The following is a 266,261-nucleotide window of genomic DNA, read 5'->3' as shown; positions in this document are numbered from 1 at the left end:
TTAGATTTATTCCTAGGTATTTTATGCTTCTTGGTGCAATTGTGAATGGGATCAGTTTCTTTATTTGTCTTTCTGTGGCTTCATTGTTAGTGTATAAGAATGCAACTGATTTCTGTACATTGATTTTGTATCCTGCAACTTTGCTAAATTCATGTATCAGTTCTAGCAGACTTCTGGTGGAGTCTATCGGATTTTCCATATATAGTATCATGTCATCTGCAAAAAGTGAAAGCTTGACTTCATCTTTCCCAATTTTGATGCCTTTGATTTCCTTTTGTTGTCTGATTGCTGACGCTAGAAATTCCAACACTATGTTAAACAACAGCGGTGAGAGTGGACATCCCTGTCGTGTTCCTGATCTCAGGGAAAAAGCTCTCAGTTTTTCCCCATTGAGGATGATGTTAGCTGTGGGCTTTTCATAAATGGCTTTTATGATCTTTAAGTATGTTCCTTCTATCCCGACTTTCTCGAGGGTTTTTATTAAGAAAGGTTGCTGAATTTTATCAAAGGCCTTTTCTGCATTGATTGACAGGATCATATGGTTCTTATCTTTTCTTTTATTAATGTGATGTAGCACACTGATTGATTTGTGAATGTTGAACCAGCCCTGCATCCCAGGAATGAATCCCACTTGATCATGGTGAATCATTCTTTTTATATGCTGTTGAATTCGATTTGCTAGTATCTTATTGAGAATTTTTGCATCCATCTTCATCAGGGATATTGGCCTGTAGTTCTCTTTTTTTACTGGGTTTTCTGTCTGGTTTAGGAATAAAAGTAATACTGGCTTCATAGAATGAGTCTGGGAGTTTTCCTTCCCTTTCTATTTTTTGGAATAGCTTGAGAAGGATAGGTATTATCTCTGCTTTAAACGTCTGGTAGAACCCCCTAAGAAGCCATTTGGTCCTGGACTCTTATTTGTTGGGAGATTTTTGATGACTGATTCAGTTTATTCGCTGGTTATGGGTCTGTTCAAACTTTCTATTTCCTCCTGATTGAGTTTTGGAAGTGTGTGGGTGTTTAGGAATTTGTCCATTTCTTCCAGGTTGTCCATTTTGTTGGCATATAATTTTTCATAGTATTCCATGACCATTACTTGTATCTCTGAGGGATTGGTTGTAATAATTCCATTTTCATTCATGATTTTATCTATTTGGGTCATCTGCCTTTTCTTTTTGAGAAGCCTGGCTAGAGGTTTATCAATTTTGTTTATTTTTTCAAAAAAACCAATTCTTGCTTTCATTGATCTCCTCTACCGTTTTTTTAGATTCTATATTGTTTATTTCTGCTCTGATCTTTATTAATTCTCTTCTTCTGCTGGATTTAGGCTGTCTTTTCTGTTCTGCTTCTTGTTCCTGTAGGTGTGCTGTTAGATTTTGTACTTGGGATTTTTCTTGTTTCTTGAGATAGGCCTGGATTGCAATGTATTTTCCTCTCAGAACAGCCTTTGCTGCATCCCAAAGCATTTGGATTGTTGTATTTTCATTTTCGTTTGTTTCCATAAATTTTTTAAATTTCTTCTCTAATTGCCTGGTTGACTGACTCGTTCTTTAGTAGGATGTTCTTTAACCTCCATGCTTTTGGAGGTTTTCCAGACTTTTTCCTGTGGTTGATTTCAAGCTTCATAGCATTGCGGTCTGAAAGTATGCATGGTATGATCTCAATTCTTGTATACTTATGAAGGGCTGTTTGGTGACCCAGTATGTGATCTATCTTGGAGAATGTTCCATGTGCACTCGAGAAGAAAGTATATTCTGTTGCTTTGAGATGCAGAGTTCTAAGTAGATCTGTCAAGTCCATCTGATCCAATGTATCATTCAGGGCCCTTGTTTCTTTATTGACCATGTGTCTAGATGATCTATCCATTTGTGTAAGTGGAGTGGTAAAGTGCCCTGCAATTACCACATTCTTATCAATAAGGTTGCTTATGTTTGTGAGTAATTGTTTTATACATTTGGGGGCTCCTGTATTTAGCGCATAGACATTTATAATTGTTAGCTCTTCCTGATGGATAGACCCTGTGATTATTATATAATGCTCTTCTTCATCTCTTGTTACAGCCTTTAATTTAAAGTCTAGTTTGTCTGATATAAGTATGGTTACTCCAGCTTTCTTTTGACTTCCAGTGACATGATAAATAGTTCTCCATCCCCTCACTCTCAATCTGAAGGTGTCCTCAGGTCTAAAATGAGTCTCTTGTAGAGAGCAAATAGATGGGTCTTGTTTATTTATCCATTCTCATAACCTATGTCTTTTGGTTGGCGCATTTAATCCATTTACATTCAGTGTTATTATAGAAAGATATGGGTTTAGGGGCGCCTGGGTGGCGCAGTCGGTTGGGCGTCCGATTTCAGCCAGGTCACGATCTCGCGGTCCATGAGTTCGAGCCCCGCGTCAGGCTCTGGGCTGATGGCTCAGAGCCTGGAGCCTGTTTCCGATTCTGTGTCTCCCTCTCTCTCTGCCCCTCCCCCATTCATGCTCTGTCTCTCTCTGTCCCAAAAATAAATAAACGTTGAAAAAAAAATTAAAAAAAAAAGAAAGATACGGGTTTAGAGTCATTGTGATATCTGTATGTTTTATGCTTGTAGCGATGTCTCTGGTACTTTGTCTCACAGGATCCCCCTTAGGATCTCTTGTAGGGCTGGTTTAGTGGTGACGAATTCCTTCAGTTGTTGTTTGTTTGGGAAGACCTTTATCTCTCCTTCCATTCTAAATGACAGACTTGCTGGGTAAAGGATTCTCGGCTGCATATTTTTTCTGTTCATCACATTGAAGATCTCCTGCCATTCCTTTCTGGCCTGCCAAGTTTCAGTAGAGAGATTGGTCACGAGTCTTATTGGTCTCCCTTTATATGTTAGAGCACGTTTATCTCTAGCTGCTTTCAGAATTTTCTCTTTATCCTTGTATTTTGCCCGTTTCACTATGGTATGTCGTGCAGAAGATCAAGTTATGTCTGAAGGGAGTTCTCTGTGCCTCTTGGATTTCAATGCCTTTTTCCTTCCCCAGTTCAGGGAAGTTCTCAATTATTATTTCCTCAAGTACCCCTTCAGCACCTTTCCCTCTCTCTTCTTCCTCTGGAATACCAATTATGCATATATTATTTCTCTTTAGTGCATCACTTATTTCTCTAATTTTCCCCTCATACTCCTGGATTTTTTTATCTCTCTTTTTCTCAGCTTCTTCTTTTTCTATAATTTTATCTTCTAGTTCACCTATTCTCTCCTCTGCCTCTTCAATCCGAGCTGTGGTTGTCTCCATTTTATGTTGCAGCTCATTGATAGCATTTTTTAGCTCTTCCTGTCTGTTCCTTAGTCCCTTGATCTCTGTAGCAAGAGATTCTCTCCTGTCCTTTATACTGTTTTCAAGCCCAGCGATTAATTTTATGACTATTATTCTAAATTCACTTTCTGTTATATTGTTTAAATCATTTTTGATCAGTTTGTTAGCTGTTGTTTTTTCCTGGACGTTTTTCTGAGGAGAATTCTTCCATTTTGTCATTTTGGATAGTCCCTGGAGTGGTGCAGGACTGCGGGGCACTTCCCCTGTGCTGTCTTGAATAACTTGTGTTGGTGGGCGGGCCGCAGTCGGACCTGATGTCTGCCCCCAGCCCACCACTGGGGCCACAGCCAGACTGGTGTGTGCCTTCTCTTCCCCTCTCCTAGGGGCGGGATTCACTGTGGGGTGGCGTGGCCCGTCTGTGCTACTTGCACACTGCCAGGCTTGTGGTGCTGGGGATGTGGTGTATTAGCTGGGGTGGATTGGCAAGGTGCACAGGGGCGGGAGGGGCAGGCTCAGCTCCCTTTTCCTTCAGAGATCTATTTCGGAAGAGGCCCTGTGGCACCTGAAGGGAGTCAGACCCGCCAGAGGGATGGATCCGCAGAAGCACAGTGTTGGGTGTTTGCTCAGTGCAAGCAAGTTCCCTGGCAGGAACTGGTTTCCTTTGGGATTTTGGCTGGGGGATGTGTGAGGGAGATGGTGCTGGCGAGCCCCTTTTTTCCCCCAGCCAAGCTGAGCTCTGTCGTCTGGGGCTCAACAACTCTCCCTCCCGTTGTCCTCCAGCCCTCCCGTTCTCTGAGCAGAGCTGTTAGCTTATAACCTTCCAGATGTCAAGTCCCGCTTGCTGTGGGAACACACTCCGCCGGCCCCTCCGCTTTTGCAAGCCAGACTTGGGGCCTCTGCTTGGCTGGCGGGCCGCCCCTCCACCCCGGCTCCCTCCCGCCAGTCCGTGTAGCGCGCACCACCTTGCAGCCCTTCCTATCCTCTTCCGTGGGCCTCTAGTCTGCGCTTGGCTCCAGAGACTCTGTTCTGCTAGTCTTCTGGCGGTTTTCTGGGTTATTGAGGCAGGTGTAGGTGGAATCTAAGTGATCAGCAGGATGCACGGTGAGCCCAGCATCTTCCCATGCCGCCATCTTCCCAGGATCCTTAACACAGTTATTTAAATCAGTCTGGGATTTCCTGAATCTAGCCAGTGTCCACACATACACCTTTACAGAATTATTCATGTACTTGAATTTTATGACCTGCTTCCTTCTTTTAATAGTAGTGCCCAAATTTACAGGATGTAAGTGCTTAGAGGTACATAGAGATTCTGTAGTTCAACCACAGACCACCCCCACTTCAATGTTACAAAAGGGATAGTGAGCCTCAGAGTAGGGAAAGGACTTGCCCAACAGTAACAGACTAAACTGAACTCCATGTTTCTACTGCTGTTGCCTCAACTGTTTTGTTTTACATCTTGTATACTGACAAATTCTTTGCATTTGGTTGTCAATGGAATTCCTTGCTTAACCATTCTATTACTTTTGTAACACACTTGGTTTCCAGATGAGAAACAATGACCAAGAAAGGAAAAGTTTCCTGGCCAAGATATCAGGATGAATTAGAGGCAGAGTTGGGACCAAAATCACAGTGCTAACATCTGCAGAAAATGGCAAAAGGTGACATTTTCCCCAAGAATTATGAGAGGAAACCAGGGCCTCTCTGGGGCCCATCATGTTCACAATTAAATGTCCACTTTTCACTTGATGCCAAGAAACTATAGATCTTACTACCCAACTTGGCTTTGTGTCTCCTTGCGTACTCTGTAGCCAGGAACAGGTGGTTCCCAGGCAGCTGTTTCTGCCACTCCTGAGTGAAACAGACAAGAGAAAAGCCTGAAGAAAATATTAATTATGGGATTGTACAAACTACTCTTGCTTCATGTTTTCCCCTAAAGTGAGAGATCCAGACAGTAAGACAGAAAAAAACTGGGCACTCTGACATATTTGCCTTGGGAATTTGAACAAGTATGAGTCTTTACTTTGTATTTTATTCAATATGAAATGCTCTCTCTCTCTCCCGTCTCTGTCACATGCACACACACATCCATGCATGTGCACACACACACATACACACACACACACACACACACACACACACACAATCTGTGTTTTCTTGAAGTCTTTGCCTTTGTTGATATTAGACCTGTTCTTCCCACAACCCCCACTTGATCCAGTCTCCTTATGGGTAAATTTGAACATTCTTCAATGTCATAATGTTAGCTTACATGTCCCTGCTTATGAAAACTTCCAAGACTCCTGCAGGTGGAAGTAAGCTCTACTTCTTGAGAAGCCTCATAGTTCTTTCTTGTATAATTCTTTAGCCTTTGCCCCTTTATTTACAAAATAGTATCTTGTACTACCAGGTATAAATATTTATTGAAAATTTTATGATTGTATTTGATCTTACAACAACTGATGTGGTAGATAGAACAAGGATAATCATTCCCATTTGACAGATAGTAAAATTGAGGTTTTGAGAGGTAAAAGGTCACATGTTCACTATGGGACAAAAACCAGACCGAAGCCTGGTCATCTGTTTTTCCCTTTTATTTATTTTTAAGGTTTATTTATTTTGAGAAAGAGAGAGGGAGAGAGAGTATCCCAAGCAGGCTCTGCACTGTCAGCGTAGAACCTGACACAGGGCTTGATCTCATTAACCATGAGATCATGACCTGAGCCAAAATCAAGTTTGATGCTTAACCAGCTGAGCCAGTTAGGTGCCCCTGTTTTTTTTCCTTTTTACTCTATTTGGAAGATGAACAGAAATAAGGTTTCTCTCTTCAAGATAACCTTTGTCAAGATTATCCCAAAGCCCTGAACATACACCAGATCTTGTTATTTTTAAAAATATTTATTTTTAGAGAGAGACAGAGTGTGAGCAGGGTAGAAGCAGAGAGAGAGGGAGAGAGAGAGAATCTCTAGCAGGCTCCATGCTATCAGTGAGGAGCCTGTTCCAGGGCTTAATTCTGTGAACCATGAGATCATGACCTGAGCCAAAATCAAGAGTTGGACATTTAACGGACTGAGCCACCCAGGCGACTGATAGATCTCCTTAAATGTTGGAGATATAGCTTGGAACTCAAGCATAAAACCATGGGTGTAGACTCAGGAACTTTTCAAGCCAGGTTGTGTTTTCTCAGAATTATTTTTTACAGTTATATCAGGATTTCATGGCCAGAAAAGACTCTCAAGGTTATCTAGGGCAAGTTTGCAAATAGAAAAAATGTAAATTAAAAGTGATTAAAAAATACAAGTTGTGCAAGTGCTGGCTGACTCTCCTCCCCTTTTCTTCTATATGGACTAAAGCCTAGATATAAACTCTATGGGTAAAAAATGACTTCACACTTCCACAAGAGTCAATTGTGAAAAAAAAAAAAAAAACAGTCAATTGTGTCTTGCGCCTAGCCTCTCAGTTTGCTACTTTGTTACCCTAGGGAACAAGCCAAGCGGTACTAGTTTAATTGTCAAGTTTAGAATGAACATTCTCTGATGAAGAACTATGAACCTTCAAGAAGCTTTGTGGTCAGGAACTAAACACTATGCAATTGGCTCCACAGGGCCCTGTTTCTTCTGGGGCCTGTTTGGAGTCAGAGCTTCATACTTCACAAAAACTAACTTTTGAAGCTGTCAGGAAACAGCCAGGACAGCTGTGAAAAGAGTGAGTTGGATTTTGTTCTGCCTCCTGCACCACTCCAAAGCTTTGCCAACACGAGTTTTCTATAACTTTTCCCACCAATTAAAGTACAAAGGGGAAAGAGCCATGTGTGCTTTTCAGAGGCCTGGCAGAGCCTGGAAGCTTGGCACTTAGGTACTTCTCCTTGTTTCAACATGTACCCTGAATAGATTCAAAATGAGAATGGCTAGAGGTTAAATATGAGGCACTAGAGTACTTTTTGATTGTTTTGTTTGTTTGTTTGTTTGTTTTACATGATCCTCATTTCTGGACATAACTTCCATAAGTTATGCCTAAATGGAAATTACCAACACCTGTTCTCTCTGAAGCATACACTCGGGAAGAGGAGTTTAAGATTCGCAATATCCTCATACATGTCTTCAAAATTTCATAATGCCACCTCTTATATTTCCAATGCTAGATGGGCTCAGAATTGGTAGTGTATGTTTCAGAAATACAGACATGCATAGGGTCAGGGAGGATGCGAAACTGTCAGGTTTGGCTATGTAATTTGCAATTTAAAATTGTTAAAATATTTTGAGAGGTATGGAAAATCATTAAACCAAACCTCCAATTCTGTCTAGTTATGGGGATCTGTGAGACTGCATAGATTGTATGCTCATGAAGCCATGTCTGTTCCCTGTTTACACAGAGACCAGAACACACTAGTGATTCTCAAAATCAAACTGTCCTTTGTTAGAAAACTGATAAATTTAATGGTTATTAAACTATAATCCCGTATGTGATGATCACATTGTGGAATGCTGTAGAAAGAGAAAATAGAAGTCTCCTAATAATGCTAAAGAACCAGAGACTTTACTAGTTTACATGATAACTTCTTAGAGACAGAGGAATTGACTAGATGGACTTTTATCAATATTTTAAAAGGATACTATTTCTGTGACTCTCACTGACCTTCCCTAAAAAAGTCCAGGATCTCTCTTAACGAAAATTAACAACCCATATTTGGCTTCTTGCCACTTCACATTTATTCACTGGACCAGTGCATGACTGCTGCTTACATCCCACACAGTTGGGACAGAGCCTTCACTGGTTAATATTTATAAAAATATATACTTTGAAGATGAAATACTTGGTAGGTAAAGAAAACACTGGACTTGGATAGAATAGGTAGTTGTGGGGTCTGGGTCTTTTCTCAGAACTGCCACTACCACATAATGTGATCTTTGACACATCTGTGGTAGCTGAGTGGCTGTACTTTCCTTTTGGTAAAATAGCAAAAGCCAAATAAAGAGGCCATAAAATCTGGTGGGATTTTGCCCAGATCCAATACTGAATGCACTAGGAGAGAAGTATTGGCTGTTTCATCTCTGGCCCTCATACACACACCTTACTCTGAAGATGGTGCTTAGCAGGGGAGCATTTCATATTATTAAGAAAAGCATGCTCAGCAATACCTTGTCTGTGGGCTGGCATTTAGACTTTGTACACAGAAACCGGTTTGACTGAAATCTGGAATAAATAAACAAACACAGGTGGAAAATAATAATCACAGTAGTTTCACATATACATTTTGTTTCTAGGGCTAAATAACTAATTTAACTAATTTTCTAGAATTGTATATTGTTTTTTTCTGGTGCTGTGGAGGCCTCATCTGGAAATGGGAGTTGTGGACAAATATGTTCATTCTGAGCTTATTTTCCCCAGGGCTTCTGAGGGGACTTTGCTCTCTCTCCTAAAAGGGAGTTGGAAGGGGTATATGCTTTTAATTACACATAAGATATAACTGTGGACTACTTAGAATGTCCCTTTTTGCAGTAGCATTATGACAATGAGGAGCTGCAGCAGTGTAAGCCAGCTAGGGTTTGGCCTGGGGTTCCAGCCTTAGCCCAAGCCTGGGACTGGGAACATTTCCAGTCAATCCTTTGGCTGGTTCCACCTCCCTGACCTGCCTCCTGAGTGGACTGTGTGCCAGGCTAAACCACACCACCTCAACACTTTTGTCAGAGACCAAAGGTGAGGGAGGATGTTTCTTCAACTCCTGGCCTTTAGCTGTGTCTGATTATCTGCATACTGTTGAAATTTAGCTTTCCCATTCCGTTGGTTGCCTTTTAGTTTTGTTGGTTGTTTCCTTTGCTGTGCAGAAGCTTTTTATCTTCATAAGGTCCCAGTAATTCACTTTTGCTTTTAATTCCCTTGCCTTTGGGGATGTGTCGAGTAAGAGATTGCTACGGCTGAGGTCAGAGAGGTCTTTTCCTGCTTTCTCCTCTAAGGTTTTGATGGTTTCCTGTCTCACATTTAGGTCCTTTATCCATTTTGAGTTTATTTTTGTAAATGGTGTGAGAAAGTGGTCTAGTTTCAACCTTCTGCATGTTGCTGTCAAGTTCTCCCAGCACCATTTGTTAAAGAGGCTGTGAGAAACTTAACAGGAACCCATGGGGGAGGGGAAGAAAAAAAAAAAGAGGTTAGAGTGGGAGAGAGCCAAAGCATAAGAGACTGTTAAAAACTGAGAAGAAACTGAGGGTTGATGGGGGGTGGGAGGGAGGGGAGGGTGGGTGATGGGTATTGAGGAGGGCACCATTTGGGATGAGCACTGGGTGTTGTATGGAAACCAATTTGTCAATAAATTTCATATATAAAAAAAAAAGAGAAAAAAAAAAGAAATTTAGCTTTCACCCTTACCTTAACCAAAACCAGTTGACTGTCTTAAAATAATCTGATTTCAGAAGCCCCTCAGGCATGGCTTAAAGTTCTATGTTGACTTTGGCCCTTGGCTCTGGGGCATAGGAAACCTGAATTGATTTTACAGTCATGGGAACCTAGGTAGGCTACCAAAAGCTTCTAACTGGCCAGTTCTCAGTTCAGTTCAACATGCACTTACAGAGCCAATAACTCTGTGCCAGGCCAGCACTAAAAAATAGGGAAATAAAGTGGACTGAAGTCCATGCCCTTCAGGAGTTCACAGCCTGTTTACAAAGCCAGACTAGTAAACAGATGATTTCAATATAATGTGATTAATGATAGGCAAAGGATGAGAACTTGATGTCTTGAAAGCATTGCGGAGAAGCACCCAAGCCACCCTAGGGGCATTTAGGGAAAACTTCCTGGAGGAGAAGTCAACAGGTAGTGTTCAAAACAGTTAGGGGGAAAACAATGAAAAATTAGTGCCAAAGAATGAAAAAGAGCAAATGGAAAGGAGTGTCTAACAGCACTCCCTGTTCAGGGAACTATGAAGAGTCAGGACAATTAATATTTTAAGCACAAGGATTGTGATGGTGATAAATGAGAGTGGAGAGGGAGGTAGATAGAGTAGTAGTCATTGGAGTCTTAGATGTCACATTAAGGAGATTATCTTTCTCAGGATCCACATAAAAGTGAAAACATATGGTATCTGTCTTTCTCTGTATGGCTTATTTCACTCAGCATAACACTCTCCAGTTCTATCCACATTGCTACAAGGGTCATATTTCATTCTTTCTCATTGCCACGTAGTATTCCATTGTGTATATAAACCACAATTTCTTTATCCATTCGTCAGGTGATGGACATTTAGGCTCCTTCCACAATTTGGCTATTGTTGAAAGTGCTGCTATAAACTTTGGGGTACAAGTGCCCCTATGCATCAGCACTCCTGAATCCCTTGGGTAAATTCCTAGCAGTGCTATTGCTGGGTCATAGGGTAGATCTATTTTTAATTTTTTGAGGAACCTCCACACTGTTTTCCAGAGCAGCTGCACCAGTTTGCATTCCCACCAACAGTGCAAGAGGGTTCCCATTTCTCCACATCCTCGCCAGCATCTATAGTCTCCTGATTTGTTCATTTTGGCCACTCTGACTGGCATGAGGTGATATCTGAGTGTGGTTTTGATTTGTATTTCCCTGATGAGGAGTGATGTTGAGCATCTTTTCATGTGCCTGTTGGCCATCTGGATGTCTTCTTTAGAGAAGTGTCTATTCATGTCTTCTGCCCATTTCTTCACTGGATTATTTGTTTTTTGGGTGTGGAGTTTGGTGAGCGCTTTATAGATTTTGGATACTAGCCCTTTGTCTGATATGTCATTTGTAAATATCTTTTCCCATTCCATTGTTTGCCTTTAGTTTTGTTGATTGTTTCCTTTGCAGTGCAGAAGCTTTTTACTGAGGGTTGATGGGTGGTGGGAGGGAGGGGAAAGTGGGTGTTGGGCACTGAGGATGGCACCTGTTGGGATGGGCACTGGGTGTTATATGGAGACCAATTTGACAGTTAATTTCATATTAAAAAAAACAATAGCCAAATTATGGAAAGAGCCTCAATGTCCATCAACTGATGAATGGATAAAGAAGTTGTGGTTTACATATACAATGGAATACTTTGCAATGAAAAAGAATGAAATCTGGCCATTTGTAGCAACGTGGATGGAACTGGAGAGTGTTATGCTAATTGAAATAAGTCAGGCAGAGAAATACAGATACCATATGTTTTCACTCTTATGTGGATCCTGAGAAACTCAACAGAAGACCAGGGTGGGAGAAGAAGGGACGGGGAAGTTACAGAAAGGGCAAACTATAAGAGACTCTTAAATACTGAGAATAAACTAACGGTTGATGGGGGTGGGGGTGAGGAGAAAGTGGGTGATGGGCATTGAGGAGGACATCTGTTGGGGTGAGCACTGGGTGTTGTATGGAAACCAATTTCACAATAAATTTCATAATATATATATATATATATATATATATATATATATATATAAAAAGTAGTTTATCTTATATCCTAAAGCCAATGAGGAGCCAGTTAGGAGTTTTAAGCAGAGAAGGTTTATCAATTTGAAAGATCACTTGGAGTGCAGTAAATATATGAATTAATAAACAAATCTATGTCACACCTTTTTAAAAATGTGCAATATTTTTCCAGAAACCAACAAAACAAAACAAGAATTCATTGGTTTTATTCTATTTAAGCTGCTCTAACCTAAACTTATATTCCAAACTCACTATATTCTCTAACCACATAAAATTTATAATTCCCCATTCATTTAAAGCTCATGCTATTCCTTATTCCTAATTAGTCCCTTTCTCCTTCCCTTCTTTGGTGAATTCATAACAATTATTTGAGAATAAGGTCAATTATCATTTTTTCTGAGAAGCCTTCCTTTACCCCTTTATTCTTCCTGTCTTCTCATAGCACACTGTTCATGCCTTATAGCTTTTATCACACAGTGTTGTAATATCTTTGATTTCCTGAGTATTCCACATTTGTCATCAGCTGCTTGAAACAAAGAAGACATATTTATTTCTACATTACCAACACTTCACATAGTCAGCACTCAACAAATGTTGGTTGAAATAATCTAAGAATCAACTGATTTAAGTAGGTTAAAAAAAAGACCATTCTAGTCATTTTGGCTCTGGAAGAGTTTAATTGTGGAGTGTAGTAGAAAGAACACAAATCAGACTGAAGAGTTGGGTGTGAGACAGGACTTGAGACTCTAGCTCATGTCCTGTCATTGATTTAGTGCAGTCAGTACTGCAGTACCTCTGTGCATTACTGTCTCAAGCGATATATTAGCCCAACTGATCTCCTAAAAGGTTACCAATCTCTTTCTCATCCCAGATCCAATTTGTTAGGATTATATTATTCATATTTCCCACATTCATATCTCCTCAAGGTGTATAGATGATATGGCAAGGGGATGATAAAGTACTTGGGTCTAGAAGAAAAAAATGCCAAGTCCCTGTGATAGAATACGGGAAAAGTTCTCTAAGAGACATTTAACAGACAGAATGCCTCACTCAGAATTGAAATATCTCTCCAGAGAGCCAAAGCATAAGAGACTGTTAAAAACTGAGAACAAACTGAGGGTTGATGGGGGGTGGGAGGGAGGGGCGGGTGGGTGATGGGTATTGAGGAGGGCACCTTTTGGGATGAGCACTGGGTGTTGTATGGAAACCAATTTGTCAATAAACTTCATATATATAAAAAAAAAGAAATATCTCTCCATCTCTCTCTCTCTCTCTCTCATTCTTATTTATTTATTTATTTATTTATTTAATGTTTTATTTAATGTTTTATTTTTCAGAGAGACAGCGCAAGCAGGGGAGCAGCAGAAAGAGAGTGGGACAGAGGATCCAAAGCGGGCTCTGTGCTGACAGCAGTGAGCTTTGACAGCAGTGAGCCCTGACAGCAGTGAGCCCAATTCAGGGTTAGAACTCAGAGATCATGGCCTGAGCCAAAGTAGGCCACTCAACCACTTGAACCACCCAGGAACCCCTCTGTCATATTTAAAGAATGGGGAATAGTGGCATTTAAAGTTGCATTGCCCTGTCTAGTCCTAGTAGGCAATTAGAGCCCATACAAACATTTCACAAAGTGAGCCTCTCAAGTTAAATTCCATGGGGTACATACTCATTCATTTTAGCCTTTTTAAAATTTTTTAACTTTTATTTATTTTTGAGAGACAGAGAGAGAGAGAGAGCAAGAGCAGGGGAAGGGGAGAGAGAGAGAGAGAGAGAGAGAGAGAGAATTTGAAGCAGGCTCCAGGCTGTGAGCTATCAGCACAGAGCCCAATGCAGGGCTGGAACCCACCAACTGTGAGATCATGACCTGAGCCTAAGTCGGACGCTCAATCGACTGAGCCACCCAGGCGCCCCTCATTGCACTTTTATATCCCAAGAGATCTGCTGTCACATATTAAATTGGTGATGGGTATTAAGGAGGACCCTTGTTGTGATGAGCACTGGTTGTTGTATGTAAGTGATGAATCAGTAGATTCTATACCTTAAAGTGATGTTACACTATATGTTAACTAACTGGAATTTAAATAAAAACTTAGGGAAAAAAAGATGTTTCCCTGGATTTTGCTGTAAAACCAAAGCCACAATAGCACAAGCCAGGTAAGAAAAATAAAGTAATTAAACATATTAACAGGATGCTTTCCTTTTGCTGGGCAGCAAAGGGGAAAAACTTTACAACATCTACAAAATCATGGCTAATAGAATGTGTCAGTCAGTGAGTATTTAATTTCCATGTTTTTAATATAATATGAAAATAAAACCCATGTTCTTTTCTGACACCGTTATCACTATTTCCAAAGTTATATACCTTGGCTCATTTGTTCTTCCAAGGTTGAATGATGTTGGGTTGGTTGAGCCCAGAGAAATAAGTGTCAGGGTTCCAGGACAGTGTGTGAAAATAAATAATAATGACAATTTAAAATGATAGCATTTGCATAGTGTTTTATTTATTTATTCATTTTATTTTAGAGAGAGTGTGTGTGTGAGTGGGATAGAGGGGCAGGGAGAGAGGGGGAGAGAGAGAGAGAGAAAGAGAGAGAGAGAGAGAGAGAATCCTAAAGAAGCTCCAAACTCAGTGTGGAACCCAGTGCAGGGTTCTATCCCAAGACCCTGGGATCATGACCTTAGCCAAAATCAAGAGTTTGACACTCAAATGGGCCACACAGGCACCCCTACATAGTGCTGTATTTTTATTAGTCCTCTTTTGCAAAAACCATCTTAACTGATTCTTGTAGTAACCATGGTCTAGTGAGTCTCAGGGCCTTCACTTGTGCTTTTCTCTTTGTTTGGAAAGTTCTTCCCACCTATCTTTGCCTAGTTCTACTAATGCTTTAGATCTCCACTCACTGATCACTTTAATCAAGGTACACTTCCCTGACTTCAGTACCCATGTCAAGTTTCTCTGTTACATACTCATGGCATGGATACCTTTCTTTCTCTTATCATAATTGTAAGTTTACATGTGTTGGCATGACTATTTAATCATGATATGTTTATAATATAAAGTTATTGCTGAAAAATGACTGCCAAGATAGAGGCTATATTTCTCAGCCCTCCTAATATGTCAGGAAAAGGTGACATATAGCCAGTTCTTACACAGAAGCAATGTGTGTCATTTCTGGGCCACCACATTTAAAAGGCAGGTGTTCCTTCTTTGTCTTTATACTTCTCCTGCCTGGAATCAGAGGCTTCGGAGGCCCTAGGACAGTGGTTCCCAAACTTGACTGCATGTTAGAAACTCCTAGGAACTTAAAAAAAAATTCTGATACCTTTGCTGCATAACAGGTCAATTAAATCTCTTTGTAGACATCCAGGCATCAGTTTTTTTAAAGCTTCTTAGAATATTCTAATGGATAGGCAAAGATAAAGACCATTGCCTAGGGATGACTTTTGGATCTCTGAAATACTATGGAGAAATGCTGTCTGTTGAGCAGAAATATCTGTATTGGGCTCTCACGCAAACAAGAAATAAACTTATATTAAGCCACAGAAATTTGGGAGGTTTATTATATCAGCTATTCTACCCTAATATATTACCCATTCTATTTTCAACACCTAGGCAAGACTCGGGCACATATTAAGTATATAATTACTATTTATTAAAGAAGTTATTATCTTCCCCATCCTTACAGAGGAAGTTCAAAGTGGTTAAATAATTTACCCAAGTCTGCACAGATAGAAAGCAGCAGTCTTAATTTGAGCGCAGGTCTCCTAGATTACAAAATGGTTATTCTTCCCACTGTAATATTACGATTCCCCCTTCTGCAGATGAGAAAACCATAGGATTTCAGAAACACCAACACTCACTTTAATATTCCTCATAGGTGACGATTACTTGGTTGTGATGGCCTCAGGATCCTGGCTATTGGGGGTTATTGACACTTGATTAGTGACAAATGAAGGAACAGAAATCCACTGGCAGGAGTTGGTAGAAGTTAACGCTCCTTTCCTGGGTCTTAGGTTGCCAGTTTCAGGACCAAATCCAATACCTGAAATTTTTGTCAAATTTTTCATGAGACAAGAAAACTAACAGTTGTAATATAGTGTCATATTGTAGAAATACAAAGACCTTAGCCATGGACCAAGTCAAGATCTGACTAAATGGTCTTGTTGATTCCAGTTTTCCTGTATCTTCCAATTTTTTCTAACCTTTCTAAAGATGACCTGTAACATATCACTCCATGGTTCAAAAAACATAATAGCTTCCTGTCCTTCCCCATATCAGTTCCACATAATTCTTTCCAAAACACTACAAGACCCTCTATAATCTGTTCCTATCATATCCAGCCAATTTTTTCTCTCAGACTTCCTTTACACATTTTTTTTTCTTTAGCCAGGGTATCCTCTTCACACTCTGTACCCCATCCATACCATCTTCAGCTTTCCTTCAAACGTTTCTTTATATTGAGTCTGTTCTTCACCCTACTCTGCTCATGTTTCACAACATCATGAAATCTTTTTATACTACTCTGATCAATCTAGTATTTTTCTAGTTGTTATGTTTTGTGTGTTGATTTCATGTCCCTAGAGGAGTTTGTCAGCAACTTGGTAGGCAGGCTCCCAGACCAAACCCTCTTCATTTGTGTGATTATGATTACTGATTATTTTATTTGCAGAGATAGTTGGAAAAACACTCCTGAATACATTATCTCATTTGACAGTCACCCTCACCCTAGGAAATAAATATTGATTCCCTATTTTACAAAATAGTTATTATCTGCTAGCAGGTACCATACAAGGAAGTCATTTCTCACCTCTTTTTGCATATGAGAAAACTGAAAGTTTTGAGATGTATAGGGACTTATTCAAACTCACACAGCTGAAAAAATGACTAATCTAGAGCTCCAACTCAGGCTTATAATTCTACATCCAAGTTTCTTTCTATTGCATGTTATATCTTCCTAGAGTAAGCATTCAATATTTCTTAACTGAAATAAAATTAATTTTATTTTTATATATTTAGGAGAATTCTTGGTATGTTATTGGAACATTAGCAATATTATCAAGAAACATTTACTGGACATCAATTATTTCCTGGGTAAGTAGGATGTATACATCAAAATAACATTAGACATGCTCTGTTAAATGCAAAGTTAATGGAAGAAGTATCCAAGGCCTTCTGAGAGAGACAAGAGCACTGTGACTTGGGGTGGACCCAACTTTGAAGGAAAGGTAAGCTTCGAGGTAAGCGTTAGAATATAAGTAAGCTTTTGATAAAGAGAGAAGGGAGAGGAAGAAGGGAAATTCAAGGAGAGGAAATAATGTGAGCAAAGGCTTACCAGGATGTTTCAGGACCAGGTTGGACATCACTGTTTTATTAAAAACAGTAAGAAATAAACTTTTGAGCAAAATGTGGTAAGTGAAAACCCAGTTGATTTTGAAGATTGAATGAAAGTGATAAAAAGTATGACAGTAGGAGACCAAAGCCCCAAAGTGAGTTACTGGAAGCTACAGAACTTTTCAAACTGTAAATTACAATGCACACAGAAACAATTAAAAGTATTATTGTCGTTTTTATTATTGTTACTCTGCTGCACAGTAAATGGCTTGATTTAATAATTACTGAGTTTCCTCATTAGGTGGTGGCCATTTCTATAAACCAATAAAGGACATAAACTTTGCCAAGAAAGACATGGAAGATAATATACAAATGGGAAGCTTTCTTTCTTACATTGTATTGAACTCATTCAAAGTTCAGAAGGATCAGAGTCAACAAGTGAATGGCTTCAGGCTCTGTTAGTCCTTCTCACACCACGTGAGCTTCTTGGAGGAAAAGAGTTTTGGGGAAAGTGATTTTTTATTAAGAAAAAAATAAGTGCAGTTTGTGCCAGCAACACTAATTATCATATCTCACTTTTCCCAGGACTTTTATCTCTTTAGTGACTTATGTGGACTCCTTCCTTTCACTCTGACTCCGGGAAATGAAGAGAATTGGTATTACACTTTGAAGGCTGTGGAGCCAAGATGACTGGTTTCAAATCTCAGTTCTGTCACTTCCTAGCTGTGAGAATGTGTACTTCTCTGAGTCTCAGAGAGGAAGGATAACTCTTACTTTTCAGAATTCTCATGAGGATTAAATAAAATTTGTATATGTAGGACCCTATGTATTCCGCAAATATCACTTCTTGTTTGGTTTCCTGGCATTATTTAGAGCATAGGTTTAAGAGTCAGAGAAGATATGGACCCAAGTGAAATAAACTTACTCAACAAAATATAATTGAGTTTCTCTTAAGTGTCAGGCTCAGTGCTAGGGCCCAGGGACAGAGCACTGAACAAAGCAAACAAGAACTTGGGGTGCCTGGGTGGCTGAGTTGGTTAAGCATCCGACTTCAGCTCAGGTCATGATCTCACAGGTTGAGAGTTCAAGCCCCGCATGGGGCTCTGTGCTGACAGCTCAGAGCCCAGAGCCTGCTTCTGATTCTGTGTCTCCGCTCTCTCTGCCCCTCCCCTGTTCATGCTCTGTCTCTCTCTGTCTCTCAATAATAAATAAACGTTAAAAGTTTTTTTTTTAAAAAGCAAACAATAACTTTATTCTTGTAAACTGTACAGGCCAAGGCTTTTCTTACATATGATAGCTGTGTGCCTGTAATACTTAATTCCACTGAGCCTCAGTTTCTCAATGGAATGATAGTCACTGCCCAAAAATACCTTATTAGGCAGTTGCAAGAATCAGATTAGGTAACGCACGTAGAAGCATTCTTGTGAATTGCAAATTACTTTACCAATGAAATTATTAGTAGCTGTGTTCTTATTTGATTGCAAGTGGGGTTAAAATAATGAGCTGTAGATACCAAAGAGCATATTATCACAGAATTCTGGTCAGGAGCCTTGCCAGACTAGAGTGAATATAAGAATATTGTCAACATCAAGGTCCCACTGCTGGAGGTATCAAGGCACTTTGTACAGCCAGGGACATCTGGCTATCTATACTGAGAGAGAAAGCCTTTATCTTTCGACTTCTAGACTTCTAGTCATTCTGTCTTGTACTCAACTTTCCACTTCCCTGACAGGAAGCCCATATTCCCATTGCCTTTTTAACTTTTTCCCTTCTTCCTCCTCTAAGTAAATCTGCTCTAAGAAAATGATCTGGTCAACTCACTCATATTAATGTGTCAATGATTGAAAAAACTTCATGAATGACCACTCCCAAGGAAAGGGGCATTGAATTGGGGGCTTTGTCTTAAGACAAAGAAATAGAGCACTAATGATAGAATTCTGGGGAGTATTAATAAAGCTCTGGTTACTCTGAAATTATACCAAGTGGATAAAGACTGGTCCAACTATAGGAGATTTGACAATAATAGAACCATAAAATGTCAGAGCTAAAAGACCTCTCAAAGTATGTGCAATAGAAAATTAATCATTCATCTACTCTTCTAGAAAGGAAGAGTATGAATTGATGGTCAATATCCCTGGACATTTTTTCCAGTAGCCTCAAAGCACAGATCTTTTATGAAACATTGTTAGGGTTGGGAAAGAGCACAGACGTGTTGGTACATGCAGGGAAACTCATCCCCAAATCTCACTCGTATAATATACATTCTTTGCCTCTGTAGAACAAACCTATTTATTTCATTGTCTTCACAGAAACCCCCTTTGAAGAGAACTGTCCTTCAATTTTTTCAGAGGAATCCCCTTATTAACATGGTTACTGAGAACTACTATATTCCTACAATGTTATCTTTTCCTGGCAATAATCCATTAGCCAAAGGATGGGCATGTGACCCAACCTTGTACCATCAGAGTCCTTATCTGGTGTTTTGAATTAAGAGATTCCAGCCCATTCTGTCTTCTAATCTGAACTGTATAGATGTTATCAGTGGCCATTTTCTGACTTAGAATGGAGAAAGTGGTCTGTAAAAAAAGAGAAGCAGGAGACATTCCAAAGAAGCAGAGACAACAGAGGGAGGGACAGAGAGTCCTGATGGCATTGAGTACCTTGTTCTATTTTTTTCTGAGCCTGAGCAGAATTCTGGTTCTGTGAGACATCCCTATAAGCTTAATTATAAATAGCTGTGTAGGTTAAATAATTCAATTTCTCTTTTTAGTGGAGTGAGCTCGACTGGATTCCATTACTTGCAACCATAACTCCTTCCTACCTAGTAAAAGCCCCATACTTATCAAAACCAAAGACAATTCATTAGTGACCTTTTATATTCGCACAATCCTATCATTGTGGGAGTATTTTTTGCTTTTATTTATATTATTACTTGATCACATATGATTTTTTTAATGACAGAATGTGTAGGCCATGCACTATTAACGTGGTTAAGAGACCTATAGAAACTGAGGCACAGGGGCATCTGGGTGGCTCAGTCAGTTAAGCATCCGACTTTGGCTCAGGTCATGATCTCACCGTTCCTGGGTTCAAGCCCTGTGTTGGGCTCTGTGCTGACAGCTCAGAGACTAGAGCCTGCTTCAGATTCTGTGTCTCCCTCTCTCTGCTCCTTCCCTGCTCATGTTCTGTCTCTCTCAAAAATAAATACAAACATTAAAAAATTAAAAAAAAAAGAAACAGGAATAAAACAAGGCAAAGACTTATCAAGGGTAAATATCAGAGCTAGAAAAAAAGATCATGGTGTTATGATTTTGGATTATTCATAAACTTTGTTGTCTCAGCCCAAGATGGGTCCCTTGGCTTTATACTAGTGATTATCAATGATAGAGATGGCAGGTTTAAAAAGCCAAAATACTTCCTCTAATCACTTGAGTGGCAACACCTATAAACTTAAAGCCACTGTTATAGCATTTGACTATAGTGATTCTGAGTCCAAGGTGGTTGATATGTTCCCTTCATGAAGTATGGCATATAACCATTAAGAAAGCACAGTTTCTAGTGTCAGAAGATGGTTGAATCTTGCTTCTATAATTTCAAACTGTGTGGTCTTGAGCAAGTAATTTAATCTCTCTGAGCTTCAGTTTTCTCATTTGTAAAATGAAGATATAAATACCTTCTTACCTGAACTCAGAGTTGTTTTTAGGGTTAGATGAGGAAAAAAGGCTTTGAAAACTCTAAAGTTATAAACATGTTCTAATTGTTCTGATTTCTTAACAAAAGAATGGACTTTGTTTTTTTTCTAATGTGCTGTTTTTGAGGGTATGCCTAGAACATAGTAGAAGCTGAAAAACAGTCAAATTACTCATTGAGAGTTTCTGGCACTTTGGCAATGAGAAAAAGAACATTCAGATGATATGCAAGTATCATCTAGTAGTCAGGATAGCATAAATTACAGAGCCGGGCTTCAGGGGTTCCAAATGTGACTCTATCACTTACTATTTCTATATTCTTGGACAAGTTGCTGTATTTCTCTGAATTTCTCTTTCCTCATCTGTAAAATATGAGTATAGTAGTATTTTTCTCATAAGATTTTTGTGAAGATTAAATGAGTTAATTTGCATAACGCTGCTAGAAGAATGGCTGAGCACAGAGTAAGCACTCTTAGTATTAAATAAGTTGGCTTAGGCCAGCGGGGATCCTTGGAAGATGGCGGCAGAGGAGGACACTGGGCTCACCGCGCGTCCTACTGATCACTTAGATTCCACCTACACCTACCTAAATAACCCAGAAAGCCACAAGAGGATTAGCAGAACGGAGTCTCCAGAGCCAAGCACAGACGAGAGGCCCACGGAAGAGGGTAGGAAGGGTGGCGAGGTGGTGCACGCTCCATGGACTGGCGGGAGGGAGCCGGGGTGGAGAGGCGGCCCACCGGCCAAGCAGAACCTCGGAGTCTGGCTTGCAAAAGCGGAGGGGCCGGACGGAGTGTGTTCCGACAGCAAGCATGACTTAGCATCTGGGAGGTCATAAGTGAACAGCTCTGCTCAGAAAGCAGGAAGGCTGGAGGACAAAGGGAGGGAGATTTGCTGAGCCCTGGGACGACAGAGCTCAGTTTGGCGGGGAACAAAGGCGCTCGCCAGCGCGATCTCCCTCGCCCATCCCTGAGCCAAAATCCCAAAGGGAACCAGTTCCTGCCAGGGAACTTGCTTGCTCCTCGCAAACACCCAACTCTGTGCTTCTGAGGAGCCAAACCTCCGGCAGCCAGTCAGACTCCCTCCCACTGCCACAGGGCCCCTCCTGAAATGGATCACCTAAGGAGAAGTGAGCTAAGCCTGCCCCTCCTGCCCCCATGCACCTTGCCTACCCACCCCACCTAATACGCCAGACCCCCAGCACCACAAGCCTGGCAGTGTGCAAGTAGCCCAGATGGGCCACGCCACGCCACAGTGAATCCTGCCCCTAGGAGAGGGGAACAGAAGGCACACACCAGTCTGACTGTGGCCCCAGCAGTCGGTTGGGGGCAGACATCAGGTCTGACTGCGGCCCCGCCCACCAATGCCAGTTATACACCACAGCACAGGGGAAGTGCCCTGCAGGTCCACACCACTCCAGGGACAATCCAAAACAACCAAATGGAAAAATTCCCCTCAAAAGAATTCCCCTCAAAAATAACAACAGCTAATGAACTGATCAAAAAGGATTTAAATAATATAACAGAAAGTGAATTTGGAATAATAGTCATAAAATTAATCATTGGGCTTGAAAACAGTATAGAGGACAGCAGAGAATCTCTTGCTATAGAGATCAAGGGACTAAGGAACAGTCAGGAGGAGCTGAAAAATGCTTTAAGCGACATGCAAAATAAAATGGAAACGACCACGGCTCGGATAGAAAAGGCAGAGGAGAGAATAGGTGAACTAGAAGGTAAAATTATGGAAAAAGAGGAAGCTGAGAGAAAGAGAGATGAAAAAATCCAGGAGTATGAGGGGAAAATTAGAGAATTAAGTGATACACTAAAAGGAAATAATATACACATAATTGGTATCCCAGAGGAGGAAGAGAGAGGGAAAGGTGCTGAAGGGGTACTTGAAGAAATTATAGCTGAGAACTTCCCTGAACTGGGGAAGGAAGAAGGCATTGAAATCCAAGAGGCACAGAGAACTCCCTTCAGACGTAACTTGAATCGATCTTCTGCACGACATATCATAGTGAAACTGGCAAAATACAAGGATAAAGAGAAAATTCTGAAAGCAGCAAGGGGTAAACGTGCCCTCACATATAAAGGGAGACCTATAAGACTCGTGACTGATCTCTCTTTTGAAACTTGGCAGGCCAGAAAGGATTGGCATGAGATCTTCAATGTATTGAACAGAAAAAATATGCAGCCGAGAATCCTTTATCCAGCAAAACTGTCATTTAGAATAGAAGGAGAGATAAAGGTCTTCCCAAACAAACAACAACTAAAGGAATTCGTCACCAGTAAACCAGCCCTACAAGAGATACTAAGGGGAATCCTGTGAGACAAAGTACCAGAGACATCACTACAAGCATAAAACACACAGACATCACAATGACTCTAAACCCGTATCTTTGTATAATAACACTGAATGTAAATGGATTAAATGCACCAACCAAAAGACATAGGGTATCAGAATGGATAAAAAAACAAGAACCATCTATTTGCTGTCTACAAGAGACTCATTTTAGACCTCAGGACACCTTTAGATTGAGAGTGAGGGGATGGAGAACTATTTATCATGCTACTGGAAGCCAAAAGAAAGCTGGAGGAGCCATACTTATATCAGACAAACTAGACTTTAAATTAAAGGCTGTAACAAGAGATGAAGAAGGGCATTATATAATAATTACAGGGTCTAGCCATCAGGAAGAGATAACAGTTATAAATGTCTATGCGCCGAATACGGGAGCCCCCAAATATATAAAAGAATTACTCATAAACATAAGCAACCTTATTGATAAGAATGTGGTAATTGCAGGGGACTTTAACACTCCACTTACAGAAATGGATAGATCATCTAGACACACGGTCAGTAAAGAAACAAGGGCCCTGAATGATACATTGGATCAGATGGACTTGACAGATCTATTTAGAACTCTGCATCCCAAAGCAACAGAATATACTTTCTTCTCGAGTGCACATGGAACATTCTCCAAGATAGATCATATGCTGGGTCAAAAAACAGCGCTTCATAAGTATACAAGAATTGAAATTATACCATGCATACTTTCAGACCACAATGCGATGAAGCTTGAAATCAACCACAGGAAAAAGTCTGGAAAACCTCCGAAAGCATGGAGGTTAAAGAACACCATACTAAAGAATGAGTGGGTCAACCAGGCAATTAGAGAAGAAATCAAAAAAATATATGGAAACAAACGAAAATGAAAATACAACAATCCAAACGCTTTGGGATGCAGTGAAGGCAGTCCTGAGAGGAACATACATTGCAATCCAGGGCTATCTCAAGAAACAAGAAAAATCCCAAATACAAAATCTAACAACACATTTAAAGGAAATAGAGGCAGAACAGCAAAGGCAGCCTAAACACAGCAGAAGATCAGAGCAGAAATAAACAATATAGATCAGAGCAGAAATAAACAGTATAGAATCTAAAAAAACGGTAGAGCAGATCAACGAAACCAAGAGTCGGTTCTTTGAAAAAATAAACAAAATTGACAAACCTCTAGCCAGGCTTCTCAAAAAGAAAAGGGAGATGACTCAAATAGATAAAATCATGAATGCAAATGGAATTATTACAACCAATCTCTCAGAGATACAAACAATTATCAGGGAATACTATGAAAAATTATATGCCAACAAATTGGACAACCTGGAAGAAATGGACAAATTCCTGAACACCCACACTCTTCCAAAACTCAATCAGGAGGAAATAGAAAGCTTGAGCAGACTCATAACCAGCGAAGAAATTGAATAGGTTATCAAAAATCTCCCAACAAATAAGAATCCAGGACCAGATGGCTTCCCACGGGAGTTCTACCAGACATTTAAAGCAGAAATAATACCTATCCTTCTCAAGTTATTCCAAGAAATAGAAAGGGACGGAAAACTTGCAGACTCATTCCATGAAGCCAGTTTTCCTTTGATTCCTAAGCCAGACAGAGACCCAGTAAAAAAAGAGAACTACAGGCCAATATCCCTGATGAATATGGATGCAAAAATTCTCAATAAGATTGTAGCAAATCGAATTCAACAGCATAAAAAAAGAATTATTCACCATGATCAAGTGGGATTCATTCCTGGGATGCAGGGCTGGTTCAACATTCGCAAATCAATCAACGTGATACATCACATTAATAAAAGAAAAGATAAGAACCATATGATCCTGTCAATCGATGCAGAAAAGGCCTTTGACAAAATTCAGCAACTTTCTTAATAAAAACCCTCGAGAAAGTCGGGATAGAAGGAACATACTTAAAGATCATAAAAGCCATTTATGAAAAGCCCACAGCTAACATCATCCTCAATGGGGAAAAACTGAGAGCTTTTTCCCTGAGATCAGGAACACGACAGGGATGCCCACTCTCACCGCTGATGTTTAACATAGTGCTGGAAATTCTAGCATCAGCAATCAGACAACAAAAGGAAATCAAAGGCATCAAAATTGGCAAAGATGAAGTCAAGCTTTCGCTTTTTGCAGATGACATGATACTATATATGGAAAATCCGATAGACTCCACCAAAAGTCTGCTAGAACTGATACATGAATTTAGCAAAGTTGCAGGATACAAAATCAATGTATGGAAATCAGTTGCATTCTTATACACTAATAATGAAGCAACAGAAAGACAAATAAAGAAACTGATCCCATTCACAATTGCACCAAGAAGCATAAAATACCTAGGAGTAAATCTAACCAAAGATGTACAAGATCTGTATGCTGAAAACTATAGAAAGCTTATGAAGGTAATTGAAGAAGATATGAAGAAATGGAAAGACATTCCATGCTCATGGATTCGAAGAATAAATATTGTCAAAATGTCAATACTACCCAAAGCTATCTACACATCCAATGCAATCCCAATCAAAATTGCACCAGCATTCTTCTCGAAACTAGAACAAGCAATCCTAAAATTCATATGGAACCACAAAAGGCCCTGAATAGCCAAAGTAATTTTGAAGAAGAAGACCAAAGCAGGAGGCATCACAGTCCCAGACTTTAGCCTCTACTCCAAAGCTGTCATCATCAAGACAGCATGGTATTGGCACAAAAACAGACACATAGACCAATGGAATAGAATAGAAACCCCAGAACTAGACCCACAAACGTATGGCCAGCTAATCTTTGACAAAGCAGGAAAGAACATCCAACGGATAAAAGACAGTCTCTTTAACAAATGGTGCTGGGAGAACTGGACAGCAACATGCAAAAGGTTGAAACTAGACCACTTTCTCACACCGTTCACAAAAATGATATCAAAATGGATAAAGTACCTGAATGTGAGACAGGAAACCATCAAAACCCTAGAGGAGAAAGCAGGAAAAGACCTCTCTAACCTCAGCCGTAGCAATTTCTTACTCGACACATCCCCAAAGGCAAGGGAATTAAAAGCAAAAGTGAACTACTGGGACCTTATGAAGATAAAAAGCTTCTGCACAGCAAAGGAAACAACCAGAAAACTAAAAGGCAACCAACGGAATGGGAAAAGATATTTGCAAATGACATATCGGACAACGGGCTAGTATCCAAAATCTATAAAGAGCTCACCACACTCCACACCCAAAAAACAAATAACCCAGTGAAGAAATGGGCAGAAAACATGAATAGACACTTCTCTAAAGAAGACATCCACATGGCCAACAGGCACATGAAAAGATGCTCAACGTCGCTCCTCATCAGGGAAATACAAATCAAAACCACACTCAGATATCACCTCATGCCAGTCAGAGTGGCCAAAATGAACAAATCAGGAGACTATAGATGCTGGCGAGGATGTGGAGAAACGGGAACCCTCTTGCACTGTTGGTGGGAATGCAAATTGGTGCAGCCACTCTGGAAAACAGTGTGGAGGTTCCTCAAAAAATTAAAAATAGATCTACCCTATGACCCAGCAATAGCACTGCTAGGAATTTACCCAAGGGATACAGGAGTACTGATGCATAGGGGCACTTGTACCCCAATGTTTATAGCAGCACTCTCAACAATAGCCAAATCATGGAAAGAGCCTAAATGTCCATCAACTGATGAATGGATAAAGAAATTGTGGTTTATATACACAATGGAGTACTACAGGGCAATGAGAAAAAACGAAATATGGCCCTTTGTAGCCACGTGGATGGAACTGGAGAGTGTTATGCTAAGTGAAATAAGCCATACAGAGAAAGACAGATACCATATAGTTTCACTCTTTTGTGGATCCTGAGAAACTTAACAGAAACCCATGGGGGAGGGGAAGGAAAAAAAAAAGAGGTTAGAGTGGGAGAGAGCCAAAGCATAAGAGACTCTTAAAAACTGAGAACAAATTGAAGGTTGATGGGGGGGTGGGAGGGAGGCGTGGGTGGGTGATGGGTATTGAGGAGGGCACCTTTTGGGATGAGCACTGGGTGTTCTATGGAAACCAATTTGACAATAAATTTCATATATTGAAAAAATAAATAAATAAATAAGTTGGCTTACATGTGGCTCTTAAAAGTATGGCAAGTACATAATAAGTTTGTAATAAATACCAGCTGTTATTATAGTCTGTTTCATAGATTCTGGTGATAAGACAATTAGAACCTAGTTATTTCTATGTGAGGCCTTTTCGTTTCAATCTGATGATAGAATACAAATGCTCTTGCAATACTCTATTACTTTTGTGTTCATGTCCCTGTCCTGGTTTGCTGTGACAGGAGCTGCTTCTAACAGCTTTGCAACAAGTTTTCTGGGCACTGCCATACCACATGTAATTGCAGTTTGGCCAGAACTGGAAGGCAGGTGACAAAGGAATGGTAATGTTAGATAGGAGACAAAGGGGTTATCGGTGCTAAGCTAGTATTTGATCATTGTGTTTGAGTCTTCTTTAATGTCAGGTTTAAGCTGATTCAGGAAGAAAAACAACCAGAATCAGTATCCTTTACAGTTCTCTGAGAATGTAATCAGTTTTCATCTGTTTGAAAATACTGTTTGCTTTTCTCTATGGCTTTGATCATAATAATTCACAATTCCAGTATACATAAACTTGAATCACCTACTTAAATAAAGTAACATATTTTCAACTGACAAATACCAGAACATTATTTGTGATTCATTGGGTAAAGTATAAGAATTTCTACTGATAACTCCAGTTTCTAAGGTATGACAGGGATGCCTTATCCTTCCATTAATTTACATTTTAACTCAGCAAGAAATTAAAGAAATTTTTGATGTTTACAGATTGAGTCATGATATTCTAAGGGGTTAGCTTCCCTGGGTCAGGGTGGAACCTAAGGGGTGGGGGCATTTTCCTAGCGACTTGTGATATACTTCTCTGAGGGGAAGTCATGTAGAGGAAGGCAGTAGTAAGGGAGTGTATGTCTCCATCTATAACATATCCTCGGTTCTACCCATTTGTGACTTCACTGTCACCTAAGCCCAAAAGCAGCTGTCAGGAAATGACTCTAGAGAATTTATCCCAATTTTCAGACAGACCTAGTCGAAACTTAACCAAAGTTTTCAGTTAGCTACACATAATCTGTGTCTCTTGTTGAGAGGGACTAATCACTGAAAATTCTGGTATGGGGCACCTGGGTGGCTCAGTTGGTTAAGCATCTGACTTCAACTCAGATCATGATCTCAGCCTGTGAGTTCGAGCCCTATGTCAGGCTCTGTGCTGACAGCTCAGAGCCTGGAGCCTGCTTCGGATTCTGTGTCTCCCTCTCTCTCTGCCCCTCCCCTGCTCTTGCTCTGTCTCTCTCTGTCTCAAATATAAATAAAAACATTAAAAAATGAAAAAAAAAAAGAAAATTCTGGTATGGAAAAAAGAACCCTAACAAAGGAGAATGCTGGACCCATATCTCTTTGCATCTTAATAGCTGAATGACCTTGGGCAAGTCACATCAAGTTCAGAGGGCAGGTTCCTCTCCTGTGTAACAGAGCTAATCATGCACACTCTGCTTAATTCCAAAAGTTGCTATGAAAACTGACTGAGGTATTGTATGCAAATATTCCTTTTGAACCACATTGTCCTATGCAAAGGTCACTGCTGTCACAGCCTGAAGCTGTAAAGACATCACAGAGATAGGGTGAAGGCATCCCCCCTTTTGGTTAATCCAAAGAAATATACGGATATGATGACAGTTGTTCAGTGGTTCGCTTCTTCTAGATTTGAACTCTACAGGGAGGCTCTGCTACTATGGATGATAACAGTGATCTCAAGTACATCTTTTGGTCTCACTCTGATTTCCTCAGAACACTGCATTCTTAAAGGTCCATAAGTGACATATGTACTCTGATGGTCATTTTCCCTTTTGGAAGCTCTTAATTCCCTCCTCAGTACGTAGTAAAGCTGAAACAAATATGAGCCAAGATTCCATGTACATTGCCATCTACAAATGTGTTTTTCAGCAAAAAATGCTGCCAAGGACACTTCTAGAGTAGGATGGGATAGGGCCTTTCCACTGGGGAAACATAAGATGTGGGTGGGGACAAAAAGGGGTCTTGCTGAAATGAATTCCAACCATTGACCTCTGCTTCATATATTTTGAAACCTTTTAAATGTGGAGTTTAAACTTTGAATTCCAAATGTTGTCCCTGGCACCTGAACTTGGGGTCAAATATCCTTAGGCATTTTGAAAAGTAAATAGCACTATACAAATGATACCAGTAATTAACTGTTACCTACCATCTGAGAGGTAATATCGCATTCTGTTTTGTATCAAACAGAGCAAACTTCAAGTTCTAGTTCTATCTCAATATTGCCATTTTTAAAATGGAAATACTGACAAACAAGAATACATTTTCCTTGAGAACTGTTGTAAGCATTACAAATAATATACATTTTGGAACATAATGGACAAATTTTTATCATAGTCCTTATTACACACTTTCTTTGTATTTTTTGCTTTGTGATTTTCACAAAAAAATTGTCAAGAAGGAAATTATTATTGGGGCACCTGGTTGGCTCAATTGGTTAAGCGTCCGACTTTGGCTCAAGTCATGACCTCACCATTGGTGGGTTTGAGTCCTGTGTTGGGCTCTGTGCTGACAGCTCAGAGCCTGGATCCTGCTTCAGGTTCTGTGTCTCCCCCTCTCTCTAGCCTTCCCCCCGCTCACACGCTGTCTCTCTCTCTCTTTCTCAAAAATAAATATCAGAACTGGATATATTCTTGTATCCAGAATATATAAATAACTAAAAACTCCATAATTAAATACAAGCAGTTCAATTTTGAAAATAGGCAAAAGATTGAGCAGAGTCCTCATCAAAGAAAATATACAAATGGCAAAAAAAGCACATAAAAATTTCTCTACATCATTATTCATTGGATAAATGTAAACTAAATGAGAAACACCTACAAATTGAATTAAAAGTACGGACTATGCCGGGGCGCCTGGGTGGCGCAGTCGGTTGAGCGTCCGACTTCAGCCAGGTCACGATCTCATGGTCCGTGAGTTCGAGCCCCGCGTCGGGCTCTGGGCTGATGGCTCGGAGCCTGGGGCCTGTTTCGGATTCTGTGTCTCCCTCTCTCTCTGCCCCTCCCCCGTTCATGCTCTGTCTCTCTCTGTCCCAAAAATAAATAAAACGTAAAAAAAAAAATTAAAAAAAAAAGTACTGACTATGCCAAGTATTGGTGAGGATATGGAGGAACTGCTGGTAAGAATGTAAAATGGTACAATCACTTTGGAAGACAGGTAGTTTCTTAAAAGGTTAACTATACACCTACTCTGTGACCCACTCAATCCACTATTAAATACACAGTCAAGAGAAATGAAAGCATATGTCAATACAAAGACATCTATAAATGTTCATAGAAACTTTCTCTGTAATAGCCAAAAATTATAAAAAGCCCAAATGCCATCAACAAGTAAAGGGATGAACAAAGTGTGGTACATTTGTACATTGAAATACTACTTAGCAATAAAGTAGAACAAATTACTGATATATATATAAGAGCTTGGATGGACATCAAGAGTATTATGCTGAATGAAAGATGTCGGGCCAAAAAAAAAAAAGATGATTCTATTGACATGAATTTTGAAAAATAAAGACTAATATATAGTAACAAAGAACAGATCATTTGTTGCCAGAAGAGGAGTGTGAGGAAGGGTAGAGAGAGAAAGTAAAAAAGGACACAACAGAAACTTTTGGGATGATGCATATTTTCATTATCTTGATTAGGTGATGGTTCCATGAGTGTATGCATATGCCCCAAATTATGAATTTGTAAAACTTTAAATATGTGTATTTTACTGTATGTCATTAATGTCTTAATTATACTGTTTTTAAAATCCCTCTGGAATATAAACTTCAGAAATAGACCTACATAAATATAATCAACTGATTATTGACAAGGGAGCAATGTCAGTATAATGGAGCAAAGATAGGTTTTTCAACAAATAGTGCTGGAACAACTGGATATCCACATGCAAAAAAAAATCTAGACAAATCTTACACCTTCACAAAAACTGACTCAAATGGATGACAGGACTAAATGTAATATACAAAATTGGAGAACAAACTGAGGGTTACTGGAGGAGTTGTGGAAGGGGAGATGGGCTAAATGGGTAAGGGGCACTAAGGAATCTACTCCTGAAATCATTGTTACACTATATGCTAACTAATTTGGATGTAAATTTTTAAAAAATAAAAAATAAAACAAGTTAAAAAAAAACTACCCTAGAGGATAACATAGGAGAAAGCATAGATAACATTGGGTGTGGTGATGACTTTTTAGATATGACACCAAAGGCAAGGTCCATGAAAAAAGGAATTGATAAACTGTACGTCACTAAAATTAAAAACGTCTGCTCTGTGAAATACGATGAATGTTAAGAGAATGAGAAAACAAGTACAGACTGGGATAATACATTTGCAATAAAGGACTATAATCCAAAATATAAAAGAACCCTTAAAACTCAACAATTTACCATATTAAAAAATGGGCCAAAGACTTTAACGGACACCTCACCAATGTTAATACTCAATAGCAAATCAGTATATGAAAGCATATACTTCACAGCATATGTCATCAGGGAAATTTAAAGTAAAACAGCAATGAGATACCACTACCAAAATGACCAAAATCTGGACAAAATCTGGACTGACAACACTATATGCTGGCAAGGATGTGGAGCAACAGGAACTCTCATTCATTGCTGGTGGGGATATAAAATGGTACTGCTACTTTGGAAGCTAGTTGGGTGTTTATTACAAAAATAAACATACTTTTACTATATGGTCCAGCAATCATGCTCCTTGGTATTTACCAAGGGAGTTGAAAACATGTCCATAAAAAGCCTACATACAATACTTATAGCAACTTTATTCGTAATTGCCAAAACTTGGAAGTAACTAATTCATATTGTAGTAGAGAACTGGATAAACTGTAGTGTGTCCAGACAATGGAATATCACTTAATACTAAAAAGAAATGAGCTATCAAGTTATGAAAAGACATGGAGGGAACGTAAATGCATATTACCAAGTGAAAGAAGCCAATCAGAAAGGTCACATATTACATGATTCCAGCTAAATGACATTCTGGAAAAGGTAAAACTATGGAGACTGTATAAAGATCAGTGGTTGCCAGGGAGGCTTAGAGTGGATAAATATTTGTAGAAAATATTTTTTAGGGCAATGAAAATACTCTGTATGATATTATAAGAATGGATATATGCCAATGTACAATTGTTCAAACCCATAGAATGTACAAAACCAAGAATGAACCCTAATGTAAACTATGGACTTCAGATGATTATGATGTATCAATGTAAGTTCATCAGTTGTTACAAGTGCACTGCTCTGGTTGAGGATGTTAATTGTGGGGAAGGCTATCATGTGTGGGTGGAGGAGGTGTATATATAGGGAACCTTAACCTACTCTAAAAACTTAAGTCTTAATTTTAAACATCCCGCTGGCTGCTCAAAGCAGAACTGACTTCTAAGAAAGTAAGAGTGAAAAGAGAGAGACCATTTACAGTGGTCCAGGTAGGAAAGGAAAGTTCCTTGAACTAGGTTGGCAGTAGCAGAGATGAAGAAAAGTGAAGAGATTTGTGAGATATTTAGGAAATAAAATAAGAGTTGGAGAATGTCCACTATTTCCAAAGGTCATTTCATCCTGGCTTTCCAAAGCAAGGAGGTAGGAAAAATTACATTAACAAAACTCCCTTGAAATTGCAGAGGAAGCCCATGGCAAAAAGTTAACCTCACCTCCAATGTCTTGAAAGGACGCCACAGGTTGCTAATTTGGTTGCTAAGAAATTGCAAAGAAGAAGGAGAAGGAGAAGGAGGAAAAGAGGAAAAAAAGAGGAAGAAGAAGGAAAGGAAAGAGAAAAGGAAAAGAAGAAAAAAGATGGTACAAGCACATTATTTGTGTAATATTCAACAGTGTCTCTTGATCTTTTTTAAATGATGGAAGGAAAACAAGATGGGAGATCAGAGTTTAAAATTTAGAGTAAAGTGGATGCTGTATTATGTTCACAGTAGTTAGCTTTTCCTGACAACAATATAAATGTTGATAGCACCCCTTTAAAAATAAAACATAACAATGTGATTCTTCAGATTTGTAGAGTACTTTTCTGTTTACAAAGTTGTTCCATCATCATCTTCAACTACCACTTCAGTCTTCTAAGGGTAGGTATTATTGGCCACAATTTTCTGATGAAAAAACTGTGAAGACGATTTTGGCATTGTGGAAGCAACATGAACTTTGGAATCCTTCAGACCTGGGTTTAAATGTCTGTTGGACTGCCATTTATTTAATGGGCAACTTCAGAGAATTATTTCACAACTTAATTTTTCAAGGCTTCTTTGCTTATAACTACCTTCTTTACCCCTATCCATTGTTCATTGCACTATCATTAGTACCTCCTCCATACTCACCCTCTATTGGGTATAAATAAGAAGGAAACTCAAGTCTGTCACAGCACTTTAAATTGTCAGTGTCAGAAAGACCACCTGGCCCAGCCTCTCTACCTTCTCCTTTCCCCATTTCACAGAGCAAGAAACTGAACCTGACAAATAGGAAGAGATTCACTGCCAGTCTGTAGACAGTTCTCTTGGCTCTGAGACCTATGTTATTTCCATTCTACTTTCTCATTTGCCCCGCTGATTCAATTCTCTTTAAGCAACCCTACTTAAAAGCTTTGGTGGAACTAGAGGTTGTGATGACTATTCAAATAAGATTTTCAAAGTATCGGTGCATTTCAATTGCATATTCCTCTTTCCTATTATAATAGAGAATTGAAAATTAGCCCTGTTACAATTTGACATCTCTAAGAATAAGGCTGTTTCCTTACCATAAGGGGTGATTTGTGAGATTCCTCACTAACAAAGGGTGGGGGGATATTTGGGATGTATTGAGGCAAGGCGGAAGCCATTAACATACCAGGGGATAATTTTCACCACCTCAGGTAAAAAGCTCCTTAGGCCTTTGTGTTCTGGAAGGTTCATTTATGGCTCTTGCCCAAATGCCCTTGGCATTGATTAATCTAGCCAAAATAGCAATGAGATGGAAGACTAGTTTAGGTTCTACTAAGGTGGAACATAGAACGATTACATCCTTGCTTCAATGTCTTCATCTGGAAAATAGAGCTTATCATGTCCACTGTTCCCTGCCATTAGGATTAAACTACTTCCTTTGGTAAGGGTAAGTAAATGTCCATGATGCTTGGCTGTGAACAAGATAAGACTCTGTAGAAGACTGTAAAAAGTAGAAGAGACCCAGGCAAAAATCTCCACCAGCATTCTGGGAGAGACAGAACCTGCCCAAGGGAGGCCCAGGGCCCCTGCTAACAGAAAGGGAAACCTCCTTTCCCATAGATCTGTCCTTTCATTTCTACTCTTCCATCCCTATCTGCCGCTCCATCTTTACAGAGAGACTATGGTACCTCCTCCATAAAGGAGCAATTGCAATATCCCACTTCAGCTCTACTCCTGGCTGTCTACCAAGAGGAAGAAAAATGGTCCTATGTAATTTCCATTCCTTGATTAAGTGCAAACTTAAAATATGCAAAAGCAACTTGGAAAAGCAAGTGTCTGTATATAAGCAAACGTCTGCCAAACCCTGGACAAAATCCCTGTGTACATGACCAGGGTTTCTGGTGTTTGTGTGTTTGCCTGCTTCTCTGGGTGATTTTTACCTTTCCAAGTCTGGATAGATGAGAAATGTATGTTTAGAAATAATTAGGCAGGAAAACAGGAAGAGAATAGGGTAGAGATGACTTCTGGTTATTAGGCAGAAGGTTCCTAGAGCAACTGGCATCATTCCACAAGGCCCAATCTACCCCTAAGGAGAAATTTGAAAGGTTTCAGCAACTATCAGCTGGCTTGTCCATAGCTCCTTCAGTTTTTAGGAGACCTTACTGCCCCTCTGTGCTTCTCTGTCTGCTCTGAACAAAGTCCCTCGCCTGAAGCCTTGGTACTCCTATTGCCCCCTACCTACTCTCTTCCCCCTCCCGCACAAACAGTCTGTTTCGAGATTGGACTTCGGAACCAAATCTGTAAGTGCTGGCCTCCGGGAGATCGGGTTAGTCCTGTCCGCAAGATAAAGCTCCGGGTTAAAGCTTCAGCTCCGGCACCTAAATCTTGGTCACTGAAAGTAGGAGTATTCAAAGAGCTAGGATCCTCCCGAGCTAGAACAATCCTCTCCTGCCTTCACCCATGCTGAGCCAACATTCATTTCTCCAAAGCCATCCGGCATTACAGCGCGGAGAGGGGAGGGGAAAAAAGAAAGGGGAGGGGAGGGAGAAAGGAGGTGGGAAGGCAAGTAGGCCGGCCCGGCGGGGGCGGAACCCGACTAGCAAACTGTTGCATTTGCTCTCCACCTCCCAGCGCCCCTTCCGAGATCCCAGGGAGCCAGCGTGCCCGGAGAGCTGGAGGGTCCCGAGCTAGCCGGGAGGCAGAAGAGGCAGAAGAGGAAAGAGACCGAGCTAGCAGCTCCAGTGTGGGACAGGAGCTGAAGGGACATACCGCGTCAACCCCAGCTGGGCTCCGGCGACCGCCAAGGCTTTTTGCAGCGCGGCGGCTAAAGCCGCCGCCTCAGAGCTGCCCTTTACTCTTCGGTGAAGTTTTTAAAAGCAGCTAGAGACTCGGAGGAAGCAAGGAAAGTGCCGGGTAGGACTGACAGTTGCCTTTGTCCTCTACCCCTCCACCCCGCCCCACCCCCTCCTGGGTCTCCTCTCCTGTTGCCGCTTGGCCCGCTCCTCTCTTCCTGTCCCCCTAACCCCCCCTCCAGTTGGCCCTGCGTGGCCAGCCCGAATTTGCAGAGAGGTAACTCCCTTTGGCTTCGAGCAGGCAAGCTAGCTGCACGTTACAAAGACGGCTCTGGGGAGCCAGGCGACTGGTGAACCGCTTCAGCAAAGCACTGCAGCTGGGACCTGGCTAGTTAGGCTGTACACGGGGCGGGCCTCCAGGTTCCCTTCATTCCCTTTCCAGCTCCTTCTGCACGCAGCAGCCACCCCCACCCCCTCCAGTTTGCAGGGCCTGAGACCAAACAATGAAAGGGCAGTCAGGGCTTCAGTAGACCATTAAAAAGAAAAAGAAAAATCCCAAACAAAACAAACCTCCAAACTCAAAATAAAACAAAAAGAAAATAACCCGGTTCTTAATTGCACCTGCTTCAGTGGATACTGAATTTGGAAGGCAGAGGGTTTTCCTTGTTTTTGTTTTTGTTTTGTTTCCTTCAAGAGTTGGGCATCTTTTGAATCTACCGTCCCAAGATTTCAGTAACAGACTGTGAGACTAGCAGGGCAGATCGTGTACAACGCGTGTTTTCCTGTGCAGGAGATTTTGAGGCTGTCAGAGTGCTTTTGCGTGGTTATTCCTGCAAGTTTCCTTCCCAAGAGCTTCCCGCAGGTGGGCAGCTAACTGCAGCGACTACTGCATCGCAGCCTGTTGAACTTCTCAGCTAGACAAGGGGAAACAGGATAAAGGAATTAGGTGGAAGAGTCAGGCAAGCTCAAGGATGGAGGTGCAGTTAGGGTTAGGGAGGGTCTACCCCAGGCCACCGTCCAAAACCTATCGAGGAGCTTTCCAGAACCTATTCCAGAGCGTGCGCGAAGTGATCCAGAACCCAGGCCCCAGGCACCCTGAGGCCACGAGCGCAGCACCTCCCGGCGCCCGTTTGCAGCAGCAGCAGCAGCAGCAACAACAGCAGCAGGAGCAGACCAGTCCTCAGCAGCAGCAGCAGCAGCAGCAGCCTGAGGATGGCTCTCCCCAAGCCCAGAGCAGAGGCCCTACAGGCTACCTGGCCCTGGACGAGGAACAGCAGCCTTCACAACAGCAGTCCGCCCCCAAGGGTCATCTGGAGAGAGGCTGCGTTCCAGACCCTGGAGCTGCTTCGGCCACCGGCAAGGGGCTGCAGCAGCAGCAGCCAGCACCACCGGACGAGGATGACTCAGCTGCCCCATCCACGTTGTCCCTGCTGGGCCCCAGTTTCCCGTGCTTAAGTAGCTGTTCCGCCGATCTTAAAGACATCCTGAGCCAGGCCGGCACCATGCAACTCCTTCAGCAGCAGCAGCAGCAGCAGCAGCAGCAGCAGCAGCAGCAGCAGGAGGTGGTATCCGAAGGCGGCAGCAGCGGGAGAACAAGGGAGGCCACTGGTGTTCCCACCTCCTCCAAGGACAGTTACCTAGGGGGCAGTTCAACCATCTCGGACAGCGCCAAGGAGTTGTGTAAGGCAGTGTCAGTGTCAATGGGCTTGGGTGTGGAGGCACTGGAACATCTGAGTCCTGGGGAGCAGCTTCGGGGGGATTGCATGTACGCCCCGCTCCTGGGAGTTCCACCCGCTGTGCGTCCTTGCGCCCCACTGGCCGAATGCAAAGGTTCTGTGCTGAATGATGGCCCTGGTAAGGGCACCCAAGAAACTGCTGAGTATTCCCCTTTCAAGTCAGGTTATGCCAAAGGGTTGGACGGCGACAGCCTGGGTTGTTCTGGCAGCAATGAAGCAGGGGGCTCCGGAACACTTGAGATGCCCTCCACCCTGTCTGTCTACAAGTCTGGAGCACTAGATGAAGCGGCAGCTTATCAGAGTCGCGACTACTACAACTTTCAGCTCGCCCTGGCTGGGCCGCCTCCCCCTCTTCCCCCTCCCCATCCTCATGCCCGCATCAAGCTGGAAAACCCGCTGGACTATGGGAGCGCCTGGGCGGCAGCAGCGGCACAATGCCGCTACGGGGACCTGGCTAGCCTGCATGGCGGGGGTGCAGTGGGACCCAGCTCAGGCTCACCCTCAGCCACCGCCTCTTCTTCCTGGCATACTCTATTCACAGCAGAAGAAGGCCAGCTGTATGGGCCCTGTGGCGGGAGTGGAGGCGGCAGCACTGGCGAGTCAGGGTCTGTGACCCCCTATGGCTACACTCGGCCACCACAGGGGTTGACGGGCCAAGAAGGTGACTTCCCTCCACCTGATATGTGGTATCCTGGTGGTGTGATGAGCAGAGTGCCCTATCCAAGTCCCAGTTGTGTCAAAAACGAGATGGGCCCCTGGATGGAGAGCTACTCCGGACCCTATGGGGACATGCGGTAAGTTTCTCCTAGAAATTTCTTTTAATCTATAGTTAGTCGGGATATGGGGGTATCTATCCTCTCCTACTTGAAGGGAACACTCTGCCCCTGTGAGCTCAACAGTGTTCCATAAAAAGGGCCGCCCTGAATCTGGAGCCTTCTGGGTACTCCTAGCCTGCCAAAGATATGACCTTTGTGCTCTGAACCCCCACTGTGTGCCCCAGTCCCCTGAGAGCCCAGGGTGCTGGTGTGTGCCCTTTCAGATAACAACACTCTACCTCCCTCAGTCTCTTAAAATCCTTTATACCTCATGGTGCTCCATGTCCCAAAGGCTCCAAAATTAAATCCAAGAGCAAGGGCTACCTTCAGAAATAAAGCTCTTAAGTCCTCCAGTACTTTTTCTCCTCCCTCTTCCTAAATCTGAGAACCTGGACCGGAAATATGGCCAGTTTCACCTCTTAGAGTGTGTTAGGGTTTGCCCTCCAGTTTGTGGCAGGTCTTGGCAGGTTAAAGGCAAAAACACGGGCCCAAACTTTTCTCAGTCTGCCTTCTCAAAAGAGATAAAATGGAAGTGCCAGATTAGGGGAAGAAGGTCTCAGTTCTCTGGGTTCTCAGGGCTGCTGTGTGAAGATGGGGTGAAGTCCCTTCCCTGGCAATAACTGAGGACTTGCTCCAGAGCTAGACATCAGCAGAGAGAATACAACCAGGCACAATTAGAGCAGGGAAAAGTAGAGGAAAACCAAAGGACAACTTTCTTGGTAAACACTGGGCAGTATTTGCTCTCACAGGTTGACCATGTTGGAAGTAGCTTCTTGGGTCGATTTTCTCTTGTAAAGTTTTTATTTTTCTATATGGACTATGGCAGATATACAGTCCCCTATTTCAAGTTTGCATCAGATCCATAAAAAGAACGTTCTTTTAATGAATAATATAGCCAGACTTGAGTCTGACTTATAAAGTGTTGGAAAAATTTTTTTAAGAATTTCTTGATATATCAGTGTGCATAGAAATTGCTTTTGGGAGGGAAGAGTGGGGCTCTTCAATATGTTCCTTCATTTTAAGAACATGGTTGCATTTTTAAAATTATAGTTGACATACAATGTTACATTAGACATGCTTACATTTTAAAACATGAGCTGTTACCTCTAACAAATTTGGTAAGAACTGTGAGGGATCTATGGGCCATAACCTTGCCCATGAGTTTTAATTAGGACATAAGAAAAGTGATTAATCTCACCTTGTTTATTAAAAATTCTTCCCACATTTATTGAGCTTCTTGGAGATCATGTTGAAGACTTTTTCCCCAGCAAACAGAGATATTAGTTTATCTCAATGAGGGAGGGAATACTGACTAAGGAACTAACTCCTCAGGTACGCTGGGTGCTGATGTCCCCTTGGACTTGTATCTTGTTCTGTTTTTCTTTTTCTTTAGCTGTTTTTTTTATCTGTGACTTTTCCAAAATTATTTGTTAGCTTTAGCATCTTTGACAGCTTAAATCCAACAATTTGCCTCCATTCACTGATGCTTCTGTTCTTGGAAGTTTGATAGCACAGTATTAGGAAAGAAAGAAGAGGTTAGGATTTCAAACAATATACTATTTTCTGGGCTATTGAAGAAACAGCTTCTTACCAGGCTTTACATCCTACTATTAGATTTTTAATGCTTACAATATTTTCAAAGTTATTATTTATATAATCAAAACTTTTTCCAGTTAGTTTGGATTTTTTAAAATTATTTTTGCGATGTAGTTATACCATGGTATAAAAGGTTTTCTTCATTTTATAAAAACAGATTTACTTGGTAGGGTTAATTTATTTTCCCTAGGGCTGTTGCTAGTTAGTTCTACTGTGCACTTTTTTTGAGGGATGTGGATGTCTAAGGTGCTTCTTGACATACCATGATGCTAAACTGAAACCTTCTCTCTTCTGCTTCCCCCCCCCAACCCACCTAACAACTAATTTAGTTAATAGGGAGGAAAGGAAGCATTCAACATATTTGTTAAGGGATGTATTTTTTTGTAAACATAGCCTGAGATTTCAGTAAGTATAGAAAGCAAAAAGTTCTTCCCATCATGTGTGCAGTAAGGTTATTTTATCCTAGCTCTTAGTGGAAACACTTCTCTGTTAGAAAGGCATGCTTATATTAATGGCCTTAACTAGTGAGAATTTAGCAGTATCCAAAGAAAGTAAAAGACTATCAATTTTTCCTGGTTTGTGGTTGCAGCACTGGTTATAAGAGCTAGTGAAAGAGAAAACTGACTTGACAAAGAATTTTCATCTCTAGGATATAGAAAATTGTTGAGTAAGTTTTTTGAAAATGCATCAATTTAATCAGAATACAACCAATCCCAATCTAAAAGTCGACATTTTATTACTTTTTCTTTCTTTCCCTCACTTTGTTGCAGTACAATTTGGTGAAAGGCAAGTGATGTTTTAAGCCAAAGCCAGAACTTCCACACTGTTTTGCATGCATTATATGCCAAATTTGAGTTAAAAATCTAAAAATTCTAGAGGCTCCAATTTGTTGGATTCCTCCCTTTTCAAATTGTGTGTGTGTGTGTGTGTGTGTGTGTGTGCGTGTCTGTGCGTGTGCGCACGCACGCGTTCGTTCATACACATTAGTTAGTTGGGGGATAACTGTAGTAACTTTTGGAATAACTCTATGTTCTTATACATCTACAGTGTTTCTGCTGAGATGAGAGAGGTGGAAGGAGAGAAGCTTGAAGGTGGTCCTTTAAAAAAAACAAACTTAATTTAGCATGTGATTTGAACAGAAGGAATAATAAAAAGTAATGGGACTAGTGTGCAACCCTGATGATATTTAAAGGAGCTGTCTTCTTTCAGAGATCAAACAAGAGTACAAATTTGTTAATTGACCACCTACCCACTTGAAAGAAGTAGGACCCTTTTTATTCCAGCAAGCAGCACAATAATATGAAAAACATTTATTCTTGGGAGTTCAGGCCCAGGGAAGCATGTGCTGGAATTAGAGTTGGGATTTAAATTAATTATTCAGATGCAAAAAGAACATTTTAATTTTTCTATTGGTAATTTGTTCTTTTTTTATATTAAATATAATTTATTGTCAGATTGGTTTCCATACAATACCCAGTGCTCATCCCAACAGGTGCCCTCCTCAGTGTCCATCACCCACTTTCCCCTCTCCGCCACCACCCATCAACCCTCAGTTTGTTCTCAGTATTTAAGAGTATAATAGTGTTTTAGTAGTGCTTTGATATCAGCAAATCTCGCTTTCCTCTATTAACTACTTAAAAAGGAGACAATTTATTAATCCCCCTTTTCATCTCCTCTCCCTTCTTCAGTTATCAAACAGACTTTTATGACTATTTTGCAAGAAGCAGTTTGTTTTGTAAAGCCGAATTTTGTTTTGGGACCAAAATAGTCTGAGGCTTTCTGTCCATAGGCCTTGAGAGTCCATTGTCAGTAAATAACTAGTGAGTTCTATCTGGGCACCAGTGATCAGAACCAGAGGACCAAATAGCCACACTGGGTGGTACCCCATTTGGAAATATGTGCAAGATGTACTGATGGAAGTCTTCTCTTTGTTGTCCATAGTGTATCTCTTTTAGCTCAGACAAAGGTTAACATCAGTGAGAGATATTTTCCAAGAAGCTTGTAGCCTTCCAATTGCAGGGTCACTTTGGGGCACTTTCTTGCCAGTGCTAATTTTACCTCATCAGATTTCCATTTTTCGAGTTGTAAACTTTGATATAATATATTGAATTTGCTGGCACATTTAATTTTCTTTTTAAGGTGTTTTTCTTCCCTGTAATAATTTTCTCATCTGGTGTGCATATATGCATTTAAAACAAGGAATCCTTAGGTCTCTGACTCTGACTTGTACTGTAGCTACTTTTGGTGGGATTATGAGTTGGAGTTAGGGACATGGACAATTTTATTATTTTTTTTCCATAGTGATATCAAGACCACCAGTTTCATTTGGAAGTCTGCTCAAACAGGGAGCAGAATGTAGGCTGAGTGTGAGAAGCAAGGGACTTGTTTTATAACCAAACCTGAAATTATTATTCTGAAAAATGAAAAGGAAACAAAAATCAAGTTTTGTGAGGTTGGTCAGAGAGGGAAAAGGAAACCTCTCCCCACCCCCCTACCTCCACCATTTTCTCTTTGTCTGCAGCTTCCTCAAGTGCTTCCTGTCCCGGATTTTCTTTCATTTCTCTCCTTTCATGCTTTTAACTAAATGGAAACATAGACACTTCTTTCTACTTTTGAGGACATTTTCCTCATTACACCTGAGGTATACTCCTACAGATTATTTTTTAATCTGGAGAGTAACCGATCAGATCAACCCTAGCACCTCTCTTTTAAGGCTAGATGACTTGAGGGAATGGCAAAATTAATAGCTGGGCTTTTTTAGCTTGAGGTTAGAGTCTGATTCAACAGTTGCTGAGGGAGCTGAACTAGAAGGCTTGAGGACTTGGTGATTTAATGAAGTATTTTTCCAGTTGCTGTCCCTCTCTCTTGATCTCTGTCTCTGTTTACTGGCCATTTTGGCAACCTTTTCTCAAAGCCTGAAAATAACTGGACCCTCTCCTGTGAGACAGTGCTGGGTCAGACATCGACAACACTTTCACAAGAAATACCTAATCTGTGTGTGAGGGTGCTTGCTAGCTGGGCCAATAAATATGGTGATGCTATGTGTAAATTAATCATTTGAAAACAAAAATAGATATTGAAGAAACTCTTCTACCTCAGACTTCCTTTACCAGCATCCCATCAAGTTATGAAATGTTGAATTCAGAGTTAAGTTATCCTCATCCTAAACACAACACTGACTTTTTTTTTCATTGTTCATAAAATTCTCTATAGTTATCAGTATTGGTTGACATTTGTCATATTGAAGAGAATTATGAAATGTCATATTCATAGCACCCTTTTCAAAGAAAATACCTGGTGTCTTATAGTTTATTGAGTAGCACTCATGGAAGTTTGAGTAGGCTGGGAGGATGCTTAGTGAACACCTCTTTGCTAGTTGAGGGTATAGAAATAGTTTTTTTATAACCTTTGTTTACCATGTGGAGAAACCTCTGTAAAGCAGCACTTCTTAGCTTTATTTCTCCAAGCTTCCCACCTGTTAGATGTTGTGTTATTTTATTTTACTTTATTTTTTATTTGTTAATTTTTTAATGTTTATTTGTTTTTGAGAGAGAGAGAGAGAGACAGAGTATGATCAGGGGAGGGGCAGAGAGAGAGGGAGACACAGAATCAGAAGCAGGCTCCAGGCTCTGAGCTGTCAGCAGAGCCCGACGCGGGGCTCAAACTCACAAACCATGAGATCATGACCTGAGCTGAAGTCTGACATTTAACTGAGCCACCCAGGCACCCCTATTTGATTTGATTTGATTTGATTTGATTTTAATTTACTTCTAGATAGAAAGAGGGATTGAGAGAGAGAGAGAGAGAGAGAGAGAGAGAGAGAGAGAGGCAGGCAGAGGGAGACAGAGAATCCCAAGCAAGCTTCAGTCTTAACACAGAGCCTGATGCAAGGCTTGACCTCACCACCCCGGGATCATGACCTGAGCTAAAATCAAGAGTTGGATGCTCAACTGACTGAGCCACCCAGGTGCCCCACTGATTGAGGATATCTTAGATTGTTGCTCTGTAACGGCTACTTTCAGTGGCTGTTGCGCAGAAATGATAGGACTGTGAGTTATGCACAATTCCTTGCACACTTATGGGTGCTGCCACCCTTTCTCTCTTAAACCATTTTCTGCTGCCAACCTACAGGCCATGTTAAGGTTGAGAGTGGCTCATCCAGATAAGCTTAAAGTTCTAAAGTGTTGGTTACTTGAGAATGCTGCCAATATAGATCAGGTAGTACCTGAGTTTTATTTTACATTTTAATAGCAGCTTTACTAAAGCATACATATATATATATACACACACATATATATATTCACCCATTAAATATATATATATATATATATATATATATATATATATATATTATCACCCATTAAAAGTTTACAGTTGATGGTTTTTAGGATATTCAGAGTTGGGCAACCATCACCACTATTTTAGAATATTTTAATCACTTAGTATTCACCATACCCCCCAAACACTGAGCAACTATCAACCAATTTACTTTTGTTCTCTATGGGTTTGCTTACTTTAACATTTCATAAAAATGGAGTCATGCAATATGTGATATTTTATGACTAGCTTTATTCATATAGAATAATATTTTCGGGGCACCTGGGTGGCTGAGTCAGTTAAGCATCTGACTCTTGGTTTCAAGTCAGATCATTATCTCACAGGTTCATGAGTTTGAACACTGTATCAGGCTCTGCCCTGGCATCATGGAGCCTGCTTGGTATTCTCTCTCCCTGTCTCTCTGCCCCTTCCCTGCTTGTGCTGTCTCTGTTTCTCTCAAAATAATAAAAAAGAATAATATTTTCAGTGTTCATCCATGTTAAAGCACATATCAGTACTTCATTCTTTTTTTATAACCAAATAATGTTCCATTGAATGTATATATATCATATTTTATCTGTCCATTAGTTGATGGACATTACATTTATTTTCACTTTGTGACTCTTATGACCAATACTGCTATAAACATTCATGAAAATCCATACAAAATGTTTTTGTGGATGTGTGAACATAATGTTTTTAATTCTTTTGGGTACATACCTCAGAATGGAGTTTCAGGATCATATGGTAACTCTGTGTTTAACTTTTTGAGGAACTCCCAAACTGTTTTCAAAATTAGCTGCATCATTTTACAATCTTACCAGCAATATATGAGGGTTCCAGTTTTTCCACATCCTGCAAATATGTGTTGTCTTTTTAATTATAGCTGTTCTTAGTGTATGTGAAGTGATATTTCAAAATGGTTTTGATTTGCATTTCTTTCTAACTAATAATATTAACATATTTTCATGTCCTTATTGGCTGTTTGTATATCTTCTTTGAAAAAAATATCTATACAGAACTTTTGCTTAGTTTTGATTGGTTACTTGTCTTTTTATTATGAGTTTTAAGAGTTTTTTTCAGTGTATTCTGGATACAGACCTGTAACAAATTATGATTTGTGAATATTTTATCACATAACATGAGTTGTCTTTTCATTTCCTTGATGGTATCTGCTGAAGCACAAACATTTTGAATTTTGATGAAGTCTACTCTATTTTTTTCTTAGGTGTCTTGTGATTTTGGTGTCATATACAAGAAAGCTTTGCCTAATCCAAGGTCACAAAGATTCGCACCTAGGCTTCCTTCCTAACTGTTAAATTTAGGTTTTTAATCAATTTTGAATTAATTTTTATATAACTCGTAAGATGTGATTAGGGGTTCAACCACATTCTTTTGCATGTAGATATCAACAAATGGTATAGTCATCATGGCATGTTTGTTGAATCTTTCCTCATTTAACTGTCTTGGAACGCTTCTTGTAAAATCAGTTGACTATAAATGTGAGGTTTCATATCTAGTCTTTGAACTTTATTGCACTGATTTTTTACCAGTACCACACTGTCTTAATTACTGTAGGTGTTTAGTAATTTTTGAAATGAAGTGTGAGTCTTCCAACTTTGCTGTTTTTTAATATATTTTTTTTTTGGTTACTCTGTGTCTCTTGAATTTCTGTATTAATTTTTTAGTGAATTAATTTTAATTAAACTTTTTTATGAATTTCTGTACTAGTTTTTCAGTTTCTACAAAGAAGCCAGTTGGGATTCTGAGAGAGATTGCAGTGAATCTGTAGATCAATTTGGGGAGTGTTGCTATCTTAACAATATTGAATCTTCTGATACATGACCATGGAATGTCTTTTCACTTATTTAGCTCTTCTTCAACAATGTTTTGTAGTTTTTTAAGAGTGTAAATTTTACACTTTTGTTAGATTTATTCCTAAATATTTAATTTTTAATGCTATTATAAATTAAATCATTTTCTTTATATTCTTTTTAAATTGTTCATTGCCAATGCATAGCAATAGAATTGATTTTTTGTATATTGACCTTGTATCATGCAACCTTGCTGAAAGTACCTGAGTTCTGAACACCTCTGGGACTTAAGAGGCAGAAGGTTTCTGTTGCCATACTAAAGTTAAAGCATACTTTGTCTCATTATATATGAAGGCCACATAGGGACACTGTTCTCAATTTTCCTCAGCTATAAATTGAAATTGGTAATGCCAGCCTTTTTTCCAGATGAATAGAAGAATGTCTCTAAAACTATCAGGTCTTTAGAGAACCTAATAAGGTTTATGCAGTTAATAATCTTCTTTGTAGTATTTGGATTTGGAAACTATTAGCAAGGATATGAAGAATAATAATAATTTCTACACACAAAACTAACATGAAGAGGTAACAAATGCAAACTAGGCCAAAGAAATAAATAGCTATATTTGACTTATGTTTAGGTTTATGTAAACACCTGGAGTCATAATTTTATGTTTTTATGTGTTGTCCTTTGGATAAAATAAATGCCACCCCACCTTCTGGTGTGTATTTCTAGATGAGGAAATGGTTCATTTATTCTCCTACAATTTGGGCTTCTTTTCAGGGAGGTACTCTATAACCATGAAGCAGAGATACAATTTACCTATAAAGGGACTGAACTTTGGCCTAACACTCTAAGCTAAGGGTCATATCTAGTCAGCTACAGCTGTGGTGTTCTGATAATGGTGTGCAAACTGCAGGCCACTGAACAAAATGTCCTATCATGACCTAGCTGTCTTTAGAGATGATGCTACTAAAGTGATTTTTTAAAAGTAAGCATCAATCAACCACTTTTCATTAAGAATCTGGTATATGCTTACCTGTGTGCTTCAGGGAAAAGGGAACACAATTCAGGAAGAATCTTGAGGTCACTTCCCTCAAGGAGCTTATACTCATTAAAAAACAACAACAAAAACAAAACAGAATGGCAACACTGTGATGTCAGTATGATGAGATGCTGGATTGTATGGTACAGATTTTTAAAATTTAAGCACTGGGTGTTGTATGGAAACCAATTTGACAATAAATTATATTTAATATAAAAAAGTTAGTGGACAGGGATTTATTTTTTTTCTTTTTCCCAAATGTATTTAGGTATGATGACAAATAAAAAAGTGTACATATTAGGTTGTACAATAAAAAAATAAAAAAGAAAAAGAAATGGATTAATGTAGGTTGCCTCTTATCCTTTATGAATTAGGTGGGGACTAGCAATAGATTATAGGTCTTGATGGATATTTCAAACACCAGGAAGTGGTACCTCTGTAAAGATAATGATGAGTGCACTCAAGTAAGGGGTTGAAATATATTTCTGCTTTTTCAGCAGTACCACCCCAGTCAAGTTAGTTACAAGTTTCTTCCTTAGTGCCTTTGGTTATATTATTGAACATGCTAGGAACACATTTTATATCTTTGACTATACAAGTTTTAATAATATTAGGAATTAATTAAAATTGAGGGTGATTTATGGGTCTAATTTTGGCGTGAGAGCCAATGAAGATATCTAGTGTGGTGGTTAGATTAAGAATTATTATTCTACTTTCAAGGTTTCCATTTATCATGGTGGCTTGCTTCGAGTTTCTGTATAAATGGGATTTCAGGGTGTTGGTTAAGGGGGGGAAGTGTGAAGTACAAATCAAACAATTCTGGGAGTAAGAGGTTCATGAAAATTTTTTCTATAAGGGCTTTGTTGAATTATATGATGTAGTGTTTTAAAATGGCCTACCTTTTTAATAATGGATTCTGTTTTCTCTGGTTGAGTAGATTCTTTGCTTGTGGAAGTGTAGTCCCACTGTCTGGCTGCTAGAGTGACTGCAAGTGTCCTGTGGCAGAATTTCCCTGGGAATGGTTGGCGTCATTTTGTGGATTCAACACATTATAGGATAACTTGGGCCAGAGTCACCTACTACCAAATAATAAAGAAGTTACTGTGGCACTTAGTATTTTATCTGGCATGTCCCTTCTCAAAGTGCAAAACATTTTTAGTAACACTGATTCCTTAACACCTGTTTATGAATGTGGAGCTGGGAGCAACGACTTTGGATATATTCCAGTAGCACTTTACGGTTTACAGATCAGTTTCATATCTCACTCTTGCATTTCATCCTCTTTTCTACCCTGTACATGTAACCAGGTTTTAGGTGTAATACTCTTCATACTCTTATTCTGTTGTTACTCCCACTGTAAATATTATGTTCGGAGACATTAGGTAATATGTCTTAAGTCAAACAACTTCAAAGTGGCAGAGCTAGGATCTCAGTCTTACTTTTTCTTCTTTCAATCAAGTGTTCCTTTTTTTATTATATGTCTCTCTCATGTCACTATAGGAAATAAGAGATTTAGAGAGGCAAAATAACCTTAATTGGTATCAGTAATAGAAACTGGTAAAGCTTATAAGGCTTTTGGGTCTCTTATTCACTCACCAGACTGAGTTTGGTGGATTGGTTTGTATAAGAGTTTTGGGTGAGAATAATCTCACCATCCTACTTTATAATCTGCATGTACCTATGGAACATTTATTATATGCCAAAGTCTATATTAGACACTGATGTTACAACAATGAACAAGGCAAAAATTCCTCCCTTTGTGGAGTTTACTTTGTAGTGAGGGGAAACATAATAAGTGTCATGAGGAATAACTTAACAGATTGCGGGAGATAGAGATTCATAGTGGGAAAGACCATTTTATATTTGTTGGTCAGAGAAGGCCTTCCTGAGCAGGTGACATTTGAGCAGAGACATTAAGGAAAGGAAAAAGTAACCCACAGAGATATCTGGAGTTAGAATATTCCAGGCACAAGCAACCACAAATACAAAGGGCCTGAAATAAGAATGTACTTGGTGTGATGGAAGACAGCAGGGAGGCCTGTATTGGTGGTTTAAGTAAGTTGAGGGTCATATGAGATTAGAGTTAATTAGGGGAATCATGGGTCTTAATTAGGACTTTGGTTTTTACTCTGATATGGGGATTCATTGGAGCGGTTTGAGCAGAGAAATAATGTGATCTTTTATTTTAACAGAATCCTTCATAACATCAACCACTTTTTTTTTTTTAATTTTTTTTTTCAACGTTTATTTATTTTTGGGACAGAGAGAGACAGAGCATGAACGGGGGAGGGGCAGAGAGAGAGGGAGACACAGAATCGGAAACAGGCTCCAGGCTCCGAGCCATCAGCCCAGAGCCTGACGCGGGGCTCGAACCCACGGACCGTGAGATCGTGACCTGGCTGAAGTCGGACGCTTAACCGACTGCGCCACCCAGGCGCCCCAGCCACTTTTTGATAGAATGTACATTTGTTGCTTACTTATCGTCTGTATGAAGAAGAGACTGTGGGAGCAAGGGAGCATCAGGGAGATGAGTCCACTGCAGTTATCCAGGTTAGAGGTGTTGGTGACTTAGACCAAGGTGGTATTGGTGGAGGAGATGAGAAGTGGCTGGATTCTGGATGTATCTTGATGGGAGGGACAATAGCATTTAATGACAGATTATATATTCATTGTGAGAAAAAGAGGAGTCAAGGCTGGTTGACAAACTTTTGAGCTGAGCAATTTGAAAACTATGATTACCATTTACTGAGATGATGAAGAATGTAAGTGGAGCAGGTATTATGTGAGGGGGTAGGAATTAAGAACTTGATTTTGGATGTATAAAGTTTAAGTTATATGGCAAGCATCCTGATGGCTTCTTTTCAGTGTTCACACAGTGCCCTCAGATTTCCTGCTCTTCAAGATCAATTAGGATTTTAAAGATTACCTAGGCCTTTGGTGCCCCCACCTCCCTCCCCTTTCACTTTATGGAAGCCTAGAAAAGGGTAGAGTCTTATCTAGAGTGAAACAACAAGCTGACAACAGTTAGAGCACAAACTCAGTTCTCCTGTATTCCAACTAGGTGCTTCTATTCTCAGTGTTATTGTGAGCCTCATTTGGGGCAGAGAGTGTCTCTTCTTCCTACCCAAACCTTAAACCAGGTAATTAAACTAAGTAGTGAATACAAAACCAGAACATATAAATTGGCTGCTGCCTCCAATCAAACCAAAATATTATAATTATGTTTTCACTGAACTATATAACAAAATACTTTATCTGTGAAAAACACAGTAAGCAGACTTTTAAAGACTACTGAGCCACATCTGGAACGTACAGAGAATATGAGCAGAAATGGCCTGAGATCATAGAATATTAGAGTTCATGGAACCCATCTTGTCCAGCTAGATCATTCTGTGGATGAAGTGTTTGAGGCACAGAGATGGGAAGGAACTTGACCATAGTCACATAGAAAGCTAGTGCATTTTAGTCATAGTCTGTTCTGAGGGTTAACTGTTGCTTCATTGGAAAAGTCTATACTGGAAATGTGATTCCCCACTCAAAACAAAGAATTATAATAATAGCAATAATAATGATAGCATTTATTGTGTGCCAAAGTTTGATGCCTTAAACAGATTAACTCATTTAATTCTCACAACGAATTTGGTAAATAGTCCTAGAGAGGTTAAGTAACTTGCCCCAAAGTCACACAGCTAGGAAGTAGAGTTTATGTGCACACCAAGGAAATCTGGCTTATAACCACAAGGTTCTAACCACTTTGTAATACCAGTAGCTTCTAGGATTAGGCAGTCATTCACTGCTACCATCCCAAAAGACCGGTGACCTAATTATGTATTCCCTCTATTATAGTCTACTGATCCTCACCAAATAGCTGAGTGCCTGGGGATTAAAGTGGAGGTGGAGGGATGCAAAGGGGGTCAGGGGAAGAAGTTGATCATTTATAATAGGAATTTGAAATTATTGAAAAAGGCCTTGAGATACTAAGGTGGTTGAAAATCTCAAAGCCCAGTACAAACCTGGACAATTCAATGCCTGCTTAAATAGGAGGGCTGCCAAGTTAAGAAAAAAAATAGCTGAATTTTTGGAGTTAGGAACTGTTTTTCATGTGCTGCACGTGTTAATTCATTTAATCCTCAAAGTAACTCCCTGGGGTAGGTACTTTTATCATTCCAATGTTACTGAAAAGGAAATAGACACAGAACAATTAAGTAACATATAAGACCAAGGTTATAGAACAACTAAGTGGAAGAGCCTATATTAGAACCTAGGCAGTTTAGCTCTACAGAGCTTATATTCTTTTCCAATATATTTAGGGAAAAGGGTACTAGTCATACTACATTTTTTAATACAAAACATAGTGCCTGAACTTGAAACATTGTGCAACTTTTATCCTTACAAAACACCAGCTTCTTTTAAGGGTTCTTAGGAGAAAAGGTACTTACCAAAGGTCATATGGTGAGTAAGTAGCAGAACCAGAGCTTGAGCTTGAGACTCCAGACTGCCAGACTTCTTTGCATTGTATCACTCTGGCTGTCTTCTCACACTGACATTTGTATCCTTCTATTTCTCTTTCTGTATCACCCTACCCCTTACCTTAAAAAAAAACCAAAACTTTATGCATCAGCAACATTGGACAGAGAATGGGGAAAATGATCAGACTCCATCTCTTTCCACACATTGGACAAAACGAACACAAAAACGTCAGGAAAAAATGTCAACCCATAGCATTTTCCCTAAATAAAAAGAACTTCAGTACGACAAGATGCTACTTCTGTCATTCTAGGCTCAAATGAGTAGTGCAGGATTCCTGGGAAGTCTTGAATATTGTTGTCAGATAACATTTTTGTTACTGTCAGATAACATTTTTGTTACTGTGAAAACAGAAGCAGGCTACTACAAAAATCTGCTTCTCTCCAGATTTTTTTTAAAGAAGACGCAATCTTGCCAGTCATATAAGTGATAACTAGGCATTTCTTTTTAAGGTTGTCAGTACATGAGAGAAAGCATTTTCCAAGACTTCCACATTGTGCCACCTCTCTGAAAGCATTGCCTAATTTCTTTTTTTTTTTTGTCATTTTTTTAACGTTTATTTTTTGAGAGACAGAGCATGAGCTGGGAATGGGACAGAGAAAGAGGGGGAGTCACAGATTCCGAAGCAGGCTCCAGGCTCCGAGCTGTCAGCACAGAGCCCGATAAGGGGCTCGAACCCATGAACCATGAGATCATGACCTGAGCCAAAGTCGGCTGCCTAACCAACTGAGCCACCCAGGTGCCCCACATTGCCTAATTTCTAATAGGATGAAGAGGTTGCATAAACTGAGATTTGGAAGTAAAGACGATATTTGATGTTTGGGTGCAGAAAGGACTCCAAATGTTTTGGGTCTGTTTACTCTGCCCACTCCTCTCTTTCATGTTTGTTTAAAAATACAAAGGTTAACAAATGTGTAGTCTGTGGGAGTTTCCAATTGTTCATTTGAAAAATCTGTTTGATCAGCCTTTTAAAAAAAAAGACCAAATTAGACTCATTCATTTCAGTCATCAACTACCTAGTTTTAGACCAAAGATTATAACTAGGCTCATATTTTCAGATGGTATGTAGTTTGCTTTGAACACTTGCTGGACCTTGCTGAGGTGCTGGATTGACTCAAAATATGCCTGGTCAACTGTGGAATTAAATATCATGAGCTCTTCTCTGGGGACATCTCTACTCTTCCAAGTACAAAGTTCCCCATCAGAGATGATCCCACAGTGTCCAGGGAAATCTGCATTAGAGTCTTTGGGAATTAGTGTACTGAAATGGCATATTGTTGTTTCCCAAAGCCTTCTCAGTCATTTCTTGTATCTGAGTTCAGATCGTCACCACCTCTTACCTGGATTAGTGCAGTGACCTCTTCCCTGCTCCTTCTAGTCCTCCCTGCTACTCTCAGATTCATATTGTATTCATCCCATCAGGTTAACCTTCTCAAAGTTCAGCTATAGTATTATAAGTATTCTTTTATCCATTAGTCTGTAAGCTCCTTGAGGGTTGAAATTCTATGGAGTTTTAATTTATCTCTTTATTCCCAATGCTTAGCACAGAGGAAGCCTTGCTACACAGTTAGGTAATGCATGTTTGAAATTGTATCTCCTTGTAATTTACTTATAGGTTAAAGTCCAACTTCTTTAAGTCTGATGTTTAAGGCTTTTCATGATCTGGCTTATTGTTCCAGCCTCAATTTCTATAATTCCTTTATAAAAATCTTCAACTCCAGCCAAATGGATCTAGTTACTGTCCTCTTAAACCATCCTTATTCCTTTATTTTTTGAACTTGATGTTTTCCCATCATTCCTTTGGCCTTGAGGCTATCCCAATTTTAATATCATCCATTATTTTAAGCTTAGCTCAAATACAGTCTCCTAAAAGATAAAATTTATCATCCCCTAACCCATTAAGAATTGATCTGTATGACATAATATGGTTGAAAGAATGTAGGCTTTACTTTCCTCATCTGTAAACTCACACTAGAAATCTCTAGTTTATAAGTTTTGGGATAGGAAAGGATCAAATGACATGATGGGTGTTAGGTACAAGTCAAGAGTCAGTGCTTATATCTTTTATATTTATCTCTTTTTTCCTTATCCATAGATATGGTGCTTAGTTCCTTAAATTATAATTATTTGTGTGCATGTACATATATATATATATGTATACACATATATATATGTACGTATATATGTATAGACACACACACACACACACATATATATCTTCCTAAATTATCCCCGTATTTATCTATTTATTTTTAAAGTTTATTTATTTTGAGAGAGAGTGTGTGTAAGTGAGTGGGGGAGGGACAGAGAGAGAAGGAGAGAGAGAATCCCAAGCAGGCCCCACGTTCAGCAAGGAGTCTAATGGGGGTTCGAACTCACAAGTGATGAGATCTTAGCAAATGCCAAAATCAAAAGCTGGACACTTAACTGACTGAGCCACCTAGACACCCTAAATTGTACCCACTTTTAGAATAAAAATTATTTCATGGATATCTTTGTGTAAAATATGCAAAACACATAGCTTAGCACTTAGTACATAGTAAGTATTCCATAAGTACTTTTTTTATTAAGTGATTTTGGATCAGTGGTATTAAGTGACTGCCAGAAACAACTGATAGATCATAAGTTCCATTAATAGAAATATGAGATTCAGAGTAAAGGAAGTGTTAGTCTTGCTCACTTAAAATTCTGGTTAGGCTATATTTGCAGTAAACCCCAGTATTCATGGGGCATCTCTCATAAAGCGTGAAGAAACTGAGATGCTGGTCGGATGTGGGAAGGGAGGCAGGGAGCAGTAAATATAAATATTGCCTCAATGTATATGAAGGACTGTTATGGAATAAATAAGGTAGACATTCTTCTGTAGTACCCCAAAGGACAAAGCCAATGAGGATAGATTGAAAATTAGTATAAAGAAAACATTCTTTGGGGAGCTTGGGTGGCTCAGTCGGTTAAGTTTCCGACTTCCGCTCAGGTCATGATCTCACAGTTTGTGAGTTCAGGCCCCTCATCAGGCTCTGTGCTGACAGCTCAGAGCCTGGAGCCTGCTTAGAATTCTTTGTCTCCCTCTCTCCCTGCCCCTCCCTTGCTCGCGCTCTGCCTCTCTGACTCTCTCAAAAATAAACATTAAAAAAATTAAACACAGGGGCGCCTGGGTGGCTCAGTCGGTTGAGCGTCAACTTCGGCTCAGGTCACGATCTCACGGTCTGTGAGTTCGAGCCCTGCATCTGGCTCTGTGCTGATAGCTCAGAGCCTAGAGCCTGCTTCGGATTCTATGTCGCCCTCTCTCTCTGCCCCTCCCCCGCTCATGCTCTGTCTCTCTCTCTCTCTCTCTCTCTCTCTCTCTCTGTCAAAAATGTATAAACAGTTAAAAAAATTAAACACAAAAAACTACACTAAAAAAAGAAAACATTTCTCAGAACAGTTTCATCCTGCCTCAGATGTTGCAAAGATGGGCCAGATGAGTTTTCTTTGTGCCTGTGTGTGTATGTGTGTGTGTGTGTATGTGTTTATCAAATTAGTTGATGACATTTCACATAAAAAATTATATTTCCAGGTTTAGGAATGAATATCTGGCATTAATGGGCCTATATTCCTGCATGGCGATAACCAGGCAGAAACAAGGAGCAACTGCTCCTCCAGATAGGTGTGCACTTTACAGTTTGCCCACACACCAACAATCTGCTTTATTCACTTAAGTTACTTGCTCAACTCTTCTAAGCATCTGAATTTGCTATCCCTGTCAGATCAGGGACTTAGGCAAATCATGAGAGCCTTCCTTACCTCCAAAGGCTTTTGTTCCTCAGAGAGGACAGACTAAGGAAAAACACAAAGAATGTTTCAATCAGAATTAAAACTGGCTTTCAGTTCTGGCACAGCCATTTACCAACTGTATGACCTTGGGTAAGTAACTTAAACTCTCTGAGTCTCAACTTCTTTATCTATAGAATGCTTTCCTCATGGTGTTATTGTGTTTATTAAATAAAACAACTTAGGGGCAACTGGGTGGCTCAGCGGTTCAGTCTCCGACTTCGACTCAGGTCATGAACTTGCGGTTTGTGAGTTCAAGCCCAGCATCAAGCTCTGTGCTGACAGCTCAGAGCTAGAAGCCTGTTTGGGATTCTGTGACTCCCTCTCTCTCTGCCCCTCCCCTGCTTGTGCTCTGTCTCTCTATATCTCTCAAAACTAAATAAATGTTAAAAAATTTAAAAAGCCAAGTTATATAAAGGGCATGCCACTTAGTAGATGCTAAAGTATTAGTTCCCTCCTTACTCATCACACCCTTTCTGTCCACTGATAGTATGACACAAGTAGTAAATTAACCCTCATTTAATGCATTCAAACATAAGGTAGACTTGTTGGGAACTATGTATATAGGGCACAGGTTTGGACTCACAATAAGTGATTTACACAGCTGGTTCTTAATAATTTAAAGTCTATGAATGAATCCAAAATTCTCATCTTGATGATTTTAGACATCTTGTAGAGTTAGGGATTTTTAATAAACAACAGAAAGACTGAGGCCTCTTGGAAGAGAGTTTGGAGTCAGGGCTAAAGTGTAATATGTTGGGGTTCAGGCATAGGCTTTGGGATCTGACACACTTTGGGTTTAAATCCTGTCTGACAATTATTAACTGTGTGTTCTGGGCCACTTAATCTTTCCTAGTTTCAGTTTCCTCATTTCTAAAATGAAGATACTAATACTTCCTTTGTTGGGTTCTTGTGAGGATGAGTGACATAATGAAGGTAAAACATTTTGACCAGTGCGTGGCCCAGAATAAAATCTTGATAAATAATACCTATTATTATTGTTGTTGTTTTTGTTAGGATTATTATACCAGACAAGCAGAGCTTGAGAAAATGCACATCTAGACTCTAACTGAAGTACATAGGCCTCTCCCCAGTCCACTGCTGCCCATTCCTCCCCTCAACTAAAGATCCAAGTCTCCAAAATGCTTTGGCTGGAATGTAAGCATGAGGTCATTGCAGATAACAGAGTGTGATTTGCTTTGGTAATGCAAGTTATTAAGTTACTTCCCTCAGTTCAGCTGAAACCTTTCACTAGTTGATGCTTGTTTCAAAGTGCAAGACTGAGCTTGTCTGAGAAGAGGAGAGTGAGAAGACCTTTCCACTCAGCCAGAGGTCATGGTCCTCCACTGGGAACAAAATGACTCAGTGCAGTGTCTGGGCCTTTGGTGAGTTTGAGGCCCTTACATTTAAACCAGTCACTCCATCGCATACATTGCTCCCCTTCCCCCACAAAATCACTGGGCAGGAATATTCTTGACTTCTTCCATGGCCTGGAACATCCCCCCTTCTCATCCTTGAGCTCCACACATCTGGCAAACGGGAGTCAGCAGAATAAAAACAAGCCTCTTATCACACACACCCAGAGAAAGAGAGAGCCAGAGAGAGAGAGCTTCATAGCAGTGTGAAATTTGCTTGGGAACCTCATGTTTACAAAGGACCTTCCTCACCTACTCTCAATACCCCAAACAGTTTAAAACTTTTTTTAAAACTATGTCTCAGAGCAGCTCCTTGCCTGGGTATATTTAAAGATCTGCTGAGTCATTGAAGAGCAAACTGGCCAATCACAAGAGACAAGGACTATACCCCAGTCTATAGTGGAGTAAGTTGATAGGTGAAGTCTATTTGGCTTCCTCCCATGGGGAAGGACAAGGTGACTCACTTCTGGTCCCCACGATTCTAGAGAGCATCTATTAAGACTTCTTGTTCTATCACTTTTGGTTTCCTTCTCTGTTTATAAAAGAATAAGAGAGAAAGGGAAGGAACTCTGGCACCAGTGGGTCAGCTGTCTGGAATTGTAATGCTTCTGCTATTGGTAGCTGAGAGTAGCATGAAAGTGTCAGTTTGATATATTCATTTCCCTCTGTCCTTTTTAGTTTCTGGTCACATGCATTGTTACCATGGCACATGCCAGTTGCTGGAAAGTGATACATATTTTTTCTACTTTATTCTCCATTGCAATTCTGAATTTATTAGTGGAGAGATTAGCAGTTAGTATGCATTCATTGTAAGTACAGGATGGGGCTTCCTTAGAGACAGTTGTCCTCTCATTTTCATCCTGTAAATCTGTAGTCCCCAAATTTGACAAAGCCTTGAGCTTCTCCTTCATCCCGGCCTCTTTGAACACTCTTCCACAGACTCCAAGCCCCTTTCTTTTTCAAGGCAACTGCTCTTTTCTTTGTCTGTCTGTTGCTGCCTTCCTTCATCTACAGTTTGCCATTTCTAGTTCCTCAGCCTGTCTCACATGACTGGCACAATCTCCCACTCTACTTCTTACCATGCCATCTCCCTCCCCTGAAAATCTTCCTCACAGCCCCTCACTTGGCTGAAACCAAAAAAGGCCAGACTGAATCCAAAAAGGATACTTCTTGGATGACTTTAAAGGTATTATAAAATCTTTTTATCAGTGGCAGCAATGACTTGTTTGGGCAACCATATCCAGGATGTAGAAGAAGTCAGGTAAGCAAAAAGTTGCTTAAAGCTGACAAGAGATCTAGTCCTCTGCCTTCCTTCATCCTCCCATTTTTTTTATTGAGGTATAATTGACATATAACATTATATTAGTTTCATTGTACAACATAATGACTTGATATTTGTGTATCCTTTCCATTTTGCATTCTGTTTTAGGTGGTTTTCAGAAGGTATGGTGGCTGGCTTTGTTATAGCCAATTGATATAAAAAATGGTAGAGCATTGGACAATGGGAGTAGAGCCATTGGACCTGTTTAAGACTAAATGATTCAAATTCCTAGGAAGTATAAGGTGCTTGAAAGTTCACCAAGTACTTTCAGGCACATTGTCTACTTTGCTTCTCAAAACCAATTTGGAGTTAGGCTCAGCATAGATCAACATCCCCATTTCACAGATGAGGAAACTTAGACTGGAGGCTATTAAGGGACATTCCATAGTAATTTAGACAGCAAATGGGGGAACGAGGACTTGAACCATAAATTTTTTATTGTATGTCTAATTTTTTTTTCAAGCTCACTGCACGATTTGCTATTGAGTAAATGAACGAATGAATGAGCACCTATTTGATTTTGGAACATTTTCAACTTCAAATTAAGAATTTGATCTGCTTTTTGTGGAACATTTTAATTCTCAGCAATATCAGTCTGGTTAGGTTGTAAACGCATCATTCATTAATTGACTAATTCATTCTTTTATTCACTGATACATTTCCTGAGTGCCAACTTTATACCAGACTTTGTACTGGATTCTGAGGATACAAAGAGAAATAATACATCATCTCAGGTCTCAAAGATCTCACAGACTGCGGACTAACCATCTCAATAGTATACATAAAAGCAGCTGCTTATGAAATGCCATTACCAAAATCTTAAGTCATATCCCTCTAGCACAGTGAGTATGCACCCCCTCCTAAAAATGGGGATGTCTTTTATTTTGAGTAAATGATTGTGAAGCTTTATGAATAACTGCCCTTCAACCTAACCCTGTGTTCCTAAGAACAGAAGTGAAATGTTTCAGCCTGTGTGTGTGTGTGTGTGTGTGTGTGTGTGTGTGTATGTGTATGTGTGTGTGGGTAGGGTTGGGTGTATGATAGGTGGGAGCAGAGGGATTGCTAAGTTGGAGCTGTGGGAGACTTAGGTGGTCCTTGTAAGGTCCAACCCTGTATATATGTATTGTATAGAGGATCAGGATGACAAGGATTATTATATAAGAGCCGATGTTAGATTTTTCCAAATAAATGGTCAGCAGATCTAGAGCATTACTATTCTACTTGCTTTGAAACCCTGACACCCAAGCCTCTTTCATAGCATGGGTAAACTAATTCTGATCAAATATTATATTTTTTGAGCATCCACCCTTCAATGATACATGCTGTGTTAGATGCTGTCAAGGTATTTTCTTGTTTAATTTAATCCTAGGCAGTTTTTTAAAATTTATTTATTTATTTGTTTTGGTAGAAAGAGACAGTATGTGCATGAGTGGAGGAGAGGCAGAGAGAGAGGGGGAGAGAATCCCAAGCAGGCCCGGTGCCATCAGTGCAGACCTTGACATGGGGCTCATCCTCTTGAACCATGAGATCATGAGCTGAGCTGAAATCAAGAGACACTTGACTGAGCCACCCAGGCGCCCCTAATCTTAGGTAGTTCTTACTAGTTTCACTTTATAGATGAGGAACTAAACTTAAGAGAGGATAATGATTTGTTCACAGTCACACAGTGAGTAATTTGGTGGATTTGGGATTTAATTTTTATTTTTGACTTTTTGTTCTCTGGCTTCACTGCTATTTTCACTATTCTATGTCACTTGAGCTTTGTTTTTCATACAGGCCATTAAATCTGCCCTCCATTAGCCAAAGCCTGTTGCCTCACTTCAACATTGTTCTTCTCTAACATGTTCTTAAGTAATCCTCAGAAAACGTTTTACAACTTTCATGGGTACTGTGGCCCAGAGCCTTAATCCAGGCTCTTAAGTGCCTTGGTTAACTGTAAAAATGGAAAATCAAAGTCATAGCTAATTTAGGAAAAATGAGTTTGGGATGTGAATTTCCTGGGCAACTTGTCATCTTTATTTTACTTCCTTCACTTCATAAACTTACCCACAATATTCTCTGAGAACTAGGAGTAATGAGGAAAGTCTTCCTTTCCTTCCTTTCCAAGAGCCCTTCAGCCAAGTGCCACACCCCCTCCTGCATCCCTATTTTCTCTGCAGACATGGAGGTGGGAGTTAGACATGAGTTCTTTTTGGCCCTGAGTTCATGCCAGGGTTTTCTTTTCCTCTGGCTGGACTAAAGTGGGAGGACAAGTTGAATGACTACCAGGAGTCACTTCACTACCATGAGTGAAGAAGACTGGGGTATAGGAAGGAGCAGTGAACGTATGCTTAAAATACCAGTTGTGTCCAGACTCTTTTAGCTACTATCTGTGAACCTTGAACAGGTTAACATTTGTGAGTCAGAATTTCCTCATTTGTAAATTAGAACATAAATTCTAATTTACAGATGAAAGGATAAGTCTAAAAGTGTTTTGTGAACTCAGGGCTTATAGATTAAAAGTATTGCTTTTTTATGATCACAGAGTAAATTCTATGATTCAGGGATGAAACCTTGTCTTCTTTTTTCAAAAACCTGAACGTGTGTAGCATAAAGGGTAGGGTTTTGCCCCTGTATTGGCCTCATTACAATGGTAGCAACTATGGGCTGAGGGCAATGGACTGCTTATGCATTGAGCAAGTGTGAATAAAAGGTTACATATTCAGGGGTCAGCAGATGGCAGACAGAGCAGACCCTCAAAGTCCCAAGTTAGACTCTAACTCTCTCAAAGCCCCTCTTATTTATTCAGACTTAACATTTGAGGCTTATTTCAAGTAGCATGTCTATATCTGGGCTTTTTCCCTTCTTTGTATATTTGTTGACTTGATGAAAAACACTACTCTCCTTTCCATTTCCAAGCACTGATTGTAATTCTCTAGATATGAATTCCAAACAGCAAGTTGAAAGGAAACAAGCTTATACCAAAGAATCTGAGATGGTCAGAATTTAGAAGGGACCCTGGAGGTCAGTCCTCTTTTGTATAGATTGCACAATTGAAATACCAGAAGGAAAAGGGATTAGACCAAGTTCACAAAAGCTGTCATGGCACATTCAGATTGAACATCAAGGGCTTCTACTCCAAGGTCAGTACTAGATCCTCTTTAAGGGCCCTTCCACCTCAGATGTTCTGTGATAGCCATGATTTTGACCCTTTTTACTATACACGGGGACAATGGGATATGAGATACCAGCTCTGGCTAAAGTGGGAATATGTACCCTCCCCTCCTTTATTTTTTAGGGGCCTGGTGGATGAAGGGAGTGTGATTATCACTTATAATAGTTTCATATTACTGTTCTCGTTAAAATCACTTGTGAATTCTGCTAATTAACAAAGAAATGATTAGAATGGGGAGAGCATGTTTGCTGTTCTGACTGCCCCTTCTCGCCCTTGTTGTATACAGCGATAAGGTTTATCAGCTCTGATTTCCCAAGCTGTTCTCTTCTACTATAGGTGCGGAGAGCAGAGAGAAATTCCTTGAAGTCATTGCTTCACCTTCTGCCTATGCGAAAGCCTGCCCCCAGATGCTGGAGGCCTGTTTTGAACAGGACTTTGTACTGCCTACCAGGGAAATGAATACATAGTTCTCCTCACATTCTTTGTCTTTTCCCCATGATACTCTGGCCTCACAAGGGGCAGGTTCTTTGGTTTAAAACTTAGAACTCAGTGGTGAGTGTTGTAAGGTTTGGACTGTGGTGTATAGGATGTAGCCGCAGCACTAGCTGCTTGTTAAGCTGTTTTAGTGTTCAGTGCTTTGGGGCAGACTGTTAGTGGAGTGGGAGATTGTGTTGGGGGGCTTGAGCAACTCATTACTATTAACATGAACAAAGCACTTAATCCACTAAACCAAGGCTGCTTTTCTCAAGCACATTAGCCTGCCTGAAAGACCTCTGGTAACGTTAAGCAACATAACTGCTGTCTTCCGGTTTTCAACACAGCTGTGTGTTTCTTTACATATGTCTTGGCTTGATGTTTCCATGTAATTGTATACTAGAATATGTGTGTCAGTTTATATGAATCCATTTCTGAACAGTGTCTAACTCTGTGTGCTTTGCTAAAGGGATCATGGCCCTTCTTTTGTACCTGTGTTTGTATATAATCATGCGTCCTACCAAGTCACCGTGCTCATTTCATTTTATCCATTTTTCTGTCCTTGTGTCTCTGTGCTTTCATGTATTTTTTCCTTTGGGTTTGGGCATGTTTCTATGTTTGTGAACATTTCTCACTCCAAGCCCATGTGTCCCTGTGTCTATGTATACAGCTCTTTGTTTCTGTTGGTGTATGAATTTCTATGTCTGGTTGGGTCTTTATTTGTGTTCCTATGCAAACCTGTTTTGGGATGACTATTGTTGTTTGTGCATTAATCACTCTTTTTGTGTCTGCTTCTCTGTCTCTTTTTCTTTGCCCTAGTGTCTCTGTTTCTATGTGTTTCTCTGGGTATATATTTGGATGCATCTGCCTACTTACCTCAGTTTGTATTTCTCTGTGTATCCTTGTGTGTTGCTTTTCTGTGCCTTGTAATTTTTAGCTTATTTATGTTTCTGTATACATCCACTGGAATTGGCCTCTTCATCTTTATTGTGCATATGTCTTCCTTTTAATTTGTGTGCATCAGGTTTGAGAAGAATGGTCTGTATTTGTAATCAGTTGTGTTGGTTGTCTGTGTGTGTGTGTGTGTGTATCTGACTGTATGTATACTGGTCCATGTATCTTTCTATTTCTCTGTAACAAGATATTTCCAGGTAGGTATCTCTGTGTCAGCTTCTGTCTGTTTTTGTGTTGTTGGCTGTATGTCTGTGCATATGTGCCCATGGATCTAACAAGAACCTGCTTTCTGAAGGATCCATTGGATTCTTTTATAAAAACCCTCAGATGTCTTGAGCTTCCTGCTTATTTTCTGGTATTTAGGTGTGTGTTGATACTTAGGTGTTGCCCGACTGTTTGTGTGTGACGTCAAAGAGTCACATGTTGTGTCTTTATTAACAAGATAGTTGTGTATGTCCATTGATAGATGAATGGATAAAGATGTGATACACACACACACACACACACACACACACACACATTGGAATATTGCTCAGCCATAAGAATGAATGAAATCTTGCCATTTGCAATGACTTGGATGGAGCTAGAATATAATGCTAAGTGAAATAAGTTAGTCAGAGGGGTGCCTGAGTGGCTCAGTCAGTTAAACATCTGACTTCGGCTCAAGTCATGATCTCACAACTTGTGAGTTCGAGCCCCACATGGGCCTCTGTGCTGACAGCTCAGAGCCTGGAACCTGCTTTGGATTCTGTGTCTCCCTCTTCTCCCTCTGCCCTTCCCCCACTTGTGCTTGCTCTCTCTCTCTCTCTCTCTCTCTCTTTCAAATATAAATAAACATTTAAAAATTTTAAATTTTTTTAAGTGGTTATTTATTTTTGAGACAATGTGAGAAACAGAGTGCAAGCTGGGGAGGGGCAGACAGAGAGAGACACAGAATCTGAAAATGGGCTCCAGGCTCTGAGCTGTCAGCACAGAGTGCAATGCGGGGCCCAAACTCACAAACCTTGAGATCATGACCAGAGCTGAAGTCGAACACTTAACCGACTGGGCCACTCAGGCTCCCCTACCCCTAAACATTAAAAAATTTTAAAAAAGAAATGTTAGGGAAAGACAAATACCATATGATTTCACTCATGTGTGAAATTTAAGAAATAGACTCTCTTAATTTAAATTACTGAATGTAAAATACTACAAATAACAAAAGTAATGGGTAAAATCTATCATATTTTGTAATTCAGACAGTTGAGCTGAGATTTTCTTTTGTTACATTGATTTGAATACAGAGGAGTCTGTAGTGCTGGATTTCAGTTAGAAGATGGAAGTTTCTATGTGGGTTTCACATTCTAGCCACCCTTGGTAACTTCAAACTTTGATTTCCTTATCTGTTTAATGGTCATAATAAAGTCTATCTCAGCTGCCAAATGATTGGATATGACAAGCTTTTCACTTATTTAGGTAAAATTTAAAAAAATAAGGACAACAGAGTAGAATTTTTATAAAACAAAGTTTATTAATTTAGGGAAATATTCTGAGATTGTCTTTTGCAGCAAACACTCACCATTCTGTTTTGTTTGGAAACTTAGTGATTAGGTTTGATTCTGCCTTTTCTGGGGAGGGAGAGTGATTATTGGGTTGAGGGGGAGTCATGACTTTTCTGAGGTGATACTTCTATGGTAAAAATAATGTTTTATATGTGTAGCATAAAGTGTCCAATTGTGTTAGTCAAGAAATATTTGAGTGCCACAATTATGACCTTAAGTATGTAGAGACTTTGTTATTTTCTTTTTAATATTTTATTTTAAAAAAAGAAATCCAAACCAGAATATTGGGTAAAATCTCATTAAAACAAGTTTATTATAAAGATACTTTTTATATCCTCTAAAAGAAAGGACATCCTAGATGTTGGCCTATTTATGGATAGAGTATTAGATTAAAATATTCTAGTATGTAAGAGAAAAAGAACTGCTTTTTGGAGTTTATTGTGATTTTTTTCTATGAAACACCAATTCAAATTTATTTTCTCTGTTTTAGTAGTTTGATGGAACCTGGATTTCAAGTTGTAGGTAGATCATGAGGCTGCAAGGTAAGCCTTGAGTTTTGAGGAACAGAAGTGATCAAACCAGTCTATTCAATCACTTTTCAAGTGGCAAACTCTGACAAGTAGTTGGCTAGTTTAATATATCACGGGTACTCAAAAATAGTTTAAATACCCAAATCAACATTCTAAAATTTGTTCCATTGTGCTTAAATGTTTTTCCGGACCAAGCTACCTTATTTATTGCAAAGTTATTATGTATATGTTAAATGCTCTGACATTTTGAAACTCGAAACAGCCCAGTGAGGTGAATAGGAATATTAATGCCTATTTTATAGAAGAATAAATTCAGACTCAGAGACATAAATTAACTGGGTTAATGAGAAAATAATTGCTTTTTATTCCCTAAGAATTATAGGGAGTCTGCTCACCAACCATGGCCTCTGCTATCTGAGATTAACCATTCTACAAAGAAGAGACTGGAAGGCCATTCAGTGAACTATCTACACTTTCAGAAGGCCATTAACAATGCTTAAGTTTAGGAAAAGCAAATAGAGGCAACTGAAATACTGAATCCTTCAGAAAGTACTTATGAAACATTTAGCCATAGATAATTTGACTTTGATTAACAAAGGTGGAACAGGATGAGGAAACCATTCTCCCTTGGATCAGTATTTATTTATCTTGCTCCTCTAAAGTCTTGGCCAACAGTTCTATTTGTTCTGAATAGCTCCATAATGTTTCTCCATTTGAGGACAGCAGATTTGGCAAGAGTGGATTGGGTTACTGAAGTATCACATAGAGGGCTCTACTGGCTGACTTAAAAAATTCCCTCCCCACTGTTCAAATCTGTGACATTTTCTCAGGATCATTTGATCCCAAGCCTTCCTTTGTGATACCATCTCTATTGTCATTGTAACTAACAGCACAAGGCTGCAAGCTGACCCACTTGTTGTGTGATTTAGGCTCCTGCCCCACCATGCTTTGACGTACAGTTCCAAGATGTTATTAACACCCTCTCATTGTATACAAGTAACATTGAAGCTGGGAGTGGCAAAAGGACTTTTCAAGGGTCAAACATCTAGTTATTGTCTGAATAAATATCAATTTGGAATTTGTAGAATAGGTGATTCTATACCTGGCATTTTAGTTTATTGTGAAAGTTTTGGAATGGACAACTAGAAATAACACTAAAATAAGAGAGCCAAACCAAGAAATAGACTCTTCACTATAGAGAACAAATGGATAATTACCAGGGAAGTGAGGGGGGAGGGGGGATGGGTAAAATAGGTGATAGGGATTATGGAATGCACTTGTCCTGATGAGCACTGGGTGATATATGAAATTGTTGAATAACTGTACTATATTCGTGAAACACTGTATATTAACTATACTGGAATTAGAATAAAATATACATTTTAAAAAAGAAGTAGCACTTAAAATGTAATTGCTCTAATTAGTGACTGAAGATCTAGTTAAAGTCAGTTATTGTCATCTAGGAGCACTTTGAGGAATACTTGTCAAGTATTTCCATAGTACTTGTCAGTAATACTTTCCTGCCTCATAATTCTCTTAGGACTGTTGATTTAGGGCAGTGTTTCCTGAACTTCTACTCATTCCCAATGAATTTCACCTTCACAATATTTTACTCTTACATACCACCTCTACTGCCTTGTACTTAATATTTGTCTTTATATTGATGTTCCTTTTACACTTAATAAATTTATTTTAAAAAGAAACTTTAACATCAGTATTATACATAAGAAACCAAGATTTCTTTTCCTATTTAAAAAGTGATTATGGAAAATTCCAGAAATGCACAAAATTAGAACAACCATGTGCCCATTTCTAGCTTCAAAAATTATCAACATTTTGTAATTCTTTATCTGTTCTCTACTCATTTTTTTCTTGCTGCAGTGTTTTAAAGCAATTGCAGACATATTTCACCTGTAAATACTTTAGTGTATGTCTCTAACAAGTAAGGATTTTCTCTTTAACATAATCATAAATCACCATTACACCCCACCAAAATAATCTCCAAATGTTATCTGACACTATGAGAACGTGTACTTTTAGCATGTTGACTAAAATAAATGCATAACTGTTAAAAAATTTACTACAGTGTTGCCTTAATTCATTATCTCACTGACAATATACATTTCACAGTAAGGGAGACAATTGCTTTGAGTCTTATAGCTATTGAAAAGGATAACACTCCTTTCCATTCTCTGGGTCCTATTTTCTTTATCTGTAAGGAAAGAATAGAAGTGTAGGAAATATAAGAGTAGATGATCTCTAAGGCTCTTGCCAATGTATTAAGACATATGATTCTTCTAAGTCATGATTTGCTTCACTTTAGCTATGGAAGGTATTGGACACCACCTTAGAAAGTAGTTTGGAAAAATTACCAGTGACTAAGTGTGTTCCTTCCTGACATGTCCTCTAGAAGGTAATGAGTTCCAGCTTTTTCTCAGGGTTGGATTTGGCTTTTATTCTCCTTTCCCACCCACCCTCTCAAACAACAGAGGCAGCACCCATTTGTATGCTTTCACGTAAGACTGTGCTTCCGAAAACACCTCTTGTCAAAATGGAAATATATTCCAGTGCCCTAATGACCCATTGGGCTAGTTTGGATATGTATGTGCTCTGGGCTCTCAGTTTTTGCTTAGGCCCAATCCATAACCTGCTGGGGACTTTTATGTCACCCAGCCCTGAAACCTGAGGAATGATTGTCGTCATAGTTCACTCTATTGCCTCTCAGCTTTCCTTCACTGGCTTTGCAGCAGAGGCTCACCTCTCCAGAACTTTGACAGTACTGCTGAGTTTAAAAAGCTCAATCAAATGTAGTATTTCTGGATATCTCTCAAACGCTTCTCAGACTTACAAGATAAACTGTCTTAGAGAAGAAGTTCTATAATTCAGGTAGAAGAAGAGACATCAATAGGACTTTCCTTCTTGTAGAGGTGTGGCAACTGCTGGGATGGAAATAATTAGCCTGAAGCCATTTGATTACAAGAAAAACTCACAGCTGAATTTTTTTTTATTTTACTTCTCAATACTATGTAAAGACTACAAGCTTAAGTTTCTGACTTTCTGATGGCACCAAACAATATTAAGCAGAGTAAGGAAACCATAAAGATAACTCCAAATAGTAGAGCCAATTTTCTTTCTTTGGGGATGATTTCTGGCTAATGACATTAGGAATGGTAAAGGAAATACATTTTTTAATCTAAAAAGTGTGAACAGCACATGTGATCTCTGCTGCTTGTACTCACAGGGTCCTAATGAGATTTGAGTCTACCTTCCAGTGTATTGGATGTATGTAAAAGAGAAATACAGGTCTGCTGAGGGTATGAGAATTGGGCCAAGAGTTAACACATTTTCAAAACTCCATAAAGTAATGTACTGGACAGTGGAGGGGGCAGGATAAGGATAGTGAGGAAATATTTGCAATTATTTTTTAAAAGGGGAGGGAGCGAGAAAAGGAAAAACTGGGCTATCCATCCACTGAAAAGAAACCTTGAAAGAGATCCCAAAATCCTTAGAAATCCTTGACTTCTTTTTTTTTTTTTTTTTTATATGAAGTTTATTGACAAATTGGTTTCCATACAACACCCAGTGCTCATCCCAAAAGGTGCCCTCCTCAGTACCCATCACCCACCCGCCCCTCCCTCCCACCCCCCATCAACCCTCAGTTTGTTCTCAGTTTTTAACAGTCTCTTATGCTTTGGCTCTCTCCCACTCTAACCTCTTTTTTTTTTTTCCTTCCCCTCCCCCATGGGTTCCTGTTAAGTTTCTCAGGATCCACATAAGAGTGAAACCATATGGTATCTGTCTTTCTCTGTATGGCTTATTTCACTCAGCATCACACTCTCCAGTTCCATCCACGTTGCTACAAAAGGCCATATTTCATTTTTTCTCATTGCCACATAGTATTCCATTGTGTATATAAACCACAATTTCTTTATCCATTCATCAGTTGATGGACATTTAGGCTCTTTCCATAATTTGGCTATTGTTGAGAGTGCTGCTATGAACATGTACCCCAATGTTCATAGCAGCACTCTCAGAAATCCTTGACTTCTTAAAAGTGATGTGTTTGTTTGGATTTTCCCCCCTGACAATTGTAGAGGTCAGAGATTTCTCTTTTCTTTTTTTTTTTATTTTTTTTAAAAATTTTTTTTTTCAACGTTTATTTATTTTTGGGACAGAGAGAGACAGAGCATGAACGGGCGAGGGGCAGAGAGAGAGGGAGACACAGAATCGGAAACAGGCTCCAGGCTCTGAGCCATCAGCCCAGAGCCCGACGCGGGGCTCGAACTCGTGGACCGCGAGATCGTGACCTGGCTGAAGTCGGACGCTTAACCGACTGCGCCACCCAGGCGCCCCAGAGATTTCTCTTTTCTATTGCAAAACGTTGAGAGGTTATAGAAATAATTGTCAGTATCTTAGCTCTGGCTGTGGTCAGAACTTTTGCACTGTGCCTTTAGGATCTGTTTGAAGTTATAATATGTAACTACACCAAATTGTCCATGGGTTATCAAAATAGAACAGCTTCATAAGTAATATTGTTTTTGTTTAAAAGAAGAAATAAAATACTTGTGGGGGTACCAAAATCAGGTACCTAAAGAAAGCAATAAGGACTTTCAGAAACTCAAACTTTAAGTGCTATACTGATATATTGAGAAGGGCTTATTGGAAGAGTCACCGTCTCTCCCCTCCCTGTAAGTCAGACTAAAAATAATACAGAAATTACAATTAACATCTCAGAAAAGTAATTTCTAATATCTTAGCTTGTTAGTAACTTCAAATACTTTCTCCTTTGCCCATTGCATTTTGGGTCTCTACTTGGGGTGGACTGTGGTACTAATTATTCTGTTTGTTATGGTTTTGTTTTGCATAGGACACTGGTACATTTTATTTTGGTAAATATCAGCTCATTTTCCAACTAAAACATTATTTAAGTTTCATATGAAGAGACAAAAGAAAGGAAAACCACCGTGTCAGAAACAGCATTAAAAAATATAACCAAAGAAATATATTTGAAATGTCCAAGAAACTGTGGGGTTTTATGCATGTTGTACAGGAAAGATTTTGTCATCTAGTTGCTAAACCATAGAGGCCAGGAGACTTAGAATACATATTTTAAAAAGTGCTCTTTCTTCATAAAAAATGATTGTGTTCCCATGTTAGCAGCATGGCGGCAGACCAGGAAGTCCTCATGGCCGGCAAATTGGAATATGGGCATCTTGTAATCACTGGTTACAACAGATTTTTAATTCAGGCTGTCAGTAGTACTCCTCTAAATTTTCTTTTTAATTATTGGTGCTAAGAGCAGTGACAGCCATGCCCCTGTTTGTTTCCATTGTATAGTTGATAGAGTTCCCTGTTAGTTTAACTCTGCACTAACTTCCTTGGCATTATACCCATCTTCTGCTGTGCCTATGGATGAGTTACCATATTGAATGTGTATGTGTACAGCAAGGCCAGGGAATTGTGTTCTTATATTAATGAGCTGGTGCCTCAGGAGCTACCATTTAAATATTTGCTATTTCCCTCACTTAATGAAATTTCTCTTTGAAAAGAAAAAGATATAAAGGTAGGAAACCAGGCTAGCAAGCACCTCCCTGTCTATACATATCCAAGTTGGGATACTCAGGTTTTAGTCTCAGAGGTCATGTTTTCAGCAAAATGGCTTCATGCAGTGAAAGATTTTATTTTACAGGGTTTGGCTTTTGGAGCTGGTGTGCTAACAACCAGTAGAGAGTGCTCTTCTCAGGTAGATATGTTAAAGGGAATCCTTGCTGGTGGAGATGGCAGAGTCCTCCTTCTGTAATTCACTCTTGACACCTAGCTGCATAATTCTTCTAATAAATTTTAGAATATTTTCATCACCCTAAAAAGAAACTCTTTATCCACTAGAAGTCATTTCCCATTTCCCCCCATCCCTTCCACCCCTAAGCAACCTCTATAGATTTGTCTATTCTGGACATTTCATGTATAAATTGAATCACGCAATATGTGGCCATTTGCATCTGGCTTCTTTCACATAGCATTTTTTTTTATATTTATTCACATTTTAGCATTATAGCTTCTTATGACTGAGTAATGTTTTTATGTATGAATTCACATTTGTTAATCTGTTCATCAATTGATGGACATCTGAGTTGTTCCCACTTTTTTGCTTTTATAAATAATGCTGTTAGGAGCATTAATGTACCAGTATTTGTGTAGACATATGTTTTCATTTTTCTTAGTTACATACCTAAGAACCGAATTGCTGGGTCATATGGTAACTCTGTGTCTAATGGTTTGAAGAACTGCCAGACCTTTCCAAAGCAACTGCACCATTGTATATTCTCACCAGCAATATATGAGCATTTCAGTTTCTCCACATTCTAGGCATCACTTGTTACTGTCTTATTTATTTATTTATTTATTTATTTATTTATTTATTTATTTAATAATAACTATCCTAGTGGGTTTGAAGTAGTACTTCATTGTGCTTTTGATCTGCATTTCCCTTGGCTAATGATTTGAGCATCTTTTCATTTATTGAAATGTCTGTTGAAGAAACATGTCATTTAGGGGTGCCTGGGTGGCTCAGTTGGTTAAGCTTCCAGCTTCAGCTCAGGTCATGATCTCAGGGTTTGTGGGTTCGAGCCCCATGTTGGGCTCTGTGCTGACAGCTCAGAGCCTGGAGCCTGCTTCAGTTTCTGTGTCTCCTCCATTCTCTGACCCTCCCCCGCTCATGTTCTGTCTTTCTCTCTCTCAAGAATAAACATTAAAAAAATTAAAACGTTAAAAAAAAACAAGAAACATGTCATTTGTTTTTTTTTTTATTTTTTTTTAAATTTTTTTTTCAACGTTTTTTATTTATTTTTGGGACAGAGAGAGACAGAGCATGAACGGGGGAGGGGCAGAGAGAGAGGGAGACACAGAATCGGAAACAGGCTCCAGGCTCCGAGCCATCAGCCCAGAGCCTGACGCGGGGCTCGAACTCACGGACCGCGAGATCGTGACCTGGCTGAAGTCGGACGCCCAACCGACTGCGCCACCCAGGCGCCCAAGAAACATGTCATTTGAAGAAATGTATATTCAGATCCTATGCTAAGATTTAATTGGATTATTTGTATTTTTATTATTGAGTTGTCAGATTGTTAAATATATTTTGGATAGGTTTGTCTTTTATTTATTTTTTTTTATATGAAGTTTATTGACAAATTGGTTTCCATACAACACCCAGTGCTCATCCCAAAAGGTGCCCTCCTCAATACCCATCACCCACCCGCCCCTCCCTCCCACCCCCCTCAACCCTCAGTTTGTTCTCAGTTTTTAACAGTCTCTTATGCTTTGGCTCTCTCCCACTCTAACGTCCTTTTTTTTTTTTTTTTTTTTCCTTCCCCTCCCCCATGGGTTCCTGTTAAGTTTCTCAGGATCCACATAAGAGTGAAACCATAAGGTATCTGTCTTTCTCTGTATGGCTTATTTCACTTAGCATCACACTCTCCAGTTCCATCCACGTTGCTACAAAAGGCCATATTTCATTTTTTCTCATTGCCACGTAGTATTCCATTGTGTATATAAACCACAATTTCTTTATCCATTCATCTGCTGATGGACATTTAGGCTCTTTCCATAATTTGGCTATTGTTGAGAGTGCTGCTATGAACATTGGGGTACAAGTGCCCCTATGCATCAGTACTCCTGTATCCCTTGGGTAGATTCCTAGCAGTGCTATTGCTGGGTCATAGGGTAGGTCTATTTTTAATTTTCTGAGGAACCTCCACACTGCTTTCCAGAGCGGCTGCACCAATTTGCATTCCCACCAACAGTGCAAGAGGGTTCCCGTTTCTCCACATCCTCTCCAGCATCTATAGTCTCCTGATTTGTTCATTTTGGCCACTCTGGCGTCTTTTAAGGATGACACTTGATAGTTATATGATGTTTTCTAGTGAGGATTTGTTTAGTTCTACTAGCATTACATATTTCAGCTGCATTCGCAGCTTTGCTGGGTAAGAATGCCAACAGAATCTGAGTGACCTTGGCTTCTCTGCTGAGAATGTAGCCCAGGAACAAAAATTTATCAGAAATGTATCAGAAATTTACTATTTAAGCCCCCCCACCCCCACTCTTATCTGGGACAAGGAGAATCTACATTTAAAGGTCTGTATTGTTGTTGTTGTTGTTGTTTCTGCTTTAGATGTTTTGGGTTTGGGACATTTTCTTTTTGTTCTGCCTTATGCAGATTTCAGTAGGGACAGGAGAGGATGAGCACATGAAACTGTGATAGAAAAGTTAGTAAGGTTTATTCAAATCAGCCTGTACTTGTTGGCCTGTGATGGGTCATTTGGCTGAATAAAAGCTCTGGGATTCTTAGAAGTATTTATAAGACTTACTCAAAAGTGTATTTGCATTATTTATGGGCTGTATGAACTATGTATGAAACAGTGGATATGAAAAATGCCCCCACTTTGTTTTAACAATTTACATTAATGATTTAAAAATAAAATAACACAAAGTGGAAAGTCATGGAACTCAATGTAAGAAGAACAAGTTTTAAAATCCCACTTGAGGGGCGCCTGGGTGGCGCAGTCGGTTAAGCGTCCGACTTCAGCCAGGTCACGATCTCGCTGTCCGTGAGTTCGAGCCCCGCGTCAGGCTCTGGGCTGATGGCTCAGAACCTGGAGCCTGTTTCCGATTCTGTGTCTCCCTCTCTCTCTGCCCCTCCCCCGTTCATGCTGTGTCTCTCTCTGTCCCCAAAATAAATAAACGTTGAAAAAAAAAATTAAAAAAAAATAAATAAAATAAAATCCCACTTGAGGCCTGAGTTTCAAATATATATTTTTTCTGTTTCTTAGTTGTGTGTCTTTGCTTCTCTGAATCTTTTTCTTTATTGGTGAGGTATATAAAAATCTACCTTCTCAAATTGTTGTGAGGACTAAATAAGATGATGTACATAAAGTGTCTGGCACATAATTGCTCAATAAGTGAACTACTATTTTTGAATTTGAGGAGAGAGACAAGTGGGTTTATTAATGGGAAACTGTATACTAATGGTACAGTTTAATCTGGGTTGGTATCAGAAAGTACACAGAATTTGCTGGGATAATGAAAGGACTTTGACTTTTTATTTTCTTCTTTATCTAGGCATAGTGCTTGGTAGCTATTCATAGTTTCTTCTCCTTGTTATCTGAATTTTTTGAAGAGACTGTTACCCAACAGAAACTTCTTGTAATAATCTCTTATAAACTGTTTTGTTTCTTTAGAAGTACCTAATTCCCTTTATTTCACTGATTTCACGGTCTACTCATAACCTTTGGAGCAGGTATGCCAGTCAGTATCAATTTCAGTTTTTTAGGTGAGATACCTGAGGCCCAGAGACATTTAGTGCGTTGTCTAGACTTACACAGCAGTTCAATGACAGAGCCTGAGTCACAGCCCAGTTCTTATTACCCAAGGTAGCTCTTTTTCTTCCCATTATGTCATGCATGGTGGAAATGTATTCTTTTGTTAGTTATTTTGAAGGTCCTTTCAGTAGCTTATCTTGGGCATAATTTTTCAGGGTTCTATGTCTGTCAGTGTGCCTATAGCATTGTCATTGAATATCTTGCTACTCCAGGTGGTCTTGGTGAATAGCTTTGCCTTTAGAAGGACACTGAAAATTATGGAAGGGACTGCAGAAGATGGGGTGCACAGAAAACTTTTAGGCTGGTAGACTTTCTACCGAAGCTATTTGCATGGCTACTTTGTATTATCTAAAAGTACTATGTCAGAAGAGTGTTGTGAGATCAGAAAAGATAACTTTGAATGAAGGACTTCGATTATGCATAAAACATGTGGTAGATGGTTCTTTAATGTTCAGCAAGCAGTCTTTGGAATGTTATTTCAACAAACCTTGTGTAATGTAGAAGATACTGTTACAGATTTCCAACACAAAGCTCATAAATCTGCAATTCTCTGTCTTCCTAGGCACATGAAGGAAAATTTATGGGCTTCAGGCTTTTACATAGCTATTAAACAAAACATATTTAATCTGGCTAGAGCTCGCACTTGCTCTTGCTTTTGTGCTAGTGCTCTCTCTCTCTCTCTCTCTTGCTCTCTTTATTTTTGGTTAAAGCAATAAATAGACTTGTTTTCCTTCAGATGTCATCAGTGCAAATATTTGTAACTTTTCTTGTCAATTTAGCCCCTTGCAAAACAAAATGGCAGCACCCAGGAGATTGAAAATGTTAGATTAGTTCCTATTGTGAATGGCGCCATATGCATCAGTTTGCTCTTCTTTTTTCCAGTTGGCACATGACTCTGACACTAAAGGCAGCATGGCCATTTTTTTTTTTTTTTGGTAATTTTCGACTTTCCTCAGCTACCACTTAGCAGTTCTCACACATATTGTCAGAGTCTGCTTCCGTAATTCCACAGGAATTCTTAATTCATCTTAAGCAAATAGCTATCTATGTTTTTCCTAAAGATCCCCAAAGGAAAACAAAAAGACATCTTCAGGGAAAATTTAGTGCCACACAGTCCTGACAGAAATTTTTCCCCAAATGCTAACCAAAAAAACATTTCCTTCCATTTGCCATTCATTGTGTTTATAGTGATTATATTGCATACAATAAAAACTTTAACAAGTAGTTATATTTTTTGTCAAAATCTACGGATCTTTGGATTTCTTTATTATAAACCTCTCAACTATGGTTTAAGAAAGCTAAGGAGATTGACTTTATAATAAATTTTTCCCTATAATTTTTAAACTTACTAAATTTCCTTTAAGTGTTACTATTATTCTGGCCAAGGGATGGAAGATTGTTTCCTAATTACTAATCTATAACCTGAATGTTCAGTGTATTTTTTTGCTGAATCTAAAGATAGCATATTTGCCTAGCTATTCCCTTGGTTTATCTTTTTGACTCTAGTCTCAGCTTAAAAGCCTACTCTTCAGAGGGGCCTTCCCTGACCACTCTATTATAAGTGGGCTCTCTCATTAATACCTGTCATAGCATCCTGTTTTGTTTTTTTTTTCCTTTGGAGCATCTATTACAATTTCTTGTTATAAATTTGCTTGTTCAATGGCTCATTATCTATCTTCTTCACTAGACTGTTAGTTCTATGAGGGCAGAGACAATGACCTTTTGTTCACTGCTATATACATTCCCAATACTATCAGAGTGCTTGACACATAGGAGATGCTGAGTAAATATTTGTTAAATGAGTAAATCATAAGGAAGAGTTCATATTTTTTTAAGTTTTAAATGTTTATTTATTTAGTTTTGAGAGACAGAGACAGAGCCCTAGTGGGGGAGGGGGCAGAAAGAGGGAGACACAGAATCTGAAGCAGGCTCCAGGTTCTGAGCTATCAGCACAGAGCCAAATGCGGGGCTCAAACTCACAAAAAGGTGAGATCATGAGCTGAGCTGAAGTCAGATGCTCAACCAACTGAGCCACCCAGGTGCCCCAGGAAGAGTTCATATTCTAATTCTTAGTATGTCTAAGCCAGGAATTCTCTCCCTTGGTTGCATGTGAGAATCATTAAGGGAACTTTAAAGACAATGCCAAGGCCACCCCAATCTACTATTTATAACCTCCAGCTCTAAACTTGAGCATGTATATTTTTAAAAAGGATCATCTGGATGAGCACTGAGAAATGTGTATAATTGTTGAATCATTATATTGTACACCTGAAACTAATACAACACTGTATGTTAATTGTACTTAAGTAAAAAAAAAAATAAACCTTAAAAAAGGATCATAAATGATTTTAGTGTATAAAGGCAAAAAATCACTTGTTAAACAGTGCAAAATCAACTTACTGGCTGGATGACTTTAGACAAATCACTTTATCTTTGCCTCCAGTTTTCTCATCTGTAAAATGGAAATGATAATAGCTCACAGTGTTGTTTTTATTTGGCATATAGCAGGTATTTGCTATTAGTGTCAAACAATGAAAATCCTCTTCTCACAGTCAGTCAATCTTCAAGGTAGTTAATATTATCCCTATTTTGTAAATGAGGAAACTGATCTCAGAGAGGTTAGTTTATGTAGCCAGTAAGTAACTAAGCCTAGATTAACGGCAGGGTCAAAGTGAAAGTGTGTAAATAAAAAAGCACCCTCCATGAAGTTTTCCCTTTTCCTACCCTGTGCACTAGAGGTAATGGAAATGATTTGGTAAAGACATAATCCATTTTTCCAAGACTCCTGGAAGGGAAAATGTGAAGGTTACAGTTTCCAGCTACTGAAGTGAAGGCCAGAGTAGCAGTAGTAGGTTTGCCTTGGAGGTTAACCTATGCATCTTAACCCTTTTGCTACCCTAAATGTTGATATCATTTGTTTGATATCTTAACATGGGAATGTATTTACAATTTTTAAATTTAAGTCAATATCAGATTCAGTTAAAATTTACTTTCCTTTCAACTTTTTAATTTCACATCTATTTTGTAAAAGTGTAGTGATAAATGTGTGTACATTTACATATGTGGGATCTCTTCTTATTCTGATTATAATGTATTGGTTGTGCAAATGTGAGGTGCTCTTTGAAGTAAAGGTACAATATGCTTACCAATCCAAGGGCTGTTTCCTCATTTTTGTCCCTGACTCTTAGCTGATGACCAGAGCTTTTGTCTCTAATATTATCTCTGCATTGCATTGATCATGAAACCTGGTATCTCCAGAGCCCTGGGATGAGGACTTTCTCCTGGTTATCAGGAAGTAGTAGATGATATTTTCTACATAGGAAAAAAGCGCTTGATGATGTGTGGACTTTGACAAATGAAAACTTGTGGGCTCAACTCTAAGTAGACAGAGTAATATTAGACCTTGTCTATTTCTATTATTGTTCATGCCTAGGTCCTCCTGAAGGAATGGACACTTTAGGCCTTTCCATTTACTCTGTGGTCAGTTACACAAAACTGAAGGTGCTGGTTCTCAGTCATGACTGATTCAAAATCTCCGAGGGAATTAAAAGTAATTATACTGCTTTCTGTCCCTGGAAATTCTGATTCTTTTGGTCTGACATGAAGGCCAGGATCTATATCTTTTAAATTTACTCAGAGGTTTTGATATATAGCTGTAGTTGAATACCTGTAGTTGAACTTGTCCACTCCCCTACTTCCTGTTATACTTCCTCAATGTGGAATTTAAGTTTGACCTTGAGGAATAGATAAAGATTTGAATATGCAAAGATGAGTAGAAAGTGAAGACTTTCCACATAGACTTCCACATTTTGGGAGAAAAATTTGCAAAAATGGTAAGATCAGCTAGAATTTAGATTTTTTCTCCAAGGATATAAATGGAAGCTTTATCTTAGAAACATAGCAAATAGCAGTGTCTCTTTATGGATAAAGGAAAAGAGATGGTGCTCATCAACTTTGAATTCCTTTGTATTGACATTTTGATACCTCTCTGCTGATAAAGAATGTCATAACTATAAAGGTGAGTTAATTATGAGCCATAGACCACTGTGGAATATCTGTCCTCAGCTGGAGGCCTTTGAGAGTAAGAGAATTACTCATTTTTCAATAGAGACACTTATTATTTTTTTTCTATTATTCAATAGAGACACTTATTATTTTTTCTATTATAGATACCTCCAGAAGAAACATATTCTTTTTAAATGATCCATTTAAGTATGATTTATATAAAAATACCCAAATTTCTCAAGTGGTGTTCCTTTATTTTTTTTTTATATATGAAATTTATTGACAAATTGGTTTCCATACAACACCTCATCCCAAAAGGTGCCCTCCTCAATACCCATCACCCACCCTTCCCTCCCTCCCACCCCCATCAACCCTCAGTTTGTTCTCAGTTTTCAAGAGTCTCTTATGCTTTGGCTCTCTCCCACTCTAACCTCTTTTTTTTTTCCTTCCCCTCCCCCATGGGTTCCTGTTAAGTTTCTCAGGATCCACATAAGAGTGAAACCATATGGTATCTGTCTTTCTCTATATGGCTTATTTCACTTAGCATCACACTCTCCAGTTCCATCCACGTTGCTACAAAAGGCCATATTTCATTTTTTCTCATTGCCACGTAGTATTCCATTGTGTATATAAACCACAATTTCTTTATCCATTCATCTGCTGATGGACATTTAGGCTCTTTCCATAATTTGGCTATTGTTGAGAGTGCTGCTATGAACATTGGGGTACAAGTGCCCCTATGCATCAGTACTCCTGTATCCCTTGGGTAAATTCCTAGCAGTGCTATTGCTGGGTCATAGGGTAGGTCTATTTTTAATTTTCTGAGGAACCTCCACACTGCTTTCCAGAGCGGCTGCACCAATTTGCATTCCCACCAACAGTGCAAGAGGGTTCCCGTTTCTCCACATCCTCGCCAGCATCTATAGTCTCCTGATTTGTTCATTTTGGCCACTCTGACTGGCGTGAGGTGATACCTGAGTGTGGTTTTGATTTGTATTTCCCTGATAAGGAGCGACGCTGAACATCTTTTCATGTGCCTGTTGGCCATCTGGATGTCTTCTTTAGAGAAGTGTCTATTCATGTTTTCTGCCCATTTCTTCACTGGGTTATTTGTTTTTCGGGTGTGGAGTTTGGTGAGCTCTTTATAGATTTTAGATACTAGCCCTTTGTCCGATATGTCATTTGCAAATATCTTTTCCCATTCCGTTGGTTGCCTTTTCGTTTTGTTGGTTGTTTCCTTTGCTGTGCAGAAGCTTTTTATCTTCATAAGGTCCCAGTAATTCACTTTTGCTTTTAATTCCCTTGCCTTTGGGGACGTGTCGAGTAAGAGATTGCTACGGCTGAGGTCAGAGAGGTCTTTTCCTGCTTTCTCCTCTAAGGTTCTGATGGTTTCCTGTCTCACATTTAGGTCCTTTATCCATTTTGAGTTTATTTTTGTAAATGGTGTGAGAAAGTGGTCTAGTTTCATTCTTCTGCATGTTGCTGTCCAGTTTTCCCAGCACCATTTGTTAAAGAGGCTGTCTTTTTTCCATTGGATGTTCTTTCCTGCTTTGTCAAAGATGAGTTGGCCATATGTTTGTGGGTCTAGTTCTGGGGTTTCTATTCTATTCCATTGGTCTGTGTGTCTGTTTTTGTGCCAATACCATGCTGTCTTGATGATGACAGCTTTGTAGTAGAGGCTAAAGTCTGGGATTGTGATGCCTCCTGCTTTGGTCTTCTTCTTCAAAATTCCTTTGGCTATTCGGGGCCTTTTGTGGTTCCATATGAATTTTAGGATTGCTTGTTCTAGTTTCGAGAAGAATGCTGGTGCAATTTTGATTGGGATTGCATTGAATGTGTAGATAGCTTTGGGTAGTATTGACATTTTGACAATATTTATTTTTCCAATCCATGAGCAGGGAATGTCTTTCCATTTCTTTAAATCTTCTTCAATTACCTTCATAAGCTTTCTATAGTTTTCAGCATACAGATCCTTTACATCTTTGGTTAGATTTATTCCTAGGTATTTTATGCTTCTTGGTGCAATTGTGAATGGGATCAGTTTCTTTATTTGTCTTTCTGTTGCTTCGTTGTTAGTGTATAAGAATGCAACTGATTTCTGTACATTGATTTTGTATCCTGCAACTTTGCTGAATTCATGTATCAGTTCTAGCAGACTTTTGGTGGAGTCTATCGGATTTTCCATGTATAATATCATGTCATCTGCAAAAAGCGAAAGCTTGACTTCATCTTTGCCAATTTTGATGCCTTTGATTTCCTTTTGTTGTCTGATTGCTGATGCTAGCACTTCCAGCACTATGTTAAACAAGAGCGGTGAGAGTGGGCATCCCTGTCGTGTTCCTGATCTCAGGGAAAAAGCTCTCAGTTTTTCCCCGTTGAGGATGATGTTAGCTGTGGGCTTTTCATAAATGGCTTTTATGATCTTTAAGTATGTTCCTTCTATCCCGACTTTCTCAAGGGTTTTTATTAAGAAAGGGTGCTGGATTTTGTCAAAGGCCTTTTCTGCATCGATTGACAGGATCATATGGTTCTTCTCTTTTTTTTTGTTAATGTGATGTATCACGTTGATTGATTTGCGAATGTTGAACCAGCCCTGCATCCCAGGACTGAATCCCACTTGATCATGGTGAATCATTCTTTTTATATGCTGTTGAATTCGATTTGCTAGTATCTTATTGAGAATTTTGGCATCCATATTCATCAGGGATATTGGCCTGTAGTTCTCTTTTTTTACTGGGTCTCTGTCTGGTTTAGGAATCAAAGGAATACTGGCTTCATAGAATGAGTCTGGAAGTTTTCCTTCCCTTTCTATTTCTTGGAATAGCTTGAGAAGGATAGGTATGATCTCTGCTTTAAACGTCTGGTAGAACTCCCCTGGGAAGCCATCTGGTCCTGGACTCTTATTTGTTGGGAGATTTTTGATAACCGATTCAATTTCTTCACTGGTTATGGGTCTGTTCAAGCTTTCTATTTCCTCCTGATTGAGTTTTGGAAGAGTGTGGGTGTTCAGGAATTTGTCCATTTCTTCCAGGTTGTCCAATTTGTTGGCATATAATTTTTCATAGTATTCCCTGATAATTGTTTGTATCTCTGAGGGATTGGTTGTAATCATTCCATTTTCATTCATGATTTTATCTATTTGGGTCATCTCCCTTTTCTTTTTGAGAAGCCTGGCTAGAGGTTTGTCAATTTTGTTTATTTTTTCAAAAAACCAACTCTTGGTTTCGTTGATCTGCTCTACAGTTTTTTTAGATTCTATATTGTTTATTTCTGCTCTGATCTTTATTATTTCTCTTCTGCTGGGTTTAGGCTGCCTTTGCTGTTCTGCTTCTATTTCCTTTAGGTGTGCTGTTAGATTTTGTATTTGGGATTTTTCTTGTTTCTGGAGATAGGCCTGGATTGCAATGTATTTTCCTCTCAGGACTGCCTTCACTGCGTCCCAAAGCGTTTGGATTGTTGTATTTTCATTTTCGTTTGTTTCCATATATTTTTTAATTTCTTCTCTAATTGCCTGGTTGACCCACTCATTCGTTAGTAGGGTGTTCTTTAACCTCCATGCTTTTGGAGGTTTTCCAGACTTTTTTCTGTGGTTGATTTCAAGCTTCATCGCATTGTGGTCTGAAAGTATGCATGGTATAATTTCAATTCTTGTAAACTTATGAAGGGCTGTTTTGTGACCCAGTACATGATCTATCTTGGAGAATGTTCCATGTGCACTCGAGAAGAAAGTATATTCTGTTGCTTTGGGATGCAGAGTTCTAAATATATCTGTCAAGTCCATCTGATCCAATGTCTCATTCAGGGCCCTTGTTTGTTTATTGACCGTGTGTCTAGAAGATCTATCCATTTCTGTAAGTGGGGTGTTAAAGTCCCCAGCAATTACCACATTCTTATCAATAAGGTTGCTTCTGTTTATGAGTAATTGTTTTATATATTTGGGGGCTCCGGTATTCGGCGCATAGACATTTATAATTGTTAGCTCTTCCTGATGGATAGACCCTGTAACTATTATATAATGCCCTTCTTCATCTCTTGTTACAGCCTTTAATTTAAAGTCTAGTTTGTCTGATATAAGTATGGCTACTCCAGCTTTCTTTTGGCTTCCAGTAGCATGATAAATAGTTCTCCATCCCCTCACTCTGAATCTAAAGGTGTCCTCAGGTCTAAAATGAGTCTCTTGTAGACAGCAAATAGATGGGTCTTGTTTTTTTATCCATTCTGATACCCTTTGTCTTTTGGTTGGCGCATTTAATCCATTTACATTCAGTGTTATTATAGAAAGATACGGGTTTAGAATCATTGTGATGTCTGTATGTTTTATGCTTGTAGTGATGTCTCTGGTACTTTGTCTCACAGGGTCCCCCTTAGGATCTCTTGTAGGGCTGGTTTAGTGGTGACAAATTCCTTCAGTTTTTGTTTGTTTGGGAAGACCTTTATCTCTCCTTCTATTCTAAATGACAGACTTGCTGATTAAAGGATTCTCGGCTGCATATTTTTTCTGTCTAGCACCCTGAAAATCTCGTGCCAATTCTTTCTGGCCTGCCATGTTTCAAAAGAGAGATCAGTCACGAGTCTTATAGGTCTCCCTTTATATGTGAGGGCATGTTTACCCCTTGCTGCTTTCAGAATTTTCTCTTTATCCTTGTATTTTGCCAGTTTCACTATGATATGTCGTGCAGAAGATCAATTCAAGTTACGTCTGAAGGGAGTTCTCTGTGCCTCTTGGATTTCAATGCCTTTTTCCTTCCCCAGTTCAGGGAAGTTCTCAGCTATGATTTCCTCAAGTACCCCTTCAGCACCTTTCCCTCTCTCTTCCTCCTCTGGGATACCAATTATGCGTATATTATTTCTTTTTAGTGTATCACTTAGTTCTCTAATTTTCCCCTCATACTCCTGGATTTTTTTCTCTCTCTTTTTCTCAGCTTCCTCTTTTTCCATAACTTTATCTTCTAGTTCACCTATTCTCTCCTCTGCCTCTTCCATCTGAGCCGTGGTGGTTTCCATTTTGTTTTGCATTTCCTTTAAAGCGTTTTTCAGCTCCTCGTGACTGTTCCTTAGTCCCTTGATCTCTGTAGCAAGAGATTCTCTGCTGTCCTGTATACTGTTTTCAAGCCCAGCAATTAATTTTATGACTATTATTCTAAATTCACTTTCTGTTATATTATTTAAATCCTTTTTGATCAGCTCATTAGCTGTTGTTATTTCCTGGAGATTCTTCTGAGGGGAATTCTTCCGCTTGGTCATTTTGGATAGTCCCTGGTGTGGTGAGGACCTGCAGGGCACTTCCCCTATGCTGTGGTGTATAACTGGAGTTGGTGGGTGGGGCCGCAGTCCAACCTGATGTCTGCCCCCAGCCCACCGCTGGGGCCACAGTCAGACTGGTGTGTGCCTTCTCTTCCCCTCTCCTAGGGGCGGGATTCACTGTGGGGTGGCATGGCCCGTCTGGGCTACTTGCACACTGCCAGGCTTGTGATGCTGGGGATCTGGCGTATTAGCTGGGGTGGGTAGGCAAGGTGCATGGCGGGCAGCAGGGGGGGCAGGCTTAGCTCGCTTCTCCTTAGGTGATCCACTTCAGGCGGGGCCCTGTGGCAGCCGGAGGGAGTCAGATCTGCTGCCAGAGGTTTGGCTCCACAGAAGCACAGAGTTGGGTGTTTTCGCAGAGTGAGCAATTTCCCTGGCAGGAACAGGTTCCCTTTGGGATTTTGGCTGGGGGATGGGCGGGGGAGATGGCGCTGGCGAGCGCCTTTGTTCCCCGCCAAACTGAGCTCTGTCGTCTGGGGGCTCCACAGCTCTCCCTCCCTTTGTCCTCCAGCCTTCCCTCTTTCCGAGCAGAGCTGTTAACTTATGACCTCCCAGACGCTAAGTCGCGCTTGCTGTCGGAACACAGTCCGTCGGGCCCCTCCGCTTTTGCAAGCCGGACTCGGGGGCTCTGCTTGGCTGGCGAGCCGCCCCTCTGCCCCGGCTCCCTCCTGCCAGTCCGTGGAGCGCACACCGCCTCGCCGCCCTTCCTACCCTCTTCCGTGGGCCTCTCGTCTGCGCTTGGGTCTGGTGACTCCGTTCTGCTAATCCTCTGGCGGTTTTCTGGGTTATTTAGGCAGGTGTAGGTGGAATCTAAGTGATCAGCAGGACGTGCGGTGAGCCCAGAGTCCTCCTACGCCGCCATCTTCCCTTCCTCAGTGGTGTTCCTTTATAAGGCAGTGATCTCCAGTTCTGTTGTAGTCAGGAGTCATAGAATGAAAATTGTACATTTTCTACAACAATGAGCTATAAAAACTCTTCAGTATTTGTACAGCCATTACATTGCCTTGGGAATCCAAGACTGTGTGGGTCCTTGGTCTTTTGCTTGTTGATGAGTCTGAGAGTTTGGTTTTGAATGTTTGCCAGTGGTCGCTCTGCTAACCTATCTGGTTCTACTTTATACAGATAGCTACTTAGATTCAAGTGTTTATGAAATTTGTGGCATGATCATCATCTGCACCAGATATATTGAATGACCACAAAGAAAACAATTAAAGCTCAAGTAGTGTGTCAAATTATAATCATTCGTGGTATATCACTCCCCAGTATCAAGGAAGAATGGGGGAACAGTAAATTGTTCAGCACCTGCATCCTATGTCTGGCAGGTGGAATTTAGGAATGCACATGTGACCTGTACATTTTGTGGTATTTACTGACCACTAGGCAATTCTGGTGGAATTTTTCTGGCATTAGTTTTGTTTTAAAGTTTAGAATATACCTTCAGATTATTGCTAATTTTTGCCTATTTGTATAGAAACCAAAAGGCATAGGATTAGTATGTCTCCATGATCAAGGAAGAATAAATTAATAGATACAACACAAATGGAAAAGGAGCCAGTTCTCTTGTCTATTCACTCCATGAATATTACCTGGGTGTTCAATAATTCTATAGCAGATGCTACTTATTGGGGATCCTGGAAAATAATACATAGTGTCTGTATCCACTGTTCATGCGGACCTCATCCCCCCTCAAAAACTCCTATCTGTATCAATCTCCACAGTCATAGACCGAGGGAACAATTCATGGATGAGACAGAGCTTGAGCTAGATCTTAAATGATGGAGTTGGATTTTGAGGCAAGACTGGCTATGGTCTTTATAGAGGAAAATGAATTAGGTATGCTCTGGAGGAGACTTTAAGGACTTCTGGAGGTAACATTTTAGAAAAGTAGGTTGGAATCTTGAACCACAGGGACCTCCTGTTGACTCTGTTAAAAGAATGCCTGACTTGAATTCAGACGGGTCGCATTGACTCCTGGCTTTGCCACTTAACAGATCTTGGGTAAGATGCATAGAATTTTGAGGAGTCTCCATACTGTTTTCCACAGTGGTTGCACCAGCTTACATTCCCCCCAACAGTGTATGAGGTTTCTTCTTTCTCCACTTCGTCACCAACATTGTTGTTTCTTGTCTTTTTTATTAATCATTCTGACAAGCATAAGACGCTATCTCATTATGGTTTCAAATTGCATTTCCCTCATGATTAGTGATGTTGAGCATCTTTTCATGTATCTGTTGGCCATTCGTATGTCTTCTTTGGAAAAATATCCTTCCAGGTCCTCTGCTCATTTATATATGACCGTTTATTTTATTTTATTTTTTGGTGTTGAGTTCTAGAAGTTCTTTATGAATAAGAATATATGGTATATACATGCAATGGAATATTATGCATCCATAAAAAGATGAGAATCTGACATTTATGACAACATGGATGGACCTAGAGGGTATTAGGCTAAGTGAAAGAAGTCATACTGAGCAATACAAATACCATATGACTTTACTCATGTGGAATCTAAAAAAAAATGAATAAACAAAAAGCAGAATCAGACCTATAAATACAGAGAACAAAGTGATGGTTTCCAGAGAGGAGGGAATGGACGGGTGGGCAAAATGAGTGAAGGGGACTAGGAGATACAGGTTTCCAGTTATGGAATGAATAAGGGAATAAAAGGCACAGAATAGGAAATATAGTCAATGATATTGTAATATCACTGTATGGTAACAGATGGTAGCTATGCTTGTGGTGAGCATATCATAATGTATGAAGAAGTTGAATCAACATGTCCTATACCTGAAACTAATGTAACATTGTGCGTCAACTATAGTCAAACAACACAATAAAAAAAAAACAACTTGGGTAAGGATATTTTAAAAAATCAGATCATTTATGGGGCAAACATTCAATAAATGATTGAATGTAGGAAAAATAACTGCTCTACTTGTCTGTTGTCAGATGGTCACCCCTCATGGAATAACTTGGAAACTGTTGATAATTTTTTCTCAGGAATCAGGTTGTAGAGAGGATGGGGAAAATGTAAGAAACAAAAAGGAATGGATATTCCTATTTTCTCACATTATCTTCCAATTCTCTCAGGATTCTGTGTTTTTAACACTGGCTTATGTAAGTCTTTTTGGATAGAGTAAGTTCTTCTTTCTTTGTCATACCCATTTCTGAGTTAGATTGTGAGCAGCTATTATTTTTTTTAGTTCCCAGCCACCTTTTGAGGGCATGAACTCAAAGTAGTCTCACTGGGGTAACCTTAAGAGTGAGAAGTTTTCTCTCCTATGAATAAGACCAGGAGTTGAGATAAAAATACTTCTTCATATCACAGCTTTTAAATTCTTTATTATTTAATATCAGCATTATTAGCAACAGCAATAAGCAGTATGAGTTGAGTTCCTGTTGAGTGGAACAGCAAAATGGATCATGGTGTGATAAAACTAGACATTTGGCTTCTTTTATAAATATTATCAATTACCTTTATCAATTACCTTAACTCTAATAATCACTTGGCAATCCATGGTATACATTAATATAACTCAAATGGCTGCCCTGGTCTGTTCATTATCCACAGAAAAGCATATCCCTGAAATGAGAAGACTAGGGTTACTTAACACTGATGTTACAGTACAATGGTTAATCAGACAAGGGTCATTCAAAGCTTTAAGCCCTGCTTGAGACACATCACTCCTCTTTTGCTCCATGACCACAGCCTGTTCCTCCCACCAGTAAGAAGCTTTGGAAATTACATTCCAGTACTGGTTCCAAGTGTTTAGAGATGAGGAGAGGGTGTGAATGGATCAAGGCACCCCATGGACAGTGATTAGCCTACAGCACATCATGTATGTGAGGGTAGATATTTTGGGAGATGAGAATCTTCCATATATCTCTCAAATTGTGGCTGGAGGTGACAACCTTTCCCACTTTCATATAAGAGCATTTCATTTCCTGCCAATTACTCCTCCCTCCCCACAAACACAAACATAACATACTCTATGCTGTAGCCACACAGAACTTCTTTTTCCTTTCCCTTCTGTGTGACTTTGTATGTTATGTTTCTTCTCCTAGATGGCTCTTTCTGTTCTTTCACCTGGCAAAATCCCAGTTCAATGTAACTGTTTATGTACACCACTTTTGTCCATACTTCATCATACCCTTCATCATACCTTCTTTTGTGTTGAGTATATTCACTTACCTTTTATACCTTTAGCAGGCACTCTGTAAATGTTTGAAAGTTGAGTGAATAAATTAATAAATGACCTTCACTCTCCCAGGCTCCCAATTTTCCCTCTGAAAAGGAGAGCCAAATGAAAACTCCTACTTTTGTAGGATGAAGTTAGATGATTAATATGTGCTTGCAGAAACCATATTTTATTAAGACATTATGGAGTTACATAATTTTTGTGTTGTTGAGTGTGGAGTAAGACTAATCCCAGACATAGTAAAGCCCACTCCAGACCCAGTTGTTATAGAGTTGACCCCAGCTGTATTCCTTCTCTTTAAGGCTGGTCTAAGAAATGACACTGCCCTATTTTATGCCTTGTTAAAAGGATAGGAATTCACTACTGTCAATTTCAGTTCCTTTGTTGATTTTCTCGGCTTGCCTAGTGAGAATATTAACACACACCCCCACCCCACTCCCTGCACTTCTCTGTAGCTCTGTCACTTACAAGATCCTTCCTTACCCATTATAATATTTAATACTGAGAACGACCCTACAAAATAGATATTTGAATTTTATAAATGAGTAAACTGAGCTAGGTGAAGTTACTTGTTTCAGATAATGCAGGTTGGAAGTGGAGGATGTAGGAGTTTAACCCAGGTCTTCCTAGCTCCTAGTCCATTGCTCTTTGTACTGGGCCACATTGAATCAGCCAGTAGGCAGTAAAATCAGGTGTGGAATGGAGTGTCATGTGTGATGTTGGCATAAATTATTGCCAGAAGGCAGTCATGATTTATTCAGTAATGTTTGTTTCATTTAGTTGGCTACCCATATGGTTCCCAGGGGGAAGGCAAGCCAGGGCAAGTGCAGACAAACAGCCATAAAGTTTGGATGATTCCTTCAAAATGGGGCTACTTATTTGAAAAACACACCTCTTGGTGACAGAAGGTGGCTCTAGTATAGATTCTCTCCATGACTACATCTACATGGGTGGGTAGTTTCCAAAATGTCTTTGAAAATATTTGTAGGTCCCAGAATATTTTCTGATTTAGACACACTCCTGAACATCATTACATTTGGCGTAATAGGGAATTCTAATAGAATGCTTCTGGGAAGGCTGCCTGGTACAATAGGAAAAAAAAGAATGGACTTTGGAACTGTTTAGATTTGGGTTATAGTCACTCACAGTGTGACCCTAGACAAATTATTTAACTTCTCTGAACTTCAGTTTTCCTATCCTTTGAAATGGAATTTGAAAATCCCATCTTGCCTGATTGGTGTGATAATAAAAATGAGATCTAGCACCAGGCACATAGAAGCCCCTCAGTAAATATTCCTTCTCTCCATCCTTGAACCCCAGCCCTGTCCTCCAAGCCATTAGTTACCCACAGGCATGAATTTAGAAGTCTTCCTACTTCTCCATGCTGAAATCCACAGCTCTTGCAAGAACTAGTTATCCTTTTTTCTTTCTTCCAAGCACCACTATGTTTTGTTCCCCCCTAATTCTGGGGGCTTCCAAAGTGGAGAGGTATGGGATGTTCTGTAGGGTATCAGAGGCTGTTAATCTCCTGGCCAGAACTCCCAATTGCTCTTTGCATGCTTCATAAAAGGCACATTCCAGGTCTTGAAGCCTACATATGCATCATGCATTGCACTGCCTCTTGTACCTAAATCCATCTCAAGGGTGAAAAGACTGTGCTCAGACTTGTCCAGGGAATAAATTGCCCAAGCTGCCCTTGTCACCACACCATTTTATTAAAAGGGGGGACACTTTAAGCTTATGGGCTTTATTTATATAGACTATAATTGGACTGAGTGGTAGTGTCTTCTGTCCTCAAGATATCCCAAAGCACTTTGCAAGGCAATGTGACAAGCACTGATGCCACACAGGCCAGTGCAGCAGCCACCACCCAACACTTCACAATTAGTCATGCCCAGCCTGGAATCATCAAGCCTGTTTTTATTGGAAAAGCCAAGAGGGAGGGAATGTTAGTTGGCAGTTTCCCTATGTACCTTTTATGAAAGTGCCTTTGGCTCTTCAAATTTCACCTGAATAACCAGCTCAGGCAAATTTTCCTCTATCAAAAAAGCAGAATGAGATGGTGCCATGCCAGGGTGATGCCTCAGGACATTGACCAAATTGGCATAGCCTCACAATTGGTTTTTGTCTTCCACCTCTTTTCCCCCCTTCTGTTCTTTTTCCCCTTTTCTTTCTTTTTCTTCACCTTTCTTATCCCCAGCCTATTCTCAGGAAGAGGTCAGCCAAAGTGTGGATAATGTGTAAATTCAGGGCCGTCCTTATTATGTCCACCTTTCTTATTCTTCACCATCACACCATTTCTTTTACAGCAAGGAAAGTTTTAGAAATGAAACTGCAATAGCACCCTGGGCTTCTTTCCCTTTAGTAACACTCAATACACTTGTAACTACTTGTTCAAATTTTCTTATTCCACCAAGGCTCATGAAGGCAAGGACTGTGTCTGTCTTGCTCACCTCTCTATCTTTGCTTGGCAGGCACACACACTAAACCCTCAAAAAATGTTTAACTATAAGTTAATAAGTATTTGAAAACTCCATTGCTAGTGTCTTATCTCCTGGCTTGGTTGTAAGCACCCCCCATTTGTAGGTTGCCTTGTTCATTTCTTTATCCACCCCCCCCAGAACAAAATTTAGCTCAAGGCCTTGTAAACACTGTGTGTGTTAAAATTAAATGAATTCTTCTTGCCTAGGCCTTCTAATATGGTTTCAATTTGAGACTAGACTTGAGTGGCTTTTGTTCTGACTGCCCATAGAGCCCTCTTTTCCTGTTGTAGTCACTTCTGTGTTCCTTGGGAGTCCCACAGGGGGAAGTTTGTCACTGATAATATTTTGAGGGCAGACTCAATCTGAGTACATTGCACCCTTCCCCTCTGCCTCCTAGAGTTCACTGCCTGTGCCTTTCTAAAAAGAGAATTATAGGAGTGCTCTCAAGGTAGAGAAGCCTAAAATTAGACATGGCAGTTGTGTTTTTGGTATTCAGGTGGTGGGATACAAGCAGCCAGTTTCTCCTCTTTTTACTTTCTTGCTTACACAGCTGAGTGGTGGAGCTGAGATTCTGGGGGAGGAACTTGATCCTGGAGCTTGTGGTTCCTTGCCTGGGATCATTAACTATGATAGTCCCATAGAGAAGTTTAAAATACATTGGAGTTGGCACCCTCATTTGCAGTTTCATATTTTAAAAAGAGGAACCTTTGTTCTCCCCTTAAGTTTATTTTTGAGCTTTTTAAAACTACAGCTGCTGATGCTAAGTGAAATAAGTCATACAGAGAAAGACAGATACCATATGTTTTCACTCTTATGTGGATCCTGAGAAACTTAACAGAAGACCATGGGGGGTGGGAAAGGAAAAAAGTTAGAGAGGGAGGGAGACAAACCATAAGAGACTCTTAAAAACTGAGAAAAAAACTGGGGGTTAATGGGGGGGATGGGAGGGAGGGGAGGGTGGGTGATGGGCATTGAGGGCACCTGTTGGGATGAGCACTGGGTGTTGTATGGAAACCAATTTGACAAGAAATTTCATATTAAAATAAATAAATAAATAAATAAATAAATAAATAAATAAATAAATACTACAGCTGCTGAACTGCCAAAACTCTGACGCTTTTCTTGTTTGTTTCCTTCCTCTTCCCCAGTATTTGATGATCAGCAAGAGCCATATAATTGCTCCCCTTCATCAGGTATGGAGCCAGGTGTTTGGTTTAGGTCATAAAAAATATGGAAATTGAAGGACTAGGTTGAGGTGGGGGAGGTGAAAGCTTTCTTTTTCCTTTCAGGATTAAACAGAAAAGAGAACTTAGAACTCAGAGCAAAAGCCTTGAATTGTCACATATATCATTGGCAAAGAATAATTTTGCAATAATAGCAATTGCTCATATCTCATCATCCGAAGATCTGGGTTCAAGGCTTGGATACACAATTTAATGATATCAGACATGCGATTTAACCTCTTTTGAGTTTCGATTTTCTTATTGTGTGACATGGAAATGATGACAATAATAATTCCCTCACAGGGTTTGATGATAATATCTACCTTAATAGGAAGAAAATTCAGGTAAAGAATGGGGAAGCATTTTGTAAACGGTACAATGAAGCTATGACATAAGAAGCTATTCTTAGTTTCCTTTCATACTCTGTTCTCCCAATGCTTCCATGTTCTTGCCTTTTGTGTAGCATGGATAATTTAGATGTGATTCTGTACAGAGGAATATACATACTTCTTAAGCTCTCTTCCAGTTTAGGAGGTTGTGAACTATGTTTCTTCTCACCCTTCCAGATTATCCCAAGTAGGAAAATTGTCTTTTAAGGCAGAGTAGAAATCTGGAACTCATCAGTCTTGATAATGTCTTTTAAAGTATAATTGGAGAGGGGCGCCTGGGTGGCGCAGTCGGTTAAGCGTCCGACTTCAGCCAGGTCACGATCTCGCGGTCCGTGAGTTCGAGCCCCGCGTCAGGCTTTGGGCTGATGGCTCAGAGCCTGGAGCCTGTTTCTAATTCTGTGTCTCCCTCTCTCTCTGCCCCTACCCCGTTCATGCTCTGTCTCTCTCTGTCCCAAAAATAAATAAACGTTGAAAAAAAAAATTTAAAGTATAATTGGAGATAGTGTTCCTCCATTAAGTTCTGGTATCTGACCATTGTTCAAATAAATAGTAAAATGCAAATGACAGGAAACTGGCTGGATTCTGAATGTTATTTTTGTTTGGGGTAACAATAACCCTGTAATGGTCATAGTGACCTTTGATTTTCTGTTTCTGCAACCTTGCACTTATTCCAGAATTCTTCTGCTTCTGCATTTTATGTTGGAGTACCTTCCAGATATCAGATTAAATTTAGGTCAGCCATGTGTATCTGCATGGGCAGTGGGCCCAAAGGAGATTAATCCTCGAAGGAAAAAAAGTCAGAGCTGTGGGCAAGAGGCAAGTATGCTACTAAAAACACAATTTGGGACCACAGCTCTGGGCCTGAAAAAGTGACCTATCAGCTTGTCACAGTTGACACCAATAAGCGTGGGATGGTTTGGTGGAAATTTTTGCTGCTTGGCTGGGTGGAAGAGAATAGAGAGAATAAGATCAGAATACATGTCTCTGTAAAGCTGAGAAAAAGAAAAGAAAGTAAAGTAAAAGAAAACACATAGAAATGAGTTTAGAGGTAACAGGATTATCACATGCTAGAATGTGAGACATAAATTGGAGAATTTGACTTGTCCTGAACATATTTTGAATAAGTACTCCTTTTTGATGCCAAATGCAACAGGCTTAGTTCCCTTCTCCAGCTCCCATGGCAGATGAAACTTAATCCTTAGGGTGGGATTGGCTGGGTAGTTTGTGCTCCTTGGTGAACACTGTGCCTCTCTGCAACCCTAGTAAGGCTTAACAGGGCTCTCTCAGGAGGTGAGTTCCTGAGGATACATGTCTATTACATGAAGATGAGTAAGGAAAATCATGTCTTGGAATTGAGTAACTAAACATAAAATCCTCCAAGGGGCCTGACAGAATACCTCTGGAAGAACCATGAGATGAAACCCCAGGCTGAAAAGGGAACTTCACAGCAATGCCACTCCCCAATTTTCCCCTGAGTTTTCATTGCCCCCTCCTATGTTTCCACTGTTGACATCACTTGAAAAATAATTTCTTCTTTTAAATAAGTAAGACATAGAATCCTGTAAATGACAAAAAAATTCTCTCTAGAAGAACTCTCAGTGGGAGTATTTTTTTCATTTAAGTGGTGATTCTTTTTTACAGAGGTAGGGTAGAATATTTGGGAAGAGGTATAATTAAGCTATGCTATATATGCTGACTTAAAACACAATATTATATCTAAATATGAAGCTAAGGTGATGGATTCAAGAGTGATTCTTTGCTGATATAAGGCCCACTAGAAACCCTACTGTTCCGTTTGTCAGGCTACAGATAGGTTTATTAATAAAGAACTTGTGGTTTGGGTGTTCATTGAAATCAGCCACTTTAGGCTTATGTGGAGCTGTGAGGATCTTTGTCCACTAACTGCAGCTATAAGTGCAGGTTGGAGCTGGCAGAGACATGGGTAAACAATAGGTAAGATGGAAACTTTACAAATATTTCTCACACTAAGCAAACACAATATAGGAAAATCTAGACTTACACAAAGATTAATTAGGGGGACATTATTCTCATTTTCATTTCCTTAAAATATTTTGAGTAAGATTTATTTTAGATAGGAAGCTTCCCGGATACATTTCAAATACAGTGGGAATTATATACACGTACTTTCTAGCAACTGTATAAAAAACCCACAATTCTAATAGAAGAAATGTGCTGCCCTTCATACAGCTGGCATTCTTTAGTGATTATAAAATACATTGATTGCATATCACGTCATGGTTTCTATTGACTTCTTGTTTTAGCAATATTCTTAGGGAAAACTTTTTTTTTTTAATCTACTAGGTATAATGGGTAAGGCTGAAGATGAATATATTTAAATGATGTCCGTATCAACTACTTATAAAGATTTTTGTGATATTTTTTTTATCACAGTAGAGCTTTCAGCATATCCTAAAGAGAATAGTTACCTGTACAAACTGTGTTGCACTGAGTCAATACTAACAACTGATGCTTCTTGTCTTGATAGCATAGAAATGTGAAGAAGTAGAAAACTAAGAAAACCCAATGAAATGCCACCCACCCTAGCATTTCTATTAAACAATAACAACATCATCAACAACAAAGTAGTGCCAAGGAAAAATAATGTAACTACCAAAAAAGTCTACGATATAACTCTTACTTTGAAAATGCTCTTCTAACTCCATCTGCTTCGGTCCATTCCCAGCTGATTTAGGAATCAAAGTTCTAATGTTTCATCACTGTTAAGACTATTGTTTTACTTCTCACTTTAGATCTTAAAAGGCAGAGTACCTTAAATTCCCCTAAACAGTAAACTTCATATATGATTTATTTTGAACTGTGCATCTGTTTTTGAAGCCCAAATCATCTTTCTGAAATAGACCTTTATCTTTACCTTATTCTCTAGATTCTTTACCTTACCTGAATTTCTGAACTTCTAAACTTCTGATACTGGTAGCTTTGGGTCTTCCATAAATGGTTCTGGTAATAACTTTTCTTTAAGTGATTTTTTAGTAATCTGACTTTTTTTTTAAAGATCCAGACTATTTGGTTATGCAACAGAATGTTGAGCTATTTCATAAAGCCATGGCATATTCACATGGATTTTTCCTTAGTTATAAATGTTTTTTCCTCAAAACATGAACTAATGTCTTCATAACATTGAACATATTTTTGGAACTCAGGTGATTTTAATTTTAGGAGGCACATGATACATTTAAAGCAGTAGTTGATTTTTTCATATAAACTTCTTGGAATGGTGATTGTTTCTGCCTATTCACTTAACTCCAGGCATTTAAAGCCTTTAATCAGAGAGAACTGAGGAATGATTTATTTTAGATCTTTGTTAAGCTTTTGGAAGACAACTATTTCCAATGTAATGGACAAAATGCAGATAATTGGAACTGTTTTGCCATAATATATGTGATAAACAACAGCTGCCCCCAATAAGCAGGTCATTATAATACTTTTATTTAATGAAAATGAAAAAAAATTATCTTGAACAAATATAACTGTTTTAACCAGGTAAAGATCTGTAGCTTAACATTAACAAATCAAACTAAACAAAAACTGTACAGTAGTGTTTTTTAAATTTTATTTACTTTTTTACAGTAGTTTTTTTTTTTTGAGAGAGAGGGAGAGAAAGAGCAAGAGGAAGTGGGGGAGGGGCAGAGAAAGGAGACAGAATCCCAAACAGGCTCCATGCTGTCAGCACACAGCCCCATGTGGGGCTGGACCTCACCAAGAGTGAGATCATTACATAAGCCAAAATCAAGTCTGAGCCACCCAGCCGCCCTGTACAGTAGTGGTTTTTTTTTAAACAACAACAAGAAATCACTACATAAACTTTCATCCAAATCAATGTGAAAACCTTCGAATGTTGGTTTATGACCTGATTTCAGTCTCTAGCTTCCTCTTCCTATTACCTCCTAATGATTAGGAGATGAAAATCTTCCCTACTTTTTCAACTCCTACATAGTTTCCCAATATAGAATGCAGTAGATTCCAAAAGAAAACAGTTACCATTTCAAATCTTTACAAGTTGTGGTTTGATTTAGATTACAATATCTGCTAAATTAAAGTGAGCCTTACCAGTGCTTAAATTAGCCTACCTCAAAACATTCTGAGCAAACAGATTACCTAAAAGGTCTTAGCTTGAACATTTAAGAAAGTATTGTGAAAGGATTGTTAATCAATGCTGTGTCACAGCTAGCTTTTCTTTAATAATTAAAGATTTAGAATCCACTCGTACTGAATATTGAAAAATTTAGCAATAAAATAATCTTGAAAAAAAGAATCATGGTATGCCATAGCCAGCTTTTAAAAAATTATAGATGAGTTATGGGGTCATAGTATCTGTAAATAATATATGATGGAAGGTATAAACTTAGTTTTGTAAAGCTATCTTCATACTTCATTCTAAATCAAATGGAAGATTATTTTACATCTAAATCATCTTTTTTCTTTTTCATTTTATTATATGTTTCTCATGGAATTCACAAAATTCACAAGGGCTCTTGACTTCATTAAGTCATGAAATTTCTGATTTGGTGATGGATTTCAGAGAGAATTTGGTGATTGTTTCATCATTCATTTGAATTCAAACAGTGAAACATTTTGTTTTTTTTAATTACTGTATTAAAAATCTTGTATTTTCTTGTGCTTTACTAATCCTAGGGATCTGGAGAACCTTCACATTTTTCCTTGTTTTTCTCTGAGTACTCTTTTTTAAATGTCTCTTCTTTTTCTTCAAAACATAAAAGTGAGGAATAAAACACATTACATTACTACCAGCATAAGTGAAATAAGTCACACAGAGAAAGACAAATACTGTATGATCTCAACTATATGTGGAATCTAAAAGGGCTGAATTCATAGATAGAGAGTAGAATGGTGATTACCAGTGGGTGGGAGCAATGGGTAGATGTTGCACAGAGGGTACAAACTTTTAGTTATAAGTTAAATAAATTCTGGGGATCTAATGTACAGCATGATGACCATAGTTAACAATACTGTATTATATACTTGAAAGTTGCTAAGACAGTATATCCTAAATGTCACCACAAAATATATATGTATATAGTTAGGTGACAGAGGTGTTAACTCATCCTATTGTAGTAATCATTTCACAATATGTGCAGTGTATCAAAACAATCAGTTGTAGACTTTAAGCATAGGGGATGTTATATGTCAGTTATATCTAAATAAACCTGCAGAAAAATTACTACTAGCATGATGTAGCTCAATGGTTCTCATTGAGGTCAATTTTGCACCCCCTTCTCTTTGGACTTTTGGGTATGTCTAGAGACGATTTTGTTAACAACTTGAGGTAGGGAAAGTGCTTCTGTCATCTAGGATAGAAGTCAAAGATGCTGCTAATAAACATTTTATAATACAAAAAAATAAGCACCCACAACAAAGTAGTGTGAAGGTTGAGAAACCCTGGGATAATGGAATCCAGGAAACTTGGAATCTAGTCTTAATGTTACCACTAACCACAAAGTCATTTAACATTTCTTTGGGTCTCAGTCTCCTTATTGCAAAATGAGAGATTGAATTGCATAATTTTTAAAGAACCATGCATCATTGTAGCAGGATTCTCACAGAGTCATGACATTGACGCTTTTCTTTCCAGGAAGCAACTTTATTCATGCCAGCAAGGCTCAGTTGGGTTCATACCCAAAAAACTGAGTCCTGAACACCACGTGGAGTAGTTTTTTTTATATATTTTCTATTTCTTCGTCTGCCATATATGGTAACACGCAAACATGCAGTCTAATTAAGTGGTCTCATGTTACAAGGTCATGAGGGATGTTGTCACATATGAATATGTGTATAGCCAGGTTGCCTTGAGGGTTTTTTTTTTCATTCCTTAGACAGGGGACCCTACCACATCACCAAAAGCTTACAGACCTATGAAACCTAATGATGGTCTCTTTCCTATCAGAGAGAGATAGTGCCCTTGGTGACTCTACTTGTGTGTGTGTGTGTGTGTGTGTGTGTGTGTGTGTGTGTAGCATTCTAGATAATGTATTTATTTACTTTCCTTTTGTTTCAATTAATTTTTTAAAATTTTTTTAAATTAAGTTTTCTACTGTTAGTTCCAGTAACACAGTATTCTATTAGTTTGTCAATTTTTTTGAATTAAAAAAATATATATACATAAGTATACATATGTGTATGTGTATATCTATTTTAAAAACATTTAAAAATCTATTTTACAGAAAGCAGTTGAAATTAAAAGTTTTATTTTAGATTATTTTGAATATCTGATTTTTTCTCTTTATTTATTTTTTTGAAAAGCACTTGTTAGTATTTAATGAACCACCCTCCACATGACTTCAAGCTACCAGGACACGCCCCCCACCCCCACACATACATCCTTAATCTTCTCCTCAGCTTTTGTCCTCAAGAATTTGGCTTTCACAATAATAGGCCATTTTGGGAGCTTTCCCTTTCTGATAACTTTGTGGTAGCCTGATCGCACCACATCAATGATGGGATGCAGCTCCAGTCTTGTTTTTGGCAGCATTTACCAGTGTCTACTCACTGACCGAAGTCCACAGTTTATCAAGGTTGACAGTTGGGCAGAAGTTCTGGTTCCTCTTTGAGTGGTAATGCCTCACAAGAACTTTTCCAAAGTTACCTGGGTGATATTTGTTGAAGTTGATCCTGTGGTGATGCAAGCCGCCAACATTACCTTAGCAGCCCGGGTGCTTGCCCATGGGGCTCTCGCTGTGGCTTATGTGCCCCAGAAGTATTTGGGTTTTCTTCAGTCTGGATGGCCTGTTGACAGCCTGGAAAAAAGAGCTTGAATATCAGATTTTTAAAAAACGGTTTAAAAATCTACCTTGGCCTCCATATGTAATTTTAAGCAAAAAACACACTTTATGCATGTTGTTTACTTTGAACATTCTGTTTACACTATGTGTATTCAGTTCTTCCATACAACCTTGTAAGAAGCTAGTCAGATGGATGATTGGATTATCATGACACGTAATCCTCATACACTTATTTTAAACATACATAGATTAGTGAGCACCACACATTATATGCTGTTGTTTTAGAGGAACTGGTTGTGTCATCCCTGCAGTAATCTCACTTGAAAAGCCTTATGTTAAGATGTTTTTTCAAGCAGTTCAAACAATAAAGTGGTCCTTAATTTGTACTGAAAAGTAATGATTACTTTAAAAGGAGTAGTTCTGGTTCTGTCTCTCTTCTCTCTCTCTCTCTCTGTCTCTCTGTCTCTCTGTCTGTCTCTCTCCCTCTGTCTCTCTCTGTCTCTCTCTCTCTCTCGTACCATATGCCAAGCCTTGTTCTATGAACTGAAACAATAGCTAGGCTTTATACTATGCCATACAGCCCCATCATACCCATCTTGCAGGGAGAGAAACAGAGAGGTAAGTGACTGGCCCTAAATTACATAGCTAGGAAGTAGTTTGCTCAGTGTGGAAACTTCTTCAAAAAGTCATTTCATTGAAGTGCAGGAAAAATCTCTGTAACCTCTCTTGAGCAGGGATCAGCAACTTTTTCTGTAGTAGCCCAAATAGTAAATATTTTTGGCTTTGTGAGCCATGTGGTCTGTCACAACTGCCCAACTTTGCTGTTGTACCACAAAAGCAGCTATAGACAGTACATAAATAAGTGGGTATGGCTATGTCCCAATACAACTTTATATAAGAAGGTAGCAGGCTGGATGTGGCATGCAGGCAATAGTTTGCCCATCCCTGCCTTTGAACATTCCTTAAAGTCCCGTGTCCCTGCTTGGTATATCCATTACCCCTCCTTTTCATCCTTTGGGAGCATAACTAAATGAAAAACTGCATTATATACTTGTAGTAAGAACACACTGAAATCCTTAGATCACCAGACACTAACCTCCTGAACTCTTCTACAACAGCCTAGACACTGCTTTAATTTATTCTATTCTACCTCCACCTTTAGCACCTTCACAAAAGCTGACACTCAGGCTTTCCAGATTTCCTATTTGATACTGAATACAACTATCTGCTCACTGTCCTGGTAAATGTTTTCCAGGTGAGTGGGTGCCCTATCCTTTCTACAGAGGGTTTTTTTGGGAAGTTATGGCATAGACATTGGAGGTATCCCTCACTTTAAAGATAGATGTATTTCAGAAGGGCTGGCTGGAAGAGGAGAAATAGAACTATCCACCTACCATTTTGTAATTGGACATGAATTCCTTCTGGATAAAAATAATTGTAGACCAAATACACTTTTGGTACATACATTACTGAAGGCACAGAAAGCTTAGACAAGATTTTGAAGTCGTAGTGGCCTTTACTACCATAGTGTTTGTGCCCTTGGGCAAGTCAGTTACCCTCTGTGAGGCTTAGGTTATTCACGTTTAAGATGAGGATAATAATCGTAATTATCTCTCACAGTTTTGAGAACTAAAAGAGATAATGGATGTGAAAGTGCCCTGTTGTGCCACATGTAAAAATGAGGAAAGAACTGATATAAGTGGGCCACTGAGGGAGCAATGCTGAAAATCCACAGCTGAAAGATGCACCTCTTACTGCTTTTTTGCAACACTTTGTAGCAATTAGTTTTTATTCTGATTAGAAAAGTAATCTTTAGCTCTTCCCTGATTTTACCTATAATAAGGGTACCAGTTTACGATAGAACATTAGTTCAATATTATTTTAGTAATATGGAATTATTTGGCTTTAATGGAACCACCACCCTGTTCTTAGCTGCCCCCTATCCCTTCTTTCACCTCAGTTTTTTCCACTTCTTTTGCTCAAGGCATAGTTTGAAGCAAAGAATGTTCTCTCATGATCCTAAGACAAGCGTGATGGTAATTTACTTACCAACCATTTCCTGAGTGTCTCACTTTGGAATGAATGAAGTAGAATCCTTGGTCTCAGAGAGCTCAGTCTAGATCCATGCTGTCCAATATTGTAGACACTAACCACATGTGACTGTGGAACACATGAAATGTCTGTAGTTCAAATATAAATGTGAGAGAGGAAGTGAGAAGTGGAGGAAATTATCCAAAGAAAGGTACTCAAATAGACCAGAAATGGGTTTTCATTAGAGAAAAGGGAGAAGAGGACTACTTATAGTTAAACAGGAAAGTAGTGTGTGTGGCATTACTTCCTCCTATATTCTCTACGTTTTACCTATTTGTGGCATTGGTGGATATAGCCCAAGTTCTAAGGATTCTACTCTGTTCATTACACAGTGAGACACTCAGGAAATGGTTGGTAAGTAAATTACCATCATGCTTGAGTTAGGATCACTAGAAGACATTCTTTGCTGCAAACTGCCCTGGGAAAAAAGGGGGGGGGTGATTGAGGTGAGAGGGGGAGGCTAAGAACAGGCTGGTTACAGCCAAAGAATTTCATATTACTAAAATAATAAACTAATGTTCTATGGTTAAACTGGAATAGGTAATGTTGCTATGTACATACTGTATTTTGGCAATGTAGACTATGTACTCATCCATAAGCATATAGGATAGTGGGGGATAATTTGCTTATTTTGCTACATAAAAAGTATAAGATTCTCATTGAATAGATTGAGGGCATAATGAGCTCATGACTGGAAAATAACCCTGCGAATGGGTTTGATTTAAATGATTGTTTAGAAAACTGGATTCCAGTGAAGAAATGGGCAGAAGACATGAATAGACACTTCTCTAAAGAAGACATCCAAATGGCCAACATGCACATGAAAAGATGCTCAACGTCACTCCTCATCAGAGAAATACAAATCAAAACCAAATTTAGATACCACCTCACGCCGGTCAGAGTGGCTAAAATGAACAAATCAGGAGACTATAGATGCTGGTGAGGATGTGGAGAAATGGGAACCCTCTTGCACTGTTGGTGGGGATGCAAATTGGTGCAGCCACTCTGGAAAAAAGTGTGGACGTTCCTCAAAAAATTAAGAATAGATCTACCCTATGACCCAGCAATAGCACTGCTAGGAATTTACCCAAGTGATACAGGAGTGCTGATGCATAGGGGCACTTGTACCCCAATGTTTATAGCAGCACTTTCAACAATAGCCAAATTATGGAAAGAGCCTAAATGTCCATCAACTGACAAATGGATAAAGAGAGTGTGGTTTATATACACAATGGAATACTACGTGGCAATGAGAAAGAATGAACTATGGCCTTTTGTAGCAATGTGGATGGAACTGGAGAGTGTTATGCTAAGTGAAATAAGTGATACATTATTGAAAGACAGATATGAAAGACATTATGAAAGACATTATATGATACATTATATGAAAGACAGATACCATATGGTTTCACTCTTATGTGGATCCTGAGAAACTTAACAGAAGACCATGGGGGAGGGGAAGGAAAAAGAAAAGTTAGAGAGAGAGGGAGCCAAAGCATAAGAGACTCTTAAAAACTGAGAATAAACTGAGGTTTGATGGGGTTGGGAGGGAGGGGAAAGTGGGTGATGGGCATTGAGGAGGGCACCTGTTGGGATGAGCATTGGGTGTTGTATGGAAACCAATTTGACAATAAATTTCATATTTAAAAAAAAAGAAAGAAATTCTCTTACAACGGGAAATACTAAGTACACGGTAGGCACTCAACAATGTAGTTATATAATAGTTCAGAAAGGATGCATTCTTGAGTCTCACTATATAGTAGACACTTTTAGATTTATTATTTTATTATTTATAGGCCTGGAGAAAACTATAGAAACAAAAGTCCCTTTCAGATTCAGATTTTATGGGATTGAGTCCTATGTTGTTTTCACTTTTTCAGCTCCTGTCAGCAAATATAGATTGTTGAAAGATTTATCTTTAACCCACCAGGATATTATAGAGAGATGAATGAGAAGTAGAACCATAGACTGTTTCAAATGAATGGGAGCTTGTAGATAATTCAGTCAAACCCTCTCATTTTATAGATGGGTGAACAGAGACCCACAGAGTGGAAGAAAATTGCTCTGAGTCACACAGCAAGTCAGTGGAAGACCAAATACCATCTGTTGCCTTCCATTTTAGTGAGCTAGCTGTGCTAATATTCATACCAGAGTCAAATCCCCTTTTGCAGTTATGGCTTAACCATAATACTGTGTCTTGAAAAATAGGGCAGTATGTTAATTTGGAGACAGGGCCATGATCTCTTTAAAATTTATTCTAGACCTTTTACATGACCATAAATAATATATAATTAGAAAGGATTATCCTTATTTCATATTTATCTTTCAGTTTTAGAATAATGAGCTAAACTATCTATATCCAGTCCATTTTAATTTTTTTGTCTATTTATTTATTTTTGGAAGAGAGAGAGTGAGCAAGGGAGGGGCAGAGAGAGAGGAAGACAGAGTAACCCATGCAAGTTCCTCACTGTCAGCACAGAGCCGGACACAGCGCCCGAACTCATGAACTGCGCGATCATGACCTGAGCTGAAATCAAGAGTCAGGTGCTTAATCACCCAGGCGCCCCATATACCCAGTCCATTTTACTATAACAGTATACTACCCAGATTGAAGTTTTACATTTTTCCAGAATGTTTAAAGTCTTCCCCACATAGTTAAAATCCTAGCTTCAGCAATAACTTACTGTAGTAGGTATAATTCTAAAATTACCCCAGTGACCCTTTTCTTTGTATGATAACCTATCTTTGAGTATGGGTAGACCTGTGAATATGATATCATTCCCATGATTATGTTATATTATATGACATGGTTAACTTTAAAATGTGTTTAATCATACAAAGCTTGTTAAAAGCAGACATTTTATCACCTGGTAACAGAATAGAAAATTTGAAGCTTAAGAGAGATTTGATGTGTCAATACTGACTTGAAGATGGAGAGAGCCACATAGAGAGTCATCTTTATGAGTGTGATCCCTACCTGACAGTCAGCAAGAAAATGGGGACCTCAGGCCTAGAGCTACAAAGAAATGAATTCTGTTAAGAACCATGAACCTGGAAGTGGATTCTTCCACCCAGTACCTCCATGTAAGCAATTAATCTGGTTGACACCTTGATTTTGGCCTTGTGTGGCGTTTAGCAGAGAACCTAACTGAACCCACAAGGACTTCTGAATTACAGAACTGTGAGATAATAAATGAGTGTTATTTTAAGCTACTAAGTTTGTGATAGTTTGTTATGTAGCAGTAAACATACTAATACACTTACCATGTGCTCTAAGATAAGCACTTTATCAAATCTCTCTCTTACGACTGACTTTCCTTTTGCATGGAATAATGGAAGTAACCTACACTGATGTGAAATTATAGTTGTAAAATGTGGCTTCCACAGTAATAGGACACATATATTACTAATTTGGGTGGTATTACTAATGATTATTTTGATTCTCTGAAACTTATAAAAATCATTTTCACAATGAAATAAGAAGTAAAGGAATATAATTTGGCCCTAGGTAGACTTTCCCACCATGTGATCTTAGAATACCAAGGCCATATGCCTGCTATTCTACTATAGCAGAAAAAATATGGAGGTTGGTAAACTGTCCATTTGTATTACATACTTATTGAGAAATCACTGTACCTACTGTTATGGTATCTTTGTAGATTGTACAAAGGGAAAAAAATCACACATGATCTTTGGCTTCAAGTAACTGTTACACATAATGTAGTAAAAGAGAGAAAATATGGGGTTACACTCACTGTACTCCAACATAGGAAGTGCTTGATGTCTTGAGATGAATAAATAAAGCTTGGAAGAGATCAGAGGAGTTTCCTGTGAAGTGGGCCTTGACAAATAGTTAGGATTTCAATAAAAGGAGACAGAGAAGGAAAAACATTCCAGTTAGAAGGAAGAGCACAAACAGGTGTTAATAATATAGAAGGTCACATGGAAAATAAGAAGTAGTTCAGTATATCTGAAGTGTAGGATGCATAAGTGTAATAGGAAATGAGTTTGAAATAATAGATTGGGGCCATATAATAGGAGACTTTGAGTTCTAGGTTAAGGAGTTTGGACATTATCATTTTTAAAATTTTTTTAACGTTTACTTATTATTAAGAGACAGACAGAGACAGAGCATTATCATGGGAGGGGCAGAGAGAGGAGGAGACACAGAATTCGAAGCAGGCTCCAGGCTCTGAGTTGTCAGCACAGAGCCCGACGCAGGGCTCAAATTCACAAACTGCAAGATCATGACCTGAGCTGAAGTCAGATGCTTAACCGACTGAGCCACCCAGGTGCCCCTCATTTGTTTTTTAACAGAAGGGTGAACTTATCAGGTTTGTAATTTAGAAAGAAAATTCTGGCAGCAATATGGATAAGGGTTGATGGTGAAGTGTGAAGAGTGATGAGGAAGAGACTGGAGACAGGGAGATCATTTAGGAAGGAAAGAAAGTGAAAGATGTCAAAGCCATGACTTTAGGAGAGTGATTTTGGGAAAGGACAAGATGTTTTAGGGGAGTCACAGAAAAATGGACATAGTATGGCAGGGAGGCAAGACTCATGATGTTTGTAAGGTGCTGAAATCAATAGAAGTCACACAGGTAGGAAGTATCAGAGTCAGGATTAGTACCTACATAGCCTGGCTATCTGTAGGTCCCTCTTTCTGGTCCTTGGTGTGTATAACATGATCCACTGGGGAAAATGTAGCACTTACAGAGTAGGGATTTGGGAGGCTTCCCAGAGAGTCTGTGGCAGATTTGCAACGTGTGATCCCAGGACCACCTATATAGAGTCCTTTTGGGTGCCTGTTGCAAATGCAGATTCATTGGCCACTTCAGATTTATTGAGTCTCAGGAATTGATATTCCTAATAAGCATGGGTCCTTTTTCAATAAACATAAAAAAGTATTTGTTTTATTTTTTTGTATGTGGTGTTTGAAATCCTCAAGTAGATTAGTTATGCCAGAATAATCAAAAAATTATGGTAATAATCAAAAAAATGTGTTTCTCTAAATGATACCCTCTCCCAGAAATTCTGATGTATCCCCACATCCCCCCTGTTTCATATTTACCAGTCTTACCTGAAGAATGAAACTAGAGTTCCCTACTGTTGTTAAAAATTATCTCCTGACTCTTAACAACTTGTGTGTGACTCTGACAAGATCACACTAAGTCAACTTTAATACTAGCATATTCAACCACTGCCTAAAGAAATTTGTTACTCATAAAGGAAATTGAAAAAAAATTGCATTTCTTTTTCTTCTTTGAATCTTTTATTCTGGTAGTAGAGTAGTTTTCACTACAAGCCACCATTGTGTGCCCCCAGAGGAGGGGGCTTGACCTGGTGATGGTGACCTTAGAATGTTTATTGGACCTTTGCAAAGTTGGTTGGTTGTCATGGCTTCCTTGGTACAGTCCCCTTCACTTTGATCTTTAAGTGACCAATGTGAGAAAGGAAATTTTATGGTCTGGAGCTGGTTAAGTGAAATCCAAAAATAATTAGGATAGCACTTCCATTTCTGGGAATGCGTTCAGTAGGAATCTCAGTACATCGGAAAGCACAAAAGTCGCAGCCTCAGACATTCCCAAAGATTCTCCCAGTGGCCTGTATCACAGAGGACACTGTTGGAATTGCCTGGTAGTTTTAAGAGGAGGTATGTGCATGGTTGTGGGATGACTCACCCTTTTTGCTTGGATGGTCCCACTTTCATTATGGACAGTTTCTCTGGAGGGCCAGCTTGGCATGCACATGTGTTCACTCCATCCTGGAGGTTCTTTATGAGAAAGCATTTGTTCAGTGGTTTTCCATTTTGTTTTATAGCCACTCTACAGCCTATGAAATGGTTATCTGGACTTTTTACTTGTTTGAGAAAAGCAGTTTTTCCCTTCATATCTTCATGGCTGCCAATCAGCAGAGGGGTAACTCAGGGAAACTATACGATTTCCTTCCATTTGTATGTTCAGGAACTGTACAAGAACATCAAATCTAAGGTTTACTGATTTGTATTTGCCCCAAATTGGACATGTGATAATTCTGTTTTTCAGGTAACATAATAGATCATGGGTACCCCTTCATTGAAGTGAATTAATCTAATAAGCATGTATTAATGTTTGCTATGTGCCAGACATTGCGCTAGGCCTTCTGTTAACAGGGGAGACACAAATTTCTGTGCTCTCAGTGTTTGTAGTCTAACAGGGAACACAAACATAAAAGCAAATTGCTATTTTAAAAAATGCCATAGTATAGTCAATATAAAGTTCTGAAAGTGTGATTAATTCTGAGGAAAAAGAGTGTCAATGGAATATTCTCAGAGGAGGTCAAGTTGAGGGAAGAAAGGCACTCTAGACAAAGGGACTAGCACAGAAGCATGCTAATACATTGAGTTTGAGGGAATGGCAAATAGTCCAGTGTTGCTTAGGCAGAATGCAAGTAGTTGGTAATATAGGTGTTAGGTTATGAAGAACCTTAAATGTCATCCTGAAGGTTTTGAACTTTATCCTGTGGACAGTCTTAGAAGACTGTAGGACTGACAGAACACCCTTTTTATGTGAACTGTCACCAGACTTATGCTCACATCCAGTTATTTTACCCATATCCATGCTGAGTTTGGGCACAGGCCTCCATACCCAACAGGAACCACAAGTTTCCCCTTAATGAAATTGGCCAGTCTTTATGTTCTATGCCCAGCAGGGGCATAGCTTTTTCAAAGGTCAGCTATCATCATGCAACTAGGTATGATATGTAAATCTAGTTTCATATTGATTGTAGTCAGTGGAAATAACCTAGCAAGCAGACTCCACCACACACAGTTTGCTTCTTCCAGTGGAGTTAGCAGTCATGCAAAAATTTTGCTTTCGGTGTCTAAGAAATGGAGGTTAGAAGTGAGAAATTAGAGCAGCTCTTACCCTTACCCTCAAAATTCTAAGATTAAGAGGCCTTCAGGCCCTTCTATCCTGTTTGTTTTATCAACAGAAGTATGTTCCGAGCTACATGGTCATTCTCTCTCCACTCTCTTTTAATTTCAGTGGAGCCAGTTTAAGATGCTCTGGCTTTCAGTTTTCATGGACCTTGTCATGTTTTTATTTTTATTTATTTATTTTTTTAATTTTTTTAATGTTTATTTATTTTTGAGACAGAGCATGAACGGGGGAGGGCCAGAGGGAGCAGGAGACACAGGATCGGAAGCAGGCTTCAGGCTCTGAGCAGTCAGCACAGAGCCTGACGCAGGGCTCGAACTCACGGACCGCGAGATCGTGACCTGAGCCGAAGTCTGAGGCTTAACCGACAGAGCCACCCAGGCGCCCCCCTTGTCATGTTTTTTTTTTTTATATGAAGTTTATTGACAAATTGGTTTCCATACAACACCCAGTGCTCATCCCAAAAGGTGCCCTCCTCAATACCCATCACCCACCCGCCCCTCCCTCCCACCACCCATCAACCCTCAGTTTGTTCTCAGTTTTTAAGAGTCTCTTATGCTTTGGCTCTCTCCCACTCTAACGTCCTTTTTTTTTTTTTTTTTTCCTTCCCCTCCCCCATGGGTTCCTGTTAAGTTTCTCAGGATCCACATAAGAGTGAAACCATATGGTATCTGTCTTTCTCTGTATGGCTTATTTCACTTAGCATCACACTCTCCAGTTCCATCCACGTTGCTACAAAAGGCCATATTTCATTTTCTCTCATTGCCACGTAGTATTCCATTGTGTATATAAACCACAATTTCTTTATCCATTCATCAGTTGATGGACATTTAGGCTCTTTCCATAATTTGGCTATTGTTGAGAGTGCTGCTATGAACATTGGGGTACAAGTGCCCCTATGCATCAGTACTCCTGTATCCCTTGGGTAAATTCCTAGCAGTGCTATTGCTGGGTCATAGGGTAGGTCTATTTTTAATTTTCTGAGGAACCTCCACACTGCTTTCCAGAGCGGCTGCACCAATTTGCATTCCCACCAACAGTGCAAGAGGGTTCCCGTTTCTCCACATCCTCTCCAGCATCTATAGTCTCCTGATTTGTTCATTTTGGCCACTCTGACTGGCGTGAGGTGATACCTGAGTGTGGTTTTGATTTGTATTTCCCTGATAAGGAGCGACGCTGAACATCTTTTCATGTGCCTGTTGGCCATCTGGATGTCTTCTTTAGAGAAGTGTCTATTCATGTTTTCTGCACCAAGAAGCATAAAATACCTAGGAATAAATCTAACCAAAGATGTAAAGGATCTGTATGCTGAAAACTATAGAAAGCTTATGAAGGTAATTGAAGAAGATTTAAAGAAATGGAAAGACATTCCCTGCTCATGGATTGGAAAAATAAATATTGTCAAAATGTCAATACTACCCAAAGCTATCTACACATTCAATGCAATCCCAATCAAAATTGCACCAGCATTCTTCTCGAAACTAGAACAAGCAATCCTAAAATTCATATGGAACCACAAAAGGCCCCGAATAGCCAAAGGAATTTTGAAGAAGAAGACCAAAGCAGGAGGCATCACAATCCCAGACTTCAGCCTCTACTACAAAGCTGTCATCATCAAGACAGCATGGTATTGGCACAAAAACAGACACACAGACCAATGGAATAGAATAGAAACCCCAGAACTAGACCCACAAACGTATGGCCAACTCATCTTTGACAAAGCAGGAAAGAACATCCAATGGAAAAAAGACAGCCTCTTTAACAAATGGTGCTGGGAGAACTGGACAGCAACATGCAGAAGGTTGAAACTAGACCACTTTCTCACACCATTTACAAAAATAAACTCAAAATGGATAAAGGACCTAAATGTGAGACAGGAAACCATCAGAACCTTAGAGGAGAAAGCAGGAAAAGACCTCTCTGACCTCAGCCGTAGCAATCTCTTACTCGACACATCCCCAAAGGCAAGGGAATTAAAAGCAAAAGTGAATTACTGGGACCTTATGAAGATTAAAAGCTTCTGCACAGCCAAGGAAACAACCCCTTGTCATGTTTTTAAAGTGTTGTTTTTGCGGACAAGATGCTTATAAGGAGCCTGGTTCTTTATCTCTTTGCTCTTGGCAAAGAAGATTAAAATCATTTAAAGAAATGCTTTATTGATTGAGTTGGTGAATTGGTATTAGTGAATCTAATGGATATTTGAGAAACTTGTACCATAAAAGATTAAATTCAAACCTGTAATGTAATCTTTTAAAAAGGCTTAATATTGAACAAAGAATTAAAAAAATATTAAACACAAGTAAAAAGTACAGTTAGTTACTATCAAAATTCATTTTCAGGTTTGTATATTTAACCATTTTAATTTTTTATATTTATCTATATTCCTGCTTTTTTACATTTGGTTATATGTCATGGTTTATTTCTTTTATATTTAGTCTTTTTTCCTTTGACATACATTATTTTTCATTTTAATTGCTTCATGACATATCATAGATCTGTGCTTATGTATGTGGGTATTTGATTTAAGGTAAATTAACTAAAATTAAAGTAAGCAATAATTTAATTTCTCAATCTCATTAGTCACAAGTCAAGGATTCAATAGCCACATGTATCTAGTGACTACTGTTTTGTACAGTGCAGACCTAGAGCATTTCCATCCACACAGAAAGTTCTATTTTGAAGAGCACAGCCATAGAGTAAATGTGCCCTAATGTACTATACCATTTTGTTGTTGTTGTTGGGCATCAAATTGTTTTTCATTTTTAAATATTATGGATAACTTGACAGTGAATATACCTGTGTATGTAGCTAATTGATTTGGTTGAATTATTTTTTGGGATCCATTTCAAAAGCTGAGTTATTGGGTCAAAGAGTATGAACATATTTTTTTAAACCTGTAGCATATTCAAAAAAGAAACTACAAGCCAATATCTCTGATGAACATAGATGCAAAAATCCTCAACAAAATACTAGCAAACCAAATGCAACAGTGCATTAAACAAATCATCCACCATTGTAAGTAGGATTTATTCCCAGGTTGCCAGGGTGGTTTGAAAATCAATCAATGTGATACATCATATCAATAAAAGATAGGATAAAAACCATATGACCATTTTGGTAGACACAGAAGGAGCATTTGACAAAATACAGGATCCATTCATGATAAAATCCCTCAACAGGTAGGTTTGGAAAGAACATACCTCAACAATATAAAGGTCATATGAGGGGCGCCTGGGTGGTGCAGTCGGTTAAGCGTCCGACTTCAGCCAGGTCCCGATCTCGCGGTCCGTGAGTTCGAGCCCCGCGTCAGGCTCTGGGCTGATGGCTCAGAGCCTGGAGCCTGTTTCCGATTCTGTGTCTCCCTCTCTCTCTGCCCCTCCCCCGTTCATGCTCTGTCTCTCTCTGTCCCAAAAATAAATAAAACGTTGAAAAAAAAATTAAAAAAAATAAAAAAAATAAAGGTCATATGAAAACATCATCCTCTATAGGGAAAACTGAGAGCTTTTCCCCTAAGGTCAGGAAAAAAGCAAGGAGGTCCATTCTTACTTTTATTCAACATCGTACTGGAGGTCCTAGCCACAGAAGTCAGACAACAAAAAGAAATAAATTTGTAAGGAAGAAATAAAACTTTCACTATTTGTAGATGACATAATACTATATATAGAAAACCCTGAAGACTCCACCAAAAAACTAGTCTTAAATACAAAATCAATGTACAGAAACCCGTTGCATTTCTATATAATAATAATGAAGCAGCAGAAATAGAAATTAGGAGAACAATCCTAACTGCAATTACACCAAGAATAATTAGGTACTTAGGAATAAAATTAACCAAAGAGGTGAAAGAAACACTGATGAAAGAAAATGAAGATGACACAAAGAAATGGAAGACTTTCCATGCTCATGGATTTTAAGAACAAATATTGTTAAAATGTCTATACCAACCAAAGCAATCTACACATTTAATGCAATCCCTATCAAAATACCAACAGCATTTTTCACAGAAGCAGAACAAACAATCCTTAAATTTATATGGAACCACAAAAGACCCCGAGTAGCCAAAGCAACCTTGAAATGAAAAGCAAATCTGGTAGCATCACAATTCCAGACATAAGTTATACTACAAAGCTGTAGTAATCAAAACATTATGGTACTGGTGCAAAACTAGACACATAGATCAATAGAACAGAAAACCCACAAATAAATGCACGATTATATGGTGAATTAATCCTCAACAAAGTACGCAAGAATATCCAGTGGGAAAAAGTTTATTCAAAAATGATGTTGGGAAAACTAATCAGCTACATACAAAAAAATGGCAATGGACCATTTCTTACATCATACACAAAAATAAACTCCAAGTAGATTAAAGACCTAAAGACCTGAGACCTGAAGACATAAAAATTCTAGAAGAGAACTCAGGCAATAATGTCTCTGATATTAACTGTAGTAACATTTTTTTTTCTAGATTATGTCAGCTGAGGCAAGGGAAACAAAAGCAAAAATAAACCATTGGGAGTACATTGAAATAAAAACCTTCTGCAAAGTGAAGGAAACAATAACACTAAAAGGCAACCTACAGAATGGGAGAAAAATATTTGTAAATAATATTTGTAAATAATAAATGATAAAGGGTTAGTATCCAAAATATATAAAGAATTTACACAACTCAACACCCAGGAAACAAATAATCCAATTAAAAATTGGCAGAAGACATGAACAAACATTTCTCCAAAGAAGATATCCACATGGGCAACAGACACATTGAAAAGATGCTCAACATCGTTCATCATCAGGGAATGAAAATCAAAACTACAATAAGATATCACTTCACACTTGGCAGAATGGCTAAAAATAACAAACACAAGAAACAACAGGTGTTGGCGAGGATGTAGAGACAGGGGGACCCTCTTGCACTGTTGGTGGGAATGCAAACTGGTACAGACACTCTGGAAAACAGTATGGACATTTCTCAGAAAGTTAAAAATAAAACTACCCTATGACCCAGTAATTTGACTACTGGGTATTTACTCCCCAAATACAAAAGTACTAATTCAAAGAGATACATGCACCCTGATGTTTATAGAAGCATTACCTACAATAACCAAATTACAGAAATAGCCCAAGTGTTCACTGATAAGTGACTGGATAAATTAGATAGTGTGTGTACACACACACACACACACACACACGTATATAATTCAGCCATAAAAAGAATGAAATCTTGCCATTTGCAAGGGCATGAATGGAGCTACAGAGTATAATGCTAAGTGAAATAAGTCAGAGAAAGACAATTGCCATATGATTTCACTCATTTGTGGAAGCTAAGAAACAAAACAAATAATCAAAGAGGGAAAAGAGAGAAAGAGAAAGAGAGAGGCAAAGAAAGAAACTTAACTATAGAGAACAAAATGATAGTTACCAGAGGGGAGGAAGTGGGGGGGATGGGTTAAATAGGTGATGGGGATTAAGGAGTGCACTTGTTGTGATGAATACCAGGTGATGTATGGAAGTGTTGAATCACTATATTGTACACCTGAAACTAATATAACAATGTATGTTAAGTAAATGGAATTAAAATGCAAACAATAAAATCCCTGTAGTGTATTGTCATAGTCATTTCAAAAAGGTTTATATCAACTTTAAGTGTTTTTTTTTTTTTAAATTTTTTTTCAACGTTTTTTATTTATTTTTGGGACAGAGCGAGACAGAGCATGAATGGGGGACGGGCAGAGAGAGAGGGAGACACAGAATCGGAAACAGGCTCCAGGCTCTGGGCCATCAGCCCAGAGCCCGATGCGGGGCTCGAACCCACGGACCGTGAGATCATGACCTGGCTGAAGTCGGACGCTTAACCAACTGCGCCACCCAGGCGCCCCAACTTTAAGTGTTTTGAGCAGCATATAAATATACTAGTTTTACTGCATTCTCAACAACATTTACCTTATCAATTTTAGTTTTTTTATTATACTCTGGTTTTCATTAAAAGATAGTTTATGTTAGATTCTGGGAAGATGGCGGCGTAGGAGGACTCTGGGCTCACCGCGCGTCCTGCTGATCACTTAGATTCCACCTACACCTGCCTAAATAACCCAGAAAACCGCCAGAGGATTAGCAGAACAGAGTCACCGGACCCAAGTGCAGACGAGAGGCCCACGGAAGAGGGTAGGAAGGGCGGCGAGGCGGTGCGCGCTCCACGGACTGGCGGGAGGGAGCCGGGGCGGAGGGGCGGCTCGCCGGCCAAGCAGAGTCCCCGAGTCCGGCTTGCAAAAGCGGAGGGGCCTGACGGACTGTGTTCCGACAGCAAGCGCGACTTAGCGTCTGGGAGGTCATAAGTTAACAGCTCTGCTCGGAAAGCGGGAAGGCTGGAAGACAAAGGGAGGGTGAGCTGCAGAGCCCCCGGACGACGGAGCTCAGTTTGGCGGGGAACAAAGGCGCTCGCCAGCGCCATCTCCCCTGCCCATCCCCCAGCCAAAATCCCAAAGGGAACCGGTTCCTGCCAGGGAACTTGCTCGCTCCGCGCGAACACCCAACTCTGTGCTTCTGCGGAGCCAAACCTCCGGCAGTGATCTGACTCCCTCCGGCTGCCACAGGGCCCCTCCTGAAGTGGATCACCTAAGGAGAAGCGAGCTAAGCCTGCCCCCCCTGCCGCCGTGCACCTTGCCTTCCCACCCCAGCTAATACGCCAGATCCCCAGCATCACAAGCCTGGCAGTGTGCAAGTAGCCCAGACGGGCCACGCCACCCCACAGTGAATCCCGCCCCTAGGAGAGGGGAAGAGAAGGCACACACCAGTCTGACTGCGGCCCCAGTGGTGGGCTGGGGGCAGACATCAGGTCGGACTGCGGCCCCGCCCACCAACTCCAGTTATACACCACAGCACAGGGGAAGTGCCCTGCAGGCCCTCACCACACCAGGGACTATCCAAAATGACCAAGCGGAAGAATTCCCCTCAGAAGAATCTCCAGGAAATAACAACAGCTAATGAGCTGATCAAAAAGGATTTAAATAATATAACAGAAAGTGAATTTAGAATAATAGTCATAAAATTAATCGCTGGGCTGGAAAACAGCATACAGGACAGCAGAGAATCTCTTGCTACAGAGATCAAGGGACTAAGGAACAGTCACGAGGAGCTGAAAAACGCTTTAAAGGAAATGGAAAACAAAATGCAAACCACCACGGCTCGGTTGGAAGAGGCAGAGGAGAGAATAGGTGAACTAGAAGATAAAGTTATGGAAAAAGAGGAAGCTGAGAAAAAGAGAGATAAAAAAATCCAGGAGTATGAGGGGAAAATTAGAGAACTAAGTGATACACTAAAAAGAAATAATATACGCATAATTGGTATCCCAGAGGAGGAAGAGAGAGGGAAAGGTGCTGAAGGGGTACTTGAAGAAATCATAGCTGAGAACTTCCCTGAACTGGGGAAGGAAAAAGGCATTGAAATCCAAGAGGCACAGAGAACTCCCTTCAGACGTAACTTGAATTGATCTTCTGCACGACATATCATAGTGAAACTGGCAAAATACAAGGATAAAGAGAAAATTCTGAAAGCAGCAAGGGGTAAACGTGCCCTCACATATAAAGGGAGACCTATAAGACTCGTGACTGATCTCTCTTTTGAAACTTGGCAGGCCAGAAAGAATTGGCACGAGATTTTCAGGGTGCTAGACAGCAAAAATATGCAGCCAAGAATCCTTTATCCAGCAAGTCTGTCATTTAGAATAGAAGGAGAGATAAAGGTCTTCCCAAACAAACAAAAACTGAAGGAATTTGTCACCACTAAACCAGCCCTACAAGAGATCCTAAGGGGGACCCTGTGAGACAAAGTACCAGAGACATCACTACAAGCATAAAACATACAGACATCACAATGACTCTAAACCCGTATCTTTCTATAATAACACTGAATGTAAATGGATTAAATGCGCCAACCAAAAGACATAGGGTATCAGAATGGATAAAAAAACAAGACCCATCTATTTGCTGTCTACAAGAGACTCATTTTAGACCTGAGGACACCTTTAGATTCAGAGTGAGGGGATGGAGAACTATTTATCATGCTACTGGAAGCCAGAAGAAAGCTGGAGTAGCCATACTTATATCAGACAAACTAGACTTTAAATTAAAGGCTGTAACAAGAGATGAAGAAGGACATTATATAATAGTTGCAGGGTCTATCCATCAGGAAGAGCTAACAATTATAAATGTCTATGCGCCGAATACCGGAGCCCCCAAATATATAAAACAATTACTCATAAACAGAAGCAACCTTATTGATAAGAATGTGGTAATTGCTGGGGACTTTAACACCCCACTTACAGAAATGGATAGATCATCTAGACACACAGTCAATAAAGAAACAAGGGCCCTGAATGAGACACTGGATCAGATGGACTTGACAGATATATTTAGAACTCTGCATCCCAAAGCAACAGAATATACTTTCTTCTCGAGTGCACATGGAACATTCTCCAAGATAGATCATATACTGGGTCACAAAACAGCCCTTCATAAGTTTACAAGAATTGAAATTATACCATGCATACTTTCAGACCACAATGCTATGAAGCTTGAAATCAACCACAGGAAAAAGTCTGGAAAACCTCCAAAAGCATGGAGGTTAAAGAACACCCTACTCACGAATGAGTGGGTCAACCAGGCAATTAGAGAAGAAATCAAAAAATATATGGAAACAAACGAAAATGAAAATACAACAATCCAAACGCTTTGGGACGCAGCGAAGGCAGTCCTGAGAGGAAAATACATTGCAATCCAGGCCTATCTCAAGAAACAAGAAAAATCCCAAATACAAAATCTAACAGCACACCTAAAGGAAATAGAAGCAGAACAGCAAAGGCAGCCTAAACCCAGCAGAAGAGAAATAATAAAGATCAGAGCAGAAATAAACAATATAGAATCTAAAAAAACTGTAGAGCAGATCAACGAAACCAAGAGTTGGTTTTTTGAAAAAATAAACAAAATTGACAAACCTCTAGCCAGGCTTCTCAAAAAGAAAAGGGAGATGACCCAAATAGATAAAATCATGAATGAAAATGGAATGATTACAACCAATCCCTCAGAGATACAAACAATTATCAGGGAATACTATGAAAAATTATATGCCAACAAATTGGACAACCTGGAAGAAATGGACAAATTCCTGAACACCCACACTCTTCCAAAACTCAATCAGGAGGAAATAGAAAGCTTGAACAGACCCATAACCAGTGAAGAAATTGAATCGGTTATCAAAAATCTCCCAACAAATAAGAGTCCAGGACCAGATGGCTTCCCAGGGGAGTTCTACCAGACGTTTAAAGCAGAGATAATACCTATCCTTCTCAAGCTATTCCAAGAAATAGAAAGGGAAGGAAAACTTCCAGACTCATTCTATGAAGCCAGTATTCCTTTGATTCCTAAACCAGACAGAGACCCAGTAAAAAAAGAGAACTACAGGCCAATATCCCTGATGAATATGGATGCCAAAATTCTCAATAAGATACTAGCAAATCGAATTCAACAGCATATAAAAAGAATGATTCACCATGATCAAGTGGGATTCATTCCTGGGATGCAGGGCTGGTTCAACATTCGCAAATCAATCAACGTGATACATCACATTAACAAAAAAAAAGAGAAGAACCATATGATCCTGTCAATCGATGCAGAAAAGGCCTTTGACAAAATCCAGCACCCTTTCTTAATAAAAACCCTTGAGAAAGTCGGGATAGAAGGAACATACTTAAAGATCATAAAAGCCATTTATGAAAAGCCCACAGCTAACATCATCCTCAACGGGGAAAAACTGAGAGCTTTTTCCCTGAGATCAGGAACACGACAGGGATGCCCACTCTCACCGCTGTTGTTCAACATAGTGCTGGAAGTGCTAGCATCAGCAATCAGACAACAAAAGGAAATCAAAGGCATCAAAATTGGCAAAGATGAAGTCAAGCTTTCGCTTTTTGCAGATGACATGATATTATACATGGAAAATCCGATAGACTCCACCAAAAGTCTGCTAGAACTGATACATGAATTCAGCAAAGTTGCAGGATACAAAATCAATGTACAGAAATCAGTTGCATTCTTATACACTAACAACGAAGCAACAGAAAGACAAATAAAGAAACTGATCCCATTCACAATTGCACCAAGAAGCATAAAATACCTAGGAATAAATCTAACCAAAGATGTAAAGGATCTGTATGCTGAAAACTATAGAAAGCTTATGAAGGTAATTGAAGAAGATTTAAAGAAATGGAAAGACATTCCCTGCTCATGGATTGGAAAAATAAATATTGTCAAAATGTCAATACTACCCAAAGCTATCTACACATTCAATGCAATCCCAATCAAAATTGCACCAGCATTCTTCTCGAAACTAGAACAAGCAATCCTAAAATTCATATGGAACCACAAAAGGCCCCGAATAGCCAAAGGAATTTTGAAGAAGAAGACCAAAGCAGGAGGCATCACAATCCCAGACTTCAGCCTCTACTACAAAGCTGTCATCATCAAGACAGCATGGTATTGGCACAAAAACAGACACACAGACCAATGGAATAGAATAGAAACCCCAGAACTAGACCCACAAACATATGGCCAACTCATCTTTGACAAAGCAGGAAAGAACATCCAATGGAAAAAAGACAGCCTCTTTAACAAATGGTGCTGGGAGAACTGGACAGCAACATGCAGAAGAATGAAACTAGACCACTTTCTCACACCATTTACAAAAATAAACTCAAAATGGATAAAGGACCTAAATGTGAGACAGGAAACCATCAGAACCTTAGAGGAGAAAGCAGGAAAAGACCTCTCTGACCTCAGCCGTAGCAATCTCTTACTCGACACATCCCCAAAGGCAAGGGAATTAAAAGCAAAAGTGAATTACTGGGACCTTATGAAGATAAAAAGCTTCTGCACAGCAAAGGAAACAACCAACAAAACTAAAAGGCAACCAACGGAATGGGAAAAGATATTTGCAAATGACATATCGGACAAAGGTCTAGTATCTAAAATCTATAAAGAGCTCACCAAACTCCACACCCGAAAAACAAATAACCCAGTGAAGAAATGGGCAGAAAACATGAATAGACACTTCTCTAAAGAAGACATCCGGATGGCCAACAGGCACATGAAAAGATGTTCAGTGTCGCTCCTTATCAGGGAAATACAAATCAAAACCACACTCAGGTATCACCTCACGCCAGTCAGAGTGGCCAAAATGAACAACTCAGGAGACTCTAGATGCTGGAGAGGATGTGGAGAAACGGGAACCCTCTTGCACTGTTGGTGGGAATGCAAATTGGTGCAGCCGCTCTGGAAAGCAGTGTGGAGGTTCCTCAGAAAATTAAAAATAGACCTACCCTATGACCCAGCAATAGCACTGCTAGGAATCTACCCAAGGGATACAGGAGTACTGATGCATAGGGGCACTTGTACCCCAATGTTTATAGCAGCACTCTCAACAATAGCCAAATGATGGAAAGAGCCTAAATGTCCATCAACTGATGAGTGGATAAAGAAATTGTGGTTTATATACACAATGGAATACTACATGGCAATGAGAAAAAATGAAATATGGCCTTTTGTAGCAACGTGGATGGAACTGGAGAGTGTGATGCTAAGTGAAATAAGCCATACAGAGAAAGACAGATACCATATGGTTTCACTCTTATGTGGATCCTGAGAAACTTAACAGGAACCCATGGGGGAGGGGAAGGTAAAAAAAAAAAAAAAAGGACGTTAGAGTGGGAGAGAGCCAAAGCATAAGAGACTGTTAAAAACTGAGAACAAACTGAGGGTTGATGGGGGGTGGGAGGGAGGGGAGGGTGGGTGATGGGTATTGAGGAGGGCACCTTTTGGGATGAGCACTGGGTGTTGTATGGAAACCAATTTGTCAATAAACTTCATATAAAAAAAAAAAAGATAGTTTATGTTAAAAACAGACAGGTCAGGGCGCCTGGGTGGCTCAGTTGGTTAAGCGTCCAACTTCGGCTCAGGTCATGATCTCGCGGTCTGTGGGTTCGAGCCCCGCGTCGGGCTCTGTGCTGACAGCTCAGAGCCTGGAGCCTGTTTCAGATTCTATGCCTCCCTCTTCCTCTGACCCTCCCCTGTTCATGCTCTCTCTCTCTCTGTCTCAAAAATAAATAAATGTCAAAAAAAATTTAAAAATTAAAAACAGGTCATGTTTGAATTTGCATTTCCTTTTATTATTGGTGATGATGTGGTTTCCTACCTAGTTTTAGTTTTTCTTGCATAGAACTGTATATTTACATTTTTACTCATTTCTATTTTGATTCATAATGTTTTCCTTATCAGTATGAAAAAGATATTTATAAGTAACTTAAATCAAACTTTCCACCAACATAATCTTTAAGAACTTTAGGATAAATTTAATTTTAACTAGTTTTAAATTTAAAGGAGTAACATAATGTATGACATGTCATATATTCCTTTACATCTCAAGAAACATAAGTAGTACTATATTAGTATACAAGATTATTTTTGAGAAGGCACCTCAATATATAAGAAAATGCTAACTACTATTCTTGAACATTAGTATTTAGAATTTATATTTTCCCCAAATCATTGAGTGATGTTGAAGAAGAAAATAACTTACCAAATTATTTTTTTTATAAAACTTAATGTTCCCTCCAGAGTTTAAAGTACTATATTTCTTTTTTTATTTTATTTTTTTTTCAATATATGAAGTTTATTGTCAAATTGGTTTCCATACAACACCCAGTGTTCGTCCCAAAAGGTGCCCTCCTCAATACCCATCACCCACCCTCTCCTCCCTCCCACCCCCCATCAACCCTCAGTTTGTTCTCAGTTTTTAACAGTCTCTTATGCTTTGGCTCTCTCCCACTCTAACCTCTTTTTTTTTTCCTTCCCCTCCCCATGGGTTTCTGTTAAGTTTCTCAGGATCCACATAAGAGTGAAACCATATGGTATCTGTCTTTCTCTGTATGGCTTATTTCACTTAGCATCACACTCTCCAGTTCCATCCACATGGAAAATCCGATAGACTCCACCAGAAGTCTGCTAGAACTGATACATGAATTTAGGAAAGTTGCAGGATACAAAAATCAATGTACAGAAACCAGTTGCATTCTTATACACTAATAATGAAGCAACAGAAAGACAAATAAAGAAACTGATCCCATTCACAATTGCACTAAGAAGCATAAAATACCTAGGAATAAATCTAACCAAAGATGTAAAAGATCTGTATGCTAAAAACTATAGAAAGCTTATGAAGGAAATTGAAGAAGATATAAAGAAATGGAAAAACATTCCGTGCTCATGGATTGGAAGAATAAATATTGTCAAAATGTCAATACTACCCAAAGCTATCTACACATTCAGTGCAATCCCAATTAAAGTATTATATTTCTGCCTTTAGTGGTGACGTATAATATTTTGGTATGTGGCCAATACATGGTCCATAACTTTAACATTTTTATTGAGATTTAATTGACATATTATATTTGTTTTAAGTGTACAATGTAATGATTTAAAATTTCTATACGTTGGTAAATGATCACCACAACAAGTCTACTTAACATTTGTATCCATACAAAGTTACAGGTTTTTTTTTCCCTGTGATGAAAACTTTTAAGACTTGGAGGTATTATGCTAAGTGAAATAATACACAGAGAAAGTACCATATGATCTCACTTATATGGAATCTAAACAAAACAAATGAAGAAACACAACAATATAAAACTCATAGATACAGAGAACAGAATGGTGGCTGCCAAGGGAAAGCAGGGTTGGGGAGTGGGTGAAATGGATGAAAGGAATCAAGAGGAACAAACTTCCAGTTATAAAAGAAATAAAGTCATGGGTACATAATATATAGCATGGTAACTATAGTCAATAATATTGTAGTGCATTCTTGAAAATGCCAAGAAATAAATCTTAAAATTTCTCATCACAAGAACAAAAGTTTGTTTTTTTACACAATATATCCTAATGTATCCTACAAAATGCTAACAAAAATTTAAATAGGCACCAAAGTGTTTGAAGTTTTTTTAAGACTGCTTTTATATCACTTTTTCTCATGATTTTTTAAAATTGAAGTTTAGGTTGATGGGGGGTGGGAGGGAGGGGCGGGTGGGTGATGGGTATTGAGGAGGGCACCTTTTGGGATGAGCACTGGGTGTTGTATGGAAACCAATTTGTCAATAAATTTCATATATAAAAAAAAATAAAATAAAATAAAATTGAAGTTTAGTTAACATGCAGTGTTCTATTAGTTTCAGGTATACAACATAGTGATTTCACAATTCTATACATTATGCAGTGCTTACCATGGTAATTATAGTTACTATATATCATCATACAATGTTATTACAATATTATTGACTATATTTCCTATGCTGTACTTTTTATCCCTATGACGTAATTTATTTTATGATTTCAAGTTTGTGCATTTTAATTTCCTTTACCAATTTGTCCATCCTTGCCCCCCTACAACAAACAACCATCAGTTTGTTCCCTTTATTTATGAGTCTGGTTTTTTGTTTGTTTGTTTTCTTCTGTTTGTTCATGTGTTTTATTTTTTAGATTCTACCTATGAGTGAAATCATATGGTTCTTGTCTTTCTCTGACTTATTTCACTTAGCATAATATCCTTGATGTCCATCCATGTTGTCATAAATGGCAAGGTTTCATTTTTTATGGCCAAGTAGTATTCCTGTGTGTGTGTGTGTGTGTGTGTGTGTGTGTGTGTATGCACACACGCCACATCTTCTTTATACATTCATCTATTAATGGATACTTGAGTTGCTTCATAGCTTGGCTATTGTAAATAATGCTACAATAAATATAAGGGTGCATGTATCTTTTTGAATTAGTATTTTTATTTTCTTTGGATAAATACCCAGCAATGAAATTACTGGATTGTATGGTATTTCTATTTTTAATTTTCTTAGGAACCTCCATACTATTTTCTATGGTGGCTTCACCAGTACACATTCCCATCAATATTGCATGAGGGTTCCCTTTTCTTCACATCTTCATCAATGCTTATTTGTCTTTTTGATAGTAGCTATTCTGACAGGTGTGAGGTAACATCTCATTGTAGTTTGATTTGCATTTTTCTGATGATTAGTGATGATGTGCATCTTTACATGTGGCTATTGGCCATCTGGATGTCTTCTTTGGAAAAAAATCTATTCGGACCACTTTTAAATGTTAATTTAAGGGCTATAAAAAGAGACAATGGTAATTAAATTATTTCCAGTAAAGGAGCATTTTAACTTATGGGACATACAGAAGATAGGTAAATTTCTATAGACCAGAAAGGAAGGAGGAATTTATCATTTTGTGTGTTCCCCCAAATACCTAACCTGTAATGAGACCTAGCAGCTTTGGGTTTTTAAATATGTTTACGCTTATCTGGTTGCTCCCTCCATCTAAGGCCTATCTGAAAACACTGAGGCACCCACCTAAAAAATGTGTTTGTGTTAATTTACAGAGGCCAGTTCTGAGAGCATCCTAAATTCTCTGAGGTCATGGACCTGGTGTCTCTGAGACCCAAAGGGGAATTCAGTGGAATTGTAGCTAAGTATTAGAGCATTTCATACATCACACTATCTAGTTTATCAAAGATCTCTCTCCTAAATAGGAGGGAAAAACAGCAAATAAGAACTTCTGGTAGAGTGCTTAAAGTTGGCTTGATGTTTTTTATTAGCTTTTTTTTAACTAAATAAAAGTAATACATTCTCATGGTAAAATAATCAAACCATACAAAGAGTATGAAAGGATAAAAGTCCTGCTCTTCACCTTGCCCATTCTCTGCACTGCCCCCCACCCTTTTCACTCATCAGAAATAAGCATGGTAACCAGTTTTTGTATAATATTTTGTAAATTTTCTGCGCATATGAAACATGTTATATAGTTAAATACATGCATATTATTTTTCACAAATGCTATCTATCACACTACAATTACTATTCTACAAATCGATTTCTTCACTTTATTAATAGATCTTATATATTTTTCCATACACTTTTCTGTATCGGTATTATATATTTTTTTTTCTTAAATGCTTCACAGTATTTAACTGCATAGATATGTTATAATTTATTTTGTAATCTCCCAATATTAATGGATATTTTGTTATTCTCTCTGACTTACCTTTGGAATTAAAAGTAGTGCTGCAATTAACATCCTCAAGAAGCAGTATATAGGGTGTTTAAGGGAAATAGCTCTAAAGCCAGACTATTTTGATCTATTTGTGCCTCTATCTTCTTACCGTATGGCTTAGGGCAAGGTATTTAATTTCTCTGTGCCTCAATGTTTTCTTATAAAGAAATTGAGATAATAGCAGTCTTTACCCCATAAGACCATTATGAGGATTTACTACACATTAAGAACTTAAGTATTTAGGGGCTCCTGGGTGGCTCATTCGATTAAGAGTACAACTACAGCTCAGGTCATGATCTCATAGTTCGTGACTTCAAGCCCCGCATCAGCACTAACAGTGTGGAGCCTGCTTGGGATTCTCTCTCTCCCTCTCTCTCTGTCCCTGTCCTGCTCACACTCTATCTCTCTCTCAAAATAAATACATAAAATAAAGAACTCAAGTATTTATACATTAAGTGGCAGACACATAGAAAATAAAACAATTGCTAGTTAATATGGTTATATACATTCATTAGCATACTTTTCAAAATGTAAATTCTAAAAAAAAAGAAAATGTAAGTTCTTAGATAAATAGTTGGATAAAACAGTGCATGCATTTTAAATCTGGTAGATATTTCTTCTTACCTTGCCAAAAAAAAAAAACTGTAAACATTAGATACTATCAAACTTTTAAATCTTTGTAAATCTTACAGGTTAAAATAAAACTTATTATTTTAAGTTTTTTCTCTTTAATTATGAGTGAGCATGAGCATCTTTTCACATTTTTATTGGCTATTTATATTTCTTTCCATGTGAACTGGCTGTTCTTGGCTTGGGCCCATATGTTTTTGTTTTTGTTTGGCTTTTCATCTCTTTCTTATTGATTTATGGAGCTCTTTGTATATAAAGGAATTTGGCTCCTTGTCATATGTGTTACAAATAATTTTCCCAATTTAACTTTCAACTGTGTTTATATGTTTTCTGTCCAGGAGTCTTAAATTATATAGTTAAAGTAATCATTCTTTTCCTTTATGGCTTTTGAGTTTGGAGGTCCATGCTTCAAAGGTTTTTCTAGATGGGTTTGATTTAAATTATATACTAGAAGTCTTGTTGCCAAAAAGACTCAATTATGGATGTAAGAGCTAAAAGGGATCTTAGGTATTGCATAACTCAACTTTCTTCTCCTCATATCTTTTTAATTGTTTTCTTGCAGAGGAAAAGAAATTTAGTCCCTGTGAAGGGAATGGACTATAAAAGTTCCACTGCAAGCTAGTGGCAAAAATTTAGACTGGAACTCTGTGCTCCTGATGCCTATTCCAGTGATCATCCAGTTTAACAGATTGTGTTATAAAAAGAGCTTCCTTTAAAAAAATACATATTTAAACAAATCAGAGATAGTTTATTTCTGAGGAAGTACAAAACACATTTTAAAACAAATATTTATTTTTATTTTTCAGGTTAATTTTTACATAGAGAAATATCAGCATATGTTCATTTATGTGTTTAAGCATTTAGTGGAATAAATGTGCAAATATTCTAACCAAATAAGCATAACTGTTCTTTTAATTTCTTAATTATTTTAGTTGCGAGTGTGAAATGTTGATTTATTTTAATGGAAATTAAGTAGACTTTTGGTCTGATAATATGAGAACTGACAAGCATTGGTTTGGATACTAACTTTATTTGCTTTTGCAAATCCTGGGATTAAATCTAATTCCTTTTAAATTGTTTGGAACCTTTGCCAGCATGACTTTTCTGAATGTAGATCTGCCCAGATCATTCCCCAATTTTAAAGCTCTCTCATGGCTCCTCATTGCCTGTAGGATATGGTCCAAGCTCCTTAGTCTAGCTTACTCACTGCCATCACTTGACCTCTAGCTCTTCAGTCTTCCAGCCTTATTTATACTTCCATTTGTACATGCTGTTTCTCTGTTTGGGGCAACTGTCTTCTTGCCCATTTGTCTGCCTGACAAAACCAATTTAAATAAACATTATTTCTGCTACTTCTATGAAGCCGTTGCCAATCTTTCCAATCCAAACTAAGTGTTCCTATGGGAAGGACCTCTGGAGTGGAAATTCAAGGATCAAGGTGGATCCTCATCCCAACAAAACAGCCACTTAACTGGTAAAAATTATAAAAACAACCATTTAAATTCTCTGGGAATTGTCCTAAAGGCATACAGCAAATAGGGAAACATTTGTTCAAGAAAACCTAAAATTAAATCTCAGTAAGAATAGCAGGACTCTATGGAATTTGAACCATAATCTTCTCTCATCCTCACCCCTTGCTCTATGTGATGGAAACTGTTCCCCAGTCAAGTGAGGCCAAGAAGTGCTCCTTTTCCTCCCAACTCTTACTCTAGGGCTATGGCTTCACTTCCACAGGGACAGAACATCAGCATCTCTTATGCCCCTTGGCCCTGTATTGCAGAAGCAGTATTCTAGGAAGACACTGAGAGGACTGGCGATCCCTTCTGTTACCTAGTTTCTACTCATGAAGGCTCTGTCTCAGGGAGTATTCTATAAGCCAAGAATATTGGGGAACTGATTCTGCTGACCTAACTCATATATAGGGTGAAGGTTCCATACCAGGAAATGCAAGCCAAGAGATCTAGGGGCTACCATCAATCCCCAGGGTCCACTCCCTGAGCCGAGAAGACACTTTGGGACAAGTAGATCACTATCCCTGACCCCCAACTCTACTGCAGTGACACAGAGGTTCTGACAAGAGTGGCAAGAAGGCAATTAGGATGGAGAGCTCTTCAGGTCTAACTGATTTTATTTGGAACAGAGCAAGCTAAAGTTCATACCTATAGACATTGTCAAAAACAGTGGAGATCTCAGAGGTTAGCAATTAAGAGGGGATTGGTAGCTCCATCATACTAGCAGCAACATGCTAACTACCAGACCAGCTGGAAGGTTAACAAGGAGAACAAGGAAAATAGATGGCCAAGAATATCTGGACTTGTGGGATTTCACTCATTTCTGAGTCTGTGGAGTGCTATGCACATGTGTAAGATGAGGGGCAGACTCTAAAGCATTCCTCAAGCCACACAAAGATGCATCAATAAAATGTAGAAGCCTTAAGACTGAATATATTTGAGCACAATCTCTGATCAAACATTGCCTGAACAATATGCTACTCTGATCCCAGGGCAACTCATATTATGCCAGGCTTAATAATAAAATCCTACTTGTCTCTAGCAGAATCTAAGACTGTGCCCAGAGCCACACCCCTTGAAGAGTAACCAGAGAGAGAACCTCTGGGAGACTTGTCCCTGGCTGAATGTGGGGCAAAATTCTAAACTCCCAGAACCATGAAGTAGCCTTCAAACCACATGCACATCCAGTGGTAAAGGGTAAAAATCTAACTGGCTAAGGGGGTTTAAAGTGCAACCTTTAATCAAAAAGTGTTTTATGTAAATCTGGGGTTGACCTATGGAAATGACGTATAGAAAAACCTATGACCTATGGGAAGTCAGTCTAAAAGATTAGAGACAAGGAAACATATCTGAGCAGAGACATCAGAAGCTTCTCAATGTGGGGGAAACAGACTTCTCAGAATGAATTCAGCAGTCACTAAATAAACACAAGACCAAACAAATTAAGAACAAGCTCCAGGGGCACCTATGTGGCTCAGTTGGTTAAGCATCTGACTTCATCTCAGGTCCTGGTCTGATGGTTTCATGAGTTCAAGCCCTGTGTCAGGCTCTGGGCAGTCACTGCACTGCTTGGGATTCTCTCTGTCTCTCTCTTTCTCTCTCTCTCTCTCTCTCTCTCTCTCCCTCTCTCTGTCCCTCCCCGACCTATACTCTCAAAATAAATAAATAATTTTAAAAAATTAAAAAAAAAAATAAGAACAAGCTCCAGAAAAAGGCAGGTCAGCATCCAGAGTTGTTATAATATAGTATCTGAAATATCCAGTTTTCAACTAAAAATTATGACATCTGCTTTTTGGTTTGCCTCTGTGGAAGTGCTGAATCACTATATTATACACCTGAAACTAATATTACGATGTACATTAACTAAATGAAATTTAAATAAAAACTTTAAAAAATAAATATAAAAACATAAAAAATATGAGATGTGCAAACAAAAGAGAAATTATGACCTATACATAGGAAAAAAATAGTCAATAAAAATTGTCCATGAGGAAGCCCAGATGTTGGTCTTACTAGACAAAGTAATATATTTATAGGTACTTTAAATATATTCAGTGAACTAGAGGAAGTAATTTCTAAAATGCTAAAAGAAAGCATGAAAACAATTTCTTATCAAATAAAGAAGATCAGTCAAGTAATAGAAATTTTAGAGAAAAACCATATGGAAAACCTGGAGTTGAAAAGTATAGTCATTAAAATGAAAAATTCCCTAGAGTGTCTCAAGAATAAATTTGAGTTGGCAGACCTAAGAATCAGAAAATCTGAACGTAGATCAATAGAAAGTATGAAGTTTGATGAACAGAAAGGATAAAAAAGGAATGAAGAAAAATGAATAACCTAAGAATGAGACACCTTAGTGGTGCACCAACATACATGTAATGGGGTGTCCAAAGAAGAGAAAAAAGAGAAGAAAGAATGTTTCAAGAAATAATGGATAATACATTCCCAAATTTAATCCAAAACATTAATCTACATATCAAAGAAGTTCAAAAACCTCCAAGCAGGAAAATTGCAAAGAGATTGACACCCAGACATCATAATCATAATGTTGAGGCTAAATATAAAGAAAAAATCTTGAAATTAGCAAGAGAGAAATGACAAGGAAACCACAATAAGATTAACATCTGCCTTCTCATCAAAAATAATGGAGGGCAGAGATGGTGTTATGGCACATTCAAAATGCTTAAAGAAAAACCTGTGAACCCATAATCTAATATTCAGTAAAACTCTCTTTTTTTTAATTTTTTTTAACGTTTATTTTTGAGACAGAGAGAGAGCATGAACAGGGGAAGGGCAGAGAGAGAGGGAGACACAGAATCTGAAACAGGCTCCAGGCTCCAAGCCATCAGCAGAGAGCCCGACATGGGGCTCGAACTCACAGACCATGAGATCGTGACCTGAGCTGAAGTCGGACGCTTAACTGACCAAGCCACCCAGGCGCCCCAGTAAAACTCTCTTTTAACAGTGGAAGTGAAATAAAACATTTCCAGATAATTAGAAACTGGGAGAACTTGTTGGTAGCTGACCTGCCTTGTGAGAAATACTGAAAGGAAATGACACAGGACAATAATTTCAATCCACATGAAGAATCAAAGAGCCACAGTAATGGGAATTATGTAGATAATGATAAAAAGTGGAATTACAGGGGCACCTGGGTGGCTCAGTCAGTTAAGCACCCAACTTCAGCTCAGGTCATGATCTTGTTTGTGAGTTCGAGCCCTGCATTGGGCTCTGTGCTGACAGCTCAGAGCCTGAAGCCTGCTTCAGATTCTGTGTCTCCCTCTTTCTGCCCTCCCACTCATGCTCTGTCTCTCTCTGTCTCTCAAAAATAAATAAACGTTAAAATTTTTTTAAAGTAGATGTACATATTTCTTTTCATTTTTTCTCAACAATTAATTGCATGAAACAATATCAGTAAAATTGTATTTTTGGGTCTGTGACATATAGAAATATGTTTGTAAAAATATATGTAAATATAATAAAATGCAAAGGAGAAGAGTGGGAATCAAGCTAAACTAGAGTACAGAGCTGGTATCAGATAGGAAACAAACTCCACAGAAACAAATGAAAAATGTGGCAAATATGATGATTAAAATAAAAATCTCTATAAACTGTGCTCTTCTTTATTAGCCTATTTAATAAACCTATGCTTATATAAGGCAAAAAGTATAAACAAGCATTGTTTGGTTGGTCACACATTGTCTATCAGTTACTATAGCAAGAGGAGAATGTGGACCTGTAGAAGAATAAAGTTTTTATATCTTGGAATTTAGTATAAACCTGATGTAGATTCTGATCATGTAAGATGCATGTTAGAAACCCCAGAGTAACCATGAGAAAAAAAATTATACTCTACAAAAATTAAAAACATAGTTGAAATTATTCACTAGAAAATACCCATTTTAGCAAAAGACGTGGCAAAGGAGTAATGGAGGAACAAAGTGGTAATGAGAAATATATAAAACAAAAAAGCAAAATGGAAGAGGTCATTTAACTACAGCAACAATAACATTAAATGAGAATAAATTAAATCTAAAAGTGACATTGTCAGATAAATAAAACAGGATATAAACATATATATTTGTTGCATTTTATACACCAATAACGAAGCAGCAGAAAGAGAAATTAAGAAAACTATCCAATTTACAATTGTACCAAAAAGTATAAGATACCTAGGGATAAACTTAGCCAAAGAGGTGAAAGACCTGCCTGTACTCTGAAAACTATTAAACACTGATGAAAGAAATTGAAGATGACACAAAGAAATAGACATTAAATGCTCGTGGATTGGCAAAACAAATATTATTAAAATGTCTGTACTCCCTAGAGTGGTCTTCACATGTAAAGCAATCCCGATCACTATATCAGCATTTTTCACAGAACTAGAATAAGCAATCCTAAAATTTGGATAGTTCCACAAAAGACTCTGAATAGACAAAGCAACCTTGATAAAGAAAAGCAAAGGTGGAGGCATCACAATTCCAGACTTCAAGTTATATTACAAAGCTGTAGTGATCAAAACAGTCTGGTACTGGCACAAAAATGGACCCATAGAACATTAGAAGAGGATAGAAAATCCAGAAATGAACCCACAACTATATGGTCAATTAATCTTCAACAAAGCAGGAAAGAATATCTCATGGGGAAAATAGCATCTCTTCAACAAATGGTGTTGGAAAACTGTACCAATTTCTTACACTAACCACAAAAATGAATTCAAAATGGATTAAAGACTTATTTTTTTTAATATATGAAATTTATTGTCAAATTGGTTTCCATACAACACCCAGTGCTCATCCCAAAAGGTGCCCTCCTCAATACCCATCACCCACCCTCCCCTCCCTCCCACCACCCATCAACCCTCAGTTTGTTCTCAGTTTTCAAGAGTCTCTTATGCTTTGGCTCTCTTCCATTCTAACCTCTTTTTTTGTTTTCCTTCCTCTCCCCCATGAGTTTGTTAAGTTTCTCAGGATCCACATAAGAGTGAAACCATATGGTATCTGTCTTTCTCTGTATGGCTTATTTCACTTAGCATCACACTCTCCAGTTCCATCCACTTTGCTACAAAAGGCCATATTTCATTTTTTCTCATTGCCACGTAGTATTCTATTGTGTATATAAACCACAATTTCTTTATCCATTCATCAGTTGATGGACATTTAGGCTCTTTCCATCATTTGGCTATTGTTGAGAGTGCTGCTATAAACATTGGGGTACAAGTGCCCCTGTGCATCAGTACTCCTGTATCCCTTGGATAAATTCTAGCAGTGCTATTGCTGGGTCATAGGGTAGGTCTATTTTTAATTTTCTGAGGAACCTCCACACTGCTTTCCAGAGCGGCTGCACCAATTTGCATTCCCACCAACAGTGCAAGAGGGTTCCTGTTTCTCCACATCCTCGCCAGCATCTATAGTCTCCTGATTTGTTCATTTTGGCCACTCTGACTGGCGTGAGGTGATACCTGAGTGTGGTTTTGATTTGTATTTCCCTGATAAGGAGCGACGCTGAACATCTTTTCATGTGCCTGTTGGCCATCCGGATGTCTTCTTTAGAGAAGTGTCTATTCATGTTTTCTGCCCATTTCTTCACTGGGTTATTTGTTTTTCGGGTGTGGAGTTTGGTGAGCTCTTTATAGATTTTGGATACTAGCCCTTTGTCCGATATGTCATTTGCAAATATCTTTTCCCATTCCGTTGGTTGCCTTTTAGTTTTGTTGGTTGTTTCCTTTGCTGTGCAGAAGCTTTTTATCTTCATAAGGTCCCAGTAATTCACTTTTGCTTTTAATTCCCTTGCCTTTGGGGATGTGTCGAGTAAGAGATTGCTCCGGCTGAGGTCAGAGAGGTCTTTTCCTGCTTTCTCCTCTAGGGCTTTGATGGTTTCCTGTCACACATTCAGGTCCTTTATCCATTTTGAGTTTATTTTTGTGAATGGTGTGAGAAAGTGGTCTAGTTTCAACCTTCTGCATGTTGCTGTCCAGTTCTCCCAGCACCATTTGTTAAAGAGACTGTCTTTTTTCCATTGGATGTTCTTTCCTGCTTTGTCAAAGATGAGTTGGCCATACTGGATTAAAGACTTAAATGAGAGACTTGAAACCATAAAAGTCCTATAGGAGAACACAGGCAGTAACCTCTTTGATATCAGCCATAGCAACTTTCTAGATATGTCTCCTGTGGCAAGGGGAACAAAAACAAAAATAAACTGTTGTGACTTTATCAAAAGAAAAAGCTTCTGCACAGTGAAGGAAACAATAAAAAAAAAACAACTAAAAGCAGCCTGTGGAATGGGAGAGGATATTTGCAAATGACATAACAAATAAAGGGTTAGTATCCAAAACATAGAAATAACTTATCAAACTCCACACCCAAAAAACAAATAATCCAGTTAAAAATGGGCAGAAGACATGAATAGACACTTTTCTTAAGAAGGCATACAGATGACTAACAGACATATGAAAAGATGCTCAATATTGCTGATCATTAGGGAAATACAAATCAAAACTACAATGAGATAACCACTCAGAATGACTGAAATGAACAAGACAAGAAACAATAGGTGTTGGTGAGGATGTGGAGAAAGGAAAACCCTTTTGCCCTGTTGGTGGGAATGCAAACTGGTGCAGCCACTCTGGAAAACAGTATGGATGTTCCTGAAAAAGTTAAAAATGGAACTACCCTATGATCCAGCAATTGCACTACTAGGTATTTACCCAAAGAATACAAAAGTACTAATTCAAAGGGATATATGCACCCTTATTTTTATAGCAGCATTATCTACAAGAGCCAAATTATGGAAAAAGTCCAAATGTTCATGGACTGATAAATGGATGAAGAGGAGGTTGTACATATATACGATGGAATATTACTCAGCCAATGAAAAGAATGAAATCTTGCCATTTGCAACAACGTGGATGGAGCTAGGGAGTATATTACAGTACACCTAATAGATATCTGTTGAGCACTCCACTCAACCATAGCAAAACACAGTCTTCTCAAGTGAATATTACATATTTTCCAGAGTAGACCATATAATAGGACATAAAATAAGCTTTTTGTATTGCAGAGTTTACAATCAAGAAAGTGAGAGTATGTTTGAAAATCATATCTAATAAGGACCTTGTATGCAGAATATATAAAGAGCTCTTACACACAAATAATAAAAAGACAACCCAATATAAAAATGGACTAATCGTTTTAATGGACATTTCTCTAAATGTGGGGCACTTGAGTGACCCAGTCAGTTGAGTATCCGACTTTGGCTCAGGGCATGATCTCAGTTTGTGAGTTTGAGCCCCACGTTGGGCTCTGTGCTGACAGCTTGGAGCCTGAAGTCTGTTTCGGATTCTGTGTCTCCCTCTGTCTCTGTTCCTCCTCTTCTCACATTCTGTCTCTCCTCTCTCTCAAAAATAAATATTTAAAAAATTTAAAAAAATATATATATATGAATGAATGAAAAGATGATTGATATCACTATCCATTAAGGAAATAAAAACCAATGAGATGAAATTTGACACCCACTATAATGGTTAATAATAACAACAACAGTAATAATAATAATAATAATAAACAAGTATTGGCATAACGTAGGTAAACTGGAACACTCATATACTGCTGATGGGAGTGTAAACTGTTGCAGCTGGTTTGGAAAACACTGTGAGTTCTTCAAACTTCATGGTATATAAATTATATCTCAATGAAGCTTTTAAAATGCTGTGGTTTTCCCCAGTACCATGTCTTTACATCTCTCTGTATTATTCTCACTTATGAATTTTTTTCAAATTATATTTTAATAGCAGTTTGCCTGTGATGGCTTCAAGAAACTGGGTCTGCGGCCTGTTTCTTTCTGTGTCCTTAGTCTATAGAAGGATTCAGTTGCCACCTTTTTTTTTTTTTTTTTTTTTTTTTTTTTTATGAAGTTTATTGACAACTTGGTTTCCATACAACACCCAGTGCTCATCCCAAAAGGTGCCCTCCTCAATACCCATCACCCACCCGCCCCTCCCTCCCACCCCCCATCAACCCTCAGTTTGTTCTCAGTTTTTAACAGTCTCTTATGCTTTGGCTCTCTCCCACTCTAACGTCTTTTTTTTTTTCTCCCTTCCCCTCCCCCATGGGTTCCTGTTGAGTTTCTCAGGATCCACATAAGAGTGAAACCATATGGTATCTGTCTTTCTCTGTATGGCTTATTTCACTTAGCATCACACTCTCCAGTTCCATCCACGTTGCTACAAAAGGCCATATTTCATTTTTTCTCATTGCCACGTAGTATTCCATTGTGTATATAAACCACAATTTCTTTATCCATTCATCAGTTGATGGACATTTAGGCTCTTTCCATATTTTGGCTATTGTTGAGAGTGCTGCTATGAACATTGGGGTACAAGTGCCCCTATGCATCAGTACTCCTGTATCCCTTGGGTAAATTCCTAGCAGTGCTATTGCTGGGTCATAGGGTAGGTCTATTTTTAATTTTCTGAGGAACCTCCACACTGTTTTCCAGAGCGGCTGCACCAATTTGCATTCCCACCAACAGTGCAAGAGGGTTCCCGTTTCTCCACATCCTCTCCAGCATCTATAGTCTCCTGATTTGTTCATTTTGGCCACTCTGACTGGCGTGAGGTGATACCTGAGTGTGGTTTTGATTTGTATTTCCCTGATAAGGAGCGACGCTGAACATCTTTTCATGTGCCTGTTGGCCATCTGGATGTCTTCTTTAGAGAAGTGTCTATTCATGTTTTCTGCCCATTTCTTCACTGGGTTATTTGTTTTTCGGGTGTGGAGTTTGGTGAGCTCTTTATAGATTTTAGATACTAGCCCTTTGTCCGATATGTCATTTGCAAATATCTTTTCCCATTCCGTTGGTTGTCTTTTAGTTTTGTTGGTTGTTTCCTTTGCTGTGCAGAAGCTTTTTATCTTCATAAGGTCCCAGTAATTCACTTTTGCTTTTAATTCCCTTGCCTTTGGGGATGTGTCGAGTAAGAGATTGCTACGGCTGAGGTCAGAGAGGTCTTTTCCTGCTTTCTCCTCTAAGGTTCTGATGGTTTCCTGTCTCACATTTAGGTCCTTTATCCATTTTGAGTTTATTTTTGTAAATGGTGTGAGAAAGTGGTCTAGTTTCAACCTTCTGCATGTTGCTGTCCAGTTCTCCCAGCACCATTTGTTAAAGAGGCTGTCTTTTTTCCATTGGATGTTCTTTCCTGCTTTGTCAAAGATGAGTTGACCATATGTTTGTGGGTCTAGTTCTGGGGTTTCTATTCTATTCCATTGGTCTGTGTGTCTGTTTTTGTGCCAATACCATGCTGTCTTGATGATGACAGCTTTGTAGTAGAGGCTGAAGTCTGGGATTGTGATGCCTCCTGCTTTGGTCTTCTTCTTCAAAATTCCTTTGGCTATTCGGGGCCTTTTGTGGTTCCATATGAATTTTAGGATTGCTTGTTCTAGTTTCGAGAAGAATGCTGGTGCAATTTTGATTGGGATTGCATTGAATGTGTAGATAGCTTTGGGTAGTATTGACATTTTGACAATATTTATTTTTCCAATCCATGAGCAGGGAATGTCTTTCCATTTCTTTAAATCTTCTTCAATTACCTTCATAAGCTTTCTATAGTTTTCAGCATACAGATCCTTTACATCTTTGGTTAGATTTATTCCTAGGTATTTTATGCTTTTTGGTGCAATTGTGAATGGGATCAGTTTCTTTATTTGTCTTTCTGTTGCTTCATTGTTAGTGTATAAGAATGCAACTGATTTCTGTACATTGATTTTGTATCCTGCAACTTTGCTGAATTCATGTATCAGTTCTAGCAGACTTTTGGTGGAGTCTATCGGATTTTCCATGTATAATATCATGTCATCTGCAAAAAGCGAAAGCTTGACTTCATCTTTGCCAATTTTGATGCCTTTGATTTCCTTTTGTTGTCTGATTGCTGATGCTAGAACTTCCAGCACTATGTTAAATAACAACGGTGAGAGTGGGCATCCCTGTCGTGTTCCTGATCTCAGGGAAAAAGCTCTCAGTTTTTCCCCGTTGAGGATGATGTTAGCTGTGGGCTTTTCATAAATGGCTTTTATGATCTTTAAGTATGTTCCTTCTATCCCGACTTTCTCAAGGGTTTTTATTAAGAAAGGGTGCTGGATTTTATCAAAGGCCTTTTCTGCATCGATTGACAGGATCATATGGTTCTTCTCTTTTTTTTTGTTAATGTGATGTATCACGTTGATTGATTTGCGAATGTTGAACCAGCCCTGCATCCCAGGAATGAATCCCACTTGATCATGGTGAATAATTCTTTTTATATGCTGTTGAATTCGATTTGCTAGTATCTTATTGAGAATTTTGGCATCCATATTCATCAGGGATATTGGCCTGTAGTTCTCTTTTTTTACTGGGTCTCTGTCTGGTTTAGGAATCAAAGTAATACTGGCTTCATAGAATGAGTCTGGAAGTTTTCCTTCCCTTTCTATTTCTTGGAATAGCTTGAGAAGGATAGGTATTATCTCTGCTTTAAACGTCTGGTAGAACTCCCCTGGGAAGCCATCTGGTCCTGGACTCTTATTTGTTGGGAGATTTTTGATAACCGATTCAATTTCTTCGCTGGTTATGGGTCTGTTCAAGCTTTCTATTTCCTCCTGATTGAGTTTTGGAAGAGTGTGGGTGTTCAGGAATTTGTCCATTTCTTCCAGGTTGTCCAATTTGTTGGCATATAATTTTTCATAGTATTCCCTGATAATTGTTTGTATCTCTGAGGGATTGGTTGTAATCATTCCATTTTCATTCATGATTTTATCTATTTGGGTCATCTCCCTTTTCTTTTTGAGAAGCCTGGCTAGAGGTTTGTCAATTTTGTTTATTTTTTCAAAAAACCAACTCTTGGTTTCGTTGATCTGCTCTACAGTTTTTTTAGATTCTATATTGTTTATTTCTGCTCTGATCTTTATTATTTCTCTTCTTCTGCTGGGTTTAGGCTGCCTTTGCTGTTCTGCTTCTATTTCCTTTAGGTGTGCTGTTAGATTTTGTATTTGGGATTTTTCTTGTTTCTTGAGATAGGCCTGGATTGCGATGTATTTTCCTCTCAGGACTGCCTTCGCTGCGTCCCAAAGCGTTTGGATTGTTGTATTTTCATTTTCGTTTGTTTCCATATATTTTTTGATTTCTTCTCTAATTGCCTGGTTGACCCACTCATTCGTGAGTAGGGTGTTCTTTAACCTCCATGCTTTTGGAGGTTTTCCAGACTTTTTCCTGTGGTTGACTTCAAGCTTCATAGCATTGTGGTCTGAAAGTATGCATGGTATAATTTCAATTCTTGTAAACTTATGAAGGGCTGATTTGTGACCCAGTATATGATCTATCTTGGAGAATGTTCCATGTGCACTCGAGAAGAAAGTATATTCTGTTGCTTTGGGATGCAGCGTTCTAAATATATCTGTCAAGTCCATCTGATCCAGTGTCTCATTCAGGGCCCTTGTTTCTTTATTGACCGTGTGTCTAGATGATCTATCCATTTCTGTAAGTGGGGTGTTAAAGTCCCCAGCAATTACCACATTCTTATCAATAAGGTTGCTTATGTTTATGAGTAATTGTTTTATATATTTGGGGGCTCCGGTATTCGGCGCATAGACATTTATAATTGTTAGCTCTTCCTGATGGATAGACCCTGTACCTATTATATAATGTCCTTCTTCATCTCTTGTTACAGCCTTTAATTTAAAGTCTAGTTTGTCTGATATAAGTATGGCTACTCCAGCTTTCTTCTGGCTTCCAGTAGCATGATAAATAGTTCTCCATCCCCTCACTCTCAATCTAAAGGTGTCCTCAGGTCTAAAATGAGTCTCTTGTAGACAGCAAATAGATGGGTCTTGTTTTTTTATCCATTCTGATACCCTATGTCTTTTGGTTGGCGCATTTAATCCATTTACATTCAGTGTTATTATAGAAAGATACGGGTTTAGAGTCATTGTGATGTCTGTATGTTTTATGCTTGTAGTGATGTCTCTGGTACTTTGTCTCACAGGGTCCCCCTTAGGATCTCTTGTAGGGCTGGTTTAGTGGTGACAAATTCCTTCAGTTTTTGTTTGTTTGGGAAGACCTTTATCTCTCCTTCTATTCTAAATGACAGACTTGCTGGATAAAGGATTCTTGGCTGCATATTTTTGCTGTCTAGCACCCTGAAAATCTCGTGCCAATTCTTTCTGGCCTGCCAAGTTTCAAAAGAGAGATCAGTCACGAGTCTTATAGGTCTCCCTTTATATGTGAGGGCACGTTTACCCTTTGCTGCTTTCAGAATTTTCTCTTTATCCTTGTATTTTGCCAGTTTCACTATGATATGTCGTGCAGAAGATCGATTCAAGTTACGTCTGAAGGGAGTTCTCTGTGCCTCTTGGATTTCAATGCCTTTTTCCTTCCCCAGTTCAGGGAAGTTCTCAGCTATGATTTCTTCAAGTACCCCTTCAGCACCTTTCCCTCTCTCTTCCTCCTCTGGGATACCAATTATGCGTAAATTATTTCTTTTTAGTGTATCACTTAGTTCTCTAATTTTCCCCTCATACTCCTGGATTTTTTTATCTCTCTTTTTCTCAGCTTCCTCTTTTTCCATAACTTTATCTTCTAGTTCACCTATTCTCTCCTCTGCCTCTTCCATCCGAGCTGTGTTGGTTTGCATTTTGTTTTCCATTTCCTTTAAAGCGTTTTTCAGCTCCTCGTGCCTGTTCATTAGTCCCCTGATGTCTGTAGCAAGAGATTCTCTGCTGTCCTGTATGCTGTTTTCCAGCCCAGCGATTAATTTTATGACTATTATTCTAAATTCACTTTCTGTTATATTATTTAAATCCTTTTTGATCAGCTCATTAGCTGTTGTTATTTCCTGGAGATTCTTCTGGGGGGAATTCTTCCGCTTGGTCATTTTGGATAGTCCCTGGTGTGGTGAGGGCCTGCAGGGCACTTCCCCTGTGCTGTGGTGTATAACTGGAGTTGGTGGGCGGGGCCGCAGTCCGACCTGATGTCTGCCCCCAGCCCACCGCTGGGGCCACAGTCAGACTGGTGTGTGCCTTCTCTTCCCCTCTCCTAGGGGCAGGATTCACTGTGGGGTGGCGTGGCCCGTCTGGGCTACTTGCACACTGCCAGGCTTGTGATGCTGGGGATCTGGCGTATTAGCTGGGGTGGGAAGGCAAGGTGCACGGCGGCAGGGGGGGCAGGCTTAGCTCGCTTCTCCTTAGGTGATCCACTTCAGGAGGGGCCCTGTGCAGCCGGAGGGAGTCAGATCGCTGCCGGAGGTTTGGCTCCGCAGAAGCACAGAGTTGGGTGTTCGCGCGGAGCGAGCAATTTCCCTGGCCGGAGCCGGTTCCCTTTGGGATTTTGGCTGGGGGATGGGCGGGGGAGATGGCGCTGGAGAGCGCCTTTGTTCCCTGCCAAACTGAGCTCTGTCGTCCGGGGGCTCCGCAGCTCACCCTCCCTTTGTCCTCCAGCCTTCCCGCTTTCTGAGCAGAGCTGTTAACTTATGACCTCCCAGACGCTAAGTCGTGCTTGCTGTCGGAACACAGTCCGTCAGGCCCCTCCGCTTTTGCAAGCCGGACTCGGGGGCTCTGCTTGGCCGGCGAGCCGCCCCTCCGCCCCGGCTCCCTCCCGCCAGTCCGTGGAGCGCGCACCGCCTCGCCGCCCTTCCTACCCTCTTCCGTGGGCCTCTCGTCTGCACTTGGGTCCGGTGACTCTGTTCTGCTAATCCTCTGGCGGTTTTCTGGGTTATTTAGGCAGGTGTAGGTGGAATCTAAGTGATCAGCAGGACGCGAGGTGAGCCCAGCGTCCTCCTACGCCGCCATCTTCCTAGTCCAGCCCAGTTGCCACCTTTTGAATGAGTGTGAAGGCTTTGGTAAATATAATGAGCTATAGCAAATACAGAATGTGGCAATTTTTTACCTATATGCAAATCTTTAAGAGACTAGTTCCATGGTTAGAGGTGCTATTATAGAAAATGTGCTTCTTCTTTTAGCGTATCTTTTATTACAACTTCCAAGTTTTATTTATACTTTTATAAAAGTATGTTTTTATCTTCCAAATCCCAAACAATATACTTGATCGGTTGTTTTCAGCTTTATCCACAACCATTTGCTTATCTAGGAATAAAAATGGGGTTTTAACATATAATTACATTTGCTTCCAACACTGGCATGCAAATGGAATTAGTGTAAATCACTCAGGATCTCTTTTTTTTTTAACTTTATTGATTTATTGGGGGGAGGGGTAGAGAAAGAGAGGGAGAGAGAGAATCCCAAGCAAACTCTGCACTGTAAGGGCAGAACCTGATGTGGGGCTCCAATTCAGTTGTCAGACACTTAGCCAACTCACCCACCCAGGTGCCCCTAAGGATTTCTGAACATCTGTGACTAATTTTTAGTTATCAGAAAGGTTTACTTTGGCCTTGGAGGAATGGTCAAATTGTTGTAGCTGTTAGTTCTTGATGTGTTTCCTCCCAGTTGCATGCAGAACCTTAGACAAGTTACTATGTGTCACTGTGCTTTCATTTCCTCATCTATCACATCTATCATTTCTACCATGCAAGGTTGTGGAGAGAATACATTATGGTAATTGGTATGAAAGCACCTAAAATATACATTGTACATAGTTGATGGTGATGATGACAATGATAATGATTATGATGGTGATGGCGTGCTGCAGCAGCTTATTCTGTTACTCAATGCATATTATATACCACAAACTTGCAGAACACCTAACATGAATTAGCTCACTTAATCCAGATAAACAGATGGGTAGATACTGTGACTAACTCCACTTCATAGAAGGGAACTGTAATTGCTAGGTAAGTGTGACTATAGGTATCAAAGTGCTGGCATGTGCAGTTAAGTAAATACTAGCTTTCTTCCTTTACATGGGATTTTTTCTTGTCTCTATCCAAGTCAGATGTAAATGTCCACAGAGACCATTGTTTTGTTTTGTTTTGTTTTGTTTTGTTTTGTTTTGTTTTGTTTTGTTAATGTGGAACACTTCATGAATTTGCATATCATCCTTGCATCCTGTAACATTCCAATTTTAGTATATGTGCTGCTGAAGTGAGCATGAGACCATTCTGTTTTCATATGTGGGTAGCACAAGTATTTAGGCAAATTGTTTAGGATACTTAAGTGGAGCACAGGACCCAAGGCTGCCCAGTATTACTTGGCCCAGTGAAAGGGCCCTAGACCACTCTAATCCACATTAGATAGAATACTGCCCTTTTCAGCTTCCAAACTGTGCAGAAAGCAAGACCCACATTTCAGATCCTCTATTTCCTCATTGTCTAAGAAGTATGGAGAACAAAGTATAGCTTTCCAGAGCTGGTAGAGGAATAAAGTTATATCACTGTCCTTTCCTAACTACTTCCTAGAAAGGGACATTTCATTTTCAACTTACCTGATTGTGCTTCTTGTAATATGATGTTCCCTTTTTCTGACCCTCAGTTGCTAGCTCCCACCTGTCTTTTTGTCTTTTTGTTTGCTCCTGGAAGAAAGCAGCTGAAGCTTGCTTTTGGGAGAAAGTTGAGGGTAGTTTAACTCCCCTTGCCAGGAACACACCAACCTAGTTTTCTGTAATCTGTGTTAATTTGCTTTCCCATTCATTCATTCATTCTTCCACAGGTTCAGTAAATACTTAACAAACACTTAGGAACCAAGCCATGTGCTAGGCACTGGGGGTAGAGCAATTTAAAAAAATCTGCTATTCTCAAGGAATTAATACAGATAAACAAGTGAACCAACAAACAACCCGATTCTGCTTTGAAAGCTCTAGTGTTCCTGATCTCATGATCACAGAGCACTTACCCTAAGTCACACCCTCCTTCAGGAATAGGGCATTATGGAACCAAATACTCAATAGTCAGTCATTTGGAGACTAACGCATGGAATCCTAGTACCAGGAGCAAGGCAGCAGAATGGAAGGAACATGGAACATACAGTCAGCAGTTAGTCGAGGCTCAGCTCTGTTGCTCACTGGCTTAAACACTTAGCTTCTTTGCCGCATTTTGCTCAGTGAAAATCTCTATATGGCAGGGTTGTTGGGGAGATTAAATAAGATACTTTTCAGCCAACTGTGTAACTCTTTCCCCTGCTGTACTTCTCAATAGCTGAAATTATGTATTGAGTCTTTATATGCTTGTTTCATGCACCTTCCCCAAAGTGGAAGTCTCCTAAAGGCAGTGACTTTGATTTGTTCATCACTGTATCCCTAATGTAATGTTGCCTGGGTTATTGTAGGTACTGGATACATTTTTATTGACAGAATGGATGATAATGAGCATGAAGGTACTTTTAAATTTATGAAATGCTATATATACAATTATTGTTAAATTAAATATTTATAATCCAGCACCTTTGTTTTATAGATATAAGAAGGCAATTTTGGTATATTATAATGAGTTCTAGATTAGGAATTAAAACCAGAGTTCAAATTACACCCTGCTACTTTCTAGCTGTTCCACTTTAGACAAGTTACTTAACCTCCCCAAACTTCCCCTGTCTCATCTGTTTGCCTCATAGAGTGGTTATGCAGACCTTATGAGATAAATATATACCAGTATGCTTTATGTACTTGAAGTGCTCTGCAAATACAAGTTTTGTAAGATGAGAAAACTGAGGGTCAGGAAAAATGGTGACTGGTCCAAAGTCACAGCAGCAAGTTAGTATCATAATTTAGAATGGAATCTCAGGCTTCCAGCTCCTAATCTGGTATACCAAAGCAGATTCAAGAGCAGAAACTGTGGAGAAAGGTAAGCAATAGCCATGGATAAGGGAAAGCAGGTTCTGTCTGACTGCAACTAATTTGTTCATAATAATGCTATAGAGTAACTAGGAAGGTGCTGTGTCAGAGACCACATGATCCCTTTACGGAATGGAAAGAGCTTGTTCAAGTTGAACAATTTATCTATGTTTATCTAACAATGACAGTTCCACCAGCTCTTTACCACTTCACTTTCACCTAGTTTAAAAAGTTGCCAATTATGACACATTTTTCTTCTCAGGTTATATCCTAGATTACATTTTGTTCAACTCTGTGTTTAACTGTAATATAGAAACAAAGTAAGGCAAAGTAAGAGTATGTAAAGGAGTTGTTCCCTATTTCTGTTGAGGACAGAAGGAAAAATAATATCAGGGATTTGAGTTAGATATGAGGAAGAATGTATAGTCAGGAAGTGAGAATTATTATTATCAAAGAGATATTGTTAAATATTTGATTTTTAATTTTTTTCATTTAAATTCAAGTTAGTTAACATACAGGGTAGTCTTGGCTTTAGGATTAGAACCCAGTGATTCATCTCTTCTGTATGACACCCAGTGCTCATCCTGAAAACTGCCCTCCTTAATGCCTATCACCCATTTAATCCACCCCCCTACATACCTCCTCTCTAGCAACTCTCAGTTTGTTTTCTGTATTTAAGAGTCTTATCGTTTGCCTCCCTCTCTTTTTTTTATCTTATTTTTCCTTCCCTTCCCCTATGTTCATCTGTTGAGTTCTTCAAATTCCACAAATGAGTGAAATCGTATAATATCTGTTTTTCTCTGACTTATTTCGCTTAGCATAATACTCTCTAGCTCCATCCATGTTATTGCAAATGGCAAGATTTCATTATTTTGCATTGCCAAGTAGTATTCCATTGTATGTATATACCACATCTTCTTTACCCATTCATCAGTAGGTGGACATTTGGGATTTTTCTGTAATTTGGCCATTGTTGATTGGAGTGCTGTAAACATTGGAGTGTATGTGCCCCTTCGAATCACCATTTTTGTATCTTTTAGATAAATTCCTAGTAGTGCAATTGCTGGATCATAGGTAGTTCTATTGTCATTTTTTGAGGAACCTCCATACTGTTTTCCAGAGTGACTGTGCCAGTTTGCATTCCCACCAACAATGCAAAAGAGTTCCCCTTTCTCCCTATCCTCGCCAACATCTGTTGTTTCCTGAGTTGTTAATTGTAGCCATTTGACAGTTATGAGGCAGTATCTCATTTGGGTTTTGATTTGTATTTCCCTGATGATGAGTGATGTTGAGCATATTTTTATGTGTCTGTTAGCCATCTGGATGTCTTCTTTGAAAAAGTATCTATTCATGCCTTCTGCCCATTTCTTCACTGGATTATTTGTTTTTTGGGTGTTGAGTTTGGTAAGTTCTTCATAGAGTTTCGATACTAACCCTTTATCTGATAAGTCATTTGCAGATATCTTCTTCCATTTCATCAGTTGCCTTTTAGTTTTATTGATTGTTTCCTTTGCCTTGAAGAAGCGTTTTATCTTGATGATTTCTCAATAGTTCATTTTTTATTTTATTTCCCTTGCCTCTGGAGACATGTCAAGTAAAAATTTGCTGTGGCCTATTTCAAAGAGGTTGCTCTCTGTTGTCTCCTGTAGGATTTTGATGGTTTCCTGTCTCATATTTAGGTCTTTAATCCATTTTGAGTTTATTTTTGTGAATGGTGTGAGAAAGTGGTCTAGTTTTAATCTTCTGCATGTTGCTGTCCAGTTCTCCCAGCACCATTTGCTAAAGAGACAGTCTTTTTTCCATTGGATACTCTTTCCTGCTCTTTCAAAGATTAATTGGCCATATATTTGTGCGTTTATTTCTGGATGCTGTATTCTATTCCATTAATCTATGTGTGTGTGTTTGTTCCAGTACCATCCTGTCCTGATGAGTACAGCTTTGTAATACAGCTTAAACTCCAGAATTGTAATGCCTCCAGCTTTGGTTTTCTTTTTCAACATTACTCTGGCTATTCGGGGTCTTTTGTGGTTCCATACAAATTTTAGGATTGTTTGTTCTAGATATGTGAAGAATCATGATGTTATTTTGATAGGGATTTCATTGAATGTGTAGATTGCTTTGGGTAGTATCGCCATTTTAACAGTATTTGTTCTTCCAATCCATGAGCATCGAATATTTTTCCATTTCTTCATGTCTTCGATTTCTTTCATAAGCTTTCTATAGTTTTCAGCATACAGATCTTTTACCTCTTTGGTTAGGTTTATTCCTAGGTATGTTATGGGTTTTGGTGCAATTGTAAATGGGATCGATTTTTGATATCTCTTTCTGCTTCTTCATTATTGGTGTGTAGAAATGCAACTGATTTCTGTACATTGAATTGTATTCTGTGACTTTGCTGAATTTGTGTGTCAGCTCTAGCAGTTTTTTGGTGGAACATTTTCCAGAATATATCACATATTGGGTCACAAAAGAACCCTCAACAGGCACAAAAAATTGAAATCAAACCATGCATATTTTCCAGTCACAACGCTATGAAACTTCAAATCAGCCACAAGAAAAAATTTGGAAAGCCCTCAAATACATGGAGGTTAAAGAACATCCTACCAAGGAATGATGGGTTAACCAGGAAATTAAAGAAGACATTAAAAAATACATGGAAGCAAATGAAAATGAGAACATGACAGTTTAAACCCTTTGGGAGACAGTCCCAAGAGGAAAACACATTACAATTCAGGCCTATCTAAAGAAGCTAGAAAGGTCCCAAATACACAACATACCTTGCAACTAACACCTAACCTTACACCTAAAGGAGCTAGATAAGGAGCAGCAAACAAAGCCCAAAGCCAGCAGAAGAAGGGAAATAATAAAGATTAGAGAAGAAATAAATGATGTATAATCCAAAAAAAAAGTAGAACATATCATTGAATCTAAGAGCTAGTTTTTTGAACGAATAAGCAAAATTTATAACACCCTTGCCAGACTCCTTAACAAGAAAAAGAAGACCCAAGTAAATAAAATCATGAGTGAAGGAGGAGATATCACAACCAACACCACAGAAAACAAATGATAATAAAAGAATACTATAAAATATTATATGCCATCAAACTGGACTATCTGGAAGAAATGGACAAATTCCTAGACACACCCACACACTACCAAAACTCAAAAGGGAGGAAATAGAAAATTTGAACAGGCACATAACCAGCAAAGAAACTGAATCTGTTATCAAAAATGTCCCAAAAAATAAGAGTCCTGGGCCAGAAGACTTCCCAGGGGGAATTCTACCAGACATTTAAAGAGTTAACACCTGGGGCGCCTGGGTGGCTCAGTCGGTTAAGCGTCCAACTTCAGCTCAGGTCACAATCTCGCGTTCCGTGAGTTCGAGCCCCGTGTCGGGCTCTGGGCTGATGGCTCAGAGCCTGGAGCCTGCTTCCAATTCTGTGTCTCCCTCTCTCTCTGCCCCTCCCCCATTCATGCTCTGTCTCTCTCTGTCTCAAAAATAAATAAACTTAAAAAAATAGAAAAATAAATAAAATAAAGAGTTAATACCTATTCTCAAACTGTTCCAAAAAATAGAAATGGAAGGAAACGTTCCAAACTCATTCTACAAAGCCAGAATTACATTGATTCTTAACCAAAGACCCCACTAAAAAGGAGAATTACAGGTCAGTATCCCTGATGAATCTCTATGCAGAAATTCTCAGCAACATACTAGCAAATCAAATTAAACAGTACTATAAACGTACATAAAATCCACCATGATCAAGTGGGATTCATTCCACGGCTGCAGGGCTGGTTCAATACTCACAAATCAATCAATATGATACATCACATTAATAAAAGAAAGGATAAGAACCATATGATCCTTTCAATAGATGTAGAAAAAAACATTTGACAAAATACAGCATCCATTCTTGATAAAAACCCTCAAGAGTGTAGCGATAGAAGGAACATAACTTAACATCATAAAAGCCATATTTGAAAGGCCCACAGCTATTATCATTCTCAATGGGGAAAACAGAGCTTTCCTCCTAAGGTCAGGGACAAGACAAGGATGTCCACTCTCACCACTGTTGTTGAACATAGCACTGAAAGTCCTAGCCTCAGCAATTAGACAACAAAAATAAAAGGCATACAAATTGGCAAGGTATTTTTTAAGAAAAGTTTTCATTTATATGATATAGTTTAGCAGTGTCCTAATTAGGACTCATAAGTTGTTCAGGATCTATCTTGGCCTTCAGATTGAGATGTTATTTAAAAGGCAACATGGCTGTTTTCAAACTTTTTTGTTTGGCGAAAGGCAAGGAGGAAAGAAAGAGGCAAATGAGTTGAGTGGGAAGTACTTAGGCAGTATCTGGACTGAACACTGGAAATTCATCACTGAAGGCCACATGATGGATGGGAAGCAGACACATACATAGATTATTTGTGATATGAAACATTATATGTGCTCTGAAAGCAGACTATACGAGTTGGCGAAGTGATCATATTATACCTAAGGGATACAGAGTCAAGAAGGGCTTCATGGAGTAGATGATGGCCTCTTGTGCTGAGTCTTGAATTATGAGATAATGTGGCAAAGGAGACAAATGGTTGGGAGCAGTGAAAGGTATTCCAGTTTGAGGAATGGCCATGTAAGCAAAGAGACAGAGGGGTGAAATAGGGTTAAGACTGAAGAACTGAAACAGAATGGTACTACTGGAAGGTCATATGGGAAAGGTTTTGGAAAAAATAAAGAGCTAGAGTTAGGCCTTGAATGCCAAGCTAATGCTTTGAATTTGTATACTGTAGGCCGAGTGGTTTTCAATGCCTGCCTAAGATCACTTAGACATTTAATAAAATTACAGATCTTCAGGTCCCACCTGTAACTTCAGATTCAGAAGATTTGGAGGTAAGTTAGAATGGGATCAGAGCTCTGTAGCTCCTCAGGTGATTCTGATGTATCAGTGAATTAGGACACTGCTGTAGACCATAGGGAGTTATTAAATGGTATTAAGAGGAAGAGTTACAGAAGCAGATGTTTTAGATAGAATTTATGTGAAGTCCTGTGTAATTTCTGGGTTGGAGAGGATATGACACAAAGCATAAAGACTTCAATAAGAGAGTTGCAGTTATTCTGAAGGTGAGGTTGCATGAGTGTGTTTGGGCAGGAAGATGCAAGTTAGGCAGTACATTAACACATAATAGTCACTGATTGACTGAAAAGTGATGGTAGGTGAAACACATTGACAAAACGTATTACAGTATATCCAGAACGACTCATGGCTTTCTGGATTGAGTCACTTGGGACTGTTATCCACAGTGAAAAACTTATCAAAAAGTTGATTGTGGAGTCAGAGAGACTTGAGTTCAAATCTTGCAGCCATCATTTACTGTCTATGGATCTTGGACAGAATGCTTAAGGTTTCTGGACTTAAGTGCTCTCTTCTACAAAATGAAAATAATGGTTCACACTTCATTAATTTGTCATAAAGATTAAATGAGGTTAAGGTATGTAGAATGTAAGCAGCTGAGACATACACGTGCCCAGTAAATATCAGTTATTATTGGCCCATATGTTATGATGTGAATTGCAGTGACATGGGGTAGGGGATTTGTATTCTCTTCCAATTACCTCTATCCCCACAATCAAAATCCGTATCTTAAGTTGGGGAGCAGGACAGTTTTCCAAGTATCAAGCTAGTAGCTGATCTTGGGTCAGGCTTTGCTGTTTGTGTGTTTAAGAAAGCAGGGTATGGGAATGCAAGCTGGTGCAGCACTCTGGAAAACAGTATGGAGGTTCCTCAAAACACTAAAAATAGAACTGCCCTACAACCCAGCAATTGCACTACTAGGCATTTATCCGAGGGATACAGGTGTGCTGTTTCAAAGGGACACATGCACCCCCATGTTTATAGCAGCACTATCAACAACAGCCAAAGTATGGAAAGAGCCCAGATGTCCATCGATAGATGAATGGATAAAGAAGATGTGGTATATATATACAATGGAATATTACTCAGCAATCAAAAAGAATGAAATCTTGCTATTTGCAACCACATGGATGGAACTGGAGGGTATTATGCTAAGTGAAATTAGTCAGTCAGAGAAAGACAAAAATCATATGACTTCACTCATATGAGGACTTTGAGACAAAAAAGATGAACATAAGGGAAGGGAAACAAAAATAATATAAAAACAGGGAGGGGGACAAAACAGAAGAGACTCATAAATATGGAGAACAAACTGAGGGTTGCTGGAGGGGTTGTGGGAAGGGGGGATGGGATAAATGGGTAAGGGACACTAAGGAATCTACTCCTGAAATCATTGTTGCACTATATGCTAACTAATTTGGATGTAAATTTTAAAAAAATAAAAAATTAAATTAAAAAAAAAGAAAGCAGGGTAAGCCTTGTTGCTGGTATCAGTGAGACTGTTTTCCTAGCTTTTGTAGGTTCTTCGGGCCAACATAAAATGTCTAATTTTGGATTTCCATATTGTGAACTGAACTTGGAATCTCATCAGCATTTCATTGCTACCTGAGTTATATCTGCTCATATGGTGCTATCTTTCCTCTCTTGGTTTCTGAAGCCCTTAGACACTTGGCAAAACACTTGTAACATTTCTTAACTAAATTGTGTTTTCCTTGCCTCAAAGTCACAAAGAGACTTTAAAGTTAGAATTGTGAGGTTTTTTTTTTTTTCAGTGCTTTCACAAGTTTTGCATAAGGGATGGTAGTGGCTGCTGCTTTTCTGCCTTAATTTGCAGTACTTGAAAGAGAAGGAAGAAGGGTCCCCTGTGTGGCTCAGTTGGTTAAGCATCTAACTCTTGATTTCAGCTCAGGTCATTGGCTCACAGTTGTGAGATGTAAGGAACCCCACGTTAGGCTCCATACTGTTAGCATGGAACCTGCTGTGGATTCTCTGTCTCCCTCTCTCATTGCTCCTCCCCTGCTCTCTTTCTCTCTTTCTCTCAAAATAAACAAACTTAGAAAATACTTTATAAAAAAGGAAAGAGGAGGAGGCAGTATTGTATATTGCAGAGCTCACGGGATTGGGAGTCAGATGCCCTGGACTTTACTCCTAATGGGAAGTTGGAGTGGAATGAGGAAAATGGGGAGAAATGACCATTTGTTTTGAGTGTGTTAGACTCTTTTTCATGTATTTTCTGATGCATTTGTCACAAAACCCCTTTGAGGCTGGCACATTATTTTCTTCGTGTTGTAGATAAGAAAACTGATGGTAGGGAGGTTAGGTTCATCTTGTGCCCAACATTACATAACTGGTGGTCAGTAGTAGTGGGGTTCAAACCTGAGTATCTCTTCCCCCAAAGCCTTTTCTTTTTACAATAGTGATGCTGCAACTTACTAGAAAATACCTTTAACTCTGAGCTTCGTTTGTTTCATCTGTAAAATGGGGCTCTGTAACCTTTGCTCTGTATGGAAATAAATCTCAGACAAGACTTTGGATAGAGGACAATAATATTTGTGTCTTTAGATTCTTAATGTATTCTACGTGCCTCTCACAGTGGCTACCACATAGTAAGGCACTCAGTAAATTTCTTTCCAGCAAGGGGGTACTTCTGTAATGGATGAGATCCATTTTTATAGTTCCTACTTAATGCTATTACTGTCTTTTCAAAGGTAACTGGGCTATAGATGAATGCCTGTTTGATGTTGGTCATTATATAGATTTTCCAGAGGTTGACTATTGCATATTCTAGACCCTGGGAAAAGTTAGTATACTCAATGTGACTAAAAATATTGCTCTACAACAGAACTCTGGCATAAGAATTATAACACCTGGCTTCTAGCCTCAAGACTATCTCTAGAAAACTATTTCTTCTGGTCAATTTTCTCTCATTTTGTTGGCCCCCAAATTTCCCCTGGACAATAAGACAGTGTAAGTCAGTGGATTTAATCCCTGATTGGACATTATCACTAACATCAAACTTTTAAGAAATTTAATGCCTGGACCCCATCTTAATTTAATAAATCACAATGGGGGGGTTGGGAAGTTCCCCTAGTGATTTTACCATGCACCCAAGGGTGAAAAACACTCAGCCATATGATCTCTGAGAGTCATCTAGCCCTGACAGTCAATGAGAAGCAATGCCATATAGCATGGTAGACAAAGCATAGGTTTTGGAGTTAGCTAGACATGCATTCAAACCCTTGCTCTTATAGTTTAACTAGCTCTGTGATCTTGAAAAAAACATTCAGTGGCTCTGAACCTCTGGTGCTTTGTTGTAAAATGGAGATAATCTGTGTATCCTGCAGTAGTAGTTGTAAGGATAAATCACCTTTGACGGAGCTTAACACATACTAAGCCCTCAGTCTCTTTAGTATCAGAAGTTCAAATGGAGGATGTGAAGAAAATATTGGTCCAATAAGATTTAACATGTAAATCAAAAACAAGTTGTTTTCTCATTTCCTGGTTTTTTTTTTTTTGTAATGGATTCTGGAAACACATAATGTGGAAACCTCTCTCAGCCCTCAGATTTGATGACAATTCAGAAAGGAATCTGACTAGTTCTTCCATGGATGATTGGCTGAGATGACTAGGAAACCATTGGAAAGATTTTGGTTCACAGAATACAGCAGATGTGGCTTGGGAGATGTAAGGACATGACTATAATAAGGATTCATCAGTTCAGCCCGATTTCTGAAAGTGATTCCAGAAGAAAAGGACAGCTTGGTCATTTGGTGGGACACACTGATAAAAACAGTCTTGCTGCCACACTTCCAGCTGTCTTGGCATGTTTGTTAGTTGGTATAAACTACAGGAAAATGTAAATCACCAGTAGGCCTATAACCACTTGTCTCAACATGTCAGGTTTGCAGGTTGAGTATACATTAGAACTGCAGGCATCCTCATCTGATCTATCCCAGAGTAAATACTTGACAAGTTATGTAAAACACCTCGCTAGGTTAGTAATAGGATTTTAGTACATGGTGGCCATTATCTTCTAGTATCTCCAGACAAAACACATAAGTTTCTCTTCCTTTAGTAACCACTGATCTTGGACCATTTAATAGTATTTTTCTTGCTATACATTGCATTAACAATTTGCACAGTTGTCATAGCTCAAAACAAGCCCATGAAAACTCCTCTGCAAACAGAGGCTGTCTTTCTCATCTTTATGTTCCCATCATTTGGCAGAGCTTTTCCTTTATAATGTATGAATGATGAATTTTTGAATTATTAAGTGAATGGTATGAGTGATACCTCTTCTTCCTCCATTTATGACCCATGATAAGGATTACTGTGTGTGTGTGTGTGTGTGTGTGTGTGTGTGTGTGTGTGTGTGTTGGGGGAGGGAGTGATTTTTGTAGCATGTGAAATATAACCTGGCTTGGAATATAAGGAAGGCTTCCACTATGGTAGAGTGAAGACTACCATAAAGCTACCCTTTCATAAAAGCAACAAACACACTACCAAAAATTGTGAAAATCAACTTCTCCAGAACTCTGGAAAGGAAAGAAAACTAGCAAAAATCTGAGGTGCACTTATTCAAGAAAAATGGATGTATGTTCTCTGATCACATGGAAGTAATTAGAAATCAATAGCAGAAGGAAATATGTGAAACTCACAAATGTGGAGAATTAAATAACACATGCCTAAATAAACAGTGGATCAAAGAAGAAATCAAAAAGAGAAATGAGAAAATCCTTGACATGAATAATAGAAAAAATGTAACATACCAGAACCTGTGGGATACAGATAAGCTAAAGCAGTCTTTGAAAGAAAATTTAGAACTATAAATGCTTATTACTGTAGTCTGAATGTCTGTGTTCCCCTTGAAAATTCATATGTTGAAATCCTAGTGCCCAATATAATGGGCAAATGAGGCCTTTGGGAAGTAGTTAGATATGAAGTGACATGTTCATGAATGTAATTAGTGCTTTTATAAAAGAATGCAATTAGAGCTTGCTTACCTTTCTACCATGTGAGGTTACAAGAAGTCTGCAACTGGAAGAGGACCCTCACACAACAATTCTGGCACCTTGATTTAAGACTTCCTGCCTCTAGAGCCGTGATACATAAATTTCTGTTGTTTATAAGCCATCCAGTCTATAGTATTTTGTTATACTAGCCAGAACAGATTAAACTCCTATATTAACAAAGAAGAAAATGCTCACATCAATAACTTAACTTTCCAGTTTAGGAAACTAGAAGAAAAGCAAAATATTAATAAAGATTAAAGTGGAAATAAATTAAATAGAGAATAAGAATAATCAATAGAATCATTGAAGTCAAAAGTTACTTTGAAAATATCAACAAAATTGACAAACCATTAGATTTACTAAGAGGAAACGATAGAAGACTCAAATCACAAAATCAACAATGCAAGTGAGGACATCACTACCTACCTTAAAACAATAAAACAGGATTAAAGGGGAACACTATGAACAACCATATGCCAACAAATTACATAACCTAGATGAAATGGGAAATAGTCAAGAAGACACAAACTGCATAAACTGACTCAAGCAGAAATAGAAAATCTGAATGGCTCTATAAAAAGTAAAGAGAATAAATATAATATTACTTCATTATATTAGCAATATAATAAACTTCCCATACCATCTGCCACCATATAACCCATTACAATATTATTGACTATATCCTTATGCTATGCCTTTTATTCCCATGACTTATTCATTCCATAATTGAAAGCCTGTGGGTAGCTACACTTGTGGTGAACATAGCATAATGTATAAACTTGCAGAATCACTATATTGTACATTTAAAGTGAATGTGACATTGTGTCAGCTATACTCAAAAATTTGTTTTAAACCAAAGAAAACAAACAAAACCACAGGGACATAGAGAGCCAGTACAGTATGAAGAATTCAGACTCTGGAGGGGGAATACCAGGACACTATGTACCTCCACCTTCATCTATTGAATGGAAATAATTATAAGTACCTACTTCTATCCGGGCACCAGAACTTATACACACTAACAAACATTGCTTTTCAATTAAACAAAAAGAAGAAGAAGAAGAAAGAAAGAAAGTAAAAAGAAACTCACCATTTTGGGAACCCCAAATCTAGATGTCTTCACTGGTGAATTCCATCAAACATTTACAGAAGAATTAGTACCAATCCTTTACAAATTCTTCCAAAAAATAAAACAGGTGGAAACACTTTCCAACTAATTCTGTTGACCAATGTTACCCAATAACAAAACCAAAAAGAAAACTACAGACCAATATAACTTTTGAATATTAATAAATAAAAAAATCCCCAATGAAATAGCAAACGAAATCCAGCAACAAATAAAAAAGACTATAATCACAAGATGGATTTATGTCAATAACTTAAAATTGGGATTTATCTCAGGAAGGTAAGATTGGTTTAACTTCTGAAAATCAGTTAATATAATGTACCATATTTAAGAGAATAAAGGCCCCATGATCATCTTAATAGATGCAGAAAATATTGGCAAAAAAATCTAACATTAGTTCACAAGTAAAACATTCAGCAGGAATAGGAGGGAACATATTCAAACTGAAAATAGATATCTATGAAGAACCCACAACTAATATCATACTTAAGTGACTGAAAACTTTCCCAGTAAGATTGGGAACAAGACAAGGATATCTGCTCTCACCATTTCTGTTCACCATTGTACTGGAGGTTTTATCCAGGCCAATTGGACCAAACAGCAAAAACAAACAAACAAACAAAGATCTAAAAGTCATCTGTATTGGAAAGGAAAAAGTAAAAGTATCTTTATTCACAGATGATATAATCTTGCATATAGAAATTCCTAAAGAATCCATAATAAACTATTAGAACTAATAATGTAGTTCAGCAAAGTTGCTGAATACAAGATTGGTGTGCATAAATCAATTGTATTTCTGTATGTTAGCAAAGAATAATTTAAAAGTGATAGAACACAGTTCATAATATTATCAAATAGAATATTTACAAATAAATTTAGTGAAAGGTGCAAGACTTCTACAGTTAAAACTATGAAACACTGTGGAAAGATAAGATGTAAACAAATGGAAAAGCATTCCATTTCCATTGATCATAAACTTTAATATTGTTAAGATGACAGTATTCCTCATAGATTCAAGGCAATCCCTCCGAAAAATCCAGCTGGATTCTTAGCAGAAATGGAAATATCAATTGTAAAATTCGTATTGAAATACAAAAAACTTAGAATAGCCAAAATAAATCAAAAGATGTTCAACATCACTCATCATCAGGGAAATTCAAGTGAAAACCACAATGAGATATCACTTTACACTTGTCAGAATGGCTAAAATCAACAACACAAGAAACAAAAAATAATGTAGAAGATAGTATGGAGGTTCCTCAAAAAGTTAAAAATAGAACTACCCTACAATCCAGCAATTGCACTACTGGGTATTAACCCAAAGAATACAAAAGCACTAATTCAAAGGGATACATGCACCCCTATGCTTTTTGAAGTATTATTTACAATAGTCAAGATATTCCAATTAACAAGTAGCCCAACTGTCCATCCACAGATAAATAGGTAAAGAAGATGTGGTATATATACTACTCAGCCATAAAAAAGATTGAAATCTTGCCATTTGCAACAACATGGATGGACCTAGAAGGTATAATGCTAAGTAAAATAAGTCAGTCAGAGAAGGACAAATACCATATGATTTTACTCATATGTGGAATTTAAGAAACAAAACAAATGGTCAAAGAAAAAAAGAAGAGACAAACAAACAAACAAAACAGACTCTTAACTGTAGAGAACAAAGATTACCAGAGAGGAGGTGGGGGGGGGGTGATGGTGAAATAGGTGATGGGGATTAAGAGCACACTTATTGTGATGAGTACAGAGTAATGTATGCAATTATTGAATTGCTGTATTGTACACCTGAAACTAATATGACACTGTATGTTAATTATACTGGAATTTAAAACACAAATAATCAACAAACAAAAAAAACCCCAAAACAATGTTGAGATAGAACAAAGTTGGAGGATTCACACTTCCTGATTCCGAAACTTACTAAAAGCTACAGCAATCAAGACTGTGTGGTCCTGGCATAAGTATGACACATAGAGACCAATGAAATACAATTGAGACCTCCCCCCCAAATAAACCCTTACATTATGGTTAAATGATTTTCAACAATGATAGCATGCCCATTCAATGGGAGAAAGAATAGTATTGTCAACAAATAGGATAACGGTATATTCACATGTGAACAAATGAAGTTCTTTTTTTTAAATAGGAATGTCTTTTTTTAATGTTTATTTATTTATTTTTGAGAGAGAGAGAGAGAGAGAGAGCACAAGTGGGAAGGGTCAGAGTGAGAAGGAGACATAGAATCTGAAGCAAGCTCCAAGCTGTCAGCACAGAGCCCCATGTGGGGCTAGAACTCACAAACTGTGAGCTCATGACCTGAGCTGAAGTTGGATGTTTAACTGACTGAGCCACCCAGGCACCCCCACTTTTTTATACCAAAAATTATCTCAAAATGTATCATGGACCTAAATGCTGGAGCTAAGTCATTAAATCTCAAAGAAAATGTAGGAGTAAATCCTTGTGACCTTGTGTTAAGCAATGTTTTTTTTAGCTTATAACACCAAATGCATAGAAACAACAGAAAAAAAATGATACATTGGACTTCATCAAATTTTAAAACATTTATACTGCAATCAATACCCTCAAAAAAGTAAAACTCCAACCCATGGAGTGAGAGAAAACATTTGCAAGTCATGGATATAAGAGTATTGAATCTAGAATATACAAAGAACTCTTACCATTCAATGATTAAAAGGCTAATAGCCAGCCCAGTTTTAAAATGTGCAAAGACTGGGGCGCCTGGGTGACTCAGTCAGTTAAGCATCTGACCGGCTCAGGTCATGATCTCGCGGTTCACGAGTTCGAGCCCCCCATCGAGCTCTGACAGCTCAGAGCCTAGAGCCTGTTTCAGATTCAGTTTCTCCCTCTTTCTCTGCCCCTCCCCTGCTCATACTCTGGCGCACACTCACTCTCTCGCTTGCGCTCTCTCTCTCTCTCTCTCAAATAAATAAAACATTTAAAAATTAAAAAAAAATAAAATGTGCAAAGACTTTGAATAGACCTTTCTCCAAAGAACATGTACAAATGAAAAATGTTCAACACCATTACTCAATAGAGAAATGCAAATCAAGACCAAAATATGAAATCACACTCACTAAGGTGACTATAGTAAAAAAGACAAATAGCTTGAATGTGGAAAAATTAGAGCCAGTATACATTACTGGTAAAAATATAAAATGGTGCAGCCACTTTGGAAACTAGCCTGGAGGTTTCTGAAAGTGTCACCATTTGACTTTTGAAATAGTAATTTCACATATTATATATATATATATATATATATATATATATATATATATATTCATTGCAGCATCCATAAAAGCCAGAGTGAAAGCAACTCAAATGTCCAGCTGATGAATGGATAAACAAATGTGGTATATCCATGTAATGGAATATTACACAGAAATAACAAATGAAGCAATGATACATGCTACAATGTGGATGAATCTTAAAAACAGTATGCTAAATGAAAGAAGGAAGTCACAAAAGATTGTGTTGTATAATTCCACTTATATTAAATGTCCATAAAGGGCAAATCTTTAGAGACAGAAATTGAATTAAGATCTGAGAGAAGGAAGAAATGGGGAGTGACTGCTAATGGGTACTGGATTTCTTTTTGGAGTCATGAAAATATTATAAAATTAGTTTATGGTAATAGTTTGTAGTAAAATTAGTTTGTGAATATGCCAAAATAGGTGAATTTTATGGTATGTGAATCATATATCAATAAATTTGTTAAAAACCAAATTAAATTAAACCTAGGTTATAACACAAGTATTATATGTCCTTGGCAATTTAGAATAGCAGGAGAATATGGATTAGGGGGGAAATGATGCCCAGTTTGAATCCTGGCTTTGCCACTTAGGTAGCCATATGAACTGAAACAGGTAATTTACCTTATCTAAGTCCCAGTTTGCATTATTTTCAAAGGAATGGTAATCATATCTACCTCAGAGCTGGGTTTTTAGAACCTAGTTCTCCAATCTCTCCTTCCTTCCACTTTCTCGTGAGATTATTATAGTAATGGCCATCTGTGAAAAAGTGTGCCAGCAACAGAGTGGAATGTTTAACTTCCCAAAATCTCATTGAATCTTTATAGCAATTTTGTGAACTCTATATTTTTATGCCCATTTTACATGTGAATAAAATGACTTGTTCAAGGTTTTTCTGTTAGAAAGTGGTAAAGATGGGCATGAAAACCAGATCTTCTACCTATTATATCTTTCCACTTCAACAAGGCCTTACTAAATTGGAGAAGTAGAGAGCTGTGATGTAAAGTCAGGTAGTACTTTTAAAAAGAAAACATGACTATTCTCTTGGACAGTCATCAAATTTCAAATCTCGGACTTAGAGGGGAAAAGAAAGCTACCAGACTTACCTCGTTACTTTGTCAATTTCTCCACTGAAATAACCCTTGTGCCCATAAAGAAGTAGGCACAAGAGACCTATGAGGAGAAATTAACTTTGAACTCTTGAATTTTATTATAAAAATTCATGTAGAGTTGTCATTATATTCCACAATGTGGTTAACAAACAATATATTTTAGGTTACTAAACATCAGGAAAAATATGATGCTTTTATAAAGATGTTAGGTGGTTTTCTAAATTTTTTCTTGTTTGAAAAGTGCAGTGATATTTATCAAAAAGGTACACTTTTAACACATCTATCCTTTTTTCCCCTTATCTATACACTTGTATTTACCTTTCCCTAAATGCGCTGGATAGCCAAGAAGGATGGTCTTTTTTATTTTAAGGATATTAGACATCTCCCCTATTTTTATGGTAAAGCAAAAGGTGCAGGCAACCTAAACTTACAATGCAGCTATTATGTGGCAGGCACAGGGGGAAGGGCTTAACATGTACTATTTAATGTAATTCTCGCAAAAGCCCTCTAGATAGAAAGTATCCCCACTCTCCACATGAGACAAATGGAGTTCAGAGAGCCTTAATGACTGGGACCAGGGTTCAGTGGTGGATGCAGGATTCCAGCCCACCTCTGCCTGGCTCCAAAGCCCTGCTGAGTTGACATTCATCCTTCAAACAAGGAACACTAGTCTGTGACTTCTGCATTTCACATTGGTTCCACAGTTCTTGGAGAATTTGCTTAAAGCAGTCAGACCCTTTAAAGTATTTTCAACTCAGACAGACAAACAGACAGACAGACAGACAGACAGACTGAGATTATAGGTAGGTGCTGAAGTTTTCTGAGCCCAACTTCTCCATAGTTGAGCTGGCATTTGTAGACCTATAACTTCTAGTAATCCACTTTTATTTAATTAATTGTGAAACTGTTGAAGTGGTATTCTGGTTTAGGAAACTTCCATTTTATGTGGCAGGATTTTTCCTTCAGACCCATAAAACTGAGTGCACTGCATTGGGATAATAAGTGAGCATGTATCCCGGGGGAAGCAGGAAGAAATATAAACGTTCCATGCAAATTCTGAACTTGCTTGTTCTCAAAGCAAACCTTTGCTACATTTGCACTTAGGATGTTATTTAGGAGAATGTTAGAAACTCTCAGTTTTTTTTTCTTTCACTATGTGCTGTTGTAGCCATACAAAGCATTCATGTAACATACCAGTTAGTTATGCAGCATAGTAATAAAATGAACACTCATGAGCCCTGGTTAAAGAATAAGAACATTTACACCATTTTTTTGTTTGTTTACTGCTGTAACTGCAGGACCTACAATGGTGCTTGGTATGTAGTAGACACTTAATAAATATTTTTAAATGAATACATAAATACATAAACTTGTATCCTCCTTCCTTATATCATTAACCACAGTCTCTCCTTAGAAGTAACCATAATCCTATATTTGGGGTTTATTATTCACTTGAATGTTTATGATTTTTCAAATATATATTACCAAATTATATTTTGTTTACTTTTGCCTTTTTTGGGATATGTATGTAATGGAATCATATAGGCTATTGTGATTTATGTCTTTTATGTAATATTAGATTGTAAGATTTACCTATGTGTACCTGTATTCTGTTCCTCATTATTGCTGAATTGTATTTTATTGAATGGATGTGCTGTAATTTATTTATCCTTTCTCCTTTCAGTGGATGTTTATAATTTCTGTTTTTATAAATATAGCTGCTGTGACACCATTCCTGACTTGCTTGCTGGTACAAATGTGCATGAGTTTCTGTAGGATATAAACCTGGGATTGGAACTCTTATTACAGTTTTCATTTACAGTGTCCAATGGTCAGCCCATAAGGCAGAACTGAAATGTTCCTTTTGTCTACACTACACCAGGGTCAGTGGAAGTGCTGTCCAAAATATTTTTCCAGAAAGAGGAAAGGTAGGTAGGTAAGCAGAGACCAGCCTGGTGAGGTTAGCAGATATCTCAGGCCTTTAGTCAGAGTGGACTGTAATTAGGAAAGTTCAAATTCTAAAATTGCCTTTATTATTTCTCTTCTTCTTCCTCTTCTTTTACTGTTACTTTTATAAGTGGTGTGTTTTATTGATCTCATATCTAATGAACAAAATATTGATGACTTTCTTCAGTCTTAAACATTGATTATAAATTTTATTAATTAGATTATTTTGAACTGCATTTTAAATTGTAATATGGATGAAAATTTCTGTTTCATAAAGTCCCTTTTCAAGAATACCTCTTATTTATTCAGGTTTTCATGTTGTATATCTAATATTTATTTTCCAATTATATGATAAAATTACTATAATTATAATTGTCATCTCGTTTATCCAAATATACCTTTATGCCTTTCAAAAATCATTCCTGTCTTTGAGGTGCTTCCTTATCTGTAGCAATCTGCACTCTGCCTTACTATATCATCTACTATGTTGTGTTACAGTTCCTTGATTCCTGTATTTCTTCTGTACTAGATAGTAAATTTCTTAGAGGCAAGAATAATATATTGATTATCACAATGTCCCCAGAACCTAACCCTTTGCGAGGTTTGTAAGGCCAAGTGCTAGGAGTTGAGTTGAATACATCTATCTAATCTCAACCTTCAATTTTATAATGTGATTAGTGATGGATTATGAACCAGCACTTTGGAGGCAGACTTACCTAGGATGGAATCTGGCATTCCCATTTATGACATGAGTGGTCTTGAACAAGTTTAATTTTCCTGAACATCAGTTTCCTCTACTATGATATACAGATGATACAGAGCTATTTGGCAGGGTTTGGAGGAAGATTAAATGAGATGATATATATGAAATGGCCTTGCACATGAAGTGCCTAAATACATGTCCTTTTGATTTTATTTGAATGGCTTGCGTTAGTTTCAGAAGTCAAAAAAAGAGAGAAAAGGATGAAGACACTTGTAAAAACAAACAAAAAAAAACTTCTGCTGCTTCTCCTTCTTTTATAAATGAGGATAGGGACACATTCTTTACCCAAGGAAATGAAAATTTTAGCCAAAGGGATGATGTTCTTAGCATTTAGCCCATTTATATATGGGAAGTGAGCTATTTTCCTGTGGAACTGGCGGTCCTGCTAATCCTGGTTTGATAGGCAGACTCCTGCTGGCTTTCCAGTCAAGGTAGGAAAGTGAGATCTTTTGGGGGAGAAAAGATAGCCAGCTGCTGGGTTTACATATAAGCCGAATTTTTTTAGTGATTTCTGCGGTACTTGGGACATGAATAAAGGCTAATATTTGTGTCTTAGAGGTAAAGTGCTTGTCAAGTATAGCCTAAGCAAAAATATTCTTTGCTCTTGCCCTTGCCAGGGCTGATCCCTGGTTATTGATGGGAAGATAACATTTCATGCTTTTTTGGATTCTGATAACTATGCTGAGCTTGATAGAGCCATGTGTGTAGAAAGTAAGAGAGTAGCAGAAAGATAATAGTGTAATGGAAACTATGTTGGATTTGGAGCCAGTTAGTCCTGGGCTTGTTGTCAAATCACTTTGGACTTTACCTCTCTGAATGTGAGTTTCTTCATTTGATGTAATAATGACCAAAAAAAAATGTTTCTCAGAGTTGTTTTGATGCGTAGAAATCACCCAACACAACAAACAGGCTGCCATTAAGACTTATTTTCCTTCCTTCCTTAGTAAGGGAGAAGTGCTCAGAAAAAAAAATATGGCTACATTCCTGTGGATGAGAATATGGGGAATTATCATCTACCTGAGGCAGATTAACCCAGGACATCATTTTTTTTAATGCTTAGACATAGGGTATAGGAGAGAAAAATAATTTGACTTTTGATTAGTAAGAACCATATTTTATTTGTTTAAACTTGAATTAATTACTACAGGAGACTCAGAATTTTACTTCTATTAAGGTTTTAGGATTGGCTTTCTGACCCTCTCCTTCATATCCATCTGAAAGGACTCAGATATAGATCTTGTTAGAGATAAGAAGTTTAGATGACTCCTGAAGCTCCATCCTATCCTAAAGTCCCTATGGGTATTTTAATGGCCAAGTGTTGAGATGGTAGCCTGAGAAATTTCCAGCATCACTGTGTGTCATTTCCCAACAAGAACCTCAGGTGTAAGGATTTTGCTATTTTATATTGCAGAATGGAGGTGAGGGGATGTCTACATGATCTAGAGAGATGACTAAGGAAAGTGAGGGAATGGCGGGGGAGAAGACCAAAGAAGGCTGGTATGATAACACTAATCATGATCCCTCACTTGTGTATTCATTTTAAAGGCTTTTTATCTTTTTATATAATTTATACTGCCACTCACAATAGAGCTCAGTAGGATGGGCAATACTATTCCTATTTACAGGTGAAAGTGAGGCTTAGAGAACTAGAGCAAAGGATACCAAACTGCTTTGTTGCTTAGTCTCTTTTGGCCATAGATTTCCCTTTGGATAAGGTAAGGCCATATAGCTGGGTTGATACCATTTAATTGCTCTAAAATTGTTTCCTGACCACCATTTTAAGTTAGATACCTTAACCTCAGCACTCAGGTTTCCGTCTTCATCTATCCCTCATGTAAACATAGCCCATGAGACTGGCTGACCCCAGAGAACTTCTTGAATTCCTTAGCAGGATCTAAAAAGGCTTGTCCACATGACAGGAAACCCCACAGACGTCATCACTAGAAGTAGCAGAAAAATCAGCTTCACACTGACTCAATGAAGCAAGAAATAATCTTGTTTTCTAAATAATAATAATTTACACATGTAAATTTGCTCCTAAAGACCTCAGACTTCTATCCTCTTATTTCTGCTAGGCACTGACATGTGTTGCATTGTTTCTCCTGTGTCTTTCCAGTTTGGAGACTTCCAGGGACCATGTCTTACCTATTGACTATTACTTTCCGCCCCAGAAGACCTGCCTGATCTGCGGTGATGAAGCTTCTGGCTGTCACTATGGAGCTCTCACTTGTGGAAGCTGCAAAGTGTTCTTTAAAAGAGCCGCTGAAGGTAAGGGGTCTTGCACACTCACTTCTACCTCCCTTTCTTCTTTATCTTATATAGAGATACACCAATCTTCCAGAGCCCAGGATTTTATCATTTCAAAGTTAGAGTCACTGGTGGGACCCTGTCAAAGAACCTAAGAGCCTAAAGAAACAAGTTTTCATACTTGCTGGTCCCCTGGCTTCAGCAGCCTTGGTAGTACAGACAATGTATTCAGTGAAGGTGGTCCCATCTGGTGCTTACAGCTTGGAAGGGTCCTACAAATAAAATAAAATTAATTATTTGAAAAGATTTAATTTCTTCCCTGTTTGTGTTCCACTTTGTTGCATAGTGATGGAAAAATTGTCTTTATTAGAGAAGTCAGAAGTCGAGAAACCCCAACTGAGTCCCTAACCCATTCTCTGTAGTGAATATGGGAATGTTCCTTCACAAAGTCTCCCTGGCCTCAGCCCCAGAAACAAAGCAGACCATCAGTCTGTGCACCTGCTCCCTTCTGCTGCTGCCTTTTTGAGACCTCTTTGAATTAATAGCCCCTATATAAGTAGGGATCCAGAGTGATGAAACACTTTTGTTTTTTCCATAGACTTGCCTTCAGGATCTGTCCATTGGTCCAGCACCCCAAGCTAAGTTTCATCTTATATTTGGCTCAAGCCCCTGACTTCTTAGTCCTATTTAGCTTAGAACAGTTCATGTCTGATCCGCTACCAGAGGTGCTCAGCCTACATCCTACAGCAAGAACTCCCATTTCCAGACCTCCTATATATGCTAGTGACTCCTTCCTTCCCAATCAACCTGGGCTCAAACCTCCTATTCATCCACTGCCTTCCCCATCCTGTCCTAAGAGCTTGTTTTCACAAAGGGACACTGATAACCAGCCCGTAGACAGACATACTCTGCTCTGGGGGCACACCCAGTTGCCAAACACCAGTATCTACTCCTGCCTTCACTTTCCACAAAGGAAATACTTCCTTCCAAGACCTATCCTTCTCTTTCTTTAGCCTAGAAGTATTGAGTTCCAAGTCAGAACCCAAACAGGCAGCCTTTCCTTATGTAAGGGCTATAAACCCTGAGGACACTCTTAAAAGTGGCAGGTATATAAGCCACACCTTTCACCAGAAATGTTATAGCACCCACCAGAGGACAACAGAAGCATCAGAGCTTTTGGCATCTAGACAAAAGGTGCAAAGCAGGTGCCCTTTACTAGTTTTTGTATTGGTAGCCATTTGGAATGATTATTGCCTTCTCATCATTTTAGCCAGGTGGCAGGAATACTTATAAAACAGAAAGTCATTATTCTGTTTTCTTCCAGTCCCCAAAGCAACAACGAGACAGCTAGAATTTAGTATTACTGAAAATATGCTGCATGTTCCTTCCATACCCCCAAGTGGCCTATTGCTACTGCTTGTACTGGGATAGTTTGATGTGCAGGGCCCCAGTACTTAGACCTAGGCAGTTTGGAAAGAAACACAGAGAGCAGTACCTGCTTTTCTTAAGAGTACTTACACAAGGATAGCTGTCAGATAAGAAAGCAAGGAATAGCCCCCAACGACTTCAGATCATCTCACCCCAACTTCCCCAGTGGATTCTGCTTCCTCCCTCTACCCCATCATCCAGTAGGCCTTGTCTGTAGAGCAGAGAATAAACCAGGGCACCTATCTAGAGACTGTGTGTCAGAAAGCCCAGACAGCACAGTAATAGCAGTCATATCAGATGGGGAAAGAGTTCAAATAAGCAACTGAACAAGCAAATACAAGTCAAATAGATTAGATTGTATTTGATGCTGCCTCTGGTTTTACAGATCTGGGTCACAATACTGTTATTTTTGGAAAACAGGGAAAGTAATCAAACATTGTAAAAGGGGATATTTTGCTGTCATAACGTATTCCACATGGAAGCTTTGTTCAGAAGTTAGAGGTGAAGGAGGAAGGAAGGCAGAATGGCAGCTGGCAGGGATTCCTGGGAGGAGCTGTGCTATGGTGTGTATCTTGGACTATTTGAGAACAAGGAAGCAGAGAGGGGTAATCACTCAACTTGCAGAACACTTGGAAATCCAGCAAGGTCTTAAAATGCTATAGACCTTAGAATAATTTAAGTTATGGAAACTTGGTAATATTTTCTTTGAGAAAATGAGCCTCCGTGGGCTCATGGGGCCAAATACTCTTGACTCTTTGACATACAAAAAAATCACAAATGGATTTCTTACAAAGCTGTGGATCCCCTTGGTTCCTTTGGAATATGAACCCCAGGTTCCAGTCCTGAGCCCTTTGAGGGATAGGAGAAGATGGTATAAACACACACACACACAGAGAAAAGAAAGCAAAAAATGGCATTTTCTTTCTTCCTCCCATCTGAAAAACTTGGTGACTTGAGTTTACTACTGTCATTATCTCTGTTTGAAGGCGGGGGGCTGTCTTATTATCCACAGGAAACATTTATTGATTCCGATTTTCCCCACTTTTACAATGTGTCCTTATTGCCCAAATGGCCTTTATGAAAGTGATTCTGAATCTGCTTTATTAAAACTTGGAATTCCACCTGTCTTGGAGAAAGTGGAGCACAAATCTTTCTTTTCCTCATTTGTTTGTTGTTGTCAGTTAAGTCAGACTGAGTATTCAGTGTTGATTACCACTTTATTCATGGTTTCAGAAATCTCTGGACTGGGCACAGGTACAAGACTTAAAAGCCTGGCATGTCAGACAGAAATCCATTTCTAGCTTTGGTAGATCATAAAGCATGAGGCTTTAATGCTGTCGTTGGTGCAAGGCTCAGCACAGAGTCAGTTGTAATCTAGCCAGATTTTCCTATTGAGGAGGAAGAGAGAGCCTCATATTTTCTCATTGTCAGTAATTCTGGGAGTTTGGGGTGAGGATTAGGCTAGTCAGGGAAGCATCTTCATATTTTGAGATTAAAAAAAAATAATGGTGGTAGTCCATGGGGCTAAAATCACTAAAAGATTTTTGGTTGTTGAAAGCTCAGTGAAAGTGTGTGTGTGTGTGTGTGTGTGTGTGTGTGTGTGTATGTGCACATGTGCATATATACACACACATGCAGTTGGGGGAAGATCTGTGGGCTAGAAACAGGTATGAGGAGTGGGGTGGTGGGATGAACAGCGAGGTTACAGGGGAAGGCATACTGAATGCTATCTAAAAGGCCAGGAAGTCAAAGGAAGGTGATGCCCATACACAGGAGTAGAAGCTCAAAGGAGTTTTAGTTGTCTGTCTTTGGATAATTAATTTTCCTCTTTGGACTTCAATTTTCTCTGTAAAATAAGGGACTTAAACTAGATATTTTTAATATACCCTTCCAGTGTAGATGTTTATGACGATTCTACAAATTCAAAGCATCGTCACTATCAAAACTATTATTGGACCAAACAAACATGCATTTATACCTATATGCACTTTTGGTTTTGCCTTCTTAACAGATAGTGAACCCTATCTCCCATTCTTTTAAAAATCAATTTTCAGATGATATAGCCATCTGGGAAAGTGCACTATGGATGGGCTAGGTTAAAATTCAGGACTCTGAGATTCCTCCTTTCCCCAGCATTGTGACCATAGTTGGTTAACTTCCTTTCTTTTCCATTTTCTCATCTGGAAAATCAGGATATAAATCCCCATATTTACCACATCATGTTTCAAAGAGGGTTAATTAGTTCATTATGTACACTGTGTGCTCAAGAATTTACTATTTTTCAGACATTTTCTAGTAAAACATTGGAGATTGTACATCCATTTGTTTTGTACACATGGAGTGCTGTTTGGTACACATCATAAAATTGAAACTGTAGTTTACATTCTGGACTCAAAGAATTACACCATCCTCGGCGATGTTTACAATATGTCCCAATTTAGTATTCCTGGCAAATTTTATATAAGTATGGCTTTGATTCCGTCTCTCACCCCAGGTTTTTGTGAGGGAAGAAATGGAAGTGAACCCTCATTGAACTCTTTCTGTCCTTTAAATCCATTCTTTCCCACCTCAACTCATGTGGAATTGAATGTTAACTTCTTGTTTGGAGACTTGCAGAGAGTTTTTTTGTGCTTTTCAGTGTCCTCTTGACTCCCTCGCTTTTTCAGTAACATTTCCCGGGGGCAAATTAGCTATGTTAGAAGGATCTGCTTGCAGCGTCACCAGAGCCTTGATTAGGTATCTTTGGCCAAAGAGTTGACTGATCCTGATTGCACTGATCCTGGATATCTTCTCACAAAGTTCCTCTTATCTTTTATCTGTCTCTGGTTTTTCTAAATGCCAAAGCCAGGCTTTAGATCTGAGGTCAGCAAACTTTTTCTATAAAGGACCAGGTAGTAAATATTTTGGGCTTTGTAGGCCATATGGCCTGTGACTCGACTATTCAACTCTGCATTTGTAGCCTGAAAGCAGTCCTAGACAATACGTAAGCTAATGGGTATGGCTGTATTACAATAAAATTTTATGGGCACTGAAATTGAAATTCATTTAATTTTCACATGCCATTCAGTACTATTTTTGTTTTGATTTTTTTCAGCCATTTAAAATCTAAAAATCATCCTCAGCTCTTAAGCCACACAGAAACAAGTGGCACAGCGGATTTGGCTTGTGGACTGTAATTTTTGACTCTTGCTTTAGATGGTCACTTATGTGCTTACAAGTCTGCAGACTAAATTTAACTCTTTCCAATGTTCTAGTATTTTATTAACTCTCTAGTTCATCTAATTTTAAACATTCTTCTGAGTGGCCAGAGTTTGCACATCTTGGTTTTCCAAAATGCCGGATCTGGTGGCCTCTAGGTATTGAGCATTTTTACTAAACAGGAAAAAAGTAAGTTAATCTAGGAATGCTAGAAGAGAATACATTTTTTTCTAATGATCTAGTAGATCACTCTCCTTTGCAATACCCAGATAAATTGAAAATATTTCATATGTTTTCTAGACTTTGGCACCATAAATATGTGGATGACTATGAAATATACATGAATGAGTTTTGCTGGATGCCACATATACCACAGATGGTAAAGAGGAAGGACTTTGGAGACTTTCTGGTACTAAGTGTTATGGAAAAACTTTCTGTCTGATAGAAAACAGGGCCAAGGTGGTCACCTGAGTTATGGATCTGCCATATATTTCCCCATGATTCTTTGTCTTTACACATTTGCTGGCATAATTCTTGCTGTCCCCACAAGACTAGACCACAGGCCTTCAGAATAAATAATTTAGCTCTATAACCCATTGCAGTTGATACCCACTTGCATCTCTCATTAATGCCCAATTTGGGAGCCAGGTCAAGAATTTGCCATTGCTGCTATACAGTGCCCTGTGCCTGCTTATTTATAGCATGTACATTTTATGAAAGCAATGATTAACAGGAAGTTATGTCACTTCCAAAATCTTCCTAGTCCATTGCATGCTTCCACTTTGTGTTACTATTTCCCAATCTGTTACATTTTTAAAGCCCATGTATTGAAGCTAGAACATTTTTTCAGTCCTCCACAGAATCTCTTGGTAATTGTGAAACTATGTGTAGTAGATTTTTGCATTTGGCTGCTATTGCAAAGGCAAACATTAGAACCACTTTTTCTTCAAAGGTAGGAGTTATTTCTTACTTCTATGGGCTCTAGTCCCATAGCAAGAAACACACTATCCTTCAAAATGACCAAAATCTGTGATGAGCCATTATTTCAGAAAACAGTCTCTTCAGTTATAACAGCTATGTGTGCATACTTCTGGAACCTATCGTTCAGGTGTTTTCATGCTCCTTTTCATGGCTAGGCAGCTGCTTTCAGCATTCTAAGTAGGCAGGTATGCAGAAGAGGGTACAGAAGAGGAAACTTCCTCCTATACAAAAGAGAAAACTGAGGGGCACCTGGGTGGCTCAGTCAGCTGAGCTTCTGACTTTGGCTCAGGTCATGATCTCATGGTTCCTGAATTTGCACCCCAGATTAGGCTGTCTTCTGTCAGCGCAGAGCTCACATTGGATGCTCTGTCCTCCTCCCTCTCTGCTTCTCCCCTGTTTGCACTCTCTCTCAAAAATGAATTTAAAAAAGAAGAAACTGATATTTAGAGGTGAATGTCTCTTTATAAAGGGAATAAAGATTAGAATTCTCAGTCCCTTTGCTTCCAGTCTTTGTTGCTATTCCTGAGGCACCCCAGTGGAATCACCATAGCCTCCTGACAGACCAGTGCCTAGAACGGGCCTGCTAGTAATCTGCTAATTCATTCAGCCAGTAAACATTTACAGGGTGCTTACTACATGTGGGGTGTTGGGATCACATACTCAAGGTACAGAGCTTGCCTCAAGGAGCTTGGTGATCATAATCCTGGACATCTTTAAAGCTCTTCAGTGAATGCAGGGCCACTATATCCACTGCCCATTTGAACTTCAAAACCATCTGAGACAGAAGGCAAAGTTATCCTTCTCATTTTCCACATAAGCAAACTGAGGCTTTGACAGTTAATCAACATGTAGTAAATGGAATAGCTGGAATTTGAACCCAGGTGTTCTGAGTTCAAAGGTAACAGTCACTCTGCTATAGTATAGCTTCCCCTCAAATATATAAACACACTAACCCAAAGTAGAAAGAAAGGGTTGTTATGTCTAGGCAAATAAGAAAGCCAACAGTGAAGAGATGACAGAAGTTAAGAAAGACATAAGTACTGTGGGGAGAAACCAAGGAGACACTGAGTAGCACTAATTTGAGGGAGCTTGTCTTCCTAAGAAAGCCCCAAATATTTAAAAGAGTTGGTGGTGAAAAGAGCAGTTTCTTCATTAGGTAGAGCTGGGGACATGTGAGCCATAGTCCTTCCACCACCTCCTACTCTTCATAGGGAAAATTCTGATTCTGATAAAATCAGCATTAGTAGCTCTTCATTCACTCTCATCACACATGCACAGTACAGAAAGCATAGTTTAACACCTTTTATCAAGAGAATTTTGCTCATTACCAAGCTAATGGAAATGCTCAGAGACAAAGCATATACATACAAATGGTAGATCCCTGGTTCCTTGACCCTTGGCTTTGAGACTTCTCAAAGTGTACCACAGAATGTTTTCCATGGGGCCAGGAGTAAGAGAAATTTATTTTCCTCCTCTTTGATGTCAAAAACAGAAAATACTGTATTTTAGGACAGAGGTTAAAAGCCACAAAGTCTTGTCCTCTATCAGTGTTTTAAAATTTTGATCTTCCTTTTCCTCCTGGGATGCATCATAACATGGATGGACCTTGATTTCATTGTGGTATCTGCTTGTGTGCCCTGGAGAATGGGCCTCTCACAGTTCTATAAGTTAGGTATAAATACATTCCTACAGCTCCATGGTACAAGCTCTTTCACTTTCTGGACAGCTAACTCAGCCATGAGCTGTTTAATAAAAAGACTTAAAAGATTTGCAGCGCTTGGAATCACAGGTTCTGAAAATGCTAATCTGTTGAACCTTGAAGAAAGGAAACTTAGAAACCTAAAAATCTTGCCAAGATATATTATGGATAAGGAAACTGAGGCTCAGAGAGAGGAAATGACTCTTCCAGGTTCACAGAACCTATAACTGGCAGATATTAGGGCTTCCTAGAGATTTCTTGTTTCTTGCCTGAGGGATCCTTCAGCTTCAAAGCCAATTAGCAGAGCCACAGAGATTGTTACCTTGAAACATTCAAGAATTATGTGAGGCAGAATAATAAACATTTAGAACAGCCCTTGGCTTCCAGAAAGTACTCAGCTTTTGTGAGTCCCTTCTACTTCTGTAACTTTATGTTTTTCCCTTTAGCAGGGGAATGATTAATGTTAGTCTATGATAGAAGGGCTCTATGAGACATTTTATGGTATGAAAACTCTTGCAAGGTTTTGTGTGTATAAATGTGTATGGATTTTTTAGGGAGTGTTTCATAACTTTCATGTGATTTTGAGAGGTCATATAACACAGAAAAGACTATAGACCACTAGTCTAGTCTAGTGTTTGATAAGGAATTTATGGACCCTCAGAGGAGTATCCTAACTACAGAGATATCCAAAATGGCTGACGACTGACACTTTCCCCACATGGTGTCCATTTATTCATAGGTACTTACTTAATGTGTACGCCAGACCTCTACCAGGGACTTGGATGAGAGATAGTAAAAAAAGTTATTTATTGGGCACTCAGTATACCCAATATTGCTTTACAGACATTTTCTCATTCAATCCTCACAACAACCCTATGATATAGGTATTATTATTGCCCCCACTTTGCAAGAGGAACCAAGGCACAGAAGAGTTAAAGTGACTTGCCCAAAGTCTTGCAACTAGTTAGTGGCTGTGGAGTGAATATGACAGCGTTCTCAACATAACAGAGTGAGGTAAGTGCTGTACTAGAAGCAAGTACTCAATCCTCTGTGCATACGGAATAAGAGAATGAGTTATTTTACCTGGAAAGTTTGAGAAAGCTTCACAGAAAAGTTAAGGGTTGATTTAGGTCTTGAGGGATGCATAATAATTTGTTAGATGCAAAAAAGGTAGGAAGGGAACTTCAGGAAGAGGGAAAAGAGAAACGAAAGGCAAGTCTGCATGAAAGCTAGAGGCTTGTTTGAGGAATATTATGGAGTGCAGAGGGGGGTGAGTTCCCCTTATCACATGCAGCAGGTCCCTTGACCAGCTGTCAGTCAGCCTTTTGTGCCTGCTCCACCCCATGCCGAACTGTGCATTCCTGTCCTACTCTAATCTCTTGGCTTTTTGGAAGCAGGCTGTTGTCTAGGTGGTGAAACAAGAGCACCAAAAGGGTTCTGGTCCTGTCATTGTCTCACCATGTGGCCGTAAGCATGTCTCATTCTGTCTTTGCCCCTAGAAACTTCCATCTGAATAATAAAGTGGCTGGACTATATGGTTTTGAAGAATTCAGCAGTAAATCTGTAACAGTCTAAATATTTAACAATAAATCTCTGAAATTTTATGGATACTCCAGATGTATCTATTTGCCAGTGGTTCACTTTATATGCATCAGCCATGGGAAATAGGCAGACCCAAGTTCAGTCCCAAGTCTTCTCTGTGCTTCTGTGAGGAGAGTAATAGCTCAAATGGCTATTGTAAGAACTAAATGATGTGTAATACAGCTCCTGGTGCCCAGTAAGTTTTGGTTCCTTCTGGAGTGAAGCCTTAATCATTGGCACACATATACTTATGGTGTCCCCAGGGTCAGCAGAAAGGGAAGATGGGAAATGGTATTTGTGTTAGTCCCTGATTAATGTAAGGTTCTCAGACACACACACACACACACACACACACACACACACACGCACACACACATCTTTTCAGTGTTAATTAAGGGTCAGTAGTATTTGTATAAGAATATGTCAAAAGTCAGCCTCTTCCTTTTCCTTCTTTGCCTCTCTGGGCACTGTGTGTAACACTCCCCAGACAGCACAACAAGCACATGTTTTATTGCTTCTCCTGGATTCCAGGCTTTGGACTTGAAGGTGTTAGAGCTATCTGTGTGTCTTCATCCTCAAGACTTCTCTGACCTCCCTGGTAAATTCAGGTCCATAGCCACAGGCCAGGGAGGGAAAAGGTCATAAATCTGAGCCAGCACCTGTGTAAATACATTTTAAGCCTTCTTTTCCGGAATACAGATGGATGTTTTTTTGAAACCAAACCAGGTTGTCTTTTATATAGAGTTTTGCTTTGTATATCATTGATGTTTTGGACTTCTTGTAGGAGTGTGGTTTGGTTGTAGTGTTACTGTTTGTTCATTTGTTTTGGGGGGTAAGAGGCATTTCTTTCAAAAACAGGATAATGTCTTAGTATGAGCTATGACTCCACTGTGTTTAAAATAGAACACTAGTGATATACTGGAATTCATTCTGCTTCCCATAGATTGGCTGTACATCCCTCTACCCCCATTCACTCTCCAATGTTGATCCTTTTAAAAATGAGCCAGCCAAAGCTAATGTGTAGCATACTGCTTATCTCTAACTCCTACCTGAATCACCTTCATATCTTGTCCAAAATTCTATGTGTGGGGGAGATGGTTAATACCCTGCCGAGGGCCCCTAGGACCCATTAGTAGGTGGGTATCCAGTTATTTAGGTCCCTTAGTTCTGCTAGGCTTCTGAATACAGACAGGGTTGGTCCTTTATCTGCATTTGACAGGCCTCCTGCTTCCCACTGTCCTACAATGGCCTCTTCGTCCACACTATCTGTGTAGCCTCCATGACTCCCCAGAAACTCCTCTGTAGCCCATGTTACTTAGAAAACATTCTTCTTTGTTGTTTTTGCAACTTGATGAGGACTAGCCAGCAAATTTAGGTTCATATTATGGTTACATTGGAGCAGAAATAGATGTAGAAAACAAAAAATATATGGGATGATTTCTCATCTACCTAAGAGCCCTACAAAGATACTAGAATGCTCTCTACCTAGAATCCCTATTGATATAGGGGTAAAATACTTGATTTACGTACATTTGTTAACTGTGTACCCATGGGAAAATGACATCTCCTCCCTGAAATTTAATTTTCTCACCTATAAAATGGAGATAATGATGACCACTCCCAGAGAAGTTGTAAGAATTACATGACATAAGGCAACTGGAAGTTTCCTTGCATAGTGCCAGACTTTCAAAAATAAAGTGAACTAGACAATGTGGACAATGCCTCCTGTTGCATGAATGAGAAATCAGCCCCATATCAAATTATAGAATATTTCCAGGGGTCCCATGATTTCACTGATAGAAATGCTAGTGTGAATTAAATAATTCACCTGTTGCTATTTACATATATAATTTGATAGTAATTATTTTCATACAGATGGCATATTTCACACATGATTCAAAATATGACAGTTTTGTAGATGTGTAAACTCCTCAGTACCAAAAACCCAAAAGGAATTAGCTAGAGCAATGGTAAGCAGCACAGAGCTCCCTGGACCCTGTCTCCTAGTTACAGGGAACTAGATTTTACCATTTGTATTCTCATAGTCTAGTGGCAAGGAAGAAGGTATGGAGGTGAATAGCTTTTATTCATTCATTTTTTTCAACAAGTATTATTTCAGGCCCTGTGTAGGCCCAGAGATGAGTGTGAGTTGACCCTGTTGTCAGGGAGCTTCTAGCCTGGTGGACGTGCCCTCCGAAGTCAGCTATGGTTTTAATACTGCACAGAATATCTAAGTACAGCAGAAGCAGTGTGATGGACAGGTGAGAAAAAGTCTACAGGGATAGCACCCCTGCTCTGTGCCAAAAGACAACCCTGATCAAGGCCAGCACAGTTTGAGGGGCCTACCCCCATAAGCAGTTCTGGAAGCCTTATCAACAACAGAAAACAATAATAATGATGATAATCATAGCAGTTCATATTTACTGAACATTTTCTCTGTGTTAAGCACTACACCACTAAGTGCTTACGTAATCTTTACAACACCCCTGTGAGGTAGTAGATACTTGCAAATAAAGAAACTGAGGCACAGAGGACTAAGAAAGCAGTAAGGTAACTAATTCATCTAGGTTCAACATACATTCAGTTTCTATTATATGTCAGGCCTTGTGCTAAGAGCTGGGGAGAGAGAGATGAGTAAAACATCTGAGTCCAGCAGAAGCAGCAAATCAGCACACAGTGAGGCAAGCATATTCCAGGCATTCTGCTTGATACTGGAAACTCAGTGATGAATGAGACACAGTCCTTTTCAAAGATCTCGAAGTTTAGTGGGGGATAACAATGCAGAAACAAACATTAAATACTGCTCTAATAAGTGTCCTAAAAGAGGTAAGTAAAACATGGACCAGATTATGCAGCAACTGATTGGTTTAAATCAAAGGCCAGAAGAAACAATGTTATTAAGAATTATGGAGAAACTAATTGATTTAAATCAAAGGCCAGAAGAAACAATGTTATTAAGAATTATGGAGAAACTAATTGATTTAAATCAAAGCCCCCCCCCCAAAAATGTTATGTAATTTTATTTCAGCTTGGTCATTTATGTTCAGGTTTTCATTCTATTCCTAAAATGGATGATCAGTATTTGTTTTGCACCCAAAGATATTAAAACACTGCAGGAGGCTGTGCTTGCAATATAGTTAAACTACTCTGTTATCCTATTTCATGCCCACACTTTCTTCTTCCTCACCTTTACTCAGGCTACTCCCTCTGCTACAAGTGCTTTTTCTCCACATCTCGGTATCCTTCAAGGTCTCATTCAAATGCTTCCTCCATGAGGCTTCCACTCCATCAAAAGACATCCCACCCTTCTGTGTTCCCACAGCACTTCATGACTCCCTCTCTTGTGGTTCTTTCCACTTCTTGCTTTACTTCAGCAATGTACTTACCCATATTTTTCCCTCTGCTAAACTGATTTCCTTAGTGGAAGGTTCACTTTGATGAAACCATGATTTTATTGTAGATGCATTGGAAACCTCTTTTGGATTAAATTGTGCCTTATGGGTGTCACCCTACAATGTTAAACATGTGAAATTACATCATCTGTCTGGAGATTTGTATTTTCTACTAATGGCTTTTTAAATGCCCACCACCTTCACACAACAACTGACCAAAATACATCTCATTATTTTACGTCTTGCCTTCATGCTTGCATAATTGGTAGTTTTTTTTTCTTATGCATCTGTTGTTAGATATTTAGATTGCTTACATGTACTTAGGTTGTATTCATACACATTATTTTTTTTTCTTTTTAAAATTTCCTTAGAATCCATTTGTACCAGTGGTGTGGTAGACACATTTATCTGAGTCAAAAGCAGGCATTGGGGGTTGGAGCATATAATGGGAAGATCTTTAGGAATGGTAGACACATTGAAGGAATTGGAAGGAGGCAGGTGGCTATATATACATCCAAAATCATGTGTTATGTATTAGGAATTTATTAAAGTCCCCTCTGTTTGAAAGTATCTTGCCATGCATGATCTGTAACAGTGTCTGATACCCCCCACCATATGTGGAATTGTTTTGGAAGACTTAACTTTCTGGGACACATTCAACCATTCTCATAAAATACTATTGGGAATTAGGTTGTCAGTATATCCATTGGCAGGACTCTGAAGGCACAAAACACCAGTCTCATAAATTTTGAAAGGCATAGGGGATTCAGAACAGGTTCTGTTATCTGTTACCTGAAATAAGAAGGCTTAGATTAAGCATCAAAGTGGCAAGCTCTGAGAAGCCAAGAGTCAAATGAAGGCATTGAGCATTTGGCAGGATGAAAGAGCAGAAGGGGAAGAGGGAAGCAGAAGAAGAGTTGTAGAGAGAGATAAACATGCTTCACTTAACAGGACTTGGAATTGTGTTAGGTTTGTGTGTAAAACAGTAGCAATGGGATCACTTTATATGAGGGAGAAATGAGTGAGTTCTGAGAAAACCCAACAGCTGACATCATATAAAATTGTAGGGGTGATGGCATGAGGGGACATCCAAGTCAAAATTAGTGTCAATGAACATTAGAAAATCATGAGGACTTTGGACATGAGAAAACCAGCAGGGCAAGAGAACTCAGGACAGCATGGCAGACTCAGCACATAGAAGTAAGTTCACACCAGCCATCACACAGGATTACAACTACTAATGTGTGATAGAGGCCATCTTGGTACATTTGAGGAATTAGAGTGAGGCAGGTGGCTGTATTAACTTATTGGTTGACTTCACTGACATGCTTTGGGGGTTGCGGCTTCCAGATACTCCAGTTTTCTTGTTTAGGTGGAGACTGCAAAATCTATTGAAGAGCTGTAAATTCCACATGGAAAAAAGGCTCCCCAAGTTACAGTAGAACATGGAACCCTCTGTATTTTGAAGATAGAGGGGCTCTGTAAGAATTCAAACTGCATTTTCTAGTTCTATCCCCCAGGCTTTTTTTTTTTTATTTTTTCGTCCACATTGAGACTCATTTTCTCTTACTGAGTGCTACCTAGTGCTACCACCCACTGTTCTTGCCCTCTTCACCCGGAGTGTACGTTTAGATCACATTCTTTGGGTTCCCACAAAAACAAAAGAGATGAGTTATTATTCATCAAAATGCATATTAGTAAATACTGAAGAAAAACAAACTGGATGTACACTATACAAAATAAAGAATCTGTTCCTTGGAACCAAAGATCAAACAATAAAGAGCTTTCTTTGGGCATTAGATCTTCCCATAAGGTGATTCTCCTTTAGCCATGTCAACTTGGCCAAATCTTTACTTATAACCATTCTTCATGTTTATTAACCCACCCACTATGCTCCCAAGGGGTCCTAGGGTAATGCCAAAAACTTAACACACATATCCAATAAGAGGAAAGTCACTTTCTACAGCAAGCCCTTATGTGATGTTGTGAGCATTTGACACCTATGATGCTAGGAACACTAGTGACTAATCTGATCCCTTTTTGGAGCAGAATGTGATTGATGTATTGCCTCAAAGAGACTCTAACTATTCTAGGAAATATAATCCAGAGTTTGGTGACTCACATCAGGGAATATGTACAGACCATAGGTCCTGCAGATAAGCCTTCCTCTGATTAGCTTCAGAGATTTTAAAGCAGCTAGGATGTGGTTGAGAAGGCCTTAGGAAATTCATTTGATTTCTCTAAGCCTTACTTTCTTCATCTATAAATTGGAGATAATACAGTGGCTGAAAAACCAAAGGAACTACTGCTTATAATATCACTGTATAAATTTCAAAGCATCAAATGAGTATTAGTTTCTATTTTCTAGGGGATCTCATTACCATTGTTCTGGAAAATCATGGCTGTTGTTAAATAAATACTTGCCTCTGACCACCCTGGAACCTTTTGTAAAGAGTTGCCTATATGGGAAACAGCCTTACTTGAAAATCACTTCATGGCTTGCATCTCCCCTTCCTTCCTTCCTTCCTTCCTTCCTTCCTTCCTTCCTTCCTTCCTTCCTTCTTCTTTCTTCTTATTCTTCTTCACTTGCATGTTTTCTATGTACAAGATCATCAAGCATATCTCCACCAATGTGCAGTTACATCACAATGATTACCTCTGATTCAGGGTTTCTCAAAGTGAAATTACCACCCTCCAATAGTTTATTACAAAGATAGCCTACAAATTCACAATATGTCCAACCACTTTTGCATGATACAGGGATAAGCAGATATATAATTTTATTTATGGATATACTGTCTCCCAGCAAGTGAGCAGTAGCCAGAAAATGCCCAAGAAAGGCCATGAAGAGTGCCTTCCCATTAGAGCTCAGCTTTCAGCCTCAGTTGCAAGGTTGCTAAAATCCTGTGCAGATACGTTGCAGGGTTTATAGAAAAAACAAAACTTGCTCTAAGACAAATCTCTTGATTCTTTGCCTAGTGTTTTTAATTCCCAGCAGACATAGATTTTATCTGGCATTTGGCAACAGGGCAGTTTCCTAAGCTGTATGCACATTGTAGAAGTGATATTATTGGAATGAATTTATTTGTTGTAATTTATAAATACATGGGCTTTTTCAATTCCATCACCCTCAAAATTTTATGTTTTCCCCAATAGAGCAGTTTCTCTGCCTTTAATATATTTGCTTTGTGCTGAGCATTCTTGCCTAACAAATGAACCTTGTGAAACTGATTCCAAGGTCCTTTTCTTTTCTTTTTTCTCTTTATGCCCAAACTGCCAGGGTCAGTAGTGGCTGTGGTGGGCTGGCAATGAGGTGGCAGTAAGGTAAGCTTTGTCCTCTGACCTCCCGTGACCCATTCTATCCATTATCTTGGGGCTCTAAGCCAGTATTCCACAGAGCAGCCTCACCAAACTCATTGAGACTGAAGGGGAACCAAGATTTCAAACAGCCATTATGGAGGGAAGGAATGAGACTTAAAGTTTGTAAAATGATGGTGCTGTCTTTGTTGATTCTTTTCATTCCTGAAAGATATTACTCTTCATTAGGAAACTATCAAAACCTTATGATTGTCTAGAACCTGGGCTGGTTCTTTAAGAAGCACATTACAGGGAGCTCTCTTGGCCAACAAAAAAATTTAAAAATTAATAATTTATTCATTTATGCATTCAACCAGTGTATATTGAGATTTTTTTCCATTCATTCCAGTCTGGAATGACAAAAATGAATAAGCTTCATCCTTGTCTTTTTCACAATGTAATGAGGAAGATATCTATTTTTTTTTAATTTTTTTGATGTTTATTTATTTCTGAGACAGAGAGACAGAGCATGAGTGGGGGAGGGGCAGAGAAAGAGGGAGACACAGAATCAGAAGCAGGCTCCAGGCTCTCAGTTGTAGGCACAGAGTCCACGCAGGGCTCGAACTCACAAACCGTGAGATCATGACCTGAGCCGAAGTCGGTCACTCAACCGACTGAGCCACTCAGGCGCCCCTATCTATTAATTTTTTTAAAGTTTATTTACTTATTTTGAGAGAGAAGGAGAGAGAGCATGAGAGGGGGAAGGGCAGAGAGAGGGAAAGAATCCCAAGCAGGCTCCATGCTGTCAGTGCAGAGCCCTATGCCAGTCTTGATCTCATGAACTGTGAGATCATGACCTGAGCCAAGATCAAGAGTCTGACACTTAACTGATTGAGCCACCCAGGTGCCCCCTATTCTTTCACTTTATAATGATCTATTACATTTTATGCACTGCTGGATGTTTTAATATGGTAATGACACAATGGAGTGATAGAAAAGTGAAGGGGGGGGGGAAGAACTGAGTGTGGATCTGCCTACTCTCAAGGTTCCATTTTGAAATACTGGGAATGCAGTTTCAAAGGACTATTTTGCAATCTCACTCCATGGCACTACAGATAATAGAATCTTGCTGTCACATGCGAAAAGAAAATGGGTGACAGAATACAATGAATAAGATTAGAAATTGGGAAGAGTTAGAGTTCATTTCCTTTTAGAAAAGAGTCTGCTTTCTACATGCATCATGGCAAAGTAAAACCACCACTGAAAAAAAGAAAGCTAGCATGTGACCCCAGAGACATCACTGAAGCTCTCTAGAAATCTGCTTCTGCAAAGATGTTAATGTTATTTTTCCTTGCTACTTCATGGGTATGTTGTGAGACCACGTATGGGAAGGGATTTACTAATGTTAACATACCTTACAAATGTATGAGATTGTTATTAGGACGTAATGTAGGTAGACCTGCCTTCATCAGTGACTTGGAGTCTTTAAAGACCTTTTCTTTTTTTTTCTAATTTTGTTTAATGTTTATTTATTTTTGAGAGAGAGAGAGACAGCACAAGCAGGGGAAGGAGAGAAGATAGAGGGAAACACAGAATCCAAAGCAGGCTTCAGGCTCCAAGCTGTCAGAACAGAGCCCGACGCAGGGCTCAAACCCATGAACCAGAAGATCATGGCCTGAGCTGAAGTCAAATGCTTAACCAACTGAGCCATCCAGGCACCCCTAAAGACCTTTCCATGCTTTTAAATTAAATCATTTGTGCTACAACTTACAGCACACTCTTGATTTCCTTTTCTGACTCCTCTCCCATAGACTAAGAATTATTGGCAACAAAAGGCAAGCTAAGACTTTTTTTTTCTTCCCTTCCTTCCTTCCTTCCTTCCTTCCTTCCTTCCTTCCTTCCTTCCATAGATACAGATATATCTGTATATTTCTGTCTATATAAATTTCATGTACCATAATATTCATCCTTGGTAAGCGTGCAATTCAATTGATTTTAGTATTTTTATTTAAAAAGTCATGCAAACATCACTAATTCCAGAGAATTTTCATCATCTCGAAAAGATACCTTGTACCCATTAGCACTTACTCCCAATTCCCCCTCTTCTCAGACCCAGGCAACCACTAAAATACTTTCTGTCTCTATGGATTTATCAATTCTGAACATTTTATATAAATGGAACAACTTTATGTGCCCTTTTTATCTGGATCCTTTCTCATTTAGCATCATGTGTTCAAGGTTAAATCCATGTTTTAGTATGTATCAGTACTTCATTCAATTTTCTAGATAAATCATAATTGCTGGGTTATATGGTAACTCCATGTTTAACTTCCTGTGGGAATGACAAAGTGTTTCTATAGATACTGCATTGTTTTACATTCTCATCAGCAGTATATGAGAGCTCAAATTTCTCCACATCCTTGCCAACACATTATCTGTGACTTTATTATCAATTATTGTTATTATTATTATTATTGTTAGCCTCATCCTAGTTGGTATGAAATGGTATTTCATTGTGGTTTTACTTAGCATTTTGCTAATGGCTGACAATGTCGTGCATTTTTTCATGTGGTACATCTTCTATACGTGTACATCTTCTATAGATAAATGACTATTCATAATATTTGTCCATGTTTTAATTGGATTATTCCTGTTTTTATTTTTGACTTGTATGTGTTCTTTATGACTTCTGGATACAAGTCTCTTATCAGATATATGATTTGCAAACATCTTAACCCATTATATATCTTTTTATTTTTTGGTGGTGTCCATTAAAGAGCAAAATCTTTAATTTTGATGAAGTCCATTGTTATCTTTTCTTCCCCTCTTATTGCTAGCTCTGGTGTCCTATCTAAAAATCCTAATCCTAGGTTACAAAGATTTGCACCTATGGTTTCTTCTAAGAATTTTGTAGGTATAGCTGTTATATTTGGGTCTGTAATCCATTTTGAGTTGATTTTTGTGTATGATGTGAGGCGGGGTCCCAATTTCATTCTTTTACATGCAGATATCCTGCTGTCCTAGCACCATTTGTGAAAGAATGTCTTTCTCCATAGAGTTGTCTTATTATCCTTATATGAATTTCTATCTGGACTCTTAGTTACATTCTACTGAACTATATGTCTATCCTTATGCAACTACCACAGTATCTTGATTAATATATCTTTGTAGTAAGGTTAGAAATTGGGAAGTATGAGTCCTCCAAATGTGTCCTTCATTTTCAAGATAGTTTTGGCTATTCTATGGCATTTGCAGTTCCATATAAATTTTTGAATCACTTTGTCAATTTCAGGAAGAGTGCTAGCTGGGTATTTTGATATGTTGAATCTGTAGATCAATGTGGGTACCGTTGTATGTAAACAATATTAAGTCTTTAAATTCATCAACACAAGATGTCTCTACATTTATTTAGTTGTCCTTTAATTTCTTTCAGTTCTGTTTTGTAGTTTTCAACATATAAGGCATACAGTTCTTTTGTTAAATTTACCCCCTAAATATTTGATTCTTTTTGATGCTTTTGCAGATTGAGTTTTTTTTTTTCTAAAATTCATTTTGGAGTATTCATTGCTATTACTATAGAAATATAATTAATATTTATATGTTGATCTATTTACTACATTCTTGATGAATTCATTTATTAGCTCTAATAGTTATTTTGTGTGTTTTTTGGAATTTTCTTTATACAAGATAATATTATCTGAGAAAAGCAAACATCTTCCTTTCAATCTGAATGCCTTTTATTTCTTTTTCTTGTCTAATTGCCCCAACTAGAACATCCACTACAATGTTGACTAGTAGTGGTGACAGCTGACGTTGTTCCTGATCTTAGGGAGGAAGCTTTCAGTCTCTCACCACCAGCTGTGGGTTTTTCATAAATATCTATTATCAGGTTGAGGAAGTTTCTATCTAGTCCTGGTATTTTTATCATGGAAGCTTGTTGGATTTTGTCAAATGCAGATCACCATCTGTTTTTTTTTCTTTTATTCATTAAACTGCTATATTACATTGATTGATTCTTGTTTGTTGAACCAACCTTACATTCCTGGGATAAATCTCACTTCATTAATGGGGTATAATCCTTTTTATATATTGCTGGATTTGATTTGCTAGTATTTTGTTCAGATTTTACCTTTATATTCATAAGAGATATTGGTCTTTAGTTTTCTCTTTGTACTATCTTATTCTTCTTTTATTATCAGGGTAATAATATTTTCATAAAATGAATTTGAAAGTATTCGCTTATCTTTTTTTTTTTTGGAGGTGTTTGTAAATAATTGGCATTAGTTCTTCTTTAAACATTTAGTAAAATTCCCTAGTAAAGCCATGTGTTCTTGGAACTTTCTTTGTAGGAAATTATTATTATTATTATTATTATTATTATTATTCTACTGATTCAATCTCTTTACTTGTTATAGGTCTATTCAGATTTTCTACTTACTTTCTGAATTAGTTCTGGAGGTTTGTATCTTTCTAGTAATATCTTCATTTCATCTGTGTTAGTCAATTTGTTGGCATACAATTTTTTGTAGTATTCTCTAATAATCTTTATTTCAATAAAATTAATTTCAGTTAAGATGATTCAATAAATTGTCTTTATTTCAATAGAATTGTCTCTCCTTTCCTTCCTGATTTTCATAATTTTAGCCCTCTTTCTTTTTTATCTTGGTTAGTTTATTAAATGGTTTATTGATTTGTTGATCTTTCCAGGGGACCAAGATTTGGTTTTGTTCATTTTGTTTTGTTTTGTTTTCTATTTTCTACTTCATTTATTTAAGTAATCTCTATACCCAGTGTGGGGCTCGAACTCATAACCCTGAGATCAAGAATTGCATGTTCCTCTGACTGAGCCAGCCAGGTGCCCCTACTTCATTTATTTCTGTTCTAATCTTTATCATTTTTTCCTGCTTTCTTTGTTTTTAGTTTGCTCTCTCTTTTTTTGCATTTTAAGATGTTACACTATTTATTTGAGATCTTGTTTTTAACATAGCATTTACAGTAGTAAACTTCCCTCTAAGCACTGCTGTCATTGAATTTCATAAATTTTGGCATGTTATCTTTTCATTTCAATTCATTTTATATATTGTCGTTTCCCTTATGTTTTCTTCTTTGGCCCATTATTTACACTGCATTGTTTAATTTTCATATATTTGTGAATTTCTGAAACTCTTTTTTGTTATTGGTTTATAATTTTATTTTATTTTTTATCAGAAAGCATACTTGGTATGACTTAATAAATTTAAATTTATTAAGACTTGTTTTATGGCCTTAAATGTGCTCTTTTTTCTGGAGGATATTTCTTGTGCACTTAAGAAGAATACGTATGTGGTGTTTTGGGGTGGAGTATTGTGTAGATGCCTGTTAGGTCTAATTTGGTTATGTTGTTCATGACTTTCCATTTCTTATCTTCTTCTTACTTATTCTATTCTTTATTGAAAGTGTGGTATTTAAGTCTCCAGATTTTATGATTGAATATTCTATTTTTCCATTCAGTTCTGACAGTTTTTATGTTGTGGGGGAAGCTCTGTTATTAGATATGTATGTTCACAATTGTATGTCTTCCCAGTAGATTGAACATGTTACCATTATAATATCTCCATCTTTGTTTCTAGTCATATTTTTTTGTCTTAATTTCTTCATCTAATATTAGTATAGCCCTCCAGCTCTCCCTTGGTTAGTGTTTGCATGGAATATCTTTTTCAATCCCTTTGCTTTCAATCTATTTTTGTCTCTGAATTTAAAATTTCCTCCTATAAACAGCATAGTTGCAGTTTGTTTTTTCAATCCATTCTGCAAATCTCTGTCTTTAATACCAGTGTTAACTCCAATTACATTTAACATAATTAACTTATAAGGTAGAATTTATACCTGTCAAACCTCATGGCTGTTTGTTGTTGCTATTTGTTGTTTGTTTGTTTTTTGTTGTTGTTGTTGCTTGTTTAGTAACTTTTTGGAACTGATTCTAGATGTCTGGGAATATAGTGAAGGTTTTCAAAGCCTCCTATGAACATCTCATTTCCCCACCTTTAAAAAAAATTTATTTTATGTTATTTTATTTTATTATTTTATTTTATTTTATTTTTAACAAGCTTTAATGCACTTTATTTTTCTTGTATAAAACTATGTGGTGGCCATAGCTAGAGCCTGGGTCCTCTACACAGAGACTCATGTAGGTCTTTACAAGATGGTCAGTGAATTCCTGATGGGGAGACTTGATGAACACAGACTCTTTCCAAAGGTCAGGGGTGAGACAGCTGTAGGTCTTGGAAATAGCTAAAGATTTTATTTTTAAGTAATCTACAGCCAAGGTGGGGCTTGAACCCACAACCCCGAGATCACTAGTCACATGCTCCTCTGACTAAGCCATCCAGGTGCCCCATCATTTCCCCACTTTTTTAAAGCTTTTTGGTTAGCTCCTTGTTTGCCACAATTGTTATCTACCAACTTAGCCAAGCTGATGTCTCTTATTATTTTCTAGAAACTTCCACAGGGAAAAAGCTGTTTACACTAGGCAGGCTATAAGTCAGGTTAAATAAACATAGTCTTTAGGGTAGAATCTTTCAGGGAACCCCCAGACAGGTTAAATAATAACAATTCTCTAAGAAAGAGTCTTTGAAGAAGTCCAAACACCATTCTGTTTCCTCCAGTGGTTAACAGGCTATTGTTTTTCACCATCGATACAGGCTGTTTTTCATGCATATTATGGGACTGGAGAAGGAGTGATTGGGAATAGTGTAAATTTAAACACCACAGAGTTTTGAATAAATGTTCCCTGGCTACAACTGTTTGGTTAATTTTTACCCTTTTTTCCCCCCAATTTTCTAATTTCCTTTATGGAGTAGAGAATTTGAAGTATTCATCCCTCCATCATTTCCTCTGACGTTACTCCAGTCTAAGATGTTTTGATTAAGCAGTTCCCAACCTTTAAAAAGTGCACATCTAAAGTGTCAAGGAAAAATGACTCTGAAAGTTAATTGAATTTTCAGGATCCCCAATGTTGTTTTTTGTTTGGCAAGCAAGAAGAAAGATGTTGTTCTTCACATGTGATTCATATAAAAATGTACTCCAGGCCATATTCTCCCCCTCTATTCAGAGTCCTCTAGTTCTCCCCTTCACTCAGAATAATCTTTGACCTAAAAGTTAATGACTTATAGGATCACAAATGATCTGTACTGCTGTTGTACCTCAGACCTCATATTCTACCACTTTTTCTCCTCCTGTAGCTGCACTGGCTTCTTTGTCAGTCCCAGAACATGTTAGGCATTCTCCTACATCAGGGCCTTTACATCAACTATTCCCTCTGCCTTGTATGCTTTTCCCTGAGATATCTGTGCAGCTCACTCCCTCACTTTGTTCAAGTTTTTTCCTAGGTGGCATTTCAATGACGTTTGCTTCTGTCACTCAATTTAAAATCAATCTGTCCCAGCACTCTCCATCCCCCTTACCATGCTTTTTGTCCATAGCACTTGTTGCTTTCTAACATATTACTTAATATTTTAATTAATCAAGTCTATTGCTTATTATCTATTTTCTTCCCTCTGCACCTCCTCATGCACATTAAAATAATACTAGTCATGGTAATGATTTTTTTATTATTTGTTCATTTACATATTGTATGCACCCAGAACACTGCCTGGCAGAGAGTAGATATTTAATATATACTTATTGAATTAATTAATTAATTTCTTAATTCTGCCCAAATTTCTCTTAATATTTTCTCTGTTTTATGGAATAGAAACCATGTGCCTAGTATAGATTCTGGCACTTAATAGGTGTTTAATAATTTTTCATTGAGTTACATAATGAATATTATCCCCATTTCCAGCCCTTATTGATAGGTAAATGAAATGTTCCACCTAAATAAACTTTCTCAGATAACTGATTTCCAGAAAGTCTAGGTTTTAAAATTTTTATATATCTCTTAATGTAATAGGCAAAATGGTTTTCATGCCTTTCAAAACATAGCAGAGTGACTATAATTTAACATTTTTTGTTGCCGTTAGGAAAACTGTGGGAAAAAGAATAGGAGTAAGAGATAAAATACCTGGTTGTGGCAATGATTTCATCTCTTAACTGCATGAGCTTGGACAATTCTGTTAACCATTCTGAACCTCAGATTCATCATTTTTAAAATGATAATAACTTCCCTGAATACCTCATGTATTGTTGTGTGAGGTTCAGAGAAGACAGTGCATGGGAACACTATCTGTAAATTGTAAAGCTACCTACAAATGCAAGGTGGAGGTGTTTATGATTTGGGAAGATGCTGAGTATATATTAACTGATTCCTACTGGTTGGTGTTTATTAGGGAACAAAGAAGGGGTACACTCAATGTGAGAATGTCTAAGCCTGAATAACATCAGCATTGCCTGTCATTAGTTGAAGATAATTTTACATTCCTAATGTTTAAGAGTAGGTCTCTTTCAAAGCTGGAATTTTGCAGGTCTCCTTGTCCTGGATTACTAAGCATGACTCTTGTTTTTTGAGAAAACTTTCTTGTGCCCTTAGTACTGAAAAATGTACTCCAAAATGCATAGACACTCAAATACCGAGGGACCTTTGGGACAGTGAAAAACCAGCAGATGAAGTTAGACCTGTTTGTCAGCTGATGTTCCTCCACTTGGCCTGGATGTTTTACTGGTTTTGTTTGTTTTTCATTAAAGAAAGCGTAGAAACGTGTGCTTTTGAGTTCTCCTGACTTTCCTAATCACCAGTGGAAAGGAGTCATTTATTAAACATATTTTGGGGGTTCTACATTATAAAGAAATTTTAAGATTAATGAGAGACTTCTCATTTTTGTCAGTGACCATTATTTTAGTTCATAATTCAGTTGATTTAAATATTTTTGGTGAGAATTCTTTTGGGGAACTCAAATATATAATAGGAAAACACATTATATTTATGGAAAATGGATGGATGGTATGGGTGGACCTTTTTTTCAATGGATCCAGTTTCCCTGCCTCATTCTCTGATGGTTGGAAGGTAAATCATTCCAAAGTGCTTTAACTGAGCAGTCAGCATGCCAGCAGTTCATTCTACCATCCCACTAGCCTCCAGATGTCATTTTCCCAGTCATGCTTGATGGTCAGTTACTGGTCTTTCAGATAGTAATCACCAAATGCAGTCCTGAACAGAGGTTGGAGGAAGGAACAGTCAAACCTATTTGGTTGTCTTAAGGTAGTGGTAAAAAGAAAAGCATTTGTTTTTGGTACAAAGGGAGAGAAAAATGGATGGAGTCAATGTGTTTGTGACGTTACAGAGTTTTTGATGACCAACAAATCATCAGTTTTACAGTTTGTTAAATTCATCAATCTTGGCTCTTTCCAACCTCTGTGCCTTTTCAAATATATCACATCCTCTGGAATGTTCTACCTGTGCTTTGTTCACTTAGTAAAATTTCATGTTGTCCATCAAGATTACTCCTTTTGTAAAATGCAACTTTCCTGACTTCTTTTACCTTTGGAGTTGATTTAACATTTACAGGGTGATAGCATTTCTCTTACTATACAAATTATTATCATCCTATTATTTTGTCTTCTGATGACATTATCTTTTGCTAAATTCTTTGTATATCTTTTCCTGAGTCCTATATTTAAAAACCCACTCATTTACTCCTCTCTGTTTCTATTTCTCTTTCTTTTTCAATATTTAGTGACTGTCTACAAGGGCCAGACCTTGTGTTAGTTGTTTTACACACATTATTTCATTTACATGTCCTAGCAGGCCTATGAGTTATTATTTCTATTTTACAGTAAACTAAATTGAGGTCCAGAGAAGTCAAAGTGACTTGCTCCAAGTTCCAGTTAGTAAGAGACAGAGCAAATATTTGAATGCAATCTGTGGAACTACAATGCCCCATTTTTTACTACGGTACTACACTGGCTCCTTTCTTTATAGTTTCCACTAATTCCTCCATGAGTGCCCCATCCCAAACTATCAGAACCTTTGTGGGGCTTTCCTAGAGTCAGGAAGAAATTTTGGCTTCTTAGTTCTATAAATCCATCACAATGTGACTGCCTAAGGGGAAGTCATTCAAAATAGTCCTTGGGAGAGACTTAAAGAAGATGGCTATGAAATAATTGGGATGCAGGCTCACATTTCCCCTCCTCCAATCAGTAATGCTTCAGCCCTCAGTAGGTATGGCAGTGACACCACAGGCAATGTTGACCTCAGTGAGGCAGCATTTAGGGGAGGCACTAAAAGCTTCTCCAGCTTTTCTTGAAGCTGTCACACAGTTCAATGGATCTTTAATGGGGCCCAGGTTTGGGTTTTTCTTTCCACATACCTTTTCGTTTCCTTTTTCCTTTTTCTTTCTGTTTTATTTTCCTCTCAACTTCCTCTTCCTCCCCTTTCCCCTCCTCCTCCTCCTCCTCTCTGATCTTTAATCTTGTCAAGAAACATGTATTTTGGTAAAGTCTACACTATAATCATCTTGATATGTAGCTTTTGAATTTTCAGCACAGGGTTGAACAATTGAGTTTTCAGTAGGCATTTTGTTGTTGTTGTTAATAACAGACATATTTCTTTGACTCTGTTAGAGGATCAGCTTCCCTAATTACACAGTATGGTGAATAGACAACACACCTGTTATGAATAGTGACTCTAAAATTGGGAATTAGAATGTGCTGCGAACACTTTTTGGCTTCCTGTCTGAAGTATTATGGAATATAATCCCCTTGTGTAGATAGGGATACTGAAGCCCAAATAGGGAATAGGATTTGTATCAAAGTCATAGGGAAATTTATAACAGAGCTTTGCTTATTTTAAATGTGTATTTGGAATGGGAAATACATGTACATGATACAAAATTTTAAAATTACAAAAGGTTAAAGAGTGAAAGATAATTCCGAATCCCCATCCCTCAGGCATGCAGTTCTCTTTCTCAGGAGTAGCCACTATTTATTAGTTTCTTGTATACCCTTGTAGACATAGTATGAGTATTTATAAACATATAATATATATGTTAAACATATTAATATATCAATATTCCTCACAGAACTAGTGTTCTTTATTGTTTTTGCATCTTCATTTTTTTCACTTTACAATATATCTTGGAGATTGTTCCATTAATGGCTGTATTGTATGACTGTATTGATGGCCTCTTATGTTGTTTCCAGTCTTCTGCTATTACAAATAATGTTGCAGTGAATGTTCCTGTATAAATGCCATGTCACACATGTGTTGGGTCAAAGCATATGTATATTTTAATTTTGAAGGCTTTTGCCAAATTGTCCTTCACAAATATTGTAAGATCATTATTATTTAAAATTTGGATCTGATAAAATTTATAAATGAAATAGTGACTGTTAATTTTACAAGAGTTATTGCATTGGCCTTATAGAAGTGTTCAGTACAGAGTTTCTTTAAATGTTCCATATTTACATTCACATGTGAATTCAGTTTAAAGAAATGTTATTTATACACTACTGCTCAGGAAAACATCTGTTGGGTAATGCATGTGAAGACAGCAAAATTCTTCTGAAATGCAATTGAATCTACACAAGCTGTGATTCCAATTATATTACCAAACCTCATAGGTGTGGTTGGGTGAAAGTATAGGGAGAAAAGAACAAGAGAGTCAGACCCAACTAGGAGAAAGTAAAGCTACCACTAGGGCAGAACCAGTGGTGTGTCAGTAAACTGGATTTCTGCCTAGAATGGGGCAAGGTGAATGAGGAGCCCTGATACTGTAGTGTTTGCTAATTTCCATGATGTAGATACTGCTATCAGGACTGATATAAAGCTACCAATATTATAGGACTGAATGTGAAATTGGGAAGAGATGCTCAGAATTGTTTTTTTATTAGTCACTACAAGCCAACTCTAGCACAACACTGGACAGAGCTCAAGGGAAGACAGCTTTAAAACATAAAACTTGGGTCTGACCAAATGTCAAATGACCTTGGCAGAAGTGAGCTGGCTATTTCTTGTGGTGTTTTCCTTGGTGAGTTTGGAGCCTGTACTTCTCCCAGATGGTCTTTCCAAATCTCATCTGAAGAACATCATCTCTTTGGTGCTCCCTGAACTACTTATCTGAGTGGCCTGAACCTCACTAGTCTCCAGAGGAGCAAAAACAGCAAGGAACTTTGTAAACTGTCAAATGTTATTCCAGTGTCAAGCATCTGTCCTGTTATTAATATGGTGTCAGCTGTAAAAAGTCCATAAGCCATTAACTCACTTGCAAGGTCCAATATCAGCAGTTCCCTCCCCTAGCTGAACGTTAGAAGCAATGGGGGGTGGGGAATATACTAAACAATCACAGCAGCCACCCTTACCCCCCCCATCAATTGAATCAGAACTACTGGGAGTAAAACCAGACATCAATACTTTGTAAAATCTCTGCAGGTGTTTCTGACTTGTAGCCACAGTTGAGAATTACTGCCATGTACAACCTGCTATTGCCACCCAGTCAACTTTCCCTACCATATCCTCTCCCTTTATCATATGTCAGCCCCACTAGCCAACTTGCTTTTCCAAGAATGCACCAAATTCATTTGTGACATTAAGACTTTGAATTTGCTATTCCTTCTCCTGGGAATGTTCCTCCTTTGGCTCTTTGTATGTCTGGCTCCTTCAATCATTCAGGTGTCAGCTCAAATGCCATATCCTCATAGATTTTTCCCTACTCTACCTCAATTAATTTCCCCATTCTATCATAGTACCTTGTTGTATTTCCTTCATTGTATGTATCACCATATGAAAATATTTATTATTTACCACTTATATATTACTTGCCAGTTTTCACCAAAAGATCATCCAACTTGCAGGCAAAGCCTTTGACTGTATTGTGCACTGTTGTTTCCCTGGCTACCTAGAATACTGCCTGGAACATAGTAGGTGTATACTCAAAGATTATTCATTATTCATCAGAAGATAGTAATTAAACACCTTCTATGGAAGAACTCAGTGGATAGATTCAAATAATTCTATATGTTAAAATTTAAACTGCATAGCATGGAATTCAGGCTATTCATGATTTAGCCACCATCTAAATTGTCAGTTCTACCTTCTTCTACTTCCTGTCCTCTTGAAGCAGGAGGCCCATGTGAATGGCAGTGGCTAGGGAAGATGGATTGTAACTGAACACTGAAGTGTCTGCTTTAGCAGAGAGAGAGAGAGAGAGAGAGAGAGAGAGAGAGTGTGTGTGTGTGTGTTTATTAAGAGCAGGAAGAAGATGGAATGTTTATTGAGGAGAGCAGCATGGTCAGAAGATGGTCATTGATGGAGGGAAATAGAAGACAAAATAAGCTCAGTAATATTACCTATAATTCTTCTAACGTGTCTAACATTATCCCTTTCACAAATCACACATGCATTCTGTACCATTTGTTTTGTATAACTTTATGAAGTAGACAATGCCATTATGTTTATCCTCATTTTTTAGATGAGGAATTAAAGTCCAGAGATGCTGAGGGCAATTGGAGCTGGGACTTGACACCTGCTCTTCTGACTGCCAGTCCAGCCAGTGGTCTTTACACTTCCATTTTATGGAACTTGGGTCAGATTGTGGAAGGCACTGAAAGCAAAGAAGAGGAATATGGGCTCAATTCCTGTCCCTTCTCACTAAAGTTAACCATTAGGTCAAAAGAAATAAGAATTACCATAGCTTTATAAACACTCCTAAGGAGGTTCCCTGTAAAGCATTAGCTGAGGGCCCATCCGTGGTACTGGGTTAACTGACACCTGTGTTTCTGGGTGGGTAGGACAGGTGGGGGAAATGGTCACATTCTTAGAATCACAGGGACTCTGCTACTTTTTAAGTCGTTTTCACAGAAGACTTTCTTTTTGGCAGGGAACAAACTATGTGCCTGGTATCATCTAGCCTTTTCCACAGGCCCAAAAGCAGTATCTTGGGGAAATTTTTCTAGGAATCAACAGTGCTTGGAATTCTTTTCATAGAATCACTCCTTGGGTGATTAGCCCTGAGGTTCTAGGCTGTCTTAGCTCCAGAAAAAGTTTTATCTTTAGGATGCATGACGCTAAACAGGCCTTGGGTTTGTTCCAGTCTATGTAGGTCACTCAAAGGAGAGGCACTTAGCTCCTTTTTTCTGTAGTGTTTTAATTTTCCAGGGGAAGCCCTTACAGTAAAGAGAGTTGAAGTTGGAAAAACAAGATAAGAATGCAGACTGGCTTCAGTCCTCCTTGAGTCACACTCAGGAGAACTCTGAGACTCCCATCAGAAATTCCAATATGAATAGAAGAATTCTTTTTTTTTTAATTTTAGTTGGTTAATATACAGTGCAATATTGGTTTTATGAGTAGAATTCAGTGATTCATCACTTATAAACAGACCCCAGTGCCTGCCCAACTTTATACTCATCACCCATCTAATCTATCTCCCACCAACCTCCCTCCACAACCATCAGTTTGTTCACTATCATTAAGAGTCCTTTGTGGTTTGTTTCCCTCTTGTATCTTCCCCTCCTTCTCATATGTTCATCTGCTTTGTTTCCTAATTTACACATGTGAGTGAAATCATGATATTTGTCTTTCTCTGATTGGTCCATGTGGCTTATTACATTCTGGCTCCATCCATGTCATTGTAAATGGCAAGATTTCATTCTTTTTGATGGATGAGTAATATTCCATTGTATATATGTATATACAACACCTTCTTTATCCACTCATCAGTTGATGGATATTTGGGCTCTCTCCATAGTTTCACTATTGTTGATAATGCTGCTATAAACATTGGGGTGCATGTACCCTTTCAAATACAAATATTTTTGTATCCTTTGGGTAAATACCTAATAGTGCAATTGCTTGATTCTAAGGTAGTTCTATTTTTAGTTCTTTGAGGAACCTCCATACTGTTCTCCAGAGTGGCTACACCAGTTTGCATTCCCACCAACAGTGCAAGAGGCCTCCCTTTTCTCTGCATCCTTGCCAACACCTGTTGTTTCTTGTGTTGTTAAGTTTAGCCATTCTCATAGGTGTGAGGTGGTATCTCATCATGGTTTTGATTTGTATTTCCCTGGTGATGAGTGGTGTTGAGCATCTTTTCATATGTCTTTTAGTCTGGATGTCTTCTTTGGAAAAGTGTCTATTCAGGTCTTCCCATTTCTTAACTGGGTTATTCCTTTTTTTGGGTGTTGAGTTTGTTAAGTTCTTTATAGATTTGGATACTAACCCTTTATCAGATATGTCGTTTGAAAATATCTTATTCCATTCCATACACTTCCTTTTAGTTTTCTTGATGGTTTATGTTTCTGTGGAGAAGCTTTTCATCTTGATGAAGACCCAATAGTTCATGTTTGCTTTTGTTTCCCTTGCCTTCAGTTACGTGTCTAACAAGAAGTTGCTGTGCCTGTGTTCTTCTCTAGGATTTTGATAGTTTCCTGCCTCACATTTAGGTTTTTCATCCATTTGGAATTTATTTTTGTGTGTGGTATAAGAAAGTAGTCCAGTTTTCCCAACATCATTTGTTGAAGAGACTTTTTTCCATAGTGTATTCTTTCCTGCTTTGTCAAAGATGAGTTGACCATATAGTTGTGGGTCCATTTCTGGGTTTTCTATTCTGTTCCATTGATCTATGTGTCTGTTTTTGTGCCAGTACCATACCATCTTGCTGACTAAAGCTTTATAATATAGCTCGAAATCCGGGGTTGTGATGCCTCAAGTTTGTTGTTGTTGTTTGTTTGTTTGTTTGTTTTTCAGGATTGCTTTGGCTATTCGGGGTCTTTTGTGGTTCCTTACAAATTTTAGGATTGAAGACTTCTGAATCCACCTTCCTTAGGTTGTTCCTATTTTCTTAGTGTCTGCCACATTCCCTCCTGAGATAGGAGAACCAAGGTCAAGAAGGAAATAGAGATAACACACCAGGTCACATAATGATTCAGTGAAACAGAAGGGCTGGTCCTTCAGTCTTCTTTCCTCCTCTGTGCTTTTTTACTGTTCTACACTGCCTCTGTCTTTGAGGCATAGTGTTAGGGCCCATTTGAGAAGAGATATCACATTGAAAAGTCAAGCATCAACATCGAAGGTCATAGACTTGGTTTCTGATCCTGCTTCTGCCACTTACTAGCTGGTGACTGCAGGTGAGTCATTCAGTGCCTCTGAGCCTTATTTTCCTCAATTCTAAATTAGGAATAGTAGCTACCTGAAAGGGTTTTGACAAGAATTAAAATAAGTAACATCTTTGAAGACACCTTGAATAGTACCCAAAGTACAGTGGGATTCCCCTCCCCCTTTTTTTCCTTTGCTCTCCCTCAGGAAGTCAAGTGTTACTCCTCTTTCACACTTTGAAGAGGCAGTATGGGTAGATGTAGAACATTCAGGGCACATAAGTCAGGATAGAGGCAAATAAGATATTTTCTTGGTTATAGTGGTTAAATAGAAAGCATATGTACTCTCTATTGAAACTGAGCTATATTTTTTGGTATCAGTAATCACTCTGTATTTCAGATTTCCTCTTATATAAATTGAGGATAGTGTTCTAAACCCTCCCTCCATTGACAAAAGGCTCAGCAAGATAATGAATATGAAAATTATTTTGAAATAATAAAGCAAATGTGCAGAGAACATAATAGGCAAGACTTCAGTTTTAATCCCATCACTAATTGACTGTTTAATCTTGGTCTTATCCATTCTGCTTTCTGGATCTCTGTAAAATGAGAGTGTTGGACTAGATGATCTCTGCAGAGGTCCTTGCCTCTTCTGACATTCAAGGAGTTTATTATTTAAATAATAATAGATAAGATCTGTATATCTTTATGTTTTTATGTTGTTTTCACACTTATTGTCTCATATGAAAGTAGCACTAAACTGCTGGACTAAGAATAGGAAGTCCTGGATCCTTGTCCCTATTTTGACGTTGACTCATGCTATAACCTTAAGTTTTTCCCCCATTCTCCAAGTTTCAATTTCTTAATCTGTAAAATCGGAGCATGGGGGTTGGACTAAATCAGTAGGTCTCAACTTTTCCACATAGCCCTGGGGACTTCTAGAGTTTCTCTAAAGTGTACTACAATGCTAAGGCTGCAGAGAACGGGAGAAAATGAGAGGTGTAGCAGGATGAGTTCTAAGTTTCCTATGCCCACTTCAGGCAGATTTGGTTTAATTTTGTTTTCTATATCTGGGCCTCCATGTGCTATTTCACTTGTAAAAAAGTTTCATTGCAATATATATATTAAAAAAAAACTTGAATAGATGTGCTATAAAGCCTCAGGTATTAAAGGCAGGATTCAATGAAATATGTTTTTTGGTAACTTCATTTTTGTTGTTTTAACAAAACACAATATTGTGAACATAGTTCCAAGTAAAAAAAAAAGAGGACTGTACAGCATTCTCCTGCATAAATATGGAATAATTTTGTCATCTCCCTAATGTTAGATATTTAAATTTTTCCAATATTCTCTGTTTACATAATGCTGTATTGTACTTCTTTTTTTGTACTTACATAATTGTTTTCTTATTAAGCATTCCAAGAAGTGGAATTACTGGTTAAAGCTTATGTGTACTTAAATTTTTTGGATATTTTATAAAATGCTCTCAAAAAGTTTATACTCCTACCAGCAATACCTCTTTGCCAATACTAGTATTTAATCATTATCAATCTGACTTATGAAAATGATATCTTCTTTAATTTGTATTTCTATGATTTCTAGTGAAGTTGAATTCAACAATTTTCATTTTTTATTGATCATTTATATTTCTTCTTTTAATTGACTTTTCATGTTTGTTGTCCATTTTTCTACTGCACTGTTCATCTCTGTATATCAAGGAAATCGACCACTGTTTTTCCATAGTTGATGCCAATATGTTTTCATTAGTTTATGGTTGTCTTTGAGTTTGATTAAAAAGTTTAAATGTTTTCTAGTCAACTAAGTCTATCAAAATGTTCACTTATTTTTCTTTATTGTCATTCTTTAAAAAGCCCTTTCTACCTTAAAAAATATATCACCTATACTTTCTAACAATACTTTAATGATTTCCTTTTATTTTTGTTTTTGTTTTTTTCATTGACATCTTTGATCATTATGGAGTTTACTTTGGTTTCAACTAGTAATTTAACTTTATTCTCTTTTTCAAATGTTTAGCCAGTTATGACACCAGTTAGTGAATAAATCATCCTTTTTCCACAGATTTAGAATTACATATTACATATATGGAGTCTGTTTTTGGCTTTTCTGATCTCTTCAACTGATCAATCCATAGTGGAGTCACTATCAAACTGCTCTAATTATTACGGCACTATAATACTTTAAATGTCTGATAGGAAAAGTCTTATTACTCTTTTCAAAAATATCTTGGCAATATCATAAATTTTACTACTTCAGGTGAGCTTTGACATTATTTTGTCAAGATTTTGTTGGGATTGTTTTAAATTTATGGATTTTTTTTAAATTTTTTTTCAACGTTTATTTATTTTTGGGACAGAGAGAGACAGAGCATGAACGGGGGAGGGGCAGAGAGAGAGGGAGACACAGAATCGGAAACAGGCTCCAGGCTCTGAGCCATCAGCCCAGAGCCTGAGGCGGGGCTCGAACTCACGGACCGCGAGATCGTGACCTGGCTGAAGTCGGAGGCTTAACCGACTGCGCCACCCAGGCGCCCCTAAATTTATAGATTTCACTGGGGGAAGGGGACCAATCAATAACTTTACAATATTGCATCATCTCATCCAGGAATACTGTACATCTTTCCACTTAATTCAGGTCTTTTACATACCTCAATATTTTTTTTTTTTTAGTTTTGTTCATATAGGTCCTTTATTCACACTCTAGTTATAAAGGATAAGTAGTCCTGAGGTGCCTGGGTGGCTCAGTCGGTTAAGTGTCTAACTTTGGCTCAGGTCATGATCTCATGGTTCACGGGTTTGAGCCTTGCATCAGGCTCTGTGCTGACAGCTCAGAGCCTGGAGCCTGCTACAGATTCTGTCTCCCTATCTCTGCCTCTCCCCTGCTCATTCTCTCTCTCTCTCTCTCTCTCTCTCTCTCTCTCCTGTCAAAAATAAATAAAACAGTAAAAAAATAAATAAAGGATAAGTAGTCCTGTGTTCTTAAGTCTTTTCTGTAGCTTCATAATAAACATGACAATTCAGTCCTCTCATTTGCATGATACCTCAGGTGATGGATAACTCCCCTGCTTTAACTGATATAAGTAGGATTTTTCAGAATGAGCAAATTGAAAGAAGCCTAATCAAACATTGACCTCAACTCACACTGCATGGCAACACCAATGAGGATGACAAAAAACAATAGAAATGGGAATTCTATGGAGACAATATCTGAAGGCGGTCTCATGACTTCTGTTCTTGGTGGAGTTTTGGATCATACTTAAGCTTTATGATGGAACAAAAGGACCATGAAGAAACATGTAGAACATCATCAGCCAGTCAAGGATTTCAGAGCCAGCTGGCAAGCAGAGGACCTCATGCTATCCCATTATGTGACCATTCATAGTAGTCAAGTGTTTGCAGCTGTTCTAATAGGAGATTTATCAAGTACTTAAATATGCAACTGGTTTGCAATTCCAGAGTGTGAACTTAACCTCCTTCAACATGAGAGAGGATTTTTTGTATTTTGCCAAAAATTTCACAATGGCATTTTTTTGTGAGACTCATTATTAGTTGTTGATACAGCCTTGGTGTTCAGAGAACTAGGTGTAATATTTGTAGAATCGGAGGAGGAGGAGATGGATAGGAGTTTGTGTTGTCTGTGTTTATTATTCAGTCATCTAGGCTACTGCATGGTAATAGAGGACTTTCTAGGACCACCTTGGAGCATACCCAGATCACACTTACACTTCTGTCAACTGAATACCAAGAAGGCATTCATAGGGTCATATACTTACTAAACAATGAACAAGGATACCTAAAACCCAGGTGCTCTGTCTTGAGGCTACACCCACCCACACTACATCTCCATTGGATGCAGTTGCCAGATTTTTCTCTGGCTCTACCAGCAATTTCCTGTGGCTTGGGGCATGAGATTTCAATACTTTGTGTCCATTTTCATAACTGAAGAGTCAGGCATCACATAGGGACATTTTGTTATAAGGCTTCCAATATTCTTTACAGCCCAAAGATGAGTTCGTTCCAATTAGACCCAATGGGTCAGAACTACAAGGAGATAAATCATGAGTGTCCTGGAAGGAATAGTCTTATAACAGAGTCCAGAAATGGAATGTGCTTCAATTCAAGAAACATTGGGGCAATCTTTACGGGGATATTACAGAGGGAATTCAAGCCTTGTACAGAGGAGTGGGTGTGTTGTGACCAGATACTATTTAAAATTGTCTCCAATCTGTAAGATTCATAGCCTCATGGTCTGTGATTTAGAGCAAACTAACTGTGATGCCAGGCAGGTCAGTTTCATCTTAGTGAGCATCATTTTATTCAGCTATAGAATGATGTATACAATAATCCCTATTATACTCCTTTGTACAAGATTGTTACTAACTTTTGTAAGCTAATCGAATGGTAGACTTTTTTAATCTTATGTTACTATATTTTATATTATGCTTTAATTTATTGTCACTTTATGTTATTGTATGTTTTATATTTATTATATATAAATAAATATGTATAATACACATGTTACTGCATACTGTATTTTAATTCACTGTTATTATTAGGAACCCTGAAAAATTCAGCCATGTTGGAAAAGTAGGATAAATAGGAAAGAAGTAATAGCAACCCAGTGATTATACATTGGTTCTGCTATCATTTGAGGAAGTTGGTAATTCAGGCAGGAGAAGTAGATTGGAAACAACCTTGAGAGGTTTTTCCATCCCATTTTTGTTCCTAATCCAAACTGTACAGATGAGTTACAGTTCCATTTTTAGGAGATTCCTTCCATATCCATATTTGGGAACCTTCACCACTTGTGTTACCATTAAGTATCATTTAAAACTTTAGAGTCACTATTCTGCTTCAAAGAAACACATATTTCATATTTATGCATTTATATGATTTAATATGTTGTATACTTTATATGTTCACACACATATACACAAAGATTACACCCTATTGTGGGTGTACACACACACATTCATTCACACATACATGAGTACACACATATGTGTAAGAATGTTGTTTATACATATGTTGCATATGGCTTGCAATAGCAGTGCCTAATACTGTGTTAATTGCCTTTATTTTTTGAAGGGCTGTAGAAAACAAAGAGAAAAGATCAAATGACTGTAGATATAAAAGGTAATGTTACAGCAAGTTACTATCCTAAAAGGAGGGAGTTGAGGGTGAAGAGATAATTATTTTGGTTAATTTCTTGCTTATTGTTAATACTTGTAACGTTTATATAAAAGACTCTACAAATATGTTATGGATAAAATCCAGATATCTTTTAAGACTCCTTGAGCTGGATATGGAATTCTTGAATTACTGTGTTATTGTACACCTGAAACTAATGTAGCACTGTATGTGAACTATACTTGAATTAAAATAAAATAAAGAAATAAAATAAAATAAAATAAAATAAAATAAAATAAAATAAAAAAGACTCCTTGAGCTGGAAGAGATTTTAGTGATTTTCCAGTTCAACCTATCACATTATGAATGGAGCTGAGAGGCTAAAGGACTTGTGCAAGGTCATATGGTGAGTTAGTAATAAAACTGAACAAGGATTCAAATCTCATGACTTCCAGCCTAGTGCTTTCTCTGTTATCTGGAACTTAAACATTTTTGTTCAGCAGAGATTTTCCTCTGTAACCTCAAAAGTGAGTACAGTGTCTGGCCCATAATAAATGCTCAATAAATGTTAAATTAATACACAATGGCATTGGCTGTACTGGGCTTTGCACTTATTCCCAGGTAAATTATAAAGGATATCTGTGTTTTAAGCCAGGAGACATTCTGGGACAAAATATTAACCATAGCTAGGGAGATGATCTGAGTTTCAAATTGAAAAAACAAATTCATACTTTTTCCACTGTAATCTTCTTCATTCACAGGATGGTTTACTTTTAGCAGTGGAATCTAGAACTCCTCTGGGAGCCCTAATCCTTTGGCTCTGTAACCATTCCTTTGCAAACTTGGGTTCAGGAGCTAGTATTTTCCTGTGGAAGAAGAGATTCCTCAAAGAAGTATTCATAACTTGACCCTATTTTTACTAATTAATGTGACAAACTAGTCCTGAGGATTGCAGCTGCACCAAAAACTGGGGATGTCCCCATTCTAGAACATCCATGGCACTGGAAGTGAACCCACTGGAATTGGATACAGGGCCTCCCCTCTAGGAGTTGATACTCAATGACTGAATGGCACTCACAGCAACATCCTTTCTGTGCACAAATAAGAATCTGCAGTTTGCAGCAGAAAAAGGCTGTTAGTAAATTATGTGTTCTGTTAATACAAATGGTAGAAAGAGTACTTGTTTAGAGGCCTTAGTTTTCTCATCTGCTAAGTAAAAATAATGATTGTACCTATGTCAAAGAACTGCTGAGATTATTCATTTAAATGGGATATGTAGGGTCACCTAGGTAGCTCAGTGGGTTAAGCGCCCGACTTCGGCTCGGGTCATGATCTTGCAGTTTGTGGGGTCAAGGCCTGCATTGGGCTCTGTGCTGACAGCTCAGAGCCTAGAGCCTGCTTTGGATTCTATGTCTCTCTCTCTCTCTCTCTCTCTCTGCCCCTCTCCTGTTCACACTGTGCCTTTCTCTCTCTCAAAAATAAACATTTATTTTTAAATAAATGACATATGCAAACTTGCCAGCATAGGCTTGGTTCATAGCAGGTGCCTATTAAGTAGTAACATTCTTCCTTCATAGGTCTCCAGTTGAGTATTCTTCAGGCAAGTCACATTCCCAGAACTCATCCTTGGAATGAAAGGGTTATACTGGAGTAGTTTTTAACAGTTCCTTCAAGCCCAGCATTCGGAGTCCTTTAACAAGGGGAAGGGAATGAGAGAGTAACAGGGTGGAGAGGAAGGAAGGAAAGAAGGAAGGAAGGAAGGAACAGGCAGATTTTCCTGACCTGGCTACTTGTGAGTCTCCTACATAAAATAACCTACTATAATACAGTGTTTTCTGTGCCTGATATGTACATTTTATGCTGAAAAGGGAGGGAAAAGCCAAGCTATAGCTAAATTTATGTGTTTTTCTCCCGCTATCAAATAGCAATTGCTCTTAAATTTTTCTTCCTTTTCCCTACCACAAATATGCTTCCTCTGCTAAAAGAAGCCTCCCTAACATCACAGTCTCTCACATAAACTAAAGCACAGCAGTAAATGAGAAGGACTTGCATAAAGAAGTCTTGCATGTTTCAGAGCAGCAGGATATGTATGTCTGTCTGTTTATGCTGGCTACTCTGTATACCTGTGGATCACCATTTGTGTATTCATTCAGTCAGTATTTGAGGGCCTACTGTATGCCAGGCCTATGTTAGGAGCAAGGAGGCAAAATGTTGTGTAAAATATGTATTTTTTAATGGACCTCCATGTCTTTATCTGAGCAGCTGTGATCCTGAAGATCTCTGAGTTTGAACACATGTATATGTTTCTGTGTATCTGTGACAGCTCCAGGAGTACATGACAGCAATCCCCGCCCCCCACACTGGCTTCAGAAGACTTCCCTTTGCCTGGTGTGATTCACTTCACAGGCATTGAGCTTTATCTCTGTTTCGTTTTTATAACTTGCAGGATTGGGGATATGATAGCTAGCAATTTAAAAACAAGTAGAAATATCATGGAGTTCTTTCTCATAGAAGTTTTACCTGTTTTTTTTTTATTATGAAAAATAAGCATTCTGTTAGCTTGAGTATGATCCTTTGCATAAATACAGGGGTCAGGAGGAAGAAACACTGCCTAAGCCCAAGTCTCTGCTGTGCCATGCTAAAGGAGTGGTAATTTCTGCCATTGATCATTTTCCCATGGGTGTTCGTGGCTTTCAGTAAAGGTAGAATGTCTTATTTTAAAAAAACATTACATAGTTCTTATCATGAAGGGAAGTATCAACAGGACCTCAATTGTTCATATTGATTAAAAACTCCTATGAAAACCAAACAATATAGCATAGAATTAAACTAGCCTGTGTAATTCTGTGTGATCAAATTCTTTAGGGCCATTCTCTGTCCACTTCTCTTATCTGGCAGGGTTATCTTTATGTCTTTTCTGCCTAGAAATACCAAAGGAGAGAGATTCTGGAAATGCATTAATAGGGTGTCTACTCTTCTGTTTGTTCTCCTAGGGAAACAGAAGTACCTGTGTGCCAGCAGAAATGATTGCACCATCGATAAATTCCGAAGGAAAAATTGTCCATCTTGTCGCCTACGGAAATGCTATGAGGCAGGAATGACTCTGGGAGGTATGATACTTTTCTCCCTTTGTCTTTCTCCCTTTCCTTCCCTCATTCTCTTGTTCTTGCTTTGAACCAGATTTTCCTCTTTGGTGCTTCCTAGGTGGCCAGCCATACTCTAGATACAGGCTGACCCCTTCATATCCAATGTGGCTATCAGCCAGCTGGTGCCTTTCTTTATCCTTAATGATGTCACACCCCACTCTAGGGCTTAGCATAGGAGCAGAAGATGTGAAGGATCAAGTCCAATCAGGGGACAAGTGAGTGTGGAGTCAGAAGACACAGTGATACTGGCCTTATGTTATTGAATGATGGCTAGGATGAGAGAATTATGGAATTGAGAATAGTCACAGGTGCAGGATGACCTAGGCACAGGCTGGCCTGGAGCAACCAGGAATATCCTCAACTAACTACTCCTATATTGTAGGGCTGGCCATCTGGAATGAGAAGCTGCTTCTCTTTGGAGCCTATGACTAGACTGCCAAGCAGAGCCAGTTTTCTATCCCATATGTCCCAGGGTTGAGCAGGCCTTTTAATCATTTCCTTTTCTTTGCAAATCTATTGATAATTTCCAAAATAATTTCTTCAATAGCACTGTAGCTTTACAGAAGGAAGATGCAGCTTTTTCAAAGGCAGCCCTTCAATTTAAGGCTCTCTGTCCCCTAGTCTGTGTCTACTGTGAACACTGTCACCATTCCAGAAAGTCTTGGCTTACACTTATATTTCCCCCTCCAAATTCATCATTTCTTCATGTATATACCCGCACAGTGGCATGGTACTCTCTGCTGCCTGATGCTTCCAAAATGAAGCACCTTTCATGAGAAAAGCAAGCTCATTAGTCTACTTTGATTTGGAAATGGGACTTGAAGAAAAGCAAGCTCATTTCTGAATGCCTGAAACTGTAGCCTCCTACCTGATTACTCATTATCAGCTTGGAAAACCCAAGATCCTAGAATCCTGCCATTTCCCCTCCCCCTCTCAAAGCTAATTTAGTGCACTTGTCCATCACTGGCTTTCTGTGAGGTGCTCAATACTTCTATCCATGTGCATTTTTATATAAACCAACTTGTTCTCTATGTGTGGGTCTTCATGTTGATAGCTGTATCCTCCCCTCCTTTACAGGCCAATAATAGTCTTTACACAGACCAAAGTCCTACAAATAACTCAGGTTCCATTTGAAATAGTTGTAACAGAACCATCTCAAATAGTGGCTAGTGCTCCCAGACATGGCAAGCAGATGCTCTGTGAGTAATCTTCCAGGCAGCCACATCAAATGAGACTCAAATATCTGAGAAAGACCAACCTTGTTCTTGTTTGCTTATTATACTCCAGAGAAATCCTACAATTGTGTCTATGGTGGGGAAGAAGAGGCAGGACTGGGGTGGAGAAATGCAGAAGGAAAGCCAGGAAAGATGACAAAGGAATAAGAGGGATATAAATAAAGGGAATAAAAGGGATAAGAGGAATTTTTCTTCATATGAATGTTACAACCCCTAATGCAGTCATCTCTCAGTATTTAGCCCTCTGTCCATTGTGTGTAAGAGATAGGGGCTCCCAGGTAGAGAACCTCTTGTTTTTCAATTTGATAATATGAATTGCAAGCCTGCTTTGATGCAGGTGAAGTTAATGATAACAAAAGTTCTCATAAAATTTGGGTCCAAATCTTAAAATTAGTTTCATGTTTCAGCCAACATCCTCCATTATAAAGCAGTCTGTGACATGATTATAGTGAACCCTTTTTGAAAAGGAGTCTGTGCATCTGATAAACTCCTATATTTAAAGTGTACAATTTGATAAGTTTGACACATCTGTACACCTTCCAACCAAGATAATTAACATATATATCACCCTCCAAAGTGGTTTTACCCCTCTTTGTAACTCCTTTCTCTCTCTTCCTTCCCTGCTTCCCAACCCCACCTCTAGACAACTGATCTGATTTCTGTCACTGGAGTTCTGTTTGTTTTTTTTTCTACAATTTTATATAAATACAAACACACAGTATGACCTCTGCTGTCTAGTTTATTTAATCAGCATAACTATTTTGAGATAAATTCACATTGTTGTATGTATCAATAATTTATTCCTTGATACTGCTGAGTAGTATATCCATAGTATGGATATACTGTAAATTATTCATTCACATATTGATGGATATGTTACTTGTTACCATTGTTTTTCTCCCCATTACAAATAAAAATGCTATGGACATACATGTACAAAAAAAAAAAAGAAAAGGAGTCTTTGTATACCAGATAATTTCACTTCTCCATATATCAGTCAGGCATAAATCTGTAAAGTTCATGGAGAGAGTGGTACAGTAAGTTTTCAAATTGATTTATTGGATAGTGTGCTCAAATTTGTATGGGCTTGGTCAGCACAATGAAAAGAAGATGAGAGGTACTGTGAATGACTTTCATTTCAGTTCAATTTCTATGATATTTAGAAGCACCATACTAAGCAACAGAGTGCAGGCTGGCAAACTTGAAGAAATGTCTACAAGATACAAGGATTCTTGATATTGTGTAAATGGTCTTACCTTTGGAGTCAGGCAGAACTAAATTAAAGGCCCAGCTCCATTATTTACAGTGCTTCCTTTAGGCCTCAGTTTCTTCATCTGTAATTTAGAGATATCACTCACAGAGTCATGATGAATGTGAACATCTTTGGTAAATGACAACAAGCTAGACAAATGTGAGGGCTTACTATGACAGTGAGGTCACTAGTAATTTAGATGGTAAGCTGTTTAAAGCAATTACCAGTTGGCTTTTACCCTGAATTACTTGTCATGCCCTATAATATGTAACAATTACAACAGGCAGAACATCACCAGAAATCACTTCTTATCACCTCAAACTAAAAGTACCATCAAAATCCTGTTTGGAAGCCAATCCTAGTAATTAAGGAATCATATATTCAAATACCATGCCAGTAACATCCCAAGTGTTTACCCACTTAAACACCATTGTTTGAAAAACAAACCTTTCCATTTTGCTAAAGTTATTTCCATGTTCCCTGATTCTCTGCTGCAAGCCCTTCTCAAGTTTATGGTTAACTTGCAAATTCAGTGTACAGTACATCTTTACTCAAAACAATGGAAAAACTATAGAAAGCATAAATGCAGAGTGGCTCTTTAACGTTTATTTTATTTTTGGGACAGAGGGAGACAGAGCATGAACGGGGGAGGGGCAGAGAGAGAGGGAGACACAGAATCGGAAACAGGCTCCAGGCTCCGAGCCATCAGCCCAGAGCCCGACGCGGGGCTCGAACTCACGGACCGCGAGATCGTGACCTGGCTGAAGTCGGACGCTTAACCGACTGCGCCACCCAGGCGCCCCCAGAGTGGCTCTTTAAATACTTTAGCAATAGACTTCCCTTCTCATAAGATTTGGTTTTGGCATAGACATTCTTATCACATTGAAGAAAAATTCATATAACTTTGTTTTATTCTTCCCATCAGTAAACTCAAAATGGTAGCCAGAAATGGGAACTAGGAGTATGGCCTTGGGCAGTCCCTTCTCCCCTCTGAGACTCAATTTTCCTATCATAAAATTGAGATAATGAGATTTACCAAAGACCTGTATGGCACTACCATTTTGTGATTCTATGTCTAAAGTCATAGAGAAAGCTTATTAGCCTTTTTGTGGATTATGTATCCATTGCCCTTAGAAGTATAGATAGTCTAAACTTGAGTATTTTGACTTGAATAGTAATTTTAGCTACCTCAGATTACACCTAAGTAAGATATATTATGTGTCCAAAAATATACTGGATGTACAGATTATTGAAGGAGTGGAGGGCAGAATGGTTATCCTTGTAAATTAGAGAAGCTGGCACACTACAGCTGATGCTTGCTTGGTCTTGAGACCTCAAGATCTCTAACTGACTTTCTCTGTAGTGTTCATCTACTGTTTGGTGATGGGATCTCCATAACTCAGAGATACTTAAAGCACATAGCTTTTTTGTTTTTGCTTCTAGGCCTATCTACATGTTCACTGTTCCTTTTTTTTTTTTTTTAGGAGCTCTTGGTATTTCTTGGTGTTTCCAGGGGTGGTTGGATTCTCAGGGTGGATCTCTTAAAGACTGCTTTCAGGCTATTAACTAACTGCCCATTAACAACTAGAATAGGCCTTTCTTTGAACCTGGTTCATTTATTGCTGCTTTTGGAAAAGTGCACATTGCTAACTGCTTCAAGAATCTAAACCTCTTGCCTACTTTTAGCCTAAGAAAATAGTTATAAATATAACTTTCCAGAAAAGGACCTTCTCTCTGATGAATTAGCTGTGGGTTTTTCACAGCCCATAGTCAGAGTAAGTGCACAGCCATCTCTCACTTTTGTCTACACTTCCCAAGGATATACTTAGAGTTTCCAAGGTGTAATGAGAAAGAAATAATTGCCCTGACTTGCCATCTTATCTCCTAACCCTCCCCTCCTCACTGAAACCTCCTATTCCTCCCCATTTTTCTTTTTGCATTTTGCAACTCTTGAGTCCTCAGTTTTTAATAAATGACATTGGCACCTGCTTACTCCCTCTTTTCCTGGACCATGGAAGATGGTGGGCCTTTCAGGAATATCATGTAGCAGCCAAACCCAGAAGAGGAAAATAAACCTGGAACATGTGAGAATCTAAAGTGTTCAACATTTTCTTCAGAGGTTACTTTAGCATATTTGAGAAGTCTCTTTCCTACTAGAAGACTGAACTTTACATCTGAGACTCAAAACTGTTAGCATTTCTGCAGGTTTTAAACAACCTCCAGGATTCTCTAGTTGAGAAAATGGCTCAGGGAGCCCATGGCTATGATCTGATGTCATCATGTACACTATGAACATCTTTGTGGTTTCCAGTGTTGAAGACAGTCTTGATGACAGCTCTTTTGTCATTCTCTATGCTCAAGAGCAGCCCTGAATTGCTGCTTCTGGATTGCTGTTTCTGAATTGCTGCTTCTGGATTGCTGATTCTGCTTCTGGATGCAAGAGAGTGATTCCAGTGATGAAACACTATTCATGGCATGGGTCTTTGGAAGACAAGTTTCACAGCATTTATTCATCCATCTATTTATCTGTTCATCCTTCCAAATAGCCAACTAGCTAGTCCTTTCATCTTTCCATCAATTCACTCATCTATTTATCCATTTGGAAAATATTTTTTAAGATTATTTATTTATTGTTGAGAGAGAGAGAAAGAGTGAGAGTGACCATGTGCATGAGCATGCATGAGTGGGGGAGAGGGACAGAGAGAGGGAGAGAGAGAGAATTCCAAGCAGTTTCCTCACAGTGCAGAGCCAGACATGGGGCTTGAGCTCACGAACCGAGAGATCATTACCTGAGCCAAAATCAAGAGTCAGATGCTTAACCGACTGTGCCACCCAGGTGCCCCCATTTGGCAAATACTTATTGAGTGCCCACTCTGTGCCAGACACTATGGTAGATATTTTGAGAAGCAAATCTCTGACCTCAAAAATTTAAACAAAGGGAGACAGACAGTGATAATACATCCTAAAGGATAAAAAGAAATTACTAGGAAGAAGTTGGATGAGACAGAAGGGAAGGGGAATTCAAGGCAAAGGACACAGTTTGAATAAATGCACAGAGACATAAGAAAAGCACATTGAGAGTTTGAGGAATAGTAAGTAGTTTAAAATGGCCAGATCTGGGGAAATGGGGATGGTAAGCTAAAACCACATTGAAAATGGACTCCATTATTATGCTAAAAGATTTGGAGTTTAGGAAGCTGAAGATCTATGACATGGGATAGACCTATTCATGTATCATTTTGTGTGTCTGTATGGGTTTTTTTTTTTCCTTCCAAGATTTTATTTAAATTGAAGTTAGTTAACATAGTGTAGTATTGGTTTCAGGAGTAGAATTTAGTGATTCATCACTTACATATAACACCCAGTGCTCATCCCAACACGTGCCCTCCTTAATGCCCATCACCCATTTAACCACCTCCCCTCCAGCAACCCTCAGTTTGTTTTCTGTAGTTAGGATTCTCTTATGGTTTGCCTCCTTCTCTGTTTTTAATTTATTTTATTTTTCCTTCCATTCCCCTATGTTCATCTGCTTTGTTTCTTAAATTCCACATATGAGTGAAATCATATGGCATTTGTCTTTCTCTGACTGACTTTGTATGTTTGCTTTTTAAAGACAATTAGTGGATTGCAAGTGTGGTATATAGGTCATGACTTAAACTTTATAGAAATACACAGTAGACCAGGGGCGCCTGGGTGGCGCAGTCGGTTAAGCGTCCGACTTCAGCCAGGTCACGATCTCGCGGTCCGGGAGTTCGAGCCCCGCGTCGGGCTCTGGGCTGATGGCTCAGAGCCTGGAGCCTGTTTCCGATTCTGTGTCTCCCTCTCTCTCTGCCCCTCCCCCGTTCATGCTCTGTCTCTCTCTGTCCCACAAATAAATAAACGTTGAAAAAAAAAATTAAAAAAAAAAAAAAGAAATACACAGTAGACCAGGTAGAGAAAGAAAAAAAAAAGTCTAGCAGCAAATTTTGCTAAACAGCTAGGATTGCAGCCTTGGTTCCTGGGTTAGTTGCCTCCATTTGGTTTGATACCTGCAAGTACTGACCACGTACATAAGTCCTTCCCTTATGCAAACTTCTTGCCTTGGTCTAGGCAAGTGTTTCCTGGCATGGGTTCTGAGAAAACTAGTTCAATGACATGGTCCATGAAAAATGATTTTTAAGGTCAAATAATTTATACAAACCTACATATTATGGTCCTGCTCAGGAAAATTTATAGTATATTTTAGCGTAACACAGACCTTGGCAAGTACTGCAATAAAGTAACCTGAGGAGCTTGGTAACTCAGGATTCCTAGTTTAATTCAACCATAGAAACACTATTTTTTTTTCATATAACACCTGTTAATATCCTACAAAACCACTGTTTAATGGAATACACTTTGGAAAACTTGGGTATAGATACATAATTTATCCTATAGGCAGACAACACCCTTAGCCCAAGTCTTCTATTTTGTATATGTGTATGCCATTGTTCACCAGGAGAATCAATCAAGAATGGCTTCATGACCAAGAGTAGACCATCCTCACCACATCTCAAGAGTATGTACCAGAGGCCACTAAAACCACTAAAGTAAACCATGTTGGGTCTGAAATATTCTTTTCATGCATAAAGCATTATTATACATAAAGCATACATACATAAAGCATACATTATTATACATTATTATACATATACATACATACAGCATTATCATCGAATTCATCTAATGGCCACAAGTACAGCTTCCTGACTCAAGAAACATGCTAGACCAGTTATTTCTGAGAAATATAATTACTTCCAACATCATACAGAATAATCACTAAATATTTTGGATATCCAAATATTCTTCCCTAAAAAGATTACTAATCCTTTTGTGCACTTTTTAACCAACCTTTCAACATCTATCCAGAACCTCATTGAGGTGCTACCATATAACCTTTTTGCTAAAGTAAGAAGCCTATAAATCACATATTTGTAGAATTTGGGTCCCACTTCCCACCCAGTGATTGAATGCCCTCTACCTCTTGTTCATCAGGCAGCAGAGTATCATAAAAAATCAATAATTTGTAACTCAGTTACTGGGATTTTCTCCCTTCTCCTTTGACTCTAATTAAAGCCCTAAAAATCTTCAGCTTGGAGATGCAAGTGGTAAGTCTCAATGCTACTCCTACACACGATTCTCAGATACCTGAGTGCTCCTACAGATCTGCATAACTGAGGAGCAGAATTGCCCCATGAACTTTGATATCAGTGTGCACATGTGACTCAGCACTTACAACCTCTGTTTTTCTTTCTTTTATGTTTTTGGATTTAAGAAGTCCTGTGGTATAGTGGAAATAGTGTAATGCACTCAGTACAGACGGGCCTCATTTCTAGTCCTGGCTCTTCCACCTACTATCTTAATGACCTTTGGCAAATCATTAGATATCTGAGCCTAAGTTCCCCAGCTGTAGTATGGGAATAATACAGTCTTCCTTACATAAATGTTGTAAGTTTATAAAGAAACATTGTAGGCACACAACATATATTACTGTACCTTCCACCCCTATTTTGGATGATAATTGGCCTGTGTGCTCCCAGTCACCACTGGGGCCTACTCTTTACTATTACAATGTAGCCTTTGTACTGGTTTCTTGGTTCTCTGGTCTCTGTATTACCTTTGAATCAACTCTTGAAATCTGTTCTCCATGGTCTAGATTGCCATCCTCTGGTTGATTACATAAATACTTGGTGACACATTGGAGGGAAAACGTTATACTTCTCTCTAATTATAGCTCTCAAGCAAACTTGTATGTGAAGAAACCAGAAACTGTATCTCATAATTCCTTCCAACTGAATTATCTGGGACAGCACATACATGTTGTAGTCTGTCTTGGTAAATAATTTTTTTCTAGTCATCAAAATTGATGATTACCCATATCTGGTACTTCAATGAGTATCTTACTTGTAAATTTTCCATTTAAAATCCCTGAGTTTTTAAAGTGTAGTAGGAGCAGAAAGATTTTATTGTTGTTTACTTTTGCTGTAAGTGCTCTAAAATCCATCAGTTGCTCTTGAGAGAGTAAAATGATGTCATAAGAATTATTTTCTGAAGGCAGTAGGCAGAAAGCTAAGAGTACACAGCACACAATAGGTCATATATACAAAGGCAAGTATTTTCTAAATAAAACAATTCAGAAAAAAATTATTTGAAATAAAATAACTGCTTGTTTGAAAACATTTTACTTTTGATTTAAAAAGATAGCCAACTGCTCAGTTGGTTGAGCATCTGACTTCGGCTCAGATCATGATCTCACAGTTTGTGACTTTGAGCCCTGCGTTGGGCTCTCTGTTGTCAGCACAGAGCCTGCTTCAGATCCTCTGTCACCCTCTCTCTCTCTCTGCCCCTCCCCAGCTCATGCTTTTTCTCCCTCTCTCTTTTCCTCTCTCAAAAATAAACATTAAAAAATTTTAAAAGATAGCCACCTGTTTTCACAAATTGTATAATGTGGTCCGTAAGATCACAAAAGCGTTTAAGATATTTTCTTATTGAACCAAACTTATACATAGGCAATTTACTTGAGCAAGATGCTTTTTTAGAGAATTTTGCACATCCTTTGGGATCATGTTTATATGATGTAGAACTAAGGGAAAAAAAGTACACAGCCACTCTGAAATCAGTAGAGCCTTCAGATTGTCTATTATTGATAATATTGCCATGACAACAGGTATCTAGGAAGTAAACCAGAAACAGCATCACTACCATGGATCACATATTTTCTAGAATCAGGTTCCATTTTCCTCAGTCTAGTTAATCCTGGCTGCCCTTTTTAGATCTCTTAAGAAATGTGTTTCTTTCCCCTGCTTAAAACCCCATTGGACCAATGGTTCTGTGGCAGAAGTGAAAATTGACATTTCAGCCTTCTAGCAGTCAGCAATCTAAAAAACGTAAGCACAAATCCTGAGGAAATCACCTGCAGGAAATTTGGACGGGCATTTGGAGCTAAGAAGAAAATCCGGATCTTGACCAAGATAAAAGGTCACCCCAGGCTTGCACGGGGTGGTGTGTCATGCTGGCCACGATGAAACTAAAAGAGACTGAAGACTCTCCCCAGGGTACAAAATGAGGCATGAAAGCTTTGATTAGTGAGCTGTTAGGCACAGAGACAATAATTTCGAAGCATTCCCATCTCCAGGCTGAATAATAATGCTTTTAATATTATGGGATTGTTTGGCTGCTGCAAGAAATTCAGAAGACCAAATAAGGAGTCTTTGTTGGGCTCTGAGTAGCTGTAATGAGGCTGTTAAATTCTACCTCCCTTCTCTTCCTCCATATCCTCCACCCTCACCAACTGATTCTTGCCCGCTTTGTACAAAGAGGCATATATATATATATATATATATATATATATATACACATACACACACACTTTAGTATATTTGTCAATAAAGCATAAAAGAGAGGGGGGGAAACAACTTTAAGTAGGAATTTTCCATTATTTCCATCTTGCCTATCTTACAGGTAGGTAGGAAAAGAAAAAAAACAATCTAAAATTGCAGCCACCCCCTCTCTAAAAATTTTGCATGCTGCCTCTTACATCAGAGGACCTCACTCAAGCATCTGATTATGGGGACTGCTAGATGCAAGCCCATCCTTTAAGTTGCTACATTCAACGGTGTCTCTATTTCATATTAGAAAAATTCCCGGTTGGCAATTGCAAGTGTCTCAGAACAACCAGACACCGAAGAAAGGCTGACCAACTTCATTCAGAATGAGGGCTCTAGAAGGTTCTAATGGATACCTTGGAAGTACCTGGAATCTGAAGCTTAGGGGCTCTTACCCTTGCTCCTCAAAACAGACTCCACCATTGGGGCTAGGGGCTACTCTCTTGGTTAATGACTCCCTTCAACGGAACTCATCATTTCCCTACTTCACAGGGATGTTGTGAGGACTAGCTCTAGAAGTAATATCAATTATCTTTCATGTAGTAGTATCATGAGTGTTGATTTCTATAATATGATTTGGCATTAGCATAGTGCTTTTTAGTTATTTTGGCTTATATGTGATGGCACTCAGGTGCATGGATGCTGTGAAGCTCTGGCTTGGTTGCTCACTTTCCACAGTGTGCTGCCAGGAAGAAGCTTTGCTGATGGGACTCAAGGTGCTTCCTAGCTGAGGCTCCTATGGCCATTTTTACTTGGTCATTATTCAGCTCATGAGTTTCCCCTTACTTCCATTCTGCTGGACCACTGCCAAGGACTTAGCTTTTAACCTCAGTCTCTATCACTGAGATGAAGGCAGAAGCTGATCCATATAAGTTCAGTAAACAAGGACCAGATTTCTGCTTCTCCTGAAGGAGCAGCTCTAAGAAGCCAGCTGGCCCCTCTCTCCAAACAGACCAGGAGACTAGAGTCGGTTATTTTCTCCTTATTCCCAAAGTCAAGGCGATTCTGTTTTCAGAAGCACATACTCTTAATCCTTTCATAAAGAGGGAGGAAGGCAAAATCTAAAAACTGGTGTCTACTTCTCTTATTTCCTATTGAAGTTATGATGAAGGAGGAAAGTGGATCAGACTGTACCTTTTACTTCTAGCCTTAGTACCCCATAATCCCCCACTACTCATTCACATCATTCACTTGCCTCTCCATCAGGTGTGAGTTCTTATTCTTCTCTCAAGCCAGCCTCCAACTTTGCATTATTCTAAGTGGAGAGACACTTAGAGTTTGTAATATCTTGATATTATCTGTCTCTGCCCCAAAGACTCCATATTGAAACCAGTTTCCTTCTTGTGGATGTGGAATCTGTGAGACCAAGGGCAGACAAATATGAGAGTCAGAACTCTTTCTGCCTTGCCTGGGGCCTGCATTTCCCACTCTCCTCCTTCTCCAGTCTCTCTCCACCTTCTCTCTCTTTCTCTCAATCTCTTCTCTCTCTCTCTCTCTCTCTCTCTCTCTCCCCTCGCTCCCTCCCCTGAGTCAGCAACATTCTGGAAAAAAGCCAAGGAAAGACTTCCGGAGGGAGGGGAGTTTGCCACTCCTTGGACAGAATTTGAATCTCTAAGCCAACAAGAGGTTCCCTAATGTGGATTGAAAGACTAATGTAGTTTATTTTTAACTGCTTTCTGTTTGTTTGAACGTTGCATATTTTTGCTAGCAAATTTCCTTAATAAAGCCATTAATACAGCAATGGTATTTTCTTATTTACAACAGACTGACAGAATTAATGCTGTTAACTTTGAGCCTTTTTTTTACTTTTCTCTCTCTCTTTTTTTTCTCTCCTTTGCTTTCCAGGTCATGCTGACCTGTTCAGCTTGGGCTGTTTCACATTTGTTTTTAATGTCAGTTTAAATGTAATTGTAAAAGCATGTATGCTCTAAATTCATGTAGTTACTTTTTCCAGTGGAAAAGCCTGGTATGTGAAAGCATTTCCAGGCTTTGCAATTTCACATGAGCAGATTTTTGATAATGACTTTGTGCCCCTCACCCAGGATAGCATCTGGACAGTGACCCCCTTTATTCTGGCTCACTAGTCAGAGAGAGACTTGGGAATAGTTTCTGCCAGATCGTGTGCTTTGGCAAGGATATGCAGCATTGCATATCATTCTATTATTAATTACGTTTACTCCTCCATGAACTAAAAACCATTAGACTAAATAATCCAACATAAACCTTGAAAGATAAAATTTGATATTCTTTTTGCAAGCTATTTCTCTGACTCAAAATTGGGACTTGGAGGAGAATGGAGGCATGGGGGATAGGGCCAAGGAGGCTTCTTGCCTTAGAAAATTTGGTCTGCAATTATTAGTGTACACTTATAGTTGGATGCACCCCTTACTAATCTTTCATTCCATGCCTGCCAAGGACTGGCTCTGTTCCCTCTTGTCCCTGTCCAACTTATTCCCCACTCACCACTCATCTCCCAACTGTCTCTTCTCCCTATTCATATGCTATTCAGCCTAATAAAATGGAAAGTGTACCACCCTAGAAGTCTGGGTACCTGAGTCTTTAGATATCTGCTACTATCTAGCTGTGTGACCTGGGGCAAAACTTGGCCTTCATTCTTCTCATATTTTATTTTTTTTTATTTTTTTTTATTTTTTTTATATGAAGTTTATTGACAAATTGGTTTCCATACAACACCCAGTGCTCATCCCAAAAGGTGCCCTCCTCAATACCCATCACCCACCCGCCCCTCCCTCCCACCCCCCATCAACCCTCAGTGTGTTCTCAGTTTTTTTTTTTATATGAAGTTTATTGACAAATTGGTTTCCATACAACACCCAGTGCTCATCCCAAAAGGTGCCCTCCTCAATACCCATCACCCACCCGCCCCTCCCTCCCACCCCCCATCAACCCTCAGTTTGTTCTCAGTTTTTAACAGTCTCTTATGCTTTGGCTCTCTCCCACTCTAACGTCCTTTTTTTTTTTTTTTTCCTTCCCCTCCCCCATGGGTTCCTGTTAAGTTTCTCAGGATCCACATAAGAGTGAAACCATATGGTATCTGTCTTTCTCTGTATGGCTTATTTCACTTAGCATCACACTCTCCAGTTCCATCCACGTTGCTACAAAAGGCCATATTTCATTTTTTCTCATTGCCACGTAGTATTCCATTGTGTATATAAACCACAATTTCTTTATCCATTCATCAGTTGATGGACATTTAGGCTCTTTCCATAATTTGGCTATTGTTGAGAGTGCTGCTATGAACATTGGGGTACAAGTGCCCCTATGCATCAGTACTCCTGTATCCCTTGGGTAGATTCCTAGCAGTGCTATTGCTGGGTCATAGGGTAGGTCTATTTTTAATTTTCTGAGGAACCTCCACACTGCTTTCCAGAGCGGCTGCACCAATTTGCATTCCCACCAACAGTGCAAGAGGGTTCCCGTTTCTCCACATCCTCGCCAGCATCTATAGTCTCCTGATTTGTTCATTTTGGCCACTCTGACTGGCGTGAGGTGATACCTGAGTGTGGTTTTGATTTGTATTTCCCTGATAAGGAGCGACGCTGAACATCTTTTCATGTGCCTGTTGGCCATCTGGATGTCTTCTTTAGAGAAGTGTCTATTCATGTTTTCTGCCCATTTCTTCACTGGGTTATTTGTTTTTCGGGTGTGGAGTTTGGTGAGCTCTTTATAGATTTTAGATACTAGCCCTTTGGCCGATATGTCATTTGCAAATATCTTTTCCCATTCCGTTGGTTGCCTTTTCGTTTTGTTGGTTGTTTCCTTTGCTGTGCAGAAGCTTTTTATCTTCATAAGGTCCCAGTAATTCACTTTTGCTTTTAATTCCCTTGCCTTTGGGGATGTGTCGAGTAAGAGATTGCTACGGCTGAGGTCAGAGAGGTCTTTTCCTGCTTTCTCCTCTAAGGTTCTGGTGGTTTCCTGTCTCACATTTAGGTCCTTTATCCATTTTGAGTTTATTTTTGTAAATGGTGTGAGAAAGTGGTCTAGTTTCAACCTTCTGCATGTTGCTGTCCAGTTCTCCCAGCACCATTTGTTAAAGAGGCTGTCTTTTTTCCATTGGATGTTCTTTCCTGCTTTGTCAAAGATGAGTTGGCCATATGTTTGTGGGTCTAGTTCTGGGGTTTCTATTCTATTCCATTGGTCTGTGTGTCTGTTTTTGTGCCAATACCATGCTGTCTTGATGATGACAGCTTTGTAGTAGAGGCTGAAGTCTGGGATTGTGATGCCTCCTGCTTTGGTCTTCTTCTTCAAAATTCCTTTGGCTATTCGGGGCCTTTTGTGGTTCCATATGAATTTTAGGATTGCTTGTTCTAGTTTCGAGAAGAATGCTGGTGCCATTTTGATTGGGATTGCATTGAATGTGTAGATAGCTTTGGGTAGTATTGACATTTTGACAATATTTATTTTTCCAATCCATGAGCAGGGAATGTCTTTCCATTTCTTTCAATCTTCTTCAATTACCTTCATAAGCTTTCTATAGTTTTCAGCGTACAGATCCTTTACATCTTTGGTTAGATTTATTCCTAGGTATTTTATGCTTCTTGGTGCAATTGTGAATGGGATCAGTTTCTTTACTTGTCTTTCTGTTGCTTCATTGTTAGTGTATAAGAATGCAACTGATATCTGTACATTGATTTTGTATCCTGCAACTTTGCTGAATTCATGTATCAGTTCTAGCAGACTTTTGGTGGAGTCTATCGGATTTTCCATGTATAATATCATGTCATCTGCAAAAAGCGAAAGCTTGACTTCATCTTTGCCAATTTTGATGCCTTTGATTTCCTTTTGTTGTCTGATTGCTGATGCTAGCACTTCCAGCACTATGTTAAACAACAACGGTGAGAGTGGGCATCCCTGTCGTGTTCCTGATCTCAGGGAAAAAGCTCTCAGTTTTTCCCCGTTGAGGATGATGTTAGCTGTGGGCTTTTCATAAATGGCTTTTATGATCTTTAAGTATGTTCCTTCTATCCCGACTTTCTCAAGGGTTTTTATTAAGAAAGGGTGCTGGATTTTGTCAAAGGCCTTTTCTGCATCGATTGACAGGATCATATGGTTCTTCTCTTTTTTTTTGTTAACGTGATGTATCACGTTGATTGATTTGCGAATGTTGAACCAGCCCTGCATCCCAGGAATGAATCCCACTTGATCATGGTGAATAATTCTTTTTATATGCTGTTGAATTCGATTTGCTAGTATCTTATTGAGAATTTTGGCATCCATATTCATCAGGGATATTGGCCTGTAGTTCTCTTTTTTTACTGGGTCTCTGTCTGGTTTAGGAATCAAAGTAATACTGGCTTCATAGAATGAGTCTGGAAGTTTTCCTTCCCTTTCTATTTCTTGGAATAGCTTGAGAAGGATAGGTATTATCTCTGCTTTAAACGTCTGGTAGAACTCCCCTGGGAAGCCATCTGGTCCTGGACTCTTATTTGTTGGGAGATTTTTGATAACCGATTCAATTTCTTCGCTGGTTATGGGTCTGTTCAAGCTTTCTATTTCCTCCTGATTGAGTTTTGGAAGAGTGTGGGTGTTCAGGAATTTGTCCATTTCTTCCAGGTTGTCCAATTTGTTGGCATATAATTTTTCATAGTATTCCCTGATAATTGTTTGTATCTCTGAGGGATTGGTTGTAATCATTCCATTTTCATTCATGATTTTATCTATTTGGGTCATCTCCCTTTTCTTTTTGAGAAGCCTGGCTAGAGGTTTGTCAATTTTGTTTATTTTTTCAAAAAACCAACTCTTGGTTTCGTTGATCTGCTCTACAGTTTTTTTAGATTCTATATTGTTTATTTCTGCTCTGATCTTTATTATTTCTCTTCTTCTGCTGGGTTTAGGCTGCCTTTGCTGTTCTGCTTCTATTTTCTTTAGGTGTGCTGTTAGATTTTGTATTTGGGATTTTTCTTGTTTCTTGAGATAGGCCTGGATTGCAATGTATTTTCCTCTCAGGACTGCCTTCGCTGCGTCCCAAAGCGTTTGGATTGTTGTATTTTCATTTTCGTTTGTTTCCATATATTTTTTGAGTTCTTCTCTAATTGCCTGGTTGACCCACTCATTCGTGAGTAGGGTGTTCTTTAACCTCCATGCTTTTGGAGGTTTTCCAGACTTTTTCCTGTGGTTGATTTCAAGCTTCATCGCATTGTGGTCTGAAAGTATGCATGGTATAATTTCAATTCTTGTAAACTTATGAAGGGCTGTTTTGTGACCCAGTATATGATCTATCTTGGAGAATGTTCCATGTGCACTCGAGAAGAAAGTATATTCTGTTGCTTTGGGATGCAGAGTTCTAAATATATCTGTCAAGTCCATCTGATCCAGTGTCTCATTCAGGGCCCTTGTTTCTTTATTGACCGTGTGTCTAGATGATCTATCCATTTCTGTAAGTGGGGTGTTAAAGTCCCCAGCAATTACCACATTCTTATCAATAAGGTTACTTCTGTTTATGAGTAATTGTTTTATATATTTGGGGGCTCCGGTATTCGGCGCATAGACATTTATAATTGTTAGCTCTTCCTGATGGATAGACCCTGTAACTGTTATATAATGTCCTTCTTCATCTCTTGTTACAGCCTTTAATTTAAAGTCTAGTTTGTCTGATATAAGTATGGCTACTCCAGCTTTCTTCTGGCTTCCAGTAGCATGATAAATAGTTCTCCATCCCCTCACTCTGAATCTAAAGGTGTCCTGAGGTCTAAAATGAGTCTCTTGTAGACAGCAAATAGATGGGTCTTGTTTTTTTATCCATTCTGATACCCTATGTCTTTTGGTTGGCGCATTTAATCCATTTACATTCAGTGTTATTATAGAAAGATACGGGTTTAGAGTCATTGTGATGTCTGTATGTTTTATGCTTGTAGTGATGTCTCTGGTACTTTGTCTCACAGGGTCCCCCTTAGGATCTCTTGTAGGGCTGGTTTAGTGGTGACAAATTCCTTCAGTTTTTGTTTGTTTGGGAAGACCTTTATCTCTCCTTCTATTCTAAATGACAGACTTGCTGGATAAAGGATTCTCGGCTGCATATTTTTGCTGTCTAGCACCCTGAAAATCTCGTGCCAATTCTTTCTGGCCTGCCAAGTTTCAAAAGAGAGATCAGTCACGAGTCTTATAGGTCTCCCTTTATATGTGAGGGCACGTTTACCCCTTGCTGCTTTCAGAATTTTCTCTTTATCCTTGTATTTTGCCAGTTTCACTATGATATGTCGTGCAGAAGATCGATTCAAGTTACGTCTGAAGGGAGTTCTCTGTGCCTCTTGGATTTCAATGCCTTTTTCCTTCCCCAGTTCAGGGAAGTTCTCAGCTATTATTTCTTCAAGTACCCCTTCAGCACCTTTCCCTCTCTCTTCCTCCTTTGGGATACCAATTATGCGTATATTATTTCTTTTTAGTGTATCACTTAGTTCTCTAATTTTCCCCTCATACTCCTGGATTTTTTTATCTCTCTTTTTCTCAGCTTCCTCTTTTTCCATAACTTTATCTTCTAGTTCACCTATTCTCTCCTCTGCCTCTTCCATCCGAGCCGTGGTGGTTTGCATTTTGTTTTGCATTTCATTTAAAGCGTTTTTCAGCTCCTCGTGACTGTTCCTTAGTCCCCTGATGTCTGTAGCAAGAGATTCTCTGCTGTCCTGTATGCTGTTTTCCAGCCCAGCGATTAATTTTATGACTATTATTCTAAATTCACTTTCTGTTATATTATTTAAATCCTTTTTGATCAGCTCATTAGCTGTTGTTATTTCCTGGAGATTCTTCTGAGGGGAATTCTTCTGCTTGGTCATTTTGGATAGTCCCTGGTGTGGTGAGGGCCTGCAGGGCACTTCCCCTGTGCTGTGGTGTATAACTGGAGTTGGTGGGCGGGGCCGCAGTCCGACCTGATGTCTGCCCCCAGCCCACCGCTGGGGCCACAGTCAGACTGGTGTGTGCCTTCTCTTCCCCTCTCCTAGGGGCGGGATTCACTGTGGGGTGGCGTGGCCTGTCTGGGCTACTTGCACACTGCCAGGCTTGTGGTGCTGGGGATCTGGCGTATTAGCTGGGGTGGGAAGGCAAGGTGCACGGCGGCAGGGGGGGCAGGCTTAGCTCGCTTCTCCTTAGGTGATCCACTTCAGGAGGGGCCCTGTGGCAGCCGGAGGGAGTCAGATCTGCTGCCGGAGGTTTGGCTCCTCAGAAGCACAGAGTTGGATGTTCGCGCGGAGCGAGCAATTTCCCTGGCCGGAGCCGGTTCCCTTTGGGATTTTGGCTGGGGGATGGGCGGGGGAGATGGCGCTGGCTAGCGCCTTTGTTCCCCGCCAAACTGAGCTCTGTCGTCCGGGGGCTCCGCAGCTCACCCTCCCTTTGTCCTCCAGCCTTCCCGCTTTCCGAGCAGAGCTGTTAACTTATGACCTCCCAGACGCTAAGTCGCGCTTGCTGTCGGAACACAGTCCGTCAGGCCCCTCCGCTTTTGCAAGCCGGACTCGGGGGCTCTGCTTGGCCGGCGAGCCGCCCCTCCGCCCCGGCTCCCTCCCGCCAGTCCGTGGAGCGCGCACCGCCTCGCCGCCCTTCCTACCCTCTTCCGTGGGCCTCTCGTCTGCACTTGGGTCCGGTGACTCCGTTCTGCTAATCCTCTGGCGGTTTTCTGGGTTATTTAGGCAGGTGTAGGTGGAATCTAAGTGATCTGCAGGACGCGCGGTGAGCCCAGCATCCTCCTACGCCGCCATCTTCCCAGAATCCATCTCTTCTCATATTTTAAATAGGGATAGGTTTGGATGGGAGAGGAAGAGATAGACAAGATCTGGGGCCTTCAAACATTTTCTTGGCAATGAAACCTTTTCTTCAAACAAAATCTGACGAAGAGTCCCAAATGTAGTTACAAACTAAAGCACTGCTATTCTGGTTTGAAAGAAGGAAGCATGTGTTCAGACACACTTTGCCTCTTCTCAGAGTCAAGGGATATGTTCAAGGTCATACATCCCATTAGACTCTGAATACCACCACAATAATAAAAAAAACCCTTTATTGTAAATAACATTTTAGAACTTTGATATCATCATTGCATTGTGCCTCCTTAAGGTGAATGCATTTTTTTCATCATGTTTCAGTCTTGAAGCAGTCCTTCTGGTGGTGTAGAATCATCCCTCTACTCACAGGCACCACCACAGTGTCTGTATATTCTTAATTAAAAACCTTATTAATTAGGTATTAATACTCCACCTTACAGATGAGGAAATTGAAGTACAGAAAGGCTAGGTCTTTTCCAAAGTCACACAGCTAGTAAGCAGTACAACCAGGCTTACAATGGATAGTATGGCTCCAAATTCTTTGCTCATAACTATTGCTTTTTATACATATATGAAAAAACTAAGTACAAAAGAAGGAAAAAGATGTCCCCAAGGTCATACAGTGAGATCCCCTGACTACAGTCCCAGTAGATGAAAAGATGGCTGGCATGATTTAAGTCAGAGGCCACAAACTGGCTTTCCCCAGGCCAATATTCACTTACAAAATTGTGTTTGCCAAGCACAGTCTTGTTTAGAAAATTAACATAGATTGCCCCTAGGCAGGGCATCAATTACTTTTCACTGTCCCCAGCCCTGTTTTTGTTCACTAGACTATTTTCCTCATTTACATATCTGCCTGACTAGTGAAGATATTTGAGATCATGACCCCTGTATTTAAGCACTGTAATATACAAGCACCTGCACACACACATACTCAAATACATTCATATAAGTATAGCCTAGTCTGGTTTCACAAATAATTTGCAGCCCTGCACCAAACATATCTTTATGTTTACTTAGCACTTAGAATTACACGTAAGATCTGAATTCAGTGTTATAGCCAGTTATATGCAGAAAAAACTCAGTTACTTTTTTTCATCTAATAAATGTGTCATACTTCCCTTCTCTGCTGTATTTGGTTATCTTAATCCTTATGTTACTTCTTCCCCATGCCCGAGTTAGGTCACCTGCAAGCCATTCACTCCCTACTCTTTAGAAATGGATGGAGAGTAAAGGAGGGCTCACTCATTATGTGCCAAACAGTCTCTCTCATTTGGTTCTCATAAGTGTCCTAAGAATGAGGAAACTGAATCTCAGAAAATCTGAGAGAGCAAAGAGTTCAAAGTTATTAAGCTAGTAATTTACAGAGCTGGGATTTGAACTCAAAATTGTCTGACTCTGAAGCCTCTTATCTTGCCATATACCACACTCCTATAAGGAAAGTGTATTAGCTTTCTATTGCTTCATTAAAAAATCATCGCAAATTTAACAACTTCAAACAGTAACTATTTATCAGTTCACAGTTATGTAAGCCAGAAGTCTGACACCGGTTTCTCAGCTCACTGTTTCACAAATATGAAATCAAAGTATTGTCCAGCCTGCACTGTATTCTGGAACTCAGGGCTCTTGACCAAGTTCATTTGATTATGGCAAGATTCAGTTCCTTGCAGTTGTAGAATTAAGGTTCCCCTTTCCTTTCTGGCCATCATCCAGAGAGAGGCTGCTCTGAGCTCCTAGAATCTGTTCTTATTCCTTGGCATGTTGATCCCTCAACCTTAAAAGCCAGCAACAGAGACTCTTCCTTATGTTGAATCCCCCTGACTCCATGAAGAACCCAGTCTCTTTTAAGAGTTAATCTGAGTAGGTCAAGCCATCAAAGATAACCAAACTTCAAATTCAGTTCAATTTTGAGCTTAATTACATCTACCTAATCCTTTTACAACAACAAGTAGATTAGTGTTTAACTAAATAACTGGAAAAAGATGTGTATACAACTAGGTATTGAGACTGTTGGGTGCCATCTCAGAAGCCCATCTACCACAGAAAGTGATTTTTTATGCTCCAGATTTTATGGTGAGATATGAAGAAGAGAAACATCCTTGACCTTAGGGAGAGTGATTCCAGTTTTCTAAACCTTTGGGAACTTAACTTCACTTGCCTTGTCCCTGCCCATGGATAAGAAAGCCTCTATCTTGAGGTGGCAAGGAATTAGGCTGGAACAGCACCTAACGGTCACAGTGGCTATGGAAGCTACACACTAATAACATCTACCTCCCCTTGGGGATACACTGTGGAACCTGAATTGAAAAATCTTTTTCTGGTGCTATTAGAGACAGCCCTCATAGGGGTCTAATACCACCAGTATGAAAAGTGAGTTCTCCATAGGATCCAGACAGCAGGATCCAGACATCATGTCAGGTGCTCCAATCCCCTACAGAGCAAGTTGGGACAGGGAAGTGACTTGCCAGTGGCCCTTTGTTGTCACTGATCTGACCTGAGACTGAAAGACAGGGAAGAGATGCAAAACAGCAAACACCATTAAGACTATCCACCTTTACCATCCCTTTTCTCCTGAATTCACCCTCAATTTAAGTAAACCAGTGGGTCTCTGCCATAATAGGAGTTGGCAGGCCTGTACCTCACATGAAAGAGTTAGATCTGACGCTGGGGCTCAGGTGCAGAAGGAAGGAGGGGTGTGGGGGTGGCCTTCATGGAAGAAAACAAGGCCTTGAGCATTGGGTAACAGCTGAGACTATCAAGCCTCATTGTCCAGCATTCCAAGTCGTCTAGCAACATGCTGGTCTCTGCTGCAGAAAGAGAACAGAGGATCCCCTGGCAGAATGAATGGAATCTGATTTCAATTACGTTCAGTACAGTCACCCTCTTCAGGCAGAGAGGCCAGAACACCTGGTGCAGCTTGGGCCAGTGTGGATGCAAGGACAGCACATTACCCAGGTCTTAGAGGCCAGTGGGAATGCAGCTTCTTTTCCTCAAGCAGATGCCATATAGATCTAGAGGAGGAGGATGTGAAAATACCAGCCAAGTTCTCATTAGCACTATGTAGAGAAGGGGAATTATTTCATGTTGATGGATTCTCCCCAAAGTATCTGCACATACTGCTCTTGCTTGTAATCAGTTTACTTAGGTCCACGAGTCATCACCCCACTGAGATCTCTGGTGAGAGAGTTGAGGTGACAGAGCATACTTCACTGATTGCATCAGCACCAATTGCTTTGTCCCTGTACCTTTCAGAAAAGCTCATAGATTCATCGGTATAAAATTTATTTATATTCTTTTCTTCTTTATCAATAGCATGAATAGGGCATGACGAATGAGACAGCTGCCCCAGAAAACAGTCTAGATTCACAGCATTATTCCATAGAACTTTCTGGGATGATGGAAATATTCTATGTCTGTATTGTTGAGCACTTGAAATGTAGCTAGTGAGAATAAGGAGTTATATTTTTAATTTTCTTTAATTCTAATTAATTTAAATGTAAATCACCACCTGTGGATAGTTACTGTGTTGGACAGTGCATATCTAGAAGAGACTCAGAGAGGCAAGAACTGTGACAAAGTAGAAACAAGTTAGTCAAAAAGAGAGCTGATGTGGCACATAGAACTCTGGATCAGGAATAAAAGCCCTGGTTTTAGTCTTAGCTTTGCCAGTAGGTGATCACTCTTTCTGGACTCAGCCTCCCCATCTTTGACTTGAAAGTTTGGATTAATGTCAGAAGTCTCAAAATGGTAGCTAAGTACTAATTTACCTTTAGAATACAGAGGAGCTCCAGGAAGATTTTTCAATGTTACACTAATGCCTTCTAGGGTTGTGTGTATGTGTGCACGTGCATGTGCATGGCAGGGGCAGGAAGGCCAGTAGCCATTTACTCTTGTTCACCAAAGTTCCTACCATTCTCCTGTGCGCGCACACACACACACACACACACACACACACACAGACAAGCACACACCACTCTATTGCCTATGTAGACCCTGAAGGTATTTTGAAGCTGTGGCTCCTGGGTGAGAAGATTTCTGTAGACCTTTCCTACTTTGTCATTGTATGTGAATTTTAAGGCCATTATAGTGTCCCAAACCTGTTTCTACTTTGGGCACATGGCTGGAATATTTTCATAGTTTCCTGCCTCTTCCCTTCTGGATTTGATACTAGTTACTGATGTTTGAAGTCAAGGGTGAGGATGGAAGTCAGAGGGAATATAAGCCCAGCCCCGCTCCTCAACTCTGCTGTTTGGCTAGAAGTAGTGTTCAGGCTTCAGAGACCTTGAGGAAGCATCATGATACAGTAGAAAGAGCATAAGCTTCGTAGTCAGCAAACCAGGTTCAGATTATTGGGTTCCCTTTCTTGATATCTGTGTTTCCTAAGTTTACTCACTTATAAAACAGGGATAGAAAATACTCCTAACTTCCTAGGATCATGTGTAAATAAATTATACAATGTGTTCATGAAGTGAGGCACATAGAAGACCCTGAAAAAATAGTTATCTTTAAACTTAGCAGAAGACCATAGGGGAGGGGGAGGGGGAAAAAGTTACAGAGAGGGAAGGAGGCAAACCATAAGAGACTCTTAAATACCGAGAACAAACTGAGGGTTGACGGGGCGTGGGGGAGAGGTGAAAGTGGGTGATAGGCATTGAGGAGGGCATCTGTTAGGATAAGCACTGGGTGTTGTATGGAAACCAATCTGACAATAAATTATATTTAATATTAAAAATAAATGAGTAAAAACTTAAAAAATTAAAAAAAATAGTTATCTTAATTTTTGTTAGTTACCTCAGGCATAGAGCTAATAACATCTCTGTCCTCTTTCAGATTGGAATGGGGAAGACATGGTCTGACAGCTCCTGAGCTCAAAGCCAGGAACTGCTAGTGATGGGAAAGATGGGGTCTACCTTTAGAAACTGTACCAAGGGAACAGATCCAGGAGGCACTACCAAACTGTGCAGACGCCTACAAGAATCCATGTCAGCAGTTGGTTGACCACATGACAAGATATTTTGGGTTCCAGGCCTCTAGATCTGGGAGAAGATGGGCCCATACCTTCTATCCTGTGCCCTTGGTGGAGGTGGGGCATGGGAGTTGACAGTGTGTGTGCATATCTCCTTAATACTGACTGTGCAAGCCCTGCAGAAATGATTGCTGGACAAAGTCATCTTGTACTTTGGGTTGATTTTCTAGTCTCACCTGTTATTTTACCCTGAGTTCTCTGTGTTCCTCTTACACCACCAACCCTACCATTTTCTCCTCCTGTATCCTAGTTGTTGATCCAAATGTTTGATCCACCCTTGCATTGACTTACTGAGTTGCACTATGATTGGAGTTTCCAAGACTTATTTTTCTAATTATAACTGAAAGTCAGTTCCAGAAGTCAGTTCCAGATCTTTTTCTATAGGATCCAGAAACATATGAACAACAGGTTTTGTTCTATTTATCCATTTAAATTGAGCAATCAAATTCTCTTTTATTTTTTACTTATTATTATTGCTATTTTAAAGGGATTAAACATAAAGTAGCTTATGGTTCTCCCCAGTACAACTGCCTATGCTAGGCCTCAAAGTTATAACCTTTTCAATTACTTATATTTCTGCCAATATAAATGCCAGGGAAAATAAAACAAAATAAACATCAGGACGCCCAAAAACCTCTATCTAAATTGTGTGTGTGCAGGCACAGGGGGAGGTTGGCTCTTCAGATTTGAGTTTGAGATTATTGTTGTTTTAAATAATGCTATTTCTATCATTCTTTCTGATGTCTGCCTCTTAGTATGGCTCCTATTTTACAGAGTATAGAGTCAGGGACATTCTGTTAGTTCTTTGATAATATTGGGGATTTCAGCCCTTTAGCTTCTTAATTTCCCCTTCAGTAAAGATGAAAATCAATATGTGTGTTACAGTGTATGTTCAACTATGGGTGTAAACATTTGACAATATCTGAGGCTGTTATAGCATTCAGTAGGAAATGCTGTAACACGAGAAAATTCCCATTTATTTAATCCAGAGTGGGCCTGAGGAGAAAGCAAGATATGAAACTTTGGATTTAGTAGGGATTTGGAATGATGAATCATTCATTCATTCATTCAATTCATTCAACCAGTGTTTAAACTGAGCACTTGTCCTTACGGAGTTTAGATTCTGTAACCAGGGAGAATGAGCATACTTATTTTCTTAGCTTAGTCAACTCTTCTAACAGGGTAGTTGAGTTGTGTGTTTGGCCGTTGATAATAAATCCAAGTTTCCTTTCCTTCCCAATAGCCCGGAAGCTGAAGAAACTTGGTAATCTGAAACTACAGGAGGAAGGGGAGGCTTCCAATGCCACCAGCCCCACTGAGGAGCCAACCCAGAAGCTGACAGTGTCACACATTGAAGGCTATGAGTGTCAGCCCATCTTTCTGAATGTCCTGGAAGCCATTGAGCCAGGCGTGGTATGTGCTGGACACGACAACAACCAGCCCGACTCCTTTGCAGCCTTGCTGTCTAGCCTTAATGAATTGGGCGAAAGACAACTTGTACATGTGGTCAAGTGGGCCAAGGCCTTGCCTGGTAAGGAAATGGAAACTAGGGGCATGGGATAAGGTAGATCATATTTAGTGAATTGCTCCTATGGGCCAGCGCCATGTCTGATCCTTCCCTGCCAATTAACTCATGCAGTCCTCACTATAACCCTATGGAGGGAAGTGAATGGTATAATTTCCATTTTAAAAATAAGGAAAATTAATAAATCAAGAAGAGCAGCATTATGGAATATTCCATATTCCTCACATCAGCATACAGCAATCACGTTTGCATGTTCAACCCACATATATAGTCAGCGAATGTCCCCATAATCACAGACCATGTGGACACCATAACCTTATATACCTTAAGATATTCTTCTACATGTGCACATACAGGCTCACCTGCAAAGATAGTTTTGAGCCTGACTGATACTCTGTCATCAATATTACCTTTAGGAACTCTTCTAATATAATATGGTAGAAAGAAGGGATTGAGAGTCAGAACACTTAGGTTCTAGTTCTAGGTTCAGAACAGTTAGGTTCTACTAACTCATTGTGTGACCCCTTCCCTTTCTGGGTCTCAATTTCTTCATCTATATTGTGAGAGGAGTAGTTTGGACTAAATTGATGGTTTTCAAATTTTGCTTCAAGGAACTCTTAGTGCTCTTTAAACTGCCTTAGGAATTATAGTGGGAGGAAATATTAGGTGATAGTGAAAGAAATACAAAATGTCTGTCTACCTTCTGCTTGGTTACCTCCAATGGTGGGGAACTCACTTTATACCTAGGCCATCTGAGGTTTGAACTGGTCTGTTTATTAGAATATTAGAGCTTGAAGAAACCTCAGAGTTCCTCTATCCAAGGATAAACTTTCCTTTAGCAGCCAAACTGTTTATTTGTTAAAAACATTGTATACAGATCCAAGTAGAGCTGGTTGATTTAAAGCCAGTGCCTCTCACTCACTACCGTGAAATAAGCCTCAGGTCAATCTTACAGAATCTTAGGGCTCCAAGGAACATAGTTTGGAAACCAATGAAGAATAAATACTTTGATGGTTGTCTTCATCCCAAAATTCTATAACTCAAAGATTCGTTTGAAATATGGACAACCTAAACTTGTTATGGAGTCAAAGATTAACATGTGTTCTAAGAATATGGAAATTTATGGTGAACAGAACAGCTTCATTTGTATTACCTGATTTGATCTTCATAACAATCCTATAAAGTAGGGATTCTTTTTCCTATTTTATACATAAAAGCATTAAAGCTCTAAGAAGTGGCATGCTTGGCCTACAGCTACATGCTCAGAAAGTAGTAGGACCAGAACTTGAGCCCAGGTCCCTTCCTAATTCCAAATCTTCTCCTCATCCCACTCTACCCATAGTCTATGTAGTGCCCCTATAGTTCTGAAGCCCTGGGATTTATAGTGAGGGGTCAAAGCCTTATCCAAGCCCACTTGGATGCCCACTTCAAAGCCGCCTTTGAAGACCTTGCATGTTGGCTATTGAACCTCTATTTTTAACTCACAAGGCCCAGTCATACACCTTCCCTGCTTGAGAAGCTGAGGTCGACTAGCCAATACGATCACTGGGAAGAAGACCCAAGGACTCTGGTTTTGTATGCACTGTGCCAAAACAGAGTTCACAAAAGAAGGAAAAAATACAAAAATGAATAAAATAGAAAATTTCTGGGGCGCCTGGGTGGCGCAGTCGGTTAAGCGTCCGACTTCAGCCAGGTCACGATCTCGCGGTCCGTGAGTTTGAGCCCCGCGTCGGGCTCTGGGCTGATGGCTCAGAGCCTGGAGCCTGTTTCCGATTCTGTGTCTCCCTCTCTCTCTGCCCCTCCCCCGTTCATGCTCTGTCTCTCTCTGTCCCAAAAAAATAAATAAACGTTGAAAAAAAAAATTTAAAAAAAAAAAAAAAAAAGAAAATTTCTTTAATTCTTATTACTTATTCAGCTGGATGTCTTAATATCACATGTGTAACAGAGAATCATTTTAGTCTTTCCTAGCTCTTGCCAACCACCTAAATTACCCTATTATATAGGAGAGAGAAACTTTTCATAGATGTGATTCCACTTAATCCTCAGAGCAGTCCTGTTAATCATAGAAGCTACTATTTCCATTTCAAATGACAAGGCTCAAAGAGGTTAACTAACTTATTCCATTTTGTTACTTAACAAATTAGAACCAGAATTTGGGTTCACGTTCCCTGATTTCTAATTTGATGGTGTTTACAATAAACTAGTGCAAATCATTATGGCAGAATTTGTATGATTCGGAGTCATTGGCTTTCCTCAGCCCAACCCCCAGAATCAGAAGCCCTCTCTTTAACATTAACAAGTCTGCAAGTCAGTATCAGTTCACCATAGCTCATCCAAGGAAATGATCTCTGACCCTGGGTTTTTTAAAATAGTAGTTCCAAAAGAATCCAATTACCACATTTATAAGAACTGTTATTATCTATATGATTGATAATTACCTACTAGTTCTAGTTATTTGCTCATTCAACAGATTGCATTACTGTCCTGTGCGAGCCACCATGCTAGGCATCTACTTGAATAAATTTTCTTCTTTTAAGTTTTCTGTGATGGTGATCATATAAGTAAATTGCCTAGTATAGTACCTGGACTTTAATAAATAATAACTATCAATTGAGGGGTGGTGCGTAGATGGTTTTCAGTACATTTGTGATCAGATGCTTCTGATTTGGAATCTTCACTATATACTAGTTGTGTGACCCTGAGCTAATCACATGTCGACATGTGCTTTTGTTTTTTCATTTGTAGAGATAGTAGAACAATCACTAACTTGCAAATTGTTAGCAACATTCAGATTAAGTATAAAGAGGACCTAGTACAGTAGCTGAAACCATAGTAGGTGCTGTGTAAATGATAGGTCATTATTATGAGGCTTGAATACTAAAGACACTGCTTTAACTAAAATCAATTTAAGCTGCCACCAGCCTTGCTTAGAAGCTCCTGCATGGGTCCCAGGGATGAATTATCTTATTTGAAGACCTTAGTTATTGAATGCGTTAGCACACCAAAGATTTCCTAGCTGGCTTTTCTTTGGACATGTTCTCCCAGAGTAGATGCGGGACTATAGGTTTCCACTACAGATTGCTAAGAAATTATAGTTGACTAAATTTTATCAAGAAAACAGAATCTCAGTGAAACTACTTCTGCTCCCTAACCTGTTTGGTATGTTTCAAAACTTGAGAATAACTCCTCTTCATTTATCCAGAATAGCCTAATACAATACCAAATAGGTGTTAAGTGAAGGTGTACTGAAGGAAACCTATAGGCTGGAGCTACTGTTTCCTCAAGTCACCCCTTACTTAATAATCATGCTATCTGAGCAGACAACTTCAAAGCCTAAGCATTAGAAAACAGAGTTAGGTATTGTAATCATATTAGACCTGTAGGAAAATTAGCCTGCTATGCTGCTTATGTATACACAGTAATTAGGATTGAGTTCTAAGCAGGTCTCACTAGGACCACTAGTATTATTAGTTAGTTAGTATTACAGTCAAACTAAGCTTTCCCTTTTTTCTCCTCTTTGTTAGCTCTCTGGAATTTCAAGGAGTGAAAAAAGCATCAGTATTGACAGCTTCCTTAGTACTTGTACAGTTTAATCCTCATTTTCCCTACACATCCTCTTATTCACACACTCAGCAGCCAAGTCTTTGCTTGCTTCCACTCCAGAGGCTCAGGTTTCAAGCTCCTGGGCCCTTTCCCCAAGGTATGTTCCATGCTCGATCCCTGCTTTTTGTGTCCTACTAGGAAGAGTCAGTATCAAGAGTTCTGTGCTACAGAATGACTTCTGTCAAGAAGCACTCTGGGGTCTCAGGTTTCAGCTAGTCTGTCAGCATATCACTACAGTGAAGATAGGATGCTAAGGCCTGGGAGCTAAGATTGCAGTCAACCAATTGAACTGCAATGGTGGTGATATGAGGACTCTAGAATCCCTGATGTCTGGTAGGGTTGGAACAGAGAAGAGAGAAGAAAGAGAAGAGAAGAGAAGAGAAGAGAAGAGAAGAGAAGAGAAGAGAAGAGAAGAGAGAAGAGAAGAAAGAGAGGAGAGGAGAGGAGAGGAGAGGAGAGGAGAGAAAAGGGGAAATGGGGTTTTGGGGCAGACAAGGACCAACTAAGCAGAACGACATGTCTACATAGTGTACACTTCAGACCTCGGTCTATGGCTACCAAAAGCTCATGAACTTGGTAGTTCTTGAGTTGTGCCCTTCAGCAGTAGAGTGGAAAAGGCCCTGAAGAGAATTAGAACACCTAGGTTTTAGTCCCAATTCAGCCACACATAGACTATATGACCTTGGGTAAGTCCATTAACTTCTCTAGCCCTCAAATTCTTTGTTAGAAAAATGAGTGTCATATTTTCTTCTCTCTAGGGTTATTGTGATAGTTAAATGAGGTCATCAACGGGAAACTTAGAAACTTTATCTAAATTAATGGAAGCATTCCTAATGAGGTATAGCAAAACAAAATTTCTGATAATTCTGGATATTTGGGGGAAAAGAGAATTGAGATACTGGTAGAAGACAAGCTCTGAGGTGATTCTCTAAGCATCTAACTGTCTGGAAACCTCCAGAAGAATATAGCTACATCTGATCTATCTGTGTGGTATTGTGGAAGTAGCATCTAGGAGCTTCTGCTCTCTGAGACTAAGGTAGATAATTTGGAGATCATTGGATTCCCATTTTATAAAATGAAAAAAATGGGAATCCTTAGTCCTCTTAATTACTATTAAATTAAATAATAAATGTTAAATGAATATTTCAAAAATGTGTACTCAACTATCTGAACTGTGCTATGTACTAAGGAGAAAACATGAAATAGGGATGGTTCTTGTTTTCAGGAATCTACAAGTCTTGTGGAGGAGATAGATGTGTACTTAAGTAAATTCCAATACTGTGTAATAAGTGTTGTAATTGGGTGGGGCTACACAAAGCTCAGTAAGAAGGTGAAACAAGAATCATTGTCTGCTTAGATGAATTGGAAAAGGTTTCACAGAGGAAGTAGATTTTCAGTGAAAATTTTAAAGATGAGTAGGTATTTATCATATGGAAAGCCTAGGGAGGGAGGAATACATTCTAGACAAAGGCAACTGACTATGCAGAGATAGCAGAGATACGGAGGCATGAGAAAGTATGATGTGTTCAGCAAACTAAGTTTTTCAGAATAATTAGAAGCTAAATTATGAAAAGATAAGTGGCAAGAAGTTAGTCTAAGGAGGCAGGTCATAAAGAACTTATTTGTGTATAATAATGGTAGTAGGGCAGAAATGGTAGAGTAGGGAACTAGCAAAGTCAGATTACTTGTTGAGTACAAAATAATGGACAGGAAGTGAGTCCTAAAGAGGATCAGAGAAAAGATAAAGAGCCTGAAGGTGGTATAGAGAAGGCAGTGGCTGTCAAATGCATTCCAACATATGCTGATATGTAATAATATTCATTTCCCAGGATTGTTAGAAGGGAAAAATAAGTATATATCTGGAAAAGATCTTTGTAAATTGAAAAATGCTGTTCATATAGGAGAAATGATTATTACACTGCATCTTCAGAAAGGCATAGTAATCAAGAGTACAGGCTTTGGAGTCAGACTGCTTGGCTTTGAAATGTAGTCTGCCAGTCACTAGCCTTACAATCTTGGACAAGTTTCTTAACCTTTCTGTGATTCACTTTTACTAATTCACAAGATGGGGCTACTCATAGAACCTAATTTATTGTACTGTTTTGAAGAATAAATGAGCTAATATAAGTAATATACTTATAAAAGAGTTCACTCATTATAAGCAGTGTTAGATTATTATTCTCTGCCAACTGACAGTACCATATTTTGCCTCCATTATCATCTCATTTGAGTAGCCTAGTGAGGTAGAGAGAGCAAGGAATATTATCCCCACCATATAGTTTATTCTCCCCCTGTTCCTCAGTATTGATGGTCCCTGGGACTCCTCAGGAGCTGCTAGAGTTTCAGCAATTCTCAGCCCAGCAAATGGCTGGGACTTCAGTCAGCCCATCATTGCCCAGTCTGACCACTGCCTCTGCCCCATCTTCAGGCTTCCGCAACTTGCACGTGGATGACCAGATGGCAGTCATTCAGTACTCCTGGATGGGGCTTATGGTGTTTGCCATGGGCTGGCGGTCCTTCACCAATGTCAACTCCAGGATGCTCTACTTTGCCCCTGACCTGGTTTTCAATGAGTAAGTGCTCATGGGCCCAGAACTCACATAAATATAACATCCTGGCCAGATCTTTTGGTGGTGATGATGGTAATGGGGATAATGGTGGGGGTGGCCCATTTGTCCTATAGGTGAGGCAGTAGAGGCTCCAGCCAATCTGCCCAATCTGAGGTGGCTTTGCCTTGCTGAAAAGCCACCTAGTAGGAAGCAATGGGGGGGGGGTGCTGGTGCTTAACCATTCCTTTCCTATCCAAAACCAAGTATCTTGGCCATGGTTATGATCTGCTTTGTAGATTATCTCAACCTCATGTCAAGGCCCCTCTCCTTTACTGTAAAACAACTAGGAAATGGACAAAGGACTCTAGCTGTGAAAGCTGAAGTTCCTGTGGTCCCTTTCCTACCACTGAGGGCCAGTCACCATTTGTTGAGCAACTCCTCTGTGCCAGAACTACACTACGCACTTTCAAAATCCTTCCCCATTAAGTCCTCATGATAACCTGATTTCCCCTTTTTACAGATAGTATTTTTTTTAATGGATGGGGAAAATTAGGCTCAACAAAATAAAGTGACTCACCGAAGGCATGTTGGTGGCAGAATTCAAAGTATGTCTGTATAACTCACAGCTCCTATACTGCCTCATGGTGGTAGATGACAAGGAGGAACAGTTCCACCTTTCTCTAGATATGCAACATTGGCTTAGCTACTTCCCTTCTCTTTAAAACAGGTTTAATTAATGCTTGCCCTGCCACTAGCTCTACTTATCTTTCATGAATTAGGCCAAGGGCTCAAATTTTGGAATTATACTTTTCTCAGCTAAAATCTCTGCTCTATAACATCCTGCATCACAGTCTTTGGGTAAGACGTAACTTCTCTGATCTTCAGTTTCCTTGTCTGTTAACAAAATATAACTTTCTTAAGTTGCTTGTTATGATGACTAAAATTGGATGTAAAATGCCTGTCCAATAATAGGCAAGAAATAAGAGAAATACCTTTTGGATACTCTTCCCCTAATTGTGATAATCTTCTCTATGTCTGCTGTTTGAAGTCCATTGATAACATTGTGCATGGAGCTGACAAAAAAAAAAAGCCTTCCCAAGTACCTTGAGCTAGTTTCACCACAGAGAATCATTTTGGTCAGGGTAGAAGTTGACCTTCCTTCCTCTCCAGCCCTCTAACCCAGAAGAGCCTTAAAATAAAATGTACAGGCTACTGGTTCCTTCCAGTACAGCAAGGCCTTATGGGGCAAAATGAGTATCCCCAGCTGCCCTCTTCCAACCCAGCCAACCCTGGTAGCCAGAAGCTAAGAATAACCATTGGGCTTTTGGCACAACCTGTTTAGAGGTTTCCAGATCTCGAAAGAGTTACCTATGATGCCATCTTCAGGGGCAGGCCTTTAAAAGCTCTCTTCCTGTTTAACTCTAACCCCTACCCTCCTGCTGCCCTCTAGTGATTGAATTAATACCCTGGGCTCCTGCACCACCCACCTCATCTAGAGCCCTTAAACCTTTGCAAGGTGATAATTGTTGTTTTCTAAATCCTCATTTCCTTTTCTGCCTCTGTGTAAGTAATGTGGCACCCCTTCTCAGCTCACTGGCCCACTCCCATGTATTTTTTCAGAAGGCACCACAGGGGCAGAGTCCTAGGCCCATCAAGACCCAGGGCTCCTGAAACAACAGGGCCCCCATTCCTCATGTAGGAAGCCCTATGTTAGAGCTCTTAGAGTCTCTTTAAACATCTAAACCAATGTTTCTCAACAGGGATACTGTTGACATTTTCAGAGGAATAATTTTCGTTGTGTAGGATGTTCTTGCATGTTTGAATATGTTTATGTTTAACATCCCTCATATCTGCCTACCAAATACCAAAGAAGATGTCAGTAACAACCCAAATTTACCACATATACATCTAGCACCAAGTAGGGAGACAGTACCCTCCAGTTTAAAGCCACTAATTATTGCTAGCCTCTTCAAGATACTAATATGGAGAATGAAGTCCATAAAGAAAGACAGGAACTCTGAGCCAACCCATTTCCTGATCTCTCTGACACCAAAACCTGTCATAAGCCCTGCTTTCTTCCTTCTTCCTCTCCTTTTTGTGGAGAACACATGTTGTGAGGGTGATGGGCTTGAACCATAGCTGTGTGATCTTGAATAAATTACTTAACTTCTCTAAACCTTAGTCTTCTCATCTGTAGAATGGTGAATACTATGATAATGGCACCTTCTTACATGTCATTTAATGAACACTATTTGCCAAGCACTGTCCTCAGTGTTTTCCCATTTTCATCTCTTCTTTTCTTCACTGTTGTTTATTCTCCTCTACCTCTGCCCTCTTCCTGAATATTCCATTCCTGCCCCTTTTCTGCCTTCCACACTCTTCTCCCTTTCCTTCCCATTAACTCTTTCCCTACTCATTTTGTCCTTTATCCTTCTTGCCACCTTCCCCTCTGAATTCCTTCCCTTGCCTTTCCCCTTTTCTTCTCTCTTTTCCCCACATTTCTCTGTCCTTGGGGTTTGCAGCAGTGTTGCATCAATCCTCCACATTAGGACCATAATTTTAGTGGTAAAAAGACTGTAGTGTTATCGTCAACAGAGGCTTGGAAGTACAGTAGAGACTGGAGCAAGGTTAGGTCCCAGTGTCAACAGATCTCCTTAAAAAATTCTCTAGGGTGTGAAAGGCCTTGGAGCAACACTGCTTTGGTCAGTTTACTTGAAATACTATCTAAACATTTCCTCTTTGTAGCTGGTATCCATCCTGAAATGAATACACCATCTGCCCCCTTCCCTTTTTCTCTAGGCCAGCTCAGATCTCTCTGAGATAGGGTGTTGGGCTTTTACCTAAACAGTTCTAGGGCTGTTTATCCTGTGGACAAGGCTAGTGTCTTGGGGACCAAAATGTCAAACCACAGCCTTCAAGCCCAATCCAGGGTCTTTTTCCTCACTACTTAAGTGGGTGTTGGACTTCCATTTCCTTTCTTTACAAGATACAAAATCAGTTTCTCTCTCTCTCTCTCTCTCTCTCTCTCTCTCTCTCCATACAGACACACACACACACACACACACACACACACACACGATTTCTGAAATGTTGAAAATCAGGAAGACCAACTAGCAGAAAGATGCTGTATCTTCTTAGAGGCTTGCCATGGCCAGTCATAAAACAGAGAGGTTGCCTGCCCCCCTGCCCCGAGAAACTGTTCAAGCCTTGGCCACTTCCCTATATAATTTATAAGTGATAATGTGATGATCTGTTGACAAGCCACTATAATAAAGGCAGCTCACATGTGTTTATAACTCCCAAACTGTGATAAGGAATAACCATTATATGAGGGAATAGGCTCCCCTTCAGGGGACATTTAGATTGGACATTCAGAAACACTTCATTGCTGATTTGATAAGCATTGGAACTCATTGTGAAGGGATATGGGGAGTCTTTCCTGTTTTATTTTAAGTGATAAAATTTCTATAAAGGGAAATGTCATTTACACCAAGAGACAGGGGAATTGACAGGATAAACTACTATGGTCACTTGGGAATCCTGGTGTCCTTATGTTAGGAGTTGATTCCTAAAGCTTATCTCCTAGAAATTCTCCAAGTTGGGATGCCTGGGAGGCAAGTTCTGGCTCTGGCTGTAGCTGGAATATTAGAACTGTAGTCAGGGAGACCATGTGCTTGGCCCATTGTGTTCATTTGGTTGGGCTTTCCTGTCTCTGTCTCAGGAAACACGAGGGGCACAGGGACCTGGAAATTCCATGTGCTAACCCATATCCTGGGCAGGGAAGATGAGTAGTTATCAGGATGTCAGGATTTTGGAAGAAAAAAAGAACAAGCTTGTTCCTTATCACTAAAGCACCAGCAAGAGAAACAGTGAGCTCTTTTTAGAGAACCTGGGTTGGGGAGGGCAACCAAAGCTTATTGTTAAGCCCTCCCTTAGTCCCTTCCTTTCTCTGTATGTCTTCTCCCCAGGTACCGCATGCACAAGTCCCGGATGTACAGCCAGTGTGTACGAATGAGGCACCTCTCTCAAGAATTTGGATGGCTCCAAATCACCCCCCAGGAATTTTTGTGCATGAAGGCACTGCTGCTATTCAGCATTAGTAAGTGCCCGGAGAGACAAAAAATGCTCCTGGTGCCATAGGGACTAAGAAGGGAGCTTTTTCCACTAAAGATTTATCAGAGAGAAGCCAGCTCCTAGGCATTTTCCTTCTTTATTCATCCTCCCTCTTCCACTCTCCCTTAGCAAAGAAAGTCATCTTTGCTAGAACTCAACCTCTATTGGATCCCCACCTATCTCCAGTCTTTCTCTGGAACAAGGCTTTTGGAGCTGGCTGTAGCAGGTCTCTGAAATTTGCCGTAGCTTCTACAATAGAAACAGGCAAGAACCACCTAATATTTATTGCAGAGCAATAGTAGGAGATCTATGTAAGCAACTCAGATAGGATTTATTAGGCAGCCAAGTAATCTTTCTTTAATGTCTCTTCAGAATGCTGTCTTGGCACCTGTGAGAGGGAAAGGAGGCAAATTTTGATATTAAAAGCTATATATTTTAATTGTCTAAGTCAGGGCTGGACTGTGACAACATAAAAACCACAGGTCATAAGAAATGTGTAGATGAGAAGACCAGAAAAATGAAAGGCTTAGTAAATTGTATTTACTTGATGCCTTTCAGATTGGGTCCAGCTAGCTTTTTCTCTGTGAACTTGCTGGCAGCCTGAAGGACCCAGGCATACAGACTTCAACTGACAGGAAACCAAGTAGATGGTTCCCTCCCTGTGCGGGTGGGGGTCAAGTTTGTTGTCAGAAAACTTGGTGCTTTGTCTAATGCTCCTTTGTGGGCATGCCTTCCCTCCCCATTCTGTTTTCATCCCACATCAGTTCCAGTGGATGGTCTGAAAAATCAAAAATTCTTTGATGAACTTCGAATGAATTACATCAAGGAACTTGATCGTATCATTGCTTGCAAGAGAAAAAATCCCACATCCTGCTCAAGGCGCTTCTACCAGCTCACCAAGCTCCTGGACTCTGTGCAACCTGTAAGCGAACAATGGAGGGTGCTTTGTCAGGGAGAAATAACTTGATAGAGCCAAGTGATAATATGCTCTTCTAGGATCTGGCACCACCTGTTAGGAGGTGCTTCCATTCTCCTCTGGCTTTGAGTTTAGTCCAGGAAGAAAATGCAATGGAGAGGAAAGGAACACGGGTCACAGTGCCCCTGGAAATTGTGAAAGAGGTGGAGGAGTTGAGAACAGAGCAGTTGGGACTCAGGGAAAGGGCTTAGAGAAGATAAGTTCTCTAGTCAGACAAAACAGGCCTGAATGTTTTTCCCCTCTTCCTTGAATCATGTTTGTGTGTTTGTGCGTGAGTGTGTGTGTGTGAGAGAGAGAGAGAGAGAGAGAGAGAGAGAGAGAGAGATTGTGTGTGTGCATTCGAGTGCATGTGCTGAGGAAAAGGAACATGCAGTCCTGAGTTGGAGAGCTTGCAGTGGTGTAGGAGATCTCTTGAAAGCCCTCAGTAACTCCATGGAGACCATTTAGTGTACATGTGTGTGAACACACACACACACACAAGGAGGGCCAAGGACAGTGAAGGAGGATGGGGTGAAGAGCCTGATACAAACCAACTCCTTGTCAATCCTGTTTTCTCCCTCTTATTGTTCCCCCTACAGATTGCACGAGAGCTGCATCAGTTCACTTTTGACCTGCTGATCAAGTCCCACATGGTAAGCGTGGACTTTCCAGAAATGATGGCAGAAATCATCTCTGTGCAAGTGCCCAAGATTCTTTCTGGGAAAGTCAAGCCCATCTATTTCCACACACAGTGAAGCTTTGGAGACCCCCATTTTCTCACCCTACCCTACTCCCCTTTTCACATATCTTTTGCCTGTTACAATTCTGCACTACTTCTTTGCAGTGCCTTGGGGAATTTCCTCTTTTGATGTACAATCTGTCATGAAGATGTTCCTGAGTTCTATTTGCTAAACTTTTTTTCCCCCTCTTTTCCTCCTTTCTTTTTTTCCCTTCCTATCTGACCCTCCCATGGCTCTTTCAGACTCTGCTCCCTGCCATGGCTCTTATCTGTGTTTTGAATGGTGTTGTATTTCTTTAAATCTGTGATGATCCTCATGTGGCCCAGTGTAAAGTTGTGTTTGTTTATAGCACTGCACTGTGTGCCAGCCATGCAAACATTTACTCACTTAATGCCACGGGAAGTTTAGAGAGCTAAGAGTATCTGGGAAAACAAAAACAAAAACAAACAATGCTCCTAAAACCAAAAATCCTTGTAGGTTTTTTTCCCTCTTAAAAAATATAAAAACAAGCACAATTCCTCAAAGAGACCAACAGTGACTACAGTAAGGTGAAAATTGCAAGCGCATGGGGAGTCACTGATTTTGTTTTTTTCCAAACTCAGCCTCCCTGGGAAACTTTCTTTTCTGCCAATGGCTATTGCCATTAGAGGACAGAATGACCACAAAGATTAGTTAGAAGTGGGATGAGGGGAGGAGACAGATTTAAGAGATGATGGGAGGAAGAAGACAGATGGATCACCAGTACTTGCCCACAACCTTGGCCCCTGATGGCTAGACTGCGTTAACTGCAGTGCAATTCATGGTACTGAAAATGTGCTTCTTGTTTGAAAACGTGTCTGCATGTGAATACCTTCCCTACAACCAATACTTTTTCTCTCTCACTGTCTGCCTCCACCCTCGAATTGACTTTCAGTAAGCCTTTCTAAGAGCTTTGAACTGAATGTTCTCTTTAGCCAAAACTTTGTCACTTCCACTAAAGACTCAAACCAGTAAGAAAGAAGGGAGAGATCTGACCCTTTGGAAGACCCTATACAGATTGAGGTCTGCTTTCCCATTTATGCATCAGGGAAGAGGTTGGGGCTGGAGTCAGAGGAAAAGGAATTGATGGCTTGGTGGTTTTCCTGCTTAGGGCACTCTTTGCCCTTACCTTTAAAAGATCTGAATGTTTTCTGCCTGATGCCATGCAGCTGAAAGCTCCCTCTTACCCTCCCTTCAGTGTTTTGTGTGCCTAGACTTCACTAGACTGTGTTATAGCCATGGTGGTGATGTTTGTCCATTATTTGGGCATGTTCACAGACTCTCTGCTAAGAGCTCCTACCACCAAGAAGGCCAGCAAGCCAAGAGTCTTGACATCTGTCTCTAGACACCTTTAGACTCAAAAACTTCTTACCAAATGTCTTTCATCAACTATCCGATCTCTGGAGCCCTTAGACAAACTGGAAAGAAGGCATCAATGGGATTGGACAAGCTGGGCATCTTGCCCTTGTTCCTTAGAGATGATACCTTCCCACCAAGTGGAAAAATACCTACTTCTTCCTCCAGAGCAGCTAAAGGGGCTATGAAGGTCAGGGTTAAAGAGAAAACTCAATTACCAGAATGAGAAGAATGAAGGCACTAGAACCACAAACCCTGTAAATGCTCTCCTTGCCACCCAGCATATCCACCTACAGAAGTCATGGGAAGAAGAGAGAAGAAACTAAGAGGAGACTGACTACTAAATTAAAGTCTTCAGAGGCAAAATCTAAAGCCAGATGAGCACCATCTGGTCAGTTTACTCATCATCATCCTCTGCTGCTGATTCTGGGCTCTGATATCGGCCCTACTCACTCAGACTCCCCACCTTTGTTGCTGCCTCTCAGTCAGAGGAAGACTGAAACATTTATACTATAGAACCATCACCTCTGTTGGAAAGTTCTGGTTGGTGTGGCTCCAATGGGCTGCCATCCATGAACTCAGGGTGTGCTCCCGGGACACTGGTTTCATATAGTCCTTTGGCACACCTCTATTTTGTTGACTTTGTCCCCCAATCCTGAGTTCAGGAGGAATGTCCACCTACTTTCTCATCTTGGCAACTGCCTCCTCGCTTAGCTGTTAAAGTCATCTGTTAAACTCAAGAAATGAGGGGCATGTTACCAAGCTACCCATTTCAGTTGGTTCACTCTACTTGTTGAGAAGATAGTATCTGAGTGACATGTTATTATCTACATGGGTTTCCTCCTCTGATTTCTGTGTTGATATTAATAGCCAAATGAACTTGCAAAACAGCTTTTTTAAATAACAAGGGAAAGGGGAACCTAAGATGGGTGATATACCAGTCTAAGACTGCTGGACAAAATTAAAGCTGACAGGTTCTCTTTCTGAGGTGGGATAGACAAATTATGGTTTTCTTTGTTATGACATCATTTGGCTTGTATAGGCTCACAAGATTACTTCTAGCTGTTTTAAAGAAAAAAAATCCACTCTTTTCAGTTAAACTAGGTTATAGATTAATAGTTCCTTTACATCTGTTTTGAAATGATTTTCACCTTTTGTGGTACATGGATTTGATTATATCATTATAATACCTTTACTTGTAAATACTAGATGCTCTCCTTTTTATTTCTCTGACTACAAAATTTTTCATCTTTATGGATTTCCCAATTGTGACTCTTGTCTTTATGAATATATATGTTTTGCATTTGTGAAAGCCAAAAATCAGTGAAACAGCAGTGTAATTAAAAGCAGCAACAACTGAATTACTCTGAATTTCTGAATGGCAAGATTAGGGAAAATGGCCTAAACAAGGCCTTAGGCCTAGTGTTTTTGCACTGAGGTTTCAGTGAGTGAAGGAGATTTTAGCTTAGCTTTGTTCTCCCACAGATAAAAGGGGGATTTTTTTTTTCTTTTGGCCATTGATGTTCCAGCCAGTGTAATTGACAAAAGTCTCATTTTGCATGTACTCTGCTATACAGACTTGATGTGGTTGGCACAGTCTGCTCACCCATGAAGGATGGGCCATCCAGATCCACTCACCTGGTAAGCTGAAAGATGAGAATAACTCACCAGACAAGTCATGGTAGCTGTCTCCAAAGAGGTTTGCAGTGCACAATGAGGATGGAGTGAGGAAGAGAAAAAGAACATCAGGGAGAAGGCCCCATCTGTGCTAGGTAGCAGACAGTTGCCAGGGTCACAAACTCTGTGGTCAAAGAGTCATGTGGCAGTTTCAGCTTTTGTTCATTGTGTAGTGATCCCAAGCCTGGCCTCTGAGTTGAAATGTGGGTTGAGTTCTTTGTTTCACAACTTTTCTGTGCCACAGACAGTATCATTGTTCTTGGAGACTTCATTATTTTTTTAATGAGAATGGAAGTTTTTGAAGGATTCTGTAACATATCTTTGAAAAAGAAATTCCATATCACATATATTTTTATATATGTTCACTGTAACTAAAAAAGAAGAAAAAAAAGCTTCACTCTGTCCTTTGGGTAGTTGCTGAGGTGATTCCAGGTTGAGAAATAACGTGCTGATGCTAGAGTCCCTCTCTGTCCATACTCTACTTCTAAATACATATATTCATATATATCAAGAAGTATTCTATTTGCACTTTAAGAGAAATAGTTTCATCATCCACATGATACACTACACAAATGACCTAACTTTGAGCTTCAAGTACTTTCTGTTTGTTTCATTAGCCACAGCACAGATATGGCCTTGCCCTCTTTTCTCCCTTGATATTTGGCAGGGTTCAAAAGCCCAAGCCACTCCCTTTTACCCCTTTCCAGCCCTGTGCCAGGGTTGTACTTCATGAGACTCTCTCAAGACATCCCTGTAATTATCCCTGCATGGCCCTGGGAAAACAAGAAACTGACTACTAATCATCTTGTGCCATTTTCCCAGGTGAGTGGGCACTGGGCCAAAGGAGTGACCTTTGTGCTCAACCCCTGTAAAGGGTCATGGGAACCAGGAATGCTAAAGCACAGGCTCAAATCCCAAACTTAAAGTCAATAAGCCATTTAGCATGTTCATTTTCTTATAAAAGGAAGTTTCTACCCCTGCTGCCTTTTATAGGCAGGTCTGTTTCTTACCAATAATCTCTTTGAAAATCTTTGAAAGTAGTTTTTTAAAAAATACAAAGAAATGAAAGCATCACATTATGTAACCAAAGATTACACTGTATCTGCTAAGAGACCAAAATTTTAAGAGCAGGGAGGGAGCAAGCATTAGTGCCTCTTTGGAAAACTATCCAAAGACAGACTAAAGGACTTTTGTTGTTGACTGACCTATATAAGAGTTTTGTGGGTTTCCCCCAACAATATACATGTTTATAAAAGTGAAAATAATTTCAAAAAATAAAAAAGGATTATAAGTCCTTCACTAAGTGATTTTATAAGCAGAACTAGCTTTCTTTTTCTCTAGTAGTTGTTGAGCAAATTCTTAAAGCTCCATTATTGCATGGATGGAAATGGAGCTGTCTTGGCCACTGTGTTTGCTAGTGCCCATGTTATCTGAAGATGTGAAGCCCTTGCTGAGAAGGGGAGCATTTAAAGGACTAGATTTTGCACTAAAGGGACAGCAGGCAGAATTCCTCATTTCTGCTCACTTTGGACAGCACAAAAAGTTCTCCTGGGTTTACGGCAGAAGGTTGAAATATATTGTAAATGAGTATTTGTATCCATGTTTCAGATTGAATTGTATATGTATAGATATAATGTGTTCTGATAGCTTTATCTTTCTCTGCACCTTTATATTTGGTTCCAGGTCATAATTGATACCATGTACTTATGAGAGAGGCCACAGTTACATTTTGGAAGCTCTCCTCAGAATGGAAAAGATACCTGGGTTAATCACATAACTAAGAGATCTCTGCCTCTACTGGGGCCTTACCCATAGGCCTAACAAAGAAGCAGAGGGGGAAAAGGATAGGGTACATGATGTAATGCACTTTACTAGCCCAAGACAGATGAATGTGTAAAGGGTGGTGAAGACTCATTGGAATCAACTGGGATTTACCACAAGGGAGGCCCAGACTTGGGGCCAAAGGCCCACCCAAATGATTAACCAGTGGCCTCCTAATAGGACTTGAGCTTTGGAAGGAGGGGCATTCTTTGTTCTTCACCATCCTTGAGAGAAAAAGGCAGTTTCCTGCACTTGGGAACCTGGAGCAAGCGCTCCATATTTCACACAATTCACTCACCTATGATTGAGGTGCTCTTGCTACTGGGTGTCTGTGTGCTCTAATTTTGGTTTTGGGTATGTTCTGTAAAGATTTTGACAATGAAAATGTGTTTTTATCTGTTAAAAAATTGTCAGTGTACTAGAAGTTGTATATCTGTAAATGCAGGTTCATCTCTGCCCATGGGTAGGGATGTTTTTCTTCAGTTAAGAAATTGACACTGGGGTCTGCTGCCCAGAGCCTCCCAACCTTCAACCATTTCTAGGAGAAGGCAGAAAAATCCACTTTAGTCACTCTTTCTCTTCAGATTATTAGGCTGAGGTAACAAACCATTTTGACTGTTTCTTCCCCGAGAAATGAGTGTTAAGTATTTAGATTTAGCATGTAGACTTTTAAAAGGAAAAACAGCCTTTGATGCAGTTTTGATTCATCCCCATTTGATTTGACCAGAAAGTAGGTAATGTGCATTGATTGGTCAGCAACCCCAATTCAATATAGCAGGGGTACTGATCCTGTTTCTTATCTCACTTGTCTCTTAGCCTTTTATAGAATTAAATGAGAGGCTATGGATTGAGTAGCCCTTGTAGCCCAAAACAGTCCCCATATCCCCATTAACAGCCACACTAATTAATGGCCAGATGCCACTGGCCACTGAAAATTGAAACATACACATACCCCAAAGGAAAGAAAATCCTAAAATGTTGCTGCTTCTCTGGTGGTGCCCTCCCTGGCTGATGCTTTACATTTTGGGACTCTGTTTCCTGCACCACAGTCAGGCTAGGCCGGCAGTCTTTCCCAACCTTAGCCCTTGGTGCTAACTGTCCTGCAGTGAAGTGCCTGTGGGATTGTCCTATCCCATAAGCTACTCAGGTGCTGAGAGTAGCCACCACTGGGATAACCCAAGCTAAAAAAAAGAGTCCCCTAACCACTCAGTGACATCTTTCTGCTTTTCCCTAGACTGGAACATTGATTAGGGAGTGCCTCAGACATGACATTCTTGTGCTGTCCTTGAGATTAATTTGGCAGCAGGAGGGAGCACACAATGTAACCAAATGTAAGAATTAATTTTCAATGTTGAGGGGAAAAGTAAAGAAAAGAAGAAAGAACACATCACATAAAGATTTTTTTAAAAAAAGAAACATTAATTTTGCTTGAAAGTTCTTTTGATGGGGCTTCATTACTTAAAACGACACTTGGCCTCCACTGGGCAGCAGGACCAGCCCCAAGCGCTAGTGCTCTGTTCTTTTTTTTTTTGTAATCTTGGAATCTTTTGTTGCTCTAAATATAATTAAAAATGGCAGAAACTTGTTTGTTGGAATCCATGTGTGACTCTGAGTTTGTCTCTGTCTCTGCTTTCAGAAATGTCATCCATTGTGTAAAATACTGGCTTGCTGGTCTTCCAGCTAAAACCTGGCCACAGCCCCTGTTGTGGCTGCATGCTCAAGTTATTGTTAACAAAAAGACTTGAGAAAAGCTGCTAATGTTCTCTTATCACCATTGTTAATTTGTTAAAACATAAAACCATCTAAAATTTTAGGAGAATGTCATTAGAGTTTTTTAATTAGCTCTTTTTTATTGGCTTTCTTTATTGAAGCCAAGAGTTGGTATCATGCCCAGTGACCTTTTATGCTATGTTGATTTTCACATATTTAAAAAAAATCTTTGCACAGGGGCTATAAATTTGCCTTGTGTTGGCCCTAGCATAGGTTGAGCTGGGACCACCAAAATATCAAAGAGCCTGGGCTAGAAAATACAGATGGACCTTGATGACCCATTACAACCTCCCATCAAAAACCCTGAGCTTGTCAACCAGGAGAAAGTCACACAAAACCCAGCTGTTCACCCTCATCCTCATCCTTATGGGAGCATAAAATTATTAGTAGCTTCACTGCCCAGTTCTTGCCAAGCTTCACATAAGGAAGGGGCATGTTCACATTCTCACTGTTTTTCAAAAGCCTTTTCACCCTTGACCACCCAGGTAAAATCTGAACCCACCTTCTTTGGGATTTTTAAAGGTTTAGACAAGGTAGCCTCCTGTTTTCTCTTAGTTTGGATATTTAAATGAGATCCAAAGTTGAATATATAAGCCTAAGATACAGACCATCAATGAGGTGTGACAAATGCAGGTGAGGTGACAGATGAAGTATGCAGAAGCTTTCTTTGCCTCAGTGTCCTCACCTGTAATAGGGGTTGCACAATGTCTCTCTACTGGGCCAGGCTGAGGACTCAATAACAATGTATGTGACCCAGCCAATAAGGCTATTGCTCTTGCTTTGTTCCCTGTTAAAATGCAAGAAACCCTGAGAAGGATCCCACATTGAGCTGTATTTGTCATTGACCGCCTCAGAGTGGACAGATTTCTCAAATTTTTCTTGAACACAGTACTTTTTGGAGAAAAGAAAACAAGACATTTTGGAGATCTGTGTGTCTAAGTAATAGAAAATATGTATGTTTGTGGGTTATGTGTGTCAGAACCTGCCTCCAGAAGACCCTTCTGGTCACCATTGCTTAGTTCTCTTGTACCTACAGAGACTGGTCTAACATCCACCCTACTTGATTTTATTTACTACTCAGCCCTTGCCTAAAGTGACAAGGTAGTTAGCATCCATCATAAATTTTCCAAGGAGTAGCAAAGCACAGAGGTCAGAGGGACAAGGGCATCTAGTGGATTAAAAGGAACCTGGAGGCCAGATCCCAATATGTGACTTGCTCATAGTCATATAGCCACGGTATAGCTAGAATTCTGACCTGCTGATTCACTATATGGTACTGGGTAACCCTCTGCCCTTTTCTGGATCTAGTTTTCTCATCCATGACATGATTATATGTGAAGATGTGCAGTAAGCCTAGATGAAATGGGAAGCACCTTCCAATATGGAAACCATGGTTATTGCAAATTACTGTTATACCTTTCTTAATCATGACATAAAGGGGAAAGGAATGGGCTTTTTATTATCCCTAGAACACATAGTTTTGGAACTAAAATCCTATTTGTACTCAACAAAAATTTACTGAACACTTGGGAGAGCAGGGGATCAAAGCAACAATTGAGTCCTGTGTTGTGGATGCTATTGACCCCTTGATTGGTGGGGAAAGGGCTTGATTGGTGGGGAAAGTGAAATAATTTGTTTACCATTTAGATGATCTCATAAATAGCAGAGATAATTAGGAGTTAAGTAAGCCATGGTGCATGTTTTCAGCGAATTTACAGCCTATTAAATGCCTTCAGCCAGGACAGTCTGGGACTTTAACTTATCATATCCACCCCCAACCTTGTCACAACCATCTTTCAGACAAGATTAGGCTAATCTTTGATAATTTTTGAGCTACAAGGGATCTTAGAATCTAACCCAAACATTCTTCACATGAGGAAGCCAGGCAAAAAGTTTATAGATGTTATTGTGCATTAGGACTTATGGGCAAAGGACTGGCCCTAGATCACCCAGTTTATGGTCCCTTCATATGCCTGCAGGCAGCATACCAGTGTGGCACCTGAAAACTTTCACCATCCCTTTGCACACTGGTTCAGAGCCGTGGTGAGAGCTTCCACTTCTCATTTGTGTTTCTCATGTATACAGTTCAAGGATCTCTATTCCAACCACAGCACATACTTCACCTACCATCCACTCCAAGAGGTTTTCTTCATGCCACTGCAGGAGGTGATATGAGAGAAAAAGAGAATTATTGGAGCAGTAACTGCAGAAGCAATGAGAAACATTTAAACACACTGAAATATGAGAACATAGGTTTCTGAGTTAACAGATGCAGATGATTCAAATTCTCAGATTCTCCTGTCACCATTTTTTTTTTTTCAGGCCACAACTTCCCTGCTTCTCTCAACTAGTTTCCAGGGTACTTCAAACAAGGAGAAGGCCATTTGGAGAACTTGGACTGGCTGCCAACCAGGAAGACTACCAAAAAAAGCAGACTTAAGCCAGACTCTATGCAAATAGCACCACCCCCAGGCCCATTGGGCACTTCAAATCTCATATCAGAAAATAGGCCAACAGAGCAGCAGATACTGTGAAAAGCACATCACCTGCCACCTGAGACACTTGTCCCCAAAGGAAATAAGCCCTTTTGATGCTTTTATATAGTTCTAAGAGTGGATAATGTCAGGATGAAATTTGGGAAAGAATCCCACCATCTCAAAAGACTCTTCACAGGGGCACAGTATCCAATTATTCCCTCATTCATTTGTTCTTTTATTTATTCACAAACTGTGTAACCATTATGTACCCCAAAGACAGACATGGTCTCTGTCCACATGGAGCTTTCAGTATAGTAAGAGAGACAAACTAAGACACAATTGTAATATAATGCAACGGGTACTATGGTGAGGAAAGTTCAAGGTTCTGTTGGAGTACAGAAGAATAATGCCTCACATAGACTAGTGGGAAACCTTCTTAGAACAGTCTAGGCTATGACCTAAATTTAAAGAAGATGGGAGTGAGGGCAGAGGAAAAGGAATTCTTCCTCCAGGAAGATACAACAAATAGTTTAGCCTGAGGGAAAAGTTGGAGAAGGGTGTGGCTGTGGGAGAAGAGGGTATAGAGGAGGCACAAGCAAAGCCAATGAGGGTCTTTGTGTCACAAAAGAGTTTTTGCCTTTATCCCAAGGTTAAAAGGGAGCCATAGAAATTCTTGCCAGCATTTCAATTCCCAGAACATATGATCTCATCTGAACCTCACAACGTTCTATAGAGGCAGGCATGTCAGAGATCAAACTCATTTTGCAGATAAGGAAACAGAGCCTCTACATGGTAAATAGTTGGCAAGGCTGCTCCTAAATAATTAAGGGCCCTAAGTATGAACTGAAAGAACTGAATCTTCTGATTTCCAGTCTCAGGCTTTTCACATTAGACCAATCTTCAGGAACTGATACAATCCTTAATGTGTTTAATCGTCTCTGTGGTGACAGTATGTGATACTATCTCACCTGTACCTACCATTGTTGTCCTCAGGTGACACTCATTGGCATAGGATTCCTATATAGCAGACAGGGCATCCCTGAGAGGATTGGTAGCAGCATTGTAAAGGGTAATGCAGGCTGTGGGAAGCCAGCCAAATTGGTGCTCTATGGGCATGGGGTGTCATTAATTCATCCAAAAAGGATTTCAGAAAAAAATTCTGAAAAAGATACAACATTCCACCTTCCTAGAGGAGATAGCATGTCCACACTCACGACTTGAACAATGAAAGGAAATTTTACAGGAGGGAAAGGTAGCTGAGCAGACAACTAAAGCAGAGGGAACCGCATAGGTAAATATCAAAGAGGCAGGGAAGAGTATGGCTTCTGCTTTGAGACAAAGCAAATAAGAAATTGCAGGGAGGGGCGCCTGTGTGGGTTAGTCTGTTGAGTCCTGACGCAATTTTGGCTCAGGTCATGATCTCACCGTTCATGAGATTGAGCCCAGTGTCTCCCTCTTCACTGACAGCCTGGAGCATCCCTGGAGGGAGAGCCTCTCTCCCCCTTTTTCTGCCCCTCCCCCACACTGGCACACACTCTCTAAAAATAAATAAATAAACATTAAAAAAAGAACTAGTGGGGAATAAGTGCTGGAGATGAGTCTGGGCTAGATGCCATTGTGTAAAGCCTATGTGTCCTGTCAACAAGTGGAACTTCTTCTGTAGGTCAGTCATTCTCAGTTGCCATGGGTGAAAGATAATGGCCACATGTGGCATACTCTCAAGGAAGCCTCCAGTGTTCTATGTCACTCCTCACACACAGCTATTGCTTAGCCCCTCCCTCCCAGTTTAGAAGGCAAATACAGTTAAGACTGACAGTATTAAAAGGAAAAATGTGAACATCCTATAGTATATTTTTAGGAAAATTATCCACCAACTTCAATGTTTAAGGTCTTAACAATTTTTTTTTCTGCCACATCTCACAACTGATTACAGAACATCACCTGAGATAAGGATTTTTTAACAAAAATGTAACATAATTAGTTTTGGGAGATGAAAGCCATGCTAAAACATATTGTATAAGAATATAATAAATGGTAAAAGAGATATTGATTCAAGGGAATAACACTAATAATAGAACGTACTTACCATGTGCCAAGAAATGCTAAGGCTAAACCTCTTATGCTGTGTCTTAGATAATCCTTACATCAAACCTATGAGTTGAGCATAGTTACTCTCATTATAAAAAGAACCTGAGGCTCTGACCCATTATTTCTGGGTCAGACCCAAGGTTATTTCTAAGTAGTAAAACTTGAACTCAAGCTAGAGTGTTGCCAAAGCCTAAAATTTTGACCACTGTACTATATTTTCTTTTTTGAAAGGTTGATTTATTTTTTACATCTTTACAAAGAGTCAGGGAACTCAAAACCATGCAGCATTATACATAGGAATAAAGAAGGTACTATATCACAATGAAATTGTCTTTACAACCACCCACTCCGAGAGTGACAGTGATGTCTGGTGTACACAAACCCATGATTTCCACAAAGCAACTACCTCTTCCCGAAACTTTAGATGAGTCCTTTTGGAGAAAAAAATGGTCTTCTCCAGCCCCACTATCTCCCAAGTGTCTTGCCAAGTTTCTTGCTTTCCTTTCCTATCTCTACTTAGACGTACCTGGGCTACAGCAGTTTACTGAGTGTTCAGAGAATTTATGAACATATTTGTCCAGTAAAGGAAAAGATCACGGGATAAGGAAGCAGAATACCAACCTTTGCCACTAATCAGCAGGTAAACTCTAGCAGCCTCAGTGTCCCTATCTATAGAGGAAGGGAAATAAGGACTGGTCTAGTTTTCTTCTGTTCTAACATGCTTTCGTAGATTCTGTGAAACTTTTGGCTGAAACCAGAATTTTGTCAATCTCAGGAATTCCACCTTTATCTCACTCCAATGCCTATAATCTTGTACATTTTAAGATCTGTATCATACAAAAATCCAATGATAGAGTTTGCTATACCTGCATATTTCTACTCACCAGCCTCCTTGACAACACACCCAGTATTGCCTTGTCATTCCACAACAGCCTCCACTCCTACAGCATGCTGTCTTGCCTATCATTCACACACACCTGTCAGTCTTGGTGGGAGTATACTTTTAATGCTTCTTGAGTTATTCTGTACCTAGACAATTTTGATATAGGCCAAAGACATATCTTCTATCCAGAATGAATGTGGGCAACTGTGGCTGCTTGGGGAGTCTCTGAAGTCAGGGCATATGGATTCCATTAATGGTCTAAATCAGGGACCACTATATAGGCAGTACCCTTACATAAGCACTAATAGACAAGAGACCAGACATAAAGTCTCCCTTTGAGAATAGGGCACATTCTACTAGCTTTTGTTCATGTGGTGTCCTTCATATAAAATGCTCTCCTCCATTTAAGCCTAAGCAAATCTTTTTTAACAATTAAGGTTCAACTTAGAAGACAACTCCAGAATTTTCTTTCTGATTTCCTCAACTAGAAATGAACTCTCTCTATTTAACTTTGAATCCCCTCTCCTAAGCCCAAACCACTAGTTTGGCTTGCAGTTAGTTATAATAACAACCCACTGCCATTTAAGTTGTGCTTTATACCTTACAGCACTTTGATATCCACTATCTCATTGGGAACCCACAGGAAACCTATAAGTAAAGCAGGGCAGGAATTATTAATATCCCCGTTCAGGTCATGGTTCCAGGGGGCTTGAGGTCCGCATAGGGCTCAACACTGAGCATGGAGCCTGATTGGGATTCTCTTGCTCCCTCTCCCTCTGCCTCTCTTCCTGTCTCTCTCTCTCTATGTATATATATATATATATATACACACACATATGTATATATATAGTATATATACTAGTATATATGTATATATATGTATATATGTATATATGTATACTATATAGCATATATAGTATATACACAGTATATATATATATATATACACTAATTAATTAAATAAATAAAAGTTAGCTGGAGATTTCTATTTCTAGCAGTATGTCTACTAGCTACCCTGTATGACTCACCTAATGAAAACAAGATATAAGGTGAAATACAGTGTTGAATCACTACATTGTACACCTGAAACTAATACTAAACTATATGTTAACACTCTATATAGTGCTATATATATATATATATACACACACACACACACACACACTATATATATTTGAATTATCAAATTTGAATTAAAAACTTTAAGAAATAATATTTTAAAATTTGTTGCTGAACTAGTATGATAGGAAATAATCCACAACCAGAAAGTAAATGAAAGCAGAAACTCTGGAGGTAAATGATTGTCAAAGCCAAATGCCCTGAGAGACTGAATTTCTACATTGATGACTGTAAGAGGTGGGAGAAAAAAGAAGATAAATACTAGGGCTTGCACAAGATGAGAAATCTTATGGGAAACTTCCACATAAGGCTGGTAAAGTTCTATACCCTTTAATGTAAGAGTAAGGAAGAATTAATTTGTCTCACAGGAGATAGCAAGGACACCTGCCTCAAACTTGGCACTGGGTGGAGAAGAAAATCAAATCTCTCATGAAATTTATAATCATAGATGGTCTTCATAGAATTTTGTAGTCCTAATTCAACATACTTATGAGGTCTGAAAAAATAAAATATGATATCTCAGATCAGCAGTCCCCACATGTGATGACAAAGGCAAATGCTTCAGGTAAGAATGCATGCAGGCCTCAAAAATTCCTATATAGAGAGGTCCAAAGAAAATGAGCATCTCACAGTCAAAAGTTGCAAAATACACACACACAAAATAAGATACTCTGACAGCTCACAGAAACAACAAACATCAGAATCAGACCCACAAACTAAAGAATGTAGAACTATCACACATAGAATATAAAATTAACTTTATTATTTTTTTAATGTTTATTTATTTTTGAGAGAGAGAGAGAATGAGCAGGAGAGGGGCAGAGAGAGAGGGAGACACAGAATCTGAAGCAGGTTCCAAGCTCCAAGCTGTCATCACAGAGCCTGATGGTGGGCTTGAACCCACAAACCCAGAGATCATGACCAGAGCCATGACATCATGACCTGAGGCCTAAGTCAAGACACTTAACTGACTGAGCCACCCAGGTGCCCCTAAAGTTAACTTTAAAGTGATTAAAGATATCTGTAAAATGTTTGAAATATAAGCAAAGAACAAGAGACTATACTGGACAACCAAACCAAATTTTTCAAAATAAGAAAAGGAAAAGGAATAAAATAAAACTAAAACATAGATGATAGGATTAAATATAAATGAAAAGAGAATTAGGAAAATAAGATATATGCAAACAAATTATCCATAATGTAAAACAGAAAGACAATAAATGGAAATTATGAGAGATTAAGAGATATGAAGTTAGAACAGATCTAATATATACCTAACTTCCAGAGCACAGTCATGGAGCAGGAAAGAGGCATTACTCAAAAACACAATAGCTGAGAATTTTTTCAACATTGTTGAAAAACGTTTTTAAGACCTAGAATCCTGACAAGTCCAAAGGTAGTCAAATAAATCCACACTAGACACATCATAGTGATTTTACAGAACACTAAAGAAAAGAATATACAATAAAAGCAGTCAGTGAGGAGGGGAAAACAGGAACAAAACAGATCATCTATGAAAATATCCAGTTACACTTAAGATTAACTTGTTGAGGGAACCTGGGTGGCTCAGTTAAGCTTCTGAATTCGGCTCAGGTCATGATGTCATGATTCGTGAGTTTGAACCCCTGGGTTAGACTCCGTGCTGACAGCTCAGAGCCTGGAGCCTGCTTCAGATTTTGTGTCTCTCTCCCTCTCTGCCCTTCCTCACTCATGCTCTGTCTCTGTCTCTCTCTTAAATGTTTAAATAAACATTTAAAAAAATAATAAAAAAGATTAACTTGTCGATAATAATAATGGCAATAGAAGACAGCAAAAAACTAACTGATGTATTAAGAGAATTTCCTACTTGGCAGAACTATATTTCAAGTTAAAATATATATATATTTTTTAAATTTTTTTTTAAATTTACATCCAAATTAGTTAGCATATAGTGCAACAATGATTTCAGGAGTAGATTCCTTAATGTCCCTTACCCATTTAGCCCATCCCCCCTCCCACAATCCCTCCAGGAACCCTCTGTTCTCCATATTTAAAAGTCTCTTCTGTTTTGTCCCGCTCCCTGTTTTTATATTATTTTTGTTTCCCTTCCCTTATGTTCATCTGTTTTGTCTCTTAAAGTCCTCATATAAGTGAAGTCATATGATATTTGTCTTCCTTCTGACAGCCACTCTGGAAAACGGTATGGAGGTTCCTCAAAAAATTAAAAATAGAACTACCCTATGACCCAGCAATTGCACTACTAGGTATTTATCCAAGGGATACAGGTGTGCTGTTTCAAAGGGACATATGCACCCCAATGTTTATAGCAACACTATCAACAAAATAAAGATATTTTTAGCCATATTCTCAATGAAAGAAATTCTAAGTAATATAATTCAGATAGATTGTAATGGATCTTGGATGGAAGGTCTGAGATGCAAGAGGTAGTAATAAGCAAAGATATTGATAAACATGCGAATAAATGTAAAAATACATTGACTATATTGACTAAAAAAGTAATATTTAATCTGTAAGAATATAAGAAAGTATTAAAGAATTTGACAACAGCTTTTATATTGAGAAAGTGTCATTGGAGTTACAAAAGTCCTTCAGCTGTTGAGGAAGAAGATAAAGGTTCTCATTAACTTTATTTTTTACCCAGTTGTTTTATTTTCCCCAGTTTTATTGAGATGCAATCAACATACAGCACTGTAAGTTTACAATGTGCAGCATAATGACTCAACTTTCAAATAATGTGAAATGATTACTGCAGTAAGTTTAGTTAGCACTCATCATCTCATATAGATCACAAAAAGAAAGGAAAAAATGGTTTCTTCTTTGTGATGATAACTCTTAAGGTCTACTCTCTTAACTACTTTCAAATATACCATACCACAATGTTAACTAGAATTATTATGTTTTACATTACATTTCCAGTACTTATTTATCTTATAATTGGAATTTTGTATTATTTGAATGCCTCCATCCTATTCCCCCATCTCTTGCCCACCACTTCTGGTAAATACAAATCTGATCTCATTTTCTATTATTTGGGTTTTGTTTTGTTTTGAGTTTCCACATATAAGTGAGGTCATACAATATTTGTTTTTCTCTGTCTGACTTTTTTCACTTAGCATAATGCCCCCGAGGTCCATTCATTTGTCACAAATGGCAGGATCTCTTTCTTTTTTTTATGTTTGAGTAATATTCTAACACACACATAGTCTATAACATCATTTTATCCATTAATCTATCAGTGGACACTTGTTTCCATGTCTTGACTATTATAAATAATGTTGCTATGAATGTGGGGGTGATATCTCTCCAACATGGAGTTTTTGTTTCTTCAGATGTAGTTCCAGAAGTGCAATTGCTGGATCATGTTGTAGTTCCATTTTGATTTTTTTTAATGTTTATTTATTTTTGGGAGAGAGAGAGAGCATGTTGGGGAGGGGCAGAGAGAGGGGACAGAGGATCTGAATTGGGCTCTGCACTGACAGCAGTGAGACCGATGTGGGGCTCAAACTCACAAACTGCAAAATCATATCCTGAGCTGAAGTCAGATGCTCAACCGACTGAGCCACCCACGCAGCCCAGTTCAATTTTGAATTTTTTGAAGAACCCCAATACTGCTTTCTGTAATGACTGCACCAACGTACAACCCCACCAACAATACATAAGGGTTCCCTTATCTCTGCATCCTTGTCAGCATTTGTTTTCTCTTGTCTTTGATGACAGATATTCTAATAGGTATGAGATGATACCTTATTGTGGTTTTGACTTGCATTTCCTTAAGGATTAATGTAGTTCAACACCTTTTCATGTACCTGTCGGACCTTTGTGTATTTTCTTTGGAAAAAAAAAATGTTTATTCAGGTCATTTTACCATTTTGTAACGGATTATTTAGGGGTGGGGTTGTTGTTTTTTGTTTGTTTATTTGTTGATATGGAGTTGTATGAATACTTTACGCATTTGGGTATCAGATATCAGATATATGGTTTGAAAATATTTTTTTCATTCCACAGGTTGCCTTTTCATTTTGTTCCTCATTTCTTCTGCTGTGCAGAAAGTGTTTTAGTTTGATGTAGGCCCACTTCTTTATTTTTTATTTTGTTGCTTGTGGTGTCATATCTAAAATATCATTGACCAAAGCCAACATCAAGGAGTTTTTCTTTTATGTTTTCCTCTAGGATTTTTATGGTTTTTAATCTTATGTTTAAGTTTTAATCCATTTCTAGTTAATTTTTGTGAATGGTTTAACACAGTGATCTAATTTCATTCTTTTACATGTGACTATCCAATTATTACAGAACCATTTATTGAAGAGACAGTCTTCATCAAATGTCAGTTGACTATATATGCAGGTTTATTTCTGCACTCTCAATTCCTGTCCATTGGTCTATGTGTCTGTTTTTATGCCAATACAATCGTTCCAGTTTTGATTAGGATAGCTTTATAATATAGCTTGAAATCAAGAAGTGTGATGCCTCCTTCATTGTTCTTCCTTCTCAGGATTTCTTTGGCTATTTTTTGGTCTTTTGTGATTTCATTTAAGTTTGAGGATTGTTTTTCTACTTATGTTTAAAAAAATCTTGAAATCTTGATAGGGATTGCACTGAATTGAATCTATAGAAGGCTTTGGGTATGGACATATAAACAATATTAATTCTTCCAACCCAATGAACATGAGATGGCTTTCAATTTATTTGTGTCTTCTTAAATTTCTTTCACTAATGTCTTATAGTTTTTAATGTACAAATATTTCACCTCCTTGGTTATATTTATTGCTAAGTATTTTATTGTTTTGATACTATTATAAATGGGATAATTTTCTTTATTTATTTTCCACATAATTCATTGTTAGCATATAGACACACACATTTTTGTATGTTAATTTTCTACCCTGCAACTTTAATAAATTCATTGATTAGATGTAACAATTTTTTGGTGGAATCTTTAAGAATTTCTTTATATAAAATTGTATCACCTGCGAATAGAGATAATTCTACTTCTTTATTTCTAATTCAGATGCTTTTATTTCTTTTTCTTGCCTGATTGCTCTGGCTAGGACTTCTAGTATTATGTTGAATAAGAGTGGTGGCAGTGAGTACCCTTGTCTTGTTTCTGATCTTATAGGAAAGACTTTTAACCTTTCAGCATTGAGTATGATGTTAGCTGTGGACTTATCATACAGGCCTTTTACTATGTTCAGCTTCATTCCTTCTATACCTTCCATATACTTTTATATAATTTGTTAAAAGTTTTTGTCATGAATGAATGATGAATTTTTCTCATTAACTAAGTATCTACATAATATTTTTAAAATAACCAGAAGGTCAAACAATGGAAAAATATATACTAGGAAAATACCAACTAAAGAAAGCTTGTTTGTTTATATTAATAACAGACAAAATAAACTTATGATAGAAGCATTACTGTAAATAGATAATACATTTGTGATGATAAAATATCCAGTTTACTGGGAAGATAACATTATTTCAAATTTGTATGCCTCTCATAACAAAGTATCAAAATATATAATGCAAAATATGAAACAACAGCTGACTCCTGAACAATGCAGAGGTTAGGGGTACCGACCCTCCATACTATTGAAAATCCACATATAACTTTTGACTCCCCCAAAATTAGCTATTAATAGCCTACTATTGGCCAGAAGACTTACTGATAAAAATAAACAGTTGATTAACACATATATTTTATATTGTATGTATTATATACTGCATTCTTAGGGTAAGCTAGAGAAAAGAAAATGCTAAGAAAATCATAAGGAAAGGAAAATATAGTTACACAATGATAATCCACATATAAATGGAGCTGTGCTGTTCGAACCCATGTTGTTTAAGGAAAGAGTTAACAGACTTAACATTATAGAAGGAAATTTTAACATATTTCACTCAGGAATTTATTGAGACCAAAATAATAGTAAGGGTCTAGATTTGAACAGAAAACTTAAGCAAGTTTTTTTTTTCTTCTTCATGTGTGGAACTTTAGAACCAGCATTGGAGAGTGCATATTTTTTTCTTTTTTTTTTTTTTGGATGTGAATTTTATTTATTTATTTATTTATTTTTTTAATATATGAAATTTATTGTCAAATTGGTTTCCATACAACACCCAGTGCTCATCCCAAAAGGTGCCCTCCTCAATACCCATCACCCACCCTCTCCTCCCTCCCACCCCCCATCAACCCTCAGTTTGTTCTCAGTTTTTAACAGTCTCTTATGCTTTGGCTCTCTCCCACTCTAACCTCTTTTTTTTTTCCTTCCCCTCCCCCATGGGTTCCTGTTAAGTTTCTCAGGATCCACATAAGAGTGAAACCATATGGTATCTGTCTTTCTCTGTATGGCTTATTTCACTTAGCATCACACTCTCCAGTTCCATCCACGTTGCTACAAAAGGCCATATTTCATTTTCTCTCATTGCCACGTAGTATTCCATTGTGTATATAAACCACAATTTCTTTATCCATTCATCAGTTGATGGACATTTAGGCTCTTTCCATAATTTGGCTATTGTTGAGAGTGCTTCTATGAACATTGGGGTACAAGTGCCCCTATGCATCAGTACTCCTGTATCCCTTGGATAAATTCCTAGCAGTGCTATTGCTGGGTCTTAGGGTAGGTCTATTTTTAATTTTCTGAGGAACCTCCACACTGCTTTCCAGAGCGGCTGCACCAATTTGCATTCCCACCAACAGTGCAAGAGGGTTCCCGTTTCTCCACATCCTCTCCAGCATCTATAGTCTCCTGAGTTGTTCATTTTGGCCACTCTGACTGGCGTGAGGTGATACCTGAGTGTGGTTTTGATTTGTATTTCCCTGATAAGGAGCGACGCTGAACATCTTTTCATGTGCCTGTTGGCCATCCGGATGTCTTCTTTAGAGAAGTGTCTATTCATGTTTTCTGCCCATTTCTTCACTGGGTTATTTGTTTTTCGGGTGTGGAGTTTGGTGAGCTCTTTATAGATTTTGGATACTAGCCCTTTGTCCGATATGTCATTTGCAAATATCTTTTCCCATTCCGTTGGTTGCCTTTTAGTTTTGTTGGTTGTTTCCTTTGCTGTGCAGAAGCTTTTTATCTTCATAAGGTCCCAGTAGTTCATTTTTGTTTTATTCCCTTGCTTTTGGGGATGTGTCGAGTAAGAGATTGCTACGGCTGAGGTCAGAGAGGTCTTTTCCTGCTTTCTCCTCTAAGGTTTTGATGGTTTCCTGTCTCACATTCAGGTCCTTTATCCATTTTGAGTTTATTTTTGTGAATGGTGTGAGAAAGTGGTCTAGTTTCAACCTTCTGCATGTTGCTGTCCAGTTCTCCCAGCACCATTTGTTAAAGAGGCTGTCTTTTTTCCATTGGATGTTCTTTCCTGCTTTGTCAAAGATGAGTTGGCCATACGTTTGTGGGTCTAGTTCTGGGGTTTCTATTCTATTCCATTGGTCTCTGTGTCTGTTTTTGTGCCAATACCATGTGTCTTGATGATGAGAGCTTTGTGGTAGAGGCTAAAGTCGGGGATTGTGATGCCTCCTGCTTTGGTCTTCTTCTTCAAAATTACTTTGGCTATTCGGGGCCTTTTGTGGTTCCATAGGAATTTTAGGATTGTTTGTTCTAGTTTCGAGAAGAATGCTGGTGCCATTTTGATTGGGATTGCATTGAATGTGTAGATAGCTTTGGGTAGTATTGACATTTTGACAATATTTATTCTTCCAATCCATGAGCAGGGAATGTCTTTCCATTTCTTTAAATCTTCTTCAATTACCTTCATAAGTTTTCTATAGTTTTCAGCATACAGATCCTTTACATCTTTGGTTAGATTTATTCCTAGGTATTTTATGCTTCTTGGTGCAATTGTGAATGGCATCAGTTTCTTTATTTGTCTTTCTGTTGCTTCATTGTTAGTGTATAAGAATGCAAGTGATACCTGTACATGGATTTTGTATCCTGCAACTTTGCTGAATTCATGTATCAGTTCTAGCAGACTTTTGGTGGAGTCTATCGGATTTTCCATGTATAATATCATGTCATCTGCAAAAAGCGAAAGCTTGACTTCATCTTTGCCAATTTTGATGCCTTTGATTTCCTTTTGTTGTCTGATTGCTGATGCTAGAACTTCCAGCACTATGTTAAACAACAGTGGTGAGAGTGGGCATCCCTGTCGTGTTCCTGATCTCAGGGAAAAAGCTCTCAGTTTTTCCCCGTTGAGGATGATGTTAGCTGTGGGCTTTTCATAAATGGCTTTTATGATGCTTAAGTATGTTCCTTCTATCCCGACTTTCTCAAGGGTTTTTATTAAGAAAGGGTGCTGGATTTTGTCAAAGGCCTTTTCTGCATCGATTGACAGGATCATATGGTTCTTCTCTTTTTTTTTTTTTTTTTTTTGTTAATGTGATGTATCACGTTGATTGATTTGCGAACGTTGAACCAGCCCTGCATCCCAGGAATGAATCCCACTTGATCGTGGTGAATCATTCTTTTTATATGCTGTTGAATTCGATTTGCTAGTATCTTATTGAGAATTTTTGCATCCATATTCATCAGGGATATTGGCCTGTAGTTCTCTTTTTTTACTGGGTCTCTGTCTGGTTTAGGAGTCAAAGTAATCCTGGCTTCATAGAATGAGTCTGGAAGTTTTCCTTCCCTTTCTATTTCTTGGAATAGCTTGAGAAGGATAGGTATGATCTCTGCTTTAAACGTCTGGTAGAACTCCCCTGGGAAGCCATCTGGTCGTGGACTCTTATTTGTTGGGAGATTTTTGATAACCGATTCAATTTCTTCGCTGGTTATGGGTCTGTTCAAGCTTTCTATTTCCTCCTGATTGAGTTTTGGAAGAGTGTGGGTGTTCAGGAATTTGTCCATTTCTTCCAGGTTGTCCAATTTGTTGGCATATAATTTTTCATAGTATTCCCTGATAATTTCTTGTATCTCTGAGGGATTGGTTGTAATAATTCCATTTTCATTCATGATTTTATCTATTTGGGTCATCTCCCTTTTCTTTTTGCGAAGCCTGGCTAGAGGTTTGTCAATTTTGTTTTTTTTTTCAAAAAACCAACTCTTGGTTTTGTTGATCTGCTCTACAGTTTTTTTAGATTTTATATTGTTTATTTCTGCTCTGATCTTTATTATTTCTCTTCTTCTGCTGGGTTTAGGCTGCCTTTGCTGTTCTGCCTCTATTTCCTTTAGGTGTGCTGTTAGATTTTGTATTTGGGATTTTTCTTGTTTCTTGAGATAGGCCTGGATTGCAATGTATTTTCCTCTCAGGACTGCCTTCGCTGCATCCCAAAGCGTTTGGATTGTTGTCTTTTCATTTTCGTTTGTTTCCATATATTTTTTAATTTTTCTCTAATTGCCTGGTTGACCCACTCGTTCGTTAGTAGGGTGTTCTTTAGCCTCCATGCTTTTGGAGGTTTTCCAGACTTTTTCCTGTGGTTGCTTTCAAGCTTCATCGCATTGTGGACTGAAAGTATGCATGGTATAATTTCAATTCTTGTAAACTTATGAAGGGCTGTTTTGTGACCCAGTACATGATCTATCTTGGAGAATGTTCCATGTGCACTCGAGAAGAAAGTATATTCTGTTGCTTTGGGATGCAGAGTTCTAAATAGATCTGTCAAGTCCATCTAATCCAATGTCTCATTCAGGGCCCTTGTTTCTTTATTGACCGTGTGTCTAGATGATCTATCCATTTCTGTAAGTGGGGTGTTAAAGTCCCCTGCAATTACCACCTTCTTATCAATAAGGTTGCTTATGTTTATGAGTAATTGTTTTATATATTTGCGGGCTCCGGTATTCGGCGCATAGACATTTATAATTGTTAGCTCTTCCTGATGGATAGACCCTGTAACTATTATATAATGTCCTTCTTCATCTCTTGTTACAGCCTTTAATTTAAAGTCTAGTTTGTCTGATATAAGTATGGCTACTCCAGCTTTCTTTTGGCTCCCAGTGGCATGATAAATAGTTCTCCATCCCCTCACTCTCAATCTAAAGGTGTCCTGAGGTCTAAAATGAGTCTCTTGTAGACAGCAAATAGATGGGTCTTGTTTTTTTATCCATTCTGATACCCTATGTCTTTTGGTTGGCACATTTAATCCATTTACATTCAGTGTTATTATAGAAAGATACGGGTTTAGAGTCATTGTGATATCTGTATGTTTTATGCTTGTAGTGATGGCTCTGGTACTTTGTCTCACAGGGTCCCCCTTAGGATCTCTTGTAGGGCTGGTTTAGTGGTGACAAATTCCTTCAGTTTTTGTTTGTTTGGGAAGACCTTTATCTCTCCTTCTACTCTAAATGACAGTTTTGCTGGATAAAGGATTCTCGGCTGCATATTTTTTCTGTCTAGCACACTGAAAATCTCGTGCCAATTCTTTCTGGCCTGCCAAGTTTCAAAAGAGAGATCAGTCACGAGTCTTATAGGTCTCCCTTTATATGTGAGGGCACATTTACCCCTTGCTGCTTTCAGAATTTTTTCTTTATCCTTGTAATTTGCCCGTTTCACTATGATATGTCGTGCAGAAGATTGATTCAAGTTACGTCTGAAGGGAGTTCTCTGTGCCTCTTGGATTTCAATGCCTTTTTCCTTCCCCAGTTCAGGGAAGTTCTCAGCTATAATCTTCAAGTACCCCTTCAGCACCTTTCCCTCTCTCTTCCTCCTCTGGGATGCCAATTATGCGTATATTATTTCTTTTTAGTGTATCACTTAATTCTCTAATTTTCCCCTCATACTCCTGGATTTTTTTATCTCTCTTTTTCTCAACTTCCTCTTTTTCCATAACTTTATCTTCTAGTTCACCTATTCTCTCCTCTGCCTCTTCAATCCGAGCCGTGGTGGTTTCCATTTTGTTTTGCATTTCATTTAAAGCGTTTTTCAGCTCCTCGTGACTGTTCCTTAGTCCCTTGATCTCTGTAGCAAGAGATTCTCTGCTGTCCTCTATACTGTTCAAGCCCAGCGATTAATTTTATGACTATTATTCCAAGTTCACTTTCTGTTATATTATTTAAAGCCTTTTTGATGAGCTCATTAGCTGTTGTTATTTCCTGGAGATTCTTCTGAGGGGAATTCTTCTGCTTGGTCATTTTGGATAGTCCCTGGCATGGTGAGGACCTGCAGGGCACTTCCCCTGTGCTGTGGTGTATAACTGGAGTTGGTGGGCGGGGCCACAGTCCGACCTGATGTCTGCCCCCAGCCCACCGCTGGGGCCACAGTCAGACTGGTGTGTGCCTTCTCTTCCCCTCTCCTAGGGGCGGGATTCACTGTGGGGTGGCGTGGCCCGTCTGGGCTACTTGCACACTGCCAGGCTTGTGATGCTGGGGATCTGACATATTAGCAGGGGTGGGTAGGCAAGGTGCACGGGGGCAAGAGGGGCAGGCTTAGCTCGCTTCTCCTTAAGTGATCCACTTCAGGAGGTGCCCTGTGGCAGCGGGAGGGAGTCAGATCCGCTGCCGGAGGTTTGGCTCCTCGGAAGCACAGAGTTGGGTGTTTGCGCGGAGCGAGCAAGTTCCCTGGCAGGAACTGGTTCTCTTTGGGATTTTGGCTGGGGGATGGGCGGGGGAGATGGCGCTGGCGAGCGCCTTTGTTCCCCACTAAACTGAGCTCTGTCGTTTCAAGCACATATTTAACATTTTTGAAAATGTTACATGTGCTAGGCCAGGAGCCAGAAAAATTATAGCCCTTGGGCAAAATCCAGCCTGTTGCCTGAGTTTGGTTCTCCATTTTAAATATCTTTATTGAGATATAATTCACATACCACACATTTCACCCATTTGAAGAGTATAATTCAGTAGCTTTTAGTATATTTACTGAGTTGCACATCCCTAATAGCCAATTATAAAACACTTTACTCCAAAAGGAAAGCCCGCACCTCTTAGTTATCACCCTCCCGATCTCTCCATATCCACTTCTTCCAGCCCTAAGCAACCGTTAATCTACTTGTTTCCACAGATTTGCCTTTTCTGGACATTCCATATAAATGGAATTATAAAGTATTTTTCCCATGTGACTGGCTCTTTCACTTAGCCAAATGTCTTCAAGGTTCATCCACATTGTAGCCTGTGTCAGCAAGTCATTTTTTTTAATGTTTATTTTTTAGAGGGATAAACAGAGTGTGAGTGGGGGAGGGGCAGAAGGAGAGGGAGACACAGAATCTGAAGCAGGCTCCAGTCTCTCAGCTGTCAGTACAGAGCCCGACGTGGGGCTGGAACTCACAGATAGGAAAATCATGACCTGAGCTGAAGTCGGATGCTTAACCGACTGAGCCACTCAGGTGCCCCCACTAGTCATTTTTATTGCTAAATAATATTCCATTGCATGAACACACTGCATTTTGTTTATCCATTCATCATTTAATGAAAAATTGGGTTGTTTATACATTTTACCTATTATGAATAGAATTGCTATCAATATCCATGCACTAGATTTTGCCTGGACATCTGTTTTCATTTCTCTTAGGTGAATACCCAAGAGTGAAATTTCTGAGTCACGTGGCAACTGTACCCAAATGGTAACTTAATTCGGTTTATTCCAAGCCCTTGTTCACTTTCTTTATCTTTCTCTCTCATTCTTTTTCTCTCTTTATTTGTCTCTCTTTATCTCTGTCCTGTCTCTTGATCTTTTGGCCTCTTTCACTCCTGTTTCCTTTTTTAATCTTTCTATTCATCTTTTCTTTCTCTCTCTACTGCTTTCCTTTCCCTCTTCTCTTGATGCTTTTGTTATTTCTCGTTTCTACTTCCCCATTCTTTTCTCCATTTTTAGTCTCTTTCACTCTCTCCAATCTCAGACTCTCTCTCTCTCCCTTCCCCTACTCTTCAGCTCTGAGCTCTCCTAGGTCTTGTCTTTTAAGCTCTGACCAATTGCTGCTCAGTGCCAGTGCAAAACAATCCAAAAGATGCAGTTAGTTTTTTAAAATTATTTTACTTTATATTTTCTTTTAAATTCCAGTATAGTTAACATACAATATGATACTAGTTTCAGGTGTAGAAATTAGTGATTCAACACTTACAACACCAAGTACTCATCATGACAAGTGCACTCCTTAATCCCCATTGCCTAGTTTACCCATCCCCCCACCTCCCCTCTGGTAACCATCAGTTTGCTCTTTATGGCTAAGAGTCTGTTTGTTGGTTTTGTTT

At 39.0% G+C, this 266,261-nt stretch overlaps 1 protein-coding gene across 1 annotated transcript; it reads left to right on the top strand.

The window, feature by feature from the left end:
* The first annotated feature begins 35,508 nt into the window (after window positions 1–35,508).
* AR (androgen receptor) lies at window positions 35,509–246,377 on the top strand. Its single transcript, XM_047092579.1, has 8 exons — window positions 35,509–38,177; window positions 162,767–162,918; window positions 202,616–202,732; window positions 227,693–227,980; window positions 234,006–234,150; window positions 238,095–238,225; window positions 239,004–239,161; window positions 239,794–246,377. Exons 1-8 carry the CDS (start codon window positions 36,619–36,621, stop codon window positions 239,947–239,949), a joined length of 2,706 nt encoding a protein of 901 aa, XP_046948535.1. The 5' UTR covers window positions 35,509–36,618; the 3' UTR covers window positions 239,950–246,377.
* Window positions 246,378–266,261: the final 19,884 nt, after the last annotated feature.

This window comes from Lynx rufus, unplaced genomic scaffold (genome assembly GCF_022079265.1).
Source record: "Lynx rufus isolate CCGP_SWC_20201006 ecotype Redwood Valley unplaced genomic scaffold, mLynRuf1.p SCAF_30, whole genome shotgun sequence".
Taxonomy (NCBI): domain Eukaryota; kingdom Metazoa; phylum Chordata; class Mammalia; order Carnivora; family Felidae; genus Lynx; species Lynx rufus.
The sequence above is the reverse complement of the archived record's forward strand: the minus strand, read 5'-3'. Positions and strand labels throughout refer to the sequence as shown.

Excerpts from the sequence above, each read along its gene's own strand:
- AR (XM_047092579.1), top strand. The coding sequence starts at position 36,619 with ATGGAGGTGCAGTTAGGGTTAGGGAGGGTCTACCCCAGGCCACCGTCC. Across the intron at positions 234,151-238,094 it reads CCTGACCTGGTTTTCAATGA|GTACCGCATGCACAAGTCCC; the intron begins GTAAGTGCTCAT and ends TCTTCTCCCCAG. Across the intron at positions 239,162-239,793 it reads TCCTGGACTCTGTGCAACCT|ATTGCACGAGAGCTGCATCA; the intron begins GTAAGCGAACAA and ends TTCCCCCTACAG.